The sequence below is a fragment of the Maylandia zebra genome, linkage group LG16 (assembly GCF_041146795.1).
Source record: "Maylandia zebra isolate NMK-2024a linkage group LG16, Mzebra_GT3a, whole genome shotgun sequence".
Taxonomy (NCBI): domain Eukaryota; kingdom Metazoa; phylum Chordata; class Actinopteri; order Cichliformes; family Cichlidae; genus Maylandia; species Maylandia zebra.
Window position 1 is genome coordinate 31,699,358 of NC_135182.1, and position 262,567 is coordinate 31,961,924.

Consider the following 262,567-nt stretch of genomic DNA (forward strand, 5'->3'; position numbering starts at 1 on the left):
ATGTTTAAGTCTGTAAGACAGACGCTTCCTAGCTGCCGGCTCATCGAGTGGAACCGTTTCCACAGTTTGTTAAACGGAGAAGGGAAAAGAGGGAAAAAAGTGTCTTTTTCCATTGCAACATGGATGTGCCGGGCTTCCCGCTGTGAGTTCATTTAGTTTGATGAGGAAAATGATTTTACACATTAAGAAAAGAGAACATCTAAGAATTGTTAGATGTTATACATTAAAGCAGAGTTAAAAGTTCAGTTCTGGATCGGTAGAAACAGATCCTTCACGCAACACATGTGGTGACCGTACAGGGGATGTAATCATTTTCCTAATGTTACCTCAAACTGACTTTCTCAGGCGCTCTTGAAGGATGTTTCATTGGCTCGTCACTACCCGAGGCTTGGATCTCTCGGCTGTTTGTCAAGTGATTACAAGACTTCCAAAGGGAAATGAGACTTTAAGGCCACCAGTCATTTATCTGACTCTGTTCAAACACCGTCCTTTTTTTGACGCACAGTAACAGCTCGTGCTGTACCCCACCACTGCAAACCAAAGCCTGCTCTGCCTTATCTGTTCCCCCTCTATTTATTTAAAGCTACCTTCATTTCATTTAATGTTAACTGAGCATCAAATGTGTATGTTAATTCTAACTACCTCTATGGCAACAAACAACACCAATTCAACAACGAGCTTGTGTAACACAGTTGTTGCTACCCAGATATTTACCTCAGGGACTGGTGGAAGCCTTAACAGGGCTGAAATATGTTGGACACATTTGTCAAGTGGCCAGCAACATGACTCTAAATCAGGGGTGGGCAATTGAAGAGCTAGAAAGAGAGAGAATATTTCTCCAATATTGGCTTCTCTTTATTGGCTCCCTCCTAAAATCCAGAATTGAATTCAAAATCCTGCTACTCACATACAAGGTCTTAAATAATCAGTGCCCATCTTATCTATAAGAAATATGTTTACATTTTGGTGTGAGTATGCTAACTGTTGGATAAAATTAAGCTAATGTTTTCTTGTGTAACTAGTAACACTCTCTCTTCTAATGTAATGAAGCATGAATGTCCTCATGTGTGCTGAAGTGTCCATAATCTCTTAAAAAGTCACTTTGTTACTGACTCTCATGCTTCGCTGCTTTATTTGGAGTTTAATGGAGGTTATTAATCCCATTTGCATACAGATTTCCTGCCTGATAACCAAGTCACAGCTCGCTTCTCTGCTTTTCTCAGAGCCAGCTGCCACATTGCATCTTTATACTCTACGCAGCTAATCTGTCAGAGAAGCCAAGGGCTGAACTGTTAGAGCTTTAGGGACGCCATGCTTCACTCTACCTTTGCTCCCTCGCTTTAGAGATTCAGGGTCGCCTCATGTAATTGTCCTGCATATGCATCAGATATTCATGAGACACACTGAATGTTCCCTTCAAGAGCAAAGCATTCTCCAATTTACATAAGCTGTAAATTATCGTTAGTGAAGTCAGGACATGCCTATGCTGTAAGTGACATCCAGGAAAGCCAAAGCAGACATTTTGAAAGGAAGCTGGCAGGACTGGAAGTACAAATATGATAAAAAGCATGGCCCTCGGGAGCCTGGTTCACCAGAGATGAACTTCTTAAAGGAACAGCCCAACATTACAGATGAATTGCGATATATGCGAGTCAAAATTATTATTTATATACCATGGGTTATACAGTGATCTTAAGTTGGGAAAAAAAACATACCATTAAATCATACCAGCCCACTTGAAAAACTAATGTAAGCAAAGTGGAAACTCTGTAACACATCCCACAACAGACAGAGGACGATCCCCCTTGAGATTTAAGAGAATGCTGTGGTGATTCACACAGTGCAGGGAGTAGAACAGCAGAAGAGCTTTAATAGAACTTACCTCTAGGCAAACACCATCTGTGGTGTTTCTCTCCCACAAAGACACCAACACCAACAACAAAACAACTGACTGGTCTGTTAAATTATCTTCTTTCATTAGTGAAGCCAGTCTAAGGATTTATGTAACTCCCACATCTCCAAGAAACCACAAAACAATATCAAAATCAGATTGCACACCATATTAGAATTTATGAGTAACTTGAACTTGTCCAACAACCAGTGTAAGGTTTACGCCACACATATATTATTAAAATAGCTCAGTATGTCTCTGTAATGGTTGACCAGTATGCACAATCTCTTTATTCAAAATATTTTTCATGCTGAAATATTGAAACACAGTCCTGATCAAAAGTTTAAGACCGCTTGAAAAATGGCAAAAAAAAAAATCATATTGTGCATGGTTGGATTTTAATAAGGTTCCAAGTTGAGCTTCAACATGCAACAAGAAGAAGTGAGAATGAAATTTAAAAAAAAATTGAGCATGAACTTTATTGAAAACAACACTTAAACTGAAACATGCTGTTTTACAGCTGAACAAAAGTTTCGGACCACACCTCCAAAAAAAAACCAAAAACCCATAAACCACCCCAAAACAGAAATCAAAGTTCCAAACATGAACTGAGTAATGAGTAGCTACACTGTTATTGTTGATCACTTCAAAAATCTATTGTGGCATGCTTGATGCCAGCGTTTCCATGAGGTGAGTGGGAACATTTCTCCAAGTGGTGAAGATGGCCGCATGAAGGACATCTACTGTCTGGAACTGTTCTTCATTTTTGTAAACTTCTCTTGCCATTCATCCTCAAAATATGATTTTTTGACATTCTTCAAGTGGTCTTAAACTTTTCATTGGGATTGTATTGTTGTTGTTGTTTTTATTTATTTTATTTTATTTATTTATTTATTACCAAAAAAAAGCATTGAAAAATGTAAAGCACGTGATCATTTTTTACTTCTAACCAAAGCTAACATTCAACTGATCCCATTAGATCGGAGCTGCCTTTTCTTAGCTTTGGAGCTGTGACAAACTGGAATACACCCCAAATTTATATGCTCTTTTAAATTGCACATTGTAAATGGCCAGTATTTGTATAGCGCTTTACTAGTCCCTAAGGACCCCAAAGGGCTTTACACATCCAGTCATCCACCCATTCACACACTGGTGATGGTAAGCTACATTGTAGCCACAGCCATCCTGGGGCGCACTGACAGAGGCGAGGCTGCCGGACACTGGCAATGTGTCTGACACCCTCTGACCACCAGTAGGCAACGGGTGAAGTGTCTTACCCAAGGACACAACGACCGAGACTGTCCAAACCGGGGCTCGAACCGAACCTTCCGATTACAAGGCGAACTCCCAACTCTTGAGCCACGATCGCCACGATCGTTAAAATATCCAGTAAGGCCAGTCCAGGCTTAACATGTATCCTGTTTGACCTCAGTGTATTTTATAAGTGAAGCAAAATTATATGGAGGGACTGATGTCAAATGCCGAACTTGAACTTTTTCCCTTTATGTGAGCCATACATCAGAAGTGTCAGCTGGATTTTTACATGTTTTATTGGATTCTCAGCATAAAGGACCAGCTCCTGTATAAACACAAACTCACACGTCTATGTAGATGAAAGCACAGCCTGCTGTCTCAGAGGAACTGCACAAACATTGTCAAACTACTGCCATCCCCCTAAATAATGCTGAGCGTAGTGTGGCACAGTCTTAACTTCTCAGGCTAAACAAGGTGTTGAATTTGTCTGTGAAGGTTCTCAGTCATCCAGGTCATCGTAGTCTAAGGAGCTGGGAAAGAAAAGTGTCTGGACTTCTTTGAGTTGCTTGACGTTTCACCTCTCATCCAAGAAGCTTCTTCAGTTCTAGGGTCAAATGGTGGAGAGTCTGGGACTCTGTTGTTGAATTACTTTCTGACTGGCAGCTTCAAAACTATGGAAAGTGTAAAGTCTCAGAGGAATCATAAGAAAGTGCTAGTGGTGTCCTTAACACGTGCAGCACATGTTGTAGAAGTACCCAGGTTTTAAAATCACCTACGGAGGGCAATGTGACTCAGCAGTTCATCTCCGCTTTATGGGGGGCAAAGTGATTCAGCCTTCACCAGATGGGGAAGGTTCCAGGAAACAAGGGCGATTGGCTGAGCCTTCCCAGTCTAATGTGGCAAACAGAGATGAGCACTGAGGTTACTGTTCAGTGTTCTTCTTGAAATGATCACTTCCTTCAACTTCTTGTGGAAACTCAAATTACCTTCCATGCAAAATTGACTGCTTCACTGCCTTTGAACTTAGAGACTCTAAAGAACCCAGTTTAAACAAGGTGTACAGTCATTACAGCCATTTGTAAGGTTAAAAGTGGACTCACTGTTTTACATATTTCCTTTTTTTCCAATGCTGCTCTGCTAAAAGTTGTTTAGAAAATGCAAAGTCACTTGAAAAAGTTACCAGAGACCAAAGTGCACCATATCAAGTGATTGCGCTGCGAGTGTGCTCCCATTGGCTGCTCTGTGCTGTAACTCACAGAGCTTCTTGAATGGGGCAGCACCAAAGGCACGTAAATGATCTGTGTGGTCTCTTGAGGTGAAAGTTAAAACACACACAGCCTTACATAAATTATGTGGGACCTTTCAGTCTTATCTGCAGTCACACTTTGTAGGCACAACAACAGAAAGACTCCTGAGGGCATTTTAAACAGTAGCAGCACCATCATGTATACATGTTATACGCTAAAAGGCTTTCCGAGTACACAGATTAAACCGATATGGTGCCAAGTGTGGCGACTAACAAGTGCGTGAAAACACAAACAAAATAATATTCACCGCATCAGCTTAGGGTTAAATTTCTGTTTTTGCTGGCAGACTATGTGTAGACTGTACTATAACACAGCCCAGCTCCTGTTTTGAAAGTAGAAACCACAGAAAAAACACATGTTTAGGTGTTTGAAGATGGAAGTCTTGTTCGCTCTGACTCTGAAAGGATAAAATGAAACACGGAAATGGAACACATCACGGGAAAACAATCCCAGCATACCCAAAAAAGGCAGATGCTCTCATATTACTGTCTAATTGGATTAAGAGAGGAGTGGACACGTGAGAGGGAAGCTTTAAGAGATGATGAAATGCTCATATTGAACTCTGAAGACGCAAATAAAGATTTTTCCAGTGTAAGAGCCAGCAGTAAACCACTAACAATCTGTTAATTCCTGGGTTGTGATTTTAATATGTGTGCTACATCATGTGAGCCACAGTGACCCAATATCAGTATTTACTATTATATCAGCTACAAAACAGAGAGTATTTGACTTTGCTTTATTTATCCAACTTATCCAAATTTGAAAGTTATAGACTGTAATTTTTTTATTTTGAGAGGTTTTATGGGGAGTTTCTGTATAAATTGACTGCAAGGATCTCCGTGAATATATTTTCCACTATGTAAATATAGTGGAAAACGACATACAGACTGCAAATTCAGTCTGCATGTCGCTTACGCATATTTTCCCAAATTTCAGCTTGGAAACTTGGGGGAATAATAAAGTTCTGTGGGTCTGAACAATTGCTGGCTGCACATGACTTGCTTGCTCCCAGCACAGTGCGGATTAAACAGGACGGGGCAAATTTACATTTTTACATGTATTCTGAGTTTTAATGAATAGCTTGTGCCACATGTATGTGGTATAAATGTAAATCTGCAGATAGACTTGAGTGTGGACCTAGGGTGGCTGTAGCTCAGGTGGCAGAGCAGGTCAGCCACTAATCAGAAGATTGGTGGTTCGATCCCAGGTTGCCTCCTGGCTGCATGCCAAATATCCTTGGGCAAGATACTAACCCCATGTTGCTTACTGGTGGTGATCAGAGGGCCCGGTGGCACCCTCTGTCAGTGCGCCCCAGGGCAGCTGTGGCTACAACGTAGCTTGCCAGTGTGTGAATGTGTGTGTGAATGACTGAATGTAGTGTAAAGCGCTTTGGGGTCCTTAGGGACTGAGTAAAGCGCTATACAAATGCAGGCCATTTACCTGAGGAGATACTGTCAGCTCTTTTATTTATTCTAAGTTATTTGATTATTATTATTATCAATATTTAATGGTTAACAGGACCTTTCGGAGTGATCATGGTGGGTAGATGAATGAGTGATTTATGGGGTTATATAGTGAGTTAATTAATAATAAATAATCATAATAAACTTTATTTATGTAGCACCTTTAACCTCCTAAGACCCGAACTCTTCCATGGCATGCATTTTTAATTTCTCTTTGATATTTGAGCTGATTGGGTCCTGATGAATGTAAAAACAAAGAATTACCAGATTTATTTATTTTTTAGCTGATTTTTTTTTTAAGAAAAATGAGAGCCACATATGAGGATGTTCATTTAAAATTTCGATAGAACAGTAGCAGTATAATGTCCTCGTAAGTGGATATCAGGCCCTTGTAGAGCAAAATTGAGTATTTTGGTCTAAATAACCCAAAATGTGATGTCCACATATGTGGACGCCAGGTCCTAGGAGGTTAAAACACATGTTACAAAGTACTCCCCAAGACAAGACGGGAAACAAACAGCAAAACATTTAAGAATAGACAAAAGTGAAACGACATTAAGTGTGGGAACACAGAAAACACAAAGAGATTAAAAATAATGGCTAAGGAAAATAAAAGATGGGAACAAGGTCATTTAAAAGCAAATGGAAAATAATTTGGAAAAAAAAAGGATTATTAGTGAAAGATGATAAAACAAGACAACATAGAAGTCACATAAAAATAACTGTGGAGGCACAGAAAATTTCCACTTCCCACTTTTAGAGGGAATTAAATGATGATAGTCAATCTGATCTCCTCAGGGAGATTGTTCCAAAGAATCGGAGCCCTGACATAAAAGGCTCGATCACGCTTGGTTCTCGGCCAGCAAAGCCTTGGCTGAGGATCTTGGATTACGACCAGGCAATTACAGTGTCAGAAAATCTGAACTATATTTTGGTGTGATTTCAGAGTGGGCTTTAAAAGTCAACAATGAAATCATAAAGTCAATTATAAAGTTAATAGGTAACCAATGGGATGAAGCTAAAATAAGAGTGACATGTGCTCTATTTTGGACCAGCTGTAGCTTTTGCAACCTTTGTTGGTTGATCCAAGTGTTTAATGAGTTGAAATAATCTAACTTGGAGGAGATTAAAAAAAAATCAGGACTATTTTTAGATTAACTTAGAAACACTGTAGAACAAGGTTGGACAACTGGAGTCACATGCTCGTTCAGGTTAGATTGTCAAAAATGTTGCTGAGGCTTTTACAGCTCTGGCGAAACTTTACAAACACTGAGCTCAGGTGTGTTGTGTTACATGCATCAAGGCCATTCTATCTTATCCATATTTAGCTGCAGGAAGTTCTGTGCTAAATAGCAAAACAGTCATTCACTGCATTTAATTTAGAATTAGTGGTGTTGAAAGAGATGAATAAAGAAAACTGGGGAGGTCCAGGGACAGACCTTTGAGGTACCCCACAGTGACTTGCCAATGACAACACTGAAAAAGCTCCTATAAGTAAGAATAACACATCTTAAAACGTGAACCAGAGATGCCAAGCAAGTGTTGGAAACAGTTCAAGAAAATACAGTGATCCATGGTATCAAATGCAGCGCTCATGTCTAATAAAACTAAAACAGAGGATTTAGCACCAGAGGCTCATTCATCAGTCTGAGGAGTGCTGTCTTTGTGCTATGATTTGCTCTAAGGCCCGGCTGGAATGTTTCAAAGAGTTCATTTCTGTTCAAGAAAGCAATCAATTGTTCAGTGATCTTTTCTAAAATCTTGGCGAGAAAGAGAAGTTTGGAAATATGTTTAAACTTATTCAGGAAATTAGGTTCCACAGGGAAAGAATCAGTGAAAACTGAACAATTAATTATAGATCAAATATGAAAGATTCGGAAACTTCCCTTAGGAATCTGACAGGCAGGATATCTGGGATGCATGACGAAAGTTTAATTTTATTAATTATCTCAGTCTCTATAGAAAGGACTCAAAGTGAATAGAGGTTCTGGCAGATTCTATTGTAGCATGTGAAAAAATGGATATTAGACTGTTAGTTTAAGTGTGTTGATTTACTGGATATTGTTAAACAGAACCATCTGGCAAGTCATGTTTGAAAAGTATGGAAAGGGCAAACACCTGAAAAGTATGTGTTACCACAAGTAATGGTTCACTCACATCAGAGTAAAAATGTCCTTGCAAATAGGAAAAGTTGGTGGATTCCAGGTGATTGACTGATTTTTTTATGTCACTAACTGCAAGCAGTTGCAGTGACTAACAGGTTACTCAGAGGTTGAGCATGCAACACCATCAGTTTGTAGGTGACCACTTTCCATCACCAGGTGACTGCAACCATTCTCCTAACATAGTCTGTCTGGGGCTGATTGGCAAAAGGTTGCAAATAACTGCCATCTAACAAAAAGAGCATGTCAATATTTTTTAATCTGTCTGACTTAAATGTCCAACATGTGCAACTTGTCTGCAATGCATCTCTTAGCAGTAGGGAACAACTGAACAGGTTGCCAACTGTTTGTACTCTGGTTAAAATCTCTATATTAAAGCAAGATTGTTAAATGAATTCCTGTATAGACAGCAACAGTTTTCAATTTTCACCTATTAATCTCTATATTGTCTCAAACAGACTGCATTTAATTGTCTGCTTGACCCCATTCAATCATAAACGGATAGACTGCTTCCACTCTGTTGCTGTTTTAGTCACTTGCAGTCAGTGGTCGCAGACCTGTTCTCCATCATTTTAAGGTGATGAGAACACAAGTTCATTGCACACAGCTGCAAGAATTTTGATCATGCAACCAGTGTTTCCCTAGTATGATGTTGCATAACCAATCAACAGGGCAAAGCCATTTGGTAAATCAGTCAATTCTGGAAGCAGTAGGAAGACAAGCAAAAGCATCTTTTCCATTGTGGCCAAGCGTGCATAGACTTAAGCCTGGCAAGATGGACTCTTCTATGATACGCATGTACCATGAGAATCCAGCTAGTTAACAAAGCAGATTACCACATACTGCACGATGTCTTACATTCAAGTTACTGTTACACAACTATCTGTAAATCTATTCATGCAAAATTAAAAGGGGATTTGAAGGCATGGTGGCGAAATCTCAGCAATCAGAAGAACATGCTTCGCTTCAGTTCATTCAAGGAGAACTCAAATGCGATCATTGTTATGCTCAATACAAAATGACACTGAAAGTGTTTTTGGTAAAAAAAAAAAAAAGAAGCATTCAAACATTTCTCAGTAACGTAATATAAATACATTTAATCTTCTAAAGCTCACTAATCGTCATATGAAATAAAACAAACCAAGGTTCTCTCCCTCTCTCTTTAGACGTTTCACAAGTCAGTACAAGATAAGGAAGCTGTACTCCATGAATTATTGGCAAGACAACTAACACATCACCAGTGCCTTGCAGTTAAAAAAGAAGAAAAGATGACAACAGACACACACAGATGACTCCAGGCAGGGCTGAGCAGCACTGTGAAACAACCCTACGAACTGCAGTTCGTAGGGTTGTTTCACAGTGCTGAATAAATAAGGTTTTTTGAAGAGCTGTCATTACTCACCTATCAGCTATTTGTAACATTACCTGCCTCAGGTAAGGTTTCCTTCACTTAGCTCTGCAGAGGAGGCAATTCATTCTGCTCTGAGGCTTCTGTATACATTATTGGGAGTCTGCACAGGCATGCAGCAGGCGTGTTGCAAAGAATACTTGTAGGCAAACAGATACTGTTGTCACTGGAGTCAAGGGATGTTGAGGTGATAACCTCTGTGCTATCTTTTATAGCTATCTCTGTTTTTTGCACCCATGGTTTACTAACAGAGCATACCTTGGAAGTAGGTTCAAGTCTCTGTTTTACTTGCTACTGTTCATAGCAAGTCACAGTGCTGTTTCTGTGCTGCTGGAAATTTTTGTTGCACAAAAGTAGTGTCGTAACTTCTCATTTCACATACCCTTCCTAAAGCATGGGCCCTTTTTTTCTGAGGGAATTATACACATCTTTTTCCTCTTGACTCATGGATCTCAGAGTGATAAATTGCTCTGGTACATTCCAGTTTGGGCTGGAGGAGACCCCCAGTCACCAGACACACAAGGGTGGTTTACCCATCTGTGGAAGCAACTGGAATATGAGGGCCATGATTTTTTTTTCCTCCCCCTCGGCTGTGGAAAGAAAAGGCTCACATCCTAATAAAAGTGTGACATCACCACAGTGCATTCATTTGCTTTATACCCAGTGATTATCTCTCTGGTGTGGACTGTGATTTTCATGTAAGAAAATAGATTGTTTCCTTTGACTGCAGCTTGGAATATCATCATCACATAGGTTAATAGACTGTATGTCAAAACCTAACAATACATTTTCAGAGAAACTCTCATATTCATATTCCCAGGGATTATGGAGTTCATTTGACCTCATCACTGGTGCATGGTAAGGGGAGATGGCTTTATTACTCAAGCTCCACGAGGCCAGGACATTTTCTGCCTCCGTATGCAGAATCATTCCCCAGCCTGTGGTCACATTGGTTTGGATGAATTCTACTTTTGCTATTATACCAAATACTCCTAATTGGCCCAGTGTTCTCTACATAGTATGGTTTAAAATAGAAGTCTCACATTGAAGAACAAATGAAGATTCAGACAGCTGAGAGTAAATTAAATGTTTGAATATGTACATCCAATCCTCTTTGTCTAATGTCATAGTTTAATGACTTAAACTCAATGATCCTACAGTGAGCAGTGAACAGTGAACTGTAGGAGGCACATTTTTCTATAGCTTTCCTGCTAGAGCTTACAGTTATGCATTACTAATTGTGTTGCCTCTTTGAGTGAAAGGTAGGTGCTGTTTAGTCCTGTTTAGCATTTGGTTGAACTAAAAGACATTCTAAGGATTTCCTTAGTAAATACATTTAGTGGTTAGCCAACATATACCTTGTAATATCATCTCATATATTACTATGATTTGAGATAGAGAGGCTGCACCTTTCCATCAAAACAGGCTAGATAGATTATCTGATCATTTCCCATCTCTAATTTTTCCATATGTCCAATTTCAAAAATGCAAAAATGGCAAAAGCCAAAACACAAAACACGAAGTCTTAACAAAGGATTTCATTTAATGGTCTACGTATTCTGAGTAATGATTTATGTGTGTTGAAGATGAAGATTTCTATCCATCCGTCCATCCATCCATTCATTGATCTATCAGTATATCAGCACCTTTTCCAGTTATTTTTGGGGATCCCGAGACATTTCTGTCCACATATCCACATTAATTATGTAGTCTGTCTGGTGAGCTCCGGATCGAACCAAGGTATTCTTTAGAGTTGGGCAAGCCAAGGGGGCATGCAAAGTAAAAAACAAGTAAAATCCTATCTCAGATTGTTCCTCACCCCTTCTCTAAGGTTGAGACCAGCCAAGTTTTGGAGAAAATTCATGCATTAAGTTACTCATTGACGAGAGGCAATATGCTGCTATAACTTGTAAATATGAGTGCAACAAACAGACCAGATTTCTGACAAAACTTCCCCATTTTAAGGTGCACAGACAAGAAAATAATGTCGGAAAACGTTAAAGTTTCAGCAACACCTAATTCCTTGACCGACGCATTTTGGCGCGTGGGTTTCATCAGAGTCTCGGAAAAGTAACGGGGTTCTGCCACAGCTATGTAGAGATGAGGTAAGCAATGTAACCAGAGGTAAGCATAATACATCAATAGTCATGTGAGGCGTGTGTTGGAGTCACTCTAGATTTAAAAGGTGACCTACAACATACTGAACACGAGAACACATTAAAAACCTTGATCTGCCTTGTGTGATTCTACAAATGCCTCTTAAATTGAGAATGGGGATATGAAGAAGTTCTTTGTTGCAAAGTGAAGTCACAGACTTTCCCTGATGGACTTGCATGTTCACGTGTTGTTGTTCAAACTGGCTAATCCCCCCCATGCCTCTGGGATATAATGTCGGAAAAAGTATGAAATCAAGTATTTCTTCATCTTTTCAAGTCAAGTCTGGACCCCATCTAACATCACAAGATTCAAACAGTCTGCCAGTTTCTAAATAGACTGACATCCATGTTGCAAATCCTGAGGCCATGCAAAGTGCTTCAAGCCTGCATAGCACTCCATAACACTCACAAACATACGCGTCCAGTCCTGTTCCCCAAGAAAGACTTTTATTTAAGAAAAGCTAATGATTTTCTTCTGATTTAATTTTCTTAGATGGATTTGAAATATTTAGAATGTGAATATGAGCATGATGTCATAAAACATAATAATTAACTCGGAATCACAATTGTCCATTTCAAATGTCATGAAAAACCGGACAGTATAACTTGTCATGGTAAGGCTAAAGGCTAAAGGTTCATTCAAAGCCATGAGCTTTGTTATGAATAGCTAATGATGATCAAGTGGTTTATGCCCGGAGCAAGTGCTGGACCGGCTAATTAAAGGTTATGTGTCATCCATCACAGTGATGTGTGTTTGATTACTCTTAGCTAGTGTGCAACCTTATTATTGCACAGTCACATAGAGATCAGAGTCTTGCTAGAGGCTTTGTAGAGAACTGCTTTCAGCTAGATGTGGATATTAACAAGCTAAAATACTTAGAGTGACAATATTAATGCAGCTATCTAATAGCCTTATATTTTAAAATCTCACAGGTTAGTATGGTAGATTGGGAACATGTTCTATTTACCAGTAACATATAGCTAAGACTGATAGAAGTGGTATTAATTATAAAGGTATTTGGTGATAAACCAGAACATAACAAAATATTTTGCTCTGTTACGACTTCTGTCGTAATGTGTGTCCTATGCAAATCTAAGTGTGCAGGTGCCCTTCTGTCATTGGTGGATCCAGGGGATGGTTGATGGATGCGGATTGGCTAACAACCCGGAGATGATGTAAATGATGACACCGCCATGGACACCCAGGGGATTCATCCTTGGGTCATCTCATCCAGCAGACTTCATGTTGCCTGCCCAGCGCTGTTTGCTTTACACAGGAGCATGTACTGGACTGCCTTTTTGTTCTCATGTTTATGTTAGGGAGGCAAGTTGTTGTTATTTGGTTTAATTCTTTTCGTATGCAAGTTTGACACAACCTTGAGATAGGCTCCTTTTGTTTGTTGTTTTGGAGTTAGGTCCACCCACAGTTATAGTACTGCTTCTTTCTTTTGTGTCAAATCACCACAGGAATCCACTCATTGTAAATAAATCACCTTCAAACTTTACTAGCTGTGTGATGTGCTGCTTGGGATCAGATGAGGATGGATCACCCTGATGATATCGTCTGGTCACCCCTAGACGGACCATAACAGCTCTAATTACGGCACCATATGTGAGTAATGTTATTAGAATATCTGAATCATCCAAAGTGTCAAGTGGCAGAGTAACTTAATTAGACATTTAATGCAAACATTATAGATATACATAGAATTTAAAAGTCTTAAATACATCAAACATGGGTTAAATTTGTCATCGGGTGTACTTTTATGCAAACCAAAATTCTTCCTCAGCCCAGACTGTTAAGCAAACCTCATGTGAAAAAGAAATATAGAAAATGAAAACATACTAATTAAAGTACAAACACAATGCACTCTCCTGTTAAAGAGGCTCTAGATTTACTTCACAACAATCCCAACACCCCTTCTTCTCATTTAATGTATCTCAGACAAAAAAGGTTTAAACTGAAGTAGCAATATCACTGTAAAGGAGAACAGAAATGTTTAACCCTTTAAAGCCAGTCAGAGCGGCACGCTCTGTTTTGCTAACTATTTTTAAATCCCGCTAGCACTGCAACCACATAAGCTAGCGCAATAATTTTTTTTGCATATGAAACCAGAGGAGTTGTACTTACATCTTATGCCATCAGCTTGTCCTCGGTCACAGTTTCCTTCCACATATAGCTTTGCAAAAACTGCATAAAAAGCACTTGCAGCAACAAAAACATAATATTCCAGAAACAGGCTTTGCCGATTCGATCAGCTGTTCATAACACTTCCTAGTCCATCAGCACAAACTATCACATGTCCTCCATGTCCTGCCCGAAACCGGAAGTGACGTCATTTTGCAGAAATGTAGTTTTTTTTAACATCAGGGCCTTGTAAGCCTAGAGTGGTGTTTTTAAAAGTTATGTTTGAGTTTATGACTTTCTGTGTCGTTTCTGGGATGCTTAGGACTCATATTGCACTGCTGGAAATAGTTTATTTTGATGCATATGCTGTTTTTTTGCAAATTTGCAGTATAATATTTATTTTCGTTTTTCCTGCAGTATATAAAAATTGGTGTATTTCAAAAATAAAACTATGAAGACTCTTAAAATACATTTCCTGTGGTGGGAAACTATTTTGTGCAACTTTTTTGTATTTACAGTTTTGAGGGATAAGCCTCTTAAATTTCTCTAACTAGAAATATATGTTAAAAAAACAAAAATGATTTTAAATTTTTTTGTAGTTTATTGCACTTTTTTGCAATGTATGTAATTACTATGCACTTAATGCAGATATATTATTCAAATTTGGGCTATAATGGTTGTATTGATGTATATCAACTTGAAATGCTCCCAAAATGGCACTACAACATGTACAAATATAATATAAGCTCTGGCGGACTTGGTTCTATGGTAGGTCTTAAAGGGTTAATCAAGTATCTACACCATAGTAACAGGACAGGAGCACAAAGTTGATTTAATTATGTTGTCAGAGTCGGTGCAAAGAGGTTGAGGTGGATGCATGGATAAACATAACATCACAGAAACATCTTTTTCATTTCTTATTTCAAACAAACATAAGGTCAAAGTCAAACAGCGTACTGTTCCCAGCTGTCTGTACACAGTTACAAATTCAGTTGTTAAAAGGAAGTCATTCCTGGGCTCAGCCAAGATAGTGGCAACATGACATGATGTCTTTCCAACTCATCAAAATTAACACAAATATACAGGTGGAATAATTATTATGACTAAGGCCTCAGTCAAGCAGGTCTAGATACTGGTTGGTAAACACCCAGCAACCACAGGAAAACAGGATAACTGTGTACTCCCCAATTGGTTGATGAGTGGTTGCTGACAAGAACTAGGTGACATTTTTTGTAAAAAGAATGCTGAGCTCCTTGTAATCAATTTGATTGCTATCAGATTGCCACAGTTACCCATAGTTTGCAAACACTTGCTAACTAGATCCTGAGCGGTAGTGAAACTTGAAAAATTGTGACACAAACCATAAACTGAGAATGTTTGAAGTAAAATTTATGCCATACTATGGCAACCAACATATTTACTTCAAAGGCCAATGGTCTCTGTTTCATATTTTGCACTGTACTTTTCACAATTTTGCTGATACTTGGCAAGTAGCTGGTGAGCCTTAGCAGACAAGTCGGTGTCTTCTATGCAAACAACAGGTGACCGTGGCAATTGCAAGGTTTTTCAATGGAGCACCCCCTTTGCAACTAATTATACTTGGAAATTGCAGCAACTATTTGCCAATGGGCTAGGGAATGCACATTTTCTCTAGTGCCTGCCAGAATGTCCTAAACTGGTCTCTAGGCCCATATGACTGAGATTTAATGACTGACAATGCACGTTTGGTATTTGGTCAGATGCTAGGTCATTGCAGAGTTCTCCAAGAGGTCTCAGGATGCTACATCACATCTCAGCTCAAAAGAGTATGACAAAAAAGGGAGAGAAGAAAGAGATTCTTAGCAAACCTGTCTTGACAAACATTTTTTTCACATATTAATAAAGTAATTCTGATTATGATCAGTGTCTTTTTAAGCATTTATTGAACTTCCTTAATTTTCCAATTTCTTCTGAGTCTCTGTAGAATTTTTGATGACTCAGGTTTGAATCACCTACAGTTATTTTTGAAGCTTTGCCCCATGCAAACATGGATAACCTTTAGTCAATGTGACCAATTCAGTCAGTCAGCTTACAGCAGCCCTCAAAGTCCTCACTAAAGCAGTCATAATTTCCCAGTCTCTAGGAAGATTGCCTGACTAATCGTGATGTGTTTGTGTTTGTGTTGTGTTTTCTCATAAAGTCAAAGAATAAGGCCTTTTGAGCTGTTCTAAATAATACTTTTGAGAAATAAATGTTAACTATGGCAGGTTTAGGTTATATTGTCCATCTAGAAAACTTGACTCAAGTGCAAAGCTGTTATAAGCCAAATAAAGCATATTTATGTTCGTTCATTTTCATGCATTGAACGTTTTGCTTCTGTGTTTTAAGTTATGCTTCTTCCCACCATCTTCCCCTTCGTGTGCCTCTCAACTCCTCTGTCTGAAAAGTAAACAAAAGTCTGAGTCCGGCACTCAAAGGCAGGACTTCCATCCCCCTCAAAGATAGCTGGCCAATGACTCATGCTCAGTGGCCTCAGTCCTCCTCACATTTTCCACAAGGTGCAAATCATTTCTCCACAACCATGTAAAACCAAATGTACATGTGGTCAGGCATTAGGCCACACTGAAAAGCTTCATACCATTTATTGATCTGGTTGTTCCAGTTCTCTGGAATAAGAGCTGAAGCTGCTAACCACTAGTGCAAACTTCCTTAACATTTCAAACTACAACTTCAGTGAAAAAGAAAAGAAAGTATTTCAGCTCAATCACATACACAGAAAGGCAGTTTTACTTTTTATTTCTCACTGTAGCCTCATAAATATGTGGTAATATACAGCCAGATGCTGAAACACACTTGGGATTGGGATTTCTATTTACATAATGGTCTTCAATGAAGTAAATTTAGTTTTCTCTATAAATTAGATCTTCTGCTTATACTCTCCATTATAGTCCTCCCACATTACTGAGGAAATCCCTTCCCCAGATTGCCTGCCGTCTGCCAGGAGGAGCTCATCTCTGACAGATGACTGTTGTGTTATGGCTCTGTTTCATCATTTGTAACCTGACATTCCCATTGGTTGTTTCATTTGAGAGGTATGTTCAGACTTGTCCTGTTAGCTGTTCTGACATCTATCATCATTACTATCACTGTTATTGTCAGGAGAAATGAGAAAGAGGCAGTGAAAATGCTGATTAATTTAACAATTGGCTTATTTGATCACTAAGAAAGGGAGCAGTTGCCTAAAAATACATTTGTGACTTGTCTGTCAATTGAGAATGAGCTATTGTTTTGGCTTCTTTTAGTAGCTACAGAAAATAAATTGGGCTCCACTTAAGCTGAGTTGCACACGTTCCTGCATGCACATTGATCTCACAACCACAAATGCTTGACCGTAGAAAAAATACTGCAGAAACTTTGGGGGAAAAGATTAAAAGTTAAGCTTGGCTCACTTTGACTAATGCAACACAAAAAGTACAGTTAGTTACAAAGAAACACCAATGAAAATCTTTTTGCACAGTATAAAACAATATTGTCTTTTGACTTTGGTTTAGTGTTGATTTTCTGGTCAATCTCCTCATGAACTCTGGCTAGTAAGTGGTGGAAATAAAGCTTAGAGCTTGGTTATTTTTGAGGGACTCAGAGTAGAGATGTTATTCCTCCATATTAAAAAGAGACTGAAGTGATTCACACTTCAGGAGTGGGATGCCTCCTGGATGCCTTATAGATGAGGTGTTCAGGGAATGTCCTACCAGATGGAGGTCCCAGGAGAGACCCCAGGACATGCTGAAGAGATTGCATCCTTCAGCTGGCTTGGGAATACCTTGTTGTTGATGTTTCCTTAAGTTACACTGTGAACTTCAGATAAGTGATGACTTTAACAATAATATGTAGAGCAATGACATAAACATAACATCTTTATAACTCTTTATGGAGCCTACATAAAAGTTAAGTAACTGCATCATAATAGTGCAGAGAAACTATGATGACTGTCACAAGAAAAGATATGCCGCTCAAGTAAAAAATACTGAACTAAAACCTTTGGAAGAATTATACAACAACAAAAAAATGCAAAAGTTGAACTTCCATCAGAAAAATTGCATACTGGGTAAACTTCTTGATCTCTTGGATTAACTGGTGATTCTATACGTGAAACTTTTAGCCTAGTGAGCAGTGAAATTATAGTGAATTTAGACAATGCTTCAAATTACCTACCCACATAAGTCCCTGAGCCACAGTGAGATGGCCATTCAGTAATGAAACTTGCTTTGAGGAGTTTGTGATAATCACTCATTGCTAAGTACTAAAACACTCATTTGGCCCAGTTTTCTTCAGGATTGCATCAAGAGCTCAGCAAGAGGACTGAGGAAGACATTCACTTCAAGTTGACCCTGGTTTCACCGTAGCATGTGGCTCTCATATGTGGGTACACAGGAGAAGCTTTGGTGTAGGTTTCTTGGGCTCAGTCTGGAAAGATTCATGCTATGAACAACAAACCCCTGCTGTCCAGATGAGCTTTGGCTTCCATAATAAAAGAGGCAAATTAGGTGAGAGGACAACTGAAAATGGATAATAAATGCCAGGAATAATTAATGGCAATAGTTTTAGCCTGATTTTGCTGCTCAGCATTACAAAAAAAATACCATTTTGCAGACAAACACATGGCTAAAGTTCCACCAGGAAGGATTTAATGTTGTGAATGTTTGTGTAGATCATTTTGTACCTTGAGCATGTATTTCTTCTGTTAAGGAAATCAAATTTGCTTGTTTCAGGTTCTTGCTTGTTATTGTCTCTGTTTTACTGGCCTCCAGTGTCTTCTCCATTTGGTAGGAGGACTTGAGATGAGATGACTTTAGCAGATGAGCCAAAACCATGAAAACTGCACGTTAGGAAATGGGGGGAATTCATCACAGCCTTGGCAGTCAGAGTGTGGAGGGAGGATTGCTGGGGAACAAGAAAGAGATAGCACAGGGGGAGATTTTTCCGCTGTAGGAAGTCAGCTCACAGCTTACATTGCCTGGGAGAATTCTTTCAAAACTTTCTGCCTGTAGGATCACTTTCATTTTCAGTACTACTTGTTTTAGATTTTGTGCAAAACTCGCACCAACTAGCTCAAATTTGACTATATAAAGTATATATATATGTATGTATGTATGTGTATATGGCCACAGTGAAATACAGCTTTCAAAAAGATAATTCATGCTTTTGTGTCATCCTCTCTAAACTACCCAAGCTCTGTTTACACTGGCATCAGATGCAAATCACCCCTGTTTACAAATGGCCTCAAAAAACAGCATCTAGGCTCTTTTCCATTTACAACAGTTTCCATTTGAATTAAGAAGTGATTTCAAACGATTTAACTAATCACGTACAATATGTTGTTGGTATTGGCTCAGTTTCAAGTGTAACTTGAAACTGAACTCCTCATCCTCATTCTCAGGAATGAACCCTTTGGTCTGCCAAAAATGTTCTCCTTGAACTTTCCAAATATTTAAAGACTAATTATGCATTTGTGGCCAGAGCTACCAAACTTTTTTACAGTCTGCATGAACACTCAGTTTCTCCAGGGATGACATGGAACAGTTTCACAACTCGATGCAAGCTTGAGTCTGACTGTAGGACTGTTGCTCAATAAAACCAGTGATTTAAAGTTTTGAGGACCTTTTCAACTATACATTCACAGTGGTGCCTTCAGTGATTCAAGTGAAAAGAGACATGTAAAAAAAACAGGAAAAATGCTGATGATTCAGTATCTTGCAGAATCACCTTAATCAATAACTGGAAATAATTGTAACTGTATAATTTTGTCACCATCGCACATCATTGTGGAGGAACTTGGGCCCAGTTTTCTTTACAACATAGCTTCTCTTCACCATAACATTCATTTATTCACCACTCTCTTAAGATCTCACCAGTGTTTTAATCAGGGTGAGGTCTGGACTTTGACTGGTCCATTGTTTGGTTCATTTGCTCTTCTGTTTTGGATCATTGTCCTGTTGTATTATCTGATTGGACAGAGGGCCCCACATTTAACCCTAGAATACTTTGGTAAATGGAAGAGTTCATGGTCAAGTTGGTGTCTTCAAGGTGCCCAGGTCCATGGCCACAAAACAAGCCCAAATTACCACGTCTCCACCACTTAACAGTTGGTATGAGGTGTTTGTGCTGATATGCTGTGTTTGGTTTTCACTACACATGGTGCTGTGCATTACTGTCAAACATCTCCACTCTGGTCTTGTCTGTCTAAAGAGCATTCAGATGAAGTTTGATTCTGCAAACCTAAGCAATGCTGCCATGATCTCTTTAGGGAGAAACGAATTTCGATGTTTACCCTGTTTTTCTAATAGTACTGTTATGAATTTTAAAACGTAGCATGCTACCTGAGGCCTATAGAACATGACATGTAGCTTTTAGTTTGTTTGGGATTTTTTGGTTTCTCTGATCATTACACAGTCTTACCTTGAGATAAATTTACTTGGATGTCCACACCTGGGCATGTTGTGGTACTGTATAAGAACAGAGGTGTAACGTTGTTTTTATTTAAGAAATGGAATGCAGCTTCCAGCACATTAAATACAAAGCAGAGTTGAGCTGTCTAAAACTTCGTAGTCAAAGGAGCTTGCAAAGAAAAGCGTCTGGACTTCTTTAAGTTGCTTGAAGACGTTTCACCTCTCATCCGAGAAGCTTCTTCAGTTCTAAGGTCAAATGGTGGAGAGTCACAGATATAAACCTAGTGGGAGTGACCCCCCACAGAGGGACAAAAGGACCCCCTGATGATCCTCTAATCGCCTGAGCCAAGGTGTGAAACTGGGCGTGGGTCCCAATCAGCCAGAGTTTCGGGTGTGTTCATTGTGAAACCTGGCCCCACCTTATCATGCAAATTCCTGAGGTCAGATGGCCCAGGATGTGAGTGGGCGTTAAGGCGTCTGGGAAGGGATCTCAAAACTGGATTATAGATTATAGTTTATGACACCAACTCTCTGCCAACGTCTTCAAGCAACCTAAAGAAGTCCAGACGCTTTTCTTTGCAAGCTCCTTTGACTACGATGACCTGGATGACTGAGAACCTTCACAGACATACTGTCTAAAACTTCGTTATTATGGAAGCTGCATTTCTACCACAGGAACTTTCTCCATAGTCCAGGACTATCTGTCCAATCTGTTGCTTGGAGCCACTGAAAAACTTTTCATCTGTCAGGTCTAATACTGTATTTATTGATTCTTGTCAATGTACACAGAATAAATGCTTTCTTCTCCTTTGGTTCAGTTTTTTTTCAAGATGGACAAATATTACATAAGTGTGGGTCACCTGGAGGTTTCTTTTTATCTCACTGAGCTCCTTTGACAACATCATATACATCATTGAGGTCTGCATCTTACAGTGGGCTCCATGTGCTTTCCATATGCTCCAAAATGCTTCCTGTTCTCCAAAAAATGAGTTGACATCAGAACTAAATCTTTTCATTTCTGATGTCTGAGGACAGAATTCTTATTCTGTGCTGTGGTTTAAAATGTAATGTTTGCAATGCAAGGCAGAAACAATTCTAGTTCATGGTTATGGATGGCTGCTTCTCCTGAGGAATGGTGAGCTTGCTGATGGTGTGCGAGCTCTGGCTGCACAGTCTGTTTATTGCAATATTTTGGCAGTCGTAGCCTTGGAGACTTAGACACAGCTAATTATTTCCATTCTCCGGTTCAGTCCAGAGCTAAGCTATCAAAGAAGCCCCCCTACCACAAAGTCTGTCAGTGCCATCGGATGTCTTAAAAAGGAGCACAGAATGTACAGATGTTTTATAGTTTGTCTTCCTTCAGAAAAAAACTAAAAGTTAAAAAATAGCTTTTTGCTTAAAGGCTTGAAACGAACATTTCAAACACACCTTCAGAAGTGCGAGGCATGCTGTTTCAGAGCCAGGCCTCATTCTGCTTCAACTTTTAAACGTGTTTTTAGGTAATGCAAGTGGCAAAGTGCCTGTATTCCAAATCACTGTAGCAGGCACTTTGAGTAACTGCTGCAGTCATCAACTTTAGCCAGAGACACTGAAACATCATAGAGGATGAGAATGTGTGAACTGCTGTGACGCAGTTTAGGCAAAGTTATAGGAGAAAAGTTTTGGGTTTGGCAGTCATCTGATACCATTTCACTCTGGACACAGGCTTCGTTGCTTTAAAAAGAAGCCAAAAAGGAGGAGTTTAGTATTGTGGGTGGAGATGGAGGAGTAGATAGATGGATGATGCCAGATGTGTCAGATCAGAGATTTTCATAACTACTTCCCTATACAGCAGACTTGCAAATGTGAATCAGTGATCTATATATAATTTTTTTTCCTGGGCCATTAAACGCATAGCAGAGTTGAGCTGTCTAAAACTTGCCCATTCTGCAAGCTGCATTTCCACCACAGGACCTCTATCCATAGTCCAGGAACCTTTAGAAGAACTCCAGGGACCGGGCCTGCAAGATATTAAGAGCAGTGCAGTCTCACAGCAGTTTGTGAAATAGTCATAAAAAGCAATCTAGTTTTCTTCTTAAGTATTTGAGTTTGTGTGCATGCATACAGATTAGATTATATGGAAGTGGGAAGATGAAATATTTGGTTTAGGAACACAATATGCAGGGAATCTCGTGTTGAGGAATAAATAGAAGTTCATGTCCAGCAACATTAATAGATTAAAAACTGTGAGTATTTCAAAAAATGCTGTGAGACCGGGTTGACCAGAGATATCATTTTATTTCAAGTCAAACAGAATTTTCAGAAAAGTCTGAAAATTCAGGAACTTTGGGGATGAGGCTTGCAGTACAGAATTTTTTTCAGAGGTCAAGAACTCTGTTTTTATTTGCGCTTTGCCACCAACCCCAGCTTGAATCATGCACCAGTAGCATGCTTGAATATCTTCCAAGCTTGGGCTCCAGTCATAGGGGCCTTAGAGACTGGTCAGATACCAACTGGCAACCACCATCGTGAGACTGTGAAAAGTGTGATGCAATTGGAAAACGAAGACCATTCACCTTCTTTAAAATCAATACGTGTTTATTAAGAAAAAATACAAGCAAAAAGCTGTACGCATGGACTATCCCACTTTATTGTTTTCAGTTGACTAAATGAGCAAAGGCTGAGAAATAAAGCCGTTAATCGCTTTTGATAACACGGGGCTAATTTACATGTGAGTAAATTGTGAGTCTTTCAGTGTATGATGATGTAAATACATTATGAACATTTGTTTTTGGTAAAATAAGTATTGCAGTTTTGCTTAATTCATTAATAACAGAGTAAGTGCAGCCACAGTCTAATGTGTTCACTTCCCTTGAGTTTGGACAAAGTCCAGAGAGTTTTCAGTTACAGTGCAGTGAAGACAGGTCCCATATATTTATGATTTTTTTTTTTTTTAGACAGGAAGCGGAGTTGGATAATCATCTTTCAAACCCCTGAAATTTGAAAATATAATCCCTTCCCCCTTTAATGTATTCTTAGTGATGACAGTGTAATTTTAGCAAATGATATTTGTTCATGACTCTGTGCCTTTTATGTAAAAAGAAACCAAGAGCTGCAGATTGATCTGCTGACTGCAAAATAGATTAGGAAATCACCCAAGATGCAGCAGACATTGTGCATGCAAAACCATGTTATGAAAGGGGACCTATGCTGCTTTCCCCTGTTTTCTGTCTTATATATAATTGGTGGCTATTCAGTTTAAACATGGGTAAATTTTTAGATAATGAGGATGAGGTCAGCAAACGGACAAAAGGTCACGGTTAAAACTGATTTAGGGGCTAGATTCTCACACTTTCATTGTACTTTTGGCTTTCAATAAAAGCACATATCCCTGTCTTAATGAAGGGCGGGCAATCAGAACAGTTAGCTTCAATGGAGTGGGAGGAATGTTACAACAGCTTGTTTCAGATGCTGGTTGAACTGAAGGGCTGCACCAAAGCCTGTAAAATCAAAAAATATAAATAAATAAATAAATAAATAAATAAATAAATAAATTTTATTTTGAACAAGCTCCTCTTGCGGAGTCCAAGAATAAAGGAATGGGTTGAAAATTAGCTTAAGTGTCCCCCTTTATCATCTTTTTTCCATAAAAATATTAAGACTGAAGTAGGATTTATTACTTAAGAGCAGTTGTTGGTGTGGTGTGGCTGAATGTCTGTTGTATTATAAAACGTGAAATCTTCCTGGCAGCAACTTTGCAATCAAATAATTAGATTACTTCATGTTAATACATGAAGAAAACCTTGCTATTAAGTTGTCTAGTTTCAGATTGTTTCACAGATTATCCAGCGATTGTTGATTTTAGCTCTTTTTAAAATCTCATTTACATTTTTATAGTTAATATGATGCTTTAAATTTCCTTATCGGAATCCACTGCATTTAATATTTACATTGCAATAGTCTTGATAGCCACTTAAGGTTGGCTAGCTAGCTAGCTTTATTCATAAATGGCCTGTCTTACAGCACATAAACACGAGTCTGTTACCAAAAAAATTTACATCTTTTCTCTCTAGCTAATTTCCCCTATTTAAACTGATGAGGAGTCAATTTTATTGCTCAAACATTCCAATTGTTTTGAAGCTTATAGTTTACTTACAAGGGACGTGACTACTTTGTTGGACAGGTAGGTGTCAGTACACGTGTCTGAAGCAGGCAGCTCAGCTTGCTGAGTTCCCTGAGGTAGACATCTTCACCTTTTTTGTGGTTTTTGTGCCCTTTGGGGCATTTTAATTAAATATCTAACACCTAATAAAGCCTGCTGTGCAATCATTTGTACTTGCAGGCTGCTAGCTGGTTAACTAATAACCGCTAACACGCCACCATCTTTTCTGTTCCCAAAAAATCATTGCACAAGATAGTGATGGCTAAAATGCCAAACCTGAGGCTTTAACCCATGATTAATCCAGAAACAAATGGGGGGCAGTAACTTTAGCTTCATATATTGTTCTACAACGAATGATTTAGTCTCTTTAAAAACAAACAAACAAACAAACAAACAAACAAACAAAAAACCCCACATGAACCTTGTTCATTTACTAATTATAACAACAGCAAATCATTCAATTTAAATAAATGTGAAGCTTGCCTTAAATAAAGGCAGTCCAATCAGCACATGCAAGCAGGGAGGCAGTTCCTCTGCATGCAGATTAATACTGTTTACTTTCTAACCAGTCAGTTGCCAAGCTAGCCTGTATACAAACCAGCAGGGGACAAACCAGGATTCACACTAATTGATTCCCAGATCACTTGCTCTCCCTTTGGCAACATTCTTTGCAATGACAAAGTCTTTGGAAACAGGCAGCAACTTGCAGTGTTTGCAGTCAGTGTTCTAGTGTTTCCTTTATCCTTCAGTTTACAGAGAAAATATGGCTGATGCTTCTTGTGAGTCTTGTTGCTCTGTGGGACTCTGGGGGAATTGGCAGACATGGTTTCTGGGCAGGGCCAACAAGAAAACAGCTGTCTTTCGCATTACCTCTACTCCAGTGTCACGAACGCCCCCCCCCCTCTCTCTATATATACACACATGGAATAACCTGGCACTTCTAGCACCTGGTGAACATGGCACACAGCTGTTTCCTGCCACATTGTTGAGGTTTAGATGTCTGTGTGTCAAAACTGGGCTTAGAAAACGATCTTAGATACTGTAGGTTTACATTCAGTTATGTATGAGTTAATCTACAATTAAGAGCAAAAAAAAAAAAAAGTGTTAACTACAGCTCTATCACATTAGCTTTTCTGTTGCTATTTAGTGTTGTCATTCATGATGTTATTCATTACACTGATATACAGATCATATGGTAAATGGTCTGTATTTGTATAGCGCTTTACCAGTCCCGAAGGACCCCAAAGCGCTTTACACATTCAGTCATCCACACACTGGCGCCACCGGGCCCTCTGACCACCACCAGTAGGCAACGGGTGAAGTGTCTTGCCCAAGGACACAACGACCGAGAATGTCCAAGCCGGGGCTCGAACCGGCAACCTTCCGATTACAAGGCGAACTCCCAACTCTTGAGCTACGATAGTCCCTATATTTGAAAGTGAAAATCATTCTCTTGGAAACGCTCTGTTATTCCTTTGTCTCTCTTCCATGTGGATGAATTATTGGCTCATTTAAAGCCTATTTCACTGATTTATGGCAAATGTGAGCAAATAGCAACTCCCAGGGCTGTAAAGTGAAGCCAGTAACAAATGCCAAAAACTGCATTTCCTCCAATAGCCACTTGGGGCTGTCTCAGAAGTCGAATCAATCCTCATAGACTCCCATTAAAATTCCAAAGTTTTACAGCACAAATAAACAGGTTTAAGACTGGAAAAAATGCCATAACTAGCATAAGTAACTGTAAAACTATTCTTAAATCAGCATCCAATTACAGCCACATCTTGCTAATCAAGCTAGATAACCAGAGTTAGCATTAGCTAGTAACAGCCCTAATCGAGCCTTTCGTTTGAATATGGTCCCATGTGGTTTAAAAATTAAAATGACAAAAAACAAGATGGTGACAGTTAAAATCTCAGAGCTGAGGCTCATAAATGCTACGAGGATATAATTGTGGCTATGTCCATCTTTCTAACACAGTCTATGAAATAGATTAGTAGATTATTAGAAGCATATTGATGTTGTTTTTGTGGAAAGAAAATTATTAGATTGTATTAAAATTTGGAACTTTGCTAAGGTGTCTGTGAAGGTCTTGCTAAGGTGCTACAAGATAGAGTGAAAAAATAAGCCATTTAAAAAAGTGTTGCATTTCTTTTTGTTTAAAATATTGCTCTCCAATCAGATGTCAAGCTGTTGTTTGCATAGGCGATTTCCAAGTTCCCATCGTAAGTCAAGAGGTGTCAACTCCAGATTTCTCTCTAAAATTACACACCAGATTCCCAGCGATGACCACCTACAGTCATGACCACCCACGGCAGCTATTTCACTTTGGTTTTTAGCTCTCTTTGTGTGCTTGTTGCTCAGTATAATTAAATATGTCAGTAATTGCCTAAGAAATCCATTTAATGTAATCTTCAAATAAAGTTTCTTGACTTCAGTTTCCCTTTTGAAAAACAATTGTAATAAACTCTATTCTTACTTTTAATTGCCCAGTAAAAACTGTCCTGTTTGGTGCCCCAGAGACAGCAATAAAAAGGCGCTTTTATGGTCTTTCTTAGTGACCAGTTCTGAAGAAAAGTAGGAGAGAAAAGAAACAAAAAATCACCTTCAAACAAGCAAAGTCATTTTTCTTATCTCCTCCTTGACATCTTTTTCTATGCGTCAGAGTAAAGATGGCTCATTTTTTAAGATAGATAGAAAGAAACACTGGAAACTATGAGAGCTTGTGAACATGGGTGTAGTTCTCTCACAGCCACAAAGCCTGTGAGAGGATGGTTATGGGAGAGGGCTGACAAAAGGGGGAGGAAAATTAGGCTCGCCAGCATTCTTCTCATTTAAAGCTGTAACTACACAAAAAAAAAAGCACTCTCGCAGTCAGGGTTGGGTCTGCTGCTTACAAGGAGAGACACTCTTGTATTCATGGTGGTGCAGTGATAACCTGAACATTTTTTTTCTTCTTCTCATCCCTTTTCCCCTCGCTTTGCACACAAGGACAGCTCATGTCTTTCTTATAGACATGGAGAGCTTTGTGCATTTAAGGATTTTCCTTTTTCTGCTGGTCTCCGTTGCTCAGGTTTTGATTGTTTCATCTCAGACCAGCGGTAAGTGAACCCCATCAGCTGCTTATGTTAACACCTATTGTTGTTGGTGATAATGTGTGAAGGTGGCTAACCTTCAGATACTGGCTTGGACTTTTTGTGCAGGCATGAGAAAACTTTGAAGTACAAATTAGGCTTGGTTGTATAGACTTATGTTGATTATTAATATTGCAGAAATGTAATTAAGTGTTATTTTGATTTAGGAGAAGCTATTTTAGATAGACGGGGTTTTTGCTGGTTTGTTGAATTCTCCTTGCACATGACAACTTAATTTGCCCCACTGACTTGTTCTGGTGTGGATGAGAAATGTTTCCAGCCCACTGAAGAGTCTGTGTCAGGCTTAAAGATGATTAATACGAAAAGAGAATCTTGTGGATTATTTGCTAATGGCAAAAAAAGAAGCTCTGCATGTCAGAAAACAGTTCAGTGGAAATCTGTCAGTGATTGCGAGTGATGTCACCCTGAGGCAGTGAAAATGTGCAGAGCAGGGAAACGAGGACCTTTGTGGTATTACATTACTCCTGCACGACTCTACCACTTTGGAAGATTCATTAAGTGTCACCACAACCCCCACCCCTGCCCCCCACCCCCTTACATTGTACATCTGTGAAAAGAATTTCAGCTTTGAGGGAACACATGCTACATGTTAATTCAGGGCAGATGTGAGGAGCAGAGATGCTGCTGGAGTCACTGAGACTGTGGGGCTGCTGATGTCTCCAGCTGGCAAAGCTGCGACCTGGAACACCTGAGAGTTCTTGTTTTACTTGAACCACGCTTCCAGCTTGTTTTTTTCCTCACCGGAGTGTTTGATGTCTTGTGTCGTCACAGGGACTGACTTGTTCTCCTCGTGATGTCATGGGGCACACTGAGCACTGGACTGCTGTTAGAGAGTGTAATTAAAAAGAAAAGCTATTTTCCTTTATATAATTAACCAAAATGAGTTGTTTTTTCTCTTTGGGTTCAGTTTCATGTAAAGCTGTGGTGTGATAGTTGGACACTGGATAGAGTGCCACCCTGTGGTGAAAGCAGCATGTGTGCACTTCATCTGCACCAAAGAAATTTAACACAAAATGTAATGCTGACATTTGATGATCAGTGTATTTAACCTGAATTAAATATACAAAGAGATCCAGCTGTGCACATCTGCACGTTTCTGCCGTTTGTTCTCTATAGCTCCTAGAAGCTATGTTTTAAGCATCTCACTACTCTAGCTGGTTAAATCTCACTTTCCATATTTGTTCATATTCAGCAGTACTCGATCTTGCATGCTTTTTTTTTTCCATGGAACATAGGTGGGGGGAGATGGTTGCATTTCAACCAAATAAAAACTTTGGAAAGTCCGTGGTTTTTGTTGACTAAGGGAAAATGTGGTTCAAGGCCCTGTGGAACAATATACTTGTGTCTTAATGAGGGGGGCTTTAAAGAGACAGTGACCAACTCTGCTTGTATGGGTTTTGCTTGAGAGTTATTACATTTCATGTTTTTAACAACTGTCTGCAGCAAGACCAAAAACTATTTCAGTTTTCCTCTACTGTCTGGAATGACTCATGTCAGAACTCCTGAAGCACACTTAGTGTTGCAGTGAGATCACTCATTGGGCTAAAATATATCCTTGTGCCAGATTAAATGCATGATTAAAAGGTCAGTCTTTAATTAGGTGTTTTTTCCCACCAGGTGACTGTATATACAATTTTAATGTAGCCACTGTGAAACAATTGGTTCTTGTCTTGAAGTGTTGAGCTGAGCAATTTGGCCATCGCCATCTTGGGGTTTTGAAACCGGATGTAGCAAATGAGCATTGGGAACTAAGAAACAATTATACAGTAGCAGCTTGGAAAACAAATGGTCAGCCCTAAAGCATTTGCTAAAGCATTAGCTTTATTGTCATTTTGAGCCCAAATAAGAAAGCAATTTAGTAAATAAACAACATGTTGTATTTAAAGAAACTTGGAACTAACAACATTAGGAAAGTGGTTACTGAGGTCATAAATCGGTAATTTGCCTGTAGATTTCTTCATAATCTGACATTTTGCAATCAGAGGAGCCCCCTGCAGGCCATTAGAAAGAATTCTAAAGAATCTTCAAAAAGCAAATCATCAAATTAGAATATTTCCATATTCCATTTAGTTACAGGGAACTACTTTTATAGGGAAACTGCAACTTAAAAAAATAGCTTGGCAGATGGTCGATGAAACTGTTGTCATACTCCCAGAAACCTTTTGTTAGCCAACATTTTGCTTTTTTTGAGAATAAAAAAAAGATAGGACTCTGAGGTTACTGAAAATCAAACACAATGCTTTGAAGACAAAAAAAACATGTTCAAAACAAATGTTGAACGTTTTAGTTGATACAGCTCTAGATTAGAGACATGTGCCTGCACATGTGTGGAAAGTTTTCTGCATAAGAACATGGTTTGGAAAATGAGATCAAGGAGCAGACTTTTAGCTCACACTTGGAAATGGTGACGCCAGCACAGAACACCAGGATAAAAGAAAATATATAGTGCAGGCCTCAAAGAAAAATTACAACTTGTGCTGGAAGAAGCAGATTTTTTCAGTAATATTTGGAGGAAAGTTTAAGGATGTGAACACGGAAAAAAATAGCAATAAAATACTGATTCCAATAACAAGAAACAGTCTGCACCCAGAGTTTTAGCCAAGGACAGAAATCATGCATTTTCTGTGTGTGTCTGTGTTCATGTGTGTGTGAGACCACTCCTTCCAGACACTGACGGAGCTGTAAAACGTCTTCAAAGATGGCACTTTGCACCTTACATCAAAGAAACTCAACACCCAGTCCTCATGACACCGCTGGCTTACTTTGAGTGTATTCGCAGTTACATTTGTCTCATCATCACCAGCTTTTTCATTTCCATCACAGCCAAAATCTTAAAGCGTCTCCAGCATATTTTTTCCTCTGTTTGAGAGAAACCATTAGCACAAAGCAAAAATCTGGTACTCCAGATCAGCAGACCAGCATGAGGTCACCCTGCCTCCTAAATTGGTTCCAGTTGTTGTTGCCACATCAGTGACATCGCAACAAATGGGCTGTTTTCTACTAAAGCTGAAACGTCCAAACATGTGAATTCAACCAGGTCCACAGACGGCTTTGATTAGAAACACATGCTGCATTTTTGAGCTATGACTTGATTACACGCCTTCTTCTACCAGAGTTAAAGGCAAGACAAGGGAAGGGGGGAGGGGGGTCAGCCTTACCAGGTTGTACATTGTCTTATATTGTTTCAGTTACACGTTTGAGGAGGTGTTATGTCGACTGATGTGAAATGTCAGACTGTAAACCCGGGGTGTGTTGGTGGTAGAGACAGTGGAGCTGATTAGGAGTTTTCATGCAGGGATGCACCATGGGAACTACTTATAAACCAGAGTATTGCAGTCAGAAAATGGAGGATTGGGGGAAAGGATGACTTCCAGATGTTAAAAAAGTCTCTTTGGCACTACTTGGAATATATAAAAAAGTCTTATTTGGAAGGGGAGGAAGTTAAACGGCCAATATAAAACAGTGTGTCAGTGTGACTTTAGGTAAACTGTGAGCCAGTAAGTTTTACATCTGTCAACGTTAAAGACACCCTAAACAGTCTGAGGGGGACAGCCCATCTCCCCTGTCTTTACAGGTTCAAGTTAAAGTAGCTATTTGTTCCAAGGCCGTGCAATTATGGCTCCTCCTAACAGGTTTCCTGCCGCTTGATTGTCACTTGCTCGCCCATCTGTCCTGTGATCCTCTCAGTTTGTCTATGTAGGAGGAGGATGAGAGGACAGACGGTAAACACAGAACAGGCTCGTTTCCCCAAATGCTACAATTGTCCTAATTTAATTATAATTGACACTGAGCCCTACGGTAGTCAGAGGAAGAGCTTGGCCACTAATTCACAAGTTCTGTGTCACAGTTGAATAAATAAAACTAATTTTAATTCATGTTTATACTGTGTTAAATATAGTTGCAAAGCACTACAAAGTGTAAAGCTTTAAAATTAAAGGTGCACTGTGACTATATCAGCGTTACGCTGAAGGATTATGTATATAGAGCATGAAAATCCAAGCACATTTCACACGATCCACTATCTACTCCTTTTCATTCCTTTCTGTTATATACACTTACATAGCCTGAGTGTCAAATAATGAGGTCAGCATTATTTGATCCAAAAGCCTAAACTCTTGGATGCTTCAACATCAGCAGTTATTTCTACTGTCTGAATGTTGTCATACATAGTCCTGTTTGAGCCTTCTGACTGGAAGGGTCAGCTAGTCAGAAGAGCTGGGTCATTGAGAGGGTGACCTTATAGAGACAGGAGTCTAAATGGCTGCTTTCATGAGGTGGCTGAACTGAGTTGGTTCCCAATGATTTAGCTGAGTGTTATTTTAAACTATGAATCATGCTGTTATTTTTGTGAAGTCAAAGAATAAAAATATGGAGCTGGAAGTATAATAAGTTCCCCATCCATCCAATTTCTTGCTGCTTATCTGGGTTTGAGGGCAGCAGTCTATGCAGAGAGGCCTACACCTCCCTCTCCCTAGGCACTGATATGTTCCCAAGCCAGCCAAGAGATGTGATCCCTCCAGCATGTATTGGGTCTGCCCCAGGGCCTCCTCTTGGTAGGACGTGCTAGAAATACCTGTCCTAGGAGTCATTTGAGAGACATCCTAGTCCAGGGGTGTCCAACTCCAGGCCTCAAGGGCCAGTGTCCTGCAGGTTTTTGACACACCTGAATCAAATGATTAGTTCATTACCAGGCCTCTGGAGAACTTCAAGACATGTTGAGGAGGTAATTTAGCCATTTAAATCAGCTGTGTTGGATTAAGGACACATCTAAAACCTGCAGGACACCGGCCCTTGAGGCCTGGAGTTGGACACCCCTGTCCTAATCAGACACCCAAGCCACCTCGCTTGGCTCCTTTTGATCTGAAAGAGAGCAGCTCTTTCTTGCTGCTTGTACCTGTGATCTCATTCTTCCGGACACTACCCAAATCTCATAACTACGGGTGAGGTTAAGAGATCGACCGGTAAATGCAGAGCTTTGGTTTCACACTCAGCTCTCTCTTCACCGCAGCAGATTGGTGCAGCATCATAAGGAAACGGAAACTTTTCAATTTTAGATTTCTATTTTAACAATTTTTAAAAACAAAAAACAAAAAAAAAACCCAAGAAGTTTCTTTTACAAATCTGGAGTTGTGAAGTTTGTAAGACGACACGATAATAGTAGTCTAAAGATTGATTTTCATTTTGGAAAATCGAGGCTCCATCCTTTCAGTATGTGTCAAAAAATGTTTCATGTTCTGTCCAATCATTCTCAGTCTCTCTGTCTCGTGAGCTCCCCAGCTCCACGTCACTTCAGTACTAAACTGCAGGAGCAGGCCTTTAATTGGTCATGAAAGTAAAGATTATAAGCTTTCAGGCAAACATTATCTTTCTCCACAATTAAAAAGTAATATAGTCCATCACAAAATGCCAGGAAAACAAACATGGCCTTCATGATAATGCTTTTGAGCAGTTAGCCATTGCTAGTGCGTAGCCTGTTCAGCGAGTGTTGATACAGCTGGTTGTAGTTTTTCCTGCAGATCAGGGGGACTTTTACCCTCTGGAGCTTATCCTCTGCAGGTTGGCAGGGCTCAGTGTAATGTAGCACTCCCTCTGTACATGTTCTCTGTCTCTCCTCTGGTGACTGTTTAAAAGCTGCTGTAGTAGCTTTCAGGAGATGTTACAGCCCATTTGGAAACCTTTCTTTGTGCTTCGGTCCAGGTAATGATTCTGTAAAATCACACCACAGTTGCCGTGGAGGGAATCAGTTGATTGTCATAACGGGAAATGCAAAAAGATCTTAACACATGCAATTTCAACTTCTCCTACAGTTTTAAATGAAACATTTTAAAGTCAAAATTACCTCAAGTCTTCAAAAAAATGTGATTTTTAAGGCTGACGGAAAGCTTTTAGAACTGAAGAAGCTGTTTGGATGAGAGCTGAAGTGACTTCAAGGACTTACAAAAGACATCTGGTTGCAGTAAACTCAACCACTTAAGTCTACCATGACCTGGATGACTATGAACTTACAGAAACAAATTCTAAAGTCCTACCATGACTTGTTTGAATGCCACAAAATGGTGACAGCCGGCCATAATTGCAGGTTGCGGCCCGACCCAAATTCTAAGCTGAGGCCTGACTGTGTATATATTACGACTGAAGAGGGTGACTGAATGGTGCTACATGGGTTACAGGGGTTAGCAGTGTGGCCTAAGACATGCTGTTAACAACTCGTTGGACAGCTGACTTCACAGTGAAATGCCTCATATATGAGCAGTGCTTTGAGGTACTTTTCTGTCCAGGTGGTCATAAAACTGCAGCAGCTGCAAATACTGCAGATTACTGCGTTTCACTGAAAACAATCATATTAAATTGTACGTTACACAAAATTGTTATGGAAGCTTTTTTTTTCTGAATGCCTTGATTCAGTCAGATTACATAATTTGGAGTTAATTTAATTTATTTGCCATAAAACTACAAATTCAGAACTGATTTCAGCAGTTGCAGTAGAGAATGAAGCCAGAAAAGGTACCAAGGTCATTAGGATCATTTTCTCATTGGCAGCTAATCTCACTTCAGGAGTTGACCTCCTGTTGGCCATTAGAATGCAGGCATTTCCACACTGGATTCACTTTTTCAGATCTGGCAGTCATGTGACACAAAAAGCTTTCACACGTTGCACTGGCCCAGTGAAATTCTGATACACAGGAAACAATTTCTTCAAATTACTGCTGCTCATGGTGGTCCTACAAGCTGCTGAATCATTGGGTACACTTAGTTTTCCACAGGATTGCAGGGACTCCTGTGGAAAACTTCTTTTTCACATATGTTTGTACAGAACATTTGTATTTAAGTTAGTTTCAAAGACAAAAGTACTGCTATAAGAACTCGTCAGCAGTATCATATTATTAAGTTTTCTTGGTGTTGACCAGCAAGAGTGCTAATAAGCATGTAAGGAATTCAGAATTAGACTGTTAGCAGCTGGAAAATGTCCACCATCTCAGACTTTTACGAATCGATTACAATCTTTCTGGTGTTTTGTCAGGCCGAGTGGATTTTAGCACTTTAATGTGAGGGCCAAACTGAGCTCCTCTTCTACTGGATTTTGATTTGAATGTTAAGAAGAGTTCCAGCACACACAGGGTTTGTATTTTCTAATCATCCCATCCAGATCCCATCAGAGGGTATGGTTTTTATTGAAGTGTCGTCTATGATTAAAGTCATAGTTTGCTCAGCAGATGCATGGACTATCTGGGAGCAGCAATAGAAACCAAGAAGACTTGCTAAGTGTTGGCTGCAGAAAAAAGTAAGACTGATTGGACTAATAAAATTCTGCCTATTTAAGACTTTCTTTGTTTCGCGACATTTCTTCTTTGGGCTTTTATGTGAAGAGCTCACAGCAGGTCCAGAGGGGTAGTGAGTTTTTTTTTTTTTTTTTGGTAAAAAAGAAGGGAGCATTCTGTTAACACAATGTGAAGTCTGTGCCGGCCACTGGCCATAATGTCCAGCCAGTGTTCCCAAACAGACGCGTCTCACATCGAGCCAGACCAGTGAGATGTGGAAATGTCTGCTTGTTGTCGGTGACTCATCGCCACCATTTAACCTCGATGGTTTTAGCAAATGGGTGAAATGCTTTTGCAGAGAAGTTGCCAAAAGAGACAAAGTTAATGAGAATGAATTAAAGTGGTGAAGCCAATGTTAAATATTGGAAAAAAAAAATAAAAAATCTTTGCTGTATTCTTAGTGTCAGCCAGGAGCCTTTACACATGAACCGTCTTTATTGCTTCACCATTCAGCTGTTTACAGCACATTGAGGAAAGTTAGTATATTTCACCCAGAAGAACAACAAACTCACATGCTGGCGTGGTAATTTACTCTGTGCTAGCTTTGAAATTATGTCCATATGAATAACATTAAAACTGCCATTTTGCATTTTTGTAACGCTTCAAATTAAAAAGAAAAGCAACGCAAACACAAAGGCTGGTGTGGGATAACCGGGTAATTCACGTGTTAGATATTTTCTGCTCAGGTTTCACTTGATCAGCCGTATGAGATTCAAACAAACAAAGGTTTACACAGCTTGAAGTCTGCTGTGCATCACGCCACTCTCTATTTACTTTGGCTACATAAGAGCACTAAGTGGAGGCTTTGAGCCTTTTTTGAGTTTTATTCAGTTGCATGTTCTTTCTTGTTTCTGAGCTTTTTTTTTTTCCTGGTGTGGCACAGTGTTTAAAGAGAAGGGAAGGGGTAAGCTTTAAATACAGAATCTTTTCATTGTAATTTTATATCTACAGTACTAGGAGAGGGGCATTGAGGGGGGAAGAAAAGTCCTGGCACAGCTGCGGATCAGAGAGGAAGGAACAGAGAGTAGAGGAGGAGGAGTCAGGGACAGGGGATAAGAAAGGGAGTCTGAAAAGAGAGCGAGAGAAAAGAAAGAGGTGAGAATGTGAAAGGCAGAAGAAGTGAGAATGAGGGGAACCCCGGAGGATTGTTTGGGACATGTGATCAACAGCAGATACCTCCATGTGTATGTCGCAACAGACTCCAGTTTAAGAGTTAGGATAAAGGAATTTCCTCTAGAAAAGTGGTTGTTGTTGTTGTTAATTGTGATTAACGATCTGAAGACAAAACAGATTGAGACAGATGAGATTACTGCAAATATGTTCTTTTTCATAACGGAACTGAAAAATTGGTCAGCTGGTGATTTGTTCCACATCTGTAAAGCAAAACACTTCATTGTAATTTTATCTGGAGGGAGACCGCCTTCGAGATTTCTGCAACTCACAGCTGTCTATGACATATTGGATAAAGTATGCATCTGTTACTGATAGAAGGGAGGGCTTTAAGCAAACAAACTGCAGCAGAACTGCCAAGAAGTGATTCGCTGCTAGTGAAAAACGTTTTTCATTGGTTGATGCAGTTTTTGGTGTTTTGCCATAATGTCACAAGGACCTGGGTGGGAATATTCCCTTCATACTTCTGTCATTAGAGAAAATGGGTCACTGTGAAGTGTATCTCAGAGCATTTGCTTCCGAGTAGATTGAACAATAATCTTTTTGTCAGTCAAGATCTTCAAAAACAGGAGAACATTATTTCATGTGCGTCGTCCTTTAAAAATTAGAGTCATGCTGCTCATATACAGTTTTTCTTATCTAAGACTCTTTTGGCAAGACACGTGCATGCCAGAACTGAACCCAAGGGGTTATTAGCAAGTATTAGAGGTTCTGATTGGTTGAGAGGTTTGGATTCAAACTCAGTAACTGCACAGTTTAATATAGTTTAATCAAACATGTTTTAAATGTATGTAAAATCAGCTTTAGCTTGGGTTACTTGTTTAACCTTCAACTACAAAACTATACCCTCTTCATTGAGCAGATTTGATAATGCAAATTATGCATTGTGCAACTATGCACATTTAATTCAATCAAAAAGCAAATAATAAAAATCGGCCTTGAATGAGACTTTAACATTAGCCACAGTTAAACTGGTGTTTTGTACCCATGGGATGGCCGCTGAGCAAAAGGAGCCAGCACCACAATGTGACCAAAACATCACAGAAAATGAACAGATGTGGCAAAATCACAAGTAAAAGTGAAGGAGTACAAAGAAGGCGCATGTGCATATTACGGGATGCCACAAGGGTCAAGCTCAGCCACAGTCCTGCCTCTTTAGCTGATCTCAGTGATAGCTGATGGATAAACAGATTTACGGACATTCAACATGTTAAAAATATGAAAGAAAACCAAAATGTGTTTTCCAGACAAGTATTAAAATAATAAGTAGAATAAAGCAGAATAACACTTAATAACTTAAAAATCATATAGTAACAAAAACACATACATGAACTGATAAAGTGCAGATGGAAACTCATGGCACTGAGTCCACTCAGCCTTGTTGTACGGGCGTTGAGGCTACGCAGGTTCATGGTCTGAGTGGGAGGGGCCTCTCATGATGTCCAGTAGCCTGATTATGTATCTGTCAATATAAATGCCCTCTGAAGATTTTCACCATTCTTTACAGCACCTTCTTGTCAGCTTCAGAGACAGCCCATGTTGTCAAGAAGCTCTGCAGATTTTCATGCTGTGTTTGTCTTAGTATCATCTGTTGTCACAGATTTCTGCTCAGATCTGTCTATAGTTTCTCTTTTCCAGTACTGAAAGTTACCAGGGCTGTGAAAGCGTCAATGCCTTGCACACCAATTGCTGTCTACCTAGAAGGTTCACATGAATGGAGAAGACAGAACTTTGGAGATTCAAAAACATATTTTAAGATGTTTAAAGGGAAAAAAATAAGATCAGTCAATATACAGAAATCAATAGCTAAATTTAAAAAGGAGCTTCTGCCATCAAAGTGTATAAAAGGCTTCATAGAAACTCAGTGCAGATTTCAGTTATCCTTCCAAGAATGCTTTAATTTACCTGTTGTTGAATAATTATAGTTATTCATTTATTTGCATAACCAAACCCAGACAGTCTGGCTCCAGCAATTTCATAGATACAACCTTCTGGAGACAGAACCATGTGGCCAGTCCTGCCTTGACCTTATCACCCCTTTTTGTCTGTGCCTCCAAAAATGCAAACTGCAGTAACTTCAAGGGCTTCATTTGGCAATAAAGAGAAAGTGATAAATTCTGTGTGTCGCCCCTGGGCTTTCAACTTGAGTGATGTCACAACAGGAAGGCGGCCTTGTGCTGACCCCCGTCTCCCTGTGCTCGCTTATCTGTCCGATCCTAACAGTGGTCCAGAAAATTACGGTTTCTCTCTCCAGCAACAGATATGGTTTGTACCTGCAAGGAGCCGATCACTGGAAACAAACTCTGTGATTTCAATAACAGATGACTCGAGGAAGTACTTGGAGTACAGCTGAAATAGTTCACATGAATGAAGTCATGGTTTCCATTTCGGAGATAATGCTGAAATAATGTTGGATCAATTTTATCTCAAAATGTTTTGGGGAGGTTTTTGGCCTAAATGTGGGCTCAGACAGTGTTTTCCTTACAGATGCAGATACAGATCTCTGCTTCCAAAACCCCCACAAAAACATCTTCCATAACAATGACTGTTTGTCTGATTCTTAGGGCTGGAAACCATTAGTAAAAGTGCATTTCTGTTAATACAATAACGTCACATTACTTTAAAACAAGGTTCTTCCAGCAATGTTTTGAATAGATGATGACTGCACTGAAAGCCTTTAGAAAATGCTGCGGCTTTTAAATTTGCTAACATAATCACTTCCATGTATTTATCTAAAAGTCCTCAAACTTTCATTTTAAAGTGAAAAGGGATTGTGAGGAAAGTCACTAAATGGCCTGGAATTTGTGTTGAAAATAAAACTAAGCAGGACAAAAAACAGGAGTGTGGCAGAAAGTTCATAAAGATACTGTGTCCTTTGATAGGGATAAGGGTAAAGAAAGGGAGATTGGAGAGCTTGAGGGGGGATATGAGAAAACACAGGCTAATGCGAAGGGAAAAGTGGGATTTAAAATGGAGCCTCCGGCAGCTGTGGGGTTTGAGGAGAGGATGCAGCGTCCTTAAACTGCTGTAGCGCAGAGGTCAAACAAAATGTGGACGCAATAAATCTCTCTTGCCTTCGGGCTTGCTGCTTCTCACAAATGCAGAATCCCTTGTAAAAAGAGAGAGGAAAAAAAGAAAAGCCTCAAAGCTCTTCCCCACCTGAAGAATGATAGTGTCTGGACATGTGCGTTCCATCTTTTAGCATTTACAAGTCAACATGTGAATTATTGGAAGTGTTTCAAGATGAGATGCCCTTGAAATGTTGCACATATACCAGCAGCTTTGTGCAAAAACACTGTTGCTGTTTTCTGACTTTTATGCATGTGACCAGCTTAACTATGTGCTGCCCACATTCATCCGTGTTCTTGCATTTTGAAAACGATGCAAAGATGAGGGAGAGAGAGGAGACAGGCATGTTATGCGAGCACCGCAGTCTGCACATGAAAATGCAAACAGATGGGTGAAAATGATGTGAGCTGAGGACAGCGTATTTAAAATTTCACAGCGCGGATTTAAAAACTGAACTGTTGTTTAACCCCTACAGTGGTGTCTAACCATGCAGATCATTCTAAATGAATTTTTTTATTGGTATCATCTTAATAACAGAGAAATAAACATCAAGAAATCTATAAAAAAAGTCAACAGCATCATGTTTTTCTCTGGACTTCTTACCTCTATAATAGACTGTAGGTAAAAGATGGTGACATCAGACCAGGTCACATGGTTTGTGACCTACTGCTTTAAAGCCGTTTTGGTTGTGGTTGTTTTTTGTGTTGTTGGGTTTGTTTGTTTTTTCTCGGAGGATTAGAGGTGTCAGCTAATTTTACTCAATTTACTTAGCAAGGTGCATTGGCAGACTGGGTAGGTGTATAAACACAGACGTCCTAATTAGTGCTAACAAATAATTAAAAAACAAAAACATTCAGACGGACTTCTCGGATGGTCATATTATCCATAGTATTTCTGGCTAATATGACAGCATAAACATGAATGAGAATCTTGAACAAGCCGAGTTGATGCAGCTCAGACAGTGACCGACCACCTGTGTCTGCATACACCTCTCAATCAAAGCAGCCACACATTTTATCATGCAAAATTTTAAACCTTAATATGATTTACATGAGGTTATTAAAGTTAATTTCTTCTTTAAAGTTGTACATTTAAAGAAGAGAGTCTGGATATCAACTCATTTTTGGACGCAGCCTGGAGTGGTCATTTTGGGAACAGCAGCAGAGTTTGCCATTTGGAGTCACTCTAGATGTCTGAAGTTCAAGTTGTTGACATTAGCCCATTTCAAATGCAGCAGTAGTTGAATATTTGACCATGAAAACCGATCTTGACAGTGTGTCATGCGAGAAAAGATAGTTTCCTCTTTGCCCTACACAGACCTGCTGGTTTCATCTGGCAGTACTTTTGGTCTATTTAGTTGATAACAATATCACAAAACCAAAACCTCAGTAATTCTCACAGATAACAAATGGCTAAGTGACTCTGCCAGACATCAGACCGTAATGGTTAAACAGTCCAGTCATTTGCTTTTCAGTTAAATGTATATAGAAAGAAAAGTGCCTCTATTACAGTCATAATATAATCCACATTGAAAGAGCGCTGGGGTATGCTACCAATTTATCAGAGTTGGCAAGTACAGTATTCATCCATCAAGGAGGAGGACGAGGCTAAATCATCCAGAAAAAGGCTCACCCAGCACTCTCTGCTTCATTAAATCCTTTTAATCAGAGGTTTATTAGACAAGTTGCTTGTAAATAAATTGCTCTGGCAGCTGAACCAAACCTTGTAGTGGAACTAAAGAATGGAAGAAGAGCATTAAGAAAACAAGCCAGATACAAATTCTGCACTATTTCATTTGAGTCACAGCTACAGTATCTTGTAGTTGTCCAAATTCCAGAGTGCACTTTGCTAGCATTTGGTTTTCACAAACACAAAGGCCTCAAACACTAGCTTTCTTTGTATTCACATGTTTTAATCAGACATCGTGAACAAACTCTGCTGGAAAGAAATTTCCTCTCAGTCATTTTGAGTATACAATCCAGAGTTTATTCCAGCACATCTGGCTGTATGTTCAGTTGATGTAAAACACCAGGGTGCTCTGACCCCTTGTATAAGTTAACTGCCTGCTCTGGTAAACTGGAATGTTTGACATCATCCTTTTTCTTTTGCAGCTTACCTGCTCTTATGAGGACAAACCACAACTATTTATTTATATTAACACATTTGAAAAATCTGGTGAAAAAAACAACTGTTTGTGGCAGTCCGATAATAGTTCCATATACCCTTGATTGTATTTTCGGTGAGGACCACTTTAGTCAAAAGTCGATTCTTATTCCATATGACAATGTGTGCCTTGGGCTTCTGCGTATGCTGGAAGCCTAAGGCATACATTCCTGACTTCCATGTACAAACATGAAGCAACAGTAAGACTCGCCATGACAGAAAAGGGAAAAAAGAAAAAACTATCACTGACAAAGAAAAGGGTTACCATGCAGACCTGTGAAGTATTTGCACTTAAATGATCGTGATCAGCAACGATGAGTGTGAGCACCTCTGTAAAAGGCATTTTGCTGATCTGGAGGATTCGCGCGTGTGTTAATATAATTCCACAATCTGTCCAAGGATGAAAAGGAGTAGCTGGGTTAGTGGTGGGTTGCAAAATGGCTTGCAGAGGCAACTGCAACAGAGGGCAGACTAAAGCAACTGAAATGCTGGGTCCTATGTGAAATTTGAGAAATAAGTTTTATCATCTAAGACATCAGTTCATGTGGGCTGGCAGTGTGATCAGCTTTTATCAGCTAATGTACCATGGCCGACCTAAACTAACATTAGGTACAGTTCGTTTTTATGCAGTGTGTTATAATTAGCATCAAGAATAAATGCCTCAATGTTTTACATATTTGATCATAAGTCCATTATTGTCCATAATAACTATTCTGTAATATTTTAAGTACATCCACAAGTGTTTGTGTATTTTCTTTAGCTTGATCAGTGAGCAGCTGGAAGCATCCCGAGAGGACATGAAAACCACATGTTTGACAGGGTGCAAGGATTAAGTGGAAGATTTAATTTAAATCAAACAGCTACACCTGGCAAGGTCTAGAGTCACTTCAAGACTTTGTTGTGCATTTTCACATCCTAATAGCAAGAACGGCCTGTCGGAATGCATCCAGTAAATCTGTCCCCATTCTTATTTTTTGCTTTATCTTTAAATTATAGTCGGTATTTCACAGCAGAAGTCAATGCAGGCAGTTTCAGAGTCATCAGTCAGTGAGATTTAAGACTTAGAACATTAAGAATGATCACACGGTTTGATGGATTAAACATTGATGCTTGTATTCCCGAGTGTGTTGGAATAAATTTGTCTAAATGATAGGTTACGTACTGCACAATGTTGCCATGTGCAATCAGACATCTGCAACATATTTTGATGCAGAAAAGCAAAAATAAACAAAAGAACCTATGTGGTCACGGAGTAAACTGAACATAATCATACTTAGAGCCACAGTATAAAACAAAGACAGACCAGAACACTAATGCTCATTAAGAAATGCAATCTGTTTGGAGTCAGTGTGAGAACACTGCATTGCACTGTTTTTCAAAAGAAGTTAAGAATTCTTCTGATAAGGAGCCAGAAAAAGATTGCCCTTCAGTTGACCTTTGACACTGACCTCAGCAAGAGCCTCAGACTGTGCTGCTGAATCCAAGTCTAAAAACTTCACTGTTTAGCAACTTTCATTTTATCATTCTCAACAGCTTGAAGTCCTGTAATTATAAAGAATTCTCACTCTTGAGCACGATTTCTGTTGTACAGCATAATTATCTCATTATGATAATGTGCCACAAAGACACAAAGGCACACGACCAGTTTGATAGAAGCGACCCCTGCAGCAAACTTAATTAAAACTGAGAAAATGCCACAATGTAAACTCAGTAAATTGCAAATTCAAATTTCCAGCTCTGCCATGGATATGTAACATAAGATGGAGATGAATCCAGTCTAAGGCAACAGAAGCACAAGACATAAAGACAAGGAGCGGGTGATGTGTACTTCAGCAGGACCACAATCGTCCACTGACTGAACACAGGAAGGGAACAGCTCATAGCTGCGGTTGCCTCTTTAAAAGGAAGAGCCAGTGGAGACGGGGGCCTGTTGATGGAAAAGCCTAGACATGCAATCATTTTAACTTTCCTGGCCCGAGCTTCCTACCCCTCCCTCGAGATTCAGAGCTTTGTTTGTGAAAGCCGAGGTGAAGAGCATGTTCAGACTAGAGTGTTTCTTCAGCTTTCAAGCCCTGTCAGCATCATACGGTAAATCGTGCACACTGCTGAATATTAAACAGACAGGATGCCTTTTTCTGATGTGTTAAAATGCTAGAGGAAATAAAAGAAGGTAGATTGAGGTATAATCACAGGGTGTCGAATCACGTTGCAGCAAAGCACTGTTGACACGAGAGCCAAAACATTGGGTGTCCTTTTTTTCTTTTTTTACCTATTATGACTCCAGCTCTGGGCTGGGATGGCAAATACCTCAGTCAGTGTTTGTGGAACAGCAACTTTAATGGACAACTTTATCAGTGGACAAGTCGCAGGTTGACCTAAAGGCCATATGCAGCGGGAAGATTTATGTTTGGCCTCGACACTCTGGGCTTTTAGAGCAAGAAAGCACAGCTGCAGCAGAGCCACCCCTCAGCAGCTGTAACTCATCTGCATCTGGATGAGAAATCATAGTTACAGTCCTCATGGTATAAACCATGTCAGCTACGGCAAGTTACTCTGACTGAAAAGAAGGGCTTGTTCAGAACAAAATGTATGATTTTTATAAACTTAACATCAACTGGAAACTATCTTTTAGAAATTAGATGATGCTGTGACTGTCAGTTTAGGCCCTGTACTCATTATTGTTTTTCTAAAAGAGATCAAGGATCCACTTTTAAATGACTCATCATTTCCATAAGTTCATTTTCTAACCCCTCCATTTCTGGCTGCCATAGCTTCTCCCCAAAAGCAGTGTGTTATGAGTGCTTCCATATTAGCCAAGGAAAATCCATAAACTATCCCCTTTTTTTTTCGTTACTCACATCTGCCAAGTACATCACAAAGTAGCTTTCCCAGGTTTTCTCCTGGTGGTCGGTGCGCGTCATGACTTATGAGAAAGGATGTCGGGTTATCTGGCCTATGTCTGGTGAATGATACTAAATGATAGCAGCAGTAGACACGTGAGTCATGTTGAAAAGATCCAGACTCCATGTTTTAAACCAGGAGAGGAAACCGTCTGCCCTGTTAGCTGACTAGTGGAAAGTACAGATCTAGAAGTAGAAAGGGAGCATGCCTTTTCACCGATGTCACAGTCAAACCGTGGCGTCTGTGGAAAAGTGCAGAACCTGCAACGAATTAGCTGAAAGGAGGGGAAAAAGTGACCCCCCCCCTCCCCCCGACTTCCCCCCTCTTCCTCGGGGCTTGCGGTGGGGTAGTAAAGACCACTCTAAAAACCACACTTCTCTTCCAGTAAATTTCAAATTCTCCCAACACGCAGTGTTTGAAAACTCTCAAACCTGCGCAGGAAAAATTGCTCCCCAGCTCTGTGGCCAACAGCTCTGCCAGACATCCCTGGTTTTATGTCTCTGTATTGAAATGCACTGACGGTACACACAAATTACCTCCAATACCTTTGAGATAACATTTACCTGAATGGAAATTCAACAGAAGCTTGTCTGAGACTTCACGTCAAACTGAATCAGTTAGAAAGAGTTTCTAGTTTGATCTTGTGAAACTGAATACAAGAATGTTTCATTTGAAAAACAGACAAAGTTTTAATTCCAGATATTGAGATCCATTGTTCAAATAGTTCCAAGAAAATGAAGAAAAATGTTCCATGTGAAGTATTGCTTCTCATTTTGGAAGACCACCACCACAGTGTGGGATATAACTGGCTGTTGAGAGGCAGGAAATTTTATTTTTGCACTGTGTGTTGTTAGTGTCGTCAAATACTTTGTGGTCGATTGAACAGCAACATCTGAGAAAACATACCTTCGGGGTGTGTTTGCTAGTTGGAGTGTTGATCCCCTGTGTGCACAGTTGGTTAGGAGAAACAATCTATGGGTGATGGCTGTTGTACCTCGAGGTCATTTGTACTAGCCTATCATGTCTGGCTGAGTGTGCCTCTTTTTTAAATGTAACTGATGTAACTATGGAAAAAATACCAGATTAAGTTCAAAGTGCCCAAATTATGTTTTGGGGTTTTTTTTGCCATCTTTAAAGTGGGGCTTCAGAGCTTTCTTCCATTACTAAATCTGGGATTTAAATAATCCCAGAACAGCGAAACAATGGATGTGCAGATGCCATTTTTCTTTTGCTAAAAATATCTCAGTCATCAGCAAAGCAAACCAACTGTTAGCACATTACTTGGCTAATGTTGCTAACATTACCATTAGATTTCATTGTGTGGGTTTTTTTTTTTTTTTTTAAATAATCAGAATTGTGGAAAATTGAAGGCTGATTTGAAAACAAAGTAATTTAATAATTCTCTAAAGGATACAGATGAAAGTAGATGACAATGCTACTAATTTAAGAAACAGTAGCACCACTCACTGATTATATTGTACACTGTGTAATTTAATAATTTTTTAAGAAGTCTTTGATGCTAGTTGAAACATGCATGGTTAAACTGCAGTTTTGTCATAGCCCTAACTATGCTCATAAACTCAAAGACTAGAGTTACGACACATAACCAATGTTGCCTTGACAGAGACAGGAGAGGATTACATTATACCAAAATCAGTAAAGTAAAGTAAGGATGCTATTGCAAAAAACCCCTGGGATTTCTTTTATATTTTTATTTTTTAAAAACTCTGTTCTTTTGAACCACAAGAACACATAACATAGATCTGCACCTGCTTTCATATTGTATATATGTAGTTCCAGCAGTCATTTGTGATAAAATATATAACTAAAGTAATATCAGCTGGTAGGAAAGAAAACAGCAGCAGTAGTACAGTGTAAAGGGGGTCATTCCACACCATTGTCTGAGATATTACCCAAATCACTGCTTCCCATCCTTGTGAGATTAGATGTAATGAGCTTAAGAGTGTCTGATTACACGGTGCATTTGTACAGAATCCAAGTCCGATTTCAAAGGTCCCAATGTTGATGGTGGATTGTTGAAGAGTTAAGCAATACTCATATTCTCAAGCTATCATTAACTTGCGTTGATCTTGTAAGGAGAATCTCAACATATCTCACAGATATGTTGAGGGTCTCTTCATTTCGTCACAGAAGGTTCGGCTGCTGGACTGCACTGATAGCCATGACTGATCTATTATTAATGGAATTCCCGAAAATATGTTTTTGTTTTTAATTACTTGATTTATCATTTTATTGAATTCTTTGACCATTTTTTATTAACCAAGTTGAAAATCTATAGTGATTTTTTTTTTACTGCCTTCAGATATTCATCTCTACATGACTTCTGAAAAATGTTACTTCACATAGAATCAAATGTTGGTACATATGGAACAATATTTTTCTATTTGATCCTCAAATGTCATCATAGGTGTCAAATTTTCATACTGATCTGACTATAACAAATATAGAGATCATAAAACTGTTTCATGTAAATGCCATGAGATGTTCATTAAAGAGCATCTCAATGTGTACTTCACATAATAAGCCACGTTTTACTTTAGTTTATTGGCATATTTCAGTCTTCCTGTACATCTGTGATGACAAATACATGTGTGGAAAATATATTGAGAACTACAGAAAAGCTGAAAGAATGCGTGAAGTGCCACTCTGATTTGCGTTTGAGTCACCTCTTTGCAACTTCCTGCATCCTGCAGCTGGGTAACCTGACTTACCTGCTGTCTAAAGCTTAGAGCTGCCACCTGCTGTTCGTATCAGGAACAGGTAAAGGTTTCAGAGCGTCTGCAGACCTGAAAGACCTGGGCTCATGTTTACAGAACGTGCCAGATGTCTGTTGAAGCCAGACAAACCACATCTACATTTCTTTCTCTTTTTTCTGACCAGAACTCTTTTTTTTATATTATTTATTAATATTTGGGGGGATTTTTAAGAATAACAGTTGGTATTTAGCTGGCAGCATGGTGCATTATTATTGAATAAACAGTTGTTTGTTAACTCATAAAGCAATCTCTGAACTAAATTGAATAATTGGCTTTATGGGAGAAACTCATAGGTGGCTGCAGGTTTTTCTCTTTTGAAAAAGAGTCAAATTTCTGAGACGCTGCTTCTGGAGGAAATGATCTCATGTCTAACTGCTGGAGACTTTACCCCGACAGCGAATCACGTTTTCCAGACCCTTTTTTCCCCTCTTACAGTGTGTGCAGAATATGGTGGAAACCTTGTTTGTACATTTAGAAGTACTTTGTGTACACATTGAGCCATCCTGACCTTATGAGCAATGAATATCAGGATAGGCCACAGCGTACGGTTAGGTGTTTCAAAACCAAGATTTTTTTTCCCACTGCAATCTTCATTATTAAAATGCTTTGTTAAAAGAGGATATCTTCAATTCAGCAATTTCTCTACAGCGTCCTATTATAAAACAAGAGCTGTTCTTCAGTGTTTTGTTTTGTATTCAACTGACACAAATTCCACCTTCCAGGAGATGACATGGACTGCACGGCAGACGGCCAGGTGTACACAAACAGGGACATCTGGAAGCCAGAGCCATGCCGGATCTGTGTTTGTGACAACGGGCAGGTCCTGTGCGATGAAATTCAGTGTGACGATCTGAGTAACTGTGAGAAGATGTACATCCCAGATGGCGAGTGCTGCCCCGTGTGTCAGACTGACTCATCAAGCAGCGGTGGGACGGGGAGTTTTGGTGAGCCTGAACCTTTTGTCTGTGTTTGTGGAATTGAAGAAGAATGTTTTTTATTTAATCTGGTTGGTAGAAGACACGGTGATTCAAAGAAAGGCCTTCTCAGATCTTTATCACGCTTTAACACAAATTTAATCCCAAAGAGAGGGCAAGAAATTAAACAGCATCGATTAAATAAACCTTCCCTACCATGTAGTTCAAAGCTTTCAGAAATAAAAGCTATAACAGCAGATTGTTTGGGTTTTTTAGTTTTGACAGGCTGCCAAATAATCTACTGAGATGATGTATGAATTACTGCTGCCAGCAGCCTGCTGCACATCAGTAGCCTCACACTAAGAATGACTGACAACCGATTAATTGTTTTACTCGTCTATTTTGCTTTTGACTGACCTGCGTGTTTATCCCATAATGATTAATGAATTTCTTTGGAGCTGTTTCAGTATATGCTGCCTACTGAGTTGTTACACTGATGATTTGTCTGCATATTCCTTACATGTTTCTTCCTTACAATTTTTCTATGTTTCCTCCTATAGATGGGGGTAGAATTTACAAGGTAGGCCAGTTTTGTGATCCTATACTTTATGTCCGCTCTGACTTCCACTGTCATGTCGTGTGAGTCTGAAAGTTGTTGTCACTTCTTATTGTTTGCGCAGGGTCAGAAGGGAGAACCTGGAGATGTTCCAGTTGTGAGTGTTTCCTACATTTAAACCTGCTTAACTGACAATTTTAAATCCAAAAACATAGCAGGATGAAACTGATGTGTTTGATGATTTCCCTGCAGGTGACTGGTATCAGAGGCCGCCCTGGACCTATGGTGAGCATCTTTTTTTCTTTCTTTACCGGCAGGATTTACCAAAAAGAACATTGCTAATGTTCATCCACCACAGTTGACACTAGATGGCATGAGAGGACAGCCGCATCCTGCATAACTTCACCTTAAAAGGAGGTCTACACAGCAGGATAGGCCTCCAGTCAGCTGGGTCACGGTGGCAATTCAAGCCGTGCCAAGCGTGCTCATTGTTTTGATGTTACTGCAGAAGTGTCAGGGTCAGATTTTTTTTATTGATTCTTCTTGTCTATTCTGACAGGGACCTCCCGGCTCACCAGGAGAAAGAGGATCACACGGACCCAAAGGAAGGCCTGTAGGTCACATCAACAAGCATTCACAGACAACTTAAGAACAGAATATAAAAAGCATGAAGATAGGAAGATAGAAAATCTGACCTTTTCCTGTTACCAGAGCATCACATCCTTCCTCATTTTTTTCTGGCAGGACCTTTAGAGAACACGTGGGTTTGCACAAAATAACAAACCACAGTAGTATTTATTACCTTAATCAAGACAACGCCATCACTTTATTGTGTCTTTCTCCATTAGACTACGGCAACACTAACAATATTTATCATCTTGCATCATATGCAAGCTATAAATAAGGACGTCATGTCTGTATTATCGGTTTGAAACACCCACTTCGCTATAATTCACATGACATTTGAGCTTTTTCATTACTGGGTCATGAGAATGGATCCTCACTAACTCACTCAGCTTAAAGCCCATTCGGTTCAAGGACAAGTGACTAACGGTCAAAAAGTGATGTAATGTGGAAATTTGATCTATGATGTGCTTAGCAAGCAAAGACGTGGCAGCATGATGAATGAATGTGCTCTGCTTGGTGGAGTTTCAGCAGAGTTGAGGGCAGCATTTTGCTGGTGATTTATTAATACATAACCAATGGTTTTCCTGTTGCACACGCTTTACAGCTCGCAGTTCATAAACAAATGAAAATTAAGTTTAGGTACATCTGTTTTATTATTTTCTTATTGAAGTCAGTGACATGTTCTAGAACACCTTCTGGCTTTACTAACTAATTGATTGGTCTTCATTTGCATCTTTACAATAAAATCCAAATAAGAGCTGAAACCCACTGCTGAAAGGAATAAATCAATATGTGTGTAAATCAGTGTGAGCAGTTTTAAAAATACCTTTTAAAAAGTAAATTAAACTCTCTCTCGTTTACTCTCCAGGGAATACGGGGCCCTCAGGGCTTTGACGGCGAGCCTGGCATACCAGGTCAGCCTGGTGAACCAGGACCTCCAGGGCATCCATCACACCCAGGGGTGAGCCAATAAACAGAAACACTAGAGTTTAAACTGCAGGCATCCGTGTCAAGCCTTACATGGTAAGCTAACCTGCAGTGTTTTACCTGCAGGGCCTGGGAGCCCAGATGGCTGGAGTGACTGACTCAAAAACAGGACCCATGGCCATGTTGAGTGGCTCCAGGGTAAGAGCATGACAGCACTAATATGGACCGACCTTAACTGGATGTTTAATTAAATCCTTCAGCTGAAAAGCACCAAACTGACGCACCTATTTATCTCAAGAAATTAGCTTTGTTCCTGAGTGGATAACTTTTTTTCCCCACTTGAAGCTTTGGCAGAAAACTTTGGCACCAGTCTAGAACAGGTGTTCTCATTTCTTGGAGTTTCCCTAATACGTCTAGTACTTAATTAAATAAAGCTCCAAGCTCCAATAAAGCTCCTATGTTTTGCTAATTATGGATAAAATATAATTAAATAATGGTGTTATATTTTCATTAACTCTATTACTTTGCAGTTCCACATCTTCTGTGAGTTCCTTCGTCTTTTCTGTCTCACTCTGTATCTCCCTCTTGTTCAGTCTTTGGCAGTTTCTAAAAGAAAAATGAAAAGAGCCACTTTTGAAATTTCTTTTCACTTTGGGTTTGCAGCCTGTCCAAACAATGTGACCTGCAGGAATTAAGATATGAAAAGATGTGGTTAAAATGCATGTGTGTGCTGTAAACTTTGTCATTGAATTATGAAATAGTGCCTCTTCAAAGTCATAAAAAGGTTTAATTAAATAAACCTTCTTATGGCAAAAAGTTGATCATTAGTCACTTTATTCAGCGTTTCCAGAGATGCATATGGTGCATATTTTATTAAGCACTTTGACTGTTCACCGTTGCATTTACGCCAATACTGAAAGGTCAGAGTTCACATATTGTCTTTGTATCATTTAAAGTCCGCCCCATGTCAGTTTGTTGTTTTGCTGTAATGCTCCACTTTGATCCCAATAATAGGAGAAGACAACAAGCTAATGCTACTGTTACTTACTTGTGGATTAGGGCTAATTTATGTTGATGCATTGGGGTCAGTTTCCTTCTGCAGCAACGACATCAAGAGAAGCAATAGGGATGCCATTCACTTCCATAACGTCCACTATGGATTCTGTCTTATTTGCAGAGAGAATAAAGTCATGAGAACAACCATAACAGCAAGATACTGAACCCCAAGTTGCTCTGCATTCGTTGCAGTATGAATGTGTGTGAATGTCAGATAGTAAGCATATAGAAAAGAAGCGCTTGTATCAATGCCTGAATGAGGCATGTTGTATAAAGTGCTTTGAGTGCTAGAGTGGAGTAGAAAAACATTCCATAAGAAGCAATCCATTTATTAACAGCTCAAACACAAACAGAAGCGCACTTTGATCTTCACATACGCTTACCTCCAGACAGGCTTCAACAAATACAACACTAAGTAGACCTGTCTGCAAAACTTTGCACTGCACCAGTGCAATGCGATGGTGGAGCTTTGATTTACTTCACATTTCGGGTGCAGTTGACTAGTCAGCAGCTGATTAAACATGTTAAACGTTGATGATGAAGAAACACGGTGAGCACAGAACTGGAGCTGGTCCTCTCTGAGTCTTCATGTCAGCAGCATGTTGCGCCCTCCCCCGTTTTCCCACAGTGCATCCTGGCGTTCTCTCTTCCTCACCAGCAGCACCTCCTGTTTCCTCCTCCTCTGCAGGCACCTCCGCTGCTTCTGTGTCTCCTGATCCTGAATGTTTAAAATCCAGTAATGCACCCTGCCTCAGGTTGTTTCCAGTACTCTCTCGCCTCACTCTCTGCAGGTGTTCACCACCCCCTCCCAGGAGCAGCCCACGAGCTTTGCCGTGTCAGAAACACTCAGAAACAATCAGAAACAATCTTGCCCTTATCAACCTCACTCAGCGAGTCCCTTTTCCCCGCTTTTCCCCTGCTCTGCTTACTAACCCCACACCTCCAGGTCTGTTGTTCGCTTCCTCAGTGAAGGGCTCAGGGAAGAAATCCCAGCCTCCTGGAACATCCCATGCCTGCGTGTGAGCAAACAGGAAGTCAGTTGGCGGGAATCTCATTTGAGCATGCTCTCTGTGGACTGTCTGCGCCTTCACTCTGTGAAAAAGATTTAAAAAAAAAAAAAAAGTCCAAATATGTGGAGCAAATTGAACTGGGCTTTCTTCTAAATATTGTTCTTAACTAAGCTTTTCAATAACTGCAGATATTTTTAGAAAAAGTATGAATCGATGGCCGAAGGAGTAAAACCTCCTGACTAGAAAGCCTCCCAGTAACTTCAAATGGTTTTGAGATGAGCCCCTGTTCTTTATTGTGATACAAGTTATAATTTATTATCTAATTATAATCTTTTATCTAATGTTATTACCCAATTCATATGTAAGTTAATAAACAAAGTAAATTAAGTACTACTTCCCAAAACATTATGCTAATTAAACATAAAGATTACAACTTTATGAGGTTTCACACATTTTTGTGTTTCCTGAACAGTTAATGAAACAAATCTATTTCATTATTTTATATCTTTGTTATTTTTTTATTGTATTTCTTAACACTTAATGTCTGTTAGATATTTGTCTTGTTTAACTTTCATTTTCTTAAGTGTTGCAAATACCTAAATAAATAATGACAATAAAAATGAGTGTCTCTCCTAATTTGCATTTGGTCATTTAGATGAGTTAGCAGGATATATATGTAAATGATATTTAGATCTGCAGTAAGTAAATTATATAGAAGACTTTACAGCAGCATGATCTCGCTATAGAAACAGCTACTGTTTCTGTGCACACCCACAGAGTGTCTACTATCACATAGGTGTCATAAGTATCTCTGTGAATGGAAGTAATTCACTTGATTTTTAACTGCTGCAACAAAAAAGACGAACATAAATAGATATATTAACTTAATAGTTTTTGAATAAAACACATTTAACTGATCTGACGTTGTCTTTGTTTCAGGGAGAGAACGGAGCAAGAGGACCTCCTGGGCCGAATGGATCACCTGTAAGTTTGCAACATTTTTATTAATACTGGAGTGGCATTTTATTATTTAGTAGTTCTTCCTGTTTTGAATGTTTTATCCTTCATTTTAAGGGTCAAGCTGGACCACAAGGATCTCCTGGAGATGTTGGTGATCCTGGACATATGGTACTCTAACTTCAAGCATGCATTTTCTCTGTTCCTATATTTTCATTTACTTAATGTTATTTGATTTTTTTGTTTTTGGTAAGCTGCTCATTAGAGAAAATTTTGCTGTCAGAATGATGGGCTGTTGCTGAGTGTTTGCAATCTGTGTTTGTCAGGGTTCACCAGGGCAGAGAGGACCTGAGGGCCCTCCGGGGAAGCCAGGTGAAGATGTAAGTTAGCTTTGAGATGTTTGTCTGCCTCGACTTGTGAAACTTTAGAGAATTAAAAAAAACAAAAACAAAAAAACGATTGTACTTTATTACGGAAATTGATCATTTCAGTAGAAGGGGGCAAGGTGAGTGGCCACCATTTATACAAAAGGTGGCTTAAAAGAAAGAGGAAAGGAAATAAACTGGCGATGACAGAGAATGAACTGAGAATCTGCAGGAAGACTGATAAGGATCATTTGGAATTGAATCATGCAAAGTGCACAAATTAAAATGTGGAGTTGGAAATGAATAATATGGTTCCCCTGTAAAGGTATACATGCTTTGATAAATTACAAAATAATAAAATCTGTCACTTTAGATGTTTATAGGTCTTACACGGTACACCTCAAGCACATTAGAAGCACCAACAGAAACACAGAACCCAACATAGAAAGACGTTTTACAGTCTAATGTGAAAATGTCATTTCCCCACACAGGGAGAATCAGGCAAAGCAGGAAATAGTGGAGAAGTTGGATTCCCTGGATCAGCAGTAAGCTTTAAATTAATAAAAATTAAATCCTGTGCTTTTTAAAATGATTATTATTAGAAAAAACTAATAATGTTCTACTGTGGTTTTAGGGGCCTAGAGGATTTCCTGGAACACCTGGGCCTCCAGGCCTGAAGGGTCACAGAGTGAGTAATCCTTGTTAGAAGCACTTTAAAACAAGTACCAGTGGTATGATGATGAAGTGAACTGACTTCACTTTGCTTTAAACTCTGTCATTCACTTTCTCCATGTTTCCTTAAGAGTAAAGTCAGTGTGCTTAGCCCAGCTCTGCATACACAACATAAAACAGTATGTGAGTCTTTTTCTATCTTATTAACAGGGCCACAGTGGACCTCTTGGACCAAAAGGTGAAACTGGAGCTGTTGGATCCAAGGTATAACTGATGTCAAATCGACGGTCTGTCAGTTTGTGCCACTGGTGGATTAGATGGTTCCCATTAAACACTTTGTTTTGTGTCTTTTTGCAGGGTGCCACAGGGCCCAGCGGTCCAATGGGAGCACCTGGACCTATGGTAAGCTATTCTTAAAGTTTCTGTTGCTTGTTTTTACAGTCTCCACAGAGCCAGTAAATGCTCAGAAACCAAGTGACAGTAACAAATTGCCTGGAGCAGCCCCGTGCAGATGATGCAGTTTATTATTCTTTTAAGCAGGCGTGGACTTCAGTGTCGGCTGCTTTTGGATTCTGCTCTCATTTTGAATCAACTAAACATGTATTCACTTTCCTGTAACTAAAGCTTTTCACCTTAAACCTTTGCATAAATAAAAAGTAGGTGTAATTTATCACTCTCTGTGGATAACAGGGTCCTGCAGGGATGCCGGGCGAGAGAGGACGCCCTGGACCAGGTGGTATAGCGGTAAGGGCGATGACACCACCTGTGTGTGTGTGTATGTGTATATGTGTATATATTACTCTGACTTTTGAACCAAACTGATGTTTACCTTGCAGGGTAAGCGTGGTTCTCCTGGTAATATCGGGAAATCTGGTCCGATGGTAAGTCGCAATATGCTGTGTTTTACTTTTGTGAGTTTACTGTGCACCAAAAAGACTAGCATGACTTTTTGGAAATCCAAATTAGATGCTTAGGTTAAACTGAGGAAAATATATTTGGGTTGCAATCATCAGTCTTATTTTAAACATGTTTATGTGTTACTCCAAATAAACATATGTGAACTAGCCACATGAGCAATAACGGACACAGAAAAGTAGTGATACTTGCATGGTTGCTGTGCCCTGTTGTATGTCAGCAACCATTATGTTTGCATAATTTTAGATGTGAATTGGGTGATGAAGTTACAGTAACATCCTACTGTCAATACTCTTTCTTAACAGGGCCCCTTGGGTCTCAGTGGATCACCTGGATATCCAGGGGCCCCAGGTATGAAGGTAAGTAACAAAGAACATAGCTATTTGCTCTTTTATGCTTTCAAAGCCAAACATATCACTTTTATTGTTTATATTAATTGTTCTTGGCTTTTGTTTTCCACAGGGACAGCCTGGCCCCACAGGTGTCCGAGGTCCAGAGGGGGCACAAGGACAGAGAGGAGAGACCGGTCATCAGGGGAGACCTGGCCCCATTGGCATCAGGGTTAATTTCTTACTTTGTCCATACTTACACGCCACACTTTCACTTTTGCGCATTGATTTAATTTTCTAATTAGAGAGTTTCTATGTTCACAGGGGCCCATGGGAACAGATGGAGGCCCAGGTTCCAAAGGACCAGTTGTAAGTTAACACTTATTTACTCCAGGCTTGTTATTATTAAGACTAAGTGAAGTCACAAAAAGAAACACGTTTTAATTTCTTACAGGGTACTGTTGGTCCGCAAGGTTCAGGCGGCCATCTTGGGCCCCGTGGCCCACCAGGACCTCAGGGAAGCACTGGTCAACCTGGGATCAAAGGACAACTGGTAAAAGGCCTCAGAGTTTGAACTGAATTCTTGCTTTTAACTGCCAGAGATTTTGTAAATGCTTAATGAACAGTAAGCTATCGCTTTATGTGCAGGAGACTCACATTTTTGCATTTCTGTGTCAAAGGGAGATGTTGGTGTTGGGGGATTTAAAGGAGAAGCTGGACCTAAAGGGGAACCGGTAAGATTCAGATCAAATAGTCAAACTGATGCAGATTGCATTATAAATCCAGACTTGCCTCTTACTCAGTCTTCTTGTTCCATGTGTTGATTTTCTAGGGTCCGCCTGGTTCCCAGGGAGTGATCGGACCTCAAGGTGAGGAAGGAAAGCGAGGACTACGTGGAGATCCCGGCTCTGTTGGGCCTCCTGGTCCTGTCGGTGAAAGAGTAAGCCTGGATTCTGCTTCCTACTCTAACACTCACCTTTCACGTAGTTCCTCTTCCAGGGCAGGAGTCAGCTCAGTAATTTGTTCACACAACTTTGCAGTTTGGGAAGTCAGAATTAAAGGCACATTAAATTATAGTTTCTGGGATTCTTCACTTTACTGATGTGGTTTAATATGCACATATTAAATCATCACTTCTCTTTCAGGGATCTCCTGGAAACAGAGGATTCCCTGGTGCAGATGGGCTGCCGGGACCAAAGGTACAGTTTGTTACCATAAATCATGCTATATATACATAATGATTACATTTGTGCTCTGAACACTTTATTTACTGGTTAACCTTTTGTTTACCGCTTGTTTACTTGCTTTAATCAGCAATTTTGTTTTGTCAAAAGGGTGCTCAAGGAGATCGTGGAATATCAGGCCCACCAGGACCAAAAGGTTCTCTAGGAGACCTAGGGCGCACAGGAGAACCTGGTCTACCAGGTGCAAGGGTAACACAAGAACTTGGCATTTTCCTTTTTGAGCTACAGTATTTCCGAAAGTTTCTCTTTATTGCTCTAGCTTCCTATCCTTATGTTTTAAAACTTTTTCCACAGGGTCTTACTGGGACCCCCGGAGTTCAAGGTGCAGAGGGAAAACCAGGACCACTGGTAATTCTGAGTATTTGTATATTTTAATGTGTTTGAATCGCACGTACTGGAGTTTTCTTTAAAATTATGATAAATAACCAGTGTCGGTTTGTGTCATTTCAAGGGTGCCCCAGGTGAAGATGGTCGCCCCGGTCCTACAGGGCCCATTGGAAACAGAGGGCCTGCAGGAACCATGGGAGTCCCAGGCCCCAAGGGCTTCAGTGTAAGGCTGCAGCGTCTCTGAAGCTGTGCCCTAATAGTCAAGTCAGTCTAGTAACGTCATGTTCTGTCTCTAATTCAATATATTTTACTCTTAAAGGGTGACCCAGGAAAGACGGGGGAACAGGGATCTGCAGGAGTGCCAGGTCAAAGAGTGAGTACTATTTTGAGTGCACAAGTGCTGAAGTACGGCAACAAAAAGTGCTCTATGATTAGTTTTAGACTTATTACAGTCAAAAAGTTGTACTTGGGGCCTTGTGCACTTACCTTTTTGATTATATGGCAGAAAGGGAAGGACCCCGAAATAACTTTCAGTGAGTAGCAGGATGATATGTCAGCATTAATGATAAACAGTTAAAAAATGTTTTTGTTGTTTTCAGGAATTGATAAAAAATATATATACTTGGATTTATTAGATCTTTCATGAGCACAGAAGTCATTATTAATGCAATCAACCTAAACCGAACGCAGGCTGCTAGGAGATGAAGGAGTGGATCCCCATCAGGTGTGTAATCGGCAGGATTTATAAGTGTGACTTTGTCCACAGGGTCCTCCAGGAAAAGATGGAGAGGTTGGGCCTGCAGGACCCCCTGGCCCACCTGTAAGTGTCGGATTACTATTTTTTAAAAACTTTTTGCTAAGTCCTTTTTTTTTCTTATTATTGCTGTTGATTACATAGAAGTGTTTGTCCTCTAACAGGGTGTTGCAGGAGACAGAGGAGAGCAGGGACCTCCAGGTGAAAATGGCTTCCCGGTGTGTAATGTTTTTGAGGCACTGTAAAAGGACAGAAAGTTTTAAAACAGTTCATGGAGTTGGATTACTTCTGGTTCTAAATAATTTCTGAAAAATATCTTTTTTTGTGTGTTCTTAGGGTTTGCCTGGAAATCAAGGGCCTCCTGGAGAGTCTGGGAAACCAGGTGACCAAGTGAGTCCAACAAAAACTATGAAAGTAAAATGGTAAATGGCCTGCATTTCTATAGCGCTTTTCTAGTCCATAGCACCCCGAAGCGCTTTACACTACATTCAGTCATTCACCCATTCACACACACATTCACACACTGGCAATGGCAAGCTACATTGTAGCCACAGCTGCCCTGGGGCGCACTGACAGAGGCGAGGCTGCCGGACACAGGCGCCACCGGGCCCTCTGACCACCACCAGTAGGCAAACATGGGGTTAGTATCTTGCCCAAGGATATTTGGCATGCAGCCAGGAGGCAGCCTGGGATCGAACCACCGACCTTCTGATTAGTGGCTGACCTGCTCTGCCACCTGAGCTAGAGCCACCCCAAGTAGCCCTGAGTTATATCCAATACTAAATTATTATTGCAAAAGGTCTTGGATGAATTTAAATTTCATGTCTCTTTTGGACTGAGCATTAAAAATGTAGCTTTTTTCTTTCAGGGTATTCCTGGAGAACTTGGTCCTGTGGGTCAGATTGGACCGAGGGTAGGTGAACTGCATTGATTCCAACCAGTCCAAGCTGGAGTTTGACTATCTGAGACTCAACTGGTCATATTTGTTTTTTCTAGGGAGAGCGTGGAATTCCTGGGGAGAGAGGAGAACTGGGTCCAACAGGTCTGCAGGGACCTAAAGGAATTCCTGGTGCACCTGGTCCAGATGGGCCAAAGGTATTGTTATACACCATAATCAATGTATAACTCACAAGTCTGGAGTAGTTTGGGCCAACTCGTATTAACCTTGATGCTTGTCACTGAAGGGTAGCCCTGGTCCCACCGGTGCTTTAGGTGACGTGGGTCCTCCAGGTCTTCAGGGAATGCCAGGAGAGAGGGGCATCTCTGGTCCTCCTGGTCCCAAAGGTGAAAGAGTAAGTATGTGATCATCTTTGCAAAAATTGTAGTAGTCTTTTGCAGTGCTTTTAGCCTTAGTTTTTTTCATGACTACATTCCTCTTTAAAGTGGTTACAAAACTTTTTCATTTATTGTGTTTGTTCAGGGAGCAATTGGTGAGAAAGGATCTGAAGGGACAGCTGGGAATGATGGTGCAAGAGTAAGTGAAGCATCTTTGACTTGCTGCAAACACATTTAGTCTCAGCTCACCTGTGAACAAAGGAGTGTGACAGGAGCGTAAGCCAAAACTAAAGCTGTACCCATACAAGCTTAAGACTTGTCAATGCTTGTTGAAAGAAATCTGTTTGCTGACGTGACTGCACAAGTTTATGTTAATGATGAGTGATGGTGATGAGCAAAGATCCCCAACCACATTTCTTTCCTGTCAACAGGGAGCACCAGGTCCCATTGGACCATCAGGACCTGCAGGACCCAGTGGTGAGAAGGTAGAGTCCTTATGAAACACACATAAAGCACAAAAGCAGTTTGACAGCAGTAGGCCCACTGTTCTGGGAAGGAAACTCTTTGCCCCATGCTGCTTTTACACCAATAAAAATACTGGATTCTCAATAAATTCTTATCCAAATTATTGCAATAAACCTGTGGCTTCTTTACAGGGAGAACCTGGACCCAAAGGACCGTCTGGACCACCAGGATCCAGGGGAACACCTGTGGGTACACCTCACCAGTGTTTGCATCTTACACATTAAGTATTGCTTTATTGTGCTGAAACAAGGCAGCTCATTACAAAGTAATACAAACATTTATCTTGTGGTGCAGGGGTCGAGAGGTGACCCTGGTCCTATTGGTGCTGTTGGATTTTCTGGCCCCCCTGTAAGTACACTGAAACACTTTGCTAAATATATGCATGCCTTTGACAATGCCACAGGAGATAAAGGAGGAAAAGCATCTCTGCTAATATCATTTACACCTCACAGGGTCCTGATGGCCAACCTGGAGTAAAAGGAGAGCCTGGAGAGCAAGGCCAGAAAGGAGATGCAGGGTCTCCTGGGCCACAGGGCTTGGCTGGTGCCCATGGACCTCCCGTGAGTTGCAAAATAATGTAGTTGTTCTGACACATTTTTATTTCCAAAACCACTTATTTATTGCTATACATTTAGTTAATCCAGTTTGGCTGCGAGTTCTAAATAAGTGAGCTTTCACTTCCTGCTTGCTCCTCATTAGAACAGAATCTCTCAGTTGCACACATTTCCTGCATGCGTGCACTGAGAGATTATGTTCTAGTTAAATGTTGATATAATTTTTTGTAGGGGCCAGTTGGTGTTGCTGGCCTGAAAGGAGGAAGAGGAACACAGGGAGCACCGGTAAGATCCATTGATCCTACAATTATAAGTACATTTCAAAACACTATGTTATTTTCTGTTGCTGTTCAAACCACTTCTTTTTTCCTTTTTTTGCAGGGCCCCACTGGTTTCCCTGGATCTGCAGGAAGGGTTGGACCCCCTGGCCCACCTGTAAGTACTGCCCCAAGTTAGGGTTTGAATACAAGGTCGTGAAAGAAAAATAAAAATGTATGGGTTACAAATGTTAAACCACCAAAGATGATGCACAATCACCCGTTTATGTAAATAAATTACTTTACTGAAATAGTTTGCAAATCAAAATAAATGCTGACACAATAAAAAAAAATCTAAAATTCTACCTTTGTATATTATACCTAAGTCAAGTTTCGAAAAAGGCAAAAACAGCTATCTGTCTCCTTCCCTGTCATTTCAAAAAGGACACCATCATTCCCTCATTAAGCATTCTTGTCTGTATAACAAGTTGAATTCATTTCAGTGTGATTTATATAAAGCCAAATCTCAACAACAGTTACCTCAAGGCACTTTATATTGTAAGGTAAAGACCTTACAATAGATAATAGATAACTCCTTTATAGTCTCATATTAGTCATGCATCTACTCTGTGTTGTATGTGTTGTATTGACCCTCTGAAATTTGTACGTTAAGGCATCATTATTCTTTTCTGTGATCAATTCTTTAATATTTGTAAAGAAAGAAAAAACAGGCCAGAAAAGATCACAAAACTGGTGGCAGGATATGATCCATACACACATTTCCATCCCCCTCTTGCCGTGTCCTTCATCTGTTAACCCACTTCCCCACCCCTTGCATTTCTTTTTTATCTGTACCAACATACAGAGCAACATTTGTTTTCCTCAGATGGCCCTGCTGACAAAGATGAAGTAAATGAAGGCATGGCACACAGAATGGCTAAATGCTGTGAATTTTGGTCACTATGACATAATGCTTTACAATAAGTCTGGATCCTTGTTTCAAAAGTCTCTTTAAACTATCGGCACCAATATGGTGAACCTGACAAAAAAAGTTTTATTTAAACTTTTTACTTTCTTCACTGAATACATAATGCAGCCTTTGTGCATGTTTAAAGGAGCTGGGGATGTCCAGCTTGAGATTGTCCTGCTGGTTTCATCACCTGGGTCAAACGTGTGTCAAACAACAGAATCAGCTAAGGCTGTGTGAAATGATACAAATAACTTTACCGGCTTTGTTTTCCTACTGTCTAGGTATCACATCACCATTGTAGTTAAAACTGAACAGCACTCAAATAACAGAGGAAAGAGTTAAATATTATAACTACTAATTTCTGTCTACTAATTATAGAGATTACAAAAATGTACAAGATATGCACCTCTAGGATTTTATTTTGTTTTCTAAAGAGAAAAGTATTCATCTGAAATTTCTTCTCTATGTGTTGGAAATTTTTTTCCTTTTTAAGGTTTTCAGTGACCACTTGGATCAGGGATAAACTTTTTTTTGCTTTTACGTATTGTAGCACAACACGTCCCATGAAAAAGTGCATTTGATGCTTTCAACCACATGAAAATATTTGTGACTGTAACCGGTCTTATTAGGGTCCTTTAGGAGAAGCAGGACCCCTGGGACCTCCAGGAAAAGAGGGTCCTCCTGGACTTCGTGGAGATCATGGACCCCCTGGACGACAAGGAGAACGTGGACCTCCAGGATCACCAGGTAGCCCAGGAGACAAAGGGGACTCTGGAGAGGATGGCCCTACGGTAAAGTCAATTTTATTTTTGTTTGTCACAATTTTAATAAAAAACTTGATTTATTTAAATATTTTTTTAATCGTCCCAGCTCATACATTTTTTTTAGAAATTCCTTGTTGCTTGTTCTTCTGTTTGCCTTTAAGAGAATTTAATTTAATGTTGTCTGCTTTAGGGTCCTAATGGTCCTCCAGGCCCAGCTGGAACTACAGGGCAGAGAGGCATTGTAGGTCTTCCTGGTCAGAGAGGAGAGCGTGGGCCACCAGGTCTCCCAGGACCAGCGGTTGGTATCAAATCCGATATCTGCTGTGTACCAGCTTTGTTATTTACTAGCTTAAAAGTCTAAACTTGACATTCGTGTTCTTTATATTGTATCGTGACTTTTCTGTTTTCTTTTTTTAGGGTCCCCCAGGAAAGCAGGGCTCAACAGGAGCGCCTGGAGATAAAGGCCCTCCAGGTCCAGTCGGTGTTCCTGGTGCTAATGGACCTCGTGGTGATCCTGGTCCAGATGTAAGTGCATGTTTTAAAGTGTTTGTGGTTCCCAACTAACGCTAGCAAAGCTGTCTAAATGTTCTGTTTTTGTTTTTTTTCTTTGTCTGGTCCTCAGGGTCCTGCAGGATCAGATGGCCCACCAGGAAAGGATGGTGTTATTGGACAAAGGGTAAGATGCAGAAAGGATCAAAATATGACATTGCAAAAAGTGCTCATCTTATATTAATCTAAGGTTGCTGGAGGGATATAACTCTTGTCTTAAAAGATCTTGTACCTTAGAATGGAATGCACAGGTATTCCAAACTATCCTCTCCAGCGTAGGCAAAGGTCTTGAAGGATCTGTGTGTTTCCTGGAGACAAAGAACCTGAGGAGGTACCAGCAATCCAAAAATGGACTGTTGAAATGGCAAAAATATTAGCGTTTGAAAAGACTGATCTGAAGTTTGGTCTAAACCTGATGTTACGAATAGAAAAAGATGTTATTTTAGGAAGGATTGAATATAAAAACATTAGTTACAATATTAGTTTACCATTAGAAAATGAGGAAAATATTCTGACTTGGGCGACAAGACCTGTGAAGTGCTTGATTCCTCTTTTCTGTTTGTTGGGAATCGACACAAACTTGTATTTTTTGCTCTTGGTTCCTCTTGAATTATTGCTTAATTTGGTGTTTTTTTATTGTGTCTGCAAATGAAGAAATGTATTTTTAACCAGGGTTGTTTGTGAATGTTTTGATGATGACAGCTAAACTTTGGTGAGCAATGCCAAAATTTGATTTTTTTTTCTAGATAAGAAATAAAATAAAAAAAATTGATTAGAAAAAGGGAAAAAATAAAGATGTTGCAGGTAGCTAACACTTACTTACTTTTTTAAATTTCCAGGGAGACCGAGGAGATCCTGGTCCAGAAGGCTTGGTTGGTCCTCAGGGACTTCCTGGACCTCCCGGTCCTGTTGGTGCCCCAGGTGATGCTGGAAGGAGAGGAGAGCCTGTAAGTGGTTTTTGTTTTTTTTCTGTTCATGTGCAGGGTGTATTAACAGATGTACCGAGGGCACATGAGGACATTCTGGAGGCAGATTTAATTGAAACCCTTAATAGTAACTGAATAATGTGTTTCAGTACAAGAAGGCTGGATGGACTCAGTGTTTGCAGAGGTCTGTGTTCCCTGAGGGCTTTCTAATGATTTTGCTCGTTTTCAGGGCTCAAGAGGACCTCCTGGACCACCTGGCTCAGCTGGAAAGAGAGGATTAGTGGTGAGTCTTCAGCTTGTGGTTATGTGAAACTATCTGTTTTATGAAAGTAAATTACCTTTTCAGATAGCTTTCAATGAACATTCATTCGGATCTCAGTGCAGAACAGCAGTAAAAGCAATCTTCATCATTTCATGACCGTAATTATGAAATACCCTAAATCTTTTATAACTCAGGGACCCCAAGGGCCGAGAGGAGATAAGGGTGACCTGGGTGACCATGGAGAGAGAGGCCAGAAGGGACACAGAGGCTTCACTGGTTTGCAGGGTCTCCCCGGACCTCCAGTAAGTAAAAATGATAATGTTGACTCTGATGACTTCTGCTTCATCTCAGAGGCTTTCCAACCTACTGCATACAGTACAGTGGAGTCTGTTATTCCACCTTTGCCAACCGCGCTCTGAAATGCAAATCAGACAGTGATCAAAAGGATCTTTAATTTTTTATTTGAACATAATTCTCTTTCATTTTAATGCAGCGCTTGTAAATGAGTGCAGCTTCATTTCCGTTTTTTGCTAACAATGTTGTCTGTCATTATCCCATCAACCCACCCCTCATGACCCAGTTACTGACAGCTATAAGCTAGATTAGTGTATTTACTTTACTCTTGGCAGTGCCCTAAAGTGGACACTTTGTTTCACAGAAATTCAGCTGAACAAAACAAATGGTACCATTAGCTGAGTTTTCCCACTTGAGTATCATCAATAGGTTGTGTTCATCGAGTTAAAGTGCATTAAACAGACTAATAAATTTGATTTATTGCTTTTAGGGCACAACTGGTGAGCAGGGAGCTCCAGGAATTGTTGGACCCAGTGGACCGAGGGTAATTGCCACCGATTCATTCGTGTTGAGGAAGAGAATAATCTTCATATCAGCTATAACTTTGGAATTAATTTCTCATATTTGAGGCTAACGGTTCCTTATGATTTAGGGACCTCCTGGACCTATCGGGCCTCCTGGAAAAGAAGGATACATAGGACTGCCTGGACCAATGGGACCTCCAGGAACTCGTGGGATCACAGGAGAAGTTGGACCAGAGGTATTGTCTCATTACGCAGCAAAAAGTGTGTGCAAAGCTCATAAAAAGGAGCCAGATGAGAATGTTTGTTAAAATGCAGAACATCTTTTCAACAGATGTTTGGTACATAGGGAATAGGGGATGGGCAAAATTTCAATGTGTAAATAAAAACCCCAAAGAGTACAGTCTTCACACTACTATTCCAAAACCCGCAGGGCCCTCCCGGAGAACCCGGACCCGCAGGTCCTCCAGGCCCTCCCGGACGTCCCATGGCAGCTGTGGATGACCTATTCGGCGGCCCCCAGGATTACGACTCTGGGCCACCTCCTCCTGAGTTCAGCGAGGACGAAGCTCTGCCCAACAGCAATGCCTCCACCATAGTGCCCGTCGACCCCGGTGTTCAAGCCACCCTGAAAGCCCTCAAGAGCCAGATCGACAACATGAAGAGCCCAGACGGCAGCAAGAAACATCCTGCCAGGACCTGTGACGACCTCAAGAGGTGCTACCCCATGAAGAAGAGCGGTGAGTGAGGGGAGACATTTAAACAGATTTGACTTTATTAGAATGTAAATTTTTTTCTATGGTGGCTTTGAGAGGTCAAATACACTGCAACTTAGGAAAACACCAGCAAATAGGAAAATGCTGCAAAAACACAACAGGAATTAAAAAACCTGCAAAATCTAAAAACAAGAAATTTTAAAAATCATGAAACAAATCTTTTTTTTTTTAGGAAATGATAACGTGATAGAGCAGAAGCGGAAATGACAAGCTAAAAAATAAATGGCTAATAGCAAACATGTAGCCACAGCATTTTATGAATGGTGATTAAATCATGTTTTACCTCCACACTTTTTCCAGCTCACAACACTGATGAACCCTCCTCTTCGTTTATGTCTCATTGTGAGCCTTCACATGTTTTGGTTTCCATCACGTCCCCAGAAACACTTGTTTGCGCTTTGTAAGATGTTTTTTTCCTCACTTTATAGTGTTTTGTGTGTATTTGCAGCGTTTTTCCATTTGCTGATGTAAATATTGACACACAAACTAAAGTTGCTTGCATGTAATGTCAAGGCTCCCGAGTATAGTTTTATACACATATAGTCTAATAGTTAATAGTTTAATTATTTATATAGCACATTTAATTACAACAGGAGCGTTGACCAAAGTGCTGTACAAGAATATAACATGCATAATAAAACAACTTAGAGTATTAAAAGCAAACACCAAAAAATATGAATTAACAAATAACTCTCATGCTGTATTAAAAGCCAGTAAATAAAAATGCGTTTTAAGATAAGATTTAAAAAGACTGACAGTATGAGCCTGTCTGATGTATAGGGGTAAATTATTCCACAGCTTAGGCGCTACGACTGCAAATGCTTGATCACCTCTATGAACCAGCCTCGACCTTGGTACAGCTAAAAGCAAAAGATCACTTGATCTAAGAGATCTAAGGGGGGTATAAGTCTGCAAGAGGTCAGACAAATACCCGGGAGCCTGTCCATTCAGGGCTTTGTAGGTCAACAATAAAATTTTAAAATTAATTCTGAAGCGGACAGGGAGCCAATGAAGGGAGGCAAGTACCGGGGAAATGTGTTCACATCTTTTAGTATGTGTCAGAAGACGAGCTGCAGCATTCTGGACCAACTGCAGCCTTGCCAGGCAGGTCTGGCTGACTCCAGCGTATAAGGAGTTACAATAGTCCAGCTGGGATATAATGAAATATAATGCGCCTAACAAGAGAAAGATCCACAGTTTGATCCCAGGAGGGGACACAAATCCATCCGGGAGTGCATCAGGAAGGGTATTTGGTGTAAAAAGTCTGCCAGATCAAACATGCTGTGATGACCCCTTGTGAATAAGGAAGCAGGACACGTGTGAATGTGATAACTCAAGAACAGGCGACTTAGGATTTTCAAATTGATACTGTAGTTGCATCTACTAAAACCTTGGACAGTTTGAATCTCCGTGACCTCAAGTTTTAAGAAAATCTTGAGAACCCAATAACTCGGGAAGGAAGTCACCCAGAATTTATAGCAGAGGTCTGTCTCCAAGGAGGCCAATTGCATACAGTCATCCTAAAAACTTGAGGAAATGGTATATACCTATGGTATATACCAAGCTGTAAATGGTACCATTTACAGCTTGGGAGCTTGTATGTACCCTTTAAGTGCTCAAGGAAACAGATATGTGCCTTTAATACCAATTGTTAGCCCCAGGGGTCCGTTCATGTAGACACTGACTTAGTATATCCCTACTTCTGGAAGTGCAATTTATTTCAATGCTTCCATTTTGTGATGTAGGTGAGTACTGGGTGGATCCAAACCAAGGCAGTGCAGAGGATGCCATTCAAGTGCACTGCAACATGGACACTGGAGAGACCTGCATCTCTGCCAACCCATCCAGCATACCTCGTAAAGTGTGGTGGACCTCCTCCAGGAACAAGCCTGTGTGGTTTGGAGCCGACATGAACAGCGGAACACATGTGAGCAGCTACACACTAGTTGTGTGTGTCTGTGTGTGTGAGAGCATTTTTAAATCAATCCAGAACTTAACATGTTGTACAAATTTGTGCTTTTAGTTTGCTTATGGCAACAAAGATCAGCCATCAAACACCGTCGCAGTGCAGATGACCTTCATCCGCCTGCTGTCCAAAGAGGTTTCCCAGACCATCACGTACCACTGCAAGAACTCTGTGGGCTACATGGATGACAAGACGGGCAACTTAAAGAAAGCCGTGATCCTCAAAGGCTCCAACGACCTAGAGCTCAAAGCAGAGGGAAACAACCGGTTCAGATACACAGTGGTGGAGGACTCCTGCACAGTAAGTCCAGCGTTTCAACTGTTGTAGTTCAACACATGCCTGACAATGAAGATTGAGTAGTGAGTTAATACTGGACAGGTCTTCATCAGTCAAATCATAATGATGCTTGGTGTCTGCTGGGTGTGAAAGTAGGCAGCAGTTTCTAACAGATTCTATCAAGGTTGATACAAATTGAGTTTTTCAGCTTAATTTATAGCAGGAGGTGAGTGTATGTGCATGAACACGAACACAAAATGAACAGTGTGCTTAGGGAACAAACTGAGGAATTAGATGTATTTCAGGATTTGAAAGCCTTTCTCTTCACAGAGTTCACTGACGAACCTGTGTTTTTATCTCTTTAACAGCAAGCAAATGGCAACTGGGGCAAGACCGTGTTTGAGTACAGGACACAGAAAACAGCAAGACTTCCCATTGTGGATATTGCCCCCGTGGACATTGGCGGCCGGGATCAAGAGTTCGGCGTCGACATCGGGCCCGTGTGCTTCTTGTAAAGGCGTCAGCAGGGAAGGGAAGTGTCGAGGAGAATCCCGAGACTGTTGAACTGACAGCTGATGCGATCAGCCACGTTGTACATACGAGTACCGAGGACTGTTGTGGCCCTGTGGCGAGATATTTATTGTGCCTTTCGACCCAGTTCAAGACGGCAAAGATTTGTTTTGGAATTTACATGAAAAATTGGTTTAAAAAAAAAAAAAAAATCAGAATCATTCCTCTGTCGTCTTGTGTATGTTTGACTTCAAGCTTTGTGCATTTTCGAGGTCCAAAGATCTTACCCTTTAATTTCGCCAAAGAACATAGAAGCTTTAAACTGTTATTATGACTGCTGTTCGTAAGCCCAGAACGTTTCCACTGAAACTACGACGTATGTCCCACCACTACTAATTTTTTTAGAGACTTCTCTGTTTTCTTTTTGTTTTTTTACTTCATTGTCTGAATATAAAACATCTTTGTGGTGCTATTGAGGAAACAAATACAGCCGCTTATGCGTTCGCTGGCGCAGGTATTTTCTCATGAGAGTTCTGATGAACCGATGTCTGTATCTAGTTACTCAAAACTCTGTACCAACCATGTAGAACATTAAAGATGCATGAAGACTGTCAGTCACTCAGTGTTAGCTACCTCGTCACCGGAACTGAGAACACCATGACACTACATGTAAATCTTTTGTTTCACACAGGTGCTGTTTTGTAAGTAGTGTGACCGTTGTGATCTTCTCCCAGCTGCGCGGTACAGGGCAGGGTTTGGGGATGCCAATAAAGATCTCTCTGTCAACAATGGGGAGATGAATGAGGTGTCATGTGAGTGATGTGTGGTGATTTGTAATTCTTTTTCCCCCCCCTTCAATTATACAATTATGGTACAGTTAAAAGGTAGCACAGAGTATTCGATTTTTATGCATGTCAGCTCCCCCTTTGAAGTATCCTGGACATATATGCTCTTGAAATCCTTTTTTTTAATACTCAGTTTTATAGAATAAGACGGCTGAGTGTGCCTGTTTGCTTTGTATTTTTAATTTTTATTTTTTGCTATGCAACAAATTAAACTAAATGCTTGTTAATCCCCCTAAGCTCTTGTCATATTGATTCAGGTATAGTTAGGCTCTTTGCGTTGGCCAGTTTTGCACCTAAATTCATATTTAGTTTAATTTACTTTTTACACAAAGTTTTCAATGTGAACAGTTTGTTTTACATCTTTCCTTTTTTTTGACTGTGCTTTTAATTCTCTTGTGACCATTTGGTTCGAATTTGAGTATATTTATTATAGATTTGTTAGAATTATGCAAGGCATGGCTGCCTGCAAACACCCCCAAGGCAGAGAGGAGGAGAAGGAGGAGGAAGAGGATGAAGAGGGGGGGTTCCACACTGGAAGCAGATGCGTTTCTTCCTTTGAAAATAAATATTGAAAATACTTCTCTCTGCCTGTTCTTGTTTGAGTAGACTTCATTTTGGATCTTTATAAATTGTCTACGATAGCAGCCCCAAGAGACCTGAAACTTTGTTTTAAGAGAAAAGAAAAAGAGAAAATCAGATGTGATTTTTTTTTTTTTTTTTTTTTTTACAGCACAACTGTAGCAACTGAAGAATTAGGACAACAACTGAGTGAATCACTCTCTCCCTGCCTGTGGTGATGTGCTTAAGCACCCCAGTGGTTAAGGTGAATCTTATATATGAGGAAAATCTGTTTAGACACTGGACCTAATTATAGCTCATGGGACATTCACAGAAGGTAGCAGTGATATGGCAGCTAAAGACTGAACACAAAAGGAGCCATTCCCAAGGTAGAGATATTACTAATGGGAGCAAAGGACTCCGATTAGTGGAACGTGACAGGTTGGCAAAAAAAGTAAAAAGGTTACCTGGGCACAAATAGATAACTTTGTATGCAGAAAGCATTTTATGGTGAAAACATATGATGAACATAAAAGGTGTTTAGGGTAAAGTGTTAGAAAGTGACACAACACATTTATTGCTAAATTCAAGTGACTAAGTTTCTTTATTTGTGGTATATTTCTTTGGTTAAAACTCAGTCACACTTGAGTAAAAGTAGAAGAGATACTGGGTTGTTCGGTGTTTGCATTGAGTGTTTTTGTATTTATGATGAATTTCAAGTAGTTGGAGTGATCAGCTACTTGCCCAGAGGTTCATTCATTGTGCAATGTCAACCTTTTGGGTGACCACTTATGATTGCAAGGCGATTGCACAGGTGTCTTGGTGCGAGGCAACTATCGGCGTAACTTTATGCTGAACATAGGGGGAGGGGATCTCTGTCTAAATAAATAAAATCATCTGGGTAATTCCCAGATGTTTAGACATGCAACTATTTTGTTGGTAATAACTGAAATGAGTAAAGAAACTCAACAGCCTAATTATGCAAGATAATTCATAATTTTATGGGGGGGGTCTGATCATTGGGCAAAAGCAAGGTGATTAAAGGCAAGGTTGCAAAAATACCTCTGTCATTTTTGCAATTAACATGCTGTTCTGCAGCAACTACACCACTATTTGTGGAGGAACTTCTGTTTAAAATCTACCCATTCAGGTTTCTGGCTGGACTCTTAATAGAAGTAATTAATGTGAATTTCTGTGTATGCAGATGGCAATTTGTAGATTTCACAATTTATCATAATTAATTGCCGTACTATCCCAAGCAGACTGGATGAAATTGCCATATTCAATAGCAAATTGACAGCAGACAGAAGGCATCACCAGTCTTATCTCTGACAACTAACTGCAGGTGGTCACAGACCTGACACCAGTCTTTGAAGCAACCATATCAAAGGCATTGAGAGTGTAAGTTCATTGCACACGGTCAAAATCATTTTTGTAATGCCACAGTCTGTGACCGCTGTGACTTCAGCAAGAGAGAAAAACAGGGATCAAATCCTTGTTGTTAGTGTGCATTTGCACTTTAACTAGCAAAATGACACATTCTGTATTAGTGAGTGAAAAAGACGAGAACAACATGTAATCAATGTGATTAAGTTACATCAGCTTTTAAGACCTCTACTGCAAATGTGAAGAGACACCTGCAAGCTAAGCACAGTTCCACAACAACCCCCAACTTCTGCATCAGTTAAAGCTTTCACTGAGCAGCATTAATGAGCTTGGTTCTATGGAGGAGGAGATGCTATCAATGTTAACTTACTATCCTGAGAAAACGTCAATATATTTAGTTGCATTAGTCCAGCAGTATTACACACCCTGCAGAAAGCTAACCACGCTAACTGCAGCTACCATGTACAATACCGCTGTTACAGACCTAAATCTTAACTCTTAAAAGCTCATTATATGTACTTAAAAGTCACAAAAGCATATTGGCTAAAAGAGGCTTTGATATTGCAGAACAGAGCAGTGACATGTAAACATATGGACTCTGTACTTCCTATTGCTAAGAGGACTTCCATTTTTTTTTATGTTTCCCTTTTGTAAGCTGATGGCAATCGCACACAAAATGTCGTGATGGCACTCGGAAAAATTCAAGGGCGTCATTGTGCTTTAGCCGAGCCTACAGCATTATAATAGTTCTGCCACTTGAAGAAAATGTTTCATAAACAAATGCCACATACAAATAAAGTCAGATATAAATTATATAACACAGAAGAATGAGTGAGGAGCAGTTTTCATAGTAGGATTTTCTTTAATATCTGTAACAGCAAAGTCAATTCAACCAAAAGTGAAATAACAGGAATAGAACTGGCTGGACAGAGATAAAAGAGCAGAAAATGAAAGGTAAACACCGAAATGGCAACTCAATCTGTTCAAAATCTGAACAGAACAAAGGACAAAGAGCGGAAAGGTCACTGAAGTAAAAAAACAAAAGAAAATATCAGGCTGGATTAATCGACTACATAACGTATGAATTAATGTGGAGTAAAATATGCGATGTTAAAAGCTCAAAGGTTTTGTCACAATATAGATTCCATTTATTTTTCTTGCCAGCTTGTGTTTGGCATACAAACAGGAATGTGTTGACAATACAGAATTCAAACGGTGCATACACTCATATGAAAATTCTGCCACAGAGTGTACCATTGAACATATCCACTATTTACAACTGTCTCCTCCTGTGCAAGCAAAGGTACTCAAAACTAACACCTCCATACGCATTTTTTGTCTTTTTTTTATTACAAAAATAGCTCTTTACTATAATGGATCTGAGTTTACCTTGAAATATCGAAAACCAATCTAAATGCAAATGCATATAAACCTCAAGATGAAAACTGTGACATCTTGACTCGACCGTGGAGTGGATTTTGGCACTTCTTCTTCATACAAACGGGTTGAAAGTGCACCTCGAAGGGTTCATCTTCTCAGCATCAGCAGCGACTGTCTAGCGGGTCCAGAGAGAAGACGGTGCCCTCTAAGGTTAGTCCCATTTTGAACCCCTCCTGGAAGACATGAAGCCACACAGGGCCGCTTTTATAGACACTCAGGCCCGCTGGAAAAACCTCAGAGGCAAAGACAAGCTAAACGCTACTGACACCGCATCATGCTGGGTCATGCATTTTAGACAAGATCAGAAACGGCAAGGCATGAATCCTAATAGGAAAACTCAATTATAGCAGATCAAAGTAAGTCGAGCTTATTTTGCAAATGAGGCCGTCATGCACCCCCAACATTGTTTATGTGCAAAACAAATATTTTCAAGCTTAAGCAGTGCGTATTGTTCTTGTTAATCAAAAAGACACAGAGTAAGTCATGAAGAAAGCTGAGCTAATGAAGCTGCCACAGATGCACTGGCAGCGTCGGTGCAGTCTGCAAATGTGAGCGCGTGCAGCTGCATTCAGAGCGTGCAAGACGAAAACACAACAGCACAAGCAGAGGGTAAAGGACTACGAACCATCTCTGCCGCTACGAGTGAGAGAGGGAAAGAGATGCGTTCAGCTGTTAGTCATTAAGAAGAGAAAGAACAGGAAGGAGAGAAACATCAGAGCAACGCTGCCTCCTACTGGCGACACGCTGCCAAAGCTCAACAGGTGTTTAACAAACTGAACCTTGGATGTCGCAGTTTTGAAGTCACAACTTTTTAAAGCAAATGTTGTCATTTTCAGGCGGTTTTTACAGATTCATGTGAACATGGTGTAACTACACTGATAACTGTGTGACAGCACGAAAACAGAAGCTGCAGCAGCTTTTCAAACCCTTTTTTCCCATGTCCTGCTATTGCAAACAGAAAAAAAGCACCGCTACAAATCCACTTAATTAGTCTCATCTGTTAACAAGGCTGCGAGGTGTGTTTCTAATAATTACCAATTACAGGACAGGAAGCCCTGCGAATAAATACCACCGACTAAAGGAAACTATTTCAGGATCACTTTTGTAGTTTGTTAGGAAATGATGGATCCAATTAATTCCACTTCTGCACTCACTGACCTTTAACAAGAACGTGCATTTGTCTGTTAACACAAATCTGCTACAGTGGGTGTAAGATAAATTCACACACTTAACAAAAAAAAAAGTTGTTATCTTATACATGAGATCATATATTCAAATCCCAATTTATCGCTTTGGATTAAATGACTGAACACAAGCTCCTTTAGCTCTCTCAGTTTTTGGCAATCCCCACAAAGGTTTGAGACGCAGTCTGAAAGCAAAAGTTTATTTCTAATAAGCACCATTGGTTTTTTTTTTTATATTACAGATCTGACTACAATATTAATTTATGGCTCCATCCCAACCACAACAACAATTGCTTGAACTCGCTCTGCTGTAATATCACGACATTTTCATGCAGGCAGGAAAACAGAGTGATACACTAAACACTTTTAATTAACACACTCTTTTATGAACACATTAGTGTTTCTGCGTCTTCTGATTAAAATGAATAAAGGAGCTACTGTTACCCATTGATGAGTCACTAAACCTTTCCTCATTAGATAATTCCACACAAATTGTTTCTATTGCTACTGCATTTTTCTACTCAAACATTATTTATTGTAATAAAGTGTGTACTGTATGGTGGAACTGATGTGGCAATTACAGCGGTGTGCACTGCTGTTAGACAACTGGAGTTTGTTACTAGGTTCAGCTAAGGCGTCGCTTGTGATGCGCAAAGCCTTTATTTACGAAAGCAAGGGGAAAATCTTTAATCTTCAAAGTAATGGTTGTGATAATAAAAAGAAGAAAACAGTTTCACAGTTTAAGCAGCCTGCCTGCAATTCTTCTGAAAGAGACACAGTGATGAGCTCACCTGCATCTCATCCAGCTTTGACTGGATGTCTGGAGGGAAGTCAGCTGCCCCGCAGGTGAACGGATCAAACGGCTCTGCACCAAACAAATCTTTACCTACATGCACAGAGCAGATCAACACTGTAATGATCAAGGAGGCACATCGAGGGGGGAGGGGTTAAAACACCGAAATGCAAATAAGTTTTTCACTTACTTATATCTGGTGGCAATGTGGTGGGTGGAGGGGGTGGGCAGCCGTTGCTGGCTGGTGTGGGCACCAGTGGTGTCACAGGGGAGAAGGGAACCATGTCAAAAATGTCTGTCGACTGCGGCTTCATTGAGATACTCCCCGCCTGCATACAAAGTAATGGTTGAGCCACCGGCAGAGACCTGTAAGTTCACCCATGCACAAACTACACAGCTATTTTTCTCTCTTTTTTTTTTTTGCATCAAAGCAAGGGAAGAAGAAGAAGACGAAGCACAAGCACCACACAGACAAAGGCAGGAGATAACAAGGCTCCAGGGACAGAGAGACAGCACAGAAAAAGAGAAGCGGAGGGTGTTTACGCGAGGCCGCGGGATGCTGCAGCCCTCATTGGGTTTAGGAGGGAGGAGAGCGGGTTTGGCAGGCGGAGGAGTTAGTAGCCCGGTGGACAGGTTGGACTCCGGTGAGCTCATAGGAGTGAGAGTGACAGAGGAGATTTCCAGACAGGAGAGCGACTTGATGCTGTGGCACCAGAAGAGAGAGGACGGCCTCTGCAGCATGTATGCTTCATTAGCTGCGTTTATGTGCAGCGGCTGAGAAAAAGATCGCAGACAGGAAATGACCAGAAAGAGAGAGACAGAGACAATATTATTCAGTGTTGTAGAATAGGGGAGCTGTGGGTAATTGCATTCTCAGGAGGCTGTCACAAGTGCTGGCATTTGCCCCAATTAGATGCTGAATGTATCGCATTCCTCATCAGACCAATCAGGTGTGTAATTGCTTTGCTTCAGATACAGACCCCTGCTGCCTGCCTCCAGATAGGCCTGGTCATTCCAAACCGGAGTCGTGCATTTAATCGCACAAACACAATCAGCAAAGCCAGCTGTCCTTAAAAGTACTTTTAAAACTCAACAGTTTAAATTTAAGTTTAAATCAGGAATCTTTTAGAATTAAACGACGGTTTAGGTTGTGCACTTCTGGCTCATTCAGAATGCTTGAATCACAGATTATGTTATTAAAGAGTGCTATTACATTAGTCAGCTGTTTCGTACATAATGAAAGTCTTTGAATTAAACATCTCAAAAGGAACAAAAGCAGTTTTGTACAACTCAACAATTCAGCTGATTCTAGTGGCGTTGCTTTGTCTGGTATAACAGACACTTCAGGTAGTTTTAGATGGATATTGCAGATATTGGATATTGTAATGCAGTCACTCTATTGTTCCCCGTGGCTACAGTAACTGCTGTTGAAAAGGACAGAAATCAAAGTCTAAGGTCTCATTTTCTTCTGTAAAATCTACTTTTCTAAACTGAAGTTTGGCATGCTACGCAGTTTGTTCTTACTGAAGGTACGTGTGCTATCATCAGCTGTTCTTCAAGCTCTTGCAGTTGTTTCTTTAGTTCAGAGTTTTCCGTTTCCAGTTCTTGAATCTGCAAAAGATACAAACAGAATCAGGACACAGGGCAGCAGCAGAGTGCAGAAAAATATTTGATGTCAAAGTGCAATTTGTGTAATTTGCTTATGATACAGAGTCACGTTCGAACTGCTCACATGTCTTTTTTTTAACAGAATTCGACACAAATGACAAAACACTGTACTTTAGCACACTGCTAAAAACTAACTATTATTAAGTAATTAAGCTGTCGCGTCAACAATGAGATACTGATATTCAACAAATCTTTCCTGAGACTTTGCTGAAACATTGAGATTATAATAATCAAGAAAAACCTATGACGTCTGTGAACTCATCAGACAAGTTGATAAGTAACCAACTCCACACAGCTTTAAGCCACAAAGGTATAGGATAGCAATGGCTAGTTAGCAAGCTAACTTCAGTGCATATCAACAAAATACACAGAAATCTGCCATGATGTCATAACTAAAATTATCGACAAAATATGCAAAAATGAAAGTTAATTATAAACACCTTTAAAACAGCCAACAAAAACACTAGTTTAGTTGTTTCCTGTAAGGTTACATAGTGTTTAACAAATGTTACTCAAATGGGAACCCTGAAAACCATACATTTCACACCTGAGCCTCAAGTCTCGCAGCCCGGTATCAAACGACTCAGGGACCGGTACCGGTCCGAGGCCCGGAGGTTGGGGACCGCTGTATTAGAACACACATGCTGCTTTGCTGAGTATTACCAGCAGGGGGCAGCAGAAGTGATTTTGGGATTAAATCAAAATAAACGGTAGATCCTTGCCAAGCTCTGCTCAATAGCTATTTCTGGACCTTTGCTTCTATCACAAGGTCTTTATCAGCAGATGTTTATTCATGCTGAACAATTTGAACTCAATAATCACTAAACTTTTAACATGGCTCTGTGTCTGCATGTCTGTGTACATGTTCATAAACTGCTGAGTTGGCTGTACTGTTTAACACACTTGAATACACGTCTGCTTAACCACCGTCCTCCAACTGAGGTTAAAGTACACGTGAGGCTGGTGTTTAGCTAAAACATCACGTCCCCAATTTGATCAAATTTATATGAATATCTGAACAAATCCAATTTTAAACACTTCCCATGGGATGGCTCCGTGTTTTCAGCTGGGCGTACAATAATTTGATTACAGGCTGGCTCTGTTACAACAGAAGTCTGCGTCATTAATATTCATTAACAGTTTTTTTCCTTTTATCAGCACAGCTTAATTGTCCACACTGGATGATTTAAGACAATCAATAGAAACAAGCTCCGCATTAATTAATAAAAACATCAATGCATCTGCACGGTGGTACACGCTGTCAGAGTGTGTGTGTGTGAGCGAACGAGCTCCGTGAGCTGGATGTGAGACGCACTCGTTTCTGCAGGGTTCCAATCTGTTTCCTGGTTTCCACGTCTTTGCCTCCAGACTCCAAGAACTTCTTGTAGGCCAAATCAAAGGCTTGGCCGATAGTTAAAGTTATCTCTTCTGCCTGAAGCACATAGGAAACAAAGACTGGCTCAAACACTAAATAAATGTGAGTACAGCTGTAGTTTTCACTTAAGCTGATCGTGAAAGGTTAACTGTGAGATGTCAAAATACCTTATTTTTCAGCAATCTGACTCATGTATTTCACATTTGTATCCAAGGAAACAAGCAAGCTTGTTGAAGCGGCAGAGACTTACACATTTTTCACTGTCAAAGACGTAGCAGAGGTGTTTGTTGGACTCTGAGTCTTTGCAGATAAAAGTAAATATCCTTTTATCGGTTTTGTCATCTGCGCAGAAGGATATTCTGTGTAACTGACAGTTATGCTGCACATCCTGGGGGGAAAATAAAGCATTTATTATTTACTCTGCATATGAGAGATGACTTCACAGTGTTTATTTTCCGTATAATCACAGTTGTCATATACAGTTGCCTATATCCTTTCTGGACTCACTTTTGTCTTGGGATCTAGTATCTTCACGCCATAAATGGAGATCTGAAGTTCCACTTTCGGGATCTTCTGTCCCTCCGACTTTTTGATGTGCCTCTGAAACTGCAAGAGGAAAAATTAGTATGATAAAAGTGCAATTAGCATATAAGAAAGTATGCCACATGACACACAAATACAGCTACAGTAAAAGCATGGTAAGACATTTTTACCATATCCTGGATTTCTGCATTTAAAGCTGCAACCAGCTCAAAAATTTAGATACGATGAATGTGTTGGCACTGTTTGTCATATTTCTGCTCAAAGTACAAACGTAAACACTTGTTCTGTTTTGTTCTCTAAGTATATCTGAGACCACATTTCACTTTAGCTGCTAAATATTAAAGCAAGAGCTATTGACATTAGCGAGGTGTCTTATGCTGGTGGCATGACAGATGCAGTTGTAAGGAAAGGACATGCCATGTTTGCTAAGAGTCTGAATCAAAGAGTAAAGCCAAACCAAAGATTTCAGAGATGTAACATTTAGTAGAGCTGAGATGATTATACTTTGAGTACAATTCCCTTTACAGTATACATTGTCATTTGAGGCACTGTTCATGTAAAGATTATGATTATTGCTGCTTTAAAAAGAAAGAAAAAACAGCAGTAAAACTGAATGCTGTTCTCATCAGTGTAGACACAAACCTCTGTGCAGCATATTATCTTTAAATGCTAATTAGACTTGATCGGGGGAAATGCAATCATTAAAGTTTGCTGTTTTACAGAAGAAATTAAAAGTGTGAACCATGTAGTGGGTCCATCTTTGTTCTCTGCCAAAAAACTGTTTAAGTCTTTCTTCATTTTGTTGCCAAGTGTTATAAATACAAAGTGAACTTGGCAGCGAGTTGAGGACAACAACCAATGAAATTAAACGGGAGTGTATGCTGTCAGTTGAGAAGACATGCAAAGGAGCTGATAATATGACAACTCCTTTTTTTATCTCAAGATAGAGTACAGAGCACAAGATTCTGACACTTGTTTGTCGGGAGAATCTGACCAATCCAAAATCTACAAACTGCAACAGCATTAAAACCATTGACAGGTGAATGACACTGATGGCCTTGTTACAATGGCACCTGTCAAGGTGTGGGATATATTAGACAGAAAGTTAACTGTCATGTCTTGAAGCTGACATGTTGGACACAGAAAATGGCTGTAACAGAAACACAGCGACTTTACCAGAAGCCAGTTGTGAGGGCTATGTGTGGGTTATGGCGCCTTAGGCTCACTGATGCATGCGGAGAATAAAGGCTGACCCGTGTGGTCTAACATCAACTCCAAATTTCTAAAACCTTAATATGGATGTGATAGAGAGGCACTGAGGCACAATGTGCATCCCAGCTTACAGAGTACATCAACTGTATATAAAAGATGGATATTGACATCAGCTGCTGGTTAGTCCAAATGTGAAGCTATGAGCTGAATGGAAACATTGAAACCAAATGTGAGGAGGAAGGTGAGGATCTGACTAAGAAACAAGAAGACAAAGCACGCTCAAGCTTTTCAATGATAACAAAGCAACAGCGTACTTTATCTCACTTCTTTGATTCTAATGGGGAACATATTTTATAAAATGAACAACACTCTGTAATTAGGACTTAAAGCCATCTTATCAGGAAGGTTTTTGCTGAGGTCACAGAAGCTGAAAGCTGGTTTCCCTTATGTGGACCTGTGAAAAACTAAATACAACCCCATGATTCAGTAGCTTACAGAATTACCTTTAGCAACGATAGCTTGACGTAATCACTCTCCGTATGTATTTATCAGTCTCTCAGATCATTGTGGAGGAATATTGGTCTACACTTCTGCCAAAACGCCTTGAATAGATTGTATTTGATTAGCATCACCTGGCTGCTACCTGTCCTCTGAATTCCTATGGAAGTAAAAATGTTGGAATGCTCAAAAGTGAACAAATAAGGCTTTTGTGTCTGCTGCTTTCCAATCATCTTCTTGCCTGCCTTCTTTGAGCCTGGTGGATGGTTTAAATCTGTCCTCTCTGTAATTCTTCCTTTCAGACTCCTTTGTGCATCCTACTTCCTCCCCATCTCCACCTCAGACACCTGAGCCAAAGCTCTATTCAAGCGAGCTATTCTACACTCTGGTCTAGACACTGTCCTAAATCCTTTTACTGCAGGGATTCAGTCCTGCCACGATGGGTTATCGGAGACTAATCGCCAAATATATTAATTTCTCCATCTCAATAAATCATGTTCGATGTTTTTCAAGTGATCTCTCTTCATTGATATGCACAGTTGAGGCACTTCTGCATGACTTTCACTTTTTAGACCCAAAATTACACCCAACCTTTTTATATGGCTGCATATGAAGCTGTGCAGCTTCAGACCAGCTGAGTGTGTCAAAGCTGACTTCTGTGCAGCACTCAAAGAACATACATGAGCTTTAGAGTGAGAGCATGGACCAATAACACAATGAACTAGTCAGGGAAGGATGTTTCATCTTTTACATTTTGTGCATTTGTGATTTTTTTACAAGAGGCAAAGAGGGCAACTTGGTGTAATGCTGAGAACTCTTGGGTCCAGGCATTCATATGCATGGTATTTTGCCATGTACCACCCACCTAAACACTAGTCACACTGATCCCTGCTGGATGTGGTATTCCCTGACAGAAGTGGCCTCTTTTAGCAGAATAATGCACCTGCCACAGTGCTAAAACTTTTCAGGCATGGATTGAGGGAACTGAACAAAGAGTTCAAGGTGTTTACTTGGCCTCAATTCCCCAGATCTCTATCCAATTCAGCATCTGTCCTTCGCTGGGTCAGGGCTCTTTTGGGGGCACAAGACAGACCTAAACAATCTCAGGCAGCCGGCTTAAGTGTTGGCATGGATCAGTTAGCAGACGAAATCATAAAGACAGGAGCTAAAAGAAGATGCTACCCCACAAATTGGATCACATCATCATCACAAAATCAGTCTGAGATTACACCAAGAGATGGAAGCAACTGAGACCTAAAGCACTTTAAAAAAGTCAGCATTCTTTTCAAAAGCATCCTCACTTTACTTTCACTGCCTTCAGCGGTTACACAGTTGTGAAATTAGAGATACATGTTCGCTAAGTATCTGCTCCTGCCACAAAAATGGATAAAAGAAAGTAATCAGAAGCTTTACCATTTGCCTCCATTAAGAGTTCTTTTATATAGCCTCTAACACTAAAGCAGTAAATTGATGTTTATATAATTTAATACATTTACATTTCAAAGCCTGCAGACACAAACATGACCAGACACGGAGAGAGTGAGAGGACAATAAATGTGTGTTTCATGGAGATGCTTCTTGCTTGAGCAAAACCAAAGGTCATTTATATATACTAAGTGATAGAAGAGTATATTATTTGACCTAAACCATGGAGATGTGCCTTTGAGGCTGTCTCTGAAGTTGCAACATTTTTTTTTCTCTGCACATGATCTCAGGAAGCACAGCTAATGTCGTCCCGACTGCCAGCGTATCTGGGAGCGTAACCATGGAGCCTTGGTCAAAAGCAGATCAAATGCAATGTAACAATAGAGGTACGGGTTTGGAAAAACAAGTCTCCCCCTCCAAGTGGCCTCAGAGATTCAGGTCTTGGCAGGAGAAGACGGGGGGGAGGCCAGCATGCAGCGAGTGCAGCCGCATTACCAAGAAGCCGTGACAAAGAGAGCTGCCCAGGTTTCAGGCTGTTCCCATGCTTAAAGGTTTGATTAGATGTCTGTAAGCTTGAGGAGTATGTGTCTGGAGAGTAACCCAGGTTAAGTGCAATTTTGTGGGCAGGTTTAATGAAACTTTGTGTACTAAACACAAAGGAAGCCCTAAATTACAAATGAGGCTGTTTGTCAAAGTGACTCATTGAGCACTTTCTTAAACGGTTGTTTAGCAACTTATACTACCTCTACGACTTTGACCACTTCTACCTTAATTAAAGAAAACAAATATGGGCTCTGACAGGGTCAAATATAATAGAACTTAACATTTTTACAAAAGTTAAACACTTCAGCTTAAAGTGAGTCCTCAATAAATAAGTTTGTTTTGTTTTCCAAAGCAAGGCTAATTTATGTGTCTTAGGCACAGATGTAACATGAATGCTTAATGAGAAAGCTCTTAAAAGAAAACCAACAAAAACAAATTTATTCCCTCAGTTCCTCCACGCTTCTCCATCTATTTTAGTGTCTTTCAGCTCATTGTTTTGGTTTTGATTTGGAATCACCTGCATAGCACCAGTGCCAAAAAGATATAGTGGTACCAGATCTTCAACTCGTTTAATTCGTTCCCCAATAAAGACAACTGTACCCCTAACGATGACTTTTCACATGTCAGGATTTATCAGTAAAGATGTGGCTTGATGACCATTAGCATAGTTTCCTGTTTTTCCCAAGGGTAGCTTCATCGACAGAGACCACCCTCACTAATTTCTGGTCCACACCCGATCGTTTTGTTTGATACGCCGGCCTAAAATATGACAGCATCTGCTCAGTTCAGAAAATATCTTCAAGGGTTACTCCTGGTAGGCTTTTAAGCAGTAGACAGTTAACACTGCACTTCTGACCACCTTACAAATTCATGTTAATTACTCTGTCTGGCCTCCAAAACTCCTGAGGGGAAAGTCTGCCTCTTAAAAGCTTCTCTGTGTTCAGAAGAATTCTAATGCCAGCCTCAGACTGCATGATCGGTTTCTCTGTGATGACAGTCACTCTGTTGGATTAGGATTTCACACAGTCATGAAATCTTACTCTTTCTGACTAATACCTATGACATACTACAGGTTCCTTCCTCATCGGCCATGTAAGGAAAAAAAGCTGGCTTTCAGCCTTGCAAAGTACCGATATCATTCCTGTTACGCTTTGTCATGTTTACAGCTGCACACAGCTGGTAGAGCGTGCTGTGCTCATACTGGTCAACATCACAGACGTCACAAAACCATAATGCTTTCAGACCAAGTCCATTATGAAAAAACACCCAAGATAAAGCAATCAACTGCTGTCCATGATGGACATTTTCATTCCTAACGCCACGCCCTGCATTGTCTGTACTGGGCCGCTATTGGGCCAGTATCATACAGCCTGGATCTGGTATAATTGTGCATGCCTTGCCCTTTAATGCAGGGCAGGGAGTCTTTTACTATTACAGCTATGGTGATTTAATGATTTATTTCAGGCTAGAACCTGAAACAGCAGCTTTTATTCCTGATGAGTATTTCCTGTAACTAAACTTTACATCTACGCTGAGAAAGGGGGGCTGAACGAACTAATGTGCTTATCCAGCAGTTCTACACAGCTTAGGAGCTGAAAAACTCCAAGGGCACCTTGGTGCTGGCAGATGAGGGAGGGGGGCACTTGCCACTCACTCCCACCTCCCCTGCTCTGAGCCCCTTGTCCAATCTGGTCACTCAAGAATGCTCTGCTGTCCTTTAGGCTACAGCTATCTGGAGACTAGCTTTACCTTGAGCTTTCTGACTGCATCCTTTACAACTTCTGTGCCTTTCGGAGCTTCAACCTCTGTGTTTCCAAGGAACTGAAAAGAGAACAAAAAGACGCACACAGTAAAACAAAAGGTGTAAACAAGTATTTAATTACATAGCCCAATACAAAGAAGATGATGAAGAATACTTCTAAAATTCAAAAAGCAGGTGAGGTGTCAGTGTGTGTATTAATAATATTTAATAATGTGTCAAATCAATTTATGACCTCTCTGATTTGCTTCATTCACTGTGCTCAAATTCATCCTGTTATTTTCTTCTTCATGGTAGGTCTGTCACAGTGAGTCTGTGATAGGTCAACGTAGTCAGGGTTTAAAGCACCGACATGTTTTAATAAAAATACCAATATCTGGCACCAGTGCATCATATTCTGTGCTCCTAAAGGAAATGCTACAGTGTACTTTGGTATTCTGGCCTACGGACATTGGCCAAAAACTAGGTAAACAAATGAATCCATAAAGGATGAGTTGGATCTTTTATCAAACTGTAGGAAAGAGGCTTTCTCAGAGTTTAAAATCTGTGGAGCTTCACGTTTAAGTCACTAAAATCTCCAATTTGTCACTCTGACTTCAAATAAATGTAGATGACCTTTCACATCCTGAAGGCATTAGTATATATTCTTCTTCATCATCTTGCATTTCCTGTATTGCAAAAAGTTATAAAAGTGTCTTTTACACATGAGGATTGGATGAACACACACCAACACACACAGACGCACACGAGCAGCACTTCTGCTGTTCACCAACAGATGGAGCCGTTAACCTTTGAGCCTGAACATCGTGCGCCCCATCTGGCAGCAACAGTTGTAATTGTTGCAGTCACACAGGTTGCTTCGCTGCTTCCTGAGCTTAATGTGTGGAGCCTGTTCCAATATCAGACTTCAAAAACACTGGTGTCAGAGCCTTCAAGGCTGGCACAAACAAAATAACAATGTCTCCCATTGGAAGCTGAGAGCAGCTCCGGCAGTTTGACTGTCTCTGTGACACATTAAAATCTTTGTGATGCAGGCAATGACTTGGCTGTGCTAATACCCATAAAAATTTGGAGTGCGCACTGCCAGCTGCCGTGGCTGTAATAACAAGAGGTGAAATACAGAATTTATTTGTATTTTTTTTAATCTTGCACATGTCTGACAGCACTATAAAAGAACCCTTCCGTCAAAAATCAAATCAATTAATATAGCTTCTCCATCCAAAACGTGTCTGTGTAACTCTTTGGTGGCTGAGAGCCTCTGACGTCTTTCTAAATGCAGTAAGACAGGTGAACTAACACCAGACTGCAAGTTATCAATAGAGCCAGAAGACAGATTGAGGCTTCAGAGCAAAGTGTCAGCATTCTGCATCGGTGTGACAAATGTACTCTCCACACTTATGCTCATCTCTGGGAGTGCTGCTGACAGATGCCCAGAATAGAGTGGAGTAACACTTGTTCCTGACCAGTGCATTCTGGGCTGCGACTGGGGAGGTCTCACAAGGCAAACAGAGCTCGGAGGCTCATCCATCAACTGGTGCACGCAGCTGAAAACGAACCGGCCCTACCTCTCGTTGCCCGCAGAAAGAACTCACATTTTCAACTGCAGACACACACGTGTCAGCCTTGTGGCAGGTCTCAAGTGTTCACTCAGATGACACAACATAGAGCTCAGTTCCAACTCACCATCCATCCGGTGTTCACTCCTCCAAGCTGAAAGTTCTCAGATTTTTTTTTTTTCTTATACACCTTCAGAAAGGGCAGGATCTGTGTTGTGCATAATTTAAGTGACTCGTGAATGTGACATGATTACTGATGAAAGACATGGCAAATCTAGCAGCTCACCTCTCAACATCCTCTTTCCTCTTTGAGCCCACAGGTCAATCACACTGAAGCTGCTCATAAAAAGCACCGTTAGAATTTGTATAACTGTCCGATCGGATCAAAGAACTGGCAGACCACCGAAATCAAAGCTCACTTCAGTCTCAGCAGTCGTCACTGCGTAAGAAGTTAAAGGTAATACATTTTAAAAACAGTGGACTTAGTTCTTAGCTGGGAAGTTGCTGCTGTGATTTACTGATGACAGCATAACGATTTAGCATGAATATAAAACTGCAGATCTGTTGTGATTGGTGTGGATGTAAAGATACTGCTGCAAATATCAGCGAGGGAGACTTCCTGTGTTACCTGTTCTACAATTGTTCTTAAAATTGAACTCAAACATGATCAATTAAAGTAATTTGATATCGATATTTTATTCCTCTTAGGAATACGTTTAGTAAATTACAAAAGAAGAAAACTCATCAGCGACAATCCACTTTGATAATAAATGAATCATTTCAGTCATTTTTCTAGCACAGATGGAAATAACTTTCAAATCTCTTTCCAGCTTCTTTTAATTTGCTTGTTTTACCAAAGGAACGATCACTTAATTGCGATTTCAGTGAACAAAAAACATGAAGTCCATCTTCTGTGTATTCCCAATTCAGTCTTTACCCGAAGGATCTTAAACCGTAAAACAGATGAACACGCTTGAATCAGCCATCAGTCACCAGTTTTAGTTCCAATTAGCTTATTATCACCTGCACGCAATACTAAAGTTATTTTTCAGCCTACATTTACACCAGGGGCATCATGGTGGGTGATGTATTGTTGCCAGAGATAAAGTTTAGGGGAGTGGCTACTTTGATTGGCAGGTGTTCTGAAAAGGAGCTGCAGTTTGTCGCTGTCTGCTAGGTCGCATTTAACAATATAAGATATTAGATCATGTTTGTGATGCCGTTTCAAAACATTTATAGTTATTTTTGTCTACTGTGTGGTGTAGTTCCTCCAAGAAATTCAGATTTTATTGAGTCAAATTCTAGTATTTTCTTGTTATATCACAGTTAGGATTTGATCTCAGGTTCAGTTCATGAAAGTTTTGAAGTGCCGTCAAATCGAAATGATTGAAGTTATCAAAGATTTTACGTCTTTGTCAACGTTTGAAAATAAAGAAAAAGGGTTCATTTTCTTGAGGCTAAAAGAGAGCTCTCTCTCTCTGCTCTAACTATCTGGCACATTGTTCAGTGAACTGCTAACTGAGCTTATTTTTACAGTACTGAGTGCTTGAAACCTGGGAGATCATGCCAAGCACATTCCCAGCACCCCCCCCCCCAATTCCTTCACTGATGAGTCCTTTACTCAGATCTCAGCAAATTTAACCAGACGGGGATCTCATCACTCAAAGCAATACAGCGAGTATAGGAACTGACAATGTGCTTTGATTTTAGAGATGTGCCTTCTGCCGGCTTCCTTTGCTTCTTTGCTGCATGCAGGAAGGGAGCTTCAGCAGTTTGCAGGGATATTTTGGAGGCAGTCTTGGAGCTCCACCTCCGTTCCAGCATCGCATTTGTGAAGCACAAGAATGTAGGCCGACAGGAAAACTCTGTCGAAATGAAGCAGAAAACCAGCTTGACAGGGGAGTCCTCCCCAAGGGACACAGTCCCTCCTTCCAGGGGTGTTTGCTGGATATTTGAAAAACACCTTTTTTTCCCCAGTGTTTTATAGCAGATCCTGATTCCAGGCAAGCCTGAGAGCCATTTCATTACAAGTTAGTCCTGCATCAGATCCAAAGTTCTTACCTATTTTGACGTGTGCATGTGCCACTTTACTTAAATCCCCCTCTGTTCACACACTCATTAAAAATAAACAAATCAAGAAGGCTAAAAGACAGAGTCTCCTTCAAATTAAACTTTGATGAGGAAGATTTCCTTCCCCGCATCACAGCACCAAGAGACAACAGCTACTATGAGAGACGAATACAACGGTATCAATTTTTTGACAGTACTTGAGGTGTGTGGGCAGGGAATTAATTTAAACACCATTAAAAATCCAAATTATTGTTACATTGAGGAGAGGGGCTGAGGTTTATCAGCAGTCTCTGTCAGGAATTTTTATGCAGCCTCAACCTAAAACAATGCATCTATGGGCAGTGAAGCTCATTTGCTGGACAATACCAGAGAGTGCAATGAAAGGCCTGGTGCTTATCAGGGGAACTGCATTGTGGGACACACAGACAGAGAGATTTAACAGGCATGACTGGAGGGAATAAACACAGACAAAGGTGGGAGCCACAAAAGAACAGACTTCTTTTTCAACTTGCAATAAAAGTGTCGCAGTTCTTCGCTGTTTCATTATTTTGCAGTCGCCCTGCTCTGACAGAGTTCATTAAAATGTAGCAGGCAAAGAGAGATACCTACCTTGGCATTGTAGGCTATGTAATGCTTGGCCAAAGCTTCTGGGGTGTGCATCCATGATTTATCTGAAATGATACAGACAGCTGACTCAGTATGACAGACTTAATCACCCAAGTTAATACAGTACAGGTACAATTAGCCACATGCATTCAGTGGTTAAATGTGAGGCAGTGAGTAGAAGAAATTAGCTGAACCTTTTAAAGAGGAAAAATGGAGAAAATTGGCTCATTCTGCGAGACGCAGTGCTTCTTTCCCATATATTCACACCTGGAAGCTTCACATCACAAGTACAGTTCACCGCCACACATGTGAGGGTCTAGCAGCATCACTGGAGCACCCTTTTAGGGGCATACCAATGAAAGCTAGGCAAGGGAAAATGCTGATTTTAATTTCACACCTCAAGTTATCCATCATGAAAGGTAATTGGACCTGTGACTTACTGGTCTAAATCCCGCTTCTCAAACTGTGTGTGCTTTGACTGAACGCAGCAAATTTCAGAGGCCGTGCACTGTATTCAATAAAAATGCAAACGCATGGAAGGAAACTGAGCCCGATGTGCTCTAGGTGGAGCAAATTAGAGGGGAGATGCATCTTTGCAAGTGGACAATGTTTCCATATCACATAAGTATGCGTGCCCTGTTACTCCACTTCAAAATATCAAAAAACAAGATAGAGAAGGTAAGGAGTGGAGGACCTAACGGAGCAGACACAGTGAGAGTGCATTTTACCAGTTAGCTACAGTTATCCAAGCAGACTATATAGAAAACCAGTCAGATTCTTTGTGTTGCTGTCACCTGAGTCGTCGCTAGGAAAAAGTATGTATTCCAAATGTGGACAGCCAGTAAGATGTTTTTGGAGGTTACTTGTCTCCAGAAGCAAGCAAACTAAAAGTGAAGTAGAAATTAAACTTTAAAAAGTGCGACGAAAACTAGAAATGAAGAACTTCAAAGTAAAAGCTGATTTTTTTTTTTTAAGTGTTGGTAAGGCAGAGTTTTTACTTTGAAGGCAAGCAGTGTCTGTTACACATTTATTTAAATACAGCTCAGAAGTCAAAATAGCAACAGTTTACAGACAAGTCGGTGTCTTTCATACAAACAACAGGCGACCACAGAAGTCTGCTTGTATCCACAGAGATCACAAGGAGGTTTTTGGTGCAGCACCAGCATTTTACTTACGCTACATGTCTGAGTTTACTTGCTACTCATGTTAAGCAAACTGAGCAAACTGGGTAGCTTGGCTGCCCTCTGTTCAAACACTTATTTGTGTTTTTAGTTTATTAAGTTTGGTGGTTTGGGTACATGTCAGAGTGTGGTAGTAGATTACATCTCTGGTCTCATCATTTGCGAATGTTGTTAGCTAGGTGAACTCGTAACTTGTGTGGTGTTTAGCCACATTAGTTACAATCAGTACAAGGGCGTCTCTCTTCAGTTGTAGGTGGTTACCTGTTTGTTTGATTGCTTCAATTCCTGATAGCTCATTTTGTACATCAGAGACCAAATTAGAGTTAGAAAGACAATAAAATTTGGTATAATTTGGGGTCCACATGCCACTGCATGCAGTGTTTGGTTTCTCAGTAAGATCCACTCTTCACTGTGATACCCAGTTTAAACACAGCAACCCGGTGACCGTCAAAATATTTAAGCTGAGGCCTGACAAGCTGTATGCGCTGGCTGATTGCATATTCTATCAAACACCTATGGGTTTACATAGCCTGGAAATAAACTGTGAAATTCACACAAAATAAATAAATTTGCCTTCCATACTCCTTAAAGCATCTAATTTAATAATCCTGCATTTACCATAACATAATTTTAACCGTTTTTTAGACATGTGGCAGCTTTTGAAACATCAGTAAATCCTTAAATAAATAATATTTGTTTACATAGAGCATGGAGTATTTTGTCTGTGGTGCTTTGATGAAAAGTGACCAATAGGGTGGTCTGCTAATTTGTTCAGTATTGTCTTCGTTCTCTATTTGCAGAGCTAATCAAATGTGAAACTACACACAAATGGAACCATTTATTTTCAAATGGGTCCATCAGATAAAGGATTGCATAAAGTAATATCTTTTGCTAGCATTGGTTAAACTAAATTAGAACTTTAAAACACCATCTCTCTCAGCTGAAACACTACTCCAATGCCACTGCCAATCAAAAGATAATCTGTGTTTAATCACTTGAGTTTTAGCACCGGTGTATTTGTTTGTTGGGCAAATCATCCCACAGTGCCTATAGTTAGTGATTTACAATTTGCCCTGGAGACAGTCTTTGAAGATTTACACCAACACAAAGTGAGCGGTGGTTCAGAGATCATTACAGGTCACTGATGACACAATCCAAAGCACCCATTATGCCATTTTCAGCATTTCTTAATCACCCACTGATTAAGGATTCTTTTCGCTTTTCATTTCCACATTCATAAACGGCTTATCGCCTCGTTAATGAATCTTGGGACAAAAGATGCATGACTGTGACCTTGGGGCCACTTGGCTCCTGTAGGTTGATTGCGTTAATCAAGACTTTGCAAGGTGCAAACGATGTGATGTCAACTTTACTGCGTCCTCTGCACAGGTACGCTAATTACTTTGTTTACATTCATGTGCTGGCTAAGTGGCTTGATGAATTTAAAGTCTGTTCTAATTAGTGTTAATGTGGTACACCGCATTTGTTTAATTGTGACTGCTTAGGGTTGCTAACCTACAATATTATTCTCAAAGAAACTTTGGCAAAAGAGTATGTAATATGTAATGACGAAATGTTTGGAAGATTTTTTGAGATTATACGTTTTAATTATAATAATTTATTTAGCAATTGTTTAAATTCACAGATTTAATGTGATGGATATTTACCTGCCAAAAACAAATACAAACTATTGTGAATGCGTAATATTTGACCATATGCTGTTAAAACTCAAACTAAATGGATGCAATACATTTAAAATAATCTGGGTTAACACGACTGACTATTTTTACAGCTGTAAGGCAAACTGTGTTGACTTGTTTGAGTAATTTTTGATGGGGAAATATGAATCACATTAAGTTTATTAAATTGTTTATTTTAAAATAAGCGCCCGTACTGTGTTTTCTATCCAACTGAATAGAAAACACAATACTGTGCAGAAGTCTTGAGCTACCCATCATTATCGGTACCAAGGAGGTTATCTTTTTGTAGGGTTTGCATGTCATTCAGTCATTCTGTCTGTTAACACGATAGTTCAAAAAGTTTTTAATAATTCTAAAATATCTGCTAGGTGTGCAGAGTGGGGTTATATTAACATCCATTAAAATTAGGCTTCCATCCACTGAGTTCTTCAAGGTCACCTTAATGATATATTGGTCAAAAGTTGACAAAAAAACCTTAGCACTAGACCGTAACTATAAGTGTGGTGCTTATTGTCAACATATATAGAAAGTGTTGTATAAGGATTTATAATATCCCGTCATATCTGACCTCTGACCTCTCCTTCAGTGTCAACAGACACATCTACAGGTCAAAGTGATATTAATGCCATATAGCAGAATTTAAAACTGTTTCTTACTGCCAGTGCCTGTATTGAAATCTCATCTGCATGTAGTAAGTGATATATGGGGATTTGAAATATCACATTACCTTGGACCTTTGACCTCTTCATCAAGGTCAAATGAGGTCAAATTGTCATAAATGGCTTTTATCTTCAAAACAGTGATTAAAATTAGTCTGTCTATGTTTGTATTAAGGAAATGATACTGGTGTATGGGCATCCAAATATCATGTTACATTTGACCTCTGACCTCACTTTCACATTCAAGTTGACCCCAAAATGTTTTCTTTCTTCAGTTGTCAAGAGAAAGAGAATGAGCTTGTTAGTTAGAAATATACTGTAGTATATTATTATATATCAAGCTCAAGTTATTAATGTCCTGGTATTTACAAAGAACTAATTTTATTAAAAAAAAAAATGAAAAGAAAAATTAAAAACAATGAATGCTACAAATGTAATATAATCCACATAGATAAAAAAAAAAGAAATACTAAAATAATTTAAACTAATAGCTCCAATTTACGCCAAATAAATTACTTTTATTACTGCATTTTGCAGTTATTTTTTGCTGCACTACTAGTATGTTTGAAAAAAATACAATATACAGAAAAGAAGTAAATACTGGACAAAGAACAAGATTTGCACAATCTGACTGCTTCTTGTGTCCTCCTGTTTTGCTTCAGAGGAGCCAAAATTTCCTGTCATTTTTTGAGGTTTCACACCGTCTCATTCTGTTCTTACCTTATGCTGTACTGCCGCACATATATCCCATTTCCATGCAAAAGTTAAAGAAGTGATGGGTGGCTTGAAACTTTTCACAGTCCTGTACATGTAACTGAAATACAGGATCTTAAGAATTTAGACTAAAAAAGTTGATTTTATGCCTCTGCAATTCATTTTGATGGCAAACATGCCCACAGCCTTACAGCTAAACAACACTAACACATCAGTGTGGTGGTTTGTTTACAGTCTCCAGCACTGCACTGTGAACTTTTCTCTACTTAAACTGTATTCCTTCCAGGTTTACTTAACAGCTGTGCAATGAGATTAAACCTGCTTACACCTTGCAATGGCCTCCTCTAAAGCACAATCAATTTCCTAGTGGGAAGCTTGAATGAAAACTGACATAGGAATGAGGCGCCTCCTCCCTACTTTTACAGCAAACTCTAAATTGCAAGAAGGAGTCAAGAGAAAGGATGGAAGAGATGCTGTGCGGGCTGACACAGCCACATGGCGGGTAGGCTGGCATTATTTTAAGGTGTCAGCACACACTGCTCTTTGTGATGCTTTTTGTCTCTCTTTGCTGTTTAAAAATGGCAGCTATGTGAGCATGACAAAAACTGGCCACAGTGATGTGTACAGTTGAAATAACTGTTGGGGCGTGAGGAACAGTCGGGGAATCTGAAGGTCAACTTTGTGTGGATGAACTGTCAAGTGTTGGGTGGAGATGAGGGAAAATTTAAGGGCTGACAGCCGGAAAAGTGTCGCTGCTCCTCTGTCTCACAGTGTAATGTACTTTAGAGCGACAGGTTTTGTTGCATAAAGGTCACAAGTCCTTCATGCATGTTACACTGCAGCTCCAACCATTATTAACAAGAGCTGTCTTCACATATCTTTCGCATCATAGAATGATCTCCTTCAAAAACAATGCCTATTTTATACTTATTCCTGAGAATATGAGCCTGGGGATTTATTTTATAAATACATATGGACAGTTAGGGCCATGTCCGTAATAGGTCCTTGAAATTCTGCTGCTGTACACAACCCCAGTGGCTTTTACATGAAACTATTAAAATCTGAATGAAGTGCAGACCTTCAATTTTAATTCAACAGGTTTAATAAAAGGTACTGCATTAACTGTTTAGGGATAATAGACATTATTATACATACTGTCCCATTTTCAGAGGCTCAAAGTTAACTGGCCAATTGATTGCAAAGCAACTTTGTGGCCAGGTGATGCATGTTTCAACTGACAAGTTGAGGGGGAAAAAAAAAGTCTAAAGTTGATTTCAAAATGTTGAAATTGGTGGCCGTTGATTGGAAATCTCAAGAGGAGGTACAAATAGGTGTCAGTCTATTCATGCATAGGCTGAAAAAAACTAAATTAACATATCAGAGAGACAGCAAAAAAACTCAGGATTGACCAAACAGTTTCCTTCATTCTTAAAAACAAGGAATGAACCGGCTCGAAGGACCACAGAAAATATGTAAAGTGCATGGTGAGATGTCTTTATGGAAGGAAATATAAAGGTTTACAACAAGGTGCAAACACCACTGGTTACACTCAAGAACAGGAAGGCCAGATTAGACTCAACTTTAGCAGAAAAGCTCTACAGGAGTCTCGACTTCAAACACTGATTTGAAACATACCACATTATTTGTCAAACATGGCAGAGGCAATATTACAGGATGGGCATGTATGACTGCCAGTGAAACCTGGTGAGAATCTGGTGTTCAGCGGCGACAGGATGAATTCAGCTACACTCTCTGCTCACATTCACACAAATGCTGCATAACTGATTAGATGGTACTTCACAATAAGAATGGATAATGACCGAAAGCAAAGTACAATCCAAGAGAAGAAATGGCATATTCTTCAGTGACCAAGTCCAGATCATACTATTCAGTTACGACAAAACTGAAGTGAAACCTTTTGAAGTAAAGCTTGAAATAACAAAAATGTAGACTGCATCACATCTTGATGGTTGGATTTAAAATCCAATGTGGCATTGTATCGCACAAGTAAGCATGCTGGTTGAAAAGGAGAAAAAAGAAAGCAGCTTTAAGTTCTAAGTATAATGAATTACTGTAAACAACTTCACCCAAAAGTGATCCACTATTGTTCCAGAATACTGCTTTATTTTCGAAAACTGCCTCTTGTTGAAAATCAATCGGCAAGCTGGTGAACTTGCAGCAGAAATACCGCCCATGAATGCCTGCTCTAATTACACAGAGTAGACAGCTATAAATGGTTTAATCGTTGGACTAGAGTAAAAACAAAAGAAATAAACAGCGTTTGCTTCTGGCTAAAAGTAAAATTTCACACTGAAACAATACAAATAAGCAGCTTTGGAGAAGTGATGGTCCTCCACTGCAGGTTTCACTAATAATGATGAAGAAAAGAACAAAGAAAACAAAAGAAAAACAACCGAACACGAGATTGCCTGATAAACATTTTAATGTGGTGCACTGGAAAGAAACGAGACCAACACCCTTGTTGTCCAGCAGTTTCATCTAATACACCATTATCAAAAAAATCTCTTATCCACAAGCAAATAGTTGTATTTTACGATTTCTCACAGTTTCTTCATCTCAAGCTCTACTTTTAAAAAGTTCTTCATGTCAACAGTGTGAAGAAAAAAAAAATACTGCATTTACTTTATCAACTTTAAACTACACTGACTGAAATCCATGGATATGTTGCAAATAAAAATGCACCAGATACAATACAAGTACCTGTGGATTAAAATGACCAGATAATGCGTTCACTATTCCTTCAATTCTTCTTAAATTTTAGGTTTTGCATTTACTTCTTATGTTCTCTTTGCATTTGGGCATTATTCATTTCATGCAATCTTGTTTGCTTCTGTATTTTATTTTATTTTTTTCTTTATTAAGTAATACAGAAATAAATACATTAATAGATGTGTACTTAGTGAAAAAAAAAGCAAATTTGAAAAGCACAGAAATTGTATTTTGCAATTTGCTGTTCAGTTCCTAGATCTATTTTTAAGATCTTTAATGTTGTATTTATGTATCAAGTGATTTAAATAGTGTGTCATTAAATTAAATCCAGGCTTTGTCTCTTGTTTTTCTGTGTAGAACTTTGCAAATATTGGCATTACAGCATAGAACATAAAAATAAATTCCTCCTATTAATAATATAATACAATGACTGTACTAAACCGGGAAAGACGCCGACGTCAGCTAGACCTTGAATTGGATAAGGGGTTTAAAAAAAACGGGTTGATGGGTGGATGGATGGATGGGTGGATGGATGGATGTCTGTTACTACTAAAGCTAATTAGAAAAATAATGAAATGCTTAAGTCAAAAATTGCATGAAGTACTCTGGTCACAGAGAAACTGCCTAATATTCCTTGTCCTTGCCTTGTCGAGCTTGAGTGCCATGCTGTAAGTGCACTTTTTTTTTTTTTTTTTTTTTTTTTATAAATACGGCCACAAGACGAGTGCAGGCAATAGACTAATTCACTGCAGTGCTCAATCAATGACACACAATGAATGTGCTGGCTATGCACAGTTCTCCATCAAGCAGAAGACAACTTCAAATGGGCTCCAAGCAGACCTAAACCACAATTCTACTGCAGACTTGTGGGAGAGTGTTACGCTGAGATAAAGACTTGGAGAGTTTAAACTGTACTTCTCAAAAAGAAGTACAGTTTAGAATGTGGTGAGCTGCATAAATGAAGTAAAACTGTTGCAATCACATGGGGACAGTAATTCTTCTGAGAAGAAATCTCTTGAGGTTTCGCCTTCATCATATACAGTACATTTGGGGAAATGGACAAAAATGTCACAACTGCCCTGCAATTTAATTCAAGTCAGTACCAACAACACTGCAATACAGTGCCTCAGAAATGAAAGCTCTCTGCAAGTACAAACTGAACATTACAGGGTTCACTGTGGTTTCATTATTGCAGAGCTAATGTACTGAAGTTAATTATGTTCTACAAATGCTTATGATTTTGTGTCAAGCTCCTGTAAATTATTGTAATACGACTCCTCCATTCTGCCAAAAAACTATGGGAACTGAATTTAAAATGAAGAGAAAACTGCAAATATTGACTGTAGGAAGAAAGCCCAGGCTCATTCAGAGCTAATGCAGATTTTAAGGCCAAAAAAGGAAACGCTTAAGGATCATGCAAATGGCCGTGCGGCTTTACAAAATAACACTGACAGAGCAGATGTTAAGGCAAGGACAATACAGCCTCTCCTCTCACACTGCAGTGTTCTCTCAGGACAAGGTAATCAGACATGCATGAATTAAACGGTTACTACTTATTTGTGCTCCGATCATATCGCAAACCAATAATGATGGCTTGTGTAATAGTTAGAGGGATCATTTCAGGAATGAACATCACTTGGACTGGTAATTATTTAGTCCAGCCATTCAGCTGTGATGGCCACAGCAAAATTAAAAAGCCCATCCATCCATATCTAATTTTCTATGTGGGTGCTTTCAGTTAAATATAATCATAATGGTGGATAAGGAAACATCTGACCATTTTTATAGCAACAATAAGAACAAATAGAACGCATGCACAATCCTCTTCTCATTAACTTTAGTTTATTATATGTTAGAGGATTCAGCAACTATCTGTAGCCATGTAGATATTGCAATAAAAGTCGTATTGCAGTTGGAATGATTGAGAACCCTCAGTAACCAGCTGAGCTTCTGCAGAAATTTTGTTAAAGGTACTTTTGTGTAAAGCATTTCAAAGCCCTCATTTTAAAATGTTCAAAACCTTCTAAAATGAACTAAACCTTTCAACAGAGACCATAGCTTTTCCCCCGTGTTATGATGCCTGTGTGTTGTGTTGCAGAGATATCAAGTGAAGTTGAAAGTGGTCCGCGCTGTCACAGGACAGTGCAGCAAATCGGTGCACTGTCCAACGCTCCGAGTCCAACAACGGTTTTCAAGCTTGTGTTACTTCACCATTTACACAGAATTTCTTTTTTTTTTTTTTTATATATATTTAATACAGAAATATTAGATTAGTTAGGAGTCATCTTTCAAAGTAGCATTGTAAAATTATTTCAAACATACAGATTGTAATGCTCATTAGGTTGGATCTAATGAGCTTAGCTACACTACTACTTTTTAGCAAAACACTCTTTCTGGTAAAAAAAAATGCTTCTCAGGCACAAAGTGTCCCTTGATTTTGGTGTCATGAAGCATCGGATTACAGAAAAACTTAGCACGTATTACTGCTTTAAGTACTCTGTCACATTTAAACACAGTGGCTAAATGTCATTTTGTATTGTGCAGGGTTCATGTCTAGGGGACGTTTTAACCCAGAAAAACCAATGATATTTTCTTAAATGATGTAACTGCACCACCAATCGTTCTAGCTCCCAAAAGCAGTATGTCTCTTTTTTAAAAAGCACCACTTATCTCTTGGCCAGTCCATCAGGACACCTTTTGCCAGCAGGATTGGACAAAGCAACAATATTTGATGACAGGGTAAGAACATGTTCTGCATTAGAACCACAGAATAAACACACTGCCTTACATTTTTTTTTAAAGAAACCTATTGCTTTTATTTGATTAAAAATAATAAAAATTAGGGCTGGGCCATATCATACCATTCATGGTAATACCGGTATAATGTTAGGCAATGATAAGAAATGAAATATCGCAATAGAACATGGGTAAAACATTCATGCACCATGCCTTTGTTTTCATACGCACATGGCAGAAAAGGCATGGCGGCGACGGAAAATTAGAAGGGCGAAAGCGGATTGTTGAATGACAGATGAACCAGAATTGGTTCATCAATTGGTGCAACTTCAGTGGTGTGGAACTCGTGTGGCTTTCGTCCGACAGATACACACCAAAGCACAATTTATGGTAGAGCATGCAAGCGGGCCGTCGTTATTACCATGTTTTTTGGAAAATAAGTCGCTCTTAAAATCCTTGGATTTCTGACCAAACCAATTTTATGTGGTACACGGCGCTCGAAAATCTGTCAAATGTTTTAGTACGACTTTGCTAAGCTACGAAGCCGCACTGCTTGATGGGTTGTCGGAGCATTACGGCTATCGTAGGCAGGAGACTCAGAGTGATACATACTGTGCTTCAACATAATACCATATTGTGTGTGTATAACCTCTTTTTAAGTTTTGTGGATATTATACATGGTTATGCTGAGGATATGTCGGCCAATTTCCACTGGAAATGCCTTTTGGTTAAACTGTCAGTAAGGAATTTGCATTTGCACTGTAAATTTTTAGATAACTTTAATGCACATAAAAAACAGCTGCTTGTTTAAGTGAAAATACATTGATTTTTTTTTTGCACTACTAAAGTTGCGGAGTTGTAAAGTATTTTGTCTCACATCAATTATATCATCAGTTATATCATTATCGCAAATTTTCAAATATATATATATCGTGATAAATATTTTTGGCCATACTGCGCTGCCCTAATAACAATTTATGAGAATTTAATACTGGCAAATCAGAATTGTTGCTGCACTACGTGAGGTAACGTAAGTGCAGCTTGGTAAGTAAGAGTGGAGTACTTTGTTTGGTACTTTAACCACCCAGTGTTACAGTTAAATACTTCTTAATACTTGTTTTGTTATTTACTTCTTTTTTGCTCAACAGGATCCAAAACAACTAAATGGCACCATAAAACACATCCATCAAAATGACCATAAGGTGAAATCAACGTGTCTGTGCAACAAAATCTGAATTTCACTCAGGACCATCGAAATCACAAGGTGATCATATATTTTTATAAATTACTGGGAATGGAAATACCAGAGCAGTATGGCTTTGTTGAGGAATCAAATAACTCTTTTTCCTCTAACAGGCAACTGGAATGTTGGAAAGCCACATCAGCAAGTCTCAGCCAAAATAGAGCAGCGTCAGACAGCAATGGCATGGATTACCCATGAAGGTTTTCCCCATGAACACGGCATGAAAGGTGGAGATGAGGTGGAGGTGGGCTGCAAAGCAGCGTGCCAAGAAACGGCAACACTGAACGAGCTAATGCAGCTTAGAAAGCCCAGCCCAGAGATCTGTAACACTAAGATCAGCTGATCTGCTGGGATGGCGGCCGAGTATGACTTCCTGGCCTGCCCAAAATAACCCTATGCCCGACAGCAAACGCTGCCTACAGACAGGATTGCATTAGAAGTAATCAGCATTGAAGAGTTACACAGTCATCATTTTCAACGTCATGCCATCACTTAAAAAACTCAGTAGGATACAATGATGGTAAAAAAAAAAATGGTAAAATGGCCTGTATTTATATAGCGCTTTACTAGTCCCTAAGGACCCCAAAGCGCTTTACATATCCAGTCATCCACCCATTCACACACACATTCACACACTGGTGATGGCAAGCTACATTGTAGCCACAGCCAACCTGGTGGCCACCCATGGTTCCTAACAAGCTAAAAGAGCAATATTTTTAAGTGCTTCTCATAGAGTTCAACTCTTCAGTGCGAGTCACATCCAGGACCATGGAGCAATCAGCACAGGAGATAAAAATGATCAAGATCCCTGCAGGTAATACCTGCTAGACGTGTTTGCGCCCACAAAACGCAGGCCTACACAGAGACAACAAAGATAAATCAGTGTGGTGGACCAGTTTTTGGTGCCAGCTGCCAGCCAAAAGAGCCAGAGGCAGACAGGACAGGTGCAGAAACAGAAGAAAGCTGTTGGATAATGTGTTGACTATTGATGTCAACTACTACAAATTAAAAAGTGACAGAAAAAACAGCTAACACGATGTAAACCTTTCTTGTGTATAAATTCAAATGGCGACACAAAAATCCAAAGATGATAATTGAACGGAGCGATGTCATCAACAACAAGAGGCAATTATCCTCTTTCAGTCACATTAAGACCTCAGCAAAGACTGAATAATTCATTCCAACGTGAAATCACTGGCGAACTTTTGTTCAGCTCATGCAGGAGGCTGCCGGGCTGCAGATGAAATATTGCACATCCGCTGATATTTAGGATTGATGGAAATGTATTAAGCACAGCTGTGCTCAGATTATTAGGAGACAGAGGAAGTCATGTTCCCAAAGGAGTCACAAACCTCACATCTTCCTCTTATTCTCATTATAGGATTTTTATTTCGATCACTTAAAAGGTACCGGTTAATTCAAACATTCATTCCACGCCTTCATTCACATTTTTGTCTAAGGATATTTTAAGGATAAAGCCGGAGGTGACATTAAAGCTGTTTATCAACATTCGGTCTGGCTTGCAAAAGGAAGTCTGCAGCATCAAGGTCCATGGAACATGAATGCAAGCGGTGAAATATACCGTGCACACACATGACTGGATGTAGATACTTTTTTCAATATTTTGGTTCATGCTCTTTGCATTTATCTTTTCGGGAGGGGAAAGCTTTTATCATATACTGTGAATTCTTGAACCTCTTGGCACCATCTGCTAAAGTCTGACAGTAACAAGTGTTGCAGAAATTCAATCTGCAGAGAAGCCTAAGGGTCAGGCATCTGTTGCTACTCTGATGTAATAGTGCATGGTGGAGGTCAGAAAGCTGCTGTCCTTCTGTTTAGTGAAAAAGCTTTAGCACGCTGTTATGGCAGACACGTAAAAGGATGAACCATTTAGAGCTGTAAGAAGTTAAAAACAAGTGGTCAGTTTGACCGTCTGCCCGTGAGCATGTTTGCCTTCTCTGTGACTGATTTTCCTTTTAGCAGCAGCCCTCTCCTGTCTGCTTTGAGTCCTTCACACCGTGCCTTCGGATGACTTTTATTCATTTTTTTCATCATTCCTGCACACGTGCATGTTTATGCTGAAAACCACAGGAATTAAATAAAAATGTAGCAGCATTTCCGCTCCATGCAATTATAAATGGAAATTTTATGTGAGCTGAGGCCCTTGCAAAAACCTTCGCAAACAGTAGTGAAGGGGGGGGGGAAGTGAATTAAAACCAAATATCATTAAAGCCCGGCACACCACCTGGGCCCCGGACACTTTTCCTCAACGCTGTCCAAGGTTTCTCCAGGTCTGATGATTCACACCAGAGGGAGCGGGACAGATGGTGGTAAACACATCAAGCTGTTTGGCAAACGGCAGTCCCAAATATCTCCTCCTCTGCATTTGGGAAGGGTCACTTCGAGACTCGGGAGTGTTGCACAACCCTCATAACTGTCTAACGCTGCAGAGACAGGAACTATACGTGCTGTCGTGACTGCCTAATTCTGCTGTTTTGTTGTCCTCTGTGGCTTTGTGCTAATGAATAATTTGATGTTTTTGTTGATCTATCGCAGCCAACATTTGTCGAACAGCGTTTTGAAGCTGCACGGTTCATCATTTTCATCTTAAACATGAAATCATTTCATCAGAGAAAATAATAAACATTAACATCAGTCAGTTTGTTTATTTTATTTATTTTTTGCGGGGAGCTTTTCAAGCGTGAAGACTTTATAGTGCTGCCAAACTGATGAACTGCACGCAGGAAAAATTTACCATGGCAGCCCTACAGTTGAGCCTCACCGAAAAAGATTTCTGCACATGATTCACTGAATGATTCCAAAAGCTTCCAAAGCTTGATAAACAAAACCATAACAGTGAGGGCTTCGTCCAGATAAAGCTGCTTGGTCTTTCTTATCTCCTGCCATGGCATCTGAAGAATTTCTTCTCATTGTTTCTGAGACAAAGAGCCAAAATATGTTTTAAAAATATCTTTTAAAGAAAGAACATACCAGTGGTTGAGCATGTTTAAACCAAGCTTTCCCTTCAGAGATACTGTAGCTTTCTTGAAATAAAGAAATACCCAAGTGACATCACCGCGTCATAGATCTACATTCCTAACTCTTAGTAACTGGGACTTGGATCTCTTGTTGTTTAAGTTTGCAGGGCTGATATCCAAGATATATAGTGGCTTGCAAGAGTATTTGGCCCCCTTGACCTTTTCCACATTTTGTCACATTACAGCTACAAACATGAATCAATTTTATTGGAATTCCACGTGAAAGACCAATACAAAGTGGTGCACACGTGAGAAGTGGAACAAAAATCATACATGATTCCAAACATTTTTTACAAATAAATAACTGCAAAGTGGGGTGTGCGTAATTATTCAGCCCCCTGAGTCAGTACTTTGTAGAACCACCTTTTGCTGCCACTGTAAGTAGGTGGGATGCACTATATATTCTGCAACATAGCATCCTCCTCAGAGTAGCATACACATTTTTCTAAAGCTTCAACAACAGCTGCTGTCTGTCTGTCTTTTCCAGCTTTCTCAGTGGTCCAATGATAGAGCTTCAGAGATCCCTCGTGTTGCCATTTTTCCAGCCTCACAGCTTGCTTCACTACCCCACCCACAGTCTGCTTCAAACCAGTGTGAGAACCTACTGACTGATCTGCTAACTAAGAAGCATCAGCCAAATTTAGGTGGCTACTGGATGTAGCTGGGATAATAGGAAGTCCTGATCGGGATATTGTTTATCCACTCTCCTGTTCCACATTTTGGTCACTGTTTGTGGCATCCTCAGACAGTAGCAGATGCTTTCAATGTCCTCCAATCTGAGCTTAACATAATACTTTTCCTGTCCCATTCAATGCAACTAACTCTCAAAGTTTCTATAACATTCACAAAGGATTTGTATTTCCTGTTGGGTTCTCTAGTGTCACCGCCATGTAACAACAGAATGGAAACACCTCACTTCAGCATTTGAATGCACCACCAGGAAGGATTCCCAGATCTCTCTGAAACAAAAACCAGTGTGGGCGTGTGTTTCATTATGATGCATTATTTATGCTGAGGGTGTTTAAAGTCTCTGTGAGTTGATTATGGTTGTGTACTGAAATGAACTGAATCCAAAGATGCCCTGAAAGGTAGGAAAGACTGTGTAACACCACTGGCACAGTGCTTTGAGGTATACCCTGCCCACTCACACAGTTGATGGTACACATTGTTTGTTGTTAAACATCCTCAATGTCAGACATAGCTCAGGTTTATGAGCTACACAAGCGGCGGATATATGTGCTCACCTTTTTTCCTGTTGAAGGCGCGGTTCATAGTGGAAACTGTGTGTCTCTGTGGTCCCTCCTGAATATCTGCCAATATTCCACCTGGAAAAGCAGCAGGGAGACGCGAGTTAAAAATGGTTTCCACCACAAGCATTCAGCAAAAGACAGAAAGTCGAAAAAACAAACAGTCTAAAGTTTTCTTTGAAAAAAGAAAAGGAGAGAATAATCCCACCCTCTTAGAGTGAGGCAACCATTTGCTGTCAGAAAGTGTAAAAATTTAACTCTCAGTGTCTCTGCGTTACATTTGTTTACCATGGAGCCACGTCATTCTCATCTCATCTGTGGAGTCTTTAACAGAACTCACTGTTCTTGCTGTTTAACGGTACAAGTTGTGTGTAAAAGAATGGCAATTTGTACCAAAGGGAAGCAACAAAGCTGCACGGTAAAACGCTGCATTGTTTACCGTGATCCTCTTACAGGCGCTGGCATTAATGTTCAAATCTTTTCAGCAGAACTAGGGCAAATTTTTCAGCTAAGCAAATGCACACATACACACGTTTGTTTGTTTAGCTGTTACTAATCATCTCCAGGTTTTTATTACATTATAGAAAGACAAAGAACCAAAAGGATTTGAGTAATACTGATAATGGATAAAGTAAGAGATGATGTGAAACATGGATAAAAGTCAGATTTCATCCTTCTTTCTTTAAACCTACTGTAGCTGCAGTAATGCATGCGGGAACGCGTCCAAACAGACAAACTGTACAGTACATTGACATTGCTACCTCACAAAAACAAAAGTAGTGATTTCTTTTGGGAATGCAAAGCATCCACCTCCACAATGTCTCCAAATGTGACACTGCTTTGACTGCTTCCGAGCTTTTGCATCAGTTCCCCATGAGAGCCCAGCTTTGGAGAGGACTGCAAGGACAAACTGTCCAGAACCAGGTAGCTGTCAGCGACCCGCACAATCATAATTCTTTACACATTTGCTGGTGGGAAATGTGCAAGGACTGGCACACAACAGCTCTTTCAATCTTTGCCTCTACAAACACATTATATGGGCTATAAAGGAAATGAACACAACTTTCCCCTCTCTTACATTTACAATGCAAATACTGAGCTATTAAAAGTTTGGGGTTGATGAAACAACAAATCTTGTACAAGCTGCTAAATTTCAACATGATCCAAACTGACACATTTTTTAAAAAAAGGGTTTGGTGTTTGCTCTCTACAAGGAACATCCTAGAATAGCCAATGAAATTAATCATTTTTCTTGTTAGCTGTGACACATAAAAATGTCTATTAAGCGTATTAAATCTCAGTTATGTCATTCATCAACTGATGGATATACAGAAAACACCCCGCTGTCCAAACAGCCCATTCTTGTAAAACGTCATGTGACTTGAAAGATTCGAGGGAATTTCCTCAGAGCTCAACGAATAAATGATTAACTTCTTAAACAGAAATATTTTTAAATATTTTTAGAACGCAATAAGAACCAGATGGGTTTTTTAAAGAAAATTATGTTATGATACATGAACTGCTACAAATGAAAGAGCGTGCTTTCATTTTCACAGCTGTGAATGTGAGCTGCAAGTTGTGTGTTAGAGCTGTGAGGCAGTGTTTACCATTTTCTTCTGAAAAATGACTTATGAATTGTTTTTGTATGATTAATTTATTGCAAAACTTGGCAACTTAGTAGCTCAAAAAGCATCATCCAAAAGAACCCAGACAGTCAAAGGAGACTGAAACACAAACACTGCTTATTAGACCCAATTCAAAACACAGAGGATGTGAGCGGAGCTAAACCCAGAGACAGACAATAGCAGCACCGTGATTTGGCACAAAGCAGCCAGGCTCTAATATGGAGGCACATATCGATTCACGGGACTGACACCCGCAGCTATGAAACATATACTTTGGCCTCAGAACAGTTGGGACTTTGTCACAATGTTTATGTGATCATTTGTAGAAAATTCCACTTCAGTGACTTCATTCAGCAGTTTGGTTAGCTTGGTAAAATGTAACCAAAAAAGACCTCAGTTTAGGTGGTTGTTACTTTGGCCTCTCTGCCATTACCTCCCTTCATCAGCTCCCACTGCAACAAACTCTGACGATGTTTATGTTCATCGGCAATTGTGAACAAATGACGACATTTATAAAATGGGTTATAATATGAATACAATTATCAGCCAATACTCCATAGGGCTGAGAAATAAGATTAAAAGTTAAGCGTTACAAAATGAATCGATCACCACGACATGGGAGGGTAACGGATCATTAGCTCTGACTGAGGCTGTGTCTGAGTCTCATATCTTTATTACCAAGGGGAGAGATTCTGACAAACAAACACAACATCGTTTTGAAAAGAAGACTCATCACTGACAGAAACCAACGCATTTCTGAACTTGCATTTAACAGACTGAAAAATGAAACACTCTAAAGTGCACATAATGAGGAACATAATGATGTGAGGCACATCACTGAGGGGAAAACACACACAATGTAGTGGGGTCTCGCTGTAAGGGGAGCTTTTTTTTCCCTCTGACAGAGGCCCTGGAAAAGGTTGTAGAAATTTTAAATGGAACAAGCTTCAGGGTGGAGACTCTGACATTCCTCAGTCAGCTAGAAGAGAAAATCGACTGCTGAAAGAGACCGACGTGTTCTTGCTTAAGCCACACATGATGCCGTTGCAAGCATCACATAGGCAGGTGAACCGCAAGGACACTATTATTATGTGCATTTAGCCAAAGGCGACAGGGAAAGCAAACTCTCCAGATCTCTGCATCAAACTTCTTTGCAGTATTTGGTTTGCCAAATTAAGACCTTGGCAGTCGCTGCTTTGCTACCTGGGACTGTATATTTAGATTTAAGTGCATTCTTACCTTTCTCTTCGAAGCAACAGATATGTGTTTGCTGCAGAATAAAACTGTCTTAAAAGACTCATCTTCCTTTTAATGGTTTCTGGTATTTTGATAGCGTCAGTATGGGTTGTTTTAGTTTTAGTTTTTTTCCATTCGAAATTGGGGAGAGAGCAGCAGAAAGTATGAGGGGGTGTGAGCCATCGAGAGCATAAAAAGCCTTTTTAACCTAAAGCAGGACTCTGGAGGTGTAGTACACCTGAAAATTAAAGATAAAATAGACTTGAAAATTACAAAAAACATGCTCCCACTGGAAGCTGTGTTCTACCCTTTGCTTTTCCTTAAAAGCACAATAAGGGATACTGAAGCCCAAGAAAATTTGTAAGAACAAATGATTGGAAAGACTGGATACATGGATCCAAAAGTGAACCATTAAAAAGACCAAAAAAAAAAAAAAAGGACGGAACTGGCCTGAATCCATAATCGTGCAGAGTGGTTTACACGACCTCCCTAAAAGTCACAGCTAAGAGCTTTAACGTCTTAAAACAAAGATTGCCTCATTCTGGCATCCACAGTGGAAAAAGGCCTGGCAGCCTTTTTGTTTGTTTGTGACATACTTGGACGTAGTGCAATGGTTCGCCTGACACTTGACTGTGATATCACTCATTTTGATTGACAGCTGAAGTGTCGCGCCTGTTTTAATAGCTTCCTGTTTGCCGATTCAACAGCACCCTCTCGGGAGGACGGCAGAACCTGGATATCTCTCTCTCTCTCTCTCACACACACACACACACACACACACACACACACACACACACACACACACACCTACACAGACTTAACACTGAGCTGCAAATGTCGTCAGTCTTCTTAAATGTTTACCAGCTGCAGAGGAAGCACCGTGTTCTTCTGAATTCCTCAACAACAGTCCACTCTATACTCACTTCAATGGTCAATTAAGAAAGAATTTATAGTATTAAGACTAACAAGAAAAGCAAATGAGCACATATGTCAATAATTAAATGGCAATAAAAGCCCAGAGAGCCTTTACATTGTACTGTAACACACACGCACGCGAGCGAGCGAGCGCACGCACACACACACACAGGCTAAGACTTAATTACACAGTACATTCTATGTAGGCTGAATTTTGTTTGTGAATTACGAGCAAGACTAGTGGAAAAAGTGAAGCAGCAACTACTTACTTAGATTCTCGTCCTTCCAAAAACCATGTCCAGATTCAGACAACTCACCTTCAGTGACTCATACATTTGGAATTTAGCTTGGGAAAGAAACTTACTAGAGCTGAGTGCAACCTACTCTGACCCTGTGCGGTCTTCCTCTTTCAAGCCCAGTCAACGCACGGAAAAACGCAAAAGTTTAACAAACCCCAAAATGTTTCAAAATGCTTCAAATGAAAGCAAGAAAGCAAAGTTAATGTCCCATTTAAAAATCCCCCTCAGCCGCTCACTAATCCAAACCATATGCACTCAAAAGGCAGCGCGCTTTCAACGTGGGATAAGAGCAGAGTGTGCACTGTGGTCCCAACACGATGCCCCAGCAAAGAAAAATCAACAAAGATCCTTTGTTTTCCTCACTTTGCTCTCGCCTCGGCTCTGAAGTCTCGCTGCCTAAGTGCAAGCCATCGCAAATACAATCTGTTTATGAATTTGGTGCCAGGATTCCTCCACTGAATCAACCGTCGTGTTTTTGGTGTCTAATCTGGAAGGCAGTCCTGCTCTCTCACAGCCCAGCACTTTCATCTGACGTGTATCAAATGCAAAATCCTGACATATTTTATAAAAGAAAGGCACCTCTTCCCTTCTACTCTTTAAAAGGAGAGGAGAGAGGGGGAAAAGACCTGCTGTATGGAGAGAAACATGCAAACAACAACAGAGCCGTGATAAAAAGCTACTTACTTGCCTCCAAACTGGGGTGGAATAGTGAAGAGGAAGTTTCAGAGGATCTTAATAGTTTTCAGCTGTGGGCCAGATGGTGGTGCGCTAAGGACTACAGTAAGCAGAGATGATGGGGCTTGCAAGCTCAACAAGAAGCGTTTGCCTAGACACAAGATACTTGACATTCAAACCCAACTTCCTCCGCCCACAGTTTGTCCAAAAGGAGTTTCACATGTGCAAAACAAGAGACCCCTTTGGACAGGGACTATTTTGCTGTGATGCACAGGGGCATACCACAGATGAGCCATAAAAGCCATCTCGCCAGAGGTTGCAGGCTGACCCTTTTGCTGCAGTGTGTGATTCATCATCACACTATGCACCCTGGCAACAGCCTTAGGTCAACATCTTGGCATCAATCAACTCAGCAGTACGGCCAAAACATTATGAAGTAGAAGTAACAACACTTCTCTAACTTGGAGCACAAAAAGCCTCCCTGTGAGATGATGTCAACTTAATAATACCTTTTCCTTTTTCTCTGCACTCTGAAAACATTTACGGCTCAAAGTGTGAGTACCGGCAGCTCCAAGTGTTACACTGCTTTAAAATCTGACATTCAGTTTTTAATCACATAGAGATGAACTGCCCGGGAGTGACCTCAAAGTGGGTAGGGGCGATGCAAAAACAAAATTGGAGCTGACAAACAGCTGAATCGGCAGCCTACTTTGTCTTCTTATTGAGATTTTTCTATGTCAACATCTAAAGCGTTATGCAAATGTCGTGTCCCAGCGGGCTATTCAGGAAACTGTCGATCTGAATCTCTCCTTCAAAAACTTTTGAGCATCTCATTGAAGTCCAAATACTTGAGGACAAGCAACTGACCACTTTTATTAAAAGTGTATCAGAGGAGGCTGATCCAAACAGGCAGATGAGGTTGCTCCTGCTCTGTTTTTTAGACACAAGGAGGAGATCAAAATATAAATCATAATCAAATCTCGCAGAAGTCGGTGCGGCGCTACCACTCACGCTGTCCTCCTCATTTCAGTTTAATGCGCTTCATGTTTTTCATGAGGTGGGGGTACAGTTCTGAAGCCAAGACCTATCACAACAACATTTCTGCTATCTCATGTCACAACACTCCAGCACCATTCACAGAGACACTGTCCACACAGATGAGCTCTCACTGTTACTAACAGAGGCGTCAGAACACGTAGAGGTTAAGTACAGGAACTCGGTGTACGATTTAAGGCACAGATAGATGCATGTAGCTTTTAGTCTTAAATCTACAGTGTTCGTAATGGCCACCAGGGGGTGATACCTGTGGTTGCAAAAAGACTTTCAGTCCTATAAAAGTCTGTAGGAAAATTAAACTTGACCCTGACTTTAACACTTTTCTCAGTTTTTGGGCTCAGTCAGCATTTTCACTCATATTAAATGAAACACCAGGTCAACATTCTGTAAATCATGGTGATTCTAAGTACTCTGTACTAGATAACAAAGCCAAAATATGATAATCCAGAATATGCTCATTGGCCAATAATTTGTGACCGACAGTCAGATCCACCTGATCATCACATCCACTATCAAAACCTTCACCTCTAGACTTCATAACAGGACTTAACAGCCAAGTTAGGAGGAGGAAAATGTGTCAGAAACATCAGAATGACTATGATTATCTGACAGCAATGGCAGAGAAGATGAGAAGGCACCGTTAAGGGTTTGTCAGCAAACCAGTGTGCTGCTAAACATAATTTAAATAAGCATGCTTTACACCAGAGGTCGAGAAGTGGCAATTAAGAAATAGCTTCAAAAGCTAACTATATATAATGATATGCTAATTTTGTGCATATCATATGTTATGTCCCTTCCTCATGTTACTATGCTGGTGGGCCAACACAGCTATTGTTTAGAGTGACCTGGAAATATATCCCAGTGATGCCATTTTTGCATTTCTGATATACATAGGTTAGAGTTTACCATTTATTATGGAGGGTTTGATGCTGGGATCTCTGATCTAAGTGTCCTTTGGTGTCAGTCTCATGATTCGTGTGTGAAACCCAAAACAAACAGCTAGAGAAAGTAATCTGTCAGTAAGTAATAGTAAGTAACTGTTGCTCAAAGGTTTTCCCTCCTTTTTCTAATCCTCGTGGTTGCTCGGTGTGAACCAAACTGTTGATATGGTGAACTACTTGTAGTTATGGTCAAGCACTAACAGGAAAGTATAAGTACTGAGTTTTAGTTCCCAGCAATTAATAGATGCATTAAAACTCAGATACATTCAAATATGCATTGAAATGCAATGAGAATACATAACATTTTGGAAACTTCTATATATGTGAACTGCAGCAACTGCAACAGAAAATATAGCTGTGGAGATCAAGCATTGCATCTGGCAAATAATGCCTTTTAAAGAGAAGACTTTTTTAGTTTCCAGCCAATTGAGAAAGGTCACTCGGAGAAGAAAAGAGCACATTTCTTGTTCATTCTCTCTTTTCTTTTTTCTTTTTTAAATCCAGTATCCAGTTAGAGATTCAGCTTGGTCAGGGCCTTGGGTGGTGATGTGTTTATGCTGGCCAGCACAACTTTGGTTTCTGCATGAGAGAGCATTTAAAGCAGGGAGGGTCTCCGGATTTGGGCTGTTCTGTTCGCACTTTATTTTTCTAGGGGTTTTTCTTTGCACTGCCCAGTATCGCTTCACATTTGTGTCTTGTATGAACAGCTGTGGTTAGGTAAGGGAAGTGGCTAGCCGAGACACTTTCTGGGAAAATGGGGACATTTATGTTGAAGAGCCAAAGATATTAATAAATGCCCATAGAGGAGAATTGGGAAAAAATGAACTAATAATTAATGATATCTATAACACTTTAAAAACATCTGTCAGTGTACACAGAAAGAACATATCTGTGTACAACATTATGAGCCTGTCAATGATTAAAAAAAACAACACATTTCACAGGATTAAACATCAATTTTTTTTACCATTTTATGAGTAACAGATATTCGAGGCAACAGCAAAGTGGCACAACAGACACAGCAACTTGAAAGCATCTAGGTCAACCGATAAAAACAATGAGTCATCTCTTCTGACTGTTTCATAACGTGGTTGTAACGTCGCACTTTTGGGAATCATTTCTAATTGAGCAGGAAACCAAATAATTTGGATGGCATAGTGATCGTGTCCAGTTTATTTATTTGTAGATATCAATAACTTAAAGCACTACTCTCACAGGAGAAGACATACGCTGCACCAGATTTACCAAGCAGCTAATTTCCATATGAAATCCCCAGAACGCAATAAAAACAACTAAATACGAGGCTTTAAAGTATCTTCTTCTGGGTTCTAGTATTTACAGTTCTTATGGTTTACAGATTTTCAACAAGTTTAGACTCCAATTATTTCGATCCTTGCCTGGGATGCATGTGTAAGTGTGTTTGTGGGAGTGGGGAGTGGGTGGAGAAGCAGGAATGTGCATCTCAATGAGAAGCATCTCGGTGGATTTTCATTGAGATTTGCAGCCTCCATATGATTTGTGCTTCATCCAGGCAGTGATGCAAAGTGCCAATGTGTGACACCAGAGATGGATTTTCAGTTGGCGTGACTCGCACCGCTCACTGCAATGTGATGACAATGGCCGAAAGAGAAAGCAATCATTTCAATTTACCACCACCGTAAAACCAGTTCAAGCAAATATACGATTCCTAAAAACTAAAAACCAAATACCAAAGGATGACTATTAAGGTCCAGCTCTAGTTGTTAAAATGCTAATCAACAGCAGGTGTAATATCAGTTTGTTTTCATTCCAAGGGTGTCAAATATTGCCATTTTGTCACAGCTGCTGCCATCTCAAAGTCACACACAAGTAAGTGAGGGAAAACCAAATGAAGCAAAGTGCAAAAGGAGACACAAACTGTAATCTCCCAGCTGACAAACCTTTGACTTACCCCAACACCCCTCCATCTGCCTAATGTGGATTATGGATTTAAAAGAGGTCCATTATCTGTCCGTAACCAGTGTTGCTATGACAGGCGTGTTTAACCAAAAGAACTCAAACGTCACCCTGCAGGTGATGCCAGAAGAAATGTCAGGCCATCATTAACGCCATTAGTACGACTCTATGGGGGAGCTTAAATGCCTGGTCAGTAGTGGTGGACTGACGAAATGACAGTCACTGATGCTGCCAGCAGGACTAAACTGGGGCTACAGAAATGCTGTGAACATTGTGCAGTGCTCATCCTTAGATGGATCTTTAATCAGTCCATTTCAATCTTGCTAGTATTACAGGGAAAAAAGCAAAGATATGTATAAATATAATAAGGTTTATATCTGCTGTGTAGAAGGCCGATGTTTGTGAGTAGCAGAAAAATTCAAGAACAGTATTCTATGCCCTTCATTATGCACAAATTTTCTTCCATATTCCACTGGGAAATCATAATGGAAACATATTGTATGCGCAATCGAAAGTTAGAACGATTGCCCTCCGGCTCTGTGAAAGTATTCAACTATTAATGGGCAACAATCAATCACCAGTGTCAGCCACCTCCTACCTGAAACACCAAAGCCTAAACTGTGTGGAACAGCAACCAATCCTCACTGTATGAATGAGCTGAGACCAGAGGGCCACTGGCTGGCTGGGTTTTTTAAGTGTGCATCTTATCCATCACATCCCAAACACATACATGTTAGGTAAGTTGGTGATTCTAAATTGGCAGTACGCGTGAATGTGAGTGGTTTTCTGTCCAGCATGTACCCTGCATGTCACCTTATGACAGCTCGGACAGGCTCCAATTTGACTTTGACCCTGAATTGGATAAGCAGAAGAAAACGGATGGCTGGATTCAGCAATCTTGCACAATAGAGGCTCAAAGTGTCCCTGCACATTGGTAAAAAGTGTTTATATCACTTAATTATTTTTTGCAATAAAGGCATCTCTCCTCGACCCACTGTAAACTATCTCCAGTAGTAGTAGTAGCAAAGAATAATCCTAAATGTGCATTAATATTTATTTCAAAAAATGGATTACATCATGTAATCAATCTTCCTCCAAACTGTATCACATGGAAACTCAATAGGTCATGAACTGGTCCTTTGCTGATTCTACACAAAGCAGCTAATTAAAAGACATGGCATCCAATATCATGAGGTACAAGGTGAAAGTGGAAGGGTGTCCACTGCTAATGCTCTTCTTGTTGCTGCAGGCTACAAACTTGCTCGAGAGTGTTCAAAAGGTCACGGTGTGTCTGCTGCTCTGCTGTACTATTGATTTGAATAAATTAACTGTTTCATTCAAGTGTTTTGTTAATTAACCTTTACCCTCCCCGCTGCATTCATCTGCAAGCAAAGGTCTATTCTGCGGTCATATAAGCCAGGGCGAGACCCAAAAACAGCAATTTTGGGAATTCTAAAGGTCACAACAAGCAGTTTCTTAGGAACACCCATGCATTTTAAAAAAAACTTGGCAGAGCTAGTGCATTAGATTGCATTTGAATGCACAAATATATAGATATATAAAGTGTAAAGCTCTTTATATTAGATAACATTTAGATGTCAAATTATAGATTGATATAAAACATGTTGTGCTCCAGGTATAGATATAACAGCTCCACCATTTTAGTGCCTCTGGCCTTATGTAAAACAACAGAAACAGAACAGACTGTGTTTTCCAACAAGGCTGAATACAAATATCTGTATTTGTGTGACATTATTCTTGTAATGTTAATCCCCCACATATGTCTAGGTCATCTCAATTCAAAGAGGCTTTTCTGTAAAATCTTCCCACATGTCATCTGTGTCAATACAACAAACAACTGACAGCCCGAGAAAAACAAAACCCTGTATTAGAATATATTCTCTACTCACGTATTCCAAATGTGCATCATACAGGCTCAGAAAGCTGTAGTACATTCAGTGTTAATATACAGAATTCATCTCCATTATCTAATTTTTTTTTTTTTTTTAAAAAGGAAGAAAAAACAACCAGTTACAGCTCTGAGATGAAGGGTTTAAATTCATGTTTTAAACGTGGGGCGAATCCCCCCTTAAATGCTTCCAACAAAAAGAACCTTAGACACTTTGGAGGTGATTCTACTTGAAGGTCTGAGGTTTTCTTTTCTTATCTTCGATTGTGTTTTGTCATTCTCCTCTAAGTGCAACATTGCTCTGTTTTTGTTTTGATGGCTTTTCTTTTGTCTCCATGTCATGCTTTGTTCTTTCCCAGTCCTCTGTCACATCTGCACTGGCAAACAGCTTCTTTCATAAGTTTAAAGCATGGATATATATAAGGCAGTTACACTGAAATTCATGGTTGGATTGTTGTTTAACTTTAATAAAATTGGAATCAGCTACCTGAGATTCCTGAGCATTAATATTGTTAACATTAACTTCACTGAAACTGTTGTTTGCACAAGTCCTCACAGCATCTGTTGGTCTGTCCTAAGAGGCTTCTTCATCTTTAGCTAATGATTTAGAATTGAATGGCTCTAGATTCAAAGATTGTCCACGTGCAAGTGTAGCCTTCTGAAACATTAAAGGAGTTTGTAGTCTTGCAGAGATAAGGCAAGAACGTGTATCACAGGTTATCACGGCTGCTTCTCGTTAGCACTTCTGCTCAGCTGTAAATGCTGGGTTGATTGCTGTAGTTGTGCACATGCTTTTACTGCATCATAAGTCCTTGATTTAAAGGAACTTATGGAAGTATGTGCAGACCTGCACTGAAATTCAAGCCCTGGCTCAGGTCAAAATTCTTCAGTCCACCATTCTGCATAAGATACAAAGAATCAAGCTCTTAAAGGCAAATAAGTGTTAATTCTTTACAGGCCAAAAGCTCTGAGAGAAATTTTCGTGACAATTTTAAGAGGAATAACACACTGTATATTGGATACAGAACAGAATTGCTTTCACTGGCTAACAGACATGTCATTGTTAAGTTAAGCATGGCATTGAAAAAAGCAGAATGGGTGGAGACAAACTGAAGTAACTTAAACAGGAGACTTTGCATGAAATTTGCCAATAGCTGTCATGACCGGCTAGGCCTTCTTCCTCTGATGTGTGCTGGTAAAAATCATCCGCTAATGGATGATGTACTGGGATTGTGGGGCAGAGTTTGAATTCATGGTCTTCTGAACTAAAGCCTAAACCAACTTCGCCATGATTGCATATAAGCATGGTCATAAACCTCATGACAACATCCTCCTTTAAATCAAGATAAGATGAAGAAGAGGAGCGTTAAGCTTGGCTCGGAGATGATGATGGAAAAGAAGAAAGTCGGGTGGGTGGGAGCAGTGCACATATGCCATAAATTCAACCATGCAGAAGAATCATTCCATTATTTTTCATATGCAGGTACATAATTACTAAATTCTATAGAGACGTGTGCCATAGTTTAGAAACATTAGTGGAGAAAATGGAAGAGTTTGGACTGACTGGATGTTTGTGCACACTGAAAGCATAGAGAATAAGTGTGGAATAAGAATAAGAGTGTCTGCAAAAATATGAATCCGTTCATACATCAGGCTTTCTTTAGAGAGGACGAATTTAATATAGTTGAAAAACAAGTGTTTTACCACATTTAAGTAAAACCTGTTGTTCTTCAGTTTAGGGGAATTAAAAGAAATAATTGAAAGATAATTCTCAAAAACCACCGATTTTTTTTTCAAATCGGAAAATCTGAGGTTTTGCATTCAACGGGTGACTAGTTAATAGGCTGAAATATCACTTTTCTGCTTTCAATATTTGAAACTACAGGGTTCAGGTTGTGGTAATTCACTCCATGGAAGATTTTCCACTGGAGCAGTCTCGTGACGACACCCCACACTCAATGTCAGCAGTTCTGACATTTTTGCATTTTGTACTGGTTAGTTGCACTAATCATTTTGTATTGATTAGGATCAGATTATATATCGAGTGAGCCGCAAAACTCACACACAGGAAGAACACACCTAGTTGTTGATGCCCAAAGCCGCCAGGTCATGATTTTTCAGGTGGCTAATTACAATCGATGGCTGGTCACATGGGGTTGGCTGGTCACAGGGGATACGATAAAACCCTGGAGTGTGTCAATGGTGCGCACCTTGCCCGGTGTGTCAACTGGTCAACCAGCCAGCCATTCCAAAAGAGTCTTTGCACCCACTACCGTTAATGGAGGTTCCTTTTGAGGACCTCATGGACCTCATTGGGCCATTTCACCAGAGTTCATGTAGATATCACTTTGTATTAGTTGTGTTGGATTATTCAATGCGACATCCCGAAGCAGTACCGCTACACACCATTAATGCAAAGCGTGTGGCCCATGCACTGTTTTAGGTCATTTCCCGAGTCAGCATCCCAAAAGAGATACTGACTGGCCAGGGCATGTCATTCATGTCTTGCGTGGGGTGTTAGACCTAATAAAATAAAATTTTGAGGAAGGTCCAAGCCCAGCTAAGAATTAAACTCAATACTTTCTGAACCTGAGAGCCAAGCTACACATGTTTTCATGAGAAAATCTGCCCCAGGCCCAGGAATGTCAGCAACGCCTGTACAACAGAGGGGCTATTTAACAGCGAGATGAAATGCTTGTATTACTCCCTTCCTCTAGCTCAAAATTACTAGCCAATTGGCAAAGTGCCCTTCATGGTCACCCAGCAAATGGGGGACGTCATATGAAGTGGTACAGTCAGACAGTGGAGGAGCCACACAGATATTTCACCTCAACCTCCTCAAAGTGTGGAGAGACTTTGAAACTGCTTCTCTGGTGAGCCTGGTAAAGGTAAGAGATGAGGTGGTGCTGGAGGTGCCAAATTCCACCATTCCCACCTCTCTCCATTGTAATAATCATCTCACACAGACCCAGCCGGTACCAAGCTCATAGAGCACCCAGGCATGACGCTCCATTCCAACCCTATAGATTACCTGAACATAAAACACAAATTATTCAGAAGGAATTGGCTTAAATGTTAAAGATGGGAATAACAGAAGAGAAGAAAGACGGGTCTACACGGTTCTGTGTTGACTACTGCAAAGTGAATGAGGTGTCACAGTTTGATGCTTAGCCCAAGCCCCAGCTCCATGAGCTCCTGGAACAGTTAGGTCAGCTTGTTCAGAGTCCCCATGGACCGGGTCCTGCTTCCATGCGCTGCATATGCTGCTGCTGACATCATCATCTATAGTGACACCTGGGTGGAGTGTGCAGTGGGTGGCTGCGGTCATGAAGTTCCTGAGGCAGGCTCACAGCCAAACCGAAGACGTGTGTGGTAGGATGGAGGAAGATACACCTGCAGGTGAAAAAACAAAAACCAAAAAAGGCCATCGCATCCTGCTTACATCCCAAGACCAAAGAGAGGTAAGGTTCTTGGGGCTGGCGGGTTACTACTGCCGGTTTGTGCCTGGCTTTGCAGAGCTCACCAGCACCTTAACTGATTTCACCTTAAAAGGTGCCCCAGATCTGTTGGACAAAGCAGTGCCAGGCAGTGTTTGTGCAAGTGTATAGGGCCCTCTGTGTGAAACCCCTGCTCCACACACAAACAAACCAAACACAACTAGCAGATGTCGTACTGTGTGTCCATGATGCAGGGTTTGAGGACTGGGGACGTTACAGTGACACATTGATTTAATAAGACTATGAAGTGTGTTTTTGCCTTTTATGTCGGACATGTTTTTCTCTAATAGATGTCATTGTAAAAAAAAAAAAACCCCAAAAAAACCCAAAAAACCACACAAATAAACAAAACATAGAAGGATTTGTTATTAAGTCTTCCAAATGGCAGATCTTTTACAGTGAACATCCATGAAAAATGTATGTAAAAATTGAGGCGGAAACGCAGTGTGACTCTGGCTTTATGGTTAATGGTAAGCTGCTTACAGAGTACTAACTGAGCATCAGATAATGAATCCTGGATGAGTACTTAGTAAAATATGCCACAGATAACCGAAAATTATTGTCACCAATTCAGCAGCCGGCCACTGTGAAATATCGTCTGGCATTTAATAATGACTATAAAAAGTACAGTACTGTGCAAAGGTCTTGAGCCACTTCTCATTGCTTTATAAATTGGTAGGAAAATGGGAAATATGTGCAGCAATTTATTGAAATATAAGGCAAAAATAGAGTTACAATTCATTATGTTGACTTTTAATTTTTCTACTGAATTTCTTCAAGTAACCTTCAGGAATAGTTTTCCAGGCTCCTTGAAGGGACATTCAAAGCTCTTCTTTGGATAATTTTGCATTTTTGTTCTGTTCTCTGTTAAAAGGACCCGCACTGCTTCAATAATGTCGAGGTCTTGGCTCTAGAGAGGCCAGTTCTAAACTGATAATGTTCCCCTGTGTGTTTTGCTATCCAACTATGCTTTTACTGCATTGGCAGTGCATTTGGGATCAAGTGAAGCTGGTGACAATCAGCTTTTTTCCAGATGGCTCTGCAGATCAAAATCTCATGTAATTTTCCAATTCCATCAGTTGTTACAAGATCTCCAATAACACTGGCTGAAATGCAGCCACCACCATGTTTTATAGGTGGTTGTAGAAACTCTTTGTTGTACCTGTCTGTTGGCTCTTTGGGACCAAAATATAAAGAAATGAGGGGCAGCTGAAGACATTTGCCCAGTACTGCATTTTTGCAAATCATGTTGCATGTTAAAATAAAATGTCATCACTTCATAATTTTTGTACATTTGCATTGGAATTTTGTCATAATTAGCAAATAAATTCTGGAATTATGTTTAAATTTATACTAATTAATAAATTTGGCCATAACTGTTTTGGGGGATATAAAACATCTACCAAGATTGTACCAATTTCAAAATGAATGGAAGTCAACCTTTGTGTGAAAAGTAATTATATTCCCTCCAGATGCTCCTGGGGTATTATATTCACAAGAATGAGATAGATATGAGGTTACAGTGACCATCAAAATCAGTACAAGGGGAAGCTTTGGTCCACAGCAAGCACTGTGATTCAATCAACCAATCTACAGACAATGAACTCTACATCTGCGTAGGTTAAAAAAAGAAACCCAAAAACTATTTATGCAGACTCTGTAGAACCTACAAATTAAATCACAGACCTTCACCTTTCAGAGAATAAGGCTACTAAAATGTATAGCTCTGAGTTGAATCCAGAATAGTCCCATATGGAAAAGAAATAGTAAAAACTTATATGTGATTACTAATGAAAGTGGCCACTTTCATGAGTAAATCAATAAGGCGGCCAAAACATACAAGTTTCATTAAATAATTTTTCAAGGGATCTTATATCTGTTTTCACTCTTATATGCTTTTCATACAAGTTTCACACAAGACAGATACAACCTTTAAAAGATTTATATATATCTTTTCCATATGGGGTCATACAGCCTAAAATGAACTCAAAATCCTCCACTGTAATAAAAACAGAGTCATGTAATCTGAAAGAATACAGACAACCCGCCACCAAAATGTAGTTAAGAGAAGTCTACAAAGAATTACTTGATGGGAAACAACGGGGAGTAAACGCTCAAGAAAACTTCACAAACTAGAATCCTATTACAGCATTAATGTAATAAAGCCTTTTCAGTGCTGTAGTTTTCACATCCCACGAATTCCCAGCCTAAAATCCTAACTGCAACGCAAAACCTTAATCTAAATTGGCAACTCAGAAGGTCGAAACGATTTCCTGACATTTTCAATAATGTGCCCACAAAGCTAGTACTGCTTATGTCATAATGTTATGGGAAAGAGTTTCAAATGGTCTGGCATGCATAAGAATTTTGCATCATTGTGTTTGTGGAAGAAAATATAATACAAAGGACATTTTTTGGCAAACTACAGCTGGTCAAAGAGCTTATGAACAGCTTCCCAAATGCCTGTCACCACATTCATGTTCACAATGTGGACTGTGGGGAAACCAAAACCTGTGCTTAATCTGTACACAGTATCTGGCAACCCAGGCTAGAATAGTTCTACAGTAACACACCACTCCTCCAAAAACCACAGATTGAATTTTAACTTTAGACCCATTAGTGGGTGCATTTTCTAACTTTTTTAGACCGCCCAGAACAATCTACAATTGGTTCACTTCCTTGAATGCATGCAAGAGAGTTTCATTTCGTAAAATAGCGCATATGTGATTTAGGTGTGAGGGGAGCAGATTCTCTAGTTTAAGCTCCGATGGAGGAGCCTTGGTTCTGACTGGAAAGTAAATGTGAATTCCTGGGGAAAGGAAACAGCTGAGCAAGCACTGTATATCTGAAGGGGCATGGCAGCTTCTCCAGAGTGTTTGGATAAAGACTGTACAGATCTGTCTAGAGCCATCATCTAAAGCGATGATGAATTAATGCTTATACTGCATCCCAGCCAGCGACAAGTATGTCCACTGTTTTTGTCCAGCACTGGCATTTTCTCCCCTTTAATCGCTCCAGGTTTCACAATATTCAGACCCTCCAACGCTCTTCAAATAAAGCGAAAATTCAAGTTTAAAAGCATGATCATTTTGGAAAAAAATACAGAAACCAATAGAATGGACAGAAACCCATAGTGAGCAATGCAGTACACAATAGCAGGTAGTCATTATATTTTCAATTGCCTCTGGATTGCAGGCATTTTTCACAGGAATTCAAACCCTCCTTTATTAGCGGTGACACACTCGTAAATCTTAAAGAAGGATTCATTTATGATCCAACTCTATCTCAATAATTTACCTCTAATCTACACCCCTGTTTCTGCATGATAAGACATTCTCCTGCTTCAACATAAAATCAAGCCAAAGTCATTTATACAAGGCCATATTTTACTGTTAGTAACTGCTCTAAAAGTACTGACTACATTAGAAAGCAGGGAAAGGATTATGTTTACTCTCACAAACACTCAAAAAGTCCTACAAGGCAAAGCACTCAATATGAACCAAAAGGTCAACAGAAGCTTAAATTGCTCTTATAAGATGAATGATCCACTTTTAAAATAAAAAGTCTCCAACTTTAATTCATAAGTAAGGTGCTGCCACAGAGGGATGCTACTCTAAAGTCTAGCTTTAAAAAAATAAATGCCAAAACCCATCAAAACTACAGCTTTACAGAAAGTCTTCTTCATCTTTATCGTCATGTCCTGACTGTCTGCATATCAGACCCCATCTGCCCAGACTGTCTCCAAAATAATACCTTGCAGAGGTTTACACATTCACCTAACAAGACTGACTCCTGGGTCAGTCTCCGGAGGATACCCAAATCCCTTGGGGGCTGGGTCAGGAAGTGATCCCATCAGAACAAGGAAGCAGCCTAAATGTCTGTGAAGGTTCTCAGTCATCCAGGTCATCGTATTCTAAGTAGCTTTAGGCTGCTTGCAGTATTTGTTTAGACTTTTTAGCTCAAAGAGTAAGAAAGCTTGGTTGTAAAAGCTTTTCTCTTGGGATCATGATTTTATCTTTGATTTTTACTGAAGAATACTGATAATAGAAATGAATATTAAAAGAAAAAAAGAGAAAGAAAAGAAAGAGCTCTAACACTAACTTGCATCTTATCTGGAGGCCACCAGATAGCGATAGCTGTGGTTGTAAAAAAATCTCCAGTCCTACAGAAGCATACAGGAGAGCAGCTTTCTGACCTCACCTCTGTAAACACTCATTTTGTGCCACAGCGAATAGAAAAAGGTTCTACTTTGTAAATGGCAAATAGACTGGTTCTCAAGTAGTGCTTGTCAACTCTACTTGATCACTCAAAGCACTTTATACAACATCTCTTTCACCTGTTCATACAATCACTTTTTTCTGTGCTTTTTCTACCCAAGTGCTTTCTGTCTATTCATTCATACTTCAATAAAGGCATCAGAGGACAAAATCCCAAGGATACTTGATTTGTCAATCCCAAACCAGTTACAGTCAGACCCTGTGCAAAATGGGAGAAGTTACTGTCTCAGTGGTTCTGGCCCTACTGTTACTTTTATTTACTCATGCCTATACTGAACATTTATTATCCCCCAAAGAGTTATGACTCACCCTAATCCCCTAAAGACAACCCAGTCAGAGGCGTTGAGAGGAGGGCTTATTTTTGTGGAATTGCCTTAAAGTATTCTCACAAAAAACAAAAAAAATATCTAGTGCCTCTCAATAAATAAATTGCAGCCAAGTTTCACCTCAGCTAATCTGAGTCACTGAACTTGAGCTCTTGGTTGTGTTTGTAGTGGCAGCATCATTTTTACAGTTCAGTAACAGTTCAGACCTGCTTGCAGGGTGCTGATCAGAACTAACAACCACTCCAAGGAATCCAGTTTTGCTGAGTGAGCTGTAAGGGGTATATTTAGGTGTCACTAGTACTAATTGTCATCTATCAGTGTAAAGTGGACCCATGCTAGCATAAGCTGATAATTTAGCACTCTACCCTCTTGTTCAAATACAGCCAAGTATGATTCCCAAAAGACAAAATGAAAGCAGGTATAATGCCATAGTTGAGTCTTCAAAAAAAAAAACAAAAAAAACAGGTGACTTCCCAGTGGATATATCCAACTTTTATAGGCAGTCTATGATTTGAACACACAAGAGGATTTAATATAAACAGTTCATCATCCAGAGGTAATAAAAGTTGACTAATTAATAAATTGGTACTTGTGGTTTGGACAACATCTAACAAGCTACAGCTTATATTAGTAATGACAGCTCACGGCGGCTGCTCATCACGGTAAACCAACATAGTTTGTGGCAGGCAGGTTCTCCGACTGAGCAGCAGTCACAAACATTGCCTGAGCATGAGAGATGAAGAGATTTGTCACTGTAAATGCAGCTGATAGGAATGCAAACAACGTCTAAGCTGACTAAACCTGGCGTTAAACAAAAACTGAAGCAGAACAGTTCATGAACAAGTATTATCAATACGCAATTAAGTCGTTTCCAAATCTGCACAGCAATAAAAATGCAGCTTATTTTACTTCGACGTCAGTTCATATATTTTGTGACTTACAGGTGTGCATATGAGAGGGTTTCAAAAACTTCTGGGAACCACTGACCTAGAATATATGGACAGCAACATAACAATGTATATCATTCTATAATATTTTCCAGCACTGCTTGAATTTGAAAGATGTGCTTCTAAAGGAAAAAAGAATCAAAATGTCACCGGTGAGCATAAATACATTTTTTTAAGAAAGATAAAAGAACATGGCATCGGACTGTCGCCTCACTCCTGTCTGCGTTTATCACAAAGCAGCGGAACCATGACGAGAATATACACAGCTGAATTATGTGTCAGAGCTGTAGGTGTGATTGCTACCATATGCCATCTACCGTCTCCCACAGTCACAGTGATATTCACTGTTCAGAACAATAAGCACGTGCATTAGCAGGATCTCAAAGGAAGAGGATTGAAGCATGCTGTATAACCATGACGACACATAATTATAACTTCAAAGACAGCTCGGAAGATAGCTGATAATGTTTCTTACTGTTACTGTAGACTATTGATGTTCAGGTGTTTTTGTTGTGAGTCACTCATCTAAAGGCTGATGGCTGCTCATTAGTGCTGCATCATCTGTAAATAGAAAGAAATAAGAAAAAAACCACTTAAGACTCAAGCTTTCAGAGATGAAAGATTATTCCTGCAGGTCTACTCTCTGATTACATCAAGCAGAAGTCCATATCTTTGCATCTAAGACTCTTTCCCCGTATCCAGGTGATCCTCAATTCTTTAAGTTACCTAGCTGACAACTTAGCATGCAACCCTTTCAATTAAACAAAACACACATGCACGAGCGGCTGACATGAGTGGCTGTCTACATCAATACAAAGCCATGGAGGAAGAAGGACAAGTTTAAACTTAGGCTGCACACATCCAATGCAAATCAATCCAATACCCTTGATAAGTAAGAAAAATGCATGTACTGTGATTGTCCAAAAGACCATTGTGAGCAGTCAGGGGAAAAGTCATAAATGAAAAAATATATATAAATAATACAATCAGTGCATACATAGACTGTACAAGCATAGTTATTATAGGTGCTGACTTAGCTTCCAGTGCAATCAAGCACCTTGGATTTTGTCTCATTTCTCATTTCCAATGCTATAAAGTATTTTTATTCATTCAGACTACTGGATTTACAGCACCGACCCAGCTGTAGAGATTTGTTGGTCTTTGGTGTTTATCAATGGTTTAAAGAAGGCAAACACATTGATCACTCACTGTCAAAAATAAAAAGTAAGAAAAAAAAAAAATCAATGCTGCATTGATCTGGCAATCAGAAAACGAAAGCTGTATGATGGCTGAACCCATTTTATACACTCTGATGCAAGTTTTGTCTTTACAAGTAGCACAATCTCCAACTTCAAACCTTCTACAACAATCCCAGTCTGAGTTAAAGAAAACAAAGTATCGAGTTTTTAGCCAACTTTACAGCCAGTAAGAAAAAAAAGATGAAAAATACACTCATAACAAACTAACCCTTTAAAGATGAATGATACCCGTCTGCACTCTGCAGTGATTACATTAAGCAGACATCTACAGTGGGGCAAAAAAGTATTTAGTCAGCCACCGATTGTGCAAGTTCCCCCACTTAAAATAATGACAGAGGTCAGTAATTTGGACCAGAGGTACACTTCAACTGTGAGAGACAGAACGTGAAAAAAAAAATCCATAAATTCACATGGTAGGATTTGTAAAGAATTTATTCGTAAATCAGGGTGGAAAATAAGTATTTGGTCACCTCAAACAAGGAAAATCTCTGGCTCTCACAGACCTGTAACGTCTTCTGTAAGAAGCTTTTCTGTCCCCCACTCGTTACCTGTATGAATGGCACCTGTTTGAATTCATCATCTGTATAAAAGACACCTGTCCACAGCCTCAAACAGTCAGACTCCAAACTCCGCCATGGCCAAGACCAAGGAGCTTTCGAAGGACACCAGGAAAAGTATTGTAGACCTGCACCAGACTGGGAAGAGTGAATCTACAATAGGCAAGCAGCTTGGTGTGAAAAAAATCAACTGTGGGAGCAATCATCAGAAAATGGAAGACATACAAGACCACTGATAATCTCCCTCCATCTGGGGCTCCACGCAAGATCTCATCCCGTGGGGTCAAAATGATCATGAGAACGGTGAGCAAAGATCCCAGAACCACACGGGGGGACCTGGTGAATGACCTGCAGAGAGCTGGGACCAAAGTAACAAAGGTCACCATCAGTAACACACTACAACGGCAGGGAATCAAATCCCGCAGTGCCAGACGTGTTCCGCTGCTGAAGCCAGTGCATGTCCAGGCCCGTCTGAAGTTTGCCAGAGAGCACATGGATGATACAGCAGAGGATTGGGAGAATGTCATGTGGTCAGATGAAACCAAAGTAGAACTTTTTGGTATAAACTCAACTCGTCGTGTTTGGAGGAAGACGAATACTGAGTTGCATCCCAAGAACACCATACCTACTGTGAAGCATGGGGGTGGAAACATCATGCTATGGGGCTGTTTTTCTGCCAAGGGGACAGGACGACTGATCCGTGTTAAGGACAGAATGAATGGGGCCATGTATCGTGAGATTTTGAGCCAAAACCTCCTTCCATCAGTGAGAACTTTAAAGATGAAACGAGGCTGGGTCTTCCAACATGACAATGATCCAAAACCTCCTTCCATCAGTGAGAACTTTAAAGATGAAACGAGGCTGGGTCTTCCAACATGACAATGATCCAAAACACACCGCCCGGGCAACAAAGGAGTGGCTCCGTAAGAAGCATTTGAAAGTCCTGGAGTGGCCTAGCCAGTCTCCAGACCTCAACCCCATAGAAAATCTGTGGCGGGAGTTGAAAGTCCGTGTTGCTCGGCGACAGCCCCAAAACATCACTGCTCTCGAGAAGATCTGCATGGAGGACTGGGCCAAAATACCAGCTACTGTGTGTGCAAACCTGGTAAAGACCTATAGTAAACGTTTGACCTCTGTTATTGCCAACAAAGGTTATGTTACAAAGTATTGAGTTGTATTTTTGTTATTGACCAAATACTTATTTTCCACCCTGATTTACGAATAAATTCTTTACAAATCCTACCATGTGAATTCATGGATTTTTTTTTCACATTCTGTCTCTCACAGTTGAAGTGTACCTCTGGTGCAAATTACTGACCTCTGTCATCATTTTAGGTGGGGGAACTTGCACAATTGGTGGCTGACTAAATACTTTTTTGCCCCACTGTATATATTTCTTCCTTGTCCATCTACATGTTGTGTATTAAAACAATCTAAGAAAAGCAATTTATAGACTAAAGCGTTTAAGACTGCTTTTCTCACTGTGTTGAAATCATCCAAGTCATACAGAGGCTCTTCACAGTAATTTATTGGTAGGTGGACGGCAATAAGCAACCCCTGGGGTGTAAAAAATACTAATAATAATGAGAACAAACACTGCAATCAGTCAATAAGGATATAACTGAAAAAGTGGGTGAAATATATTTTTATTACATTAGTTCGTGCCTGATGAATGAGGTGCAGACTTAGCTCATGGTGTAATCAAGCACCATGAGCCTGGTCTCATGTCCAATACCTTAAACTATTTTTATTCATTCAGACTATTGGATTTACAGCACCGTCCCAGCTATAGAGATTTGTGGGCCTTCAGTGTTTATTAATGGCTTAAAGAAAGCAAACAAACACACTGATCAATCACTCTCAAAAATGCAATGTTGAAAAAACCAGGGAAAAATCAATGATATGCTTGTGTGGCACTCAGAAACCAAAAGCCATATGACAGCTGAGCCCATTTACTAGAACGCCACGTCTGCTTTGCCTTTATAAGATCTGCAATCCCAAGTTTCTTCTAAAGTGAATCTTGTTTTTACATTTTATCACAGAAGTGGAGATTCTATCAAACCTTCACTGTACTGTGACATTTTTCAGCATGATATCAGAGTTCAAATTAGCACTTCAGAAAGGACACACTCGAGATTAAAGTGTGCTGTCTGCACATTTGATAAATGAGGGCCAAAGTTTTCTATTATGTGTTAGCCTGTAGTAATGCATAGTTATCATAAAAGTGCCTGAGGAATTTGTGGGGAAATGACATTCAGAGATAGATTTAAAGGGCACAGACTGTGGAAGGTGTTGCATTAATTTGAGCTAGGTGACTTCCCCCTGTGAGATTTTGTTGATATATACACTGCTGGATATGGAAATACAGGTTTTGCAATTTTAAAGTCAGCATGTGAGGCATTTCTGGCAACACAGATGATACAATAGTCAGCGTACTGTATGAGGTCAGACCTCGAGCAACACTAATAATATGTTTAGAGCAACCTTCTTGCTAGACTTCTGACCTTAATTTGTAAATATGTGAGAAGATAAAGAAGCCATATCATAGACACGATAAAACAAAATAAATTTCAAATAGTTAATGTAGTTTGGAACATTGAACGATAAGATTTCTCATTTCGGCACATTTAGTGAGAGGAAATTTTACACTGTCCAGCTATTGAGACCATATAGTCAAAAAGAGCAGCTAAGCTTTTAGTATTATTATGTTTCAGCAGTACATATATCTTTGCATCGTATGTATGCTATGTATATCCATCCATTTGCTTCCGCTTATCCTTTTCAGGGTCGCGGGGGGCGCTGGAGCCTATCCCAGCTGTCATAGGGCGAGAGGCGGGGTACACCCTGGACAGGTCGCCAGTCTGTCGCAGGGCCAACACACAGGGACAGACAACCATTCGCACTCACATTCACTCGCACATTCACACCATTCACACAATGGCAATTTGGATTTTCCAATTAACCTATCCCCTCAAGCTGCATGTCTTTGGACGGTGGGAGGAAGCCGGAGTACCCGGAGGGAACCCACGCAAACACGGGGAGAACATGCAAACTCCACACAGAAAGACCCCGGCCTGATGTTGGAATTGAACTCAGGAACTTCTTGCTGTGCGGCAACAGTGCTAACCACCGTGCCACCGTGCTGCCCTGCTATGTATATATAAATAGAAAATAAAAAAGGGCTTCAAGTCCAACCTTGTGGTACACCACAGGTAATGTGAGCTACAGGTGATGAACTGTTACCCATGTTGACAGAACTTGGACTTTTGAAGTAAGCTAACAAAAGCAAAGTGGATAAAGATAAAACTATCCATAGCACAGAGGCAGCCAAAAACCAGAAGCCTCGGTATGAGCAATGGATCAAAGAATTTACGAGGGAAACTACAGAGATGAGTGAAAAAAAGAAAAGGGTTATTGTCTTTTATCTGTTGAAGTTATAAACATAACAGAAAGTGATGGTTTTTTTTGGCAAGGTAAAATATGCCAGGCAAAGGTGGGAGCACAGCAGCTCACTGTCAGTTAATTAACTGTACCTCTTACCAGCAGCAGAGCACTTCATTTTTGATTATTTAAGCGAGAGATCCTGTAGCTTACTCTGGTTTATAAAGTTTAATCATTACATTTATTATGAAAATATTTTGCATTGAAGAAAAGTACATTTTTTGTTTGTATATGCTATCAGTTTTATATACAAAGAAAATCAAAATGTGCAAAAAGTGGTACTGGCAGGTTAAACTTACAAAACAATGGAATGGGTCAAGAAAATTCCAATTGGTGCATCTCTACTGTAAAGTAAAAGAATAAAGCAAAAGAAATACATTAAATGCATTAAATATATCAAAAAGAAAGACATTATATATGATTTTATTCATACAGTGGGGCAAAAAAGTATTTAGTCAGCCACCGATTGTGCAAGTTCCCCCACCTAAAATGATGACAGAGGTCAGTAATTTGCACCAGAGGTACACTTCAACTGTGAGAGACAGAATGTGAAAAAAAAAAATCCATGAATCCACATGGTAGGATTTGTAAAGAATTTATTCGTAAATTAGGGTGTAAAATAAGTATTTGGTCACCTCAAACAAGGAAAATCTCTGGCTCTCACAGACCTGTAACGTCTTCTGTAAGAAGCTTTTCTGTCCCCCACTCGTTACCTGTATGAATGGCACCTGTTTGAACTCATCATCTGTATAAAAGACACCTGTCCACAGCCTCAAACAGTCAGACTCCAAACTCCGCCATGGCCAAGACCAAAGAGCTTTCGAAGGACACCAGGAAAAGTATTGTAGACCTGCACCAGACTGGGAAGAGTGAATCTACAATAGGCAAGCAGCTTGGTGTGAAAAAATCAACTGTGGGAGCAATCATCAGAAAATGGAAGACATACAAGACCACTTATAATCTCCCTTGATCTGGGGCTCCACGCAAGATCTCATCCCGTGGGGTCAAAATGATCATGAGAACGGTGAGCAAAGATCCCAGAACCACACGGGGGGACCTGGTGAGTGGCTCCGTAAGAAGCATTTGAAAGTCCTGGAGTGGCCTAGCCAGTCTCCAGACCTCAACCCCATAGAAAATCTGTGGCGGGAGTTGAAAGTCCGTGTTGCTTGGTGACAGCCCCAAAACATCACTGCTCTCGAGAAGATCTGCATGGAGGAATGGGCCAAAATACCAGCTACTGTGTGTGCAAACCTGGTAAAGACCTATAGTAAACGTTTGACCTCTGTTATTGCCAACAAAGGTTATGTTACAAAATATTGAGTTGTATTTTTGTTATTGACCAAATACTTATTTTCCACCCTGATTTACGAATAAATTCTTTACAAATCCTACCATGTGGATTCATGGATTTTTTTTTTCCATTCTGTCTCTCACAGTTGAAGTGTACCTCTGGTGCAAATTACTGACCTCTGTCATCATTTTAGGTGGGGGAACTTGCACAATCGGTGGCTGACTAAATACTTTTTTGCCCCACTGTATGTACCTTCAGTGAAACGCAATGTCTTTTTTTTTAGCTTTTGACTTTGTAACTAAATCTCAACATTGATTCAATTTCTTGATTAGTGGTTTTCTATCTGTTGTGGGTGGTTTCACAGTTACAGGTAATCCCATATTTGGGGCATAAATTGGTATCACCCAATATATACAGACCAAAGGTATATTTATTTATATTTTAAGTAATAGATTTTATGCATTTCATTATCTGAAACTATATGACCACCTAGAAGGACACCAACAACTATACTTGTAGTTGATAAGCATACTTTACAGTCATTTTATCTGATAAGTTGTCTATAATGTTTCATAATGACTGATTGATGTCACATGAAAAATCTCACACTAAAAGTGCAGAGTTTGAGTGTTTGACTTATTGCTCTCATCTATGCACACTGGTGGCATGTGAAGTTCTGCCAGAAACCTCTATGTATTTCTTAGTACTGCAAGTCCACCGTTCTATCACAATGTATCAGGAAAAGTCCATTTTTGGCATACAGAGAAACAAAAACTTCATCATGAAAACCTGCACTAGTTTAGATAAGGAAAAGTTTCAGAGACGAAAAAGAGATGTGTGTCTTCTCTTAGATTCAAAACTCAAAATCCAAGCCCTCTCTCCTCTCTTAAAATCTAATCCTTCCCTTCTCCATGTTGCCATTTCCATCTCAGTAAAAACAAAGGTGACATGATCAAATTTATCCCCTCTCCAGCTGAGAAATAATGCAAAATGGATTTTCTTCAGCAATACTTTCTCACCTTTCTGGCTTCCCACAGTGTGTATTATACTGAATAACAGTGGTGAATGGATTAACAAACAGCCTGTCATTTCCATATCCCCTCAAGCACTAAGTTTATGTTTCAGAAATGTGGCTTTACAAAACAGAGAGTGGAATCTTATTAAGGAAACAGGTGTTTAGGTTGTAACGGTTACCATCAAATTTACTTTAAATGTAGGTTGTAAACAGTCCAGTTATTTAAATTAAAAGCGATATCTACCAAGGAGGCAATTCAGTACCCTGCACAAAAAATGTTTAAAAAAAAAAAAAAAAAAAAGAGCCTACAATGACAGGCTTCAGTCTGAGCATGTTGGTAAAGCACGTGCAGGAATATGACAGAGGATCACGGCACCATTCTGATGAAATTAATTTATTCTGCTCCTCCTCATTAGGAGAAAGCCAATCACCCAAAAATCATAATTAAGATATGATGACAGCGAGAGGCTTGAAGTCACAAGGACAGGGGTGGGTGACTTGTTATGAAAGAGCGAGGTCTGCTGGATTAATCCTCTTAGGCAAGTTTTGACAGCTAGGCAGAAAGTGGACTCAAAAACAAACTATGAAACACGCCTTGATCTGGAATTCCAAGTAAAGTCAAGTTTATTCATATGGTCCAATATTAAACATGACTCAAAGGGACTTAGAGGCTCAGGACACGAACCCGGCTCAACTTTTTTAAGAGAAGAAAAAACTTCCAAAAGAATACAAAGAGAAAGTATTCATACGAGTATAATCACACAAGAGGATTACAATTAGTGCAATAGTAAATCTGACACGGTATATTTCATCTAATCAAGTCAGAGTGATATGCCCCATGGAGGAATGAAACAAGTCAAATTAAATCTTGCAATAACTTCTTCAAAATATGCCAGAAGCTGTTGACCACCAGACAGACAAACAAGTGGATAAAGTAATTGCGGAGGATGTGTGTTTCTAAATGGTTGAGGTCATGGTGGGGTAGCATCTACCATCCTGACCCATATAATAATCCTCTTTCAAAAATAAACTCTTCTAAACGTATCGAACCCTTTTTCTCCCTCTGGGCTCCATAACGAAAGTTTCCTGATAGCAAAACACCATCATGTGAGCAGCAGCACAGATCCAGTACCAAACATGCTGGAAGTGGTAGATAAGAGAGAGGATATCCAGATAGCACCAGACTGGCTCTAGCCCATCTCACTTCCTGAGGGGCAGGACTCTGCGTACGCTGGGCAGATGTCAAGGTTTTAGTACAGAATGTGCAAGCTGGCATTAACATCTTGAAACCTGCAGTGTTCTGACCCAAACACAGAAACTTCAGACAGCTTTCGACAGCTTTCTTGGAAGCGTTTGAGAAAAAAGCCAGTGCAGGGACTCTGTGACTTGTAGGCTTTTTAAATGGCTCATTTTTCATGCTACATTAGGGTTTCCACAGCATTAAATGACAACGGGAAAAGATTATGTATGTGTGCTTTAAATAACACCACTATAAATTGATACAGAATACCATATGAAGCTTTATGGGATGCTGTAATAGAGATCATGGCTTAATAACGGTTTTAATTTTATATCTTTGATGATTAGATCACTGATAATCCCAGTAATGGAACTGTCATTCATGTTTATACTATTCATATGAAAGTGGGTCACAATTTATTTTGGCTGGGACAGAATTTTTGTCACCAGTTTTTGCAAAGATGGTACTGGATACACTTGTACACTGGAGCCAAGGAGAAGAAGAAAAACACGTAATTAGAAATGAAATATCCCTTATTTGTTGGTATTACAAAGGCGAGATGAAAACAAATGCTCTAGGTAAAGCATAACAGACAATAAAATTGGCTTCAAAAAATTTGGCCATCAGCCATTATCAATGTTTTAATCAGACACATTGCTAGCACCCTCAGTCTGTTACCAATGAACAGATGCAGTAGATTTATCATAAATTCCAATCAATGATAAACACAGCAAAGCAGATTATGCAGACATGTAAAGAAAATTATGTGAACAAGTCCAGTTGTAATTGTTATTGTAAAATGATTTACGTATGAAAGGTTTAGTTTAAACTCTTTCAAACCATAAACAAGTAGTTTATTTTAACTAAACCCAACCAATGCCAAACTAAACACCATAAAAAAGCAATAAAAGTAAAGATTAGGGAAAACCACAAGTTAAAAAACCAGGCAAGGGAAATTAGAAAGATGGGTCTTAGACTCACATGCTCAGTTGAAGGTTGAACTGAATATACTTCCTAATGGAGACTAATGCCATTTCAAAGCAGAAACACTCCCACATGCTTATCAGGAGTGAAAACAGCTGGTGATACTGGCCATTTAATGAGCTGGTGAAAATCTGTAAGAAGAATCAGCCTTTCTCAGCAGCATTTTTTTTAGCAAATCCCAGCTTGTTTGGAAGTTAGGGACAAAGGGCATGACCAGTCATGATACTGTTTCTCTGGCGCAGATGGCTTTAAGCGTGGTAGATTGAGGCTGGACATTTCAACCTCAAAAGAGCCCTGTTTGACTGAGCCACGTTGCATTTACTTCTGTAGTTTATGCAACAATAAAGCAAGCACAAGCATGTCTGAGAGCGAGAGCCGTATGTCAGCATGCAATGACGATATAGTATCTAAACTGCTATTGTTTAAAAAGGGAGCTACTTTAACAACCTCCAACAATACACAAGAAAGCTGTTCCTGCTAAAGGTGAAAACAACAAACTTGCTTCCCCACTTGAGCCAAAAACACACCATTCAGTACACCCAGGCTACGAGGGAGGAGATACTAGCAGCTGGCAACCCAACCCAAAAGATGCACATCACTGAGCATTACTGGAGCACTCACAAGCTCGATTCCATATGACTGGAAGAGCAAACAGTGGGTGGAAATTACTGATGAAGTAACACGGTGGAAAAGCAGGGCTTTAAGAAGCTGGCTAAATGCTTAACTCAAGAGAAAACATCCCAGGTGGAAAATATGTTTCTGTTTTATTATGTGACAATGTTGTGCCGGCTCCTGAAGAGTTAAAGGGTTAAGTTAGTGTTAAACTGTTTAATAGTAGTAGGATCATTGTACTGTTGCTTAAAATTCCCAGAGTCAACACTACCTAGGCACTTTTTGTGCGTACACTGACTTATGTTGTGTCACTGGATATAATGCGATGTCACTAATGTTGCACAATATTGCTGCTGGTGCTGGCTCCTTGTATCAATATAAATCCCACTTTAAATGAGTTACAGTCACCAGTGACAGAAGCGTATTGGAAAAGAAGGACAGAAAATGCCCTTTATTTACTCATAAACGCTGCTGCCTGCGAACTCCGAGCATCAATAAAACATTCAGCTTTTTCCTTTTTTCTACATCATGAAATTTCAGTACTGCAAATTTTCTTTATCTCATTTTGAGGCGATATTGCCCATCGTGAAATATGTTATTGCATGTTATTCTTCTTTTGAACAGCCATTATTATTAATAAGTAGAAAAAAGGACCTTAAAGATAATTATTTTAAACTACTCTGAAATAACCACTCATGTCCAAACATCAGTGTATTTGGTTGAAGATATACACATTAAAGTTACAACAGGGCCGAGCCACACTTTCATGTAGTACCACTTTCTACCACAAGATACTGTAGCAAGTCAACTAACAACACATCGTGGGTGGTATGGGGAAGGAAATTCTTTTGAAGAAATGGGGGTGGAGCTTGAAAGAAATAAGTGTTAAATAAATAAAAAACAAAACAATTAAAAATAAAATACCTCACACAGTCCCTGGTGAAATGCTGCCCCCAGATGGTGAAAGTTTTAGTTAATGCCACGGTGTTTAAAAACAGCTAGCAAATGCACAATTAAATCCCGTTCCCAAGATTTGGGATACATATGAGCAAGTTCAGTGCAGTGCAGTGGAAGCGGATGATCTGTTGTAAGAACACCTGTAAGAAGACGATGAGCAAGGAAAGTACATGGGAAATACAAGAATTAGAACCATTTTTCACCACAACAGAGATCACAACTCCAACTGTGACCCAGAAGAAGCAAGTGTTAGATGGATTCATGTGCACATGAAGATTAAACATGGATGCACCCAGGTATTCATGGGAGTATACGCACATAACGGCAGATGTAAATCCTGCTTTGCAATCTCTCCTTAGAAACACAGCTCAAGCTTTATGCTGATTAGCATCTATTTCACGTCATGGTGTTTACAGCAGTTTGTGTTGATTTTGTATTTGTTTGAGTTGAATCGTCCAGTAAATTATTGGCAGAAAGATGGCAAAAATGTTCAGTGTGTAAATACCACTGGGAGGGGAAAATTGAGTTTAGCATATAATGAATAAAACAAGGTCTGAATAAGTCATTTGAAAGTGGAGAAGTACTTAAGAGATGGGAATTGTTTTTTTATCATTATATTATACTGAATCCCACAAGATCTACCAGCAAAACACACACACACACACACACACACACACACACACACACACACACACACACACACACACACACACACACACACACACTTTGCTGCAGAAAAAGCTGCATCCCTTTCGGTAAGAACCTACAGCAGCTTTAATGCACAACCTGACCTAGTTAAGGCACTAACTGATATTCCTTGTCAACCTCAGACAAGCTAGGCTGAACTGTATTTCCACACGTGCAAAGAAACCTTAATCAGCCTTCCCCTCAGTGTGCACAGAGCGAGACTGTTGGCTGACATAGAGAGCAACAAGGGGATTTGTATTATTGATAAAACATTACCAGAACACCTCCCTGATTTGGAATAAATATAGAAGCACATCTCTGCTTCTGCTGAGCCAGCCTACCCAAGTACAATAAACTGTTTTACCTCTAAGTGTGGAAGTGAATTCTACTGTTTTCCTCATGTGGTTTCAGCCTTTTGACAGACAACAAATACCCCTGGCTGAGCATTAAACTCAAAGCTGAACAGATCTGTTCTACCATTGTCACTGTGTTGATACTCACAGAAGCACCTGTGCAAGTCAAATCAAAAGACAATGCTTTCTGCAAAAATCATCCTGGTGTGAGAAACAGTCTGCACTTAAATGTGCTTTTTGTAAGTGAATAACAAGAATGGTACAAGAATGGTAAAGCACGTGTCAGTGGGGGTAGCCTGACACCTGGGTAATTGAGTATCTTTATCTTCAATGTGAAGAAAATACCTGTAATTATAACTTAAATGTACATTTCAACAACATTTTTAATAACAGTCGCACAAAACATTTATAATTTTACCTTCATAACATCTTCTTCATTAAAAAGTTGTTTATTTATTTATACAGCACAAAACCACAACATAATAATGTATGTAACCTTATCTTTTCCACTGAGCAAGCAAGCAAAATAATATTTAAATGGTTCATTTCATTTAAGTTGGAAGTACAATGCAATTCAAAAAGTATAAACTACCACAGAGATTCAGAACCACTAAACTTTATTAACTAACTTTGCTCGTACCCAGTTCAGTCCTGTTTTTCTCTTGAAACTGAACACATTCAACAAGGTCTGAAAACATTTCTCAGAGATTTTGGTCCACCACCAGTCTGAACTGTTGATACAAGGCAGGATAAATCATTGTTTCCATGTTGTTTATGCCAAATTCTGGCCATAACACCCAGATGTCATAGCAGAAATCAAGACTCCTTAGGCAACGTTTTTCCAGTCTGTTGTCCAATTATTGTGCTCCCGTGTGAGCTCTGCTTTGCTGTTCTTAGCTGACAGGAATGGCACTCGGATTGATTTTCTTCTGTTGTAGTTCATTTGCTTGTAGGTTCAATGTGTGCAATGAGAGATGCTCCTCTGCATGCCTTACATGTTATGAGTGGTTGTATGAGTTACTGTTGCCTTCCTATCAGGATGAAGCAGTCTGGTATTCTCTTCTGACCTCTGACAACAAGGCATTTTCACCCAGAGAACTGACACTCACTGGATTTTTTTTTTTTTTTTTGACCAGCCTAGAGATGATTTTGTGGGAAAAATCCCAGCAGATCAGCAGTTTCTGAGATACTCCGATAAGTCCGTCTGGCACCAACAACTATGACTCAAATAACCTTTCTTCCTCATTCTGATGCTTAGTTTGAACTTCAGCAGATTGTCTTGACCATGTATACATGACTAAATGCACTGAGTTGTTGCTATGTGACTGTTAATATCTAATCGGGCTGATGGCTCTATGACCATAAGATGTACACAAGATATAGCAAGTGACTATTAAAAATATTCACTTTGTCAACAAAAAGAAATGCACCAGTAGCATAGTAAAATTATAAGATCCATAAGTTAAAATCTAATTTAAAAAAAAAAAAAAGCAGAAATAAAATAGTAACTGGTAAATTTTAGTATACCAAAAGATGATGACCTCAGGGATCAATGACAGGTGGATGCCACTTGTTTCCCAGCTTTGCATTAAACTGATGTTATCCTTATGATTAGATTCATAATAAATTGAATCTACTTCACTGTAATTTCATACCATGTTGTGTACAGTTTAACTGACACTTGGAACACAGACATTTGTTTAGACTGACGCTCTTTAAAATGAACTTGTAAGAAAGGAGTGGCTGTGAGAAAACAAAGACTGTGTTTCTGCCAGTCTGTGGACTGATTTCAAATGAGAGCTTAGTGAAATTGTGTGTCTGCAGAATTGCCTGTTTATGTCCTGTCCTCAACATTGTGGGAGGTGGGACATCTGTCCACTTATTTTTACTATAATAGGCTTAATCCCTCCTATGTGAACAAGGCTGTCTTGTTGGACTGGTAAGTTCTTTTTCTGCATGTTGGAAGTAGGAAATAGATATGAGATGGACAGCACCTTCTAAAAACACACCAGTGGAAACGCCTTCCATAACTGCAGCCATTTTCAAATCCAAATTAAACTTTGTGTTTCCTTTGGTGCACTTAAGGAAACTTAAACACTGTACCCTCAGAAAAATAGAATATATTTAGGGTGGGGGAAATAATTATTTGGTCTCCTGCTGAATTAATACATTTACTCACAGAATCTAGTTTTTATGGTAGTTTCATTTTAATGTAGAGAGACAGAATATTAACCATTAAAATCCCTTAAAACACACTACGTATATAAAAGTTATTTCATTTCTTTGGAACTCAGCAAACATACAAATTCAGCAGGGGATCAAACAACTGTTTCCCCAACTGTATATCACTATTTTATATAGTACTTTTACTTTTATTGGTTTCTTTTTTTAATCTTTGCTCAATGTTTACTTTTCAGTGCCTTTCAGTGGTCTAACGGTTTGCTTGGACTATGTACAGTAGTGACATCAAGTACTAAATCACTTTAAATGCACTTTCTCTTGATTATTAATCTCACCGTTTGCTTATGGCTGCTTTGTAGTTATAATTGTTCCACTAAACAGTATACATTTTATATGTTGACTATAAAGGCTGAGCTTGAATAAACAGAATGTCTCAATTTATTGCCTCCTTAAATGACAGGTGTACAACATCTAAACACTCAGCCAATTGCTTTAGACCTCGATGTTACAGTGCTCATCCAGTGACAGCTCATACTCTAATAAGTGCAAACCAGTCAAGAGTAAGATTTTTGACTGGTTTCCCTTAATTCATCCAAGGGCTGGAAACACACAGAGACTAAGCTTGAGGCTCAACCAAACAAGGCTGTATACAGCAAACGCTGAACAACAGTTCATCTGTGATTGAAAGACTGTCGTCAGAGTTCCAAATGAGTCAGAGTCTTTATGCCTTGTTTTTCAGAAAGTCCAAGTGCGGTACAGTGTCCTTATTGATAGCTGTTAGAAAAATGATCTCTCTCTCCGTATCATATCTTCCCAGAAAAAGAGGCCTTGCATTAAGGCAAGCACAGAACAGTCCAGTTAATCCACAGAAATCATAACCCTGACACTGGCATGTTGCTTCATTCATAAAAACAGACACAGAGTTGCTCTCCCACTCGCCGCAAAGCTACTTCTACAGTAACAGGAGTATTGTTGAAATCACGCTGAGACAATTCTGGTTGTTATGGCTTCGAGGACATGCATTCATAGCCTGTCAGACCACTCTAATTAATTCAGTTTGCCATGGCCAGAATGAAAGGGGAAAATCTTCCATCTGAGGACACAAAAATTGGACTCACTGACTTCCCAGGAATTATAGAATTGATTACAAAATTTGACTTATTGTCTAAAAAGGCTTGGCTCCACACTGGTACTGTCAGGCTTTTCAGAAATGAGTCAAACCTCTTTAATCTTGTGCTGCAGGACTGTTTTGGGGGTTTGAGAGAAGCTGGTGAAGCTGCGTTTAGTTTTATATATTTCTGTTTGCTGGTACGCTCCACTGATTAGGTATACTTGTATATTAAAGTCATTATGTGCCATTCATCATGCTAAAAGCAAGACTGAATATTACATTTCTCTTTTTTTGATCCAAGACATCTGAATTTGCAAGTAGTAGCTGTTTGTTTGTTTTTTAATTGAGGTTTTTTAAAATAAGCGCAAGAAAAGCCAAATCCAGGCTGTTTTCTTTGCTTTTCTGTGAATATGCATTCCCTAAGAAGCCAACAGAGCGTATTAGCAAAGCAAAAGTTTTGCTTTCCTGCTTTTGGTCAAATACAAACTGCTGCCTGTAAGTTAACACATCATTTTGTACTAAATGGACTGAAAAATGGTTCATTCAAGGCTGCTGTTAGACTGCCTTTTTAAGTCAAAATCTTTTTCTCCCACATGTCTCCCGGGGCCCAGTTGTCAATCGAGCACAACAGGGGTTCCTCTCTCTCCATCCTTGTTTCCTGACTGTGTTACTAACACCCCAAAAATCCTCTCATGTCGACAATCCTTTGCAGCTCTCCTCTGCAAACTCTGTGAGAAGTTATATATTTGTTTCTCTAAAGGATTTCCGAATTATTGCTTTTAATAAATAAAAAAAACGACTTAAAGTTACAGAGAAACAGAGCTGCGCTCCATTAAAACATAGTCTTCACAGTTACAGTATTGTGCTGTGAAAATGTGATACTCGTTTAAAGAGTCAGACAGGTCTTCTAATGGCTCAATTCAGAGCTATAAACTTGTCAGAGAAGTGAAGATATTCTTCAGTGAGTCGAATCTGCACAGAGTCACAGAGAGGCTAAGCTGCATTTTTAGCACGCTCACATTACTGGTTCAGCGTGAGGTTAAACTCAGCAGTGGCTTTTACTCTGAATCTATTCTGGGAAAAGCGACCTTTTTCAGTCTGCTGACCTTTGTAAACATCACAGCTGCTGTGATGTGTTGACAGCTGGCTTCGGTTTTGATTTTGAATTTGACGAGAACGCGTTAGACGATAGGTTGGATCCACTGTGACAGCAAATCATCTGTTTTCATTATCTTTATTGTCCACTGCACAAAACATTGTCAAGTGTGACACTCTAAAGACAGGGCAGCAGGAGTATTCTTTAAACTGAGCCCCTCTAATATAGTAAAACATGGAGACAAGTTGAGTGCTTGAGGGACAGATGAAGACTTTAAGCTTAGATAATAACACTCTTGTATTTAAGCACGTACTGCGAGGACAAGGATTTTAATAGTGACACAGCATGAAAGAAGAGTTAGAGTAGACAAGCAGGACACTTTAGAGACTTTATTCTTAAAGTCACCTTTGCACAAGAATGTCCTTGCAGTTGCTCACATGCTGAATGATAAACAGAAAATGGGGAGTTATAGCTCTAATATCACCTTTTAATGTGATAATTTCAATTAAAAAAATAATCAATATGAAATAGGTCTTTTCTAAATATGTGTAAAAGGAAAATACATCGTGTAGTGAATTATTTACAAATGTTATATCTTGCACTGGCACATTACCATCATCTCTCCATCTGGTGGACAGTTAAGGCTAATGAGAAGTCATTAGCAGACATGTTTCTAATAGGATGCTTTGCCTGAAATGTGCAATTTTCTCGACTTAATTTTTCCTTGGCTTTGCACTTGTCATATTATGTGACTGGGAGGCATGATGGAAAAAATGACACACTTCTCCTTGTGAAACTGCGTTTATTTTTAGACTTTCCGTTTCATTCTGCACTTTGTCACATCTTTCTCATCCACAGCTTCTCCAGCGAGGGTTATAATGATCATGAAACAAGAGAGCGAAGCAGCCAAACAAACGTCCGCGGTTTTGCTTCACACATCCAGTTTTCTTCTTCCTGAAACTACCCCACCCTCACTCCCCGCCTTGCTTGACCCAGTGCCACCGCTGCTGAGCTCTCATTACTCTAATAGAGGCGCTGATAGAACATAGAGAGATTGTAAAAGTTAAGTGCAGAAACTCAGTGCATGAATCAAACCTGGGGTATTATTTGACAGCCACAACAGGGAAACAGGAGATTGCGTCAGCTCTATAGCTAAATGCGGTCACTCTACTGATATGTTAGCGCTCTGAGGGAAATTAGCTAACATAGCATACGTGTGCACCAGTTTGAATTAAAAAATAAATAAATAAATGTTGTTAAATGAAAAAAATGTGTCTTCATAATAACTGAATAATAGTGTTTGAGTAATGGCTGTAATTATAGGGATTAGGTACTGGTCCGTGGCCATGGGGTTGGGGACTGCCGCAGGTACAGGTACCGTCTCAGGTACTGGTTATTTTGAAAGAAATGTTTAGGCATTAGCATAGCGACCAGAGAGCATTAAGGGGCAGAGAGGAGGATGCTACTCTCAGTGTCGTTGGTGCATTTCAGGAGGACACTGCTAATAAAGTTAAACAATTACACTGAATTCGTGTTTATTATTATATTTACAAAACACCACAGTTTTTATCTTGGTCGTATTTTATAGTGTTGTATTTATCCATGACACCTTAAAGGCCTGGTCTGTGAAAGTATTGTCTGACGTTAAACCGGTCTGTGGTGCAAATAAGGTTGGGGACTGCTGCTCTAAAAGGCACCAAAACTGCAAACATAACTATTTTAATTGGAGTTTGCATGGTCTCTCTATTCCAAGTTGCCATACTATAGTTCTAAAATTTGATTGGTATAGTGGCTATAGTGTTCATAGGTCTAGTATTTGTACATCTCATCCAATGAGAAATGGATGGATGGATGGATGGATGGATGGATGGATGGAATTTGTATATTTCTGCCCATCCCTGTATCCTACAGTCATGAACCAAACTTCACTAGAGTAGATTTCACTCAGACAAAGTAAGACAGATCTACTACTGACTTCAAAGTTCAATGCATGTATGGGCCACTGGCCAAAACAATCTGCCAAGGGGCTATCCTTCTTTGTCAGTGTACAGAGCAGCTTTGACAGGAAATGGCCTTGAGGGTAACTAAGCAAGCGAAACACATCTTCTGACTTCTTCTAGTTCATCTTGATTTAGTGCTTCAAATCAGGGTTCAGGATTCCTCCCTTCTTACACTGACCTTAAACTCCCTATAGCACTGAATAACACACCCTCAAAAGCACCTCATCCAAAGTGAAGTGAAAATGGTTTGTTCACATCTTAACAAGTTATTATGCTTCACCAAACTGTTATCTCGCCTATCTATATGGCAGCTCATGCATGAAGCATATCTGTGGCTGGGCCAACTAACACTGGACCCATTACATTAATTCTTTATGAAGTACAGCATTTGTCACACTCCAGATAACCTTTCTACAGCCTGTCAAGAACAGACGTACTGCGTGCACTTGTACAAAATGAAACCTCCCCACTGGGATTTTCAGGTGAACAGCCATTTAAATGTGCTTATCAATCACTGTCATCGCAGCACACTCCACAACAAAAGCAACAACTTGTTTCTGTTTTGGTATAAAGTTGCACCGCACAAAGTCAGAAGTCATTTGAAATGCATTTCCCTTACTTCTCCCATAAAAAAGGTCTGCATTTCCAGACAAGAGACACTTACGAGTCAGCATGCCACTGAACTTTTCCCGAAAGCATAGAGCAGTCTACATACTAGCTTCTATGGTGCACTGCTTTATCTCAAAAACATTCCTGCAACAATCCAGATTCTTTACTCGTCATTTGAGGCTTAAAATATAATCTGCCTTGAGGATTTGTTGAGATGGTGCCCACTAATTATTTGCAAAGCTTTAAAAACAGTATCAGGCTTACATAAACTTGGCTGGTCAATGCAGTTATGATCAGAGGTCCAGACTGCCCAGCCTACTGGCTAATGAAGACAGAATACAAGGTAGCAGTGTCACAGTCCAGGGACAGCATCTTCCAAGAGAGAAAAAACTCAAAAGAATGACCTCTGCTTGTCAAGATATATGGGCTGTAATAGCAATATACAAAAAAAAAAAAAAACCCAGAAAGACCCCCAGCCTGATGGTGCAATTGAACCCAGGACTAGAGCAGGGCGATATGACCAAAAATATTTATCACGATATACATTTGAAAATTTGCAATAATGATATAACTGACGATATAATTGACACTAGACAAAATACTTTACAACTCCTCAACTTTATTAGTGGGAAAAAAAAACATCAATGTATTTTCACTTAAACAAGCAGCTGTTTTTTATGTGCATTAAAGTTATATAAAAAATTAACAGTGCAGGTTATACACACACAATACGGTAATATTATGTTGAAGCACAGTACGTATCACTCCGCGAGGCTCCTGCCTACGATAGCCGTAAAGCTCCGACAATCCATCAAGCAGTGCAGGTTCGTAGCTTAGCAAAGTTGTACTGAAACATCTGACAGCTTTTCGAGCGCCGTGTACATAAAATCGTTTCGAGGTCAGTAAACACAACCAGAAATCATACATAAAGCACACGGGATTATAAGGGGTAGGGCTGTGCGATATGACTAAAATCTCATATCCCGATATAAAACATCTATCATCCGATAACAATATAAATCACAAAAATGTAACATTTTCTGTAAATTCTGTGAATCTTGGGCTGCTGAAGTGTTTCCAGCTGGGCATCGTGTACCTGGAGTCGAATGTTTTAACCGATGCATGAAACTACACGGCATGCTACGGGGGAAAGCCTGTTCTAACGTTTGAGTCTAAGGTTTATTTTTTAGCACCTGACGGCTCCTTTTTGCTTCTCATCCGTAAATACTCTGCATACTTTTTCACATGATTCCGTTTACTTTGAAAAGTCTCAACAGGATCTTGAGCTTTATTGTGAAAGGTTTATGTGGAAAATAAACAAGCGGACATGCGATGGTTTTACCGTCGTTGTTGCTAACGACAACACATAAAAACAGCCGCTTGTCCGTCTGTTGTGTGGTTTTATTAAATATAAGAGAAAGAGAGAACTTTAATAAATGAATATAGCCACTACAGTGACCATCAAAACGATGAGAAAATATTGCCGTAAACAGTTTATTTTGCGACACCACGAAACAAACGATTGCGTAAAATGAAACGATAGATGTTTTTATATCGTCATCCGATATATATCGTTATGTAGAACAGCCCTAATAAGGGGTACTGTCGATTTTCAGAAATATCAAATGATTGATTTTAAGTGTACCGTATTTCCCAAAAATGGTATGATATAGCCCAGCCCTACCCAAGACCACTCTCTGTAAACATTTTTTAGTTTTATAATTCAAGAAATTCATCAAATTATACTTTCTGGAGCAACAAAGCAATCACTCATTGTTAGAAGGTCAATGTTTTCCTTAAAATACTGCAATGTGAGTGATTTTCATCAATATTTAAGTGATTGAAATGTTTCCTTACAAACTAATTTAACAGCTCATTACTGAAAATAGAAAAATTTAAAAAGCACTTCAGAGAAGCACTCTGAGGAAAAATAAAAGAAAAACTTGTGTGTTTTGTGTCAGAATTTTGTGTTTTTCCCTAGATATATTAAAGTACAGCATCATCACTGAATTTAAATATTTCAGTTTGTGTTCATGCATTGCAGAAAGGTTTTATGAATTCAGATTGGGAAGGAATCAATTCTTACATTTGTACAACATGAATTTTAATCAGTCCAACCAGATATATTTCAAGCCATTATTCCAAGCAACAAAGCCATCTGTGCAAACAAACACAACATGAGCCCTGCCAAGATCAAAGTGGTTATTCTGAGGTAGTTTTATCAGGAGACCTCTCCTACTGTAGCCAGCATGTCATGTTTTTCTAAGTATATTAATGGTTTGAAGCCACAACGAGATCAATATTGGATATTTTTGACTGTCTGTGACTCTGTGAAACATCTGATATTCTGCACTTTGTGAATAGCTGAGCACATCAGAGCTAAGCAGACATTCACTCTGTGTTTTACATCACAAAGCAATTATTTTATGTTATAATTTACATACATTAGAAATGAACATATCCTACTTCTTGGTTCTGCATATTTTAACGTGTTTGTTTCTTTTCTGTCAAGTGCAATGACAACTGTATCTGTGTGGAGTCGGCCTTAACGAGTGTAGATACATTACTAGCAGAGACAATGGTAGAAATGCGGGGAGACAGAATAGCTCATTTATACATAGGCTGTAAGGAGGAAGGCTGGGCTGCGCCTGTTGACTAGGCAGTGACTTGGATGGGTACACGGACAAAGTGATTAGCATCCATCATTGCCTGTTTCTCTTGACAGCAAGAGCACTGTGACAGATGAGGGGACACAATGAGGGGTGAGACAGCAAAGCGTGGCAGCAGATAGAAACCTGGGAGGCAAGAGGGTGACCCTGGTCAGCTGACAGGAATGACAAACTTAGGACAACATATTAAAGGTCAAGATAAGGATAAAGGACATTTGCTGTGTGTCAGTTTGGGTCTGAGCAGCCATTGTATGTTGGTGGGAAGGCAGGAGAAGATGCATTAGTACAAATCTGTACGGGGTATGCTGCAGAGTCATTTTAAGAAACTGCCACTGAAGACAAACATCAGGCTACAGGGCATTCCCACATCTTATTATAGGCTACAATGGCTCTCAAACTGTCACAGTGTTCTCTAAAAATATGCCAATGCAAATGTCAAGTATCTGCTCTTAGAGCAGGGCTGCAGAGCAAGGATATTCCCTTATATTTTATATTCCCCATGTAGAGGCATTCTTTGGTCACACCAGTGTGACTAAAGACCACAGCTAAGTGTTTAAAACATCTGACTTCTAATGTTTCCCTGTGAGGAGGGAAACTTCAAAGCAGCAGCTTGGCTTTTTAAATTGATTAAAAGGACAGACTATTTCTGGTAAATGGCAGTCCATTATAAAACAGAGCTGTAAGAGCTCCATTTGCTACTATGCATTTTTTTTTTCCATTTCTAGAAAGCACAACCCAAAGGAGTCTGAAAGCACAGTTGAATCAAAAGTAGTTCACATTAAAATCCTTCTAGATCCAAGTGTTGCCACTCTTCAGCGATTTTGAAATGCTCCCAGATATTATTTATTTATTCAAACAATTAAATCAATGTTTTAAACACTCATTAGCACTCACAATAACCTCTAGTCAACTATCACTTCAAATCTATCAGGCTTTTCTGTCTCCCTGCCGCCATATTGGTTCCTGCTGATCACAACAAGCTTTTTAGGGTATTTGGTGTTTCTATACTGGCTGTGGTGTGACTCCTCTCTTTCTCTGTCCTGTGGCCCTGTGATGTACTGGCAGCCTGTCCGGTGTATACCCCTCTTCTTGCCCTATGGCAGCTGGAAGAGGCTCTAGCCACCTCGTGACCTTAAAGCAGAGAAGTGTTTAAAAAAAGCTGGCTGAATGGAAAACCCCATGTGAACAGTATAAGGAACACAGAAAGTCAGTCTTATAAGCTGTAAAAACAAATGAAACTGATGAAAACAAAAGTGCATAAAGGCAATAAAATGTGAGGCATCATCATCATCAGTACAAGTTGAGTTATAGTGAAATACAGAGCATTCAGAAAGCTGTAATGTTTAGTGTAATGTTTTTTTCTGTGCACACATGCCACAGCTAACTACAGTAGCTTGCTAACACAAGCACTATATGTATAAAAGTGTTGCACCACACCTCTTAATCTTTGATATCAGCTGGTTTCAGTCCTGTTGCCAGAGGTGTATAAAACCAAGGACCTTTTACACACCTCTGTGAAAGAATGGGTCAATCTGAGCTTTACACTGATCATAGAATATCTAAAAAAATATTGATCTAATGATCTTATCTAATATCTAGTTGATCGTTTTTGCAATATGGAAAGTTACAGAGTGGGTTCACCAAGTCCTGATGTGTGTAATGCATAAAAGTCACATTGCAAAGTTCCTCTGTCATTAACACAAACTGTACCGGAAGCTTCATGTCATGGCTTTCCATGTCTGGGTGTATAGCATGGGTATAGTAAATGGTAAATGGCCTGTATTTGTATAGCGCTTTGCTTAGTCCCTAAGGACCCCAAAGCACTTTACACTACATTCAGTCATCCACCCATTCACACACAGGTCATGGCAAGCTACATTGTAGCCACAGCCACCCTGGGGCCCACTGACAAAGGCGAGGCTGCCGGACACTGGCGCCACCGGGCCCTCTGACCACCACCAGTAGGCAACAGGTGAAGTGTCTTGCCCAAGGACACAACGACCGAGACTGTCCGAGCTGGGGCTCGAACCTTCCGATTACAAGACAAACTGCCAACTCTTGAGCCACGATCGTAGCTGACATTAGCTACTAATATTTCTAATATTTCTAACTGCTAACTAAGCAAATAAAGCTCAAAATCATGTAACATCTAATATTTTTAGAAATATGGGAAAAGATGCATCACAGCTGCAGAATGGTGGGTTTCCACCAAACTTTTTTTAAAAGGTACATGATTCACATATTTTATATTTAACATTACATCTTAATGTGCTGGACGACTGGCTTAAACATTCCTTCGCTCTCTGTCTTATTCCAGATGATATAAGATATTCATCCTCCAAGAGATTCAGCTCATATCTTATATTCTTCCTTCCATGTATCATGTTGTCATGTTGACCTTGTTTTCATCTCCTGTATGTGTGCATGGTGTGAGTGTCGTCTCCTGTGGTTTGTTTCCAGGTCTTCATGATGGTGCAATGCTGGTTACACCTGGAAGTTGGTGCATAACCTCCCCATCAGGTGGAGGTGTATTTTTTTGTCTATATTAAATCTACGATTGCGTTCCGTACCAACAAGATACCTATTCTTTTTACTTAATCCTTCTCATGGGAGTTTTTCCCTCATTCAAATAGCATTCTTATGCTGCACAGATTTTAAAGCAGCTTGAAAGGTGTAACGTGTTATGGTAACAAGAAATGAACTGACCTTTGGTCATTATCCATGATTTAAAAACATAAGATTTCCAGGTTCCTTACGACTTGCCACTGGTGTTATTCGTACATTAAAGATCCGACCATGTTTCCCTCATTGACAACCACTTTCTAAGCAGTCTTTTTTTTTTAAGTCTGGTTCAATCCCAAGACAGTGAAAGAAATATGAAATAACCTTATGATCACATGACAAAGCCTCTCTCATATGTGACTCAGTCAGCCCCACACTTGACTGCACCAGTGTCCGTTTTAAAGGTACTTTAGCCAACATACAGTTATGCTGGTGAGTGTGTAAGGGCAGCAAACAGAAAATAAATGTGAAGTCAGGCATTTCTGACCCAGTTTTAAAACTTTATAACCTGCCACGCTGCTCCTGTGAGTTACTCTATAAACATTAAGCTAAAATAAGTGCTTTGGCAAAACAAAATGTAACCTAACTCCAACTGCCAACTGCCAGTGCATGTTGGTTTATCTGTACAAAGGTTAAACACACTTTAGATGTTTAGATTCGTGATTGTCAAGCAATGTACGTGGGACAGGTGAATGAAATGAAATTCAGATTAAGCATTATGTGACAACAAGTGCGCTCACCCGTCACATCATTACAGACACCTGCGCAACCTCAAGCAATCCAATGAAAGAGCATTGATAGAAATTTTGCTTTTACTGAGGGTCTATGCTTCTGAGCATTCACAAAGTTTGGAGAATTTGGTCTCTAAATGGTAATTTCAGCTGCTATTCAGTGAGCCCATTTTACACACAAAAGAGGCCAACCTGGAAGAATGATGTGACAGGATAGTGTTTAAGAAAAAGACTCACAGTGAGCAACATAGTCTCCTTTTACAAAGACAAACTGTCAGATCAGAATCAAACAAAGGAAAAGTAATTATTGAGCAAAAACAGCTTTAACTGCAATTCAGCTAAAAATGTTCTTCCTTCCTCGAGAATGATCTTAGCTGCTGTGGAAGAGGACTACTGAGACTCTACCCAGCTAAGCTTGCCTCAACAGAGTCACCCTCCAGGTCTGTATCTGGGCTCCTGCACAAAGAGCTAACCCGAACTGCTGTTAGAGCTGCAATTACATACTAGATTTCCTCACTGCCTACTAGATTTCCTTACAGTACTGCCAAAAGGATTTTTAAGCAACCACCATCCAAGCTGGTGGGCTAGATAAAGAAAAAAAGACAATGATGGGAAAAGAAACAACAAGATAAATGGAATTTTTATAGCAGTACTGTATAGCAATACATCAACAAAGCATGGTACAAATGATTCATTGACCTGCAGTTGTAGTATTTGGAATTTTATTTCTCTGAAAATACCATCATGAGCAACACTGAAAACAACTTGTGTTTTTTTAAAGGCCTGATATTTCTTTCATTGTACATTTTATCAAACTAGGTGATCTTATTTCCAAGAGATTCTTATATTTGCAACTTTACTCATGTGTAATATGATTGTATAATCTATACCAATTACCAAAACTATGTTTTATATATTCAGAAATGCAGTAATTTTTTTATCCTCTCTTTTAGGAGTGCAAAATATTTCAAAAGAAAAATATTAATATATTTCTGTCTATCAGTCTAGCTCTCCATCTATCTTTAAAAGTGGACAGTTTAGTCTGGTTTACTCTAAACTAGCTGCACTGCAGCACAACAAAAAAGTTGCTAATGTACTTCAAGGGATCCAGAATTCCTGCTACTCTTCTTTCCATTAGTGGAGAGAAAGTCTAAATTGCACTGGAGAGCAAATAACTACTGTCTGCTTGAAAAGCAAAGCATATTTTACTGGTGGCTCCACTGCACCCTCCAAAAAAAAAAAAAAAAAAAAAAAAAAAAAAAAGTACAGAAGTTTGTTCCTTTTTCTGTGAAAGCTCGGGGGCTTCAAAGAATGTGGCACCATGGTGAATGTATGAGCCTCTGGTGGTCAGTGCCATTTTTCATGCAGTAGTTTGCTCGGCAAAGACCTGAGGATGGATGACACCAAGAGGCAGGATAATCTTAGAAAGGCCATCGCACCCTTGGGGATCAAGCTGGAAAACCTCTCCTATTGTTTGCATTGTTCCTTAACAGCCAAACCTTTATACTACTCATGAACTGAGAAACCATTAGTTGCAATACTATCAAAAATGTTCACGGCATTCACTACACATCAGCAGGTCTCACTTATTTCTGGATACTTTTTGGATTCTGCTGCAAAAGGGCATTATGTAATTTTTTGGCAGGGTTACCTTCCCCTTATTGAGAGGTCATGTTGTCTGACTTAAAGTTCAACACACAACAAGTCACAAAATATGATTAGTTAACAATTCAATGTTTCTGTGTCCAAATCTGGAAAAAAAGATTTGGATGAAAAAAGGAAAACCTTGTCAAGGGTCTCTCGCCTAGTGTTAACCTCGTCTACGCTGAAATGGAAAATGGACGGATGAATGTAGTAGAACAAATACTAAGATACTAGATTTCATCAAAATACACAGGAAGGCATACTCCAAGGATCGTTCTTCTTCCTCGGTTTCTATTCATCAAAGTGAAGAAAAAAGAAAGAAAAAGTACTAAACAAGTTCATTCCAACATGAAAGGCAAATGCTGTTCTGTGTTCAAACGACACCATTACATCAATCTGATAATGAAAAGTAATAATTATGTGGTTTAATTTTGTGGTTTCATTACAGTTTTTGCAAACAAACCACAACACTGCAAAGTAGCTTAACTGAGACGGCGGCTAATGCATCGAAGTCATAAAGAGGTGTTATGTCTAGTCAAGTTCGAGCACAGACAACAGCCATAGAAAAACACTGAAATCCTCGATGTGTTTGCACAGGGAGGCTGCAATTTAATGAGCCCAAATAAATCTAATTAGTTTTAATGTGAATGATCTTTATGGAAGAAGCTTCCAGGCTGATAGTGTAGAAGAAAATAAATAACGGACTTGAGAAGCAATTTACTCCAGACTGCAGCCTTGGCAAAACATCTACAACGCATAAATAGGCATTCGGGTCTGTGAGGATGAGATATGCGCTCTACTCAGGCAATGAACAGAGAAATCAGCCTCCTAACTAAAACGTGAAACAATACCAATAAAACACACATAAATCTTGCCAATTCATTATCAAAAGGAGGATAATGCAGTTGTGTTGTCTCGAGTGCATAAAAAATGCCAGCTGGAAAGAGCGCTTTGCCCTGTGAAATTAACGCTACTCATCAGGAAATAAGAGCCATAAAAAGGCGTCTGTTTTCGCCCACAACGGGATGACTTTCTGAATTAACTGTGGACACCTTGGACACCAGCATGCAAGTGATTTCTTTGGAGGTGTTGGATCAGGAGGACATCCATTATAAAGCATCAGCCAAATTGGAACACCAATGGTGACGGCGTTAAGTTCGTCTCCCTGTCTGATTTGCTCAAAACCATTACCTCTAAATGCTGCTTGTCAGCTCCACAAACGCTGAATAGTATCTATGAGGGTATGATGTAATGTAGACTTTTTATTCCCGACACTGCTTTTCACTAAATGTGAATAAAGATGAGAACCAGAGCAAAACATGGAGGGTTCTGATTTGTCAAAAATTAAATAAAAGCTATCGAAGCTATGTGCTCAAGTCCTCAAGGATAAAACAGCAATGTAACCGTTAGGGCTGCCACAAACGATTATTTTGATAGTCGACTAGTCACCGATTATTTTTGCGATTAGTCGACTAATCAGATCAATGGTCAATGGTCAATGGTAACTTTATTGTCCCTGATGGGAAATTGATTCGCAGTATGTCAAAACAAACAACAAACATACAACCAACACATCACGTACACTCATTAAAAAAAATACTATAATATAATATAAGCCTGATAAAACAACCTAGATATTCCATCGAAAAAAGTGCAATGTGCAATGGCAACAACACTTACAATTTAGTGTTGTTAATTAAGATAATAGCACTAGGTACAAATGACAATTTTTACATCCAATGCATCCATTGGATGTAAAACGTACAGCTTATTGCACCAGCATGCATCTGCTCTTATATAACTATCATTAGCTTACAGCTTTAAGTGTTTAAGGTATGTGCTAACTAAAAATAAAGATAAGATGATCGTTTATTGAATTTAAATGAAATTTGCAGATTGTTTCGGTGAAGTTTAATAAACTCAGCCATCTGCTCCTTGCTATCTAAAATATAACAGGACATCAGAGTATATTCTCGAGCATCTCACACTTCTGATAATTAGTTGTCTGCTTGACGTTTATTCATCTGTGTAAAAACTATAACTTTAATTTCAGCCAAACCGATTTACTCAGGAACAAATAAAATACTGAAAAAAAGACAAACAATAACATTTTTAAGTTATCTAAATGACTTATATATCATGTTTAACCTGAGTAGCGAAAGACGGCGGTGGGTTTGAAAACGATTTGCCGGGAGTCCGGTTTTCTCACGGCTCTAGTGAGCCTTGAACCCCAGCTAGCTATCGAGCTGGTGGGTAACAGGTGTCTCCGAAAACGTCAGAGCGCTTTTGAAAGTATGTGGTGTCTTGATAAACTGAGCAGATATTTGAGGTTTACACAGCTACATTCTCGCCTGAAAATATGTTAAACATTTATTTTGTGACCCAGAAAGAATAATAAGAGTAATATTAAAACTAAATAGCTGCCGCCATTGTTGGAAACTGAGCAGGGCCGGGATGGGCCGCGCTATGAATTCTGGGACACAGTTTCTTCTTCTTCGAGGTTTAACGGCAGCTGGCATCCTTGTACATGAAGTGCTGCCATCTTCTGTTTCAGTCCGTTATTACACTGTTAAATCCTATTACTTATTCCTGCGTCTGTTGGGATCTTACAAAGCTTCAAACGACGCATTGACTATTAAATTAGTCGTCGACGATTTAGATAGTCGACGTAATCGTGACTAGTCGACTAATCGTGGCAGCCCTAGTAACCGTATAATTTTTGTATGAAATAAATTTTAAGTCAGCTGTAAATCTTCATCTAACTTACTGTCTTTGGTCAGAAGACAGGAGTTTTTACAGTTGACAATAAACATGTTGATCTTGCTGAACTGAATAACTAGTAACTGACCACCGTTACCAGCCATCCCAAAGAGTCAGCTCGGTTCAATGTCTAGTTTGAGAAGAAACAAAACTGGTTTTCTAATCCTGTCACAAACAGCAACAGATTTCAGTGGCTTTCAAACAGCTCAGCAAAGCAAGGCAGAAAACTGAAATTACCGTTTCGTGAAAGACAGCTTCAAAGCACAGCGATGCTTTTGTTAGACTTCTGAAAGATGAATGTAGTCAGCAAACCAGATGCCTGATTACCACATGTTAAAGAGAATGCAATGCTTAATAAAGGGCAAAACTGTGCGTGCTTGGCCAAGCTCCCGTGGAGGGCCACAATTTGTGCGACGAGCAGAAAAAGTCACATTATTTATGAATATACTTGACCATTGTAAATCAATTGTAAATTGTAAATCATTGCTTTAGAAGTGTTCTGCTGTTTTATTTTAATTAGTTTTTGACAGAAGGACAGCAAGAGTGATGTTTACACGATGGTAGTGAGACCTGATGTGATGTAGGGTTTGGAAACAAAGGCACTGAGAAAAAAACCCCCCAAAAAACCCCCCCAAAAAAACCACAGAATTGACAGGATCAGAAATGAGTACATTAGAGGGACGGCTGAAGCTGTGAGCGGTTTGGAGACAAAGTAGAACGTGTGCAGAAGAGCGATACAGACCACAGAGGAGGTTAATCAATGAACCGAGGGAGGACGTGTAGATTGTTGGTGTAACAGAGGAGGATGCTAGGGGTAGGGTATGATGAAGCAAGGCCCTAATGTATATAGCATATCATCATAAGGGTCTATTTAACTCTGACCCCTTGTAGCCCCCTCAATTTCTCTTCCTCGGGATGAAGGTAACTCAGCACCCACTTTGCACTGCTAACACGGTTTTGCTTATCACTGCAAGTGCAAGTCGCTGAGATTCTCAGGCATTCTGAGCTCAGTTGTTGCCACATCACAGCTACTCCCTTCCTGTTTGTCCGCCCTTTAAGCAGTTGGGTAATAACAATAAATGCTCAATTCATGTGAATTAAAAACTGAATTAATGTTAAAAGTGACTGAAAATCTATTCACTGTGAAGGTTGTTTTTTTTAATAAATAGGAAACATGAGAAATATAAATGTACACAACAAACAATGACATGTCAGTGAAGCAGTAGATTATATGGTTCATGATCAATCACAATATGCAAGTTACTGTAATGTGTTTAGTACAGGAAGACTAAGATGGCTTTGACTGTCTGTACTGCACAAATTAATTAGAATGAAAATCCACTGAAAAGTAAGTAAATTGTTTGAATACAGTATTGTTAATCACATCAGGAGCAAGAATCTTGTGAAAGTAGTGCATGAATGTAGACAGACGCCAGATACACTCAAGAAAAAAAGAAAAAAGAAAAAGTAAATCAGGCCACTAAATGTCCTTAGAACTTAGACCCATAAGGTGATCGTTGTCTCTAAGTTTGATAAAATTCTGACTAATAATAATGAAGGAAAAGTAATTCTTGTGAATTGTGGATCGACTGATGAATGGACAGGATCCTCATCATGGCAGGAGCGCATCAGTCTTTTTGGTCGTTTGAGCAAAAAATGGTAGTTTCGTGCTGCCTAGCAGTAGACTGCTCTACTGTAATTTAACTGGGAAGTTATTATTTTATTATTTGTGCCAGTGCTATTATTAAGTATTTTCCAGTGCCCTTTCAACATCCTCTTTGCCATTTATATCAGGCAGATGGTATACTTTCTATATAGATAGATCTATCTATCTACACACACACACACACACACACACACACACACACACACACACACACACACACACAAATGTCCAAGCTTTCGTCTTATGATAGAGCAACTGTCACTCCTCTACTATATGCTGATTACTGACTCATGGTTGTCTTTCAGACACTCTGGTCCATTATGATAGGTTTCAATGATTTACTTGCCAGATCCTTTTTAAGTGAGATTTAATGTTTAAACAAACTGAAAGATGGAAGTGAGGCTTTCGTGTCTGAGTGGATAACTTATTCTGACGGCAGTATGGTTAAATAATGACTCAACTAAGCTGCCATAGTGGCTTGATCACGCATAGTGCCATAAGAATACAAATATAGCATATGGGGAAGATTTTACACCACCCTATCGTTGTGAACTTGACCACAGACATGCAAACACATTGAAGTTTGACTTCCACACAGAACCAAAGCTCATTTCCTGTGAATAAGCTAGCTGTCACGGTGAGGGCGAAAGTGCAAGAAAGTGTCCAAAAAGTCAGAATTCTGAGAAATGATGGAAAAGATTTTAGCATTCAGTCTGTATGTCTGTTGTGTCTATTTATAGTTACCATCACTATCCAATTTTGATAGCAATATGCACTAATTGTGAGAAGCCATGTTTCTCATCCCATTAGCTTATCTCTTACAAAGGAAGAAGCTCATTTATCAGGAAATTACATGGCACAGAGACTTTTATTAATCAAAATGTATAATCTTATCCAAGTCTTGATAAGCAGTCCTCACTGACATTCAGCTGCCTCCAACCTTGCAATGACATGAAAACATTTACAAGCCATGGGTTAACAGCAAAAAGCCAAACAAAAGTAATGACACATAAGTATATGAAAAACTAAATGTGTGAATTGTTATGACTAATTTCAGGTTTGCAAGCTGGTTTGGCTTTGCCAATGTCATGCACTAGATTCAGAAAATGCACACAGCATGCAAAACCACACACAGCGCCAAAGATGAAGACCACATTAAATCAAATCAGTGGTTGTAATTCGCCTCAAATCAGAGGAAGGCTAAAGTCACAGTTTGAAAGCAATAATGTAATAAGGCTGACGGGAGTTTTCTTCTCATCAGCTCGCCTGCTCATTTTTCTTTCATCATTAGCTTCCCATGTCTCAGTTGTGATTTACTTGTGAGATCAATCTGACCTATCCCAGAGACAGGCAAAGACATTTCCTCTAAATGTCAATGGGCAACAGATGGGTATGAATACAAAAGCTCTTCTACCTTTTCATTCACCTTTCTCATCTCTTTTAATATTGCAGTGTTTAAAAGGCTACAGCAAGAGATTATAGACACAGACTCTCTTTTTCATAATATTTTCAAGTGACATGTTTAGGATATAAAAGTGCTCTTTTTAAATATTTAATTTAAATGCATATTAAGAGTTGGAACAATCAATCACTGAAATGACTGATTGTTTGAGTATATTTGGTTGTTGCTATTTTCATTTAGAAAGTATACAGATTTTTGTCTCTCGAGTGCAAGGATTTGCTGATTTTTCCCTTTTTTAAATATTGTTCATAAATATCCGCTTTTGCTTGCCCTGCCACATCACTAGATGAAGAAATAGAAAAAAAAACCTCCCCTGGCTCTAGAAACTTGCGTTACACAAACAATTAACTGATAAAATAATGAGCAGACGCTTATTCATGGAAATGCTAAATGGTGAATGATTTTATCGGTAGGAATTATTTTATTTTTTCTTACCAGCCGTTTAATTATTTGTCATTTATTCAGTTCAGAAAACATCAGGGTCTGATGAGAATTACATTCTACATCACATTTAAAGATATTGTTTAAAAAAAGGAAAGAAAAGGAAAAATTTATTTATCAAATCGTCTTGTGGCCTTCACCTTCGCACGTAGATTGACTTTCCTCTGTTGTCATGGAGATTCTTCTTTTTTTTTTTTTTTAGTTGAGAAAAATCACAACAATCTCCGGTCTCAATCTACATAAACTCTCCAGGAAATTTACAGTAGGTGGTCTGGAACATATTTTCTCTATATTTATACTCTTCTGAGGTGGTTCTAAAGAACTGAGACCACAGCGTCCAGTAAGAAGGACAAGTTCAGGCGACAAAACGATATCACATCCACGCCACTGGTTAATATCAGTTGACTTACTTAATGGTGAACAACATTATGCTGAAATGTATAATATTAGCAGAAATCCAATCATATGTAAGAGTGGTATACAAATGATTATGAAAATTCAAGCTAATATAGCAGCACTGCTGCAGAGTACCTGACATGAATGATTGAATTTGTATGTACAAGGTCTGGGCTTGCTATGGCATTAGATGTTCTATCTGATGAGTTTGCCCATTCATTTCGCTGCACTGGCAGAAAAACCCAAACAAAAATATATGGAAAGTGATTTCTTGTGTCGGGGAGCATAGATCATAAAAGCTCAACTACATAATTGGGAATTACAGTAAAATCCCAAGGATCTGGCTCCAAACCAAGCTTCCACAGAGGACATGTCTGAACAGCTTATGAATTTAATTACTTATGGCACATATTTTTGTAGACCCAATATCATACTTAAAAAGATTAGTGCTAAATGCTTACAGTACTAACCATTAATGGGTTACCTCTCAAAATTAAATGCCAACCATGAACAAGTATGTCATTTCTATAGAAAAGAGGCAAGCACGGTGTGAGCTCTTGTTTCTCCCTATAGTATTGCTCTGCTGCCTGCCTTAGTGTCAGCACACTCTCCAGATTGCCACCCAGCATATTTCAATTTTGACCATATGTGCAGCTGACCTTTCAAAGCACTACCTGTGAGAGTGAAGCTCTATAGAGAGAGAGAGAGACCGTTCCACTCATGCTGTGTTTTATAAACCCCATCAGATTATAACACCTTCACAACCTTGGGAAAAGTACTGCACTGGAAAACTGGAAAGCTGCACAATTGAAGGTATGAAATGCTGAAAGGACATCATTGGGAAAGATTTTACCCTAAGACCGTTTTTAACGTGGTATCCAAGGAGAACAAGTAATAAGATGGTTCATTTATCATGCTGAAAGTTTTCATTAGGACCGTCACCTTGTTACATTCACTTATTTGGCAGAATTATTTACCCTTGGCTCATTTGGGTTTTTTTTAAGGGAGAATATACAACCGCAGTGTGTCGAGACGACACGTTCATGATACGAGTTTTCTACTTTTGTTATTATCTCCCATTTTATTTTTGCAGATTTGTTTTATTGGACATATTTCTGTGACAGTGACCTCTATATCACCACGCGCTGGTATGGATCCAAGCAAACCTAATTAGTTTTAAAACCACAGTGTGCCAAGTAAGTCACAAAACTATTAAGGGTCTGTATTTTGTGCACTATAAGAATATCCATGAATATCCATTGGCTGATTTTGTTCTAGCAAGCATGACTGTATTAACTAAATCTCAGAATTTAACTTAATTTGACACACAAAATGTTTTTCCCCAGAAACAGTCATTTAAAAGCCCACTGTATGAGTGCACAAAAGAGGCTCTACTGTTCTAACCTTCACTGCTCCGTTTCTAACTTGTTTTTCTTCTTCTTCTTCTTCTTTTTTTTTTTTTTATAGCTATAACTGTTATACTAATGTATCCTATTAACATAATGATCTCTGAAAGTTTGAAAGAAATGCCTCAAAGAAGTAAACATGAAAAGTACCAGGCTAATTGGTTATCTGATCTGACTTTAATCTGTCCATTAGTAATGGCAGGCGAGATATTTAATCCTATACTGATCCTGAAATGTTACAAAGGTCAACATGCAAACTATTGAATTATTGCTTTGGCTTATTTAAAAAAAACAAAAAACATATGCTCATTTTTAATTTTATCATCAGAAATGCAATTTCAACATTTATTTAAAGGACTAAAGATGATGTTTCATAACTTTTTGGACTACTTTATATTATTGAGAATGCTTACTATGTTGGATCCTCTGAAATAATTTATGCAGCAGAAAGTGGAACAAACATGTTGTTTTCCACATCAAAGCACTGAAGTATCCATTTTTAAAGTGTTTGGGACTTTAGCTGCATTCTTTGTTTCTTCTCTTTTTAGGTCTTAATATGCTCCCAAAATGACAAATCATTTGAACAACACAAAAGATTCCATTAGCTCCGGGCCAGCCTCTATTAAGTGGAACAACACCAGTATCACCCAAGAAAAGTGAGACAAAAGAAACTTGACACATGTATGGAAAACAGGCAGCACCATTCAAGGTTCATTCAGCTCAGCTCGCTTCCTTTGCAAGAGCTTGTGATTAATTGAGATGTATATGAACTGCTTAGAAGATTCGTTCAATCACAGAGGTGCTGAGACAACAGGCTTTGACACTTCTGAGCATCGACACCTTTGCCAAGCAAGACTGAAATATCAGTTTTCTTGACTTTGGCGAGTCATCGGTGAGGGTTTTGGACCAAGGCACGACGAGGCTGAGAAAACTGAGTCAGTAATAGGAAGAACCTTAATCTTCCTGCCCCATTTTTATTCCAGAGGTAACAGCTGCAATAGTCATAGTGGATGAAAAGTTGTTTGATGTTTCCAACTGCACATGAGGCTGCAGTCACTTCGGCTTTCCAGCAATCTGACAGCAAACTGCTCGAGGTGGAATGATGAACTTGTTGTAATAGAGTTTCTGGCGACAGTGAGGCATTGAGAGCACAGGCTGATAGTAATGATGATATCAGTCACTGTGCAAGCGTGAACTGATAGATAGATGTGTCTGCTGAACGTTCTGAAGGCAGGCAGACAGTGGCGAGCACGAGCGCTGTCAACATTACAGGAGCATATGCAGATTTTACCCAACTACCTAATGTTCCGACATGCAGCCTCCAAGGTCGCCAATCAGTGTGTTAATATCGTGCTGCATTTTGCAGTGATGTGTCATCTTAAAGTGTCTTAAACAGAGAAACCAGAGGACAACACACATACAGTAAGGAGGCTGAGGTCAGTGTGACAAATGGTTGATGGTTGCTGCTTGGCTACTTCAAGAAAAAAACCTGTGCACCACTTCTAATTTTCACAAAAATAAAAAATAAAAATATTAATATATTACATATAGCATTAAATCATGGGACCATCATCTAGCATTATTTTTATATTATATTTTATATATTTATATTATTTTTTTATCATGAATTGTCAAAAATTCAAAGCAAACCTTGTATATTCAAGGAGAGGAAGAAACATTTGTGTTTTTTGCTATATTTTACCTGAAAATAAATCAACAATAACAACATAATTGTTAATTTTCTGTGAATGGACAAGTTGATCAAAGAACTATCCATTTCTGCTCTTTTTAGGCTTCAGGAACACACACAAGCAGAGACACCAGCTCAACCTGCACAGCCTGCGTATCCAAGGCTGCTCTTTAAGCTGTCATCCACTACCTACACTGATAATAAGTCTTCTCAGGATATCTCTGATTCAGCTCAGCGGGTGACCAATTGGGCTCAGCAAATACACAAAACAATTTCCAAGTGGAAATTCTGCTACAGATAACCTGAACCCTATTTGGTTAAATGCTTGCCAGCATTAAATGCAAAGATGCATTTAAACCTCTGAATGTTTTGCATGTAATTTCCATTCAAAACACCCCCACCCACTTCCCATCTGCATTTAATTTGGTCAAGTCTGAACTCACTGATGTCACACAAGACCACTGGAACTGAGAGAGCGAAATGAATACCGAGGATAAACAGTTTTAATTAATTTAGAAGCAATATAAATTACTGTGCATAGAGCAGAACTTCAATATTATATATTCATATCATATCAGCTTTAGATACATTTAGATTTTATTCAGAACTAAAAGCTAATTAGGTTGATTCTCTATTTCCATAAAAAACCCTGTGTGAAATGCAAATACAAACAGAAAGCAATGATTTGCGCTTCTCATAAACCCATATAGTATTCACAGCAGTACACAGAAAATATATCAAATGTTTAAACAGAGACATTTTACTAGTTCATAAAAAGTATTAGCTCATTCTGAATTTGATGGCAGCAGTACGTCTCAAAAAAGTTGGGACAACAAAAAGCTGGAAAGGTAAGTGGTACTAAAAAGGAAACAGCTGAAGGAACATTTTCAACTAATTAGGTTAATTGGCAGCGGGAGTGTAAGATGGGCAAATGGGTTTCAAATGAGCATCTTAGAGAGAGCCTCTCTGAAGTAAAGATAGCCAGAGCCCTTCTATCTGCAAAAACCTGTCTACAAATTGTAAAACAATTTAAGAATAATGTTCCTGCATATAAAACTGTGCAGATATCTCATCATCTACAGTACATAATATCATTAAAAGTTCCAGAGAATCTGGAGAAATCTCTGTGCGCTAGAGATGAAGCAGAACATATTGGATGCCTTTGATCTTCAGGCCTGCAGGTGGCACTGCATGAAAAACAGACATGATTCTGTCATGGAAATCTTTGCCATATGCTCAGGAACATTTCTAGTAATCACTCTGTAAAAACAGCTCACAAATGCAGGCGCTCTGTGTGCAACGAAGAAGCCATATGTAAAGATCCAGAAATGCAGCCAGCTTCTTTGGACAAAAGTTCAATTAAAATGGACTGAGGCAAAGTGGAAAACTGTTCTGCGGTCAGACTAATGGAAATTTTAAATCTTCTTGGAAAATGTGGACACTGCATTCTCTGGACTAAAGAAGACAGAGACCATCCAGATCAATTAGAGAACATTAGAGCCTCTGGATTTGGCAGCCTGCACAGCACGATCAAGACCTTCAACGGCGAGAGGAATGTACAGGATTTGGAGCATCATATATTCCCATCCAGAGGACATCTTTTTCAGAGAAGGCCTTGCAAACTTTGGTAAGACAATGATAAACTGCATATTACATCTATTACAGTAACATGACTTCCTAGCCAGAGTCTGGCTGCTGAACCAACTGAAACATTTGATGAATCATGAAATAAAAAAATACAGCAAAGCAGACTTCCTGCATCAGACTGGTGTTTAAAGAAGAGATAAACATGACCCCATTCCAACTCGTGAGACTTATTGCAATCAAACTCATAGCAAAACATAAAATAAAATTAGCTAAAATAAGCCAATTTCAATGGAAACTAAGGAAAAGATTTCCTGTTCCAATGCATAACTTGGACCAAACTCTCCACAATGTCAAACTCATGACAGTAGAGCTTCTGGACACGTGAGTCACATGCAAGCCTTTTTTTCTATCTGATTCCACAGCAGTCTTCAGTCTCGGATAATAATACAGTTGAAGGTAAATATGCAGTCAGGTATAATTGATCAGGAATCAATAAAGAATACGACTTACAATATATGAAGATAATAGAGGTACTATCAGCAGTAGCTTATCTATCTTAACCGCAATCTCAGTAAGTCAGTTTCACTCCCAAGTGCATCATCCAGCACACATGCTCACAACACACACAAAAATTGAGAGAAATTAACACTTCCTAGACTATTTAATCAAAGCATGTTATTATTCCTTAGTTGCTGACAATATACAGAGTACCAATGGGATGCAAAACAAATGGCACTTGTCTGTCTTTGACTATAACAACACACGACATGCCTAACTAGGACATGTACTGACTATGCCAAAAGCCTGTAAACGAGAGTGAGGACTGAGGGGAAAAACAGCTCCGGGTTCAAAGGTTTAGCAATCACTGAATAACTGCAGGGACCAGAAATGGACTCAAAAATATACCCCTTCTGATGTCCGTGTAGTCTCCTCATATGCTATTTAAAAATATCTCATGTTGTTTTGTTTGTTATATATTCATTCAAATGTGTTTTTAAGGCATGTTGTTGAAGACTTTTATTGCATCTTAAATCTGTACCTCCCCCAATATCAGCAGCAGTTTCAAAGTCACTATTGGGCTCTAAAATCAATCAAGCATACAGTTTAAAGCCCCTGTATTTTATGAAACTACCCCCCCCCCCACACACATACACACACACACACACAAAAGACAATATCACACTGCTGAAAAATATCAACAACAGTCTTTATGATTGTGCTGAGAGCAAAAGTTCCCCTAACAGAGTAAACCACAGGCTGCCAAAAACAACCAATGCCAAGACTACTAAAGGCCAGTAAGACGCTGTCATTTATTAATTAACATGACCTTTATTTTACTAAGACCTCGATGCCCACATTGTTCTTGACTTACTCCGGGCCGAGACACTGCAGCCCCGAATGGCTGTTTGTACAACCCTCAAGGCTACTTCATAGAGATTTTTACTGCATACAATATGACATGCTTGACAGAAGCTATTTAGTAACTACTACCAGTCACAGAAGGAAAAAACAATAATAACCCAGAGCTCATTCAGCTGCTGTTATACCATGAGTCTGTCAAGGGTCGAGACTCAAGATTGAACATTGAAAATTTGTGAAATCATGCTGATCTCAACAAGTCTTCCCAAAATCTCTATTTCGCCACAATGGGAACCAGCGACTCTTCAGCCATAAAATGAACACTATGTGGCAGAAACCAGAAGTACTAGAATACGCAGAGACAGCACTATAAGTCCTCATAGTAATGGGCACATGATCTCTCCACAAATTAGGGTCCACTACTTAAGTCAGTGATGTCTGGCAGCACACAATGGCAAGCTATTTACAAAGTTATTAACATCGCCAATCCCCTGCTGTCATCTTCTGCTGAAATGGTTATCTAGGCAGGGTATGATGAAAGCTAAAAGCCATTTCATATGCCTTCGCAGACTATGGAGGTAGATCAATGTGCCTCTTCTCACTGAGAAAATAATAAGGCGATGCATTACACACAATCACACACGACCTCATACTCAGTACAAAGGCACGCACACAGCGAAAGCGACGAAGTCTGAAATGGCAGAAAATGTGATGTTTGAAGTAGACATTTATTGGTGTATCCCAGCTGCAAGTGTATCCCCCTGTGTGTGCCTCCAATGTTAAATACAATGATCCAAAATAACGTCACTGCAAATGCAAATGAGAGCGACTTTTTTTCTCCCCCTCTTCCTTTTATTTGAAAAGCGTCAATGAGATGCGGGGAAACGAGCAAATATCCACTACCACTAACTTTAAAGTGGCGGAAGACGCGGAAAAAAATCATGAATAAAGATTTTTGAGTGAAAATGTTTGAGGCAAACTCGACGGAGCTCAGTCCACCTTGCACGGACTTGCGCAACAAAGTTTCCCGTTAGGAGTTAAGGGAGAATTGAATTCGGGAACAACGATGCCTGCCTCCTCCCAAAACTCTGATTTAAAGAAAACAAACAAACATATTATAAACAGCTCAACGCAACTGTGTCAACTTCGTCTTGGTGGCAAACAGCATATCGCACAGGCGCAAGAGTGCAAACGATACACAAAACATTCCCAGCACAGGCGAGAAACTCGATGGTGAACTCCAAACAGCAGGCTCGGTGCTCGGGAAACGGAACGCAGAGCGGCAGTACTTACACTGGAACCACAAAGTAGTGCGAGCAGTCCCGGAGAAAACAAGTCCACGATCCTCGGCGCTGCGCGGTCCGAGCTCCACATCCAGCAGGCTCATTCCCTCCTCTCCTCTCCTCTCCTCCTCCTCCTCAGCTCGCCTCTTCAGCTGCTGGATAAGTTTGCTGACGTCAACAAGCACTCAGTCTCAGCCGCCAAAGCTCTTTGGTGGAATAATACATGGAAAAGGAGGGGAAAGACGCGACCGGAAAGACCCGGGGAGGCAGCCATGTACGTTAGAGGTTGCTCATGCAAGACAAAAAATATACAAACAAGCCAGAAAATTTCACCACTTGTTATTATTTAAAATATATATATAATGTAATGAAGTAGAGTTTAATAAATGCTCAAAGCGTTAGTACTGCTAAATAAATACATCACTTTACCACTACTAATGTGCTCCAGTTAAGTGGCTTTACTTTTGGTGAGCAATTTGACTTTACTCACCAAAGTAAAGGCAAAATAAATAATTTAACCTATCAGCATTTACTTATCTCTAGTTGCTAGTTTTGACCATATAGAATACAAGTTGGATGTGTATGTGCAGCCTCTGGGTCTGAAATGTGCAACCAATAGGAAAGCGTCTTAACCCTGCATTCTTTTTGATAGACACCAGGGGGCGATAGCTATGGTTACTAATAGTGTGGGAAGATGGCACTCATACTAGACCTTAGAAACACTTTCCTGGTGAGTTTATGGGATCTGTTTGACATTTCTGAAAATGTTGTTTTTATCCCTTAGTTTCATAAAAGGATAGACTCATGGGTCATTGGCTCAGGTGACAGCTCGGGTTTGGAGACTAAGGTTGAGATGGTTTGGCATGTCTATCTTGGAGAGAGTTTAATATTGAGCTGTCACGCAGGAAGAAAAGAGGAAGACCTCAGAGGGGGTTCCAGGATCTAGTGAAGGAGGACAGGTTGGTGTGACAGAGGATGATGCTAGAAAAAGGGTGAGAAGATTCACTGTGATGTCACTGTCTGAAATCAAATGTTTCTGACTTGCTATTAGACCAAAATTTCTGCCTCCTAGTATACAGCGAATTTTCACGTTTAGCTTTGCTGTTTGCACTCATGGCTGGCTGCTCATAACTTCATGCTGTCAAGAAATTGGCTAGCTAGTTTGAACAAAAATCAAATGAGCAAGTCAGTTTTTTAAGGAGCTTGCTATTACAAGAACACATTTAGCTAACTTCTTTTTATTGTTTTTATGCTAATCTCTGCTGTATTGCTATTTTAAAGCTAAACCATTGCTAGCTAACTAATGACAAATTTAAACCGCATTTTTTTTCTGTGGCAAATCTGGAATCTTTGTGCCAAGAATAAAGATGATGATGTATCAGCATAAGATTAGTAAATATATTACATAATAATTTACCTCTCAATTAAAAGTAAATTACTTGTTCATTAGCAAACTACAGATTGAAAATATGTTTAGTAAAATATATACCAATATTCTTAAGGTTCATGATCAGTAATCACCATGTGATAATATATACTTAATTTATCCCAAAAGTTGTACAATCTCTAAAATAATTAGATAATCATTATCATTAAAATGATAATGTTCAACAGATACAGTGGAGAAGCCTGCTGCTCTTCTTTTCATCTTTTAAGTATGATGTGAAAATGTGATCATCATTATGAGCAGGGTGCATTTTTGCATTTTGACTCATTTGACATGAAGTATTATATGTTTTGCACTAAATTAAATTACTTCTATTCAAAAAATGTAAATGCCCCAAAAATGTTTTTTGTTTATAAATCAAATTTCAGTATAGTTAATAAGCAACCAAAATTTTAAAAATCTGAAAATGTTATGTGTGTCATATTGTAGTACTATGAGAAACATTAACAGGAATTTAGAACGTCTCTATTGTATAATTGATTTTTTTCCTTCAGCAGAGAGATTTAAAAAGACAGCTATACACAACTTACAAATCCAAGGTCCGGCCTTGATGATAAATTTTAAAGGGGCAAAGTCTTTGCTGTGTCTCTGTGTCATTATTTCTAGTTGCTACTACACAGTCCTATTTTCAATTATACTTCAAATGTGCTTTCCAGGTAATCTACTTATCGAGGAGACGATAAAGTTAGAGAAAGGTTACAATGAACAGAGTTTTCCTTTTTTATGTCAAGGGTAAGCAAGCCCAAAATGTGAGGGATCCATAAATGGGCTCGCTAGATTCGAAACAGACCTTTTCATGATGGTAGAAAAGTAGTTGCAACAATACAAAGCCCATTACACAAATCAAGAAAGACACTCCAACAAAATGGCAGGAAGACACAAGGGGGACTGAGACACACTCAGACAAAGGACAAAGAAAAACTGGAGCTACATAAACCGGCACACACAGGTAACCAAGGGAAGTCGACACATCAGAGTAATAACAGCTAAAACTAATAAGACAAAAGATAAAGTCAAACTGGACAAAGTCAAACCAACAGCGAAGTATGAAAACAATTTAACTCTACTGACAACAAGTGGAATGAGAACTAGCCCCGTCTCTGACTGTGACCTGTAAGTGAGAAGTTATAAGCTGTTTCTGTTCAACAAACTCATTTGTCATCAAGTGTCAAGAAATAAATACTGCAAGGAAGAAGAAATGAGTCATTTCCTGGATGTTGTGCTGATTAAGTCATTATTTTGTGGTCTTCCTGATCCAAATTAAAGCCCCGCCTTTTTACCAGAGGTGCGGCCCAACTTAGAAGAACTTAGTGCATCTTGATCCAGATCTGTATCTAGAAATGTTGTACTTTACAAGTGCAAACTTTGATGTTTTGCATCGTGTTTTCACAAATACACATCAAACTGAAATAAGAGAAACCTGTCTCAATGAAATACTGCTGATCCATAGACTGAGTTCATGCAGATGTACTGAGATTTTTCACATTGGCAGAGGTATGAAGTCTTGGGCTGCCCTTGATTTATGTAATCCATTCATCCATCCATCTATCAGTCATCCTGGCTATTTTCAACCAGGATTAGCTGACAGTGAGTAACAGGAGGGATCTTAGACAGGTCACCAGTTCATTAATCTATACGGTGGCTACACAGAAAGAACTTTTTGGGTTTGAAACTGCTTCTAGGCTTGAGTCTTGCTGTGAGATGTTACTGTGTTCTTCATGCACCTGTTTAGGTTCTTTGTGGGTACTCCAGCTCCCATTTACTGCCCAAAGGCATGTGCATAAGAGTAACTACATTAGAAAAAGGTGTAGGTGTTAAAGTCAGCGGTTGTAGAAAAATAAATGAAATTCTAGAGGTGTGAAGAAAATTTTACTTTAATTTGTGTGTCAGAAGATACTGTTGCAGAATCTTTATATGATAAATAGAGCTGAGATGAGAAAAAGCCGAGCAAAGTTTGCAGAAATGTTGCCAGATGTAGTTTTACCTGCATACATACATATTGTAAATAAATAATAGGTTCATTAATTAAGCTCAAACAAACAGATCGTTTAATTGCTTGATATATTTTCTAAATAAGAAGTCAGTAATAGCTGACAGCTGCTGACTTCCTTTAAATATCAGTGAGACTTCACAGTACTTATAAATCCATTTGTGAAGGACTAAAAAAAATCTTTTCAGAACAAAATCCAAACAGGTCACTGAATATCCATGCTGACAGGGAGATGAGCTTTGCACAGTCAGATGTGTGCTCTTGTTTAATGCATTTACAATGACATTAAGTTTATTTCACGGCAGCCCAAGTCTGGCTTAGATATTTCACAGAGGATTAAAGAGTCTGCTCTCAAGAGAACTGGCAGACTGTCAGCTTCAAACGACTTTGCCTCATCTACAGTTTGCTAAAAATGTATCAATATCACTGGAGAATCACCGCAGCTACTATCAGAGTATTTATAGTCTGTCCCTCTCTGAGCAACTTTACACACTGTTTTGATGACATTGCAAATGTAGTGTGTGCCTCCAGATTTCTTTGGACAAACACTGCTTCCCTCAGTGATGGATTAAGGTGTCCAAGATGATAAATAATATGAATATCTGATTTTTACGCTGGAGAACCTTCTTTTGTTTTCTCATCTCATATAATTTCCCATGTTAAATATTGCCTCTCTTCAGTCTGGCTTCAATCCACAGTAATAACACAAATATGTCCCTTAGCAATAACCCTCAGTGCAAATAATGTTTAAATGTCCTAAATTTCAAGCAGTGGCAACATTTTTCCAATGAGATGAACAGAAAGATAAGAGACAATCCTGGTGAAATTCCACTTTTTTCTTGTCGTCAGTGATAATGAATGAAAACATTAAAACAATAAAAACAATAAAATGTTTCTGGATGAGGCTGGAAACTCCCAGACATACGTAAACACATTTAGGTAGTTATTTTGGAGCATTTATCAAAACTAAAAGATTTTTTTTTTTTTACTTCGACCTTAAGCAAGGGTTTAAAAAAGTTTCCTCCCCTGGAAGTTTTACTTTTATCACCATCTTTAAAGTTGTGGCATTCCCCCATAAATTTTCATTCAGGCTTCTTTGAGTGTCCATGATCACCATAATTCTCCCATAATGTGTCTGCCTAAACCAATTTAAAAACAGATCTGGTGAAGAATTATTTTATGGAGCTAAAGCCTGATTTAGAGCCCTCATAGAGCTCCATTCTCACCGAAAAACGATTAAAAACACATCAGTGGGTTCCACTGTGGCACAATTTGTCATGTTCCTTCATTATGATGAACATGGGCACTGTGGTTTGTTTTGAGTCAGTCCTACATATGTCCTGATGCTTTAAATGCTCAACAGACTATCTAATGTGTGCTAATCCATCACTGGAAATAAGCCCCAGCTGATTCACTATTTACTTCTGTTTGAGTAATGTTTGCTGGAAAACTACTGTGCTTAGCTGCTCTGCGAAATTAAAAAAAAACAACTATTTGTAATCTTTTTTTTCCTTCTTTTTTTGATTAGTGGAGGTAGAAGCTTTTTTAATACTGCAAACCATAATTTTGTCTCTCTGATCTTTAAAAAAAAAAAAAAAAAAAAACCCTGTTAAAATATTTCCACAGACAAAGTTTTTATCACAAGTTCATTGAACTTTTTCAATATTTAATTAGGAACACCATATTTCCCATATTTCTAAACAAGTGCTTTGAGAATCTATTAACATAGCCATTAAAAAAGCACTTATAATCAGAATCAGAATCAGAATACTTTATTGATCCCTGGGGGAAATTATTTTTTGTTACAGTGCTCCATTTTAAACCAACATTAAGACAAGACAGACAATACACTAACTAAGAATAGTACAATATATACATATATATACATACATATATACATAAGTCACTCATAAATAAATAGTTGGAAAAGAAACATGTGTAGTTGTAGCAGCAAACAGTGTGTTAAGTGGATGCGTTGTACAGGGAGATGGCCACAGGCAGGAATGATTTCCTGTGTCGTTCAGTGGTGCTTTTCGGTAATCTCAGTCTCTCACTGAACGAGCTCCTGTGACTGACCAGCATGTCATGGAGTGGGTGGGAGGTGTTATCCAACATTGTCTTTATCTTGGACAGCATCCGCCTCTCCGACACCACCTTGAGGGAGTCCAGCTCCATCCCCACAACATTGCTGGCCTTACGGATTAGTTTATTGAGTCTGTTGGCATCTGCGACCCTCAGCCTGCTCCCCCAGCATGCAACAGCATAGAGGATCGCACTGGCCACAACAGACTCATAGAAAATCCTCAGCATTTTCTGGCAGATGTTGAAGGACCTCAGTCGCCTCAAAAAATAGAGACGACTCTGGCCCTTCCTGTAAAGTGCTGTGGTGTTTTTAGCCCAGTCCAGTTTATTGTCAATGTGTACTCCAAGGTATTTATAGTCCTCCACAATGTCAACACTGACCCCCTGGATTGAAACAGGGGTCAAGTGTTTCCTGGTCTTCCTGAAGTCCACGATCAGTTCCTTGGTCTTTGCCACGTTGAGCTGCAGATGATTCTGCTCACACCACGTGACAAAGGAGTCGACCACAGCCCGGTACTCTGTCTCATCATCCCTGCTGATGCATCCAACCACCGCAGAGTCATAATGCTACACTCACTACAATAAGCAGGGCCTGCATTGCTAATGGATATTGTTGGAAAGAAAAAACAAAATATCTTCTATCCTAGCAATTCACATTCAGCATGAGGATTCTGCAAATTTTATTGTGTAATGTTATGAATAAAAATGGCATTTAAGGAGCATTTTTGTTTGTTTGCTTGTTAAGTTACTTACAGAAACGTATAAATCATTCAAGCTTAAAGAGACTTTTAGTAGACTTTTGTGTCTACACATAACAAACACTTTTGCACACGACCAATTTTAAAATGTGTCTTTGGCACTACAGCATCCCATCTCAAAAATACACCATTTGTTCCCATTTCTTTAGTTGAAGCTACAATAAAATACCAACGATAACACAGTTTGACAGGCATGAAAAAGTATTTTTGCACCAACAAGGTGATTCAGAGCTTTTAGCTGGAAACTTGGCGTATCTCGGCACGGCGTGCAGTGTGTCCTTAAACAATTGGGGACCAGTGAAGGACAAAAGAAGTGGCAGGCCTAAAAACTATGAAAGAAAAAACAACAATTTGAACGTCATGTCCTTAAGAAATAGAAAAAAACTCTAGCCAAAGCCTGACAAAGGACTAAAGAGAAGCATCTGGCCCTTGAAATGATCTATCCTCTGTTCAACAAAGCCTCATCAGAAGTGGTCTCAGTGGAAGCATGGCAGACAAGAAGCCATTCTCAAGTAAGGGAAACAGGGAAAAGAGGCTTAGGTATGTAAATATACAAGAACTGTACTGAAAATCGGAGCTAACAGGACTTAAAGAATGATCCAAAATAGACTTTTGGTTCAGACTGCCATCAATATGTAGTTAAGCCAAGAGTTTTGGAGATAATGTTCAAAATTGACTGAATTATGAATGCATTAAAGTGACACCAGGTTTTATATAACATGCAATACCATCTGAAAAACACCTGATTAGCAATGACTTCATTTTTGTGGATTGAAGCAGTGTGGGATCATCTTAGAAAAGCAGCCAACATCCAAAAAAGAGCCTGGTTTTGCCATGTAATGCTTTTCCATTTTTGTTTGCTTGTGTTTTAATAAATCCCTCCACCTACACCCCATTTTCTCTGCAAATGATTAAGAAACGTGGCGTGGATCAAGACTTTTGCACAAGACCCCTGCAGAGTCCTGTGTGATGATCTGCTATCAAAGTCTTATTTAATATTTACTTTTAGTTACCGTATAAATAAAGCATGCTAATTTATATACTAATAATTTCTGTAGGGCTGCGTTGGATAACAAGCCTTAGTGCTTCCTGGTGCCTTTGATCAAGTGACTGAATTTTATACAGATTCAAAGTTCTGTCCTCATTTCCATACGGAGAGCAATGTAGAAAAAGATTGGATTTTTCTTCTGAGATATAACAAACTTGTTGTTTTTTAACTCATCTGTGTTTTTGGTCACATTTGGCCAAAACATCACGCTTGAGCGTAATCGAGAAGAAAAATAAAAAAAACCTTGAGCTGGGCAAATACCCCCCAAATTTATACAAGGCCACATTAACTATGTAAACTTTGTACCCAGGTTATTTGTCCGTGTTAAAGTCTCCAGCACTCATGGCCAATGTAATTTACTGCTGAAAATGTACTGATATAGAAAAACCCATGTTGCTGATTTGGAGAGCAAAGGTATAAACAGCATCATCCACTTTCTCTCAATTTACTGCTCTTTTTGTCAGCTCGCCTCCCTGTTTCAAAGCGCACAGAACAAAAAAATATGCCTTTTCAAAAGAGCTCCCTGCATTAGAAATGCTGTCTCCTTTGTATAATGCCTAAGCCTGCTGATTTGAACTCCAAGCTCAACCCTTCCCATTGATTGTTTCTGAATTGTTTTAGCGTATTGTCAGAACCGGAGCTATTTTCAGGCAACTATTAGAAATGTAAACCACCTCTACCCTGTGGATTCATATATAGAAACCTTTCCATTTTTTTTTTTTTTTTTTGTCTTTTGCAGTGATTTATGCAACAGCAGCTTGCTTTCGGTTGCCTTCATTTGATATTGCTATTTCCAGTAACCTCCTCACTCCATCAAAAAGGGAGTCTTACCAAACAAAAAAAATATTCCTCGTCAACAAGCCAGAGCTATCCATTACCACCTGGTAAGATGAGGCTTTGCATTAACAGCAGAGCTAAAGACAGATCTTCATATCCATCATCGTTACAGCTCATCAGCACAGCCGTCAGAGAAGATCACCATTGAAATGATTAATGAAAAAAGGCCCATAAGCAGAGAAGTGCCACGTGTTTCTTTCAATGCTCTTTAAGCAGAGATAATAAGAAAAGGATAGTCTGCTTTGGGAATTAAACTGTGAAAATGAGACCCGTAATTGGCAATATCCCCAACATCAGCTACTGCGAGTTTTCCTTTTATGCCTTCTATCTGGGATGTTGGTTCTATTTCTGACTTGCAGTGTTGCACTACTTCAGAGACAATTTCAAAGTATTTTTTGAGTCCTCCACAGTTTTTCTCTTAGTTCTGCCAGTAATAGTAATAGTGCACAGGTGAATGTGTGCCATTTAAAGATGTTAAAATACAGATCAACCAACTTCGAAATCAGTTGCTCTGTGATCTGCTGCAGCAATAATGGGATTCGATATCCATTCAGCTGCAAGGCAAGTTTTTTTTCTTTCCCCCAGAGGCAGAGCGTTTGCCCTGTACATCTGATCTCAGAAGAAGATGAGAATATTGATGTCACATAAAGCACCCATTAGGGAACTGTGCTTTGGCAGTCTTTACCCGCTTTGTGTGATATTATTGTCTAAAAATTTCACCATGATTGCATGCTTTGTTATGCCTTGCTCACATCAGCTGCTCCCTCCCCTCTTTCCCCTCGTTAGGTATTTAAGATCCAGACAGAGGAGCGATAGAAAAAATGAGCTGTGTTCTGAGGAGCCATTTTCAAATAAATATACTCTAAGTGTAAGTGGAAATAGATTATTAGCTGTTTTTCACCAGTTATTTTTCATCTCATTTTGCTGTCCGGAGCAGGCTGCAGGTTGGGCTAAACAAGGAAGGATCAATAATCCTGGTAGTATTATTTTCTTTGTAGAAAATGAGACAAAGGTACAGCTGCATACCAAGCCTCGTGGCAAACTCCTAATAGCTTTGCAAGGTGGAGAAATGGCCACTCGTGAATCACTGAAAAATGGAGGGTTAGGGCACAGCGACAGCAGCAGAAATACAATGCCAAGCAGATGTGATGGAGGGATAAACAACACCATAAACCTCTATCCAGCCCGCAGACATCTTAAATTTGTGTCACAATCAGTCTTACTCCATAAGCTTGCATCTTAGTGATGCAACTCTGTCACATGGTGGAGTCATTGTCATTATCAGCTGCTTTCAGTTCTGTTTTTCTTTTACCGTTTAACTGAATTTTTTAAGTAGAGCATTAAGAGCAAGAATAAGATGAGGAAGTGACCACACATTTAATGCTACTGTGTTTTCTAAATCTCCTACAAAATGTGACATTGCTATAATCAAAGTTTTATAATTTATGTTTAGGCTGAAGAATGACTTGATTATAAGTTGATGCTTTGGAATAAAACAAGTTGAGCGTTATGTTCATGCTGATGAACCACTAAAGATGACCTTTGTAGCTCTTTGTAGCTCTCACTATCCTCCCTTCTTTGAAACTAACTTACTTTTCCTTACTTTAGTCGGCTTTGTAAAGCGGATTATGAAATCTTTTTCAATTGGAGCATACTCCTTTTATCCCCATGGTTCTAACAAAAGATCATCTGCTTGCTACTTCTCTTTCATTATTGACGGCCGGCATTCATTGATTTGTAGATTTCTCAAAACAGGCTGAACACCATCCTCAGCCATCCTAAGCCTTAGGTATATTTTTTATTCTCACAAGTTCTAAAGTTCAAGTGCAAAGTTGTTGTTTTTTTTAACAGTTACTCCAAGTCACCAAATTTCATTGACAGTCGATGAATTGCTTTGGAAAATGTGAACATTTCAAAGGAGGACGGCATGAATTTTGAACCTTCAATTAGCTTTAGTCGTCTTACTGACAAAAACATAATTTATGCTATTGAGTTTAATAACAGAAAAGTTCCTTCCTATTTGCTATTTACAAAAGTTTTTTTTTTCAAAAGTAAATAATGGAACATTTCCTGTGAATTCACAGATAATTTCTGTCACAGGACAACGTCTTTCATTTCTTTATTTCCTTTACAGCGTGAGCCCAGTGAGCCTTGCTGACAGCTTTCCTTCATTTACTACAGCAGCAGCATTTTTCTGCTGAAAAACTGAGAAGTACTGTTGAAAGTGCACTTTTTTTTCTCCTTAAGATATCTCAGACATTAACTGTGAAATTTACTCTTTTTACACTGAAACCAACAATTTGGAGATCTTGTTTTTTGGGAGTCTTTTTTTCAGCCAATAACTGTATTGGTCCGTTCCACTTAAAAGATGAAGTTAAGCTGTGTGTGTCCTGTTTTATAAAATGATTTGAGGATTTCCTTACCTGGATGACTGAGCATGCATCATGTTGGACCTGTTGAAATACACTATATGTCATTTCGGGGCATTCACTGAAACCATTTATGAAGCATCTTGTGCTGTAGCAGCCATTAACAACAAGGAATGAAAAGCTCCAGCTTATTTTGTTATTGTCAAGAAAATTGTCAGACTATTTGTCTTTCCTTCTTCCAGGTAGTTTTTCTAATTGCGCAAAATATAAAGAGTTGTGTATACACTGCATGCGGGCGTTAAGATGAGTTTTCAAGTGGCCATGAATCGTAATAATGGATGAAGTAACTATTTGGTTTCCACCAGTTATTTTCCATCTCAGATCATCTTCACTGAGGTGTGATAAGAGGAACCTCTGAAGTAAAACAGGCTGTTTTCCATTGCGTTACATTTACAATAAATAAACTGCGTTACAATAAAGCTTTGAGGTCTGTCTTTGTAACTCAGTGTCATTTCAGTTTCAGGAGGAACTGTTGTGAGTACGGCGAATTGCGGAATATGCATTATAGTGTGCATGACACATACAGTCAATGCTCTAAAGTGTTCCTACAATAAATTAAGTTAAGTTTATAAAGTTTTTGGATATCAAATTTTCCACAGCAAATCCAAGCTGAGGCAATTTTATGCTCTCCCAGGATCCTCTTGGAAGGTGCTGGTGATAAACTGTTTTCAATTATTTAGGTAAATGATTTTTTTCTTGGGTTTGTACTTTGACACATGACCACAGATGCTATTATCCAGTTCACCTGAGCTGTCAGAGTGGTACAGAATCATATATTTCTTAGTTCAGATCTGGGCAAAGGTTCCCCGCATCATTCAGTATACAAGAAGCTGAAAAACAGCCAGTTCTCCCTACTGACGTGTCTCACATAAATTGTAATTACGTTCCCCTCTTTGTGTTTTATGAAACAATAGAAATTTACAGTCATCTCAAAAACTCTAAAAAAAAAAAGTGAAAAAAAGAAAACTAGAGAAATGACATTTGGAGCCGAACTAAAAAGCTTTGACGATGAAAGCCTTGTAGCCTCAAGCTACTCAGACCCAAAGGGCAGATACAAGTAAATCAAATTCCTATTACTGGGTTGAAGAGTCCATGTGCTGCAGATGTTATTACCTTCATTATTGTACTCCTTAGTGGAACACAAAAGAGAAAATGCTGGAGCCTTGTGGGCCTTATTTTTAGTCTGACGTATAGACCTGGAACAATATAGATGAGCTGGGGTAAACCTGCTTGAATGGAGCAGGAAAAAATGGCTGTTCTGCAACCAAAATAGACAAAAGCGAATGACTCAGAAATCATAAGCAGATGTCCCACCTCCACTGTTCTAATTATACCTCACCTTTTTAGTGCATGTTTTAATGGATATCAAAGAGGCATACAGGTGCTACCTCCTCATTCTTTTCCTCTTTGTATGCGTGCCATTTTTCTGCCAGTCTAAACGATGGACATGTCCCCGATCATACTTTATAGTGTTCTTCACTAAACACAGGCTTAGTTACTCCTTAGATGACAGATTATATGTACACAAATGAGTCCTCATCCTTGCACATTCCACAAAAGCTATCAGTTGAATTATAAGCCATCTCTAGAGGGTGATTTAGAATACTCGTCGCTTTATTTTTAATTGACTGCCTTTAAAGAAATTGCCAATTTGTTTGCTTGTTATCAGGGGCCTGCAGGCCTGAGAATTCCCTCTGCAATGAAAAAACATCCTCCATCAGTCAAGCTGATAATCCTGGGAATAAAAGCATGCATTAGTAAATAAGTATACGTAAATCTACAATCATCCCAGACATGCTTGACACTTAGAGCAGAAATTACATCGCTGTATGGAAAACATAAAACCCCCCCATGTGTGCTACAACGCCAAATGGAAACAAAAGCAGACGCCGATTAATTATGATGATATAAAATCTTAACGTCTAGCTTTTAGGACCTTACACAGCGTATTGTATTAGATATAAAACATTTTGTGATCTCTGTATTATTACATAAAGCTTTACATAAACACTGAGCATACATATAAAATGGATAGTTTACCGTTTAATGTTCACAAAGCTTTCACTGAAAACGTTGCATATCTAAACATTCCTGGAGCCGGTTTCTCCCCTTTTGTATCGCATTATGATAATAGAATGTATGCTGTCGATTTCAGCCTTTTGTCTACTGTGCCTGCTGAATCAGGTGTTCTGGCGAGCGGTGCACCTCTGCTAAAAGCAGGCAAGTTGCCTTGAGCAGAGGTGGATTAGAGCAGCGGATTAGAGGAGCTCACTGTCAGTTTGCTTCAGTGCATGCACCAGGTTCAGTTCTTGATCCCAAAAAGAACAGCTTGGAGTCCCTGCAGTTCTGTGTTCTCAGGTGACGCCATTCAGCCAAACCAGAACTAAAGCATAGAGCTGTGACCGAAGCCTTTTTGGCGAGGAGAAAACTTTTCTTTTTATGAGCCATTCTCCAGGGGACACAATATCAGCTAATTGCTGCAGTCTGTATTAAAAAAAAACAGAGGTGAGGAAATCTGTTGTTAGTTGACAAACTTGCGGCACGCTAATTGAAGTGCTTATTAAATATGCTTCTCAGTGCCTGTGGTAATATTGATGTAGATACTACAAATTAAGAACTACCAGCCACAAATTGTATGTGCATGTTAAACGCTATCCCTTTTGGTTTGTGGACTCACTCATCAGCTTGAGCTTTTTTGGCCATCTTGGGTTTTCTTCTAAGCTGAGTGTGACAAGCAAGGACCTGCCTGAGAAACTGAGGATGCTGCATTCCTCCTGAAGTGACTCAATCCTGCTCATCATTTTAAAAATGAACGTCGTGATGTAGTAAACAAAATTTGCTTTACTGCCAAGTCTGTGATGGATTTGTAAAAAGAGGAAACACCCCCTGCTGACCATAAGCAAGAATGCAGAGTTAAGACACTTGGATTCAGTTTTCACATCTCAAGGCTATGTTCATTTGCTTAAATCAGGGGTGGGTGAACTCCAGGCCTCGAGGGCCGGTGTCCTGCTGGTTTTAAATGTGTCCTTGATCCAACACAGCCGACTCAAATGGCTAAATTACCTCCTCAACATGTCTCGAAGTTCTCCAGAGACCTGGTAATGAACTAATCATTTGATTCAGGTGTCTTGACCCAGGGTTATATCTAAAACCTGCAGGACACCGGCCCTTGAGGCCTGGAGTTCCCCACCATGGCCTTAAATAGTCTCTATCCTACTAACACAATGAATGCTCCGTTTTTAACACTTTTATGGCATCTTCTGCATTTGAAACTACCATATTAAAAGATGTCTTCCACTAATCTGTCTGCTTCATTTAACAGCGCAAACTCACTTTTAAAGAAAGATTACTGACAGGCCATGAACCTGAAGCAATAACAGGCACATCAGAAGATCTTACTCAGATCCTCAGTTGTTGGTGCTAGTAAGGTGCTATGAAGATATAATACCTGAGACTGGCCAATAAAATGAAAGAATAAGATTATCTATTTTCTTCAGGGTCATGGTAAGGCTGGGACCCGGGGCACACCTTGAACAGGTCTCCAGTCTGTTGCAAACCAGGAAGGCAGAAAACCAAGAGAGAACCCGAGCAGGCACAGCGACAACATGACATCCTGAAAACTAGCTCAACAGAGCAACAAAGCTAACCACCTCCAGTTGTTAACAATATGCTGCAGAGTAATCAGAATGGAAAGAACAGGAAAAAACAAAACATGAATATGTTGAGTGTACAAGGTGATTTTCTCTAGTACCACTCCTGCAGTCACATCAGGGCCCTGTGCTTCGTACGTCGCTTACTACATCCAAGATCAAATGAAACATCCAAGACCAAACCATCGCGCTAACCGTGAGCGCGCTAATCCGGTTCCCCGAACACACCTGCTGTTGACGATTAGTACAGCTGGACGCAGTAATGTGACATCACTGGGTGTCGTAAAAGGGGCTACGCATCGATAGTTTAACTCCTCTCTGGAGGGGAGAGGGAGGGGAAACAGGAGGACAAAGGAGGGGGGAACAACTAAGCTGTAGTGCCTATTCACCTCACTGTACAATACCTTGTGCAATACTTTTTGTAAATAGTCAACAGTGCAATAGACTCAATACTTGAAATGTGCAATTCACTTGTATTTTTATTTTTTATTCCTATTTATTCTATTTATCCCCTTTGTATATTTTATTTATATTTGTCTCTGTATTTATATATGTGTGTGTGTGTGTGTGTGTGTGTGTGTGTATATATATATATATATATATATATATATATATATATATATATATATATATATATATATATATATATATATAACAATTCTGTAACTGTAACTTCGGTCGTTGCTGTGCTTTTTGGAAGTCGAATTTCCCAGAGGAACCCACCCGAGGGATTAATAAAGTTCTATCTTATCTTATCTTATCTTATCTTAGTAGAAACATTGATCGGCAACCCTCTGATTGGTCGGCGAAAATGTCGACGGAGCGCGCTCGGCTCGGTATTTTTCGGCAGCAGAGCAAGAACTCTTGAGTGAGGGATTTCAGGAGTTTCAGAGTTTAATCAGAACGCAAGGGAACACTGCAAAGGCTGCAAAAGCAAGGAGAGAGGGCTGGCAGAAAGTTGCTGACAAATTAAACTCGTAAGTAATTTAATAATAACAATAATAATGGAGTGGATTGATATAGCGCTTTTCAAGGCAACCAAAGTGCTTTACAATGCCACTATTCAGTCACTCTCACATTCACACACTGGTGGAGGCAGCTACAGTTGTAGCCACAGCTGCCCTGGGGCAGACTGACAGAAGCCAGGCTGCCATATCGCGCCATCGGCCCCTCTGGCCAACACCAGTAGGCGGTAGGGTAGATTTATTATATTACACTATATTATCCAATATTATATTACATTATATTATAATATGTTATATTTTATCCTCTTTCACATTAGAGCCACGACAGGACCCACTAGAACATGGGAACAGGTAAAAGTGAAATATAAGAATGTTCTACAGAATGGTAATATTTATCACTTATATTGCTTTTAGTCTCTTGGAAAGAGACCCTGGAATAATCTGTTTGTTTATAACAGCAACCAAGAAAAGGGCAGAGCAAAAAAAGACAGGTGGTGGTCCTGCACCCCCTCGTCAACAAGTTGGTTAAGTAGATAATACCCTCACGGGAAAATCGATATCTCTCTATGAGCACACTGTCGCGCTGAGCTAAAGGATCCTGTCTGTCCCGCAATATACGCTGTATTCTGAGGACTCTCCTTATCAATCTTGCACCTTCCGCAATGGGTGGCTCGCGTATACGGACAGGACATGGCTGCGACAGACTTCCCAAATCCACCTTCGCTTTTATAGCCGTGGTCTCTCATCTTGATTACACGAAGTAATTTACAATTGCTACTCTGAAATATGAATTAAATCTGTAATAATCACATACATGTAATAGAATGTTAATAGTACATTTCCCTTTTTTAGGAAATGACCTGTGTGAAATCAATAAATGGATCAGGTGCTGCATTGTCTTTAGTTACATTGATGTTATTTATTTATGGTGAAACAGTGGTGGAATATCGCTGTTGCTTTCGTATGAATGACGCGGACATACCTGCGATCTAATCCTGTTTACATAAAGTAAACCTGCTCCCCAGCAGGTTTACGCTTACGGCTCTGTTGCTATGACAGCAAGTCCCGGATGGGCTTCGGGGAACCGAACGATCCAGGATCACGCGAAATCGTCAACAATCTCATCCAGCTAACTCACTTAGCGCGGTACGAAGAACAGGCCCCAGATGAGTAGACCTAATTTAGATACTTTTGTTATTTGAAGCAGTTTGTTACTAAATGTAACCAGATAGGCTGACTAACAAAGAGTGTCTTATTCAAGTAAAACTTTTTTTTAGGCTTAATTTGGTCAAATTTAGCAACACAATAAACAAATGTAAAACAAGAAGCACTCCGAGAGCGCAAACCTCCGCAGGCAGCTCGTGTGTCAGCATTTACTTTTAAGGGGATTGTATTTTGTTTATATTCATTTTGTTTTCTTTGTTCTTTCTAAACAAGAAAATTGTAGTGCAGGGGCCCGTTCTTCGTACCTCGCTAAGTAAGTTAGCTGGATTTGATTGTTGACGATTTCGCGTGATCCTGGATCGTTCGGTTCCCCGAAGCTCATCCGGGACTTGCTGTCATAGCAACAGAGCCATATGTTCTATTACATGTATGTGATTATTACAGATGTAATTCATATTTCAGAGTAGTAATTGTAAATTACTTCGTGTAATCAAGATGAGAGACCACGGCTATAAAAGCGAAGGTGGATTTGGGAAGCCTGTTGCAGCCATGTCCTGTCCGTTTACGCGAGCCACCCATTGCGGAAGGTGCAAGATTGATAAGGAGAGTCCTCAGAATTCAGCATATATTGCGGGACAGACAGGATCCTTTAGCTCAGCGCGACAGTGTGCTCATAGAGAGATATCGATTTTCCCGTGAGGGTATTATTTACTTAACCAACTTGTTGACGAGGGGGTGCAGGACCACCACCTGTCTTTTTTTGCTCTGCCCTTTTCTTGGTTGCTGTTATAAACAAACAAACAGATTATTCCAGGGTCTCTTTCCAAGAGACGAAAAGCAATATAAGTGATAAATATTACCATTCTGTAGAATATTCTTATATTTCACTTTTACTTGTTCCCATGTTCTAGTGGGTCCTGTTGTGGCTCTAATGTGAAAGGGGATATAATATAACATATTATAATATAATATAATGTAATATAATATTGGATAATATAGTGTGATATGATAAATCTACCCTACCGCCTACTGGTGTTGGCCAGAGGGGCCGATGGCGCGATATGGCAGCCTGGCTTCTGTCAGTCTGCCTCAGGGCAGCTGTGGCTACAACCGTAGCTGCCTCCACCAGTGTGTGAATGTGAGAGTGACTGAATAGTGGCATTGTCATGCGCTTTGGGTGCCTTGAAAAGCGCTATATCAATCCACTCCATTATTATTGTTATTATTAAATTACTTACGAGTTTAATTTGTCAGCAACTTTCTGCCAGCCCTCTCTCCTTGCTTTTGCAGCCTTTGCAGTGTTCCCTTGCGTTCTGATTAAACTCTGAAACTCCTGAAATCCCTCACTCAAGAGTTCTTGCTCTGCTGCCAAAAAATACCGAGCGCGCTCCTTCGACATTTTCGCCGACCAATCAGAGGGTTGCCGATCAATGTTTCTACTATCGATGCGTAGCCCCTTTTACGACACCCAGTGATCTCACATTACTTCATCCAGCTGTACTAATCGTCAACAGCAGGTGTGTTCGGAGAACCGGATTAGCGAGCTCACGGTTAGCGCGATGATTTGGTCTTGGATGTGTCATTTGATCTTGGATGTAGTAAGCGACGTACGAAGAACGGGCCCCAGATGTTTACTTTGATTACACAAACATAATGATTAGTTATTAACCCAGCATGAATAACTTAAACTTATTATGTAGTATTGTACTACAATATATTTTTACCTACCCAGGCTGCTCATTCTCTTTCTCTTGACAATTAAAAATAAGAAACACATTTCTGAGTCAACTTGAAAGAATGGCAGATGTGAAATGTAAAAGTAAGGTCAGAGGTCAAATGTCACATGATATTTAGAAGCAAACTAGGATATGATATTTAGAATCCCCATATATCATTCCCTAAATGTTGTTAACACAAACAATAGCTCTGTATAGCGCTAAGATCAATCTATTGAGCTTGAAGGAGAGGTCAGAGGTCAAATCTGACATATTTTAAATCTTTATAATAAAATATCTATTATTATTATTATTATTAATAATAATAAAACTAAAGCTAAAACTATTGAAAATTCCAAAAGATGCAATGTTAACCTACTAACACGAGAGTGATATTCACTGAAAGAAAATGAATAATAAAGGAAATAAATTCTTAATGTTTACGATTTCTTAAGGAATGTCTTGTATGTAAAGTTTTAGTTATAAAGTTAAAAATGGGGTCAGAAACTCCATCTGAAATACAGAAGTGTAAAATCTTTAAAAAATATATGCATGTCGGGGTTTGTGTAGACAGGAATATATTCATCTGCACCGTTCTTAATTTTCTTGTCAGCCGTGGCTGATTGCCCACTCATGACAACCTGTCCCTTGTCATATTCAGCAGTGAACTGTTTGATTTCCTTTGATTCTCAGTGTGACAGTGAAAGTCAGGTTGCATGCCAGTGTTTTTTTTAATAACAGCGGCAGTCGGAGGCATTAAAGTCAAATCTTGCTCAGACCCTTTGGAGGCTTTGAGTTAACTTAAACAAAACAAGGTCAAGGCTGCAGTCGGGAGATCCTTAATTAATCTGAAAAAGTATTGTGCAAATCTTGCAGAATTCAGCTTCTCTTTTGATTAACACAGCTCTCCAAGGACTTGCTATATATTTAAATGCCTTGAAGGAACTGTGGATATTTCCAGTTTTACCCATGCTTGAGTTAACTGAAAAGATGTATAGGATAAAGACATTATTATATTTTAGCACTGCCACTCCAGCATAACCCTACACTTTGCTATATTGTGCTACTTCCAGTACTATACTTCCAAAGCCATAGAATAATTATCTCCGCTTGGATCACCATAAAGGGCATTATGGTTCATTGGCTTATAACAGCCTATGAGCTACCCGGGTACAGTTCAGTATTTCAGTATCCACTTAATGATCTCTTCCAAGGTACACAGCTACTTTACTACTAGAGTGACTCGGACCATTTGGGTAAACTGAATTATCTTGATCGTAGTGTATAAAAGTGGTTTCTGCATGGCTCGATTCCACTAACAAGGTCACATGAGGGACAAAGGACTGACTTTGAAGGTGATTTATACACATACGAGGTGCAGTCATGTCCCCATTGCTCAAAAACAATTATCTCAGTAGCTGCGGCAGCTTGTTGTTGTCCATGTGTCGAATACGTGTGTGCTTTGAAACAGTTACTGACTCTATGTAGGTGCATTATTCAAAATCGTTGTTGCTGTTTCATTATCCACCTCCGTGAACCAACAGCATGTAGAGAAAGAGAAGATCAAAGGCCACAGTTAGATTACGTTTCATCTGGATAATGGGGAGTAGCTGCCACAGAACCTTTTTCATGTCCATTTGTATATGTGGGTGTTTGTTTACACGGATTTCTACATGGTATATATTTGCCCTGGATACACTTAAATAAAATATAAGTGCAGGAACTAAACAGACATTGGTATCAATGATTTAAAAGGGAGCATTTAGCATAGTCTAAAACAGGGGTTTCTAAAAGGAGCATTGAGTTGAGTGCATGTATGTGTGACGCCCACAAGTGTATGGTCACAATTGTAATTTTGTTGTGAATTGTTTTTGATGTAAAAGACCTGATTTTATGGTGGTATTGCACTTTTCATTTAGCGTTATGGACAATGTAATTGCGTGGCATTGCCACAAGGGGGAGATAGTGGTGAGTGCGATAGGCTGTTGCAACGCGTCTCGGCCTCAGACGAGGAAGAGCCTGCAGACCGAACGCAACTGATGTCTCCTGTCTCTGCTTTTCTGTTAAAAAAACAGGTCAGTAGTTCAAGTTTGCTCACCACAATGTACATATAAAGGCAAGAAACCTTTTTCTGTCTTAGTTTAAAGACCGCAAATGTTGTGAGAGAGTGTGTTTTCACTGATTGAGAGAAAGCTAACTATACCGCCATTTGTAATGGCAGCCGCCATTTCACTCTTAGTCTAAATAGGCAGCTGGTCTTATTACCTGTTTTATTTTGTGACAAATGGAGCTCTTAGACACTTCTTTTATCCTGGCATTATTGGAAGTTACAGTTGATTAGGACCTACCCAGTTCTTATGTGTCAAATGTAAATAGTCTGATGTATACTGTTTGTGGATGATTGTGAACTGTTTGTGAGCAATGGAAGAATATTTTTGTTTATTGGTTACAAATGTAATATATTGTTTGAATCTGTTAAAGTATAAGAAAAGTATAAAGGTGACATAAGCGGGTTAATTGCAGTGTTAGTGGTGCTGCACAGAAATGTTTTGATGCTGAAATGCAGTAAAATTGGTTACAGATTTATTGTAAATAAGGACGTTCATATACAATGATTATTTTGTAAGTTTATTCTTGTGAGAGTGCAAGGTAACCAAAAGGGTTTGAGCTATGGACCTAATTGAATGTTTGTGTTGTTAAAAGCGAAATGTGTGTGTCTAAATGAAAAGAAAAGGACGTTGTTAAACTCTGTTAATAAATGAGACGAGGAAGAGCCTGCAGACCGAACGCAACTGATGTCTCCTGTCTCTGCTTTTCTGTTAAAAAAACAGTTTAAAAACAGACCCCATCGAAGGCCTGTAACATATGCCTGGGGATTTTATGGCAAGCATACGCTGTTATAGTGATGCAGAAGTAAAACTAACCATCACTGTATCCATAGCTTTACTTTTTAGGCACACAAGTTATATATCTTTAGAAATCGTAACAAAAATTCTTTCAAAGGTAACACCAGCGAATTAACACAAATGCTCTGACTGACAGCGAGGGTGATACTGAGATTAAAAATATGGGAAGCAAACCAGGTGATCTGGTAAATAGAGAAAAGAAATCAAATGTTCTGTGGATAGTATTGTGAAACTATCTCTCTTAAGGCTTGAGGTGGACAGCATCATCTATCTGGAGAAGTTGGATAATCCTATCACTTTGCCAAGCAAGCTAAAAAGGCACCAAACATCCTTTGTGAAAGAAACTTGGCCGGCTTCAAAAGAGTGCTGGACCTGAACCAGAGGGAGCACGACCATTAGTTGGACAGTGTCAAAGTCTGGTAAAGTGAGGGAGGAGACGAAGTACATGACAAAGGATTTATATTGTAGATATGTGATAACCAGTGGGCCTTGAATGTTTGTCTTGGCTAAAAGTTTGAAAGTCACTTGTCTGATTTATAACACAAAATAAAAGGTTACATGTGTATGTCCATGCCTGTTACTGTGTGGGGCTTTTTATTAGCATGATTAAACATTGGTATACATTTATACGAAATATACAAACTAATAATCCTTGTTACAATACGGGGATGTGTGTAGTGAAAACACAGATTCATTATGACCTTATTCTACCATCCATTTAGTTAATCAAACGGAAGCAAAAACAATTATACTGGAAGGGTTCCTTTGAATAGCAAAAGAATTATGGGCATCGCCACAGCAAAGTGAGCACAGTTTATGAACCCTTGTACCACCGCAGCCTTTTTTCTGCTGTACTATTGTGAATAATTGTTATGGCTTTCATGGCAAAGTTACATCATCCACCTCTGATCTAGTGTGTAGTCTGTGTTTAAAGTTGATTTTTAAGGTAACATAAAATCCATGTGTGTTGATGAGAATACCTGTAATATATTCCTTGCTTTAAACTGCATATTTTGTTTGCATTCTCAGTCAAGATGATACCACACTGCTTCAATAATATTGAGGTCTGTGCTGTGGGGAGGTCAGTCCATGACTTATAGTGTTTCATTATGTGTTTTTCTTTCCAGGCATGCTTTTACTGCACTGGCACTGTGTTAGGGATTATTGCTACGCTGGAAAATCAAGCTGTTGCCAATCAAACACTTTCTAGATGGGACTGCAAATTAGGGATGGGCGATATGACCCAAAATTCATATCTCGATATTTTTTAGCTGGATGGCAATATAAGATATATATCTCGATATTTTTTTAAAGCCATAAAGTAAGAACAAAAAGAGAGTTCTTAGTCAAAGCTGTGTCCCAGATGTCACACAGGCACTTTTATTAACATACAGCATAGATGTACATGAAAAAATTACTCAAAAATAAATTATAAGCATTTATTAAATAATAATGCTCCATAAATAAAATAAAACAATGTTGTTTTTGTGCATAACAAAGAGCTCACAATTGTGCAGTCAAAATGTAAACTAAAAGACGCTGAGCATAATAACAAAGACAGATTTCACAGCTGCTCTATTCCCAACTTCTACTGCGTGACTGACAGCCTGGAGTTTGAAATCTGCTTCGTAACCATGTCTCTGAGCAGGTGCCATCTACACACACACAATACGGTAATATTACGTTGAAGCACAGTACGTATCACTCCGCGAGGCTCCTCGGTAGCCGTAATGCTCCGACAATCCATCAAGCGGTGCAGCTCCGTAGCTTACCAAAGTCGTATTAAAACATTTTTTTGACAGATTGCTGCACGCCTTGTACCACTTCAAATCGGTTCACGGTCATCAAGCACAACCAGAATTCATACATAAGGCGCACTGTCAACTTTTGAGAGAATGAAAGGATTTTAGGCCGTGCAGCCCCTCTGGCGTTAGCGTGGTTAGCTCGTTAGCGTGGTTAGCTTGTTAACACGTTAACGCCGTCCAGCCCCACACATGGGGCGATGCGCAGTAACTCGTTAACGGAGATTTGCCGTGTCCATCTTGTCGCTGCCTGTAGGTAAAGCGATGGGGGAGGAGGGGGAGTTGTGTTCAGTGAAGGAGAGAGGAGAGGCGAAGTAACGTTGCGTAGAGACAAAAGTGGACGAAAGAGAGGCAAACTTGTGGCTACACAAGTATAATTATAACGTGACATAGACTATATCGATATAAAGGATATTGTCACATCTTATATCTCGTATAAAAATATATCGATATTTTTAAAAAACTCGATATATCGCCCAGCCCTACTGCAAATGCTGTTTTCATAATTCCAAAATACCCAACACCACCAGTTTAAATGTAGCTCAAAACCATGACAGTGCCTCTCTCCTGACTTGCTCTGTACATAAAAATGTCAAATTTGTATAAATCACTCCACAAAATCTGTCTTATTTTATTTGTCGTGACAGCCACCCTTCCACAAGACCTTTTATGATCAAGCTTTGGCAAACAGGTGTGTCAATCGAAGGGTCAAATGCTTTTTTATTTTCTTAAAATTACGGTAGTCCCTGTTATTTAGTAACTATTCGGTCTGTGTTCCAAGCTATCCAAGGTGATCTGAAAATGTAATTTCAGCAGACTGCACCAATTGGCTAGTCAGTGGTGTAACTCGATGAGTCATAAGAGCATATCTTTCACGAAAATCAACACTGCTGTTTTTGAAGCCTGACAACAGATATTGCCTTTGTTTACACTGTCTTTAATAAAAAAAAAATCTGATTATCCCTTAATAATAAATGACAAGTATGCATTTAAACCTTAAAGCAATTTATTAGAGGTGTGGATGTATGTAATTCTATGTGTGTGTGTGTGTGTGCGCGTGTGTGTTCACTGAGCCTTTTTTATGTTTTAGCTAGTTATACGTGTATAACCATAAGGCAATATGAATATGATGCTCTTTGCGAGCCTAAAATCAGACTCTCTCAGTGAGGGATGACCAAACGCGTTTACCACACAAGAAGGCGCCCACAACCACAGAACATGGATTTGGAAATCCCATTAAAAATGGGTCAGCTGATAAGAGCGATGAGTATACAGCGCTCCAAGTGACTCCCAATTTCACACCTCAGCATTTTTCTCTATTTAGCGCAAGGGCTAGGGATGCAGCTAGAAAGTGAATACAAGTGCATATGCACAAAATAATAAAAACCTGTTTGGTTTGAAAAACAAAATGCATGTCCTCAAAGTGCACAGATGACTGCAAAACTATCTGGGCAGTATAAAATATTAAAAAGATTCAACCTCCTGCCTCCTGGCTTTTTGTTTCAGGTCTGTGAACTCTGCATTGGGAAAGGATTGCAGATGGTTTGTTCCTACATCATCATTTTTCCCAGCATAATGTCCCAACTGCTCTGTCTGTCCAAGAAAGTCACCAATAGCCATAAATTGCTCCTTGCTGTGCTGCAGGTCATGCAGCCTCCTGTTTTTGCCTCTGTACTCTGGACAGTGTGCTAAATGATCCATATTCTAAATGATGGTGATTTCCTTCAAAAAGAGTAGAGTCGTCACTCGTCGGTGGGACTTACTCTCTCTACTTGAGGCACTAAGTGTTTCTCAGGGTGTTGCTCTCAAGTGGTGGAAGAGTGAAGACGAGTATTGACATCCTGTCTATTGAGTGTCATGACTTCCCAAGACTTACTGTTTGTGGTTATAGCAATTTACATCTTACTGTGCCTTATTTTCATTTTTATGCAGTTTCTCAAAGAAAACAGCTGTTTTCTTTAGCATGCATGTTTCTTCTGTTTGGAGAGAACAATCTCATCTCACAGCACATGCTTTACTGATACCTCACCTCGTAGTTAGCACAGACAGTATAGAAGATGAACGTCGTCACTGTGACTTCACCCAGTGGGTTTCACAATCTTGATTTTCAGTGTTGGTGAGCCAAAAGTCACTCTTGACAGGCCAGATTTATAAATACATATATAAACAGATGACTCACAAAAATTTTTCAGTTTGTTTTTTAAACAGAGGCACAGTCAGTTCAGTTCACTTCGTTTGGTCCAATTAGCAGTAGAGTGTGTTGCAAACATTAGCAAATGAGTTTGTGTACTTGCTTTAAATATGTTTTACTCTATACTTTGTGCCAATTCTTTCACTTCTTTCTAAAAAATGCTTAACACTACTCTTTTTTTTAATGCATCTAAACTCAGTTTGTGCTCTTGCAAATCACCAGCAAATCTGGGCTTATGAATTAAAAAGTTGGAGTACTTTTGGATTTCTTTTTATAAGCTAATGCTAGCTAGCTTGGTTAGCAAGCTACTTTCAAAAACTGCACATACGCTACATTCAGACACACAAATCACACAGATACCAAAATGGTGAAGTTGTAGATTTTAACAAGAGGGTCTTTGGGGATTGATTTCGATTTGGAGACAACCTCAAGTTGCACGTAGAGGAACAGCAGTTTTTTCTGTGTTGGCTTCATTTTTCAGATCTGGAAGTTTCCCTTTGGCACTTATGCTGCATTCCATTTGAACAGAGAAATCAGTACTCCTGAGTTTCAAATCTGATTTTTAAACTGGAATGCCCCCTCAAGTCAAATTTCCAGCTCAGAAAGTCAGAGGAGCCCCACGAGCTCTAACTTCATAATCCAAGATGGCAGCATTGCATATAAACAATAGTAAAACTGTCAAAATTGCCATCGGTGCTATCGCTGTTATGGATTAGAGACTCATACACAGAGCACTGATGGGGCACTATGAAGTGCAAAAAAAAAAACAGGAATTGTGATGGATGAATGGCTCTACCTTGCAAAGGACCAAAACAAACTTGTTTTTCCAACTTCTTCTCCTGGAACTGACATCACTCCGACATCCAACTTCCAGGGTAAAAGGAATGCAGCATTAGTAGCATTCTTCTTGGTCACTGGTCAACAGCTTGCTGGGGTATTGTCACCATTGTCTGGAGGTTGTCACCTATTACATCCTAGCAGGCGCTGGGGAGAACAAGAGAAAATTAAATGAACAGAAAAAGCTACTTAAACTCTCTTATTTTTCATAACTTGTCCACTATTCAAAAACTATGCTCATATCCATTTCTATGTGAATACAATGAAATGCTGTAAATGCTGGAGCAGCAATAGGAGACATCCTTACCTAAAGCAACACCAGCTGCTTTGCGATGTGGATTAAAATGACCCATCTACCTTGAATCATTGATATCAATGAGTTGATGTGTCTCAAGAGAGCCCAGAGGATACTAAAGGATATACCTACCTCAGGCTGTTCACCCTGCTGCCATTATTGGAAATAATACAAAAGTAACCGCTGCTGTACCTCCAGACGTCAGAGCAGTTTGTGTCCTCGGGCTGCTAGACTTCATGAATAATAGGTTTATTTTTTAATTATTTATTCAGTTTGCTTATCAATTTAAATTTGTATTTATTTTCTTGTGAGTTGCATAAAAGAACTACATCTGCAATTTTGTTATACAACCCTGTGTTGCATAATGAGAATTAAAATGAATCGTGAATCTTGAACGACGCTGTTGCCTCCCAACAGCAGTTAGACCGCGAGGCGGTAACACTTTATAATAAGTGCACACTATTAAACATTAGTTAATGGTTACTTAATTATCTCTACAGCATCTACAAAGTATTTCTCATAATCAGTTAATAGTTTACAAGCACTGCTTTAAACCCTTTGTTAGTGATGAATAAGCTGATGTATAACACTTTTGATTAATCATGTTTTCATGTTCTAAAACTCATTGATTAATCATTTATAAACACTACTCTGCATCATTTACAAACCAGTCATTTCAGGATGTTCAATGGTATACAAAATCATTGATAAAAGCAGGGGCGATTCTAGGATCAGAGCTTTGGAGGTGCTGAGCACCCAGAGAGCTTCCCAGCCAGGCAAAATACACTTTACACGTCACGATGAGACTTCTTCCCTGTCTCTGTCAGTCCCTGCATCCTTAAATGTCTCCAGTTGTCCCGAGTTCCCTCTGACTGTCTCCTTGGTGCATTTAAATCCCTGTTCCTCCCTGTTCTCGTCATCTGTTGTCTTCGTCTCTGTTATCAGTCATCATAATTTTACCATCTCTGTGCAAGTCTGCAAATCTCTTTATTAAATCATACGATACTTAAAATCATCAAGTCTCTCTGTGCCTGGGTCCTCGTCACAAAACATGACATCACTGTTTTGTACATTTTAACACAACTTAATCCCCACATTTGTGAAAGAAAAGCACTTTTTTTGAAAAGTCTGTAACTTCTCCATGAGCACAACTTCATCAACTGCTCCAATTGCTGAGCTATTCATTGTTGCACCTGAGAGGTATAAAGAATTAGAAAAAAAAAAAGCAGGGACAGAAACTTTCATTGTTTGCTACACAGTGTGCTGCAGCAATCAGTGCAGATCCAGAAATAGAGGAAAAATTCAAAGCGTGTAAGTCTTCAGGGAAGTTGCTTTCTTTTAAAACAAAGAAAGATTAGATTTTTGTTGTTATTTTATATGGTGAAATGTGGTGAGAGGCCACCATTGTTAACAGCTTAAAAAACAAGGAAACAAGACAAGTTATATATTCCAGTTGATTGGTCAATTGTTTTTTGTTTTTTTTAAATGACACACTTGATTTTTGGTTTGTATGTTTTTTGTTATTATTTTACTGTTATAAATTCTGTAGTTTTATTTTAATGATCACACATGTGATAAACTTTATGTAAAGAGCTACAGGTCATATAGTTTGCATCCAGCCGAGTTCTGTATTACTTTTTATTTTTGTCAACATTTGTGTGTCAAATCTATAAGCATTGTCCTGATGTTTTTGTGATTGGCATCTTATAAATACAGTGTGTTCTACATCTACCCTGTGTGTTGTCATTTAGTTTTTTGTTACAATGTATTTTAAAAACTTTCACACCTATAAATAGGTTGTAAGGTATATATGGTCCCCACTTTAGATGAGCTCACTCAAAATACTTTACTAACAAGTAGCAAATGGTTTGCAACTTCCTAAATAAGTTTATTAAGGTATTTATAGATAATCTATCGCAAAAGAAGTTGGTCGATAGTGAGTTACAGCTTTGGCAGCCTTTAAGTGACAGTTATAAATGTACTGTAAGACATCTGTTAAGATATAGCAGCTGACTGATTTATAAAACATCTAGTATGAAACTAGCATGTGTAGTACATGTAGAGTTTATAGTATTATATGGGGTATGTTAACCATCTACTTACCTTTTACCAATGATTTTGTATACCATTGAACATCCTGAAATGACTGGTTTGTAACTGATGCAGAGTAGTGTTTATAAATGATTAATCAATGAGTTTTAGAACATGAAAACATGATTAATCAAAAGTGTTATACATTAGCTTATTTATCATGAACAAAGTGTATAAAGCAGTGCTCGTAAGCTATTAACTGATTATGAGAAATACTTTGTAGATGCTGTAGAGATAATTAAGTAACCATTAACTAATGTTTAATAGTGTGCATTTATTATAAAGTGTTACCAGCGAGGCAAACAGACTTCATGCTTTAACGGCACGATGACAAAATTCAGCCGAGCAATTTCTTAATTTGCATCTCTCTCCTGAAAATCAGTGGAAATTAAACAAGGCAAGAGAACAAGGAAGTTGAAGATCTCTTCCTCTTGTCAGTTATAACTCTTTTAGCCTCTCAACTGCAGAGGAAATGATGAATTGTTCTGTAAGTCAAATTAATTTGTGCCGAGCCAAAACAGGAAGGGGTAGCCGTGGGGAGGGGAAAGCACGCTGTATTGATAAGGGCGCCGTGGTAAGAGTGGTTACTAAAGGGTGAATTATGGCTCATCCTTGAGAAGTAAAATTGCTTTGAGCACATTATTTGGAGACCCTCACTAGGATGCACAGCTGGCAGTGCCACAGTGCTCACTGCTGCAGGCCAGTAGGAAGTCATTACTTTGCTTAGCCATTGATTTTCCTCCCGCTTAAAAAGATGCGCCACAGAAAATATGAACAGCTTTCAAGATAGATTGCCAGGATTTGGAGGAAACTTGAAGGACATTTTATCATAATATTTTGTGCCTAGAAATAAAGTTGTTGCTTTCCTGTTTTCAAACACTGCTGGTGCTTTCAGTCTACTTTAAGCCGAGAGAACGTGCTGGTTCTCCTTGCTAACAGTTTTAATAAATACCTTGACATTTCTTTAAATAATTGAGGTCTCAAATCATATGCAACTTGGAATATATCCAGCAACCAAAAGTGTGAGATTCCCAAAAAATATTCCGCTTTAATCAAAACCAAGACTGCAGAATTTAGAGGAGCTGTATCAGGACTCCAGTAGGAGCTATTATTTAACTAGGTGGGAGGCAATGCGGTCCACATTTGCACGCATTAACACTATCTTGAGCATGATTTTACAGCAGGGCGCTGGCAGATTGGCTCATTAAGAGTAATCACACCATATAAGACTTCATCAAAAAGATATTTGCACTCACACCATTAAGATTCCCGAAGGGTGGAAGAGTGTACAGAAACACAAAGCAGATTTCCATCGAAGCCTGTTTACAGTCGAATCTTCTCCCCTGCAGAAGTGCAAATAGAAAGTGAAATATGCGTAATAAAATCACTTCATATTTCCCACCTGCCACCTAGTCTATGAAGTGTGATGAAGCAGCCAAAATGTTCATTTGATGCATATTAATTCAGGTCAACGAGCGTGGCGTATGTATGCTGCTGTGTGGTTGTGTGTGTGGTAATTAATTACTCCGGGAGATTCATGAAGCGAAGGAGCGTCCACTCTGGAAAAATAGGTTGTTTTCTTTGCCAAATGTTGTTGAAATATAAATGCTTTGAAAAATGAGCACAGAGTAACTGCTTTGTTGGCTACACAACACACTGGTCAGCTGCAGCTCCATTATAGTGACAACGTCCTGACAGCTCATCAAGCCCTTGGAAAGCCACCTCAAGCTGTTCATTGTGTGCACAAATGGCCTGCGGCTGTATCGCGCTGGCCAGCAGAAACTCATCTTTGGGGAAATGAAATGACAATACAGTGGATGAAGAATGCATCAACAGATATTTTTTGACTTATTTATACTTTGAGGCTTTTTCGACCTATGGTTGTTTTTATTCCAAATGCCAGCCAAAAAAATAAAAAGCTACCGATCATAACTGTCATTCATGATTTCAGATTCTCGGCGAATCTTTCCTGTTTGGCCCTTTGCTTACCACCTCAAATACCCCAAGTCTGGATGCATTAAAGGTTGTTTTTTTTTTATTTTTTATCAGAAGGCAAAGGCTGAGGTTAGTAGGAAGCCCCAAGAGGAATGGTTGATACCTGCCCAGTGTCGTAAGCTGCTAAGTGGAGCCTCTGTGGCAGCTGCAGAGGTATATCACCATGGCTATCTAATTTCCCAGCGTCGCTTAAGGGACCAACAAGGGCAATTTTCTGCTCTATCAACACTTCTTTCATTTTTCGATGTGGTGAGACGGCATCCTTTAGACTTGGTGTCACACAACATGTCAGCTCAGAGAAAGAGCCCAGAGAGGAAGACATAAAAGTGCAAATCAGAAAAAACAACAAAGCCGCTCATGTCCAAAAGACTATTCAAGAATGTGGAGCAAGGCTTTAATGAGTCTTGGCAATCAACCAGCAGCTCATGTCCCCAGTGGAACAACCCACTAAGAAAACAAAAGAGTCATGATTTGTCTGTTTCCGTCTCTCCAAAGCCAACTGAAGGCCTGATTTTGAGGCCACCGTGGTTGGGGGGTGAATGAAGCATTCAGTGTTTCAGCGTGAGACAACAATCAGCCTCGCTTCAAGACTCAGGAAAAAAGTACAGTTCTTATTATTAGTGTGCAAGGCTGTAAAAGGTACACAGTACATGGATTCTCATCTTTTGCTTTGCAAAGCATGATTAATGCAATTCATATTCCATAATCCTTTTTTATCACATTGCTTGATTGAATCTAAGCTTCAGTGCCATCAAAGAAGACATCCAAATTTATCTTACAGAGAAAATTTAATAAACCATAATGTTAAGGATGATGTAGATAATGTATCTAACCACGAATGTAGTGCATGCTACAAAACATGAGATCTCTTTTTTCCAACCTGCCATACATATTTGCATAACAAAGCCATAATTGTGTTTTTTTAATGAATATGCTATTTACATTTACATATTTATATTTGAAGCTTGTGCAGATTAATGCATTTAATCGAAGAAATATGGGGCTGAGCACCACAGATGGGCTCAGAGATTTTCATTTATATTGGAGCACATTGCTGCTCAGTAACACAGTGTGCAAAATGCAGTTGTTACAGCATAAAACTAACTTTTATCAATCTTCTTCTTAGCAGGGTCAGTGAAACTGAATTCTCCGCCCCCCTTTCAACCTCTATAAAATAGCATCATTATGAGATATTTTGCTCGTTGACCCTAACAACTGTGGGAGCAGTTGCTGAGCTAAGTAAAGAAGCAGAACACTTGCTGACCCACTCTTTTCCTCTGAAAACATAATTACAGTCCTCAGGGTAGCTGATAACCAAATTATTTTGGGAAGTGAGATGAATAGAAAATTGCTATATCATTGCTTATGCTAACGAGAACCAATTTTGTGCCATTACACAGCATTTCCTGTCGTTTACATGGCTAAAGGCCAGAGGCAGCCTTTGGTTCCACAAGGCACTGGCCTCATGGTTCTTGGGATATTCCAGCTGGAGACAAAGTAAACATGAGTGTTTGTTAGCTATCTAACATTAATTCAGTAGTTTGATAGTCACTGTAATTAGTGTTGGGTATTAGTGACAAGACCACATTATTTTTCTTAGGTTGAAAAAATACGATCTAAAGTGAACTGAAGCTTATTTCCAGCGTCACTTTAAATGAGCTCCAAAACCTGGGCGGGTCTGCAGAATGAATGACACGTGTGATTGGTCCACTGTAGGAGAAATGCTCTCCCATACAGTGGGGTAATATTGAACAATATAAATACATTTAACAGTGATATGCATCACTGAGTTGTTGCTCGCATCAGTCACAGTGCAAGTTTACATGACAAAATATTAGACTGACCTGCCTCCTTGCACATCTCCATCCCCCCTGTTTTTATTCAAATAAAATAGCTTTGCTTTCCATGACCACTTCCTGCGACTATTTCACATTAAAAGCCTTAATAAGAAATGCTAGAGGCTGTTAAATCTGAAATGAACACACCACAGTGCAGTGCATTAGAGTGGGAGTAGAGCAAAAGTAGTAAAATGTTGCAGCTTATGCTAATTAACCAGAAAGAATAAGAATAGGCCAGAAGAGGTGAATAAAGGTTAATCTTTGTAAGATCAAATTCAGTGTTGATGTAAATGAAGAAGAAACAAATAGTTTGGCTCAGCTTTTACAGGTTTGGCTGTTCTAAAAAAATAAAAGCATCGCATCATCCATTGCAGTCTTAACTCTGGAAGTGCAGCCAAAATAAAGAAATAAAAATGTACTGTGTTGCTTCAAGGCAACCTTCAGCTACCAGCAAATCTTAAGGGATAATGTTTTCTTACATCTAACTCAGTGCATGGGTTGAGAATGTGAGTCAAGCAAACAAGTTTGTCTTAATGGTTCTTGTGCCTTAAAAGAAAACTGCATTTCAATAAGTTGAATCTATACATTTAATTTTCTCACATCACGAAGAGCTATTCTTATACTAAGAAAAATCTCATCCAGCCCAGTGATTAATACTTAAAGCTAGACTCTACTCCTATGCACCTGATAAGCCCTCATATAAATAAGTATGTCTATACAAAACAAAACCTCCTTGACAAATGCACACAGTGTTAAAGCATCTCATTTGATTTCCATGCCAAGTCTCCTCCTGCATCTCTGTCTTGCCTTGGGCAGCAGGTATCTCGTTGTGCTGTACTAAACACAAAGATGTCTGCTGTGACATCTTCTATTGTTCTTCCCTGTGACAAGAGTGAATTGAGCAGGCATTGAAATTGTTCTAGGGAAACAATTGGGTGCACTCATGGTACTAAACAGATTCTTCTGAGGGAATGAAGTCTGCTTTGTTCTTACCCAAAAGCCTGAGACTGCAAATACAGCAAAGTGACGTCTGTTTGATAAATAAATGACAAATGCTACAGATGGCTTAAATAGATTCAAGGTAAGTTTCATCTTTTATTGATTACTGAACTATATTGAACTGCATTCCTGTGTGTTTTAAAAGCTGTTCAGACTTAAGTTTGCATCTAAAAACTTGCAGTTCAAAGGCACTGCCAAGAAACTGGCCTGAGTGTGTGGGCTGGGCGGACACATAGGGATTTAATAATTGAACTAAGAGACTCTGCTGGCTGCAAACAGTTGGTGATGGTCTCTGTAGTGAGTCCACTCTCCTCCAGCGCCCACACACACAAACAGCACAACTGTGTTACCATGCCTTCCGTCCGAGGAGATTACAATGACATACATTCATTCCCTGGAAATAAAAAAAATAACTGTACTCGCGACTAAGCCATCATACTAAAATTTATCGATATACATTATGGAGATTTGCATTTTGCTCTCCACAGTTTGACTCAGTAAAGAGATTTAAGTGCACACAAAATGAACAATACAAACACACACACATACAAACAAACACCAAAACAAAAGCTGAGCAATGTCCGTGGACTATCCCAGGTTTGTGTGCTGGTTCAGAGTGAGATTTGTTGGGGGAAAGGCTGCATTTCTAGCTTTACAAGATAAAAAGAAATGAAAGAGACAAAATGCTTCAATTTGAAATGTTTTGTTTGAAATGTGCATAAATAAACACACAAATCTAATTTGGATTTTTGCATTTTTAACTTTGGCACCTCCCAGTGGCAGTGTCAAAAAAACCACACTGGACACTGAAACACTGCTGCCACTTTTAATTAAAACAAGTTAATATTCTACACATAATAGTTTTCAGTAAATATTAATCAATCCAAGAAACAACTTTACGAAATTGAAACAAGGCTTTGTGCAACAAGTCCAAAATCTCCACATGTTGCATTTCTATGTTAAGTTTGGGAGAACATAGTGGACGAAAAAGAAGCCAGCTTATAAACATGCAAAAAATACTCTTTAAAAGGAGAACTGAAGGTTACCTGGGGGTCACATTCTTCTGCTTTTTTACAGGCTGCCTGCATCCTCCCACTTAGCTGTTTGCTCTGCTTTCAGTCTTCAGTCTTTGTGTCAGCCTAGGTAAATATCCTCCCAGGTCCAGCTCTATATCTAACACATAAATATGGGAGTGGAATCAATCTTCTCATCTACCACTCGGAGACAAAGTAAATAAGCGCATCCCCCCCAAATGCTTCTAAAATACACATGAGGACACCTTTGAAACAGCTTGTCAGCAATAGAAGGCCACAAGTGTTTTCTTTGTAATCAAAACCTGACTGCTTTTGACCGGTTGTTGCTACATCTGTGTCAGTGTCTTTGCAGAGTCGAGTAAACACCGTCTGTGTTTGAACTAATTATTCACACTGCTCCTCTGCTGAGTGTTGGGGTGATTGGTTACAATCGCACGTCGAATCCCTCATTACAAAACACTGCTTTGAGGGAGGCTCAGCATGCCCGATGGTTCTCAACGATGCCCTCCTTATCACTGGAATCCATCAGCTGTAAATCACATCAGCACTGCTGATTGGACCACTGTGTTGTAGAGAGTGATGCAAATTTGACCTTTTTATGTGTACTGCAATTGAGCAAATAGGCCGTTCATGTCCTTTATCTTGACCTTAATCTGTTATTGCATTTGTCATTTTTGAAGGTCAAACTGTGAGGGAGGGAGTGATTGAGCGAGCCAGGGAGATACTCGTTTCACCAATTAAGCCTCAAATCAAGCATCGCACCTAATGAATCAAAAGGAATGAGACTCCATCGAGGAATTGAATGAATAAAATGATCAAACAGGAACGCTGAATTTCTTCGGGGAGAGCATCAGGAATGATTCACAGAGTAAGGGAGGCATGCAGTACGACTGTGTTTCATTTCCATTTTAATTTGCAGTTTGTGCACCTTTTGGAATCACAATGATTTCTGTGGTCATTCTGCATAAAATGCGGTCTGATGTTCGTCTGATTTCAACTGATCTAAACTAAACTTCACAGCCCACCTGGGAAAAGTAAATAAAGTCTTTACTTTAGGAACTGTCATTTAGCAGCAACAGTCCCCGTGTCTGCTTATAAGACTCTTGCAGCTGTGAAGGGCAATTTTGGACCAAATCTGCCCTTCCCACCCTTAATTTCCTGATATTATTTTGAATGCATTTAAGGGTTTGGTGTGGCTTGGCAGTGCTGTTTTCCTTCCAAACTTAGGATTGTGCATTGTTGCTAGAAGGTTAGGCTTTTGTCTCAACTGTTCACTGAACATTGTTCCAGAATTATTATGGAACCTCCAGGCGGTCGGATAGAATGATAAAAGACCATGTAGATGGTGCTTCTGAATACAAATGTGATCCATTTGTATGGATTTCTGCAGGTGTTTGTTCTTTTACCTCTGTCTGAATCAGAATATTTTATTAATCCAAGGGGAGAAATTATTTTGTTACAGACATACAAATAAAATGCAAATATGTATGAATGAAAATATAAACTCTTTCTTTAAAAAAGTGAAAGTAAATAAACTGCAATGTTAAACATTCCAAAGTCCAAGCAGTGGAAGGATCACCGAGGATCTCCTCAGTCCTGGTAGTTCCTCTGTAAAAGAAGGGTAGCCAGACTCTTTAGCCTCACTGAGTAAGTCTATGCCATAGTACTGGAGAGGACAGTCCATCTGTTAGTAGAATCCTGTCTTAGTCATGGGACATTGGACCAGCTTTTCATCCTATCGAGGATATCTCCAGGTGTTTGAGAGCTTGCAAAACTTGTCTGCGTGTGTTTTGTGGACCTCCTGTGGGAGCTGCGTTGGCAGTATAGAGTATCTGGCCGATTGTATGGGCTATTCAGATGATGCTGTAAGGAGATAAAGACCTCAACAAATTTCTGCTTCAAAATTGGTCTCCAGTAACAGTGTGAGGTATGTTGGAGTTGTTTTTGACCAGCACGTATCCTTCAGTATGCATATTAAACAAAGATGTAGGACTGCTTTCTTGCATTTGCCCAATATCTCTAAAATTATACATCTTGTCTTAGAGTGATGCTGAGAAACTGGTTCATGCATTTATTAACTGTAGGCCGGACTATTATAATTCATCATTACCACCTGTCCAAAATGGTGCAGCGATAGTACTGACAGGGACTAGAAAGAGAGAGCACATTTTCCCATACTGGTTCCCTGTTAAATCCAGAATCTAATTTAAAATCCTTCTCCTCACATACAAGAATATCAGGCTCCATTTTATTTTAAAGACCTTATGGTACCATACCACCCCAATAGAGCAAATCACTCTCAGACGTCTAGCTTATTTGTAGTTCCAAGGTTTTTAAAAAAAAAAAAAAAAAAAAAAGTAGATTGTCAGCCAGAGACTTTAGCTTTTAGGCCCCTCTTTGATGGAACAGCTCAGACTTTGGATTTGGGAGACAGACACCCTCTCTCCTGATGCTGATAAAGCATAAAGTTAGGGCTGGATCGGGTGATTTTGAATCCTTCCATAGTTAAGTTGCAATAGTCCGGGACTTCCCATGATGCACTGAGTGTTTCTCCTTCAGTTTATGACTTGTGTCATGAACTGCCTGTGTGCAGGCAGGTGAGGACCCAAATGCAAAACTCACGGAAACAGAACTGAACTCAAAAATCATTACTTTATTACAGGCTTAAAGACAGTACTGTGCTGGGCGCAATCAAACCTGAAGAGACTGAGGGAAGCAAAACAGAATACATAACCTGAGACACTGACCTTCAAAGTAAAACAGGAAATGCACAGACAGAACTTACAGACGCAGACTCAGGGGAAACACACCTCTGCTAGAGGTTTTGTCCTGTTAAAAGGGAGTATTTTCTTCCCACTGTCGCCAAGTGCTTGCTCGAGGGATCGTTTGATTGTTGGGGTTTCCTCTTTATTATTGTAGTGTCTTTACTGTACCTTTACCACAATATAAAGCACGTTTGGGCAACTGTTGATGTGATTTGGTGCTACATAAATAAAGCTGAATTGAACCGAGTTGAATTCAGTTGAATGGCCCTAATGCTAACAGTATGTTGGACTCATTTCCTGTGGACATTGGCCTCCGTCAGGACTGCCCTTTGTCACTGATTCTGTTCACAGATTTTACAGACAGAACGTTGAGGTTGTGAAGGGTTTCCAGTTTGGTGGCCTCAATATTTCAACTTTGCATCTTGTGTTTCATGCTGATTTAAATTCCTGTGATTTTGTTTCATTCGCGTTTTCAGGTTTTTGAGTATTTTTTGGGGTGCTTTTAATTTTCTGCTCTTATTTGGAAACCCATATTTTTTTCTGTTTGCAGGACACAGTTTGGTTTTCTGTCATTTCTCTCTCTCTCTCCTTACGTGTGTGTGTGTGTGTGTGTGTGTGTGTGTGTGTGTGTGTGTGTGTGCGTGCGTGTGTGTATGTGACATGTGTTCAGTATTCGGAATATACATATTTCTTTTCTTTTTGGATCAAAAAATTAGCTGCTTTGTGGTTCTAATTGTATTTATTAATTTAATTTGGTAAAATAAAATCTTTTTTCACAATTTTTATTTATTTATTTTTTAATATCATAGAACCTTGTATTTTTTGTTATTTTAAAAAATTTAATGTATTTTTATTTTATGTATTTCATATGTACGCACTTTTACTGACATCTAAATGACATTATTGTTTTTCTTGAAATATATATTTTTGAATTTACACATTATACTTATTTCATGAAACAGTTTGGTTTGTTGAGACCAGTTGGCTGCATTTTATTTACTTTAGATATTTAGAGTTTTTCTTCCTGTTTCTCTTAGTAACTTCTGAATTTGATTTGAAACAGTTTCATTTTATTTTATAAAATTAAATAATTAAATAAAATTATACAAATAAATAAATAAAATAAAAAATAAAATCAGCCACACAAACGGTGTATTGTTTATTCCTAACCAGTCACTGCTCATCAGTTACAGTGGGGCAAAAAAGTATTTAGTCAGCCACCGATTGTGCAAGTTCCCCCACTTAAAATGATGACAGAGGTCAGTAATTTGCACCAGAGGTACACTTCAGCTGTGAGAGACAGAATGTGAAAAAAAAATCCATGAATCCACATGGTAGGATTTGTAAAGAATTTATTCGTAAATCAGGGTGGAAAATAAGTATTTGGTCACCTCAAACAAGGAAAATCTCTGGCTCTCACAGACCTGTAACGTCTTCTGTAAGAAGCTTTTCTGTCCCCCACTCGTTACCTGTATGAATGGCACCTGTTTGAACTCATCATCTGTATAAAAGACACCTGTCCACAGCCTCAAACAGTCAGACTCCAAACTCCGCCATGGCCAAGACCAAAGAGCTTTCGAAGGACACCAGGAAAAGTATTGTAGACCTGCACCAGACTGGGAAGAGTGAATCTACAATAGGCAAGCAGCTTGGTATGAATAAATCAACTGTGGGAGCAATCATCAGAAAATGGAAGACATACAAGACCACTGATGATCTCCCTCGATCTGGGGCTCCACGCAAGATCTCATCCCGTGGGGTCAAAATGATCATGAGAACGGTGAGCAAAGATCCCAGAACCACACGGGGGGACCTGGTGAATGACCTGCAGAGAGCTGGGACCAAAGTAACAAAGGTCACCATCAGTAACACACTACAATGGCAGGGAATCAAATCCCGCAGTGCCAGACGTGTTCCGCTGCTGAAGCCAGTGCATGTCCAGGCCCGTCTGAAGTTTGCCAGAGAGCACATGGATGATACAGCAGAGGATTGGGAGAATGTCATGTGGTCAGATGAAACCAAAGTAGAACGTTTTGGTATAAACTCAACTCGTCGTGTTTGGAGGAAGAAGAATACTGAGTTGCATCCCAAGAACACCATACCTACTGTGAAGCATGGGGGTGGAAACATCATGCTATGGGGCTGTTTTTCTGCCAAGGGGACAGGACGACTGATCCGTGTTAAGGACAGAATGAATGGGGCCATGTATCGTGAGATTTTGAGCCAAAACCTCCTTCCATCAGTGAGAACTTTGAAGATGAAACGAGGCTGGGTCTTCCAACATGACAATGATCCAAAACACACCGCCCGGGCAACAAAGGAGTGGCTCCGTAAGAAGCATTTGAAAGTCCTGGAGTGGCCTAGCCAGTCTCCAGACCTCAACCCCATAGAAAATCTGTGGCGGGAGTTGAAAGTCCGTGTTGCTCGGCGACAGCCCCAAAACATCACTGCTCTCGAGAAGATCTGCATGGAGGAATGGGCCAAAATACCAGCTACTGTGTGTGCAAACCTGGTAAAGACCTATAGTAAACGTTTGACCTCTGTTATTGCCAACAAAGGTTATGTTACAAAGTATTGAGTTGTATTTTTGTTATTGACCAAATACTTATTTTCCACCCTGATTTACGAATAAATTCTTTACAAATCCTACCATGTGGATTCATGGATTTTTTTTCCACATTCTGTCTCTCACAGTTGAAGTGTACCTCTGGTGCAAATTACTGACCTCTGTCATCATTTTAAGTGGGGGAACTTGCACAATCGGTGGCTGACTATATACTTTTTTGCCCCACTGTAAATATGACAACCACTACATTGTGCAGCTACAGCTCAAAAGAAATGAAGATGACAGGATCAGCGAAGCTACCAAAGTGCATTTTTTGCTGCATTTACATGGCATGAAATAACAAAAAAGGGGAAAAAAAAACCAAAAATTGTGAAAAAACAAGAACTCCACACCATAATAAAACCAAATCAAATTAAGTCCACATGAAACATTTTTATGACAATGTCTGCGATGAAGATGACAAGAAAGTGGAGGGATGCTGAGAGAAGGCAGAAAAATAAATTTTATTTTGAAATCCCTAAAGAGATTTCAAAATAAATACTGCTACAACAATAAAATGAAGCATGTGTAAGTTCAATAAGGAAGATCTGTAGTCACACATCTGTCTTCCTTCCAGGTGTCTGGTGGCTAATCTAAGCTTTACATCATTTCCACTTTCCCACAATGTCAAGCTCATTGTGACATCACTGGTCTGGTCCAATCATCTTTCTGCCCGCCTTCTTCAGGCCAATCAGCCTCCACTCTGCGTACTTTAAATCATACTGCTCATCCCTTGCAGGCAACTTATTGCAACCCAGCTCCTTCCCATCTCCGTTTCTCTCAAGTTACTCAGTCTCCATCCAAGCCTCCATGTTCATCTCCACCACCAGCATCTAGACTCTGAGGGGGTACTGCCTTAATTCCTATCACCGCTTGGAATCCTGTGATGGACCATTGGAGAATAATTGCCAAAAAAAGCTTAATTGAATTCTCTATATCAATAAATCTTGTTCAGTTCCTTCTAATGATCTCTCCTTATTGAAATCAATGAGACAGACAATCCTACATCTCCCAACCAATTAAGAATAATCAGTCTAACTCTGCTTTTTTGTTCTCATCCATAGATTAAATTATTTAATCTGTCCAAACCCATCAAATGAATTTCTTTCAATAAATAAATGTCCTGAAGTTGCTTCTTTCTTCCAGAGCAAGGTTTATAATATTAGCGTTAATATCAAATTAGCTAGCACTGCATCACATTCTGATCAAATCACTGCCAAAAGCTAAATTTCCACATTCACACTTGTAAAACATCTGGCAGAAGTTATTCATCAGTTCAAATCTTTCCCCTGGGCGATCTTGGCTCAAGAGTTGGCATTTTGTCTTGTAATCGGAAGGTTGCCGGTTTCAGCCCCGGCTCTGACAGTCTTGGTCGTTGTGTCCTTGGGGAAGACACTTCACCCGTTGCCTACTGGTGGTGGTCAAAGGGCCCGGTGGTGCCAGTGTCTGGCAGCTTCCTGTCTGTCAGTGTGCCCTGGGGCAGCTGTGGCTACAATGTAGCTTGCCATCACCAGTGTGTGGATGACTGAATGTAGTGTAAAGCGCTTTGGGGTCCGTAGGGACTAAGTAAAGCACTATACAAATAGAGGCCATTTACCTCTTTACTCGACCCCATCCCCACCAAACTACTCAAATCTGTATCTCAGTGTTTTAGAAATAAATACTAGCAGCAGCACTCTACAGTCTGGTATTTTCCCCGTTTCTCTTAATAAAAGAAATTAGCTTAGATTCATTGTTAATTAATAATTATATACCTATTTCAAATCTTTTCTAATCTCAGCAGCACATTTGAAAAAAAAAAAAAAGGTTTCCAAACAACTGAATGAATACCTGAATGATCTCACAGTCTTTATGATAAGGACCAATCAGGGCTGTGTAGCAATCAAGGCATAGAAACTGTTATTAAAGTCATCAATGACCTGAAGATCAATAGTGACTCACAGAGAGTTTCAGCTTTGGTCTTCTTGATCTCACTGCTGCCTTCACAGTATTGATCGTGACATTCTAATTCAAAGATTTCATGACTCACTTGATTTAACCAGCCAGATTTTGATTGGCTTTTGTTGTATCTAAAGGACAGACATTTTTATGTTTTAGTTAGCAGTTTTATATCTGCATAAATAAAAATTCAGTCAGGGGTTCCTCAACGGTCAGTCCTCCGTCCGCTACTCTTTAACCTCCACATGCTCCTGCTTGGTGGTAGCATAAAGAAGCCTTTCATATCCTACCATTCTACCCAGATGACGCACAGTTGAGCTTATCACTTTCCTCTAATGATCTAACCTCTGCTTACAAACTAATGAGCTGCACTGATAAAATCAACTGCTGGATGGAACTTTTAGAACAGAGAAAAGACAGAAATATTAGTTATTGGTCCAAAAGTTATAAAATGTTCTCATATTTATGATCGCATCTGGCCCACTACATCGTTTTATGTGGTCTGCAAGAGCTTAAGAGGTGTAATATTGTAATAAAGTATACTTAAAGTATGCACAAACTACATATTCCATAATACAACTGTTAAGTTATGTTGGCTGTTGGCCCATAGGCTGTCATAATATTTCTTCTTTTTTTTTTTTTAAATAACAAAAGTCTCAAACTAACAGTGACTTGAGTCCTTGAACCTTGTATCTTGAATTCATCCAGGTACCTTGTATAACCTTTGTTTTGTAATTTTCCACTGCTCAAAATAATCCCCATTTGCTAATTAACTACTATTTGAGTTGCATTTGCTAAATGCTACAGTCTCCAGTTGTGAGGAAATCACTTGCAAATTATTGCACAGGGTTGGTGTTACAGAAAAGGATGCTAGGAATCAGGTGATAGGGTGAGATGGAGGCAGATGATTCATTTCAATTCAATTTTATTTATATAGCACAAAATCACAGGAGCAGTCGCCTCAAGGTGCTTCATATTTATATATATAACTTGATCCACTGTGTCAACTGTGGTGAGTAACAGTTGAAAGTGAGTAGCTGATAGAAAAAGAAGAAGATATATTGACTAATAATATATGACTTGTTATTAGATGTAAAGATTTAGAAGTTAAACTTGACATTCTACTTTTGGTGTATGTATATTTGTTGACTTTAAAAACGTAGATCAATACAAATCTTAGTAGTAGCTACTGCTACTACTGCACATTCACCCAGTGTATATACTATATGTATATATATATATAATGTTCTTCCTCTACACCCCCCCCCCCCAATTTTTGCACATGTCGAGGAGCGTGTCAGGCTACATTTCACTGTGTGTTATACTTGTATAACTATGCATGTGACAAATAATAAAGAACCTTGAACCTTGAAATCTTGTTACTTTTAAGCCATAAAACAGCATAACAGGCTGTTAGGAGATCAGTGGCTCAGTAGGTATAAATCTTACACTAAAATATTCAGGTTTTAAGAATAGACTGCACGTTTGTATGACTTTGACAGGTCAAAAACACTTGTGCATAATTTGAGTCTTTCAGTCAGTATCAAAAAGGAAAAATAAGTCCAGGGTCCGCATAAAAAGTGTGGACTGCATTTGGAGAGTCACTCGAGGCATCAACCCTGTCAGACTGCTACTGCTGAGTTACAGCTATAGCTCCCCCGTTGCTCTTAAAAATACAAACAAGCCAAAAATTTGCTTTCAAACATAATACTTTGCAACAGAAGAAACTCCAGTGTCTGAGGGACAAGTGAAGAATTTGCTGTAGGAGATGAAAAACTTATTTTAAATGAAACACATTTAATTCCGTCTTATGTGCGATACCTTTCTGAGTTCAGTCATTCAACCAGCAACTATGAAGACCCCACATTTTTATCTGCAGGCAGTTACTGTCAACACTTTGACAAATTACTTCGGGATCTAGAGTGAATGTTTCCCAAGGTCAAAGCACTTGACAGCATACAGTCACATTGTCAAGGAGCCAGAGAGAAGCAATTTAGACTTAAGCAGACAGCCATCAGTCTGCTGCTATGCTCAAAATTACCTTTGTACTTGGAGGAGAATGAAGCACGACTGAAATGGAGACAAAGGTTTGAGTAGATGAGGGTGGAGACTGAGTGCGAGTAGGTATAGGGCAGTGGCTTCAGTCTCATGAGAGATTGTTAGCGTCAGCGCACAGTGAGACCGGACCTGGGGTTTAACACTCAACAGACCTTGTAAAGCGCACTGTGGCATGGTAACATGTGGAGTGTATAGAGTGTATAATTGGATAACGCTTCAATATAGGGAACAAGCAGTTCGGGCTGAGTGGTGAGGTCAGGATTAAAATGGGTGTCCTGTGGTGTCTGGCTGACATGCAGTAATGTTTTTAAAATTACTTCTGACAAGTCCTCAGCATTTTCCATGAATCATCATCCAGCAGCAGCATGCAGCACTCTGGGAATATTCACCTTAGTTTCATCTCCGCCAAAGTGAACTTTTGGGACAATTTATTCTGAAATGAACACACACATTAGAAATCATATGATCATATAAAACATAGACTGAGGATGTGTACTTCTGTGTTGTGTTTTGCAAATTTAATATAATTTTTTTCCCGCTGTGAAGTTCCTGAGTAATGTACACAGTTGCCCCCATTTCTTGTTAATGACTTATTGAAGCTGCATGATTTTGCAATAGTTTGATGCAAGGAGTCGACTCAGACCAACCATAAAGGTTTACAAGATTTCTTTAGGGAATAGACTGAATTGACAACTGGCAGGAGAACAACTGGGCTGGAAATAATCTCAACTGTTGAGCTCAGGGAGGGTCTGCAGAAAGGTAGTTAATAGCCAGCGAGGAATTGAGATTTACAAGGGTCAGCAATACCTGACTCTTAGACCTTATTAGTTTCTGTGTTTGAGGTGTAGGAGGGATAGCAGGGAAGGCTGGAATCCAGGGAAGGTGAAGAAGGTTTGCTGGTGAGCGGAAAGGTGAAAGGCAGGTAAGTCCTTGTTTCCCCAAAGGCTTACTGACTCAGAGCAGAAAAAGAAAATGGCCAGCGTTGATCTTCAGACTCCTTAAAGGGACACAGGTAAATGCTCCAGGAAGCGAACAGTGAACCTCAGGCAGGGAACTGATAAGCACACACAAGGAAGAACAGTTACTGAGTGTAATACATGAGGCGAGGACAAAAACTGGAATTTTGTTTACCACCAATTTGCCACCATGATGGACTGCCACAACCACTCCTTTCTCCTGGGACAGTGTGCTGCAGGTGTGTGAGTGCAAGCCTGGGAAAGGTGGAGACGAGTAAAAAGCCCACCTCTCCACCTGGGAGAAGGGAGGGGAAAAGAGACAGAGAGAAAACAGAGAAGTACCCAAGCGTGTGCAGACCCTAACAATGTGATCACAGTGTGAGTATTCTGACAATAGTGCAAAAATATTCAAAGTTGTGGATCACAGTCCATAACAATTAGCATTCTTTCTCTGGTCTTCATAGTTTTAAAGGAACTCAGTGGGCTCTGCTGAAGAATGAATCCTTCCCAACAGAGATGCAATCAGAGGGTGGCTTGTTGGTCAGCCTACCTCACTCTTCACCCTCTCCCCACTAGCTCCACGTTACCCCACTCATGCAGTCATCTGCTGTGAAGTGTCTGTGTGGTTTCCTCTCTGTCTGCAGATATCAGAGGACAAGCAATGATCACTAAATCTCTTCTCAAGTCTTCTTTTCCCATGAGTTTTGTTGACTGGAGTCCTACGGTGAGTGCAAATTCTGTATCTTTTGCTTGTATATCTGTCAATGAATACTTATGAACGTATCAGTCTTCTGACAGCACGGTTTACTTTGGTCTATCTGATCGTGCCTTTGACACAACTCATTCAATCCCCTAAAGGTGTGCCTTACTGTGCTGAGTAATCATGTCCTGATGTTCAGAAAGCCTCTTTGACTAAAACTGCTGTCTGATTCGCCATCCAATCTTTGCCTTAGAAAGATTGGGAATGCTGATTTCAGTGGGAGAAAGAGGGGCGTAGCATTTTCACTTGGATGTCTTTCTCCCACTGAATATGTTTAAAGTGAACAGAATCAGCTTTCTGGAATTTCCTTACATGTGTTACTGAGTGTGAATGAAGACATGTTTTATTACATTAAGATATTTTATAAAAATGTAATATAACAGGAGTTAACCCAGATCCTGTGACACACTGCATCGCAGAGCAGCATCTAACCAAAATTGCCCATTGAAAACAAAAAGGTCATTCCATCAGCAAGGTAAATGAATCCAAGGCAGGGTCAGAAATCCATACCATATAGTATAACCTATGAATCAAGGTCTAAAGGTCCATATGGGATGAACTGTGACTGTTATTATGCACTTTTCTAAAGGTAATTTGAGATTTTAAGGCTAGCTGTTTGAGTGGAATGTGACTGAAAGCAGACTGAAAGCTATTGAGAACACTGTGTCTCCAAATGTTCTCAGGCAATGCTAGCACACCTGGTTAACAAGCTGCAGTCATACACCATGTGGTTGCAAAGCAGAGAAAAATGTTTTGGCTAATGAGTGCTTAGCAGTGTTGGGTAAGTTACTTTAAAATAGTAACTTAGTTACATTACTAGTTACTTCTCTCAAAAGTAACTCAGTTACTTCAAGTTACTCGTTACTTTCAAAGTAACTAGTTACTAGGGAAAGTAACTTTGGTTTTACTCAGAATTCTCTTGTTAATGTGTTTCTTCCATAACTTTGCCAGTCTTCTAGCTTGCTTACTTGCCACAAGTGCACTGTGCCACCTACCAATAGAAAGGAAAAGATAATGTGCATATCTCCATGAGAGAAATCCCACGCCTGGACCGTCATTGACTGCTGCCATGATTCTAGCCTACGTCACAGCGTCATGCGCGCCTTTTACATCCAACACAAAAACTGGAGTCGTGGTGCTTTCGATTGTACTCAGAACTCGGAAATTCTGCCTTCTGAATAGGAAGATGTAGGCAACACCAGACTGCAGATGAGCTGCATACAGGGCTGGACTGGGACAAAAAAATCGTCCTGGGCATTTTGACTAGAGACCGGCCCACCATTATAGGAAATATCATAAAGCCTTTGAATGAAAATAAACACTGTTGTGACAGTGATGTTCACTGTTTTGATGGTATATATGCATCAATCTATCAATCGTTTGTTGTAAGATTCAGATAATTATTTTTTAAAAGCTAGACATTTTAAATGAGAATAAGAAAGAAAAGTATTTCTTTGTGCCCGACTTTAATGCCCTACATGCCCCCCTGGCAACACTTTGCTAGATCCGCACCTGCACAGTTACCAGCTGTCAGCTACCTAAAAAAGGATCCTGGGGTTATTTGTCTCTCAGAAACAGTTGATAACTTCCCTTCAACTCATTCATGTCACCTAAAAGGTAAACCTATTTCTCCATCACCTGTTCAGCTCTGATGATCCAGTAAGGACATCTCCTGGTTTCATCTTCATGTGTCCCTCTCACCAGATAACCAAACCGATATCATGACCAGCAGCTTTACAGCTGTGGCTCCAGCAAACATAAGCTGATACTAGAAATTAATATTAAATAAATTCTAACAACAGCTGATCAAGCTTAAACGTGCTGCTGTTGTTTACCGCGACATCCGCTGGTTTCCTCTTTCGGCGCAAAGTGAGCGATAAACAAACAAGAGAGCCGATCAGCTGATCATTGATCAGTTTTCATGATTGAAGTAGAAACAGGAGAGGGAGGGGGAGAGAATGAAAGAAGAAGAGGCAGCTGTGCAGCGTAAAGACAGAATAACTCCAGCTTTGTGTCTTTTTCATTGTAGCTGAATTACGGGACAAACTGTTCCTTTTCACCTCAATAAGAAACGCGTAATATTTTCTCTGAATACCAGACGGGACGGTTGGCAACTCTAATAACTTATGAACAAAATAAAGTTCAACATCATTAACTTCATAGCACCCACCCAGCTGTATAGAAACTCCGTCATGCTAGCTAGCACGCAGTACGGAAAAAGTCAGAATAACGAAAATAAACTTCACCTAAACTTGGTTCATATCTGACCCAGAGAGACTGCAGGTCATAACTTCTTACCTGAGGTTCAGTTCACACTTGGACCGGCGGCCGCCTCGGGTCTCTTTTCCTTCTGCGTCCCTTTTCCTTCATCCACCTGCTGGCCTCCACCACTTGCTAATGTTACTGAATCTGTGGAAGCTCCGCGATAGCCACCACACGAAGTAACGAGTAACGACCCTATCTAAATCCCAGTAACGAGTAACGCGTTCCTGATTTTGGCATAATAACTAGTTACCGTGCTCGTTACCACAATAATAACGTAGTTACTGTAACGCGTTACTTAATAACGCATTAGTCCCAACACTGGTGCTTAGTAATGGACTAATAAAATACTAGAATTAGATTCTCCAAATCAGACTGCAAACAGGTCCAGACAATGATTTAAGGTAGTGGATGAGGCCTAGTAGACGCCAATTAGTTCCAGCCACCTGGTTTGGGACGCTTGTCGGTTAAAAGGGACATGCCCATAAGTCACTTATCCAGGTGGATTACTTAAATGTTCACCCCACTCAGAGTTGTTATAAAGCTTTTTAATGCTGTAAAGTTTAATATGAGGGTCTATGTGGATTGACTCCCTTTTTGAAATTATCCTCAAATGGCTCATAGAGAAACTGCAGTTGTTGCCAATTCTGTGTTGGCTTCGTTTCCAGAAGTTCACCCTTGCAGCCACTTAACCACAGTGTGTTTGATTGAATAGTTGGGATGGTGTAAAAGTATAAAATCAAATTCATAAGATGGCATATTTACACAAAATATCCTGTCAGAGGAAGGTAGGATTTAAAAAAAAAAAAGAAAGGGGGGGATAATGATTACTAAAAGGGTTTTGTAGACTATCGTTCACAAAACGTCTAAATGTTAAGCAAACTTTTTTTTGATGCCTTTCAGTATAACTGTCAGGATGCAGGAGCGTTTTTATTATTTCATCACAATATTGATGTTTAAAGGGAGGGATAGAGAGAAAAAAAATCAGCTGAGGCTTGGCACTGTCAGCTGCAATATTGTTGATGTCACTGTTGGAGCGCTGAAGGGAATCTGGCTTTGTAGGCGCCCAGGTGCTCGTCAGCGTACATGGGATTTTGGTGAGACTCTAGACATGAATTCAGACAAAGCAACTTTTGACTGCACGCTGTTGGTGGTCCTTTAATCCCAGAAAACAGAGGCGAGCGAGCTGCAGGAAGGCATATTCCAGGTCAAGACTGACGTGGTCAAAAATACAGACTCTAGGTCTCCATTTGACTTCATATAAAAGTATTTTCTGACCAAAATAAAAATGCTGCCACTCCCAAAGAAAAATAAGTGCCAACCAACAATATCAAAGACGTACAGAGTAACTTATCTGCTGCATCCACCTGATAACACAGGGACAAGCCTTATGAAATCTAAGCATAACAGGAGAAGTGCTCCTCTCTATTCTGTTCCCAAGGGTGAGCCGTTTAATTTAAAGTTCAAGCTAAAAGTCGCTTCTTTCATTTTGTGTCAGATTTTAGCTTCAGGCTGAGTTATGTAAAAAGCAAGAGAAACACTTAAAAAAGAAAAAGAAAAAAAAAGGCTTCTTGTCCTTTCTAAATTTGCTATTTTAACAACAAAAAATCATACTGAGAGAAAGAGGTGTTGCACGATAGCCTGGGGGGGTTGGCACTGACCCGCAGTTAAGAGTTAAGGTGTGGAGTTTTGTAGCACGTTATTCCCCCATCTCTGTCCAATACCACAGGCAGAAACACTGCAAATGTAATTGTGATTCTTATGCTTAATTTTGCATGACTCATAATTAAAACAAGATTTACCAAAATATATTTGTGAATAACTTGTGGCAAACCGCATTGTCCAATCAAATGCAATATATTATATGCAGTTGTATTACACACTCCAAATTCCTGCTTTGTTCATTGCTTTACATGTGTGTGCATTTTGATTGAAGTGTTGAATCCACCCAAACATCCATCCATCCTACACTGAAGCCTTCCAGGCCAGCCGAGGAATGTAATCTCTCCAGTGAACATGACCAAAAACACCAAACCGATGAGGCGCCAGGCTGGTATCCTGGTCAGATGCCTGAACTACCTCTAATGGCCAAAGTCCTCAGCTGAAAATTTGCTAGTAAAATATGTTAAAGTCATGACGTCTTTTGATTGTTCTCATAAGATGAAGAAAAAAAATAGTCTAAAGAAAAACAAAACACAAATGTTGATGATTACTAAGGCAGTAAAAGTGTGTTTTAAAGATTCCTGAAAAGGCATTTAGGTGGGGGTGATGATGACCTGTGATGTGTAAGAGGTTATGTCTTTTTGAATTACTTTTTTGCCCAGTTTGGAGGAATAACGGACAAAAATCTACATGTGTAGGAAAATGAAGAAGTGAATGGTATAATTACATATGTTTCAGTAATGAAGAGCATCACCTCAGCTCATGGTTTAAGGTCAAATATATCCCTTCAGAACATATAACACCACAGGAAACACTAGGTTGGGTACATGGTGTATTGAAATGTGACCAAATACTGTGTGAGTGAGAACGCTTTATCAAAGAAGTTAATTATGGCCATGTTTTATGTAGTGTGTTATAGACCTTCCGGCATTTTAGCGTGCACAATACAAATGCAATGGCCCACCAATATTAAACAGAGCCATAATTAATGTTGATAATACCTGTGTTTACCCTGCAACAGGACTGTTATCTGCCAACAAGTGAAACACTTTCTGTTGGGCTGCATGACACCAAACCCGACGAGGCTCTGCTGGAAAGAAAGTGTGAAGCCTACCTGTGGTAATGGCTGTCAATCAACCTCTGCAATCACTTTAGCCAATCCAGTAGCACTGCCTGCAAGTTATCAGGTGCGCGGGCGCGCGCACACGCGCACACACGCGCACACACACACACACACACACACACACACACACACACACACACACGAGGCACCATATAAAGCAGCGCTACTGACAATGCTGTAAAAAGCAACATAAACAACAATAATGTATATAATAAATATAAGGGTTTCATTTTTCCATTATACCATTATAGAGTCCTAAAAACTACAATATTAAAAATGTCTATTTTGCCAAAACATTAAAAAAAAAGTGTTGAGTAGGCAATGTCCCGATTGGACTCATACATATGGAACAGAATTGCCATGCATACAAATTGTGTTCTTCCCTCAGGGAACAGAATGAGTTCAGGGTAGTGCCGTAGATATAAGAAATCAATACAAGTAAGACATTGCCTCATGCCGATGCCTTGGAAAGGTCTCAATTTACATAATATAAAGCACTGTATGGTTCTTGATATAAATCTTATCTTGTGGTTTTCCGCCTGATACTTGACATCTTTTTGTATCCGTCAAATAATGGGGATTAAAGATAACAGATGGGCTTTAAAAATTAAAAGATAGCAACATTTTGGTCAATTTTCTTTAAAATAGAAAATGAAGAAAACAACTCTTTATGAAATTAGATCAAAGATTTTTGTAGATGACTATGACCAGTTAGTTCCTTAGCTGTCTCACTTAATACCGTCCAAGGACTGACTGTATAAATAACAGTGTCTCATTTTGGATATTACATATCAGTGTAGCATGCTATATATTCTAGCATAGTGTGCATGGACCTTGTATAGAATGGTAAATGGTAAATGGCCTGTATTTATATAGCGCTTTTACTAGTCCCTAAGGACCCCAAAGCGCTTTACATATCCAGTCATCCACCCATTCACACACTGGTGATGGCAAGCTACATTGTAGCCACAGCCACCCTGGGGCGCACTGACAGAGGCGAGGCTGCCGGACACTGGCGCCACCGGGCCCTCTGACCACCACCAGTAGGCAACGGGTGAAGTGTCTTGCCCAAGGACACAACGACCGAGACTATCCAACCTTCCGATTACAAGGCGAACGCCCAACTCTTGAGCCACGATTGCCCCGAAGATGAACATATGCAGCCTCAGTGATAGCTGCTGCCATATTAGTTTTTCTACGTCAAGAATATATCAGATTTGGATGGGACGGATGGGCCACAACTAGTATCCAGTTTACATGTTGCAAAGTTGTTCTTTTTATACCTGGCCATAAATTGTGGATTTTAGAGCTGTAAAGTTGGGCATTTAAAATTGGGAATGTATGGGGTTAGACTGGCAAGGCGGTGCAGCAGTTAGTACTATCACCTCACACCTACAAGGTATTAGGTTTGTATTGGATGACTGATAAGCGCCTCTGCATAGAGTTTGCATGCTCTCCACGTGCCTCTGTGGGTTCTCTCCAGGTGCTCCCACACTCCAAAGTCATGCATGTTAGATTAACTGGTAATTCTAAATTGGTTGCAGGTATGTCTGTCTTTATGCATAAGTAACATGTGGGATACTTCACCACCACCACTCCATTTTAAGAAACTGGATAGAATGGTTTCTGGAGCCATCAGAAGAGCTGCATTTTCAGGCATTTATGTGTAGGTTTTGTTTTTTAAGGCCTGTCTCAGTTTTGAGACTACATTCAGATAAATGTGCAAAACACTAAATGCAAGTATGGAAGGTTAGCACAACTGCCTGAAACCTATCTGCTGTTAATTAATATCATCCATAAACAAATTATGTAAAAGATTCAGTTTTTCTTTAGTGATTAACTTACACTGGAGTTCGTGTTTCCAGGTAAAGCACATCTACATGTATTGCTCTTTATTTGCTGTGATGCAGCAAACAAATAATTTCCAAAACCTCAGATGTTTCTGAGTGTGGCTTGGCCTCAGATTGAAGGGCCAGCGCAAATATGGCGTGACCTAAGGGATTTATGCAATGATGAGAAAGTCTTTTCAACATTTGCCATCGACAATCATATTTGTGGCAGGAAGCGAGAGCGTAGTTGTTATTCAAAGGAAGTACAATATTGGACACAGATGTAAAGCAGTCCTGCATGTGCCTGCCAAGTCCAACACTCAGCATGACACTAAAAGCAACAAAAGAGTCTTATTTTATTTACATAGTGTCATGTGGTGTGGCAAAATGTTTGTGAAGTCAAGAAGCTCACTCATGACTCTAGATAGATTTTCTTCCCTCATAGCAATCCAAAGCCAAACAAATCTGATTCTGATTGAAGAAAAGGTGTATTATTTTCCAAAGACAAACTCTTCACAACAAATTCCTTCATGAGTAATTTATGATCAATTATTGCAAAGCTATATTTCTATGAAACTTAAATGAATGTCCTTCTTTTAAAGCCTTTGTGGGTTTGGATGGGAGCCGTACATCTGGATATCATTTTAAACTATTGAATATATTCATTTTTGTATTTAAGAGATTGTGTTTTAAACCCAGTTCATATGCTCAGCCAACCTTATTTGAGGCACCAAAAACTGAATAAGTGGAATGTGCGTGCTTTAATAAACACTTTAAGCAAAGAAACCATGGAATTGGACATTTGTACACTGCAAATGAATGTGAATATCTGAGACAGGAGTCTCAAAAATATTTGTCAAGGGAGATACAGATACAGACTTTTAGGTTCGATCAAAACATCTCCAGCCTGCTCAAGTATGAAATCTGCAAGATCATGAAGGTGTCCTGGAGTGTCTGGCACAAATACATCTGGCACAGAGATCTGTTCAAGCATTTCCCAACATAACGCCACCACTGTTTCATTCAACACATCTGATTCAAGCACAACATGTTTCTTGAAGTTTGCACTGATCCAATTACCTAGTCAAAGCTTGTCCTTGTCAAAAGGCAACAATTCCTGCCAATCTCAAGTATAGTGGAACAGACACAAGCTTGCAATAATAACCTTAGAAAAAAAAAAATCTTAAAATATGTTTTTATTTTCCATCCATTCAGTTAGCCAAACATGCATGTCTTTGGACTGTTAAGGGACCAGGTCATGAAACTGACCGGGGGAAAATTTTAACAAATGTTTTGACCACGCAGGAACAACTGCAGCTTGAAATTCAACTGCAGGATTGCAGAGGTCTGCTAAGCACTGGCTACTAATAACCTCTGACTTAATCTAATAGATTAGATTAACTTTAATACGCTGATGAGACACACTTTTCCTCCTAAGTCATTATAAAATCATTGGCTAAATTTGCTCCTTCTGATCACTGTGAAGGGCAGTTGTGCAGTTCTTTAGGCCTGTTTGGGGCACTGCAATCAAGGCTTGTTCTTCAGCTATTGGACTAATCAACCCTGAAGACAAGCAAATGGTATTGTTTTTGTTAAGTAAATATCTCTTATTCATTTCTCATTTTAATAATTTTTTGTGCAATTTAGGCAGAACTATTGTTTCAAGTGTGCCCTGCTCCTCCCTGATTCCTACTTAGAAGCTGCCAGCACAGAGCCAGATAACAGCAGACTAGATCTTTTCAAGGCTTCAGCTGGGCACCAGTTCAAACCATCACTTATGTCCATCTTTACTACATCCTGTGGTTTTGGCTCATTGGTGTAGGACTCAGCATACTGTATAATATGGCACAGCATATGACCTCAGTCTAGACAGAACTGTTGATGGGGAAAAACCAACAAATAAAGGAACTAAAACTTCAGGGATATTCAGAAGATCATAGTGGTAATAGAAAACTTGAAGGCTGCACAAGAGTAGGTCTAAAAACACTTTATTAAAAGATAACAGCTTTTTTAAAAATGTCATCCAAAAACTGATTCATGGAATGAAAGCATGAAGAAACATGTCAGCGTTGCTGAAAAGAAGTGATGAAGATTGCAAAATCCTGAAGAAGGTCAAAGGAGGAAAAAAAAAAAAATATCGAAAAAACCTCAGAGAAATAAATGTTATTCACGGTTTCTCTGACAAGCGAGCGCAGTAGTGTTTTATCAGGACTGAAAGTTCAAATGTCACTACATTATTATTCCACAGCCATAAAGTCAGAGGTGTTAGTATTTCCATTAAATTCAGTAAATTTTAATTTCAAACTTTACTTTTCATTTTCCGCATCATCGAAACATTGAATTATGCTACAGGTCTCTCGCATAGTTCACCAGCGGGAAAAGTTTGTCTCTATCATCACTTTCAAAGGCTGACAGATGATCTGGAGAGTCTGTCAAACTCCAGAACAGCCGGAGGATGGAACATCGTCAAGGGCTGTCGGCCTGCTGAACTCATGATTGACTGTGTTGCAATAGCTGCCCTAAATATTAATCAGTGTCTGAGTAAAAGCAAGTATTTTGACTGGTATTACTTCAGCATGTCAAATAGTTTAAATGATACCTGCCTTTTATTACACGTGGAGATGAACATCATTAAATATAACTGGACATAAATTGTCAAACTCGTCCATAACAGTGTCCAAAAAAGTAAAATGATTTATTAATTATTATTAACTTTAGTTTACCACCTTACTAGGTGTTCATTCCATTGGATCCAGTCAATATATTTAAATAAACTCTGCTGTTCACCACAAGAGAGACAACATAAAAGAGGAGGAGAAACTTTATGGCAAAAACAAAAGCTTTGAAGAGCACTGCCTCGAAATACAGGAAGTCTTTGAGGCAGAGAGGAGAAAGGGAACCGGACTATCAGAGCAGGACAAAGATATGTTCAGTAGAGAAGTGAAAGATAAACAATAAGTACAGGAAGCCTGTTGCATCACGTTAACCTTATCTGTAGGTAGGACATTATTCACTGCTGTGTCGAAAAGTTTGTGTTTTGATTGCAGTGAATGGATGATGTAGTGCAGCAAGCTAGAAGAGTAATTAGTTTCAAAATACTTCATTGGTACAAATGTTTTCATTCAGGATGAGAAGATATCTGCACAGAAGGGCCTCTGTGAGTCTGACTGTTTGGCTCAAAAGAAGAAATGGTCACAAATGTCAGAGAGGAGCCAAAAACGCACAGGAAACTGGAAGCAGAGCTTTCAACAATACTGATTGAAAGGCCAACAATACAAAGTCCACAACAGAAACGGAGTCCAATAATGTAACATGAACAATAAAGAGAGCAGATCCAAAGCACAGGGAGAAAGACTAATCACACAGATGTCTAAAGGGAAGACTGGGTATTTATATACATGATGAGGCAGAGGGAGCGGAGGCAACTGTTTGATGAGGGACAGATGAGACTAATTAGGGATAATGAGAGAAAGGAAGTAAACTTCAGCATGAAGTACAAGAGACAAAGGACTACCAAAATAATACAGGAAGTGACTAAATATAGATACAAAGGCTCTAACACACTAAAATGAAATATAGCAGAACATGGGGGGGGGGGGAAGGAAAAATAACATGAGAAACTATGAGCTATGAAACCCTAACCAAAACTGAAACCTCGGCTCAGGATATAAAGAAGAAATATAAATATAATGAGTAACAATAACCAATAAGAAACCAAATAAAACAAAAACCAAGACTTCACACAAACTGGAAACTCCGGGTCAAAACACAAGACCACGACAGAAATAATGTAAAGTTTGAGTGCTATAGTCAGCTAATGAGACTAGACTGACTGCCTACCAGCTATGTAAAGTCAGGACAAGTCTCAAGACACTCTGGAGACAATGTAACCCACTGTGTTAAAGCCTGCTCCCACTGAACATATCATTTTATCACATGAAATCAAACAGCAATTCAAAAACTACTACAGCATGCGTGGCTGTTCGCATTGCACATATTTCCAAAGTTAGAGCATCAAAATCTGCCTTCCTTGGAAGTGAGTTCTTGAGGTCAATTGAATAATCTCTCAGAAAAACATCAGCGGCTCTGCAATGAATCTAAATGCACTAAATCCACTATACTGCAACTTGATCTCTCAAACAACACCAACTGGGAAGAAGAAGAGGCCTTCCAACACGACACATAAATCCATCCATCCGTTTTCTGCTGCTTATTTGAGTTAAGATTGTGGAGACAGCAGTCACCTAAATTACATTCTCTCTAACCACATCACCCAGCTTTTCCAGAAGAACAAGATAATACCACGGGGCCTGCTCTCAATACAAGATGCCCTCAACTAGGAGGCACCAAGGAAGAATCCTGGTCAGCCCAAACCACCTCAACTGTCTCATTTCAGTGTGGAGGAGTAGCAGCTCTACTCTGATTACTTCCAAGGTGACTGAATGCATCATCTCTAAGGCTGAACCTAGCCATTCTTTGGAAGACACTCCACCACTTGTGTCTATAAATTTAATTATTAAAATCGGTCATTAACCGAGGTTGTCACGAATACTGTACCCAAAAGCAGACTCAAAAAAATGAAAGTAAAAGTTCAAGTCGGGCCAGAGAAAATGGGAGCAAATATGGAGGTGCTGAGAGAAGCTGTAATCAGGACTGTGGGAACACTGCAACAGAAGAGGAAACAATTACTTAACTGCAGGGAAGCAGAGGTGAGAGGACAAAACAGGATAATGATGCTGCGGGCTTACTGTCAGAGCCAGACCGTGGAGCTCAGAGGGGGAAAACATCCACGGGAGAATCTAGAGGGATGAAGTAACAGAGAGTGTTATCCAGCGTACAGGGCAAGCAGGAGGACAGGCAGGTAGTATTTCCAGCGAGCAGGACGGAGACCTGGGCACAAGGGAGCAGAATTAAACACAAGCCAAAACGGGTACAGAGCACAGGCGAGCCTTAGTTACCACTAAAGGTGACTGAACGGACTGGCGTGGAGCAGCAGACCGTGCTGGGTGAAGTAATCCTTCTGTGATTGCCTGTATATGGAATTCAGGTGCGACCCTGCCCGAGGGCGTAGCCGAAGAGCCATCCCGAAACACTCCCTACACGATTGCCCCCACAGACCATGACAAACTCCCTACACAAAGCTTGCAACCACAGGTAGAAATAGAAACGTAAATTGTACATTGAGAGCTTTGCTTTCACAATCGGATCACTATTCACCACAACAGACCACTACAGCAGCTGCATAGTTGCTGATGCCGCAATAACCCATCTGTCAATCTCCTGCTCCACTCTCCCCTCACTCATGAGAAAAACCACAAGATACTTAAACTGCTTCACTCTGGGGCAGCAACTTGCTCCTGACCCAGAGTGGACTCCCCAGCCCTTTCAAGCTGAGAACCATGACCTCAGACTTTGAGGTGCTAATCTTCTCAGCTGCTTCTCACTCAGCCACAAACTGCCCCAGTGTGAGCTGGAGGTCAGCACTTGATGAAGCCAACAAAATCACATCATTCACAAAAAAATAAAAAAAATAAAATAGGAAATCTAGCACACATAACCCAACATAGTCAGCCAGACACTTACATATGATCATTACCATTTCTCTAACTTTCAGTGACTGCACATAAAATGATCCGGACTTAAAAACTCTGAATGACGAAAGAAGAATTTTACCATGCTGTTTGAATAAAGGATACCTTTCAGCATAACTTCATTTGATACTTTTAATGTGTGTTTTTTTTAAATATTTGAGATGTGACATTAACATGATGTCCGTGGTATAATAGGATATAACTGATCACACACTGTGCAAGTGTAATAATGTGTAGATTATACTCAGTAAAACTCCAGGCCCCAGGAAATAACTTTTAGACAGATTACCTCTAATAACTCAGTGCCTGATTCATTAAATATATGAGACAAGTCAAATAATTTCCATCTTTAAAGCTTTTGCTAAGTCACATTCTTCGAAATTAGGGAAATGACATGCATCAGGCTTTTGTGTTCATGGGTTAATGACATGCATTATCCCAGACGCCGCTAATCTGAATCAGATGAATCCCATTACACATGTTGGAGGTGTTACTTTGGTCATGTGTCATCTGTCTGTAGTCAGGCATTTATTATTGAATTTTAACAGAAACCAGTGGACCGACTCATTTCATCATCCCACTCCAGTGGTTTCAGTACCACCAACAAAATGGGTCATGTTAGAGGAATTTTTTTTTAAGTCATAGGCTGACATCATTCATTTGCCACATGTGTTCTGCACTTTTATAACTCAGAGAGGTCTACAGTTAAAAAAGTAAGAAGAAGACAGGGTCAGAATGTTTAAAGCTTAACACAAAATCAGGTTTCCACATGAACACTGAAACAATTTTACTTTGCCATAATCCTTCCCTTTCATCAGGTTGATTTTTTAAGTAATTAAAAAGGGAAGGGACCTTTTTTTCCAAAGACTTCTTTCTTTGCAAAAATACATTCCAGAGTTCAGCTGAAGCCAATATGTGGTTTCAGCAGTATGGGGCAACTCAAGTTATCTTCCAAAGTTAGTCACCTTTCACCACTGCGAGTACATTTCCCCTTTTTTTTTAGCTGTCTGGTTTAAGACACAATGTCTGAACTCTCAAAACTTTGCACTGATCTTAATCCTGATGTAGAGGTTAAGCCTACGCTTGAAGGCACTGAGGTGTTCGATGGCAGGGGTGACGCAATGCCAATGTTATGAATAAAACTTGAGAAAGTCCGATAACTCCAGCTGTACTTATCTTGTCCGTTTAACACGTTTGTCGCTCACCATCCGTTGCATTTGTTGTTCAACAGTACTCTTAGTATTGGACATCATTTAACATGAATCAGAACAGCGCAGCGGTCACAACCCGTTTGCTCCTTCCAACCAACAACACCTGATGCTAATTGAATGTGCCTACCTTAAATACCATCGTTTACAAACAGAAGAGTGAGCCCTAGCGGCACACATGACGTACCAGACACAAAACATAACAGTTCAGATAACACAGATCACAGCTTGTTATATGTCCACCTTTATTAATACTACATTAGATTTAGCAATGTTACAATTTATTTAATTGACGCTCAATTAGTGGCTGAAAGTGTGCCCAAAAAATATCCACCACACCGTTAAACAACCACCACCAGCTTGAACCACTGGTACAAGGAATGCTTTCTTTTTGTTCACACCAACCACAGCAGGAACTGAGCCTGCGGAAACTGAAGCTTCAGCTTCTTCTTAGCTGACAAGTGTGCAGTCTCAGTGTGATCTTCTGCTGCTATAGCACATCTGCCATCCACATTCAGAGACGCTCTCCTGTATACCTTGTCTGTAAGGAGTAACTGTAACTTTGGCTTTAACAGTTGCTTCACAGTCAGCTTAAAGTGGTCCATTCTCCTTCGATCTTTGGCATCAACAAGGTAAATGAAAAAAGAACTGGTACTTACATAGTGCTTTTTTCCACTCTTCCTGAGCACTTAAAGCACTTTATACAACTTCTCTCATTTGCCCATTCTCCCTTATGCTTTGCACACACATTCATACTCTGATGGATGCATCAGACAGCAACATTAGTTAGCCTAAGGATATTTGGCATGCAGACTGGAGCAGCCAGGAATCATCAAACCTTCAGCTTAGTAGATGACCTGCTCTGCCAATTGAGCTTCGTTCACAACACAGAGAAATACTCAAATACATTAGTGCATTTCTCTTAGTGTACTAACAATTGAACTAACTGAGGCATAAACAAATGAATAAATAAATCAATAAACAAAATGTCTATAAACTGTAATTCTACAATAAAGAAGGTGTCTGAGTCCAACCATTGACAGAGGCTCACATTGACTTTATGTGTTTATTACAGCCAGAACACATGCTCACATACTGAAACCAGCTTGACAGTCTTTGGTAGGTGATGTTAACGATATACCACAGAGTACACATTTATTCACCGTGTATTCCCCATACAGAGTTAGACTTTTTGTGGTCTAGACTTAATGTGCTGTCAAACACATTAATTACCCACTGCCCACAAAAAGCTCCAGCCCCTCTTGCTTCAGCATCTGGCAGGTAACATCAGGCTACGAGCAAGGGAACAGCCGAGGGGATCTTGTGTCAGAGATGTGGAGAGGTTAACACAGATTCACTGGCCCTGCATTAATCACTGAAAGGTCATGCGAGGAAAGGCCAAACCAAGCAAATTACTCCTGGCTAGACTTCAGGTGAATACCCATGAAGTAAAGAACGGCAAAAGGCAATCAATGAGACAACCAGTGTGATGCTATGCATTCATTAAGTTGTTCATGTACCGATTTAATGATCTGCAAGTATGATTGGCTTCTCATTGGCTTTCATGTCTCACACAGAATCTACTGGCTAGATAAACAACGCACCCAAGGTCAAAGCTTCACATCTTGGGCAAAATAAACTTTGTAGTCTAACGGCTATGATTGTATGGACTCTTTTTTTATTTTGCACATCATTCCACTGAAGTGTATCTAGAGAATATTTCATAGATTACTGATATTTTTATGAGTGGTGGTTTCATTTTGTAAATGTTGCTAATCCCATGTTAATTTCAATGTTATGCACCAATGTAGATTCTTTTCCTGACTGTGACCTCTTACCCTGCTGAACAATGATGCCATGCACAGCTGTACTTTAAACCAAACTGTGAGCTTCAAACCAAAGAAACAAAAAAGTCAAAAGTTTTCAGTCACTCCAAAACTCTTTCCAGGCTGAAGATTTTCAGAAGCTCAGTTTCTACATTTACATGTGGACACGAAAAAAGTCAAAGGTGTCTTTATGTCTTTTTTATGTTACTCTGTGCACCATGTTATTAGTAGGCTTCTAATTGGCCAGCATTTCTACATGGCTAGGGTTTTATTGCCATCTGTTGCTTGTGCATGCCTGTCTTAGTGCTTTTGATGTGGACAGAGATCTTTTTCAGAGGAAAAGTGGAAAAATCCTGTTTGAAAAAATACCTGTGCACATGTGGATGTGGCCTCATTAACTCCAGACACTCTGAACTTTACCCATAGGTGATCTTTCTCATATGTAGCACACAGCAGGAGATGTGTTCTCACTCGCTTTGATTTAAGGTTACCAGCTGCATAGAACCTGCTGGAAGCATGATATGCGCTGCCCAGATGCTTTCAGTATAGTCCCTTAAAAATGTGTGTGCTTTATTCTCAAATGGGCATGAACCTTATATGAGGACGCTGGCAGTGTAAAGACATTTAACCTCTCGATCTGACTGATCTGGACATTTGCTTTCCCGCATAGAGCTCTCCAAGGTAATGTCAATAAAATTCAGACCTGAAACAGGTCAAGAGCAAAAATCCCCAAAAAGAACAAGTCTTGTTTGACTGTCGTGTGATTTATGCTATCATCGCACATTCTGCCTCACCGTGTAGACTTTTCACTATTTCAAACAGGATCATTTGCCCTTAAGCATATCTCAAGGAGTCCAAAATCCCTGACAAAATGTCATTATCGGATGCTCTAGCTGTTAGGACACAACTATATTTTTGCGGCTCATTTTAGAACAGGTAGAGATATAATTCACAAAAGAAAAGAAAATGATTTGTGTACTTTTTCATAAACAGACATGATGTGTCTTTAGTATTCTTGTATTGAGGCGTTTCACCCCCCCATATTGTAAATAATGGAAGATATTTTCTAAAATGAATATACTCAGGAGGTTGGGTTCCCGGAGGGTGGCTGGAATGACACATTGCTGCAATGAACACCTTTGGATGTGCATCAGATGATGCAGTCAGGATTGCATTTAACACATGATTTGTAGAAAAGTAGCTGGGTTTGATGGTCAGGCAAAGCAGATTACTTGTAACAGACTGCGACAAGTGCCTCATCTCCTTCCACTGGCTAGTCCTGCTAGTGTGGCCATAATGACTGTGATTTCCCCCTAACCTTGACCAAGCAATTTACTCAACCGGTTGTTTAGATTGTGCTGCCATATGACTCATTTTGTCATTTAGATTTGAATCCCTGTTGGCTTACAGTGCTGCAGGCTGCACTTTAATCCACCCAGAACCTTCACAATTTTTGTAATGTATCTGTGGACCAGTCAGCTTATCTCAGTCACTTATCTGTCTTATAAAAAAGACACCCTATTCAAGCAGCCTTATGAAAAGAAAACTGCACACATTCATCAAAAACACATAGCTGAAGTGGTACCATAATTAGTAGTGTGTACTCCTTTAAGCCCAGAATTGCAGTTTGTGAAGAAAGTTTCTGTTTAAAGTTTATTGTAAAAGTGGAGCTACACAATAAAACATCTGATGGTAATGAGAAAAACACGACCTCATTGACAAGGGAAATGAGTCCTCTGGGAAAGAGAGCAGATGTCCTGATTAAGTCCCTAAAAAAGAAAGCTCAAGTTAATTTTCCCCATAAAAAAACAAACTACAAACTCTGCACCGAGCCTGAGGCAGAGAGGCAGGTAGAGAGATATACAATCAGTAAAATAATCTCCATCATCTTGTATGAATTTACACTCTTTATGAAAAATATTTACAAGCTGAGTGCTCATGTAGGTAATATCTGGCTGTGTGCACTATTGTGAGCTGCTGATGAATAGATCTTTTATCATCATTTTAAAATGTCACAGTCTGTGAAAATGATGAAAAACAACTTGAGGATAATGCTGTGAGCCCAAAAAACATCAGTCCACATCACTTAGGAGCTCCAAATAGGAGCATGCAGCGAAGAAGAATAAAGGCACGATACTTGAAAGGACCTTCAGAGAAGCCTTTTCAATAACTAGCACATTTTAATTTAACATAAATTTGATTTTGTTCTTTTACATGCAAACCTTTTGTGTGAAGAAAAAGTGTAGACTCCAGAGAGGACGTGGCTCACTGCACTGTCCGGCACGGCTAAGTGAATATTGATCTTTACGTGTATCAAGAAAAAGTGTCACCTGATTTTGCTCCAGGTTTCTTTTACAAAACTGATGCATGAAATGGGGAATCGCTAATCATTCCAGACGAGTGGCAGACACTACCTCCCTGTCTCAGTTTGTGCTCCTCTATCTGTGTTAGCGTCTGTACTGCAGTGGTTGTGCTTTAGTGTGCCTCCTCTGTTTATATTGTTGGCTTTTCTAAAAGCAAACCTGGATTTAAAATGGCCTCTGTCACCCCACGCAACATTAAATGGAAGGCTCAGATGTCAGGTGAGACATCCCATTCAGGGAGATAAATGGATTTCCACTACAGAGAAGAGTTTCCTGCATGTTCACATTATGGAATCTTTGATCGGCTCAAGGGTGAATCTTGGAGAAAAGCGCGAGCTCACAAGGTGCTGCCTCCCATCAGAAAACTCCTCTGAGGTGACGGCTTTCTAAGTTGTCGTGATTTAAAAACTACCATTACGCCATCAAATGACCGATATCCTCTGTAGAACCTGTAATCTTAGCCAAAATGGCTATTTTCCCACCACATTTGTGTGATAAATTGCAAAAACACAAAACCCAAGCCACCCTATGAACAGCTTGTGCTCATGATGGAGGCATGAGCCCAAACCATTTAGAAATGTTGGCCCATCACAGGCTGAGCGGGGCAGTATCCTGCAGAATTACATTCATATCACATTCTGTAATACACTATATAATCCAGCTCATACACTGACTTTTGTTGCTGTCGCTTTCACTCACCATGTGGTCTGGTCCCATCAGTTTTGGTCTTTTCTTCTAGTTGATTTTGGACGCGAGAAACACCATCTGCAGTATAGCGATGTTTATCAAAGCTACAAATTCAGGCATCCACAGGCCCAGTGCTTGGCAGCAAAAGTTTCTCTCCTCAGTCTGCAGCAGAAGAGTGAGCGCAGTAACACCACCCGTTTCTAACATTATATTATTTGTGCGCCTCTCCCTCCATCTCCTGTGTCTCCTCAGCCATTTGATTTAACTCCTTGTTTGTGTACTCGACTGTGGTGCCCATAAATATGGCTAACCATCCAACTGAAATGACATTCAGTCGTCCTCATAAGGATCCACAGGGTAATCTGCTAATCTGTTCTTCAGTAGACATTATGAACAAACCTCAGACACAAAAAAAACAAAAACAAATCAGTGTGCGACTGAATAGGCAGAACAACTAGGGTTTTTTTTAAATCATAACAATAGAGGTGGAGAGTGAATTACAGGTAGGTTCATATGTATTTGGAGACTGACAAGTTTTAGTTTACTAAAACATACCAATTACAGTTACATAATGGACATGGACATAATGCGTAGACTCCCAGCTTTCATTTGAGGGTATCCACATTCAGATTGGATGAAGGATTTAGGAGTTTTAGCTCCTTAACATATGCCACCATCTTTGTAAAGGGACCAAAAGTAATTGGATGACTTAATTATGGTGTTATCAATTAAGCAGATAAAGGGTCTGGAGATGATCGGAGGTGTGGTGTGGTGCTTGATTTTGCTATGAACGGACAAAATGTCGCAAGCCGTGTGGAGATAAGAGAAGGCCCAAGATGCAGGGACTGGTTATGATGCGAGTGAGCTTCATTAACAGGAGGTGAAAACAAACAAAGGCGAGGACAGAACTAAGAAATAACCTGAAATGGGAAAACTAGTGAACAAACCTGAAACCATAAAATGCAGGGAGAAACACGGAATGATGAGCAGAGGAATGCAGAGAAACAACAAGAAAGGCAGACAGATCAACAACGAGCACAGGCAAACACACACTATATATAAAGACGGAGGGAAACAAGGAATGGCAAAACATGAGGGAGGCACAGCTGATCCTAATTAATATGATGAGACAAGAGACACAGACCTTCAAAGTAAAACAGGAAATATACACTGAGAGAACTCAGAGACACGATACTGACTGAGAACAGAAACCAAAACCAAAGAACTAGAATGTCTTAACCTGAATACATAATCAGAATAAACTAGAACATAAGATCATGATAATAAACACAAGACGCTGGGTCAAAAGACCAAGGATCATGACACATGTGGTCAATCGAGCTCTCCATGCAGGTGAAACAAGCCATCCTTAAGCTGTGAAAACCGCAAAATCAGTTTGATACATCCTGAGAAAGAAAGAAAGCACTGGTGAACTCAGCAACACAAAAAGACCTGGACGTCCACAGAGTACAAAAGTGGTGGATGATCGCAGAATCATTTCCATGGTGAAGAGAAACCCTTTCACAACAGCTAACCAAGTGAACAACACTCTCCAGGAGGTAGGCGTATCGATGTCCAAGTCTACTGTAAAGAGAAGACTGCATGAACGAAAATACAGAGGGTTCACTGCAAGGTGCAAGCCACTCATAAACCTCAAGAATAGAAAGCCAATAGAAATCTAAAAAAGCTAGCACAGTTCTGGAAAAACATTCTATGGACAGATGAAACCATGATCAACCTCTACTAGAATGATGGCAAGTGTCATGATCCAAGCAGCCAGGAACACACAGGCACAAATGTAATCTTCAAAAAATGGGTTTTATTATACCCCCAAAAAGGACAAGATGATTACAAAAATTCAAGATATCAAAAATAAAGTTTTTAAGAACCAAGTGGGCCCATAAAAGAGGTTAACATAACATAACGCTACTCAAAAGTCACTTAACAAAAACATAACTCAACAAACTGACCTCCTAAAATGAGAAACAGCTCCAGTTATATAGCAAATGAATAAACCATTATATACACCAAAGGTGAAAACTAAAGAGATAACAGCCAACCATCATTCAAGAAGAACCCCATTCCCCCTGCATGATCACAATAGATGGTTCAGTCCACTTTATTGGCTTCTGCATTTAAACCAGCTCCACCCTCAGCCTCCTCTTTCAGCCAAACCAGGAAGGACTGGAGCGGAGGTCAGGTAACTCAGAAAGAGCAGAAATATAAATCAATATAACATATACCTATATAAAATAACAAACAATGCAAAGCAAAGTCTATGCCACCATTTGGGCTATAGCTAGTGCTGTCATGCATTACAGGTAACTCAAAATATCAAATTAGTTAACTTATGATCACAGAAGCTTTAGAGCATAATGTAAACATAATACAAAAGACCACATGAATATTACCTAAGTATCTCAGTTGTGTGGTTGCATGCATCCATCACAGCAAGAAAAGAGAAGGTGTGGAACCGCTTCTGATCCAAAGCATACCACATCATCTGTAAAACATGGCGGAGGCAGTGTGATGGCTTGGGCGTGCATGGCTGCCAGTGGCACTGAGACAGTGTGTTTAGTGTTTACTGATGATGTGACACAGGACAGAAGCAGCTGAATGAATTCTGAGGTGCTCAGAGACTTACTGGCTGCTCAAATCCAGCTAAATGCAGTCAAAATGATTGAGTGTTTCATAATACAGGTGAAGCAAAGAAAAGGAATATCTTTGAATGCCCAAGCGAGTCACCTGATCTTAACCCAACTGAGCATGCATTTCACTTGTTCAATACTAAACTTCGAGCAGAAAGGCCCACAAACAAACAGATCTGAAAGTGACTGCAATAAAATGGCTGGCAGAGCATTAAAAAGGAGGAAACCCAGCATCTGATGAGTTCAAGACTTCAGGATATCACTGGCAGCAAAGGGTTCAGCCAAGTTTTAAAAATGAACATTTTATTTTCAGGTATTTAATTTGCACAATTACTTTTGAGTACCTAAAATTAAGGCATTGTGTTTAAATATTCTTTATTTCCTCAGATTTTTATGCAATGTGTTTGTTCAACCCATTAAGTTAAAGCTGAAAGTCTGCACTTCAACTGCATCTGAGTTGTTTCATTTAAAATTTGTTGTGGTTATGTACAAAACCAAAATTAGATATGGGCCTAACTATATAATTAGATCTTTCACACATTTGTGGAGATGCTATAGCAAGTTACATTAAGGCTGAATAGGTTTCTTCTTTTTGGCAAACTGGGCACTGGATGCTCCCAAAAGCTCCCCAAAAAGGATCTGTGTAAACACACTTTCATAGCCGTAATCTGTCTTCAGTAGTAACTCAATTTTAGTGGGAACATATACATGACATGCCTTATGTGTGATGGATCAGCCGCTTCTCTCCACAGGGTGTCAAACACCGCTGTCATGTGCGCACATGGTGTCCTTTGAAGTTTGTGACTTGACTCACCGAAATTCACGTTACTGAGCGCCAGCAGCAAACGGGCTGGTTTCAAAGAGTGACTGGGAGGGTGGAGAGGTGGTGGTGGAAGCATAGAGACAGAGTTGTGCTTTTCACTTTGATTTCACTCAGTGTTTAGTTTTTACCTCTCAGCCATAAAAGGCTGATGGGGTATCATCTTCACACTGTTGCCTGTGGTGTCAGTGATCTTAACCTTAGCGACCTTAAAAATCTAGTGATAAATCCAGAAAGAAGTCAGTTAGGATTTTCAAAGTTTGGTGTGTATTTACTAGACAGCTGAGAGGTAGCACCAGTGGCTGCCATTATTTTTGTTTACTTAAGTTTTGCAGGGCTAACAATACCTTCTAGAGACTGGTGACCAATCCAATGTGTACCCTACCTCTCACCCTTTAGCAGTTGGGAAACTTTTTATCCTCCCAGGTTCCTGGATGGATGGATTGATGGATGGGCGAAAGGTTTGGAAGCCAGAAAGACTTGGATGTCCTTTGGTTTCAAATGCCTTTTTATAGTATCGAACGCAAAAATGACGCTTAAGGATCACAGAGTGCATTAAAATCTGATGTGAGGGAAAACTGTTTTTCCTGATATCTTTGAAAAGAAAGCTGCATTTGACACCATAGGATAGACATAGGGTTCCATGCATGGTTGCACTGTTGCTTCTATTGACAGGTAGAGGTTGCCTACTTCTCTAGTATATCTATATTTTTTAATAATCACAACTTAAACCCACTATAAATCAAGTAAAAATCAGTGGAGTGTGTAAATGAGTTATTTTTCTTATATATTTTTTTCCTTTTGGAATTAGAGTTGACAGGACCTGTATGTGGCAAACTTCTAGAGCTTCTTATGAAGGTTAAACCCATAAGCGCTCTAGCAATGACCTTTTCAACAAGAACAGTCTGTCAGCCTGCTCCCAGGAGAGAAAATCGGGGGGGGGGGGAAAGGGAAAAGTATGCAGTCTTGTTACATTCATGCACAAAAGACAGTAGTACTCTCTGAATAAATTTTTCTATTTCATTTAGTACCAAAACTCTTACAAAGCACTCTTTATAGGGCATGTTTTTAATCATGTTAATCAAATACCAAGAAAAAAAATTGCTGTAAGACAGATCGACCCCTTTTTAAAGGGCCTATCATCCACAGGCTGCCATGCGAAGAACATTTATAAACATAATCCCCTGCTCACTTCATGCTATTTAGCGCTGCTGATGTGTATGTGAGACAGAGCACTGAGAATCTCATTACCTTCACTGTCACTTCCCTCAGGTGTTGTGAGTAACGACGCCTACCCACTGACACTGCAGAATCCACTGCTGCCGATTAAAACCGGGCCGAGGCAGAAATTGATTCCGCAGCTCCAGTTTGCGGCCAATCCTGCCTTAATTGAGTTACAGGACGACACATCAGCATCCTGCCTCGTGGCGTCACTGATACATGAACTCGTCAGCTCATTGAAGTTGAAATTTTCCTCTCCTTTGGCAATGAGAAGCAGAGAGGGATCTGCCTGCTCGAGAGCTATCACTGTCGGATAGCTAATAATGTGTTGACGCACCATTGTGGGTATATTAGTTGGCACAGTGTCATTAAATTAAAATTATTGCCTCAGTGTAATCCAAATGATGAATGAGGTTTTTATTATTAGTTGTCATTTTAATACTATTAACTCAGATGAATAATTCATTACTGTGGGAAGATGTAAATATACTGAGACAAACTCGATTCCCTCTGACATGTCTGTCATTTTGGAATAATTTTTACTTTTTTACAATATTAATAAAGTACAGTTTGCCTTTGTGTGAGCTTTGCCCAGCTTAAATGAAGCCACATCACATGGCCTTTCCATTTACCATCTACATAAAACTTAAATGTAAACTATTTAATTAGTAATGCAAATTCATTAGAAGATAAACCACTGCAAATCTCCCTTTTAAGCTGGTGGATAGAAACAAGGCATGGAAATATATATGCTAAAATATGCTATAAATTACACAAGAACTAGCCAAATAATGCTTTTTCCTTTTCGATATTACAAATGTTTGAATGCTGTGCACTCATAGCATTTTCTCTAACATAACCTCACAGAATAGTGTCAGCAAACTAAATGCACTCTATATAATGTGAGTCATGCATGCCTCTGACAGCAGCTCACATTCATATGTCTATTTCCTTAGCTGCTTACCCAGCTTAGGTTCACAGGGCAACTGGAGCCTATCCCACAGAGAGGCAAGGTAGAGTCTGGATGGCCCCACAACACTGTGGTCCACCTTTCTGAGTAGGCTGGTAAATATTTTACTTTACACACAAAAGTGTTCTAAACTCATTCAAGCAAGCGTTAGGGGGCCACAGACATCTGGATGTGCAGTTCAGCAACAGGATGAACCCGAGTTATTTATTTAAAAATTTGTGTTCCTCACAGGACAATCACTGCAAAACATATTTTATAGAATACAATACATATCTGTAGTTTAAACAGTGTATAAAGTATTTAAAGTGAGCTCTGCCTTAAACATCTGCAGCAGAAAGGGTACGTTTTCTTTGGATAATTTATGTATAATTTCCAGTAATACAGTTTTATGTGCACCAAGATACTTTCACAGTGTTTCATTGCTTCTTTTGCTAAAGAAATGGCTCTGACAAACCCCTGCAGCACATTGTAAGCTAATGGTAAATATTTAGATGATAACTGTAGAAGCAATAACATTTTACAATTATTCAGCCAGTAAATAGTAAAGGATGAATAAAGATGAAGAGGAAACATTATGCAGCAAGAGGCTACCAGCAGGCTAACTTCAATTTGTCTTGTTAAATAGTGGAGGTGGCATCATCTCTGCTTATCTCTCTATAATGTTACCAAATGCCAGTAAATTTCTGTGTATGTAGGCTGCAACATGACGCTGACAATTATTATCAGTTATCACAATAAATAAAATTGTGGTTAATTTATATATTTAAATTAAATAACTGAAAAAGAAGTAAACCTGGCTGTTACATGGTGTTATCCATAGTGACATGTTCTAGATGGCTTCATCCAGTCCCCATGACTCAACAGCTTCCCTGAGGCTGTCATTACTGCTCCTGTATAGTTGTCAGGAAAATAGCCTGTCTGAAAACATCGACTGCAGTGTGTCCGGTTTCTAATGAAGTGCCCGTTAAGCTCATACAGGGATGTATTGTTTGGCTCATTCACATATCTGTTTCTAACTTGCAGATTTCTTTCATTACTTTGGCCCAACATTCATAATATAAACAAGTCTGTATCGTTTTATATGTGTTGTTTGCACAGAACAGTTTCCATGTCCATGCTACAGATGTAAAGTAGCCCCTCATTTAGCAACAAGCTCCTTGTTGCTAAACGAGATGGTCCTTCTGTGGTGACTACTGCAAACTGTTATCTAGAGCCATGAAAAAATACTGCAGTAAAAAGTGTGTTTAGCAACAGCATAAAATTAATGACAGATTTTTTAACATTGTGCTCCGATATATCTCGTCATATTGCACAGCTCTACCTGTAAGCTACCATTTCAGAGGCAAAACGATTACAGGTTCATTGCACAAGGTCACAGTAATTTTTAACTTTGTAAAACAGTAGCTTTTCTTCTGCTAAACCACAACCAAGTTACGGTTTAGTGTAAAATACACAACTTTACAATGTTACACACATTACAAAATTTCCATCTGGCTTCCAGGGTGTCATGGTCAGATAATCTTAAAGTAACAAGGCCAGAGCACACTATATGTTTCATGGACCTCATTGCTCTTATTTGCCAGTTCTTTAGATGTTTTTGAACTTTAAGCCTTGATAAAAGCTTTTACTAATAGCTTGTTTACTGGGGGAGGAAAATCCCTATTCAACATATCAGACAAAAAGTATCAGCTAAAAAGAAGCTGCATGTCAGGCTGTTCCTGCACACATCAACAATGACAGAAATATTCATTTTAAGAGAAAACTCCACATTATTAAAGGCACAAAGTGAGTCATGGTCAAGAAAATAAAACAAAGAAGTCAAAAGGGTTTTTTGAATGTACCCTGAATGTAAAAATATTTTTTCCTTCAACCTGGTGTCGACCTGGTTTTGTTTTCCCACTGGATAGCAGCTTGGCTGAAGGAAAGCCAAAGGGCTTGGGTTAATCCTTAGTGCCACTGGGAGAGTGTGAAGTGGGTGTTAGCCAGCAAACTGCAGGCCGTCTGCATCTCATACTGGATGCCAACAACTGGCCCCATGAGCAGCATATCAACTCTCTGTTCCAAGTTGTGCACGGCCACCGACCAGCAGGCACTGATCCCAGTTCTGTCTCTCTGTGTGTATTTCAGTCTTTGTGGGAAACAGACAAACACATGCACGCGATGAAGGAAAAGTATGAAACATTAAGTGTTCTGTCCCTGGAGATACCACCGTATTAGAAAGATGAAAAGAATTCTGTTGCAAATGAGAAATTGCTTTCAGTTAAACATGTTTGCAAAAGCTGACTGAAAAAAAAAAGTGTAAAAAGAAATGAAATGGTGCTTTGCATCACATTCTCACGATGCCATGAAATGTGAATAAGTGTGATAATATAGCAAAGCCCAGGCAGCTAATTAGCAAGAACAAAAAAACTATCCAATCAACTTCCCATTTTCAACAGCTCTTTGATGTTCTTACTTGACGGTCCTGGTGTGCTCGTCACGTCATACTCCTTATAAAGAACAAACCTATCTGAAATGGAAATGTGCCTCTTTCATTTTGACTCTGATTTGCTTAGAACTCTGAATGCAAATACAAAGAGAGGGTTCAGTCCCATCCATAGTGCATAGAAGGTGAAGCCAAAAGCCAAACTCAAAAAAGTAAGCTGGATATTTTGCTTTATTTTGTATCTTATCTAGTGATGGTTTGGAGATATTTTTTTTTTCATTTTCAGTTATTAAACAGTTTATAAGACTACCATCCCCAAATATTTGCAATATTAAGGAATTGTTATAAATGTAAATTTGGGTACAAATACAAGTGGATATTTGTCCAGAGCATTTATTTACTATTCATAATCACACTTGGCCTTCTTTTTAATATAATAACAACGATTAGCATTGGGAATTTTAAGGGATTTATTTAATTTTTCTTTTTAATTAAAAAGGTTTAACAGCTTGTTTGGGTGTTATAATTTTGCAATTTAAAAAAACAAAACAAAAAGTGTTTTTATCATGATCTCATTATTTTCTACCGGCTATTGTTTCCACAGAATTCTGCAGCAGTTTTCAAAGTCACTCTGTGATTTTGTCCTTAGTGTAAAAATACATTGTTCTTCTCCAGGGCACACGCATGCTGTCTACCTTCATAAATCAGCCAAAGTGGTCACTTTGAAGATATTCCTTATTTGCACCTTAATTGGACCTCTCCATCAAATATGCTAATCATGCTGGGAACGCTAATATCCCCTGCCTGTAGCAATATACCCAAACTTTTTGTGCTAAATCTACCATCCAATTTAAAATGAAGACATAATTCCATATTGGTCGTGACAATCTGCACTGCACATAGTCTTAAGTTTATTAAAAAAAAAAACCCACAATAATTAATATAAACAGCTTTTCAAAACCTTTAGATAAAACCTTAAATGGTCTTGCTCCTGCTTATGGATCATCCCACGGTGAGAGCTTATTGCACCAAGATTAGAAAGATCTCCCAGGTGACCTCTGAAATGCATAAACTCTGACTGTCTTTAAATCATGTAAACAGTGTGACTGTGTATGGGATGGATTTCAAGTAAGTCTTTTATTTTTCTGTAACAAGAATCTTCAGTTTTAAATGTTCTATATAAACAAAATGTATGAAAATATAAATATGCCGTTAAAAGTACAAAAAATGCATGTAGTAGGATACATGTAGTAACTTCACTGGAATCAAGAGTTCTCAGAAGAACAATTTAGAGCCATTAGCACTCAGCCATTCATCACGTTCCATAGAGATGTCCAGATTATTCCAGGGACAATGAACACATATACTGTATAAACACATGTTTAGTTTCAACAGAAAACTAAGAAGCGCGATTGCTTCTAGCATGTTTTTATTTCATAAGCCAGATTCTTTGACAGAGATACTGTAGGTAGTAGCAAAGGCTACATAACACCAAATGCCTTCTTCATCAGCTGTTGTCCTCTTTTGTGTGTTTACCAGTGTGGATGTCCTGTTGTTCTGTTTACCACACCATGTGGTGATTAGGTGAAATTACTGGCTAAATTATCTGAAGGTGTGGATGTGAGTGGGTTTTTCTCTCTGTGTCAGCTTTGTGACTGACTTATGTTTGCTGATATTTTGCAGGAAACTAACTATACTGTCAGTCACACCAGAGTATGACATAGAGTACATAAAAATATAGGACTGGGACAAACCCTAACCACAGAAGCCTAACACCACAGGACACCTTCAGAGGCCTGGTGTACATGCCGCAAATTATTAGTGCTGTTTTTGGTGACATTAGAGCTGTGAGCCACTGCTGCCACTGTCATCTCATTGGAGGGCCACTTAAGTGTTCAAGTAGTATAAAAAAAAAAAAAACAACCAAAAAAACAAGAAAACACTCACAAATATTTCTGAAAATGTAGTGTTTTGTTCGTTTTTTTTAGTTTTTTTTATTTTAAATATTGTATAACAAGACAAAACTGCAAATGTAAACATACATTTTTTTTTCTCACTTTTAACTAACTGAAGCCTTTTATTGAACTACCAAATAAACACACTGGTACTCTCATTCTGGCCAGACACGTGGCAGCACTTCTGCTATAACTTTGTTTGTATTTAACAAAATAAAAATGCAGATATAAGCGAACACATTAGTTTTTGAATCTCTCACTGAGCTAACACAGCCAGTTCCTCAACATGTTTATACTCTCTGCTCATCTTTTCTTAATATTACATCGTTTTTTGCTTTTTAAAGAATTTATTTCAACAGTGCACTCAACAACAAACAAATCCTCTCTAACAAAAAAAGTAACTTCAAAGGCCAAATTGCATTATATTTCTTCACATCACTATACTGGCCACAAGCAGGGGTGACGTGGGCCACAAGTGGTCCCCGGGCCACGAGTTTGAGCCCTCCGCATTAGAGGAAGCAAGTTAATAGATGTCAGAATGGCAGAGGAATGCACAGAAAAGCAATAATAAAGATATTATTATTGCTTTTCTGTGCATTCCTCTGCCATTGTGCGAGGTCATGTTCTCCGTAGTTAGTTCAATAACATGATGTGAACAATTAAAAGACTGCTTAGTAACACTGGTTTCATTGTCCCAATCAGAGCCAGAATGTGCATTGCATAATTTGAGTGGGGGTTCAGATTTGAGTTGCATTAACATTAAATCAAAGCTTTGAATGAATCACTAAATCGCATACAGTGTGATGCTTCCTCCATGGCTGGCTCAGCCTGGATTGGGTTTGTTATGGCTGCCGTATTAATGTTTAACCACAGTTTGTCCTAAAAGCGAGTTGCATTGCATGTCCTACATTGATTATTCTGGAATTTTGTCTCTTCCTCTCTAGCACTTCGTTTCCTTGCTAATGCGTCTTGATGAAGCTTGGCAGCTGTATCAAGGAAATGTAACCTCAAAATAGATCTCACAGCGGCTGAGCAGCGTTTCATCAAGTTGAAAGGACATGGAGGAGGGGAAGGGCAGAAAGAGTTTAAAAGGGGATGAGAGAGATTTATTTATTTACTTCATTCGTCATGTTGCTGAAGCCTGTGACAGGTAGCAAATGAGAGACGCAGCAGAGTATTGACAGCATGCATGCACAGGTCCCACCAGGAAGCTCTGAGAGCAAAAAGAAGAAAAATATTAAAATGAAAAGAGGATTTAGCCCCAGGCAGATATACATCATTTATTGTGACTACATGAACATGACGAGTATTTTGCAGCTGTAAGTGATAGCTAATAATGTTAAGTAAAAAGTTCTTGCTCAAGTTTTCTTGTTGTGTTGTCTTCTTGTTCCAACATGGTGTCAGTTTTTGCAATTTCCGTAAATTCTGTCATCCCTGGAGAACATTTCCTCTCCACATTTTGTGTGTGTGATTTGTTTTCTGTGTCCCGCTGGTATTAACTGTACCCTGATTCAGGCAGCAGGGAGCAGCAGTTATTATTTCTAGCTTATCATGAGATTACTTAGTGTAGCGATGTCAGAACAAGCTATTGAATGTCTTGTTTGATTTAATAAAAGATAGTCCTCGCAGGCGTCCAATTCCCCAGGACTGAAGCGAGTCGTGTTTCTTCTTGACCACTGGCGGCCTCTTGAGAAAGGCGTTATTGATATATGACAAGTCTGAGCACTCTCCATGCAATATAAGAGGGTTTTTTTCCCCCTGAGTAAGGTCATGTGTGAAACTGGAGGTAGAAAAATGTTTGATTGATTCTCTTAACATGCAGTACTTCTTTCCAAAGCAATACAAGAGAAAGGTATTTATCAAAAAGTGCAACTTGACAGGTTGCTGATACTCAGAAAAAGTCAGCGTGCCAAAACTCTATTTCATGTTTTGAAAAGCACTCACCTTTAAGTCCATCATTTAATCTCTTTAACTCATCAGTTCTCAGTGTTACCATTAACTCATTTTAACAGGCACCTGAAGCAGGCTGCTGCTTTTAGTGAGAAAGCTCTCATTCTGTCCACACAGCAGCAAACAGCAGACAGACGATGGGTACATTTTACTTTGAAGATACATTAATAACACCAAGTCACCATCATGTGTCATTAAAAGCCATAACATCTTTACATGGTGCATAATCTGACACTTTACTTTTTACACTTGTTTATTGCACACAGTGGACATTAAATTTAGCTCTCAGTCTGTATATAAAACATGGATTTAGCCACTGTGATTTTGTCCAGTGGTTTTGCATTTTGAAGCATTTTGTCGAATGCAAAAGCACAGATACCTGCTGATTAGACATAGTTAACACTTTCACTGGAGTTAATCTACAAGTCCCTGTGCCGATGAAAGCAGCCAAGGCCCTAACTTTAAGCTTTCCCAGTATCCAAACATTTGAAAGAATAAAAAATTTAAAGTCACCCCCTACAGTTGTTATGAAGGGAGAAACTATCCCATCACACCAGGCTGTAAACATGCTTTTGGTGCTGTTTGTTTTGGAGTTTTTACACTGGAGTCCATGGGGACTGACTTGCGTTTGCAGCGATGCTCAACAGGCCACAGAAGAACTCTTTTTTTTTTTTTACACATATGTGCTGGCTTCATTTTTAGACCCCAGAGGTTGCTGCTACATGAAGCTGCACAGCTTTCTGAAGGATGGAACAGAACAGCCTCTGAAAAAAGAACTTTATGTGGGTTAAATAAAGCCTCTGTTGTCTCTGTGCTGTGAGAGGCTGCACAGCAGCACCTCTATTATAAAAAAAAACAAAACTCATCTCTTATATTCAGTGTTGACAGTGACATTTCTAACTATGCTTCTGTTTAATGTTAACTTAGTAAAAACTGTACTTATTGCTAAACATTCATCCCTGAGTTGCTGTAATTCTAAGTTATTCAAGGCAATATAATTATTACACATGAGTGATAAATGTGTTTCCAGCGAACACTGAGTTATTCCCTTGCTGTGGCATTACAGCTAACTGCAGGTACGGCTGGAAAGCTCTTTGTGCCATAAGTGTGTTTTCAAATAAAATAAAATGTGCTTCCACATGTCCAGTATTTCTCGTCCATTTTTTGCTTTTTTTAAAAAATAAAAAGATTTTAAGATGTTGTCTATTGAATTTTGTCCAGAAGCAGAGGAAGACAGTGGGAACTTGTTTGTCCCTCTGTGAGGTGCTGTTTGTTTGGCTCACTGGTTTCTTCAGCTATTTTAGAGTTTTGTCAGACTGGAATGTCCCCATTACTGACTTTCAAAACACCTCTGGGTTTCAAGAGCTCAGAGTCTGTTATGGCAACACTATTTATGGCTTACAGACTCTAATTGGCAAGGTGTGATGCACAGTCTTCCATAATTTGAGGTGCAGCATGTGCAGCCATCGGTGGCACAAATCTGCGCTGTCACTGATAGATACAGCAAACATATCGACACTGAACTTTTAATTTAAGCTGCAAATCTCACTTTAGCAGATAGGTTGCATGCCACTTCCTCCTCTTACTTTGTCCGTGTAGACAGAGCTTAGAGGGCCAAGATGGAGATGATTAAAACGGGCTTAGTGAGGTGGATTTGCATTGCCTGATGTGATTGCATCACCTCAAAGGAAGCCTATTATTTGTGCAGTGGAGCAGAATAGCTGGTAGAGGGAAATTGCTGCCATTTGGCAAAATTTGTCGAGGGAATGGCTCCTAATTTCAGCCTGTAATGTAATTATTTCAGCACAGCCTTATCGGCACGTCCTCCCCGGCTCAAAGGCAGACTGGTTAATGTTCCCTCTTGGCATTTCTGCGTGAGCTGCCTGGCTTCAGGTTTGAATCCTTTATTGAAGGAATGTGCAAGAATGTTTTAGGATCTTTTTAGCAGGTTCGTAAATGGTTTGTTTAGCCATCAGAATCTTTCAAGTTTTTTCTTTTCTTTTCCCCACATTTGATTTGTACAGAAAACAACTTTTTCTTCCAAAGAAACATTGGTGAATGCATTTCTAATATTTCAGTTTATGAGCTGTGATCAGAGAATTACCGGACACAGACAGGATTTTTTCAAAAGCATTTAAGGGAGACAATGTAGTGTAATCTGTACAGTGTAGCGAGGAATGCCCAGACCTCTACATCAGAGAGACCAAAAAGCCACTTCATAAACACACGACACAACATAGAAGAGCCACCTCCACGGGAAAAGACTCAGTGGTCCATCTGCATCTAAAGGTCAAAGGTCACTCTTTCAAGGATGCCAATGTTCACATTTTGGACAGAGAAGACAGACAGTTTGAAAGAGCAGTAAAAGAAGCCATTTATGCCCACTGTGAACAGAGGCGGTGGTTTACGACACCAACTGTCTGCCATCTATAATCCAGTTTCGAGATCCTTCCCAGACACCTTAACACCCACTCACACCCTGGGCTATCTGACCTCAGGAAACCACATGATAGGGTGGGGCCAGGTTTCACAATGAGCTCACCCGAAACCTTGGCTGATTGTGACCTACACCTGTTTTTACACCTTGGCTCATATGATTAGGTAGAGGATCATCAGGGGGTCCATTGTCCATTGTCCTGAAGAAGCTTCTTAGATGAGAAGTGAAATGTCTTCAAGCAACTTAAAGAAGTCCAGACGCTTTTCTTTCCAAGCTCCTTAGACTACGTTGACCTGGATGACTGAGAACCTTCACAGACATAAGGGAGACAATATTACCCAATTATCTGTGAACATAAAATTATATGAGATTAATGAAAACAAGGAACTGTACAAACAAACTGTACTTACCAGGATAAGTGAAGTTCCCCAAACTGTTTATGCTCAGGTTTGGGTCCTTTTAAACTATTTTCCAAAAAGAACTGCACTTCATTTGTGTCAAATTCTTAATATAATATGCATAATATTAACCTTTTACACTGAAGATATCAAATATATAAAACAAGTGAGGAAGGAAAAAGTAGTGCTGTGCTATAATTATTTATTTGGCATCGATCTGATACCAAGCATGTACAGGGGAAGTTTTGCTGATAACAGTATAAATACTGAAACCTATAAAGGCACCTTATGGAGGGGAAAGCAGTGTGTCATTACTTATGAGCTGAATTCTTACTCTCCAAAATAATTAGTCAACACAAAAAAACACTCTTTAGAACTTTTCGTTTATTTTGAATCTGGGTTTTTTGAGTCCTGAGATGTAGATGTGCCTGTCTATAGTTCTGATACTAATACCAGCATTAATATTGTTTGATATTTGGATCGATCTGCAAACCTCTAGGAAACAGTAGGTAGTGGCTGAAAGGGAAGCAAAACTAGTGCAACAAACTAAAGAATTCTGAAGGAGTACTTAAGGTTTTGTGACTCCCATAAACGTTTGGATGCACCTATCTGTTTCCTCAGCACATTTAAGCACTGTGATGAGCACTTAGGTGTTTCTCTTCACTCTCTGACCATAATCATCTCAAACCACGTCAGCTTGGTTGAGGCAAGCTGATCTGATGCAGCATTCCATCTCTCTGTGTCTTGGTCAAAAACACTTTTCAGAGCCTGGAGGAATGTTTCCAGTCGCTGTCTTTTTGAAAAACATGTTTTTTTCCCACTGAGCACAAACAGGCGGAGTGTACCTGCACACTAAATCAGCTCTTTAATTTAGTGAGTAAATCTCACATTGTCTGTTCAGAGCCATATGTATGCAAAATGTATGAGGTTCAAAGAGGAAGGAAAAGACATAATGAAAAAAAGAGGATGCACTGTGCCAGAGTTGCAGGGAGAGAGAGAAACAAACTGAGAAAGCCTGGGTTTCACGCTCATCCTCTCAGGTAAAAAAACAAAACAAAACAAAAAAACAGACACCAATCAAGGCATTACCTCACAGCAAACTGGAAGCTGGCCCAGCGAGCCAAAAGAACGGGATCAGCACAGCATGTGTCGGGCACAGCACCTATAACAGAAAACAGAGAGCCAGCTCGCCTGGGGCCTTCACACGGCTCTAATCTCAGGTGCTGCCAATCACTGGTGCTGGTGACTCTGTTGAACTTTTCTTCTGCAGCAGAGGGAACTCTTGCTCTTACTTTCCTGGGGCAGTCCTCATTAGAGCCAGTTTCATCATAATGTTTGAAAGTTTCTTCAAGTCCAGTTTTAAAGAAATGATCAAAGTTCTTGAAACTTTTTGGAGGGATTGGCCTTCATGTTTTACAGTAGTGATGGACCTACCTCAGCTAGTCTTTGCTTAACTGGGAGGTTTAGTGGGTTTTGCCATTATGCACTTAATTTAATCCATTCAATGCATTACTGAAAGAGGCATTCCTGTAAACAGTAACTTTTAGAAACTGGAAATGTTAAAAACACAACTTTTGCTTACTGTGCATTATTCTACATGAGTTATTTCATGATTCTTGATGTCTTAAGTACTGTAGGAAGCATTATAATGAAAAAAATATCTTTGCATGGTGTGTCACACAGTGACACACTCTGTGTGTAATCAAAGCTTGGCAGTTGTTATCAACAGCAAACGTCTCCCATAAAGATATGAGGCTGATATAAAATACTGTCACGGTCAAAGGCCAGTGTGTTTTATTTGAGGCTTTGTTTTGAATTAATATTTACATCTATGAATAATATTCATATTATTTCTATATGACATATTAATTATATTTATCTAGTAATGCAAAATTTTCTTTCTTGTATTTTTTTGAGTTGTAGTTTTAACTCATTAGTTTGAGTTTTGGTGTCAGTTTGCATTACTGTACTGATGTAGTGTCTGAGATTTCGAATTCTGTTTTTTATTGAGTGCCAGTTCTTATTTTAAGTTCATTATTGTGTGTGTGTGTGTGTGTGTGTGTGTGTGTGTGTGTGTGTGTGTGTGTGTGTGTGTGTGTGTGTGTGTGTGTGTGTGTGTGTGTGTGTGCTCTCAGTATTTCTCTGTGTCTGTGTTGGCTCTATCTCATCTACATGCTTGTTGTACCCCCACCGCCATGCACCGAGTGACTAGACTCTATGCAGTCCCGTGGAAAGATACTGTAACTACACCCCACTTCGACAGGAAGTAGAAGCCAAGTGTTGTTATTTACTCAATGTTCATTGTTTAGTGTGAGCACGTCTACAAAACAGAAACATTGCATTCAAGTGTGGTTACCTACAAAGCAGGAATCAATTTGTTGCAATGACCCTCTCAAAGTCTGGACCTCACCCTGACTGAAATGCTGTGGTAGGACCTCAGGAGAACTGCACATATAAATAAATGCCTGCAAACCTTAATTGAAGCAACATTCAGGATTGGTTCACAATTATTTAAAAAGTAGGGGTAGTGTCTGTGTCCTGAATCCAAACTGGGAGTTGGTTCCACAGAACAGAGGCCTGAACACCGAAGGCTCTGCCTCCCATTCTAAAAAGGGAACCAAGGGAACTAATACGAACCACAAGTAAGGCCGAAGTCTGAGAGCAAAGTGCTCTAATGGGTCGATATGGTACTATAAGGTCATTAAGATAAGATGGGTCCTGATTATTCAAGACCTTGTATGTGAGGAGCAGGATTTTAAATTCAATTCTGGATTCAGCCCAGAATCTAGTCCCTGTCAGGACTCTTGCTGCAGTATTTTGGATCAACTGAAGGCTTTTCGGGGAGTTTTTAGGACATCCTGATAATAATGAAGTCCAGCCAAGTAATAAATGCATGAACTAGTTTTTCAGTGTCACTCTGAGACAGGAATATACATAACTACAAACAGCTACGCCAAACCCATATACATTACACATACCCATGTTTCTGCATATTATTATTTGGTCTTATACAGTTCTACACAAAACACAAATGTGGAAATCCAGAAACTTCTCGTGTATCTCTTCAGTTCCAGTCTGTGATCATTACAGCTTTAAGGTGACTCTTTGTCACTTTTAATTATATATGCTGTCCAATTTGCTGTTGTTCTTTTTTCTTTTCCATTTAGCTTTTCTTTCTGTTCTTCTTTTACTGAAAATTATGTTATTACATGTACAGCAATGCTGTTAATTGAATATTTGATGAAATTTTCTCAAATTTATGTTTATTCCTTGAGAAATATGGAAAAAGAACATAACCTGTTACCGTGACACGCTCAATACTCTCAGCACTGAGAGTGTCCTTCAAAAATGTTATCGTTTTAGCCTTGCAGAATAAAAAATTATGAATTATTAAAAATTTAAGAAACCTCTCAAGTGGAAACAGGTGTTCATAGAAAATGTTTCCCATGTTTCCAGAGAGCAGACATAAAAATGTTCTCTTCAGTTTTAAACAGACAGGCATTATTATTAGTCACTGAGCTTGTAGTGCGCTTTGGTCTGCAGGCCTGTAATGATTGTATCAAATATGGAATTAAGTGTATCTTTTGGGGGGTAAAATGTGCTTAATTATCAGTTCTGGGTGAGCAGAGTGTGAGAAAAACCTGCAGTTTAAGTTCATTTTGTGCAAGTATGATTGATCTTGAGCGGGTACACACATGAAAGTTCCTCAGTCTCCCAGGTAAAAAAAACAAAAAGAGAATTCTTCTCAAGAACAGATGCCTGCAAGTAAAACAGAAACATTGATGCGTGCGTGGGAAATTTTCTGCATCTAGCTTGGAAGCTGTGCTTTGGATATTAGAGTTTCTTCAAAGTGAGCCTGCTGCATCATCTGAAAAGCCAGAATAAGCATTAAAATTACTGACTTTATGAATGCTTCTGTCATGTCTCATATTCAGTCTGCTGCTTTTTCTTTTGCCCTGTAACCACAATCAGATACTCATAACTTGGGACAGAACAAGGACCTTAATTGTGCAGCAAAGCCTTTGTAGACCTATTTCTTTATGAAGTAATTGCATGAGCTTGAAATCCCCGTAGGGTCCTTTGTTTGACATTAGCCTAGTACGTAAATCCATTTTAATCAAGTTCCCGTGGGCTCTTGCTTTAATGTGAGTGTGCAATCTAAAATGTTCATGCTGAGAGAAATATATTTTTCTTCACGAAGTGAAAGAGACCTTCTTTGAACTCCTTTCAGATACAACAAAAGATATCATTTGTAGGAACTACAATTAGAGCAGTGATATTTTCAGGGTAACTTCCGCAGTCGCCACACAGCACAAGGAAATTGGAAAAGTTCAACTAACGGAAAACGATTAATTAAAAATAGATAATCATGTGTATTTGTGTGTTTTAACTGTAACCTGTGTGTGTGGCACATGCAGTTTTGAGCTTCCATTTCCAACATTGTTTTGTGTCTTTTGTTTGGCAGGAAATACGAGTGAAAGTTGACCGCTTCACATCACCTTCACTGCAATACAAGTGTTTAACATATACATGACTAAGGGGATACTTGAGATTGAAAACTACTGATTCTGATGATTACACAAAAAAAAAAAAAGTGTTTCATCACACACTGAATTTGAACATTTACTACTTTCATCACCTTTTACAAAATCTGACAGAAAGATTCTGACCTGTACATTTTAGTGAACATGCGCAGTGCTCAGGTACAGTTAAGTGTGAGGCTCACTTGAATAGATTTACTTGGTTTGGTTCACTTGGATTTCAAGTCTTCTTCTTTAACATCAGCTCAAGTTAAAGTGTTGAACAGAATAATTCTGTAAAGCATGCAGAGGACCCTGTGCTGCAAAAACTACTAAAATAGCTTAACATAACAATACTTCCAAAAGTCTTCTCTTCACTTTTAAATGAAGGGTGTAGTTTGGAGAACAGGCAGACCTATCAAACTATCTTGTCCGATGTTTGGGACAATAGAAAAACCATGTGTGGATACATGATTAAGGCCCCATTGAGTGACGAGTGAATGTCACTCGATACAATGTTCTTTGATCAAATGTTTTGAGTTTTTGTATCCTTTATTTATTTATTTGCATCTGGTTCATTCTTTGTTTCAGTTTAACTTCCATAGTGTTCCATTGTGTTTTACTGTCAATTCTCCATTTCTGTGTTGTTTCCGTGTTAACTTGCTTCCTGTTTTATTCTGACAGTGATGTATGCAACAATTTGTAATTACTTTTACTTCCCTTGCCTCGGACCTGATCTTTTTTTTGTGTGCCCTCAATTTGTGTACCCTGAGATATGTGATCTTTTTTATTTAGTCCTACGTTCAGATCTGCAAAACTTTAAGACACACAGTGTTTCTTGACCCATACGAGCAGCACCTCAGCCAACCTGAATCGCATAAACTGATCTCTCAAATATGTCTGTTGTGATCGTACCACATATATTAAACCTTTTAGTTTTGAAACATATAATGGCGCTGGCACGGCTGGCAGCCTTAACCCAATTTCCCTCGGGATGAATAAAGTATGATCAATCAATCAATTTAGCTGTTTAGTATAAAATGAGTTATAATTTGGAGTAAAACTGTCACTCAGCAGTAAGAATATAATAGCGAAACTACATCCAAAAGAGTCTCCATGCTGACTATTTGTTTTTGCCTTCAAGTCCAATAAGCCTTTGCAACAAGCATTTCAATAACGCTCTTTCGCAACAATGAGACTGGGTTTTGTGGTGGCAGTGGGGATGGTATGCTTAGTGAATTGTTCTTGTTACACTTGTATAACTTCAATTATATTTATAGACAGGAAAGAAAATCTAATTAAAATGCATTTATCCATTAATACGCTTTAATCCATTACTGCCCTAACTTGATATCTATGTCAAAAAAAAATGAAGCAACAGTTTTTCCTGCGTTTGTTTTTTCAAATGTCTCTCACTTGTTGCAAAATGACTCATCAACTCCTGGAGGTGCAATTAAAGTACCCCGCATTTTTAGCTGAGACTTGAGGTGTGACCTGGGTTTAGATGGTACTCAGGGAACAGATATACTAGGCTATAAACAGTAATATACAATACGATGATGTGTTATTTCCTTTTGACATACAATAAACAGAAGCTTGTATTTCAGCCCCAGGTAAGGAAGCTATTTCATACCCCCCTGTATCAGTGCTGACAACCATTTCATAGTTTCACACATATCAGTAGGTGGGTCAGATATTTTCTCATGCTGCTGGGGGTGATTTTTATTTTTTTTTAATAATCCTAAAGCCGCCTTGCGACAGACTGGTGACCTGTCCAGGGTGTACCCCGCCTCTCGCCCTATGACAGCTGGGATAGGCTCCAGCGCCCCCCGTGACCCTGAAAAGGAGAAGCGGAAGTGAATGGATGGATGGAATCCTAAAGCCCTTTTACAACAAAGAGACCTTCTTTTTCTTTGGCCCCTATACTGAGAAAGAATGAAGTGCACCAGGTGGTTACAGTATCCTGTGGAGGGGGCTTCACATCAAAGCCAGCAGGTTCTGTAGCTTTGACTCATACTCTGTACTTCGATGAGTGACCACATATTTCAGTCCATCTAAGTCTGTGCTTACAGCAGTTCTGTCCTCTCTTATTCACCGCCAACAGGGCCTTCCTTTGTCAAATGATGACTTCTACTGACTCATAAAATTAATTATTGATCTCAGAGTTAACTCAGCGTGGATACGATGTAAATTGTTGGCTGCTTTTAGCTGAACTTTGTGGGCATAGTGTGGTATTGAAGCAAATATAATAACACTTTAATGAATATTTGACCAGATCAAAGCTTTATTATTTGCTAAATCACCCATCCTGAACTGTCATTACCTAAGTTACATTTTTTAGGTCACAAACTCGAGAACTCGTGACGTTTGAATCCAGCAGAAAAAATCCCACCTGAGCTGAACTTTGATCCAAACTGGATCTGACAGAATGAAGTGGTTTTGAGTAAGCCTTTATCCAAGTCCTCTGCAGAGAATGGCAGCAAGAAAATGAAAAGGAATGATGGTTTTAAAAACTGAGACTTCAGCCCACTGAACACCCACAGATGCTGAGCAAACATGTTGGTTAACTATATGTATCACATCCTCTAACCCAAAAGCACACGCTTAATGTTTAGAAGCATACAAAGTGTCTTCAGGGGAAGGTGCTTCAGTATTTCGGCAATACATAATAAAATATATTAAAAAATACACATATCCACCCGTGACATTATCCATTTATCTATGTTGTTTCTAGTTTCCTGCTGTGAAACCTCAAGCTGAGGTCATTGCCATAATGACTTTTCAGTCGAGGCATTAAAGAATATGCTTTTTGGCTATACTAAATGGAAGTCTTCATAATAAATAAGACTTGAAAGTAGTGGCCATGAACTCTACGAGAAAGCAGTGGAGACATTTTTTTTAAATTGATTTTTATTCTTTTCTTTCCATTTTGGATTACAGGAATAACCTCCTGCTGACCATAGGAGAGAAATCAGGCAGAACTGATGACATCAACCAACCTACGGCTCCTATTGTGTTTTATTGTAGTTTTATAATACTTTTATTAGCACTAGTCATGTGCAGCAAGTTTTTAAAAGCTTACAATTTAACTATAGTTCATGGGCTCACCTTTTTCCAGACGCCATATATTTGAATGTGTCATGGTCCCCGTGCCTGCCCAGCCGTCCTCACAAGGCTACACTTGTGTTTTTTTTCTCTTTCTCCCCCTATCTCTCTGCCTGGGCGGAGCTCACAGCTGGCTCCCGCCCTTGGCTCTCACAGCTGTTGGCGATCAGCTGATTATCCGTCTTCTATTTGAGGCTGGGTCACAGATCCCCTCATCGCGGGATGATTGCGCTACTGACGTTAGTCTACCTTTCCAGCTCCCGTGGTCTTACACCTTTATGCCTTTGTGATTTGTGAGTGATATCTCCCTTTCCCTGTTCCAGCTTATCTTCCCGGACCTGTGACCTCCCCGCGGTACGAACGTGTGTGAGGACGTGAGCGAGCGTGAGAGAGAGAGAGCCTTCCCCTAATCCCCTGGAACCCTGAATTTCCCGTCACTGTATATATTATTGCACGGGTGTGTAAATAAATTGTGTTTTGAGACATCAACCTGCTCTGCGCTTGAGTCCCTGCTTTCAGCCCGTGACAGAATCATCCCGCCAGGAAATGGACTCAGCAGACTCGGCGGCCTCCACTCCCACTCTCGCCACCCTGGCCGCAATGCTGGAGCGACACGAACAGATGTTTGTTCATCTCCGTGGCGAGCTCGCTGCTCTCACGCAGGCTGTGGCCCAACGAACACCCCTGCCGGCAGTTCCACCTGCCGCCGCTCCTCTCCAGGAAGCCTCGGCCTCAGCAGTAAGTGCCACACCTCCTGCTTCTTCACTTTCCCAAGCTAACAGATTTCTACCCACACCGAAAGCTTTCTCCGGAGAAATTGATAAATGTGCTGGCTTCCTCACTCAATGTGCCCTTCAGTTTCGTCAGCAACCGCAAGCTTTTGCTAACGATGGTGCTAAGATTGCATATATAGTTCAACTACTCCAGGATCGGGCTCTGATTTGGGCTCAAGCTGTGCTCCACGCCAACCCTGACATAACTTATTCTGACTTTTTGGATAAGTTCAAAGGCGTCTTCGATAGAAAATCCACCACGCTCACAGCCGGCCAGCGCCTGCTCGCGCTCAAACAAGGCAAGCGGAGTTTGGCTGATTTCTCTATTGACTTCTTCACCTTAGCTGAACAGACAGAGTGGGGGGAGGAGGCTTTAAAAAGTACTTTGCTTTCTAATGTTAACGAAGACATAAAGAAAGAACTGATGCTTCGTGAACTGCCTTCTTCCCTAGACGCGCTTATGACCCTGTGCGTTCGGCTGGATGACAGAGTACGTGCACACCGGAGCGCGCACACACGGACGGGACAGGAATCACTGGATTATCACGGGGCCTCTCCAGCCGGCCGCGGGCCGCGCGACTCTGACGCCGGTGATGAGGAGGAGCCCATGCAGCTTGGACACTCGCGGCTAACGCCTGCAGAGCGCCAGCGCCGTCTGGCCGCCGGTGAGTGCGTCTATTGTGGCCATAAAGGTCACTCTGTCTCCTCGTGCCCGACGCTGGCAAAAGGGCGCGCTCGCCAGTGATTGAGAGGGTGCTGGTGGGCGATCTGTCTAGTAAAAACCCTCTCCCCAGACTTCTCTTACCGGCCAAACTTCAAGTACAATCTGTTTTTCACTCGCTTTCAGTACTCATTGACTCTGGGGCTGAGCAGAACTTTATTGACACCTCGCTCGCCGCCAAGCTGAACATCGCTTTGGAGCCCTTGTCACGCCCTCTCCGCGTGCACGCGCTCTCTGGTCACCGCCTGCCCGATATCACTCATGTCTCGGAATTCCTTTCGTTGTCTCTCTCGGGCAATCACACGGAGAGGATTTGTTTTTTTGCATTCACGGCTCCACTCACTCCGCTGGTTCTCGGTCACCCCTGGCTTGTGCTCCATAACCCGCACATTGACTGGGAGAAGGGTGACGTCCTGGGTTGGAGTGTTAATTGTCACATGTCCTGCCTTCGGGCGGCCACGGCGCCCATTCCGCTTCTGCCCTCTGGTTCGCCGTCCGACCCCCCAGATCTTTCGGCGGTTCCGCGGGTCTATCATGACTTGCGTGGCGTGTTCTGCAAGGATCGGGCGCGGTCCCTTCCCCCCCACCGCCCGTATGACTGCGCTATCGATCTCCTTCCGGGGGCTCCGTTGCCGTCTAGCCGCCTGTACAGCCTCTCCCAGCCGGAGCGGGTCGCTATGGAGCGTTACATCTCTGAGTCGCTCGCTACGGGCTTGATCCGTCCCTCCTCCTCCCCGGTTGCGGCTGGGTTCTTCTTCGTGGACAAGAAGGACGGTTCGTTGCGCCCGTGTATCGACTTTCGCGGCCTTAACCTGATCACTGTCAAGAACAAGTATCCTTTGCCGCTGCTTTCCTCTGCTTTTGAGCTGCTCCAGGGCATGACTGTTTTTACTAAGCTGGACCTGCGCAACGCCTACCACCTGGTTCGCATCCGGGAGGGGGATGAGTGGAAGACGGCCTTCAATACTCACCAGGGGCACTTTGAGTACCTTGTTATGCCCTTCGGCCTCACCAACGCTCCCGCTGTTTTTCAGACCATGGTGAACGAGGTGCTTCGTGACTTTGTTAATCGCTGTGTCTTTGTGTACTTGGATGATATTCTCATTTTTTCTAAGTCACTCGCGGAGCATCAGGTGCATGTGAGACAGGTCCTGCAACGCCTCTTGGAGAACCGGCTGTTTGTGAAGGGGGAGAAGTGTGTGTTCCACGCGCCTGCGGTGGCTTTCCTGGGCTATATAGTTGAGAACGGAAATCTACGTACCGACCCTGGGAAGGTGCGTGCGGTGGTTGAATGGCCAGTCCCTCCTAATCGCCGCCAACTGCAACGTTTTCTGGGATTCGCTAATTTCTACAGGAGATTCATTCGCGATTTCAGTAAGATCTCTCTCCCTCTCACTAGACTCACCTCTCCGAAGGTTCCTTTTCTGTGGGACCCTGCCGCTCAGCGAGCCTTCGTCCAGCTCAAGGAGAAGTTTTCCTCAGCGCCCATCCTCCGGCAGCCGGACCTCACAAGGCAGTTCGTGGTGGAGGTCGACGCTTCTGACTCCGGGGTGGGGGCGGTTCTCTCACAACAGGAGGACGGTAAGCTTCACCCATGTGCTTTCTTCTCTCGCCGTCTCTCACCCGCAGAAAGCAATTACAACGTCGGGGATCGGGAACTCTTGGCCATAAAACTCGCCTTGGAGGAATGGAGACATTGGCTGGAGGGGGCTGCTCACCCATTCATTGTTTGGACGGATCACAAGAACCTGGAGTACATCCGTTCGGCCAGACGCCTCAGTTCTCGGCAAGCCAGGTGGGCATTGTTCTTCGCTCGCTTTGATTTCACCATCACCTACAGGCCCGGATCTCGCAACGTGAAACCGGATGCCCTGTCCCGGCAGTTTTCCACCACGGAGGAGGAGTCGGTACCCGAACCAGTTCTGCCGGCGGCCTGGGTGGTTGGAGCCGTTTCCTGGGAGATTGAATCCCTCATTCAGGAGGCACAAGAGACTGAACCGGATCCTGGGACCGGCCCAACGGGCCGCCTCTTCGTCCCCTCGGCGGTCCGCTCCCAGGTACTCCAGTGGGCTCACACTGCCCGTTTCTCATGCCACCCCGGGGTATTCCGTACCCTGTCCTTCCTTCGACGCTACTTCTGGTGGCCCACCATGGCGAGGGACGCCAGGGAGTTTGTGACCGCCTGCCCCGCCTGCGCCCAGAACAAGCGGTCAAACCAACCTCCGTCGGGCCATTTTCTACCTCTCCCTACGCCGGCTCGACCATGGTCACACATCGCGCTGGACTTCATCACTGGACTGCCTCCTTCTGCAGGTTACACCGCCATACTAACTATCATCGACCGTTTCTCTAAGGCTGCACACTTTGTCGCCCTTCCTAAACTCCCTACGGCTCTGGAGACGGCTCGGCTCCTCGCCTCACATGTGTTCAGGCTCCACGGGATCCCCGAGGACATTGTCTCGGACAGGGGACCACAGTTCACTTCCCGAGTATGGAAGGAGTTTTGCACCGCATTGGGGGCCAAGGTCAGCCTCTCTTCTGGTTTCCACCCACAGAGCAACGGACAGTCCGAACGGGCTAACCAGGAGTTGGAAGCTGCCCTCCGGTGTGTTGCCTCCCACAATCAATCGACCTGGAGTGAACAGCTGCCATGGATCGAGTACGCCCACAACAGCCACTCCTCCGCCGCCACGGGCAGGTCACCCTTTGAGGCATCCCTGGGCTACCAACCACCCCTGCTCCCAGCTGTCGAAGGTGCGCACTCTGTCCCCTCTGTTCAGGCTCACCTCCGCGGGTGCCGCCGGGCCTGGCGTGCTACTCGGGCCGCTCTACTCCGCATTAAGGAGCGCAACAAAGCCCTCGCTGACCGTCACCGGACACCGGCCCCTGAATACTCCATCGGTCAACAGGTATGGCTGTCTACCCGTTTTGTGCCGTTGCGGACGGAGTCTAAGAAGCTGTCACCTCAGTTCATTGGCCCCTTTCCCATAGACTCCATTGTCAACCCTGTGTCCGTTCGCCTCAAGCTGCCTCGTACCATGCGGATTCACAATGTTTTCCATGTGTCCCAGGTCAAGCCGGTGCTCTCCAGCCCGCTGTGTCCTCCTGCCAGGCCCCCGCCGCCCCCCCGGCTTGTGGGTGGTCAGCTGGTCTATGACATCTCCCGCATCATGGACTCCCGGCGCCGCGGCAGGGGTTTTCAGTACCTGGTGGATTGGGAGGGCTACGGGCTAGAGGAACGTTCCTGGGTGCCTCGGGCGGCTATTCTGGACAGGAATATGCTTCGGGACTTCCATCGCAGGCATCCAGGTAAGCCTGGTGGGTCGCCGGGAGGCTCCCGTTGAGGGGGGGGTACTGTCATGGTCCCCGTGCCTGCCCAGTCGGCCTCACAAGGCTACACTTGTGTTTTTTTTCTCTTTCTCCCCCTATCTCTCTGCCTGGGCGGAGCTCACAGCTGGCTCCCGCCCTTGGCTCTCCCAGCTGTTGGCGATCAGCTGATTATCCGTCTTCTATTTGAGGCTGGGTCACAGATCCTCTCATCGCGGGATGATTGCGCTACTGACGTTAGTCTACCTTTCCAGCTCCCGTGGTCTTACACCTTTATGCCTTCGTGATTTGTGAGTGATATCTCCCTTTCCCTGTTCCAGCTTATCTTCCCGGACCTGTGACCTCCCCGCGGTACGAACGTGTGTGAGGACGTGAGCGAGCGTGAGAGAGAGAGAGCCTTCCCCTAATCCCCTGGAACCCTGAATTTCCCGTCACTGTATATATTATTGCACGGGTGTGTAAATAAATTGTGTTTTGAGACATCAACCTGCTCTGCGCTTGAGTCCCTGCTTTCAGCCCGTGACAGAATGCTTCAGAAAAGAATCACTCCGGGACTAACTATACAAACAAATTCAGCGGGTGCACTGTTCAGGACTTTTTTATAGCGAGTCATCGAAGCCAGAGGGCAGCGTATTAATGACTAACCTCGTGTAATAAATGAATCATCTCAGGGGTTTTCTCACTGAAGTTTGGTCCATTTGCAGTATCTTTTTCCTGCCAATGATTGCTTTAATCCCTGTCCTCACATTTTTATTGAGGGGAAACAATTATGTTTATCCTCCATCTTCCCTCATCTGTTTATACATTATCCTAATCATTGGTAGCCACCAGTTAGCACGCCATTATATGCTAGCTAGCCCAACTTCAGTGACCCTACAAACATCGCTGCTATTTAGTTTTCTCTCTTCATTTATGTCCAAAAAGCAGATAGCAGAACCGTACGTCCTGGTTCCTAAGAAATCCCTGAGTCAGAACATGGTGTATCATCTTTAGACAGAAACTAGAACGCTAACTTCCTGCTACATCTTTGTCTGTCTTTTTCATGGATGCCTGGATGTTAAGCAGGATTGTAATACCTGGGAGAGCGGCCACTCTGATTATTTTATTGGAGATTTTAACTCTCAGTGATACCACAGTGTTTGTTTGAGTTTGGGAATCGAAGAAGAGTTTGGACTGGAAATGGCTAATGATGTTAGACTCAACCACTGTACATTGTACCTGAAATATCAAACATAGCTACACAAGGAACTGGGATGGAATGGTATGTGTATCAGTATAAAAAAATCCTAGTTGAGGCAGATTTAAGAACTTAATGTAGACATGAATAATTTAAATAAAAGATTTAACTTTATACAAAATCTGTCACTTCTGGGTACTTTAATTCTGCTCACTCCTCATTAAGTCTGCAAAATGTTTTTTTACGAGCAGCCCCTCAGATATATCATATGGACCTTGATTTTCAACCTCCTGTCTGGGAAGTTGTATTCTAAAGGATGACAAAACCGTATGAGTAAAAAATTATGACAGCTGCAGTGGTTGCTGTAAAGCTGTGTCTTGTGTTTTATACCATGAATCATCTTTTAGCTAACTTCAGCAATCCAGTGGGAAGAGGAACCAAAAGCAGGACAAAAGAGGGTGAGTAAGAGTTCAAAATCCAAGTCTTAAAGTTGAGGTCATACGCAGGCGGTCGGGCGGTCTAGCAAAGAAAGCCAGCAGTGTCATGGCCGTGGTTTAAAACCTTGTTTCCTGTTTTGAATCCTTAGTTAATATAGGAGTTACTATTTGGGTTTTCCTGTCACTCCTCTGTGTAAAGTTTCGGTTTTTGTGTTCATTGTAATGTTTGGATTCCTGATTTGACTTTTCTGTTACTGTAGTCAAAGCTCTGGTTATACTGTGCCTCCTTTTTTTTTTTTTTTTTTTTTGCCTGTTCCGTTTGGCTCTTTTGCCATCAGAATTATTGTCTAAAGGCAAAGAAAGATGCCCAACGGATTTACTTTACCAAATTGACCATCCCAGCCTTGCCATAATGGTCCATTTGATTCACCTTTTATTGTTTCTTTTATTTTCACTTGCTGAATACGGGACAGACTTGACTGGAGGAAAGAAGGGGAGAAAGAAAGAGGGAAAGAGAAACAGCTGAGAAGAGGGACGGGGGAGAAGGGCAAAAGACAAAAACCAACAGAATGGGCAGGGAAAAAAAAAAAAAGAAAAGAAAAAAAATGCATATATCAATCACCTGGATCACCTGCTGAGAAAGAAAAAAGAAAACAAGCAGAAGAGAACAAGAGTAATAGAATAAACAACATCACAATGATATATGGGAATATGACAGTAAATACTAAATATTAAACATTATTGTGCAGCGCATGAGATCAACAGAACACAGTGTGCTTTGAGGTAGGAGCCAAAAAGGGTGTAGTTTGTGGGTGTGATCACCCGTGTGTACACCTGTGAGCATGGACGCGCTTGTTTTTTTTTTTTTTTCATGTAATGATCTGCTAGAGGGTGTGGGGGGGCCACAGCCCCGTCCTCCAGGGCATGAAGCAGGTATGGAGGAGATCAAAACTCCAGACATCCAGAGGCCCCCAGAACACAAGAGACCAAGGAAGACCAACAGAGGGGCAGCCGCGCCACTGTCCCAGAAAGAGCTGAGGAGAGTCCCAGATGAGGGTTCACTCAGCAGCCGCGGAGCAGAAGCCAGGGGGAGTTTCAGTGACGCACCCGTGAGTTCTGCCGGCAGCCAGCTGTGCCTGAGTGACTGAGCCCCAGGCCGAGAGGGGGGAGATAGACCTCCAAACCTTGGAGGGCCTGAGATGTCCCCAGAGAGGTGGCGTCTGATACCCAACCTGACATATAGACACAGACATACAGGCACACACAGATACAAACATCCATTCCCACCCTCATGCTCTCATATGCACTTACTCCACACTCAACCAACGTGGAGACAGACATAAAGAGACGCTGTACACACGATCACACTCCCAAAGCGTACTCTACAAACCGGGTCTAGGTACCCTTGCCCCTGGAGGGGGAACTGCACCCAGACCCAGGTGGTGTTACCCTTTTCCCTGCTGTGCCTCCTGCTGTTTTACTTTATAGTTTCTAGTTATGAGTTTTAGTATTTGTGTTCTGGTTCATGACTATTTTTAGTATTTAGCAGGACCTGCCTCTCCGGTATTTGCATCTTGGTCTCCTTTTATTTTCTTGTCTTGTACTTGTTATGTATGCTCTGTATTCATATCTCCTTTAGTTATTTCCTGATTTCTTTGAGGATTTGTTTTATTTCAGGTCCTGTGTTTCCTTTTTTCCTGTTGAGTTGTCTAATTTTGCTCCTTTTATTTTCTTCTTTTTGTATCCACTTTTACTTCGTGTTTTCGACTTTGTTACTTTCCGTACTTTTACATGAGCCACATTAAAGATTTATGTTTGTTAAGTTCTCATATAAATACTTTAACATTGTTATCCATCCCTTATTTATTCCATAATTATTCCAGCATCTTGTTGTCTACACTATTAAACAATCTGGAAACATGCTATACATGCTGTTATTGTTTATAGTATCTGTCTATTCTGTTAAGTACATTGAGGGTCATTTCTGTATTCATATACTTGGTGAATAAAGTTTATTCTTATTATGCAGACAGATACAGCAAAATAAACAACTGTACATTTAATTTTTGTAAAATGTTACTTCATCACTTAATTCCTTTTGTAAATATACTCTAAACAAAGTATAAAAAATGTGAAATCCTGAAATTATATTCATCTTCAGACAGATATCCAGACAGTCCTTGAGAACAAAGCACAATGTCAGCCTTTCATCCTTTCATCTGCTAATGTCAGAGTTCTTCTTTGACACATTGTTCCAAGTGAGAAATATTGAGGTCATGATATCGTGGGAAAATTAGCATAAAGAAAATTCCATCAGAGCTTTCCTCCAGATTTGACCATGTGACTTTTACTTTCTTTCATTCTTAAACTTTCCACACAGAACGTGGGGGACTACAGAGACATTGCTTCCCCGAACAGAGTGAGTAATGGCTCTGCATGATTAGTCTCAGAGACAGGCACATTCTTGTCCACTGACATCCCACACATGTGAACAAATGCACAAAGCAACCACCACACTGGCTACGTACCAAGACTGTGGACTGTTCACTCGGGTTTTTCTGCCTTCAGGGCTCATTTTCTAAAAACAAGAGTGTATCTGCCAATGGCTTAAGATAACTCGCCTTTTATTTTCCCAGTGTGGTTTCTTTTGTTTCGGGAACCTTAGAAGTGAATATCATCATCAAGACTGAATGGGCGTCTCTTTATTGCATCTTCACTACAATAAATCCGACTGTTTGTTTGTGTGGTCTCCAAAGTAAGTCAACAAATGTATCGTATTTCTGACAGTAAAGAATTGTCTACTGTAGGTTAGGAGATACGGCTAAACTGTAACAAAACATTGAATATATGTAGTTCTTCTGAAATACGTGGCTTTAATAATAGTACTGACATTATAATATGTTTTAAAACTTATATATGTGCAAAATACTGCACTGGCACATGTTGATTGCAGAAATGAAAACACAGAAATGATAAAAAAAAAAAGTTTAAGGAAATGATGTGGCATTGTGGCTGGAATATCATTCAACAGACATGGAACCATGCGAGTCATTCATCACTGGGGAAACTATTTTGAAAGCACAGAAGTGTAAATATAGTTTCCCGGTCTTTCTGACTGGAAGAAACTGGACGTCAGCAACTCTGTCCACTGGGAAAAGTGAGATCGATTAGCTAAATCCACAGAGAAAAATTAAAAAATGTAAAAATGACTATGTAAGAAACATGAAATATTTTAACAAAACAGTCACAGCCGAGCTCAACAAACTAAACTGAAATTGAAACCCCACTTTTCATGGGAAAATGCAGCTTTAGCTTTGGTTTTGTAATCAATTTCCATCAACCGATCTGAAACAAGAGTAGAGGCGGGTATATTGCTCCATATGGGATTACTCAGCCAGGCAACTTCTAAAACAGCGTGCAACAACTTCTCTGAACATTTGTTAATAAAGGTCAAGTGATGGTGGTGATAGCTGTCTGATTAGCACACTGCATGGACATGCCTTCACAACAATTAGGACGAAAGAAAACAAGGGGTGGAGTTGGTCAAAGATGTTTCAATTACAAAAGAGAATCAATTGCAAAACATTAAAGATTTTTTATGGTCAAAGTAGCTTGAAGTTTTATAATTTAACCACCCATAAAATGTCAGATTAGCAGTTTAACTACGTTAATATGCAAATAGGAATATATTTGCAGAGTAAATTTATGCCACAGCATTACCAAAATGATTTGTTCATGTTTCTGTAATGGTTAATCCACCGGTATGTCTAAGCTCTTTAATCAAAATGAAATTTTAATGCTAAAATGGACCCCAAAGCGCTTTACACATTCAGTCATCCACCCATTCACACGCACATTCACACACTGGTGTAGCCACATTGTAGCCACAGCCGCCCTGGGGCGCACTGACAGAGGCGAGGCTTACTATTATTATTAATGCTGTTATCGTTAATTTTCTAATTCTGTTTCATTAAAAAGCTGGATTTTTTTTCCTGAACAAAAAAAAGAAGTTTTAGTTTTTGAATGTTATGCCTGATTTATTTCTCAGAGAAGTTCAGTGTGCCACCTTAAAACTGGGTATAAAAAGTTTGAATCAGAGAAGTTAGAAATGTTTTGTTTTTGGTAGATTTGCAACAAGGTACGCATCCATGTAGTCATTCATGTGTCCATTTTTTTACAATAGAGTGGCAAATTTATAAGAAAGATGACAAATTTGCCAGGAATGACTCGAGACCCGCAACATCCTTGGATGAGTTTTTCTTAAACATTTTATAGCCCTTCATGCCCCGCCCCTTTTTTCCTACCTTCAGTGGCTCTTGGTGCAGCCATGGTAATGAACTTGTGTTGGGCCTTATGATTTGTATGATTTGTATCTATCTATCGATATATATATATATATATATATATATATATATATATATATATATATATATATATATATAATTATTATTTATTTATTAATTTTTTAACTTTAAAGTTGGGATTTATTTCATATATCCTAACTAACAGATCTATTCAGTGTATCCCAATGTACAACTGGAGCAGACAGGGAGGCCGCTTACGCACAACGTTTGAAGCCCAGTTTACTGATACTATCTCACTGGCACCGATTTCTGTGTGAATGAACAGCTGGCAGCTTTCACAGGCACATGCTGGTATGTCTTGTAAACCAGCCAAGTATGACATAAAGATCTGGTGTGATTGCAACATTCCTGTTGCATATACGCAACTGAAATATATTATACACACTCTTTTAGTGTGGTTGGTTCACGTGCTGTGCCAAAATAAATAAATAAATAATCAGTATTTACATTTTTTTTACTGTTGTGCAGACCAGCAGATGAACATTGGGCTCAACATTTGGTTCACTAGCTAGTTCCTCACTTGATCTGTCTGCTATTGTTGCTGGTTGTTGTGTATAGTTGGTTTGTGGATATTCTTCTGTGAAACAACTATTGCTGATATAATCAAGGTTGGATAGACCTGAGGTCTGTAATCTGAATATCGACTTATCCAGGTAACTTTAGGATTAACCTTGGCTTTTGTATAAAGAAGGTGGTGCACTACTTATAAGGTTACATTGCCATGGTAACATGCTGCAAAACTAACCTCTTTTTTGAACAGGTTATATTCCAGATTAGAGATCAGCAGGTATGAAATCACCATCAACTCACTAACCATGAAAATAGTATCACCACGCCTGGATGATCCCTCAGTGTCTGTTTTTGAAATATTGTCTAAAGTCTCTGTGTTTCCTCAATGAGCATAATTTTTTTTTATTGTCCTGTTTGCTGAAAACTGTTCTACAGCATTTTCATTGAGCTATAAGCATTAATACAAAACAGGGCACCTACTTGTAGGCTATTTGTGGCTAGGCTAATTTGCGCATGGCCTGTTGTAAGCCTGCATTTATTGATATATTTATTCTTTGCTCTCAAACCACAGAGCGCCACAGAGGCTCCAGCTGAAGGAAGCAAAAATAAAACTGTCTTATGTACATTTAAAAATTAATTTTAATAATGGGTGATAGAGTAATGGGTGATGATAGATCAGGTTCTGAAATAGGACAAACTTTCTTATGACACTAGCTCTTTTTCAGTCTTAAGAGCTTAAAGCAAACACACATTCATACAGCACTTTTTATACTAAACTGCAGTGCTTTTCCTCTTACACACACACAAACACACACACTCTTGTAGCTACCTTGACTGCAGCTGCTGTGGTGCTTTCAGTCTGCATTATGTGCTTAACCTCTTCACCCCCGCCCCCCATGAAATAGTTTTATCTTCCTTTGTGCCGTCGCCGATACAGTTGCCTATAATTGTGACTGGTCAGACACTGCTGGCACCTCCCCATTCATGTGTGTTAACTTACAGAGTTGACAACCACCTTCAAGTGACACTTATCCTGAGTCCAGATAATGGAAAGATACCCGGAGCATGCTGAGCTCTCTTCATAGTAGAAGCCTCAGGGAATAAACCATAAGAATGAGGGTGGGGTTCTAAAAACAAACAAAATGGGGAGGATGCAAACACACTCCTAGTTGCTAAGGAAAAATAAAAGAGCACATGAATGATTCATTTAATGCAACACATCAATCTTTCAATCGATATTAATGAAAATGCATTCACTTGAACCACATGCACAATATGTTTTGAATCTATGTGAAAACACAATGACATTGGTCTATGAAAAAGGAAATAGTCACAGTTTACTAAGGGTGTGTTAATGTCACATAGTCATACAGTTAATAGCATCTCCATAGGGGTTTCACCCTCAACTATCTTGGTTTGTTTTATTTTCATCATTTTATTGTGAAATAAAAAAAATCTTCCACTTTTCCCATTTTGCATCACACACATAAACTTCCACGCAGTCCCTCCAGGGAGCTGACCAAGTCTGACCACGATCCTGCTGCCGGCTGTTTACGAGCTCCATGGGAGCAACTGGGGTTTAGGAGGCTGGCTTGATGGCACCTCAGAGAACCTTTGGGGAGAAGAAACAAATATTAACTTTCCCTGCAAAGATTTTTCCAGCTGTTCTGAGGACTTGAACTATGACCCGCTGTCAAAGTCTTGTTCGGAAAAAAAAGTTTGTCTTGGCGACTGGAGAGAGCT

General features: G+C 39.8%; 2 protein-coding genes and 2 long non-coding RNA genes across 12 annotated transcripts; 2 read left to right on the forward strand and 2 right to left on the reverse strand.

Annotated features, from left to right (window-relative positions):
* The first annotated feature begins 27,178 nt into the window (after positions 1–27,178).
* col5a2a (collagen, type V, alpha 2a) lies at positions 27,179–68,773 on the forward strand. Its single transcript, XM_004559164.6, has 54 exons — positions 27,179–27,433; positions 47,609–47,830; positions 48,361–48,380; positions 48,481–48,513; positions 48,609–48,641; positions 48,916–48,969; positions 49,852–49,944; positions 50,037–50,108; positions 52,916–52,960; positions 53,051–53,104; positions 53,260–53,313; positions 53,790–53,843; positions 53,933–53,986; positions 54,181–54,234; positions 54,328–54,372; positions 54,661–54,714; positions 54,807–54,851; positions 55,191–55,244; positions 55,348–55,446; positions 55,539–55,583; positions 55,669–55,767; positions 55,895–55,948; positions 56,047–56,154; positions 56,360–56,413; positions 56,549–56,647; positions 56,753–56,806; positions 56,910–57,008; positions 57,105–57,158; positions 57,552–57,605; positions 57,704–57,757; positions 57,876–57,929; positions 58,408–58,452; positions 58,536–58,634; positions 58,724–58,831; positions 58,960–59,013; positions 59,246–59,299; positions 59,471–59,524; positions 59,634–59,687; positions 59,792–59,899; positions 60,125–60,178; positions 60,275–60,328; positions 61,750–61,911; positions 62,075–62,182; positions 62,302–62,409; positions 62,507–62,560; positions 63,273–63,380; positions 63,589–63,642; positions 63,816–63,923; positions 64,406–64,459; positions 64,568–64,675; positions 64,870–65,176; positions 66,958–67,139; positions 67,236–67,478; positions 67,823–68,773. The coding sequence occupies exons 1-54, from the start codon at positions 27,349–27,351 to the stop codon at positions 67,967–67,969; spliced, it is 4,479 nt and encodes a 1,492-aa protein (XP_004559221.1). The 5' UTR covers positions 27,179–27,348; the 3' UTR covers positions 67,970–68,773.
* Positions 50,445–52,073, reverse strand: LOC143413080 (uncharacterized). Its single transcript, XR_013093646.1, has 3 exons — positions 51,350–52,073; positions 50,959–51,076; positions 50,445–50,516 (listed from the first exon to the last, which is right to left on the reverse strand). It is a non-coding gene; the product is annotated as an uncharacterized LOC143413080 (long non-coding RNA).
* Positions 68,774–71,595: 2,822 nt separating the features above from the next.
* Positions 71,596–163,589, reverse strand: gulp1a (GULP PTB domain containing engulfment adaptor 1a). Of its 8 annotated transcripts, none has more exons than XM_012921314.4 (13): positions 163,371–163,575; positions 122,787–122,872; positions 102,671–102,751; positions 87,429–87,490; positions 83,184–83,255; positions 77,721–77,819; positions 77,464–77,601; positions 77,154–77,270; positions 75,695–75,781; positions 74,714–74,944; positions 74,361–74,499; positions 74,169–74,263; positions 71,596–72,366 (listed from the first exon to the last, which is right to left on the reverse strand). In XM_012921314.4, exons 3-13 carry the CDS (start codon positions 102,696–102,698, stop codon positions 72,295–72,297), a joined length of 1,140 nt encoding a protein of 379 aa, XP_012776768.1. In that variant the 5' UTR covers positions 102,699–102,751; positions 122,787–122,872; positions 163,371–163,575; the 3' UTR covers positions 71,596–72,294. The 8 variants fall into 8 exon arrangements, with proteins under 8 accessions (XP_012776768.1, XP_012776769.1, XP_004559223.1 ...); XM_012921315.3 differs by lacking the exon at positions 163,371–163,575 and adding an exon at positions 132,096–132,198; XM_004559166.5 differs by lacking the exon at positions 122,787–122,872 and having other exon boundaries at positions 163,371–163,589.
* On the forward strand, positions 147,705–159,540 carry LOC143412998 (uncharacterized). Of its 2 annotated transcripts, XR_013093554.1 has the most exons (6): positions 147,705–147,806; positions 148,030–148,106; positions 156,782–156,848; positions 157,129–157,231; positions 157,990–158,097; positions 159,234–159,540. It is a non-coding gene; the product is annotated as an uncharacterized LOC143412998 (long non-coding RNA). The 2 variants fall into 2 exon arrangements; XR_013093553.1 differs by having other exon boundaries at positions 147,749–148,106.
* Positions 163,590–262,567: the final 98,978 nt, after the last annotated feature.

What these genes read in the sequence shown, in the direction of transcription:
- gulp1a (XM_004559166.5), bottom strand. Translation starts at nt 163,464, where the DNA reads ATGAGCCTGCTGGATGTGGAGCTCGGACCGCGCAGCGCCGAGGATCGT. An exon ending in ACATAGCCTACAATGCCAAG is followed by an intron (nt 83,256 to 87,428) that starts GTAGGTATCTCT and finishes TTCTCTTTTCAG; the next exon opens with TTCCTTGGAAACACAGAGGT. An exon ending in ATGCAGTCAGAAAGCTCAAG is followed by an intron (nt 77,820 to 83,183) that starts GTAAAGCTAGTC and finishes TTCCTCTTGCAG; the next exon opens with TTTCAGAGGCACATCAAAAA.
- col5a2a (XM_004559164.6), top strand. Translation starts at nt 27,349, where the DNA reads ATGGAGAGCTTTGTGCATTTAAGGATTTTCCTTTTTCTGCTGGTCTCC. An exon ending in AACCTGGAGATGTTCCAGTT is followed by an intron (nt 48,514 to 48,608) that starts GTGAGTGTTTCC and finishes ATTTCCCTGCAG; the next exon opens with GTGACTGGTATCAGAGGCCG. An exon ending in ACATGAACAGCGGAACACAT is followed by an intron (nt 67,140 to 67,235) that starts GTGAGCAGCTAC and finishes TTGTGCTTTTAG; the next exon opens with TTTGCTTATGGCAACAAAGA.